The 288,358-nt window shown below is 44.4% G+C and overlaps 1 pseudogene; it reads right to left on the reverse strand.

Annotated features, from left to right (window-relative positions):
• Positions 1-79,918: 79,918 nt before the first annotated feature.
• LOC147709186 (18S ribosomal RNA) lies at positions 79,919-81,671 on the reverse strand (annotated as a pseudogene).
• Between the last annotated feature and the right edge of the window lie 206,687 nt (positions 81,672-288,358).

Genomic DNA, 288,358 nt, shown 5'->3' on the forward strand with positions numbered 1-288,358 from the left:
TTTTTCAGAAAGGTGAGACTGAAACACCATTTTAACAAAATCCCTTTCAAACCTACATTCAGTAATACCGGCCTACGGCCTCCCTCCACCTTTACACCACCAGCACAAATGATGTCAAATAAAATTCTGGCATTTGAGCAAGTGGTGATGAGAGACGTCAACCAGGTGCTAGCTAAGAAGAAATACACTAAATTCAATACCAGCAAGCAAGAGAAACTGGCACTGGAAACCCTTAAACAAAACCCTGACATCGTGATCAAACCAGCCGATAAGGGTGGGGCAATCGTCATACAGAGTAGGGAGGACTACAAGTCTGAGATAATCTCGCAGCTTGGGGTGGAAGGCAATTACAAAAAACTACAGTCTGATCCAACTAAAGATATAAGCGCTGACATAAAATCCATCACTAGCAAGGCCTTAGAGGATGGTTTTCTAACCAAACATGAATACGAATATCTTAACAACAGCCACCCTAGGCTCCCCACGATCTACACGCTCCCCAAGGTGCATAAGCGGTTAGAAAAACCCCCGGGACGACCTATAGTTTCCGGTTGTGGTTCAGTGCTAGAACCCCTTTGTAAGTACGTGGATATATTCATAAAACCCATTGCTGAGACAACCACGGCTTATTTAAGAGATACCATGCAGGTGATACAATTGGTGGATGAGTACCCTTTTGACCGCACCAACAACTTGCTGGTCACTATGGATGTAAGATCACTCTACACCAATATCCCACAAGAGGCAGCACTTGAAGTCATCAAAGGGGTCCTGGATGAGAGGCCGAGACCTTGTCAGGTCCCGACGACCTTCATTCTTGACCTCCTAGAAATTGCCATGAAGAAAAATTTCTTCTACTTTGATGGTGACTACTACGTTCAAACGAAGGGCGTAGCCATGGGGGCGTGTTTTGCCCCAGACCTGGCCATAATCTTCATGAACTCCTATGAACATACCTTTGTACTGAATGAGACCAACCCCTTTCATGCCAACATCGTACTATGGCGTCGTTAAATAGACGATGTGTTGATGATATGGCAGGGCAATGAGGAACAGTTAAGACTCTTTCACACGTGGCTAAACAGCCAATCCAATGACATCCAATTCTCCCTTGACTTCAGTGATAATAAGATCAATTTTCTAGACATCAGTATAGTTGAGGATGAGGGACACCTACGAACCACACTCTATAGAAAACCTAGCGAAAGGAACACTCTGCTTCGCTACTCTAGTCATCATCCTCGCAACCTCAGGGATAACCTACCCTATGGGCAATTTCTGATGTTGCGAAGGAATTATAGTCGGAAAGTGGATTTCTTAAATGAATCATCACTATTGATTGAGCGCCTGGCAGACAGGGGCTATCCACGCAGGTTGCTCAAAAAGGCCCGCAAAAAAGCATGGTTCTGCCACAGAGAAGTCCTTCTCGAACCCAGATTGAGAGAGAAAGATACCAACAGCAGAATGACCTGTGTAACTACCTTTAACACCAGGAGCAGTGACATTAAGAGAATCATAAACGGTCACTGGCACTTAGTGGCAGACGAGATAGGGATTCCGGAACCACCTATGCATGCGTTTAGGAAAGGGAAAAGCGTGAGGGACTATGTAGTCCGATCCCTGCTTCTCGGAAAACCTAGCAACACGCAAACAACCCGTTGGAATACCCCGCCTGTGATCGGCCACTATAAATGTGGCTCGTGTAAAGCCTGCCCCATGACCCTTGAAATCAAACAATGTACGCACAACAATTACACCCACACTATGCGCCAACAAACAAACTGTAATACAGCCGGTGTCATTTATGTGATCAGATGCCCGTGTGGGTTCCTATATGTTGGCCAGACCATACAGAAGGTTAAAGCTCGCATTCTGCAACATGTAAGCAGAATACGCTGCAAAGTGCAGGGCGCTCCCCTGGTGGAACATTTTCTGACCTTCGGTCACCCACCTGAAAGCATCCGTTGGTGGGTTCTGGAGAAAGTCCAGATGAATGTAAGGGGTGGGAATTTTGCAAATACCCTTAGCCCCCGATAATGTAAATGGATGCATATATTTGACACAGTTAACAGGGGTCTAAACGAGTATGAGGAAACAACAAGGAACATGGCTGTCCTGTTTAATGGTTGATGTAATCTTGCTGGATCAATTTCTGTGCGCAGGCAGCCATTGGGTACAGTTTGTAAACATGGGACTGGCATGTATATAATTCTTTCTGTATCTTGTAATTATGTACTGTATGACTCACAACATGTAAGATGTCTTCTACATACATCTGTTTTCCAGTGTTTACTATGTTTTCCGGCACTTCTAAGACGCCTTTAGTCTGTCTTCTCTCTAAACCACGCATGTTGCTAGGCAACAGCCCTGACTATAACGTGACTTTGAGTGGCGTGCACGTTGCCGTCACGTCTACTACTTAATTTGGCGCCGACTGAGCATCTCTCAGCAGTCGCCAACAGACAGAGCCCCACTGATAGGCCACGCAGTTCTACTGAGGAGTTATGTTATAGCAATAGGCATACTTGAGCTCATCTTCCACCCCATCGGGGTGATTGATCCCTTTAGCTAATTACACATTCTTGCCCACAGACAAAGCGTGTATACTGTTCGACCGATTAATCCATCACCATCCGTCGCCCAACACAGCGAGGGTGAGTGTAACCAGCGTTCTCAGACGCTCTTTATGTAATGTTATTGTTTTTTAGTATTGTCTTAGTCCAGTCCTTGTATTTCATGTTCATTTGGACTCAAGGAAAGCACAGCACTGATGGCAATGTGTTTTCATTCTTTCTCCAGTACTCGAGAGCACGTTTGGACGGCTTTCGCAAATCGAATTGATCCTTGCGCATAATGGCACACCATTAAAGGGTGAGTGCCTTTGGAGTACTGACTCTCAGTCAAAACCTTCATGTTGTTGGTTTGCAATACTTAGCCCTTACATTTTTTGTTACAGGTGTCAGCCCACACTACTGGGGTTACATGAATAAATGTAACTTAGCCCTTCCCTTCACCTCCCGTCCTGATGAAGACCCGTCCATGAGGATATAAACTGCCCTTCTTATCCTTGGGTCGAAACGTCGACAATCTCCCCTGCATTGAGCCTGCATCTCCTATGCCCCTGCCCACTCAACCCCTCTGAAGATACGAAGCTCCGAGCGAATATTCCGCCGCAAAGACCAGAAAGATTGACTTTTCTTTGCAAAAAACCATTGAGGGCAGGCTCTTGTTGAACAAAACCAAGGACTATCTTAGCCTTGGACGCAAAGACAATTGTGTAACTCGCTATCTCCTGACCTCTTGGTCCTTCCTCTCTTTCACACGAGCACAAAACCTTTCACTCTATGCACCCCATTTTTTCCTGGTAACCCCCCATTTTTGGTTTGAAATAACAATATATTTGTGTATTGTATTGTTGAGGAGGAATTTTATTGAGAATAAATAGTAGAGTCTTCTCTCCTCTACTTTTAAACGATTGAACGTTTCTTTTGTGTGCTTACTGGACACCTATATTTGGGCTATTGTGTTCTCTCTTCTTTTTTGTTTCCAGAACTATTCAATATAGGATTGATTTCGCATATGGAATAAGAAATTGAGAAAGTTTGTTTTGAATAATATCAAACATTGTGTGTAAAATTTGTGTCTAGGACCACCATATCTGTAACATTCATTACCCAGGTCCTAGGACTTACTTTGGGTTACCCCGTACGTAATAACGATCTCTTGAGCAGGGACTCCTGCGAGGGTGTTGTGTTTTATATGTTAAATGTACCTAATGTGTGTGAACTTTGTATAACTGTTTATCCATAAAAATCGAAATAGGATATGGCAGAGAAAGACACTCTAGCTTATAGTGAGGAGTACATCAACAAACTCATTGAGGCCCAGAAGGGTGGCAGCTTTTTGGGGCGCTCCACAACTCCCATCGACCTCACCTTGAATGATAAAATCAATAAAGTTGAGAGACTAGAGAAAAAATTAATTCGTAATAGACTACATGGCCATGTACTAACTCAATATTTACAGGCGAATGTGATCCCCATAGGCTTACAGGTGAGAAACGAACCGGCCATATTCATTGACAATCCACAATTCAAGGGCAAGTTTAGCTTTATCAGTAATAACTGCTCCAGGCACTGGATGGTGCTTGGAGTTGAGACCGCCCTTGAAGAGGTGGAGCGCTTGATAAAAGAAATTGCAGACCTCCGAAAGGAGATAATAGACGACAAGGCTTTGAACAACGCAAAAGAAGCGTTGGAACGCCTTGAAAAGACACTGAAAGACTTTGATACCTTCACTCAGTCAACCAAACTAGACAAACTAGCGAAAGATCTGAAGTTTTACGATAAGACAAAGGTCTACCCATATCTGGCTGAGGGGTATTACAACAAGGAATCCCAAGGGAGGTTTTCGACTAGGGGGAGGGGTGGATACAGGAGGTACACTACTTTATCCGACTCCTCTGCTACCAGCAACTCAGAGAACGAGCAGGAAAGACCCAGTACCAGCAGTAACTCATACCCTGACTACTCAAATACTTTTTTAGAGGAGGAACAATGGGGAGGGTATCAAGGCAGAGGACGTCCCTGGGGGAGACCCAGGGGCCGCGGACAATCGAACTGGAATCAAGGGAGGGGTGGAACAGCAAAGAAACAGGTCCACTTCAGACCGGAACAACATGGGGAAATCAGAACCCGACAGAAACACTACAGGTGGTAGCTTTCCAACCTGAACCTAAAAAAGACAGCTCTATAATCAATCTGTCTACCTATGCCCTAAAACCAGAGGAATCTAGAATACTTGAAAAGGGCCTCTCTTTTGTCCCCACCAGCCTTCCAAACACATTCAGTTTAAAGACTGAATTGCACCAGTTTTTCAGAAAGGTGAGACTGAAACACCATTTTAACAAAATCCTTTTCAAACCTACATTCAGTAATACCGGCCTACGGCCTCCCTCCACCTTTACACCACCAGCACAAATGATGTCAAATAAAATTCTGGCATTTGAGCAAGTGGTGATGAGAGACGTCAACCAGGTGCTAGCTAAGAAGAAATACACTAAATTCAATACCAGCAAGCAAGAGAAACTGGCACTGGAAACCCTTAAACAAAACCCTGACATCGTGATCAAACCAGCCGATAATTGTGGGGCAATCGTCATACAGAGTAGGGAGGACTACAAGTCTGAGATAATCTCGCAGCTTGGGGTGGAAGGCAATTACAAAAAACTACAGTCTGATCCAACTAAAGATATAAGCGCTGACATAAAATCCATCACTAGCAAGGCCTTAGAGGATGGTTTTCTAACCAAACATGAATACGAATATCTTAACAACAGCCACCCTAGGCTCCCCACGATCTACACGCTCCCCAAGGTGCATAAGCGGTTAGAAAACCCCCCGGGAGGACCTATAGTTTCCGGTTGTGGTTCAGTGCTAGAACCCCTTTGTAAGTACGTGGATATATTCATAAAACCCATTGCTGAGACAACCACAGCTTATTTAAGAGATACCATGCAGGTGATACAATTGGTGGATGAGTACCCTTTTGACCGCACCAACAACTTGCTGGTCACTATGGATGTAACATCACTCTACACCAATATCCCACAAGAGGCAGCACTTGAAGTCATCAAAGGGGTCCTGGATGAGAGGCCGAGACCTTGTCAGGTCCCGACGACCTTCATTCTTGACCTCCTAGAAATTGCCATGAAGAAAAATGTCTTCTACTTTGATGGTGACTACTACGTTCAAACGAAGGGCGTAGCCATGGGGGCGAGTTTTGCCGTAGACCTGGCCAGAATCTTCATGAACTCCTATGAACATACCTTTGTACTGAATGAGACCAACCCCTTTCATGCCAACATCGTACTATGGCGTCGTTACATAGACGATGTGTTGATGATATGGCAGGGCAGTGAGGAACAGTTAAGACTCTTTCACACGTGGCTAAACAGCCAATCCAATGACATCCAATTCTCCCTTGACTTCAGTGATAATAAGATCAATTTTCTAGACATCAGTATAGTTGAGGATGAGGGACACCTACGAACCACACTCTATAGAAAACCTAGCGAAAGGAACACTCTGCTTCGCTACTCTAGTCATCATCCTCGCAACCTCAGGGATAACCTACCCTATGGGCAATTTCTGAGGTTGCGTAGGAATTGTAGTCGGAAAGTGGATTTCTTCAATGAATCATCACTATTGATTGAGCGCCTGGCAGACAGGGGCTATCCACGCAGGTTGCTCAAAAAGGCCCGCAAAAAAGCATGGTTCTGCCACAGAGAAGTCCTTCTCGAACCCAGATCGAGAGAGAAAGATACCAACAACAGAATGACCTGTGTAACTACCTTTAACACCAGGAGCAGTGGCATTAAGAGAATCATAAACGGTCACTGGCACTTAGTGGCAGACGAGATAGGTATTCCGGAACCACCTATGCATGCGGTTAGGAAAGGGAAAAGCGTGAGGGACTATGTAGTCCGATCCCTGCTTCTCGGAAAACCTAGCAACACGCAAACAACCCTTTGGAATACCCCGCCTGTGATCGGCCACTATAAATGTCTGCCCCATGACCCTTGAAATCAAACAATGTACGCACAACAACTACACCCACACTATGCGCCAACAAACAAACTGTAATACAGCTGGTGTCATTTATGCGATCAGATGCCCGTGTGGGTTCCTATATGTTGGCCAGACCATACAGAAGGTTAAAGCTCGCATTCTGCAACATGTAAGCAGAATACGCTGCAAAGTGCAGGGCGCTCCCCTGGTGGAACATTTTCTGACCTTCGGTCACCCACCTGAAAGCATCCGTTGGTGGGTTCTGGAGAAAGTCCAGATAAATGTAAGGGGTGGGAATTTTGCAAATACCCTTAGCCTCTGAGAATGTAAATGGATGCATATATTTGACACAGTTAACCGGGGTCTAAACGAGTATGAGGAAACAACAAGGCAAATGGCTGTCCTGTTTAATGGTTGATGTAATCTTGCTGGATCAATTTCCATTGGGTACGGTTTGTAAACATGGGACTGGCATGTATATAATTCTTTCTGTATCTTGTAATTATGTACTGTATGACTCACACCATGTAAGATGTCTTCTACATACATCTGTTTTCCAGTGTTTACTATGTTTTCCGGCACTTCTAAGACGCCTTTAGTCTGTCTTCTCTCTAAACCACGCATGTTGCTAGGCAACAGCCCTGACTATAACGTGACTTTGAGTGGCGTGCACGTTGCCGTCACGTCTACTACTTAATTTGGCGCCGACTGAGCATCTCTCAGCAGTCGCCAACAGACAGAGCCCCACTGATAGGCCACGCAGTTCTACTGAGGAGGTATGTTATAGCAATAGGCATACTTGAGCTCATCTTCCACCCCATCGGGGTGATTGATCGCTTTAGCTAATTACACATTCTTGCCCACAGACAAAGCGTGTATACTGTTCGACCGAATAATCCATCACCATCCGTCGCCCAACACAGCGAGGGTGAGTGTAACCAGCGTTCTCAGACGCTCTTTATGTAATGTTATTGTTTTTTAGTATTGTCTTAGTCCAGTCCTTGTATTTCATGTTCATTTGGACTCAAGGAAAGCACAGCACTGATGGCAATGTGTTTTCATTCTTTCTCCAGTACTCGAGAGCACGTTTGGACGGCTTTCGCAAATCGAATTGATCCTTGCGCATAATGGCACACCATTAAAGGGTGAGTGCCTTTGGAGTACTGACTCTCAGTCAAAATCTTCATGTTGTTGGTTTGCAATACTTAGCCCTTACATTTTTTGTTACAGGTGTCAGCCCACACTACTGGGGTTACATGAATAAATGTAACTTAGTCCTTCCCTTCACCTCCCGTCCTGATGAAGACCCGTCCATGAGGATATAAACTGCCCTTCTTATCCATGGGTCGAAACGTCGACAATCTCCCCTGCATTGAGCCTGCATCTCCTATGCCCCTGCCCACTCACCCCCTCTGAAGATACGAAGCTCCGAGCGAATATTCCGCCGCAAAGACCAGAAAGATTGACTTTTCTTTGCAAAAAAACATTGAGGGCAGGCTCTTGTTGAACAAAACCAAGGACTATCTTAGCCTTGGACCCAAAGACTATTGTGTAACTCGCTATCTCCTGACCTCTTGGTCCTTCCTCTCTTTCACACGAGCACAAAAAGTTTCCCTCTATGCACCCCATTTTTTCCTGGTAACCCCCCATTTTTGGTTTGAAATAACGATATATTTGTGTATTGTATTGTTGAGGAGGAATTTTATTGAGAATAAATAGTAGAGTCTTCACTCCTCTACTTTTAAACGATTGAACGTTTCTTTTGTGTGCTTACTGGACACCTATTTTTGGGCTATTGTGTTCTCTCTTCTTTTTTGTTTCCAGAACTATTCAATATAGGATTGATTTCGCATATGGAATAATAAATTGAGAAAGTTTGTTTTGAATAATATCAAACATTGTGTGTAAAATTTGTGTCTAGGACCACCATATCTGTAACATTCATTACCCAGGTCCTAGGACTTACTTTGGGTTACCCCGTATGTAATAACGATCTCTTGAGCAGGGACTCCTGCGAGGGTGTTGTGTTTTATATGTTAAATGTACCTAATGTGTGTGAACTTTGTATAACTGTTTATCCATAAAAATCGAAATAGGATATGGCAGAGAAAGACACTCTAGCTTATAGTGAGGAGTACATCAACAAACTCATTGAGGCCCAGAAGGGTGGCAGCTTTTTGGGGCGCTCCACAACTCCCATCGACCTCACCTTGAATGATAAAATCAATAAAGTTGAGAGACTAGAGAAAAAACTTAATTCGTACTAGACTACATGGCCATGTACTAACTCAATATTTACAGGCGAATGTGATCCCCATAGGCTTACAGGTGAGAAACGAACCGGCCATATTCATTGACAATCCACAATTCAAGGGCAAGTTTAGCTTTATCAGTAATAACTGCTCCAGGCACTGGATGGTGCTTGGAGTTGAGACCGCCCTTGAAGAGGTGGAGCGCTTGATAAAAGAAATTGCAGACCTCCGAAAGGAGATAATAGACGACAAGGCTTTGAACAACGCAAAAGAAGCGTTGGAACGCCTTGAAAAGACACTGAAAGACTTTGATACCTTCACTCAGTCAACCAAACTAGACAAACTAGCGAAAGATCTGAAGTTTTACGATAAGACAAAGGTCTACCCATATCTGGCTGAGGGGTATTACAACAAGGAATCCCAAGGGAGGTTTTCGACTAGGGGAGGGGTGGATACAGGAGTTACACTACTTTCTCCGACTCCTCTGCTACCAGCAACTCAGAGAACGAGCAGGAAAGACCCAGTACCAGCAGTAACTCATACCCTGACTACTCAAATACTTTTTTAGAGGAGGAACAATGGGGAGGGTATCAAGGCAGAGGCCGTCCCTGGGGGAGACCCAGGGGCCGCGGACAATCGAACTGGAATCAAGGGAGGGGTGGAACAGCAAAGAAACAGGTCCACTTCAGACCGGAACAACATGGGGAAATCAGAACCCGACAGAAACACTACAGGTGGTAGCTTTCCAACCTGAACCTAAAAAAGACAGCTCTATAATCAATCTGTCTACCTATGCCCTAAAACCAGAGGAATCTAGAATACTTGAAAAGGGCCTCTCTTTTGTCCCCACCAGCCTTCCAAACACATTCAGTTTAAAGACTGAATTGCACCAGTTTTTCAGAAAGGTGAGACTGAAACACCATTTTAACAAAATCCCTTTCAAACCTACATTCAGTAATACCGGCCTACGGCCTCCCTCCACCTTTACACCACCAGCACAAATGATGTCAAATAAAATTCTGGCATTTGAGCAAGTGGTGATGAGAGACGTCAACCAGGTGCTAGCTAAGAAGAAATACACTAAATTCAATACCAGCAAGCAAGAGAAACTGGCACTGGAAACCCTTAAACAAAACCCTGACATCGTGATCAAACCAGCCGATAATTGTGGGGCAATCGTCATACAGAGTAGGGAGGACTACAAGTCTGAGATAATCTCGCAGCTTGGGGTGGAAGGCAATTACAAAAAACTACAGTCTGATCCAACTAAAGATATAAGCGCTGACATAAAATCCATCACTAGCAAGGCCTTAGAGGATGGTTTTCTAACCAAACATGAATACGAATATCTTAACAACAGCCACCCTAGGCTCCCCACGATCTACACGCTCCCCAAGGTGCATAAGCGGTTAGAAAACCCCCCGGGACGACCTATAGTTTCCGGTTGTGGTTCAGTGCTAGAACCCCTTTGTAAGTACGTGGATATATTCATAAAACCCATTGCTGAGACAACCACGGCTTATTTAAGAGATACCATGCAGGTGATACAATTGGTGGATGAGTACCCTTTTGACCGCACCAACAACTTGCTGGTCACTATGGATGTAACATCACTCTACACCAATATCCCACAAGAGGCAGCACCTGAAGTCATCAAAGGGGTCCTGGATGAGAGGCCGAGACCTTGTCAGGTCCCGACGACCTTCATTCTTGACCTCCTAGAAATTGCCATGAAGAAAAATGTCTTCTACTTTGATGGTGACTACTACGTTCAAACGAAGGGCGTAGCCATGGGGGCGAGTTTTGCCGTAGACCTGGCCAGAATCTTCATGAACTCCTATGAACATACCTTTGTACTGAATGAGACCAACCCCTTTCATGCCAACATCGTACTATGGCGTCGTTACATAGACGATGTGTTGATGATATGGCAGGGCAGTGAGGAACAGTTAAGACTCTTTCACACGTGGCTAAACAGCCAATCCAATGACATCCAATTCTCCCTTGACTTCAGTGATAATAAGATCAATTTTCTCGACATCAGTATAGTTGAGGATGAGGGACACCTACGAACCACACTCTATAGAAAACCTAGCGAAAGGAACACTCTGCTTCGCTACTCTAGTCATCATCCTCGCAACCTCAGGGATAACCTACCCTATGGGCAATTTCTGAGGTTGCGTAGGAATTGTAGTCGGAAAGTGGATTTCTTCAATGAATCATCACTATTGATTGAGCGCCTGGCAGACAGGGGCTATCCACGCAGGTTGCTCAAAAAGGCCCGCAAAAAAGCATGGTTCTGCCACAGAGAAGTCCTTCTCGAACCCAGATCGAGAGAGAAAGATACCAACAACAGAATGACCTGTGTAACTACCTTTAACACCAGGAGCAGTGGCATTAAGAGAATCATAAACGATCACTGGCACTTAGTGGCAGACGAGATAGGTATTCCGGAACCACCTATGCATGCGGTTAGGAAAGGGAAAAGCGTGAGGGACTATGTATTCCGATCCCTGCTTCTCGGAAAACCTAGCAACACGCAAACAACCCTTTGGAATACCCCGCCTGTGATCGGCCACTATAAATGTGGCTCGTGTAAAGCCTGCCCCATGACCCTTGAAATCAAACAATGTACGCACAACAACTACACCCACACTATGCGCCAACAAACAAACTGTAATACAGCTGGTGTCATTTATGCGATCAGATGCCCGTGTGGGTTCCTATATGTTGGCCAGACCATACAGAAGGTTAAAGCTCGCATTCTGCAACATGTAAGCAGAATACGCTGCAAAGTGCAGGGCGCTCCCCTGGTGGAACATTTTCTGACCTTCGGTCACCCACCTGAAAGCATCCGTTGGTGGGTTCTGGAGAAAGTCCAGATAAATGTAAGGGGTGGGAATTTTGCAAATACCCTTAGCCTCTGAGAATGTAAATGGATGCATATATTTGACACAGTTAACCGGGGTCTAAACGAGTATGAGGAAACAACAAGGCAAATGGCTGTCCTGTTTAATGGTTGATGTAATCTTGCTGGATCAATTTCTGTGCGCAGGCAGCCATTGGGTACGGTTTGTAAACATGGGACTGGCATGTATATAATTCTTTCTGTATCTTGTAATTATGTACTGTATGACTCACACCATGTAAGATGTCTTCTACATACATCTGTTTTCCAGGGTTTACTATGTTTTCCGGCACTTCTAAGACGTCTTTAGTCTGTCTTCTCTCTAAACCACGCATGTTGCTAGGCAACAGCCCTGACTATAACGTGACTTTGAGTGGCGTGCACGTTGCCGTCACATCTACTACTTAATTTGGCGCCGACTGAGCATCTCTCAGCAGTCGCAACAGACAGAGCCCCACTGATAGGCCACGCAGTTCTACTGAGGAGGTATGTTATAGCAATAGGCATACTTGAGCTCATCTTCCACCCCATCGGGGTGATTGATCCCTTTAGCTAATTACACATTCTTGCCCACAGACAAAGCGTGTATACTGTTCGACCGAATAATCCATCACCATCCGTCGCCCAACACAGCGAGGGTGAGTGTAACCAGCGTTCTCAGACGCTCTTTATGTAATGTTATTGTTTTTTAGTATTGTCTTAGTCCAGTCCTTGTATTTCATGTTCATTTGGACTCAAGGTAAGCACAGCACTGATGGCAATGTGTTTTCATTCTTTCTCCAGTACTCGAGAGCACGTTTGGACGGCTTTCGCAAATCGAATTGATCCTTGCGCATAATGGCACACCATTAAAGGGTGAGTTCCTTTGGAGTACCTACTCTCAGTCAAAACCTTCATGTTGTTGGTTTGCAATACTTAGCCCTTACATTTTTTGTTACAGGTGTCAGCCCACACTACTGGGGTTACATGAATAAATGTAACTTAGCCCTTCCCTTCACCTCCCGTCCTGATGAAGACCCGTCCATGAGAATATAAACTGCCCTTCTTATCCTTGGGTCGAAACGTCGACAATCTCCCCTGCATTGAGCCTGCATCTCCTATGCCCCTGCCCACTCACCCCCTCTGAAGATACGAAGCTCCGAGCGAATATTCCGCCGCAAAGACCAGAAAGATTGACTTTTCTTTGCAAAAAACCATTGAGGGCAGGCTCTTGTTGAACAAAACCAAGGACTATCTTAGCCTTGGACCCAAAGACAATTGTGTAACTCGCTATCTCCTGACCTCTTGGTCCTTCCTCTCTTTCTCACGAGCACAAAACCTTTCACTCTATGCATCCCATTTTTTCCTGGTAACCCCCCATTTTTGGTTTGAAATAACGATATATTTGTGTATTGTATTGTTGAGGAGGAATTTTATTGAGAATAAATAGTAGAGTCTTCTCTCCTCTACTTTTAAACGATTGAACGTTTCTTTTGTGTGCTTACTGGAACGAACCGGCCATATTCATTGACAATCCACAATTCAAGGGCAAGTTTAGCTTTATCAGTAATAACTGCTCCAGGCACTGGATGGTGCCTGGAGTTGAGACCGCCCTTGAAGAGGTGGAGCACTTGATAAAAGAAATTGCAGACCTCCGAAAGGAGATAATAGACGACAAGGCTTTGAACAACGCAAAAGAAGCGTTGGAATGCCTTGAAAAGACACTGAAAGACTTTGATACCTTCACTCAGTCAACCAAACTAGACAAACTAGCGAAAGATCTGAAGTTTTACGATAAGACAAAGGTCTACCCATATCTGGCTGAGGGGTATTACAACAAGGAATCCCAAGGGAGCTTTTCGACTAGGGGGAGGGGTGGATACAGGAGGTACACTACTTTCTCCGACTCCTCTGCCACCAGCAACTCAGAGAACGAGCAGGAAAGACCAAGTACCAGCAGTAACTCATACCCTGACTACTCAAATACTTTTTTAGAGGAGGAACAATGGGGAGGGTATCAAGGCAGAGGCCGTCCCTGGGGGAGACCCAGGGGCCGCGGACAATCGAACTGGAATCAAGGGAGGGGTGGAACAGCAAAGAAACAGGTCCACTTCAGACCGGAACAACATGGGGAAATCAGAACCCGACAGAAACACTACAGGTGGTAGCTTTCCAACCTGAACCTAAAAAAGACAGCTCTATAATCAATCTGTCTACCTATGCCCTAAAACCAGAGGAATCTAGAATACTTGAAAAGGGCCTCTCTTTTGTCCCCACCAGCCTTCCAAACACATTCAGTTTAAAGACTGAGTTGCACCAGTTTTTCAGAAAGGTGAGACTGAAACACCATTTTAACAAAATCCCTTTCAAACCTACATTCAGTAATACCGACCTACGGCCTCCCTCCACCTTTACACCACCAGCACAAATGATGTCAAATAAAATTCTGGCATTTGAGCAAGTGGTGATGAGAGACGTCAACCAGGTGCTAGCTAAGAAGAAATACACTAAATTCAATACCAGCAAGCAAGAGAAACTGGCACTGGAAACCCTTAAACAAAACCCTGACATTGTGATCAAACCAGCTGATAAGGGTGGGGCAATCGTCATACAGAGAAGGGAGGACTACAAGTCTGAGATAATCTCGCAGCTTGGGGTGGAAGGCAATTACAAAAAACTACAGTCTGATCCAACTAAAGATATAAGCGCTGACATAAAATCCATCACTAGCAAGGCCTTAGAGGATGGTTTTCTAACCAAACATGGATACGAATATCTTAACAACAGCCACCCTAGGCTCCCCACGATCTACACGCTCCCCAAGGTGCATAAGCGGTTAGAAAAACCCCCGGGACGACCTATAGTTTCCGGTTGTGGTTCAGTGCTAGAACCCCTTTGTAAGTACGTGGATATATTCATAAAACCCATTGCTGAGACAACCACGGCTTATTTAAGAGGTACCATGCAGGTGATACAATTGGTGGATGAGTACCCTTTTGACCGCACCAACAACTTGCTGGTCACTATGGATGTAACATCACTCTACACCAATATCCCACAAGAGGCAGCACTTGAAGTCATCAAAGGGGTCCTGGATGAGAGGCCGAGATCTTGTCAGGTCCCGACGACCTTCATTCTTGACCTCCTAGAAATTGCCATGAAGAAAAATTTCTTCTACTTTGATGGTGACTACTACGTTCAAACGAAGGGCGTAGCCATGGGGGCGAGTTTTGCCCCAGACCTGGCCATAATCTTGATGAACTCCTATGAACATACCTTTGTACTGAATGAGACCAACCCCTTTCATGCCAACATCGTACTATGGCGTCGTTACATAGACGATGTGTTGATGATATGGCAGGGCAATGAGGAACAGTTAAGACTCTTTCACACGTGGCTAAACAGCCAATCCAATGACATCCAATTCTCCCTTGACTTCAGTGATAATAAGATCAATTTTCTAGACATCAGTATAGTTGAGGACGAGGGACACCTACGAACCACACTCTATAGAAAACCTAGCGAAAGGAACACTCTGCTTCGCTACTCTAGTCATCATCCTCGCAACCTCAGGGATAACCTACCCTATGGGCAATTTCTGAGGTTGCGAAGGAATTGTAGTCGGAAAGTGGATTTCTTAAATGAATCATCACTATTGATTGAGCGCCTGGCAGACAGGGGCTATCCACGCAGGTTGCTCAAAAAGTCCCGCAAAAAAGCATGGTTCTGCCACAGAGAAGTCCTTCTCGAACCCAGATCGAGAGAGAAAGATACCAACAACAGAATGACCTGTGTAACTACCTTTAACACCAGGAGCAGTGACATTAAGAGAATCATAAACGGTCACTGGCACTTAGTGGCAGACGAGATAGGGATTCCGGAACCACCTATGCATGCGTTTAGGAAAGGGAAAAGCGTGAGGGACTATGTAGTCCGATCCCTGCTTCTCGGAAAACCTAGCAACACGCAAACAACCCTTTGGAATACCCCGCCTGTGATCGGCCACTATAAATGTGGCTCGTGTAAAGCCTGCCCCATGACCCTTGAAATCAAACAATGTACGCACAACAACTACACCCACACTATGCGCCAACAAACAAACTGTAATACAGCCGGTGTCATTTATGCGATCAGATGCCCGTGTGGGTTCCTATATGTTGGCCAGACCATACAGAAGGTTAAAGCTCTCATTCTGCAACATGTAAGCAGAATACGCTGCAAAGTGCAGGGCGCTCCCCTGGTGGAACATTTTCTGACCTTCGGTCACCCACCTGAAAGCATCCGTTGGTGGGTTCTGGAGAAAGTCCAGATGAATGTAAGGGGTGAGAATTTTGCAAATACCCTTAGCCTCCGAGAATGTAAATGGATGCATATATTTGACACAGTTAACCGGGGTCTAAACGAGTATGAGGAAACAACAAGGGAAATGGCTGTCCTGTTTAATGGTTGATGTAATCTTGCTGGATCAATTTCTGTGCGCAGGCAGCCATTGGGTACGGTTTGTAAACATGGGACTGGCATGTATATAATTCTTTCTGTATCTTGTAATTATGTACTGTATGACTCACACCATGTAAGATGTCTTCTACATACATCTGTTTTCCAGTCTTTACTATGTTTTCCGGCACTTCTAAGACGCCTTTAGTCTGTCTTCTCTCTAAACCACGCATGTTGCTAGGCAACAACCCTGACTATAACGTGACTTTGAGTGGCGTGCACGTTGCCGTCACGTCTACTACTTAATTTGGCGCCGACTGAGCATCTCTCAGCAGTCGCCAACAGACAGAGCCCCACTGATAGGCCACGCAGTTCTACTGAGGAGGTATGTTATAGCAATAGGCATACTTGAGCTCATCTTCCACCCCATCGGGGTGATTGATCCCTTTAGCTAATTACACATTCTTGCCCACAGACAAAGCGTGTATACTGTTCGACCGATTAATCCATCACCATCTGTCGCCCAACACAGCGAGGGTGAGTGTAACCAGCGTTCTCAGACGCTCTTAATGTAATGTTATTGTTTTTTAGTATTGTCTTAGTCCAGTCCTTGTATTTCATGTTCATTTGGACTCAAGGAAAGCACAGCACTGATGGCAATGTGTTTTCATTCTTTCTCCAGTACTCAAGAGCACGTTTGGACGGCTTTCGCAAATCGAATTGATCCTTGCGCATAATGGCACACCATTAAAGGGTGAGCGCCTTTGGAGTACTGACTCTCAGTCAAAACCTTCATGTTGTTGGTTTGCAATACTTAGCCCTTACATTTTTTGTTACAGGTGTCAGCCCACACTACTGGGGTTACATGAATAAATGTAACTTAGCCCTTCCCTTCACCTCCCGTCCTGATGAAGACCCGTCCATGAGGATATAAACTGCCATTCTTATCCTTGGGTCGAAACGTCGACAATCTCCCCTGCATTGAGCCTGCATCTCCTATGCCCCTGCCCACTCACCCCCTCTGAAGATACGAAGCTCCGAGCGAATATTCCGCCGCAAAGACCAGAAAGATTGACTTTTCTTTGCAAAAAACCATTGAGGGCAGGCTCTTGTTGAACAAAACCAAGGACTATCTTAGCCTTGGACCCAAAGACAATTGTGTAACTCGCTATCTCCTGACCTCTTGGTCCTTCCTCTCTTTCACACGAGCACAAAACCTTTCACTCTATGCACCCCATTTTTTCCTGGTAACCCCCCATTTTTGGTTTGAAATAACAATATATTTGTGTATTGTATTGTTGAGGAGGAATTTTATTGAGAATAAATAGTAGAGTCTTCACTCCTCTACTTTTAAACGATTGAACGTTTCTTTTGTGTGCTTACTGGACACCTATTTTTGGGCTATTGTGTTCTCTCTTCTTTTTTGTTTCCAGAACTATTCAATATAGGATTGATTTCGCATATGGAATAAGAAATTGAGAAAGTTTGTTTTGAATAATATCAAACATTGTGTGTAAAATTTGTGTCTAGGACCACCATATCTGTAACATTCATTACCCAGGTCCTAGGACTTACTTTGGGTTACCCCGTATGTAATAACGATCTCTTGAGCAGGGACTCCTGCGAGGGTTTTGTGTTTTATATGTTAAATGTACCTAATGTGTGTGAACTTTGTATAACTGTTTATCCATAAAAATCGAAATAGGATATGGCAGAGAAAGACACTCTAGCTTATAGTGAGGAGTACATCAACAAACTCATTGAGGCCCAGAAGGGTGGCAGCTTTTTGGGGCGCTCCACAACTCCCATCGACCTCACCTTGAATGATAAAATCAATAAAGTTGAGAGACTAGAGAAAAAAATAATTCGTACTAGACTACATGGCCATGTACTAACTCAATATTTACAGGCGAATGTGATCCCCATAGACTTACAGGTGAGAAACGAACCGGCCATATTCATTGACAATCCACAATTCAAGGGCAAGTTTAGCTTTATCAGTAATAACTGCTCCAGGCACTGGATGGTGCTTGGAGTTGAGACCGCCCTTGAAGAGGTGGAGCGCTTGATAAAAGAAATTGCAGACCTCCGAAAGGAGATAATAGACGACAAGGCTTTGAACAACGCAAAAGAAGCGTTGGAACGCCTTGAAAAGACACTGAAAGACTTTGATACCTTCACTCAGTCAACCAAACTAGACAAACTAGCGAAAGATCTGAAGTTTTACGATAAGACAAAGGTCTACCCATATCTGGCTGAGGGGTATTACAACAAGGAATCCCAAGGGAGGTTTTCGACTAGGGGGAGGGGTGGATACAGGAGGTACACTACTTTCTCCGACTCCTCTGCCACCAGCAACTCAGAGAACGAGCAGGAAAGACCAAGTACCAGCAGTAACTCATACCCTGACTACTCAAATACTTTTTTAGAGGAGGAACAATGGGGAGGGTATCAAGGCAGAGGCCGTCCCTGGGGGAGACCCAGGGGCCGCGGACAATCGAACTGGAATCAAGGGAGGGGTGGAACAGCAAAGAAACAGGTCCACTTCAGACCGGAACAACATGGGGAAATCAGAACCCGACAGAAACACTACAGGTGGTAGCTTTCCAACCTGAACCTAAAAAAGACAGCTCTATAATCAATCTGTCTACCTATGCCCTAAAACCAGAGGAATCTAGAATACTTGAAAAGGGCCTCTCTTTTGTCCCCACCAGCCTTCCAAACACATTCAGTTTAAAGACTGAGTTGCACCAGTTTTTCAGAAAGGTGAGACTGAAACACCATTTTAACAAAATCCCTTTCAAACCTACATTCAGTAATACCGGCCTACGGCCTCCCTCCACCTTTACACCACCAGCACAAATGATGTCAAATAAAATTCTGGCATTTGAGCAAGTGGTGATGAGAGACGTCAACCAGGTGCTAGCTAAGAAGAAATACACTAAATTCAATACCAGCAAGCAAGAGAAACTGGCACTGGAAACCCTTAAACAAAACCCTGACATCGTGATCAAACCAGCCGATAAGGGTGGGGCAATCGTCATACAGAGTAGGGAGGACTACAAGTCTGAGATAATCTCGCAGCTTGGGGTGGAAGGCAATTACAAAAAACTACAGTCTGATCCAACTAAAGATATAAGCGCTGACATAAAATCCATCACTAGCAAGGCCTTAGAGGATGGTTTTCTAACCAAACATGAATACGAATATCTTAACAACAGCCACCCTAGCTCCCCACGATCTACACGCTCCCCAAGGTGCATAAGCGGTTAGAAAAACCCCCGGGACGACCTATAGTTTCCGGTTGTGGTTCAGTGCTAGAACCCCTTTGTAAGTACGTGGATATATTCATAAAACCCATTGCTGAGACAACCACGGCTTATTTAAGAGATACCATGCAGGTGATACAATTGGTGGATGAGTACCCTTTTGACCGCACCAACAACTTGCTGGTCACTATGGATGTAACATCACTCTACACCAATATCCCACAAGAGGCAGCACTTGAAGTCATCAAAGGGGTCCTGGATGAGAGGCCGAGACCTTGTCAGGTCCCGACGACCTTCATTCTTGACCTCCTAGAAATTGCCATGAAGAAAAATTTCTTCTACTTTGATGGTGACTACTACGTTCAAACGAAGGGCGTAGCCATGGGGGCGAGTTTTGCCCCAGACCTGGCCATAATCTTCATGAACTCCTATGAACATACCTTTGTACTGAACGAGGCCAACCCCTTTCATGCCAACATCGTACTATGGCGTCGTTACATAGACGATGTGTTGATGATATGGCAGGGCAATGAGGAACAGTTAAGACTCTTTCACACGTGGCTAAACAGCCAATCCAATGACATCCAATTCTCCCTTGACTTCAGTGATAATAAGATCAATTTTCTAGACATCAGTATAGTTGAGGATGAGGGACACCTACGAACCACACTCTATAGAAAACCTAGCGAAACGAACACTCTGCTTCGCTACTCTAGTCATCATCCTCGCAACCTCAGGGATAACCTACCCTATGGGCAATTTCTGAGGTTGCGAAGGAATTGTAGTCGGAAAGTGGATTTCTTAAATGAATCATCACTATTGATTGAGCGCCTGGCAGACAGGGGCTATCCACGCAGGTTGCTCAAAAAAGCATGGTTCTGCCACAGAGAAGTCCTTCTCGAACCCAGATCGAGAGAGAAAGATACCAACAACAGAATGACCTGTGTAACTACCTTTAACACCAGGAGCAGTGACATTAAGAGAATCATAAACGGTCACTGGCACTTAGTGGCAGACGAGATAGGGATTCCGGAACCACCTATGCATGCGTTTAGGAAAGGGAAAAGCGTGAGGGACTATGTAGTCCGATCCCTGCTTCTCGGAAATCCTAGCAACACGCAAACAACCCTTTGGAATACCCCGCCTGTGATCGGCCACTATAAATGTGGCTCGTGTAAAGCCTGCCCCATGACCCTTGAAATCAAACAATGTACGCACAACAACTACACCCACACTATGCGCCAACAAACAAACTGTAATACAGCCGGTGTCATTTATGCGATCAGATGCCCGTGTGGGTTCCTATATGTTGGCCAGACCATACAGAAGGTTAAAGCTCGCATTCTGCAACATGTAAGCAGAATACGCTGCAAAGTGCAGGGCGCTCCCCTGGTGGAACATTTTCTGACCTTCGGTCATTCACCTGAAAGCATCCGTTGGTGGGTTCTGGAGAAAGTCCAGATGAATGTAAGGGGTGGGAATTTTGCAAATACCCTTAGCCTCCGAGAATGTAAATGGATGCATATATTTGACACAGTTAACCGGGGTCTAAACGAGTATCAGGAAACAACAAGGCAAATGGCTGTCCTGTTTAATGGTTGATGTAATCTTGCTGGATCAATTTCTGTGCGCAGGCAGCCATTGGGTACGGTTTGTAAACATGGGACTGGCATGTATATAATTCTTTCTGTATCTTGTAATTATGTACTGTATGACTCACACCATGTAAGATGTCTTCTACATACATCTGTTTTCCAGTGTTTACTATGTTTTCCGGCACTTCTAAGACGCCTTTAGTCTGTCTTCTCTCTAAACCACGCATGTTGCTAGGCAACAGCCCTGACTATAACGTGACTTTGAGTGGCATGCACGTTGCCGTCAAGTCTACTACTTAATTTGGCGCCGACTGAGCATCTCTCAGCAGTCGCCAACAGACAGAGCCCCACTGATAGGCCACGCAGTTCTACTGAGGAGGTATGTTATAGCAATAGGCATACTTGAGCTCATCTTCCAACCCATCGGGGTGATTGATCCCTTTAGCTAATTACACATTCTTGCCCACAGACAAAGCGTGTATACTGTTCGACCGATTAATCCATCACCATCCGTCGCCCAACACAGCGAGGGTGAGTGTAACCAGCGTTCTCAGAGGCTCTTTATGTAATGTTATTGTTTTTTAGTATTGTCTTAGTTCAGTCCTTGTATTTCATGTTTATTTGGACTCAAGGAAAGCACAGCACTGATGGCAATGTGTTTTCATTCTTTCTCCAGTACTCGAGAGCACGTTTGCACGGCTTTCGCAAATCGAATTGATCCTTGCGCATAATGGCACACCATTAAAGGGTGAGTGCCTTTGGAGTACTGACTCTCAGTCAAAACCTTTATGTTGTTGGTTTGCAATACTTAGCCCTTACATTTTTTGTTACAGGTGTCAGCCCACACTACTGGGGTTGCATGAATAAATGTAACTTAGCCCTTCCCTTCACCTCCCGTCCTGATGAAGACCCGTCCATGAGGATATAAACTGCCCTTCTTATCCTTGGGTCGAAACGTCGACAATCTCCCCTGCATTGAGCCTGCATCTCCTATGCCCCTGCCCACTCAACCCCTCTGAAGATACGAAGCTCCGAGCGAATATTCCGCCGCAAAGACCAGAAAGATTGACTTTTCTTTGCAAAAAACCATTGAGGGCAGGCTCTTGTTGAACAAAACCAAGGACTACCTTAGCCTTGGACCCAAAGACAATTGTGTAACTCGCTATCTCCTGACCTCTTGGTCCTTCCTCTCTTTCACACGAGCACAAAACCTTTCACTCTATGCACCCCATTTTTTCCTGGTAACCCCCCATTTTTGGTTTGAAATAACGATATATTTGTGTATTGTATTGTTGAGGAGGAATTTTATTGAGAATAAATAGTAGAGTCTTCTCTCCTCTACTTTTAAACGATTGAACGTTTCTTTTGTGTGCTTACTGGACACCTATATTTGGGCTATTGTGTTCTCTCTTCTTTTTTGTTTCCAGAACTATTCAATATAGGATTGATTTCGCATATGGAATAAGAAATTGAGAAAGTTTGTTTTGAATAATATCAAACATTGTGTGTAAAATTTGTGTCTAGGACCACCATATCTGTAACATTCATTACCCAGGTCCTCGGACTTACTTTGGGTTACCCCGTATGTAATAACGATCTCTTGAGCAGGGACTCCTGCGAGGGTGTTGTGTTTTATATGTTAAATGTACCTAATGTGTGTGAACTTTGTATAACTGTTTATCCATAAAAATCGAAATAGGATATGGCAGAGAAAGACACTCTAGCTCATAGTGAGGAGTTCATCAACAAACTCATTCAAGCCCAGAAGGGTGGCAGCTTTTTGGGGCGCTCCACAACTCCCATCGACCTCACCTTGAATGATAAAATCAATAAAGTTGAGAGACTAGAGAAAAAATTAATTCGTACTAGACTACATGGCCATGTACTAACTCAATATTTACAGGCGAATGTGATCCCCATAGGCTTACAGGTGAGAAACGAACCGGCCATATTCATTGACAATCCACAATTCAAGGGCAAGTTTAGCTTTATCAGTAATAACTGCTCCAGGCACTGGATGGTGCTTGGAGTTGAGACCGCCCTTGAAGAGGTGGAGCGCTTGATAAAAGAAATTGCAGACCTCCGAAAGGAGATAATAGACGACAAGGCTTTGAACAACGCAAAAGAAGCGTTGGAACGCCTTGAAAAGACACTGAAAGACTTTGATACCTTCACTCAGTCAACCAAACTAGACAAACTAGCGAAAGATCTGAAGTTTTACGATAAGACAAAGGTCTACCCATATCTGGCTGAGGGGTATTACAACAAGGAATCCCAAGGGAGGTTTTCGACTAGGGGGAGGGGTGGATACAGGAGGTACACTACTTTCTCCGACTCCTCTGCTACCAGCAACTCAGAGAACGAGCAGGAAAGACCCAGTACCAGCAGTAACTCATACCCTGACTACTCAAATACTTTTTTAGAGGAGGAACAATGGGGAGGGTATCAAGGCAGAGGCCGTGCCTGGGGGAGACCCAGGGGCCGCGGACAATCGAACTGGAATCAAGGGAGGGGTGGAACAGCAAAGAAACAGGTCCACTTCAGACCGGAACAACATGGGGAAATCAGAACCCGACAGAAACTCTCCAGGTGGTAGCTTTCCAACCTGAACCTAAAAAAGACAGCTCTATAATCAATCTGTCTACCTATGCCCTAAAACCAGAGGAATCTAGAATACTTGAAAAGGGCCTCTCTTTTGTCCCCACCAGCCTTCCAAACACATTCAGTTTAAAGACTGAATTGCACCAGTTTTTCAGAAAGGTGAGACTGAAACACCATTTTAACAAAATCCCTTTCAAACCTACATTCAGTAATACCGGCCTACGGCCTCCCTCCACCTTTACACCACCAGCACAAATGATGTCAAATAAAATTCTGGCATTTGAGCAAGTGGTGATGAGAGACGTCAACCAGGTGCTAGCTAAGAAGAAATACACTAAATTCAATACCAGCAAGCAAGAGAAACTGGCACTGGAAACCCTTAAACAAAACCCTGACATCGTGATCAAACCAGCCGATAATTGTGGGGCAATCGTCATACAGAGTAGGGAGGACTACAAGTCTGAGATAATCTCGCAGCTTGGGGTGGAAGGCAATTACAAAAAACTACAGTCCGATCCAACTAAAGATATAAGCGCTGACATAAAATCCATCACTAGCAAGGCCTTAGAGGATGGTTTTCTAACAAAACATGAATACGAATATCTTAACAACAGCCACCCTAGGCTCCCCACGATCTACACGCTCCCCAAGGTGCATAAGCGGTTAGAAAAACCCCCGGGACGACCTATAGTTTCCGGTTGTGGTTCAGTGCTAGAACCCCTTTGTAAGTACGTGGATATATTCATAAAACCCATTGCTGAGACAACCACGGCTTATTTAAGAGATACCATGCAGGTGATACAATTGGTGGATGAGTACCCTTTTGACCGCACCAACAACTTGCTGGTCACTATGGATGTAACATCACTCTACACCAATATCCCACAAGAGGCAGCACCTGAAGTCATCAAAGGGGTCCTGGATGAGAGGCCGAGACCTTGTCAGGTCCCGACGACCTTCATTCTTGACCTCCTAGAAATTGCCATGAAGAAAAATGTCTTCTACTTTGATGGTGACTACTACGTTCAAACGAAGGGCGTAGCCATGGGGGCGAGTTTTGCCGTAGACCTGGCCAGAATCTTCATGAACTCCTATGAGCATACCTTTGTACTGAATGAGACCAACCCCTTTCATGCCAACATCGTACTATGGCGTCGTTACATAGACGATGTGTTGATGATATGGCAGGGCAGTGAGGAACAGTTAAGACTCTTTCACACGTGGCTAAACAGCCAATCCAATGACATCCAATTCTCCCTTGACTTCAGTGATAATAAGATCAATTTTCTAGACATCAGTATAGTTGAGGATGAGGGACACCTACGAACCACACTCTATAGAAAACCTAGCGAAAGGAACACTCTGCTTCGCTACTCTAGTCATCATCCTCGCAACCTCAGGGATAACCTACCCTATGGGCAATTTCTGAGGTTGCGTAGGAATTGTAGTCGGAAAGTGGATTTCTTCAATGAATCATCACTATTGATTGAGCGCCTGGCAGACAGGGGCTATCCACGCAGGTTGCTCAAAAAGGCCCGCAAAAAAGCATGGTTCTGCCACAGAGAAGTCCTTCTCGAACCCAGATCGAGAGAGAAAGATACCAACAACAGAATGACCTGTGTAACTACCTTTAACACCAGGAGCAGTGGCATTAAGAGAATCATAAACGGTCACTGGCACTTAGTGGCAGACGAGATAGGTATTCCGGAACCACCTATGCATGCGGTTAGGAAAGGGAAAAGCGTGAGGGACTATGTAGTCCGATCCCTGCTTCTCGGAAAACCTAGCAACACGCAAACAACCCTTTGGAATACCCCGCCTGTGATCGGCCACTATAAATGTGGCTCGTGTAAAGCCTGCCCCATGACCCTTGAAATCAAACAATGTACGCACAACAACTACACCCACACTATGCGCCAACAAACAAACTGTAATACAGCTGGTGTCATTTATACGATCAGATGCCCGTGTGGGTTCCTATATGTTGGCCAGACCATACAGAAGGTTAAAGCTCGCATTCTGCAACATGTAAGCAGAATACGCTGCAAAGTGCAGGGCGCTCCCCTGGTGGAACATTTTCTGACCTTCGGTCACCCACCTGAAAGCATCCGTTGGTGGGTTCTGGAGAAAGTCCAGATAAATGTAAGGGGTGGGAATTTTGCAAATACCCTTAGCCTCTGAGAATGTAAATGGATGCATATATTTGACACAGTTAACCGGGGTCTAAACGAGTATGAGGAAACAACAAGGCAAATGGCTGTCCTGTTTAATGGTTGATGTAATCTTGCTGGATCAATTTTTATGCGCAGGCAGCCATTGGGTACGGTTTGTAAACATGGGACTGGCATGTATATAATTCTTTCTGTATCTTGTAATTATGTACTGTATGACTCACACCATGTAAGATGTCTTCTACATACATCTGTTTTCCAGGGTTTACTATGTTTTCCGGCACTTCTAAGACGCCTTTAGTCTGTCTTCTCTCTAAACCACGCATGTTGCTAGGCAACAGCCCTGACTATAACGTGACTTTGAGTGGCGTGCACGTTGCCGTCACGTCTACTACTTAATTTGGCGCCGACTGAGCATCTCTCAGCAGTCGCCAACAGACAGAGCCCCACTGATAGGCCACGCAGTTCTACTGAGGAGGTATGTTATAGCAATAGGCATACTTGAGCTCATCTTCCACCCCATCGGGGTGATTGATCCCTTTAGCTAATTACACATTCTTGCCCACAGACAAAGCGTGTATACTGTTCGACCGAATAATCCATCACCATCCGTCGCCCAACACAGCGAGGATGAGTGTAACCAGCGTTCTCAGACGCTCTTTATGTAATGTTATTGTTTTTTAGTATTGTCTTAGTCCAGTCCTTGTATTTCATGTTCATTTGGACTCAAGGAAAGCACAGCACTGATGGCAATGTGTTTTCATTCTTTCTCCAGTACTCGAGAGCACGTTTGGACGGCTTTCGCAAATCGAATTGATCCTTGCGCATAATGGCACACCATTAAAGGGTGAGTTCCTTTGGAGTACCTACTCTCAGTCAAAACCTTCATGTTGTTGGTTTGCAATACTTAGCCCTTACATTTTTTGTTACAGGTGTCAGCCCACACTACTGGGGTTACATGAATAAATGTAACTTAGCCCTTCCCTTCACCTCCCGTCCTGATGAAGACCCGTCCATGAGGATATAAACTGCCCTTCTTATCCTTGGGTCGAAACGTCGACAATCTCCCCTGCATTGAGCCTGCATCTCCTATGCCCCTGCCCACTCACCCCCTCTGAAGATACGAAGCTCCGAGCTAATATTCCGCCGCAAAGACCAGAAAGATTGACTTTTCTTTGCAAAAAACCATTGAGGGCAGGCTCTTGTTGAACAAAACCAAGGACTATCTTAGCCTTGGACCCAAAGACAATTGTGTAACTCGCTATCTCCTGACCTCTTGGTCCTTCCTCTCTTTCACACGAGCACAAAACCTTTCACTCTATGCATCCCATTTTTTCCTGGTAACCCCCCATTTTTGGTTTGAAATAACGATATATTTGTGTATTGTATTGTTGAGGAGGAATTTTATTGAGAATAAATAGTAGAGTCTTCTCTCCTCTACTTTTAAACGATTGAACGTTTCTTTTGTGTGCTTACTGGAACGAACCGGCCATATTCATTGACAATCCACAATTCAAGGGCAAGTTTAGCTTTATCAGTAATAACTGCTCCAGGCACTGGATGGTGCTTGGAGTTGAGACCGCCCTTGAAGAGGTGGAGCGCTTGATAAAAGAAATTGCAGACCTCCGAAAGGAGATAATAGACGACAAGGCTTTGAACAACGCAAAAGAAGCGTTGGAACGCCTTGAAAAGACACTGAAAGACTTTGATACCTTCACTCAGTCAACCAAACTAGACAAACTAGCGAAAGATCTGAAGTTTTACGATAAGACAAAGGTCTACCCATATCTGGCTGAGGGGTATTACAACAAGGAATCCCAGGGGAGGTTTTCGACTAGGGGGAGGGGTGGATACAGGAGGTACACTACTTTCTCCGACTCCTCTGCCACCAGCAACTCAGAGAACGAGCAGGAAAGACCAAGTACCAGCAGTAACTCATACCCTGACTACTCAAATACTTTTTTAGAGGAGGAACAATGGGGAGGGTATCAAGGCAGAGGTCGTCCCTGGGGGAGACCCAGGGGCCGCGGACAATCGAACTGGAATCAAGGGAGGGGTGGAACAGCAAAGAAACAGGTCCACTTCAGACCGGAACAACATGGGGAAATCAGAACCCGACAGAAACACTACAGGTGGTAGCTTTCCAACCTGAACCTAAAAAAGACAGCTCTATAATCAATCTGTCTACCTATGCCCTAAAACCAGAGGAATCTAGAATACTTGAAAAGGGCCTCTCTTTTGTCCCCACCAGCCTTCCAAACACATTCAGTTTAAAGACTGAGTTGCACCAGTTTTTCAGAAAGGTGAGACTGAAACACCATTTTAACAAAATCCCTTTCAAACCTACATTCAGTAATACCGGCCTACGGCCTCCCTCCACCTTTACACCACCAGCACAAATGATGTCAAATAAAATTCTGGCATTTGAGCAAGTGGTGATGAGAGACGTCAACCAGGTGCTAGCTAAGAAGAAATACACTAAATTCAATACCAGCAAGCAAGAGAAACTGGCACTGGAAACCCTTAAACAAAACCCTGACATCGTGATCAAACCAGCCGATAAGGGTGGGGCAATCGTCATACAGAGTAGGGAGGACTACAAGTCTGAGATAATCTCGCAGCTTGGGGTGGAAGGCAATTACAAAAAACTACAGTCTGATCCAACTAAAGATATAAGCGCTGACATAAAATCCATCACTAGCAAGGCCTTAGAGGATGGTTTTCTAACCAAACATGAATACGAATATCTTAACAACAGCCACCCTAGGCTCCCCACGATCTACACGCTCCCCAAGGTGCATAAGCAGTTAGAAAAAACCCCGGGATGACCTATAGTTTCCGGTTGTGGTTCAGTGCTAGAACCCCTTTGTAAGTACGTGGATATATTCATAAAACCCATTGCTGAGACAACCACGGCTTATTTAAGAGATACCATGCAGGTGATACAATTGGTGGATGAGTACCCTTTTGACCGCACCAACAACTTGCTGGTCACTATGGATGTAACATCACTCTACATCAATATCCCACAAGAGGCAGCACTTGAAGTCATCAAAGGGGTCCGGGATGAGAGGCCGAGACCTTGTCAGGTCCCGACGACCTTCATTCTTGACCTCCTAGAAATTGCCATGAATAAAAATTTCTTCTACTTTGATGGTGACTACTACGTTCAAACAAAGGGCGTAGCCATGGGGGCGAGTTTTGCCCCAGACCTGGCCATAATCTTCATGAACTCCTATGAACATACCTTTGTACTGAATGAGACCAACCCTTTTCATGCCAACATCGTACTATGGCGTCGTTACATAGACCATGTGTTGATGATATGGCAGGGCAGTGAGGAACAGTTAAGACTCTTTCACACGTGGCTAAACAGACAATCCAATGACATCCAATTCTCCCTTGACTTCAGTGATAATAAGATCAATTTTCTAGACATCAGTATAGTTGTGGATGAGGGACACCTACGAACCACACTCTATAGAAAATCTAGCGAAAGGAACACTCTGCTTTGCTACTCTAGTCATCATCCTCGCAACCTCAGGGATAACCTACCGTATAGGCAATTTCTGAGGTTGCGTAGGAATTGTAGTCGGAAAGTGGATTTCTTCAATGAATCATCACTATTGATTGAGCGCCTGGCAGACAGGGGCTATCCACGCAGGTTGCTCAAAAAGGCCCGCAAAAAAGCATGGTTCTGCCACAGAGAAGTCCTTCTCGAACCCAGATCGAGAGAGAAAGATACCAACAACAGAATGACCTGTGTAACTACCTTTAACACCAGGAGCAGTGACATTAAGATAATAATAAACGGTCACTGGCACTTAGTGGCAGACGAGATAGGGATTCCGGAACCACCTATGCATGCGTTTAGGAAAGGGAAAAGCGTGAGGGACTATGTAGTCCGATCCCTGCTTCTCGGAAAACCTAGCAACACGCAAACAACCCTTTGGAATACCCCGCCTGTGATCGGCCACTATAAATGTGGCTCGTGTAAAGCCTGCCCCATGACCCTTGAAATCAAACAATGTACGCACAACAACTACACCCACACTATGCACCAACAAACAAACTGTAATACAGCCGGTGTCATTTATGCGATCAGATGCCCGTGTGGGTTCCTATATGTTGGCCAGACCATACAGAAGGTTAAAGCTCGCATTCTGCAACATGTAAGCAGAATACGCTGCAAAGTGCAGGGCGCTCCCCTGGTGGAACATTTTCTGACCTTCGGTCACCCACCTGAAAGCATCCGTTGGTGGGTTCTGGAGAAAGTCCAGATGAATGTAAGGGGTGGGAATTTTGCAAATACCCAAAGCCTCCGAGAATGTAAATGGATGCATATATTTGACACAGTTAACCGGAATCTAAACGAGTATGAGGAAACAACAAGGCAAATGGCTGTCCTGTTTAATGGTTGATGTAATCTTGCTGGATCAATTTCTGTGCGCAGGCAGCCATTGGGTACGGTTTGTAAACATGGGACTGGCATGTATATAATTCTTTCTGTATCTTGTAATTATGTACTGTATGACTCACACCATGTAAGATGTCTTCTACATACATCTGTTTTCCAGTGTTTACTATGTTTTCCGGCACTTCTAAGACGCCTTTAGTCTGTCTTCTCTCTAAACCACGCATGTTGCTAGGCAACAGCCCTGACTATAACGTGACTTTGAGTGGCGTGCACGTTGCCGTCACGTCTACAACTTAATTTGGCGCCGACTGAGCATCTCTCAGCAGTCGCCAACAGACAGAGCCCCACTGATAGGCCACACAGTTCTAATGAGGAAGTATGTTAAAGCAATAGGCATACTTGAGCTCATCTTCCACCCCATCGGGGTGATTGATCCCTTCAGCTAACTACACATTCTTGCCCACAGACAAAGCGTGTATACTGTTCGACCGATTAATCCATCACCATCCGTCGCCCAACACAGCGAGGGTGAGTGTAACCAGCGTTCTCAGACGCTCTATATGTAATGTTATTGTTTTTTAGTATTGTCTTAGTCCAGTCCTTGTATTTCATGTTCATTTGGACTCAAGGAAAGCACAGCACTGATGGCAATGTGTTTTCATTCTTTCTCCAGTACTCGAGAGCACGTTTGGACGGCTTTCGCAAATCGAATTGATCCTTGCGCATAATGGCACACCATTAAAGGGTGAGTGCCTTTGGAGTACTGACTCTCAGTCAAAACCTTCATGTTGTTGGTTTGCAATACTTAGCCCTTACATTTTTTGTTACAGGTGTCAGCCCACACTACTGGGGTTACATGAATAAATGTAACTTAGCCTTTCCCTTCACCTCCCGTCCTGATGAAGACCCATCCATGAGGATATAAACTGCCCTTCTTATTCTTGGGTCGAAACGTCGACAATCTCCCCTGCATTGAGCCTGCATCTCCTATGCCCCTGCCCACTCACCCCCTCTGAAGATACGAAGCTCCGAGCGAATATTCCGCCGCAAAGACCAGAAAGATTGACTTTTCTTTGCAAAAAACCATTGAGGGCAGGCTCTTTTTGAACAAAACCAAGGACTATCTTAGCCTTGGACCCAAAGACAATTGTGTAACTCGCTATCTCCTGACCTCTTGGTCCTTCCTCTCTTTCACACGAGCACAAAACCTTTCACTCTATGCACCCCATTTTTTCCTGGTAACCCCCCATTTTTGGTTTGAAATAACGATATATTTGTGTATTGTATTGTTGAGGAGGAATTTTATTGAGAATAAATAGTAGAGTCTTCTCTCCTCTACTTTTAAACGATTGAACGTTTCTTTTGTGTGCTTACTGGACACCTATTTTTGGGCTATTGTGTTCTCTCTTCTTTTTTGTTTCCAGAACTATTCAATATAGGATTGATTTCGCATATGGAATAAGAAATTGAGAAAGTTTGTTTTGAATAATATCAAACATTGTGTGTAAAATTTGTGTCTAGGACCACCATATCTGTAACAGCAGGAGTAAGGAAGGTCACTGGCCCAATCGATAACTTCATCTTCAGGGCCAATGAAGCGATCGACCATGGAATATCATTACTGGAACGCAGAGTCTCCCTGGAACTGGCCCAAGCCAAACGCTCTTCCTTGGGTCTCATCGCCTTAGCAAACACCCCTAATAGGAACAACTATGCTGACGGTGTCTCCGTAGTTAGTGCCAGCGCAGAGATCCACACCATGCCTAACACTGTGGATTTATCAGTAAAACAACTACTCTCAGACTCATTACGGAGTTTGGAGAAATCTCCCAATCTAGATGTCACGGATAACTTTAACACACAACTAGACCTCGTCACCAACTCTATTCCAGCTATGAGTTTCCCTGAGAGCCTGCCCACAACGTCTATTGTGGAGTCCCAATTACCTTCTATTCCGATAACAGACACTACACACGCTCTTGCCACCGACCCGATCCTGATTATAGACTCTGACTTGATGGCTACTAATTCATCCCCTCCTCGAGAATCGGCCACTATACATACATTTGAGGACTCAACCCCCATTTTAAGAGCATCGCGAGGTTTAAGGGAGGGAGCCATACAGAAACAGAAACAGCCCCAAGGTTTAAATACATCCATATCCAAGGGAAACTCTCTACCCCAGAGAAAGCAGGGGAAAAGCCTATCTAACAACTCTAAAAAGGCTAACAAGAAATCTAACACAGGGTTGGGTCATATAGGAGACTCGCCCATCATGGAGTCATTATGTAAAGATTGCCCCTCAACAAACCAACTCATAACGAAGGGTGGGGAAATCATAAGTGTCCATCTTGCTACCATAGATAAGAGACTAGGGAATATAGAAAAACAACCAAACGAACTAAGTGCCCTAGTCAAAACCCCATCCTCAAATGGAATACCAACTCTAGTGGCGGCCAAACCACATATCCAACAACCCCTGGGACAACCCGTGAAAAAACCAGTTGCAGTCTCTAGTAACACACCCAAGCTAACCTCACCTTCAAAGGGAGTCACGAAAAACCGAACCCACCCACCATAAACACAAACCCACAGGGGAAACAACCCAACCCGACACAACCAAAGGGGGGTACCACTAAGAACCACAAGGACAGGAACAAAGGAAATCAAGAAAGATTTCCCGCTAATCTGCCCCCTGGATCAAGTCCATACGTAGTGGTGATGACGGGAGTTCCCGAGATATCAGACAGTACTGACGAACCTACCTGGTCTCTACTAAATAAAGTCAGTTACTGGCTAAACAACAACAGACCCCTACCCCCATACTGTAGGAGTAAAATTCTAACAGTTAGAACAGTACCGTGGGTGGGCCACGAGACAAAGAAAACACATGGCGATTGTGTGATTATTAACTTCGAGGACCCACGCACGGTAGAACACATCTGTTCATGGAGAACTGAGGGGTATAGTGAAGGTATAGAGACAAGGCACCTCTCTTTTTTCTACCCATCTAGGAATCTTGACAGGTTCGATCAGTACGATCATGCCTTTGATGGAGGCTGGTGTCAGGTGGGGCAAAAAGACGTGGGAAACAACTGGGGTGAGTGGGGGCGAGATAACCACAGATATCCTCAAAGAAATACAATAAGCAGAGATGCCTATTGGGGAATACCAGTTTTCAATAGATTCAGCAGCCTAGAGATGGTTGATTGACTCTCACCATCACCCCGGCCACTGAATGTTGAACTGGAGGGAATAAAACAGGGTTGTCCCATCGAGTTTATTAAAAACACAGAGGCGTATGATAAGGAGAGCCCTAGTACACAACTGGCCCAAAATTGTTTGAGGTTGTCACCAATAAGAGAAGATCAAGTAGTTGGCAATATTAAAGGGCCTGTAACACCTGACCCCCGAGATCCCTACAGCCCCCAAAAAGCCTCTGATATACATACGACCCATGGGAAACCATACCCTCATAAAAAGTCTAACAGCGTATTAAAGATCATCAGCTGGAATGTAGCTGGACTTCAACAGCGGGTGTCGGACCAGGAATGGTTAAAATTCATATCCAACAGAGACATAATAATGCTACAAGAGACATGGGCTACTTCTGAAACAGTCATAGAGGGTTTTGAATGTCACAGCATTAGCGCACAGAAGCCAGTTTTTGGACGCCCCATGGGAGGCCTGCTGATTGGATTCAGGATAACTCTAGGGGGGGCTACCAAACTAATACCAACTAAAAGCCCAAACATTCAAATAATCGAGTTTACATGTAGGTCATCGTTATACTTGATCAACTTCTATAATAACGATTTTCACTCGACCCCTAACAGGAACTATATAGAGCTATTCGAGAATATTACAAAAATAACCGAATCAGCCAATAACCGTGCGAACAATAGGATTATCCTAGCTGGAGACTTTAATGCCAAACTGGTGAAAACCAAAGAAGGTGCAATTCAATCAGATAGGGCCACCAAACGTGGGAATGAATTGGAAAATTTCATAAACACGCACACCCTATTGAACATAATGGACACATGCAAAAACAATGAAATTGCATATATTCCAACTTTCAGAGGCAGAGACTTTTCCAGCACGGTAGACTATATCTTTACGTCTGCAGAACTATTAGATAGAGTTACCCAGGCAAGAGTTGTAGAAACAGCCTTTGGAGACCACAATGCACTGGAAATTATTTTAAAATTGGGCCCGATTCAAGCACCGCCCCGCACTTTGGGAGCTAGGGATATTGTGCCATCAACTGACAACCTAAGGCTAAAGTGGAAAGGGGTGGACAGCGGAAGCATCATGAACACAATCACAAGCAACCACCAATCAATAGTTGACTCATGCTCACTTACTGATGGGAACCACCAAAGGATAGTCAAAGACTTTGCAAATCTTTGTAATGTTATTAAGACCCTTCTGACTGTCCCCAACAGAAAATATAATGATGTGCCTAGGTGGTTCGACAATTGCTGTTCAGCGGCAAACAAGGCTCTTCGCAGGGCCTTAAATTCCAAACCCAGGAGTCAAGCAGATGTACGGTCCACCAGGCAAACCTATAAAACAGCAATAGGGACTAGGAAGGCCACCATGGTAGAGGAACATTGGAATGAATTAACTGTCTCTGCTGCTGTGGGAAATAGCGCAACCTTCTGGCCTGCTGTAAGGAAGATGCGGGACATGGGAAAACAGTTGTCACCAATCAGCTGCACCATCTCAAGCCAGCAATGGGAGCAACACTTCTCCAAAATATATGCCAACCCTATTGCTTCTACAGAAGACTACAACCCTGGCAAACTGAGCCCATTAGATATAACCCAGGGGGAGGTCGTTCTGGCCATCAATCAAAGCCTCGGGAACAAGGCACCAGGGCCGGATGGCTTCCCAATCGATCTAATCAAACACAAACCAGAATTTTGGGGGCCCATTATGGTCAATGTTTTCAATTGCCTGCCGATGGGCGCCATCCCTGACACCTGGTCCACAAGTATAATAGTGCCTATTTACAAAAAAGGCGAAAGATCTGACCCCGCAAACTATAGGCCCATCTCACTCTTAGACAACACCTTGAAAATTCTGGGCCGGGTGCAGTACAATAGAGTGAACGACTGGGCCGAAGAAGCAGGGGTGTTGGACAGATGCCAAATGGGCTTCAGAAGCAAGGTCGGGACAACAGAACAATGCCTGAATCTTAATCTCATAATAGGCAAATACACCATAGCTAGGGCTTCACCTATTTACCTAGCTTTTATGGACTTGTCGTCCGCATTCGACCTAGTGAACAGGTCAAAATTGTGGGCGACCCTTCTCTCCTACGGCCTTGATGAATCCTTGGTACATTTCCTAGCCTACTTACATGCAGACACTAAAGCCCAGGTACGAATTGGCATGGAGGGCGAGATCTCAGGGGCAATTAAGGTAGAAAGAGGCGTCCGACAGGGGTGCGTCTTAGCACCCCTGTTGTTCATCATTTACATAAACGGATTGAGTGACTCCCTGAAAAAGACGACAACTGACGTCCCGAAAATCCAAGGGAAACTGCTACCCGCACTTCTGTATGCCGACGATGCGGTGATCATGGGCTTAACACCGAATGCCCTACGTGCCTAAGTCAAGAACTTTGCACATTTTATGGGGAACTTGGACTTGAAAGTGAATTTTAAAAAATCGTATATTATGACCTGCGGGCCAGGGACCAAACAACTCAACTCCATCTCCATTGGACAAGAGAAGTTGCACTCTACCAAATCATTCCCCTACTTAGGCATGGTCTTTGCTGCGAACGGCCTGTGGAGTGGGCATCTCGCCCACGCCACAGGCAAGTTCTCAAAGGCCATAAATTCAATCCTTTCCCTGCCACGGCCAAAGAGGTCAGAAACAACTAAGGCAATTGTGAAAATATACAGACTGCAATGTGTCCCGGTAGCAACCTATGGCGCTGAGATTTGGGGGATAGTGAAACCATCTAGCCTGCAGACAGAAGAAAACCGGTTATGTAGGAAACTTCTTGGAGCCCCAATCTCTTCATCCGGGTACATTTGCCATGCTGAACTCAATCTGCCTTACATAACTGATTTTATTGCCACGCGGCCTGCGTTATTTTGGCTGGCCATTTGGGCCAATGACTGCGCCACCCTAACACAGGAAATTGTGTCTGAATGTCTAGCCTGTGACAAAGGCATGAGTATCCCGTGGCTCCGGGCGACAAAGGAAAGCCTAAATGGCATTGGCAAAACTCATCTTTTTAACGATCCCTCCCAGATCAAGAGCACGGACAAAAAGGATATACAAATTGAACTCTATGCCCTCTTCAGGGAAAAGAGGTTGGAGATAGAATTGCAAAAACAAACTGTCAAATCATATGTGAATAATATAAACAACGACTTATCTCCACAACAAATCCCTTTATATCTAAGACTTCCAATGACCAACTGGGAAAGATCGTTATTATATCGCTTGAGAGCTGGGATCATAAAATACTCACTTTGCTTTCCAATGGGCCACAGCACGATGAATTCTGGAAATGAGTTATACCCCTGCCCTTGCGATGGACACAGCAGACAAAATGACTTACATTTCTTTTTTAATTGTAAATTTTTTATGAAATACATCAAGTGGTTTTTAGTTCCATATTTTAAAAAACAAAGACCAGTTTCCCTGACTCAATCCTACTCCATGCTTTTAAAACTAGAAAATGATGAACTGATTTTTCGTGCAAGTTCATTTCTGAAAGTCATCTTCTTTACACGTAAATCGATGGAATCTCCATGAAATGCTTATGTGCCTTAAAGTCCCCCCTGCCTTTGCACTTTAGTAAAATGGACTGCACTTTAGTAATTGAATCACATTGATTGTTTACATTAATGCTTGTACAATACCTGCAGCTTTTAACTTTTGCGGAAATCGCGTAACTATTTTAAAATGTATTTTTTGTAAATGTGTGGCTTTTATGGATTTTTTGCAATCCGAATAAAGTATTTTTGAATTGAATTGAATTGAATTGACTATTTAGAAAGAAAAGTGGATTTCACCAGTAATTGAGTGAGGAGTGATCCTGTGAAACTAAAAATTTTCTTTGAAAATATCCACCCCTATTCTGGGCCAATGCAAACATTTTGATTGAGATAACAGTTAACCATTCAACAAAACCCTTACATTGTACATCATATGATGTAGTACAGATTTGTGGGATCACAAATATTAAATAATATTTCTATTTTATTAGATACCAATTGCAGTTCATTATCGGTTACTGAGTTTTCAAGAAAACTTTCTTCAGTGAAAACATCTAACTTAAATTCATAGGGTCTCCATGGTTATTCATTTTCAACAAATAGGACTTCAGTCCAATTCAAGTGGTAATCACTCATCATCAAAGCATAACACATATCTGCAAAAATGTAAAAGTTGCCGAAATATATAACGAAATCATCTGCCAAGAGTATTCAGCCTGATGCACTGGAGTTAAAGAATTACCATGTGTTTGTTTATTCATTTATTTGTAATTTTTATAAAGTACAACTTAGCCAAGGATGTGTCAGTGCACTGTACAACAGAACAGCAAATGAGATTGAGTTGACCACAGGGATGCAAAGGAGAAGTAAGGAAAGGGCAGAGGGTTTAGGAATTAGGGAAAAGGGAGAACAATAAGTCAAAGGGATAGGAAAATATGCCAAAGGGAAATCTCGTGCAGTAAGGATCCAAGAGTTTAGGTGAGGAGGAAGGACAGAATAAATTAGGATACAAAGATAGGGTAGGAGTGTATCTTTTTACAATTAAAGGGTAATGAGGGAGTATAAAAGAAGTCTGAGGTGGATATACCATCAGTAGGAGATCAGCAAATTGAGAACTTCAAGTGGTGGGCCTAAAGTAAGAAAAAGCTAAGGGAGTTTGCAAGGAGAAACGTCTGAAGTAGATTTTATACAGATGTTCTTTTAGATCTTTAAGAAATTAAAGGAGGATTTCAGAGCATCTCAGTGAACCCCTAATCAGGGTGTCCTAAACTGTTTAGAACCTTTAAAAAACATTACCACAATAATACAAAATATATAGTGAAGCAAATTGCAAAATTGAGAATTTTAAAATGGGATGTAATGTGAAAAAATGTGAAATTGGAAGATAAAAATTAAGTTGGTATCCTTAGCTTGATTTGCTGAAGGTCAAGTACAGAAAACCGAATATAGGGGCCGATTAGGATGGCGGAAGGATCGCCACCGTCATGCAGGCGGTGGCAATCCGTCCGCCATCCTTGCCCATCCGCCACCTATTTCCCCCTGCCATATTACAATGGCGGGGGTACCGCGGCGGAAAAGGTCTAATATGGTGGCGGTGTCTATCAGACACCGCCAGCCATATTAGGATGGGCTGAGGGAAATGCATTTCCGGGGCGCCAATGCCGCCACGGAAAGGCATAAGGTCCTTGCTTTGGGGGCCCGTTGCGGGCCCCCCAGGGTGAAGAAGGGGTGGGGGGTGCACATGGGGGGTACCTATGGTACCCCACTGCGTTTCAGAATACAACATGGCAGGCACCGCGCAGTGCCTGTCAAAACCCTTTGATACATCTGGCCCATAGTGGAAAGAATTAGAAATGGTGGGTGGGACAGGAAAAGGCCTTGGTGAATGCTTTTTTGGCAGAAGATAAGCAATTCATAGGGAGATGTAGAGGTGATGATTCTCCATCGAGGGGAGGAACTAGCTCGCAGAGCAGTTTGTGAGCTATAAACTCTGGAAAGGTTTGAAGGGGACAAGAGGAAAGGGGACAGGTTTAGTGGGGACAAGGAAAGGTGAGTGACTGGACATTTAGAATGGGTAAATGCAATTGGGGGAAAGATTCGTACAATGAGATGGATTAAGAATGACTTGGGTTATTGGAGGAAGAAATGGGGTACGGTGATAATCTTCTTTGTATTGGTGAGGATGCGGTTATAGGTTGTAAAACGTGTTCTCAGGCTATGCCTTATTATTCAAAAATGTTCTTTTAAAATGGCCTTTTGCAGTTTGTCAGTAGTATTTACTGATTTCTGTCATTGTATTGGGTGACTTCATGCATAAGTCTATCTTCAGTATGGCAACTTTTCCTGTTCACACATTTATATTTAGTATTATTGTTTTTCTTGTTTATTAGTGTGAGAATTCATATTATTGGTTCGATATAACAGTGTCATTACTGCTGTACGGTGAAAGAGGAGCTTACAATATTAAGTCTGACAGAAGCTGTTGAAAAGAAAATTAAGGAAACATTTTTACAGAAAAGGTGGTACACAGAGTGGAATCGGTTACCAGAAGATGTGCTTACTGCAAGGTCAGTGAACCACTTAAAGGGAGGAATTGATGGTTTTCCTCAGACACAGTTAATTGAATGTCAGCAGCTCTGTACCAAGTGGTTAATGATGGTCCAAATGGGATCTGAGTGTCCATGCATCAACACTGTCCTCTGCCATGCTGCAAAGGCGAAACATCAGCACGTTATTATTTTTGCCAACAAAATATTGCAACTATATATGCCTCCTTCACTCGAAAATGTAATGAAAGTTATATTACACCAATAAATATGCGACAACTTGTATAGTTCAACTCAAGTTATTGATAGAGTTAATCTAAGCAAACATATGTCTTTCAACACCTACAACTTCTTTGTGCCAGCTGGACATATGATTGTTTACAATAGCAGCCATCCACATCAGCCCATCGAATGACGAGGAGCTGTCACTCATCACAGCTAATAACAGGTGTGTGGGTGGCAGTGTTACATTGTCATTTTACTTATTTTTATGTTTTGCTTGACCGTGCATCTGTTGCCAGGACATATATGTTCAATAGAAATAGAGCTTTGATAAGCACTGCTGAGAGAGGGGTTTGGCTCCACCCACATATTGATCCTCTTCTCTACTGGATTTGATTGGACAGACGATGTGTGCTTCCGCTGAAACAGAGTGGCTGTGTTGCACAGATTACGCTAGATAGGGTACGCCTGACTAAGGCTAAAGTGAAAAACCAATGATCAAGACTATAGGCTAGTATGATTCACTGGGAAAGCTAAATCAGATGCCACAGAACTGATCTGTTTATGACATTTTATTAAAAAAAGACTGCATACCTAAATTATTTATTGTGACCGGCTGTGTTTAATACAGTAGACCATTATGAGTGAATTAGTATTACACTCTGTTAAAGTCTATACACACATGCTCTCCGACATGGATTCCCCTAGATCACAATTGTAGGAAAAGGTTCCTTCTCTTTTCCCCCCTTTGACATACCTTGTTTTTGTGGAGCTTTATTAGTTTTAGGTGTGGCTTGAGAGCACATGTGCCTGCCAGAACGTTTGTGATCCACGGGAAAAGAGCGCTCAGTGAAATTACTTTGAGAGGGGCCAATAGGCTTATACAATTGTTTTTAAATGCGGTGGCAAAAGCAGTAGCGAACACGCGTCAAATAGGTTCTGCAATTATTATTGGTGAAGCCTTTTCCTTATACAAAGATTTCTCTGGGAAACTCAGGGCTCTCACCCACATCCAAATGTGGCATGCTTCATCATCGGGCTTCCAACCCCCCGGACCCAACTGAGTCCATGGTGGGGTCTACCACAGAAGCAAAAGAGAGTTTTTTTTAAATATATTCTTTATGAGGAGTTTGCACTCTATGTCACCTAGAGATTTAGAAAGTGAATAATTAAAACTATTAGAGCTATCCTAACCTCCTAATGTATTACTGGATGCCCTGATAGGATTTAAAACAACATGAGGGGATGATAATGGGGAAAATAATGACCCTGTCATCCTGTGGTAATGGATTCGGCTGTCCTTAAATAGGCCCGAATGGTCAGCAGCCTTCTTCAGAACCTAAAGTGTCCTGTTAGCTTAATGAAAGCCCCCAATACTGGAGGACAGTCTTAATATTTCCGACTGTGTAATGTCCAGTTGGACCAGTTTACTGTACCCTTTATTATAAAAAACCCGCAATTATTAAAAATTGAAACATACTCTCTCACATTATTCACTCTGGAGAGCATTGCTCCAGGTGTCGTAGGAACATTGTCTAACTGGGGAACCTAAGGGATTGTTGCCCTGTTGCCACACTTACTCCAACAGCCAGACACCGCCAAAATTAATGTGGTGTTCCCTCCCTCAATCCTGACAAAAGCAGTAAGCAGTAAACATTGTAAATGGCTTGAAAAAGTCTGTCTGCATAAAATTGCTGTTGATGAAAAGATGTATAGATCACCGACAGAATACCGCAGAAAAAATATAGTGTGGACAGAATATTGTGTCAAAAATATGGAGACCAACATATAGAGAAGTAAATACAAATAGGTTAGTATAGATTTACTATACTTAGCTCCACATCGACGTTCCTTAAAGATATGTATATCACCGGGGTTTAGATATGTGGAGTTATATATAGTGAAACTTTGCTTACCTATAGAAAATTACCTTCAAAAGAGTTTTGTCCTTGAAAGTCTTGACACAATATTTTGTACACACACTATTTTTTCCCCAATATTTCGTCTAAACGCTAAGCTTTATACTTTGCAGTATGCCAAAATGGAGGCAATGCTGGATTTTAAGATAAGAACTGCGAGGTGCAATGTGTCACCTGGTACCACACAGATAACTTGAACTGACTAGATGTACCTGAAAATCTGCAAGGCCCCTTTAGGAAGGGTTTTAATCTGCAATTCTCCAGGAAATCCTGTAAATATTTGTAAATGTTTGTGTAATATTTAGTTGTGTGTTCATGACATTACTTTTCCTTTTTAAGGAAGCATTGTCTGGACATAAATTTTTGTGTGTTGCTGAATTTTGATTTTGAGTCAGCCTTAGTCTGCTCTGTCGCTACCCTGAGATTCAAGTGCCAAAAAAAGTATTTGGTATCCAGTTTGAGAGACCAAAGCATGGAGTGTGGTTCTGAAAATTCTGGACCCTGCTATGATGTGGTACCGAAGCCCAACACTCGTGTCATAAAATATCATCATACCATGACGAATTTGGTATCGGCAGACCGGTAATGATTAGGACATTACCCCTGCGCATTTGCGTCGTGATCGAGCGATGCAAACCCCTTAAAACAGTAGTTTCTGTCTCGAACCCTCGGGTTCCATTTTGTAAGCGGCATCCATCTTGTGGTTGCCCTTACATAGTCAATTGACCAAGGCCGAATTCGAGCTGAAAGGACACGTAGACCTTTCCTGACTCTTCTTTGACCTGGGCGAGCTGCCTCCACTGCCTCCAGCCAAACCTGCTCGGGCAGCCCTCAACCCACTGGCCGAGCAAGATTAGCATCAAGGCACAACATGTCATAAACCCTTCACTGCATACAAACCACGCTTATCATACACACACCTGTCCCTGTTTCTTCTTTATGGCTAGTTTTACAAGGAGCAGGTGCCCGATTTTATTGGGGTTTCATCGATATCTGATGGTAGTTCTGGGCCTGGCCGGGTAATCTATCATGAACTGGACATAAAAAAATGTAGGCTGGCCATCATGACTTTGCTTTTCCATTGTTGTGAAAATATGTATATGACCATACTGTAAACTAAAGAATTCTTGCCCGAAGGTAATATTTTTGTATAAAAGGAGAAGGCTGGTTCTGTAAAAACGAACAGTCTCCTGAGAATATACAACCCGTGCTGTTGTACTTCTAGGACGCTTGTTGCTTGGTTGCAGCCAATAAACTCGATCCTTGACATCACCTAGAAGACTCTGTGTTTCTGTGGTCCAGAACAGGAAGAACCAAGAGGTCTCTGGGTGTTGTTCCCCTGGCACCACCGGGTTCCTAAAAACCCGGTACCTCAGTTTGGCGCCCAACTCGGGGCGGTATCAAGCGGTGTCGGTCCAAGCCAGATGTTCGTGAGGAGCTTTGTGTGAAAATTCCAGAGGACGGCCAGCCACTTCAGCGACCCCTGTATGTCAACGTGGTTCCGGAGGTCTTTGCTGCGAGGTTCCCCGTGTCCCGATGGCTACGAAGGACTGCTGCCCTGACTATCGCCCTGTTTTGAACCCATTGATACTTGGTAGAGCGAAACAATAGACAAGTCTTCTAGTGACGTCATCGATCATCGATACTTCAGTTAAGTATAAGTGGAGCGTCTCCCAGTCCTTAGTTTTGTTCTTAGTTTTGGTATCCTCGAGATACACTTTGTTTGGAACTTGCAAGCGCCAAAACCAAGGGATTCGTGTATTCACGAGACTATCGTAATTGATAATCCTTTGAAGTTTGAAGCTAGACTAGTGAGCGAAGATGCCTGGTCTTAGCAGACTTGGAAACTTGTTTTGTCTTGGTTGTAGTAGGGTCTCCCGATTAGAGGATTCGTGTTTGGTTTCTCCGATTGGAACTCCAACATATGAGCTCTATGTGAAGCACGGAGTAGGCCCCATCACATACAATGACGTGTGGATAAAATACACCAGAAAAGATGGTGTTTTAAAATGGCCCCAATATGGTAGTTTCGATACAGAGATTTTAGATAATCTAGAGGTGAAATTGTTCAAGAAGAAAGCCCGGCCGGCGATGTTTGACTCTTTTCGCCTATGACGCAAGGAAGCCAAACAGAAAGAAATGAAATTAGCAAAGAAGAATAAAAGAGGTATGTCAATGGTACAAGCTGCAGTTGCATACAGGGATAATGAGGAAGAGCAAGAGAGTGAACAAATGCTTAGAAGTAAGAAGCTAGCAGTAGATAAATGCTACCCAGTGTTGCCACGTAGAGGACAAGGATCAACGGAGAAAATTGATAGCGATCCTCTAATGTCCCACTTGTTGAGTTCACCACCCCCCTATGCACAAGATGCTACTGCACCCCCGCGACGCTTTGTTATACCGCGCCCCGGCGCACGAACACCAGTGCTTACTCAAGCACCAGCTCCTCTTCAGCTGGTTTCTACTCCTCCGGCGCAGCCCTCTCAAGGGCCGCCGCCTTCGCTACATACTCCATTTACTTTTTCTGCGACTTCGCCTACTGCTCCAATTGCTTATCCTGATCCTCTTTCTGCTACTGCCTCGACTTCTACTTTACATCAGCCTGTCTTTTCTGGCACATCTGCCATTCCGCAAGCTTCTCCTTCTGTTCGACAGAGAGTGGCAAGTACTGTCACTGGTCTTTTCTCACCTTTCTTTGGGTCGCCTAAGACGACCCCTAATACAGAACGCAGACAGTTACGGAGTCAACTGCCTGACTATCAAGAGAGAGAAGTACTGAATGAGTTAGCACGTAATTGAGTTACCAATACTGCAAAGTATGACACTCAGTCCATTATGGAAGTCTTCAGTCTGTGGGAAGCATCTACACAGAGATATGTATTTCAACAGATGTGTGTATATCTCTGTGAAGATTTGAAGGGAAATGATCCAGAGTACAACATGAATAAATTATTCCGTATGTGATTCAAGTTTGGGGAAGGCATGATTGTGGGTGCCGATGTCGAACCAGCAATCGACATGTTGTTGTCATATAGGAGTAAGGGAAGCAATTCCCGATTACTGTCTGAGTATGACATGCCAGGTAGGAAAAAGGCGCGACAGTATCCCATGAGAGAAGTTCCTCCAGTTTGGAGGGAAGGTGATGCGAATGCGAATCCAGCAATTCCGCCTCATTTCCAGCGTGTATGGGTACATGTTCCTTGGAAAAGGTCTGAAGTTTTAGCCCTAAAGCAGACATTGCCTGATCCTCGCAAAAATCCTGCAGGGTATTATAAGGAGTTATCACAGACTGCCAGTTCATGTATCATGAATCTAGCAGATATAGACATGTTGTTTGGAAATGTTGTTCCACAGCCTTTATCGGGAAAGATTCGTCATGCAGATCATGACAAGGAATTAGGTGATACATGGGCTAATATTGCTACTGCCGATGCCAGACAAGTTGGTGGCTCCAAGCCCGAGCCTTTAGTTGCAGAACTTCCTGGTAGAATTATCACGTATATGAAGACTTTAATGCCCGAATTGCGTGTGAATTGGGACAAGTTATCTGTGTGCAAGCAGAAGAAAGATGAGAATGTGTCTGACTTTTTCACGAGGTTTGAAGAGACTTTCGTCGATCATAGTGGTCAGGATATGGCTACCGAGGGTGGCCAAAGATTGTTTGTAGACAAATTTGTTCATAATTTGCTTCCTGAATTATGTAATAAATTGAAAGATTTAGAGAGTGCTTGGGCTGTTTCCACGTCAGCGCAGATTCTAGCCACAGCCCAGTACTATGAAACTAGGCGAAAAGACGAGCTAGAGAAGGCAGACAAAAAGACTAAGGATTTGAAAACGAAAGTCCTTCTCCAGCAAGCCTATCCGCCTCGTACTGCTAATCAGCACGATTATCAGCAACCTCAGCAGTATTCGAGAAACTCGCAAAGAAATGAGTCTTCTCAGCAGCGTTTACCCTATGGTCCGAATCAGTGTGCGTATTTCAAGAATAGTTGTCCAGCTTTATTGAGACGTTTGAATGGTGTTTCTGGTGCAAGAGGTAGAGGTGTTCAACAGGCTCCCAGAGGTAGGGGTCGTGGAAATGTCCCCCAGAATGCTCGTTCTTTTCCGCCTCAGAGTTCCATGAACAGCTTTGATCAGCAGAATAATGCGTTTTCTAGGACAGCTCAGTACTATGCTGATGACTACTATGCAGAAAACGAGAATGAGGGTAATGATTGCTAGGACAGCCATGGACAAAGAGAGGGAGTTGTTTCAGTTCCAGTAGATCAGAATGGACCCTATGTTGAGGTGATTACATCAGGTGTGTCAGAACCTTTTCTGCTGGATAATGGTGCTACAAAGAGTTCTATTATGCACTCAAAACTTCCTGGCGCACCTTTGTCTGGCGAAATGAATGTTTCAGTAGGTTTTTCTGGCGCCCCGGTTAGGAACCCGATCTCTAGTCCTATGCCCCTTTCTGTTGGGCCATGTGAATTTGAAGCACCCCTCATTCTTACAACTGGTTGTGGTGAAAACTTGTTAGGATTGGATCTGTTAAAGAGATTATATGCGACTTTGTACTGTTCTCCTTCGGGAGTACAACTTACGCTAGGTAAGAAAGTGGTTTCACCAATGTATTTGTCAAGGGAAAATATTCCAACAGAATTGTCTTGTCTTCCGGATGTACTTTGGGCCTGGTTCTATTGATGTGGGTCTTTTGGAGATAGCGCCATATGTCATAACATTGAAAGCCAATGTTAGGTTGCCACGTATTCCCCAATACAAGATCTCTAGCGAAGGTGAAAAGGCGTTGTTAGCAATCATTTATGATCTGATTGAGAAAGATGTCATTGAAGAGACAACGGGTAACGTTTGTAACAGTCCTGTTCTGCCAGTTTTAAAGCGTACTGATCCTTCTCAGCCACCTGTGTACAGATTTGTGATCGATCTTAGAGAAGTGAACAAGATTGTTGTGCCACAGTTTCCAGTTGTTCCTGATATAACTGCCCTATTGACTATGGTTCCAGCTTCAACCACTTGGTTCTCGGTGATTGACTTGAAGAATGCTTTCTTCAGCATCCCGATTGCCGAGGAGAGCAGAGATATTTTTGGCTTCAATTTAGGAGGACGAAGCTTACGCTTCAAACGCGCTCCTCAGGGCTACTGTGAAAGTCCATCTATATTCAGTCAAGCTCTGAAATCACAACTTGACACGATTGTTCTACCTGATGGTGCGACGCTTATTCAGTACGTAGACGATTTGCTACTCGCTGCAGATACTGAGGAGATTTGCAAACAAGGCACTTTGTCATTGTTGCGTCATTTATGTGACATGAAGCACAAAGTCTCTCTTTCGAAATTGCAATTTTGTTGACAAGAAGTGACCTACTTAGGTCACATCTTATCGAAGGAGGGAAGGAGACTGACGCCAGAGAGAATACAGGCAATTGCAAATTTGAGTGTCCCAAGGACACAGAGAGAAGTGAGTGCTTTCTTGGGCATTACATCATATTGGAGAAGTGTGGCTCACTGGTTAGAGCAGGCAGACCCTGAAGCAGAGGTCAGACCGGGACCAGGGTTCAATTCCCGACGCAGCAGGGTCTTGAGCTCAAATGTCCACGGACTCGATAATTCTCGCTTCGGTGCCTGACCTAATCATGGGTTCACACTCTGCAACTCTGGGCATTAAGCTTGCTTAATCTCCACAACGGCCCTCCTGCGGCGGGATGCCTGGCTTTCACCTTGGGGATGCCCTGTAGGGGCTATCTCACAGGGAAAAGCCAGGACGGGTTCCCAAGGCAAGCGCAGAGATACCCCTTCGGGGGTCGATTCAGGCGCTATATAAGAAACATAATAATAATAATAATAATATTGCAGACAATGGATACCAAATTTCTCATTGGTGGCCAAACCTTTGGTGGCATTAACTTGCAAGGATACACCGAAACCCATTCCATGGTCTGAAGATTGTCAGAAAAGCTTTCACGAGTTACGTGATGCATTGTGTTCGGCTCCTGTGTTGGGTAACCCCGACTACAGTAAGCCGTTTACATTATATATCCATGAGAAGGAAGGTTGCGCATTATCAGTCCTGACACAATGTTTTGGGGACAAACAGCACCCATGCGCCTACTTTTCAGCAACTCTAGATCCCGTAGCTAAGGCATTACCAAGTTGCTTGAGGGCCACTGCGGCAGCAGCTGTCTGTATTCAACAGTCTGCTGGGTTAGTAATGAATAATACACTGATAGTTATGGTCCCACATGCAGTAGACATTTTGCTAAACAGAACAAGGACACAGCACTTAACTAGTGCTCGACTGTCAAGTTATGAGCTGACACTGTTAGCGAGTCACATACACATAAAGAGGTGTGATACACTCAACCCAGCCACGTTATTGCCCATTCCAGCAAAGACAGATGAGGTCGAACAACATGACTGCTGTTTTAGGACAGAGGAAGAGACAAAAGGGAGAGTAGACTTACAGGACACTCCTCTTCCTAAATGTAATGATGCTTTATGGGTTGATGGTTCATGTTTCAAGTTGCCGAATGGTGATACGACTGCAGCAGCATATGCTGTGACGACTTTGCACACGATTGTAGAAACTGCAAGTATCCCACACAATTCTGCGCAAGCAGCAGAGTTAATTGCACTTACAAGAGCATGTGTGTTGGCAAAAGGAAAACGAGTGAATGTGTACACAGACAGCCAGTACGCCTTTGGCGTGGCTCACAGTTTTGGGCGATTGTGGCGTGAACGTGGGTTCCTGACATCGCATGGCACAAAAATTCAACATGGTCAGCTAGTTAACGAGCTTCTCGAGTCACTGACCTTGCCACTACAAGTTGCAATTGTGAAATGCAGTGCACACAAAAAGATTCAAGATGATGTTGGTCGTGGGAACGCATTTGCAGATGAAGTTGCAAAAGAGACTGCAAGGAATGTGATGAGTCGAACGTATGTTGCAGGTCCCGCGAGATGGATTGGTGATGTTGGCATGTGTGAGGACACAATTGAGAGTGTGAAGTCCATACAATCCGAGGCCACTGAGAAAGAGGTGAATGAATGGAGAGAAAGCAAGGGTAGATTGGATGCGAATGGTTGTTGGGTTGAATTGTCAGAGCATCAGAGATGGTTGTTACCCGATGCGTATGTGCTTGCAGTGGTGACAATGGCTCATGGAATGGCTCACATCAGCGTGAAAGGGATCTGTAAGTTGTTGGCCCCAGTATGGCAGAATAGTGGCATCCCTAAATGTGCAGAGAATGTGGTCAAGAACTGTATGGTGTGTCTGAAGTACAATCCTGGTAGGGGAACCCCAACTCCAGCTGGTCATTTCGCGCCTCCAACGTATCTGTTCGAGATTCTGCAGCTAGACTTCATCCACATGGAGAGGTGCAACAACCTGAAATACGTACTCGTTGTTGTTTGTGCCTTTTCCAGGTGGGTGGAAGCGTATCCCCTTAAGGACAATACTGCCTTGTCCACAGCCAAAGCCCTGGTCAAAGAATTCTTCCCTAGGTTCGGAATGCCTCGAGTGGTCTGGAGTGATAATGGGAGTGAATTCGTGGGACGAGTGATGAAGAGAGTGTGTGAGAGCCTAGGCATACACCAGAAGTTTCACGCTGCAAATCACTGCCAATCAGCTGGATTAGTAGAGTGCTATAATGGCACTCTCAAGTTGAAGCTGGCCAAGACCCAAGCCAGCACAGGCCTTAAATGGCCCGACGCCCTGCCTTTGGCACTCCTATCTACCAGAATGACCGTCCATTCTAGAATGGGACTTAGTCCGCACGAGATTGTGTTCGGCCGCCCGGCCAACATATGGGAAGTACCAAGGCCCAAAAAGCTCAGTGAGATAGAGCATCCTGTACTGCTTGACTATTTGCACGAATTGACAACTAAATTGCGTGTTTTACACCAACAGGTCCACAGTTCCTCTCCGCCAGCATCTGATGATCCAGGCCACACAATTGAACCTGGCACCTGGTGAAAAACTTTCCGCGAACAAAGAACGAACAGCCCAGGTGGACCGGCCCACACCTCGTCCTTCTTTCCACAAGATCAGCCGTTCGGGTGGAAGGAAAGAAGAACTGGATCCACGGGATCCATTGCAAATGGATCCCTCTACCTCTGCCCTATGACCGGTGGGTCCAGGAGGGTGTGGCCGACTCAGAAACTGAATGTGTGCCTTGTTTCTTACCCTTCAGTGATGCACGTTTGAAAGGAACTGCTACAGAAAAGGAGAGTGATAATATTCTGCAAGGATTTGTGCCACCGTCAATGCAGTTGGACACTACAGAACCTGGAATCTTGTTTGAAGACCACACCATACCAGGAAAACAACGATATAATCTGAGGCCAAGAAAAACAAACTAATAAAAATAAACTAATAAGGTCTTCTTTCCCCCAAGAAGTATTTTTGATTGTGCAGCTCTCTCATCCAGGAAACTTGCTCATTTTTGATTTTCGAACCGCCATCCGATTCTGCTGCTAGGGTCGCGGTTGCCACAGTCTTTGGAGTGCAGCTGGAGACAGTTAGGTCGATAGTTCTGGTTGGTCTAAGGGAATTACCCTGGACTGAACAGAAGCACTCCTTAGCAGAATCAATCTCCCACCGCGGGCAGCAACTTAGAGGATGGAGTTTCCAAAGATGGAGAGACCTGCTAGATCTACGAATTTTGAAAAGACAATATGCACTGTGATGGCAAGAAAACTATTTTTAGTAATATGCATTTTAATGTTGTGTAGCATAATGATGTTTTTGGTGGGCTATGCTCTGTTCACCTATTCGAGTTACATTTGTACACGACACTCAGCCCACACCTCCTCCTACTGTTTCCCCGCATTCCTTTCACCCTCTACCTGAACAGGAGTCTGCCAGAAGATTAGAATTTGTAAATAACTCATTCGTCCAGCTCTTACACCAGCACCAGTCTGTAATGAACACCACGAATTGCTGGGTATGTGGCCTCATGCCACACACAACAGACAAGGGTATACCGTATTTTGTCCTGCCATTTGGCTGCCATGGTTCTCTGTGGGCATTTCGAGCAATGTTCCTGTTTGCCCTCGAACCATATGTCCCAGGGAAAAACTCAAGCAACAAGGCACTAGTGGCGGGAATTAGAAATATGAGTAGAGATGTCGACACGTATAAAACGATTCCCAGAGATGAATTGACGCCTTACAGCAGATGGAATATAACCCAATATGGAATTTCCTTGACTGCGAGTCAGAAATCAAAGAAATCCTCCCCGATCTGGGTAGTACCCCACCAAGGTCACCTATGTCTGCAGGGAAATGGCAAAAACCCTGGAGCTCAGTTAGGGAAGAGTGCCTGTACTGAGACTTACGTTTTCTCGTCTCAGACCTCTCCTTCATTCCTAGCCGCTAAGGGTACCTACTTCGTCTGCCACGATAGAGCGTATACAAGGTTGCCCCCTGAATTCTCGGGCACATGTTTTATCTCGTTTCTGCTGCCACCCACCTACGCGGCCGAGGCAGATTACCATCGGACAAGGACAGTTAGAGGTGTTGTGAGTAAATACGACACTGCGGAACAGGAGTTTGGAGATTTCGCAAAAGGTTTTCTGCCGTTTTGGGGGCCTGTGGTGAACAGCAGGAACATTCGCCAACTTACGAGGGTAGTTGAATCCGCCGTAATTGAAACGGCTGGTGCCCTTAGTAACTTGACTGCGGAGCTCCAGTTGGACTGCCTTATGACTCTTCAGAACAGGGTTGCCCTAGATGTCATACTTGCAGACCGTGGTGGGGTATGTAAAGTGATCCAATCCAGTTGCTGCATTTTCATCCCTGATAATGCTCCAACAGTATACCAGGCCATCTCCAAACTGCACAAGATCTCTGAGTCCATTCATGTGGACAAAGGAGACTGGTCCTTGCTGGGGTGGTTCTGGGAACTGATATCTGCTTGGGGATAGAAAATTCTGATATTCATTGGAATGATCTTAGCCATTCTGTTTATGTTCTGCCTGTGTGTGCAGTGCGCTCCTGCAATATGTGGCCTCTGTGCTACATCATGTGTAAGGAAGCCTGTGTCCAAGGACGAACTGAGCGACAGGATGATGCTACAGCAGCATCTCCATGACCTCATGAATACAGATTTGGACTCAGATTAGCATGAGTTATTGCCTATATAAGGGCAAAAGGAGGGTCTGTGGTTCTGAAAATTCTGGACCCTGCTATGATGTAGTACCGAAGCCCAACAATCGTGTCAGAAAATATCATCATACCATGACGAATTTGGTATCGGCAGACCGGTAATGATTAGGACATTACCCCTGCGCATTTGCGTCGTGATCGAGCAATGCAATCACCTTAAAACATTAGTTTCTGTCTCGAACCCTCGGGTTCCATTTTGTAAGCGGCATCCATCTTGTGGTTGCCCTTACATAGTCAATTGACCAAGGCCGAATTCGAGCTGAAAGGACACGTAGAACTTTCCTGACTCTTCTTTGACCTGGGCGAGCTGCCTCCACTGCCTCCAGCCAAACCTGCTCGGGCAGCCCCCAACCCACTGGCCGAGCGAGATTAGCATCAAGGCACAACATGTCATAAACCCTTCACTGCATACAAACCACGCTTATCATACACACACCTGTCCCTGTTTCTTCTTTATGGCTAGTTTTACAAGGAGGAGGTGCCCGATTTTATTGGGGTTTCAATAAAAACCCGTCCCTCCAACACGCTCCCGCCTCCCAGCTGAGCCTGCCTCCCACTGATAGAATAGGCCGACCCCACCCCCTCCAAGAGCTGTGACCGTCCTGAACCGGTTGCTCCCCTCAGTCCTCCTGGGTATCGTAGCGCTATTCCTACGCTGCTTGTGCTCTGTGCTTTCATCCTGCAAACTATATCATTGCGCCGCATTGTGCTTTAAGCGTGATCTGACCTTAGCGCTGATTTGTAATCTCATTTCATTGTGTTCAGAATCGTAGCGCCGCTTTGTGCTTTTCACGTGCTCTGCTCATAGCGCTGCTTTGTGACCCCTCATAGCGTCCACCACTCATCAACTTTATTTGGAAATTAATTATTAGTAATAGCGCTCCACTGCTCGCCCCAACCTCTCCCTCCGTAAAGTTGTTATTGTTGCAGCCATTTGCTTGTTGTGACGTCCAAGCCTGTCCCTCCAACACGCTCCCGCCTCCCAGCTAAGCCTGCCTCGCCCCTCCCCTCCCACTATCCACATATGACAGAAGCATTTGCGTGCAGCGTTTACGCGCAGCGATCGCGCCCCAGTCGCGCCGAAGGTGCGCCAAAGGTAAGCCCGTCTACGCCCGTCCGTGCCTGGACCGCGCCCAGTGCCATACCCCCTGGCCCCCGTACCAGCCACTCCACCCGCTTTACATACGCCGCCTCCACCCTCTTAGCCCTTAACCCCGGTTGACTCCCCAACTGCGCCCAAGCCGCCCCTGGACACACCCATGGACCCTTCACATGCAACTCCTGCAAGTTTGACGGCACCAAGACCAACTCCTCATCCACTAACATAAAACAGAGACCTGACACCAACCACCTAAAATGCATCCTGCTCAACACCCGCTCGGTCCACAGACACGCCATCGACCTTTGGAATCTACTAGACACCATTTCTCCGGACGTCGCCTTCCTAACAGAAACATGGATGAACGCCTCATCAGCTCCAGACATCACCATAGCCATCCCGGAAGGCTACAAGATAATCCGAAAAGACCGCAACAAGCAAACAGGAGGAGGCATCGCTATCATCCACAAGAATTCCATCCGCATCTCAACCAGCTCAGACACCAACCTCGCTAGCGCCGAACACCTTCACTTCCAGATCCGCACCGACCCCAAGAAAACACTCAGAGGCACCCTCCTCTACAGGCCACCAGGACCCCGTGCACAATTCAGCGAAGACATCACAGACTCTATCACCCCACACGCCCTACCCTCCGAGGACTAAATTCTATTGGGAGACCTCAATTTTCACCTGGAAAAAAGCAACGACAGCAACACTTCCACCCTTCTGGACAATCTCGCCAACCTCGGACTCAAACAACTTGTTAATACCCCTACTCACCATGCTGGTCACACACTCGACCCTATCTTCACCTCCAGCAAACATATCTCCTTCAGTCACACCACAGCTCTCCATTGGACGGACCACAGCTGCGTTCACTTTATCTACAATAAGACCGCAACACACATCCATCCCCAACCCACTCTGCGAAGAAACTGGAACAAAATCACCATTGACCAGATCTCCTCATCGCTTCTTCAAAACCCCCCTGCCCACTCTTCGAACCCCAACCAAGCAGCCATTAACCTCACCCAATGGCTAACCAACAGCGCCGACAACCTAGCACCCCTGAAAAAACGTCAAATCAAACTAGGCAACAAAAAGGCCCCCTGGTTCAACGATGATCTCAAGAAATCCAAGAAACTCTGTCGCTCCCTTGAGAAGGCCTGGAAAAAAGACCCAAACACCAGCACTAGGGACGCCTTCAAAAACGCCACCCGCATACACCACCAACTGATCCGGACTGCCAAGAAAGCCGCATTCAAAGACCGACTCGACAACAACGCCCACAACAGCAAGGAATTATTCAACATCGTCAAAGAGTCCATCTCCACTGCCAACTCCAACGACATCACTCCCTCTCAAACCCTTTGCGACTCCCTAGCTTCGTTCTTCCACGACAAAATCGCAGACATCCACAACAGCTTTGACAACCAACCCGGAGACCAACCCACCCAACCTTCTGCCGTACCTTCACCCCCCTTGAACATCCTTAATGACTGGAACCCAATCTCCACTGAGGACACCATCCGCCTGATGAACTCCATCCACTCAGGATCCCCCAAAGACCCATGCCCTCACCACATCTTCAACAAAGCAGATTCCATCATAGCACCACACCTCCGAGACGTCATCAACTGCTCCCTCAACTTCGCCACCTTCCCGGATAGCTGGAAACACGCCGAACTCAGCGCCCTTCTGAAAAAACCCACAGAACTCAAAAACTACCGACCCATCTCGCTCCTTCCATTCCCGGCCAAAGTTATCGAGAAAGCTGTCAACAACCAACTTGCCGCCTTCCTCGAAACCAACAAATCCCTCGACCCCTAACAGTCCGGCTTCCGTACCAAACACAGCACTGAGACCGCACTCATCGCAGCAACTGACGACATTCGAACTCTACTGTACAATGGAGACACAGTCGCCCTCATCCTCCTCGACCTCTCCGCAGCCTTCAACCCAGTCTGTCATAGCACCCTGCTACAACGCCTCAGAAACATCGGAATCCAAGGAAAAGCACTGGAATGGATCACCTCGTTCCTTTCCGGAAGAACCCAGAGAGTCCGCCTCCCACCATTCAAGTCAGAGGCCACTGAAGTCATTTGCGGCGTGCCACAAGGATCCTCACTCAGTCCCACCCTCTTCAACGTATACATGAGCCCCCTCGCGGCCATCGCACGCCAACACAACCTCAACATCATCTCCTACGCTGATGACACTCAACTTATCCTCTCACTCACCAAAGACCCTAACACCGCCAAAACCAACCTACATGAAGGAATGAAAGAAGTAGCCGAGTGGATGAAGCACAGCCGTCTAAAACTGAATTCAGACAAAACAAAAGTCCTTATCTTAGGTACCTCCCCCTCCGCCTGGGACGACTCTTGGTGGCCAGAGGCCCTTGGAAAAGCACCCATCCCGACGGACCACGCACAGAACCTGGGCATCATCCTGGACTCCTCACTCTCTATGAACAGACAGGTCAGCGCAGTCTCCTCATCCTGCTTCAACATTCTTCGCATGCTCAAAAAAACATTTCGCTGGATCCCCACCGAAACCAGAAAAACGGTCACCCATGCACTGGTTACAAGCCGCCTGGACTACGGAAACACCCTATATGCCGGTACCACCGCAAAACTCCAGAAAAAACTCCAACGCATCCAGAACGCATCAGCAAGACTCATACTAGACATCCCGCGTAAAGACCACATCTCCAGTCACCTGAAAAACCTCCACTGGCTCCCCGTCAATAAGAGGATTACTTTCCGCCTCCTAACCCACGCACACAAAGCACTCTACGAACTTGGACCCGAATGCCTCAACACACGACTTTCCTTCTACACCCCCCCCCCGCCAGCTACGATCCTCCAACCAAGCCCTTGCTACCGTACCTTGCATCAAGATAACCACCATGGGAGGCAGATCCTTCTCCTACCTGGCAGCTAAGACCTGGAACTCACTTCCCACTCACCTTCGTCTCACTCAGAATCACCTAGCATTCAGAAAGCAACTTAAAACCTGGATATTCGACAAGTAATCCCCCACCCTTCTCCAAGCGCCTTGAGACCCTCTGGGTATGTAGCGCGCTATATAAATTTATTGAATTGAATTGAATTGAATTGATATCTGATGGTAGTTCTGGGCCTGGCCGGGTAATCTATCACAAACTGGACATACAAAAATGTAGGCTGGCCATCATGACTTTGCTTTTCCATTGTTGTGAAAATATGTATATGACCATACTGTAAACTAAAGAATTCTTGCCCGAAGGTAATATTTTTGTATAAAAGGAGAAGGCTGGTTCTGTAAAAACGAACAGTCTCCTGAGAATATACAACCCGTGCTGTTGTACTTCTAGGACGCTTGTTTCTTGGTTGCAGCCAATAAACTCGATCCTTGACATCACCTAGAAGACTCTGTGTTTCTGTGGTCCAGAACAGGAAGAACCAAGAGGTCTCTGGGTGTTGTTCCCCTGGCACCACCGGGTTCCTAAAAACCCGGTACCTCAGGAGACTAGAGAATACCAAGTGAGAAAGTTGTCCATTATTTCAATTGAGGAACAGTAAATACTAAGGTGTTTATTTACAGGCCACTTGAGTCAGCATGTGCATCACTTTTAATATAGGAACAAGTGACATATCGGCTGTGCAAGGAGCTTGTAAATAAGCACTTGAATGCACTGGGACATTTCAAAAAGGATTTCTTAAATTGAATAGGAGAGGGTTGCACTTTGTGAGTTCCTGCTTAACATGAGAGGAAAGTGTTTTAGATAAGAAGTAATTTTAGATTGTGAACTCTGAAAAACAAAAGGTTGGGGGTTTACAGTTAGAACTCTCTGACACATCCTATCAGAATGTGGTGGTCAACTTTGACAAATGCAGCAGGAGTTCACAATGTGAACTCTGTAACTTGGGAATTGTTCTTATATTGTTAACTCCCAGACAACTGCAATGGAACAGCAAATTAAGTTATGAACTTTTAAAAACGCAACAGAATGTGGCTTTAAATGGTGAACTCTGAGAAATGAAATAGCAAGGTGAATTACATTGTGAACTCTCTGACAAATGCAATAGGCAGGTATTTAAAACTTGTATTCCTTTTCTTGATCTGGCACCTAACCATATTCATTGTCCCATAGAGAGACTTAGGGTACATGTCAATGTATACTTTCAGTCTTCCTAAAATGTCTAATTGATCTGCCCAGATATCTATATATTTTTTTACTTTAATATCTCTGAAACTACTCAATGGATTTACACCAAATCATACAAAGCACATACAAAGCACACTTTCTGGGCCAATATCTAGCTTTCTGCCAAAGTTGGTGTAATTCCGTTCTGCGGTTTGACTTAACATGAGCAAAACCCGTTATGGGAACCCCCAGTTAATGTATCACCCCACACCTTTCAACACAGCAGTTAAACCAAAAAGGGGAAGTTTGGTGGAAATTAAATGGAGACAACACAAAAGATATTGGTAAAACAAAAAACGCTTTTCCTATGGAAACTTTGGTCCTAACTATAACTTCCTACTGGCGACAGCCAGTTGGTAATATATATATCCTACTAGCAGTTGTCAGTCGAAAGTTATAGCTAGAACCATGTTTTCAATTGGGAATGTGTTTTTTGACCTGCCTATATCTTTGGTGCCATTTGCAGAATCTTCACAAAATGTTTCCAAATAAAGGGTGCCGTTGGTTTTAGTTGTGCAGATCTGTGAAGCAGCGTCACGAAAAAAGGGTAGTAAAACAAAGTGCGTTTTTTATGATAATTCCCATCGGGATTTTGAACACGAATACAGCCTGAACTGCAGGACAAAATTACACCAAATCTGGCAGAAAGCCAGCTTTTGGTCTAGAAAGCAAACTTTTTGTTATGTGGTGTAAATCCATTCAGTAGTTTTGGAGATTTTAAAGGAAATCCAAGTTTGGATGTCTTGAGGCGTGAATCATTTGTGGATTGTTCACAAATGTATGCGCCAAAAGCACAGCTATGATTGGATGTCACAACCTTAGTAGAAAGTAGTGGCTCCCGTCTGCCGGAGTATGCGTTCCAGGGCAAAGCATGGAGGTTACTAAAAACCTTTCTAACCGACAGAACACAAATTGTGTCCCCGGACAAATTCTACCTCAAACCTTTTCCCCTACCTTGTGTAGTGCCGCGGGGGTCATCTCTTAGCCCTACTCTTTTTAATGTGTACTTATCATCCTTGGCTCCCCTGATTAGATCCTTCAGCTTTATTCTTACCTGCTACACGGACAATACACAAATTGTTGTGTCTCTGATGCCAGAATATGAATCAGTGAAGAGCACGAGGTTCCATGACTGCATGGAAGCAGTTAAAATCTGAATGACACAGAATTGCTTGAAGCTCAACTCAGGCAAAACTAAGATCACCATGTTTGGAAATAATTCCAACTTCTGGAACTCTGACTGGTGGCCGGAAGAACTGGGCACTCTCCCCAAACCAAGAAGGAAGGTAAAAAACCTAGGAGTTATATTGGCTGACAGACTGAACTTTGGTGAGCAAATAAACGCTACAGCCTCAGCCACTTTCCACTCTCTCAGAATGATTAAAAAGATAAAGCCGTTCCTGCTGGAAGATAGTCAACGCACATCGTTACATCTCTCATCCTATCATGGCTGGATTACTGTAACGGCCTCTATTTGAATATTTCAAGAATGATATTTAAATAAACTGCAAATTCAGCAAAACACAGCAGCAAGACTTCTTACCGGCACACCAAAATTTGTGTCAGTTTCCAAGGAAATCCAAAGACGACATTGGTTGCCAATCAGGAAACTGGTGAGTTTTAAATCTTTGTGCGCAGTCTTCAAGGCTCTACATAGCCTGGGACCAGAATACTTGAAACAGTGGTTTGAATGGTTGACCCCCAAAAGAACACTGTGCTCACTAGGAGCCAAAATGGTGGGAGAAGCGTAATGTAATATAATGTAATGTAAAGTACACTTATATAGCGCATAAACTGTCACACTACGTGTATCCTGGTGATTTAGAATTGGTGATGGTCAGCACGTTACCAGCCCATAGTAGGCAATGAGAGGACTAGTTTTCCATCCTTGGAAACAACCAGGTTTTCAGATTCTTTCCGAAACAGGCCCACGAATTGGCCTGTCTGATGGTCTGGGCAGATCATTCCATAGTCGTGCAGCAGCCACCCCAAAGGCACTGCCCCATTCTGGTTTTCCTAAACCTAGAGGTATTGATCAGGTTTGCGTTCGAGGAGCGAAGCTGTCTTTTTGGATTGTGCCATGTAAACCTCTCCTGCAGTGGAATAGGGCCCTCCTCATGTGCAGCTTTGTACACAATGCAGAGAGATTTAAAGCAAATTCTCTCTGTGATAGGCAGCCAGTGTAGGTCCCTTAAGGCTAAACTCGTAGAAGACTTACGTTGCCTATTTAGCACCAACTTAGCTGCCAAAGACTGGACTCCCTGCAAGCTCTGTAAGATGTATTGTGGGGCTCCCAGGTACAGAGCATTGCAGTAGTCCAGTCTGCTAAGTATTACATTCCTCACTACAAGCGAACGAGTTTCTGTAGTCAGGAAAGGAAGAATCTGTCGCAACATCCGCAACAGGGAGAAGCAGACGCTGACAGTTTTATTTACCTGAGATTCCATTTGGAGACTCCCATCCACTAATACCCCCAAGTTACGCACCGTTTTAGCGGGGACAAGGGGATCCTCTTCTGGGGTAAGCTTAAACTCTGGTATCGAGCGTAGCTGTAAGCTAGAAGGAGTAGGACAGAATATCACCTCTGTCTTCCCCCCATTAAATTGTAGGGAGTTTTCACTGAGCCAGCTTACTGTCTGGCACATGCACTCCTGGAACTTATCCATGGACACCGCCTGTTTCCCTTCCAGAGAAAACACAAATTGGGTGTCGTCCGCATAGTTGAATAAGTCGATTCCAAAGGACTTAACAAGGGAGAGCAAAGGGCGCAGGTAGATATTAAACAGGATGGGGCTCATCGCAGACCCCTGCGGCACCCCAGGATGTACAGAATACTTATTAGACTCAAATCGTGGCATTGTCACCTCCTGTTGTCTCCCTGTTAGATAGGATTGTAGCCACTGCAGGACTCGTCCTTTGACCCCCCCCCCCCCAGGCCATTCAGTCTTTTTACCTGTATGGCATGGTTCACCGTGTCAAATGCAGCTGACATATCTAGTCGCACTAGCACAGAACAATCTCCATTGTCTGCCCGCATCCTTAAATTGCCCATTACGGTAACCAGACCAGTCTCCGTGCTATGGCCCGGACGGAAGCCAAATTGATCCCTATCTAATAGATGGCTGTCCTCTAGGTAGCCTGACAAAATCCTGCTATTCTCTCCTAGATCTTAATTGGGTACAGTAGCAGAGATATAGGTCTAAAATTTGCCGGGACCACAGGGTCCAGGGAGGGTTTCTTAAGTAGGGGGATGACTACTGCCTATTTCCAGGCCTCCGGCACCATTCTCGCTGCCAAGGACTAATTACAGATTATTCGCAGCCAAGGGAGAGGTTCCCGTCTGAATACCTTCCAGACTCTAGGCGGAAGGGGATCCTGGGGGGAGCCTGATGTAATACTTTGGGCTACGTTATTGAAATGCTCTTCGGTAGGAGCCTGGAAAAATTCCAGAGCAATGGCTACTCCAGGCCCTTCCTCTGCTCTCTCCAATGGATCACTCTGATAATTAATATTACCAGACCAAAGATTGCCCACAATTTTTGTGATTTTTTCCTCAAAGTGTGAGGCAATCTTGTCACAGAGTTCCTGTGAGTTGACCACCTTATTGCTGGTACATTCTGGCTGGGACAAATCCCTAACGATTTTAAAGAGGGCTTTTGTGCTGTTTGGCGCACGCAGAATAGAGTTGGCTTAAAAGTCTGCCTTAGCTCTTACTATCGACTCCTTATATTTGGTCTAAGCTATTTTCACCTCTATTCTGTCCTTCTCCAGATATGCCCTTCTCCATATTCTCTCTGCCTTCTTACAGGTCAGTCGTAATACTTTCAATTCTTCACTGTACCATGGGGCGGAGACTTTTACCCTGTTTTTAATCTTCTTAATACGGATTATACTGTCCAGAGAGTTAACTATGTAGTCACAATATGTTTTATAATTTTCATCAACATATCTATCCGGGACAAAAAGATCGTGATTCTGGGGAGTTAGGCATATATTATTTTTAACTAACTTAGTCCACTCTCTGCCCTTTCTATAAGACGTTCCATGAGTGCTGTTTTCCTCCCGCAGGGTTATTAATATATGGAAGTGGATTACGGAGTGGTCCGACCAGCTTTGAGGTACTATCCCCACTAATTTAGTCTCATCCTGGTTGGCAAATAGGAGATCTAGGATATGTCCTCCTAGGTGCGTAGGTTTATGAACCAGTTGGAATAGATTGAGGTTTTTGCACGTTTGCTTTAGGTCTCTCAGATGGTTGTCTAGAGTCCCATTTTCCCACAGATTGAAATTCCCTAATAGGATCATCCTAGAGTGGGTTAGGGTCAGATCGGTAATGGTGTCAAGTAATGTTTGATACTGCGTATCTGACCCTGGGGGCCTATAGCAAACCATTCCTGTTATGAGCCTCCTTTTTTTCTCTTGGAGTGAGAAACCCAACAGTTCTGTCCCGGTGACTGCCTCTATCTCGAGGGGCCCTAAATCAAATTTTTCCTTATATAATACCCCAACTCCTCCTCCTCTGCCCATCCCCCTTGGTTTGTGGAACATTTTACAGCCCTCAGGGGAAGCAAGGCTTAGTTCCACCAGGGATCCTGGTCGAGTCCAAGTTTCTGTGAGAAATAAAGCATCCAAGTCTCGATCCTCCACCATGTTGGAAACCTCCAAATAATGTTTAATCAGGGGCCTACAGTTCATCAGTCCACAGTTTAGCGAGTTTATATGCCCCCCCTTCTGGGCTAGGTGTTGGATGTTCCCCACCTTCTCCCTCTCACCAATACTAAACAGCCTCTCCCTAGAGTACTCGATCTTACCATGGGGTTGGCTGAGTCGGGCAGCATGGCTAGCGCTAGGCGCTATCGGAGCGTGGACGGGCGCAGACGGGCTTGCCTCTGGTGCGCCTCCGTCGGGCGCGCGCTGCGCGCTTGCGCGCTTGCGTAGCCAGTTTTAAATAGGCCGGAACCCAACACTACAGCGCGAGCCAAAATGGCGCTGCCAGACGAATAGTTGGCCCCCTAGTCCCTCCCTCAAGATGGCGCCCAAAAAGCAAGAGTATCTGAATTGCTCGCAAAGCAGCGGGCGGTGTATTCAAGATTTTAAGATGCTGGTATGCGGACCGAGGTCAGATAATTTTAATGCTTAGTACAAGCTTTCAAAAACAGTTCGATATTCCTAACACTTTTCAAAAACAAATTCTGGCAAAATACAAGCAGCGTTTTGGAAGACCTTCTTCTCCCCAATGAAGCTGTTAGCGCGCTGTAGTTACCAATCTAAGTAACTGCGCACTTGTGTAGCCGCTCTTAAATAGGCCGGCACCCAACACTAGAGTGCAAGCCAAAATGGCGCTGCCAGACGAGTAGTTGGCCCCCTAGTCGCTCACCCAATATGGCGCCCAAAAAGCAAGAGTATCTGAATTGCTAGCAAAACAGCGGGCGGTTTATTCAAGATTTTAAGATGCGGGTATGCGAACCGAGGTCAGATAATTTTAATGCTAAGTACAAGCTTTTAAAAACAGTTTTGATATTCCTAACACTTTTTAAAAACAAATTCTGTCAAAATACACGCAGCGTTTTGGAAGACCTTCCTCTCCCCAATAAAGCTGTTAGCACACTGTAGTTATCATCATGTCCGTAGCAAAGGCCTGGAACGATCTCCCCAGCCTTCTTAGGAATACCACTGACCTTCTTGTATTCAGAAAGGAACTACAAACCTGGCTTTTTAATGTATAGAATCTCCATAATAACTTGAACTCAGAGAGGTAGCTGCGCTTTAGAAATTTATGTAACATAACATTTTACACCACGGAAAAGGTCCTCCGCAGCAAAACAAATATGATATGTAGTGGAAGGGGGCAGGGTAGAGGTGCTCTGGGCCCATTGGAGGTATATAAGTGTCTGTGAGGGACCTCTGCTGGGAAGAACATGCCCATAAACAGTTTTTATTCCATTTTGAATATTAGTGAATCTGTTGCGGAGCTCAGCGTGGCGCCTCGTGTAAGTTCACAATGGATTTGCGAATTCTATTGATAAATAAATACTACAAAAAGACTCAGACACTCACTCAAATACTTACCCATCCATTCACAGACCAACCCTGACACTCTTGCACGTACTCAGAGACTTATGCACTCACTCACACACCCAGTCAGACCCTTTCATACCCACTCACAGACCCACTAAGACATTCACACACCCACTCAGTTATTTGCATTCCCACTCACAGACCCAATGAGACACTCGTGCACCAGTAAAAGACCCACTCAGAGACTCATGCACCCACTAAAAAAACCTACTCTGGCCCTCACGTACAGGCTCACAGACCTACTGAGACAGTCATGCACCCACTCACAGACCCACTCTGACACTCTTGCATCCACCTAGACACCCACTCAGAGACTTATGCACCCACTCACAGACCCACTAATTCATTCATGCACCCAGTGACATACCCAGTCATAGCCTTAAGTACCCACTTACAGACCCACTGAGACACACACACATCCTCACAGACCCACCCAGATATTCATGTACCCATTTACAGACCCACTGAGACACTCATGCTTCCATTAACAGACCCACTCAGAGACTCATGCACCCACTCACGAACCCACTCTGTCCTTCTCATACTGACTCACAGACCCACTGAGACTGTAACACACCCACTCCCAAACCCTCTCAGATATTCATGTACCCACTTAGACCCTGATGTACCATCTCACTGACCTACTAAGAGACTCCCGCTCCCATTCACACACCAGTTAAAACCTAATGTACCCACTCACAAACTCACTGAGACACTCACACACCCACTCAGATTTTCACATACCCACTCAAATATCCACTGAGGTACTCACTCGCCCACTCAGAGACCCACTCAGACACTGACGCACCCATTCACAAATGCATACAGGCAGTCATGCATCCACTCACAGACCACTCAGAGGCTTATGCAGTTAATCACAGACCCACTAACAAACATATTCACCCACTCACAGACACACTCAGACACTGGCACACCCAATCACAGACCATCGCAGGCACTCTCACACCCACTCACAGACCCACTCAGACACTGACACATGCACTCACAGACCAGTCAGACACTGATGCACCCACTCACAGATCCACTCACACTTTCAAGTCCCCTTTCCTTACAGAAGACATCAAATTTGTTGAGAACCCTGTGTATACCCATAGGAGTTTTTGAAAGTAACAGAGTATCATCGGCAAACATCATGGCTGGGATTTTACGGGTTGCCTACTTAGCTGCTTCTGTGTCCTTCTCTGCATTTAAATATTCAACTAACCCATTTAAAAAAGACAAAAAAGGGTCAGAGCAAGAACACATTCCTGGCGGACACCTCTATCTACAGGGATGGGTGTGGTGAGTGCCCCATGTTTACCAAGCCTTCTTTGTGTGAAATTTCCTAAATGTACCCGCCTCAGAATTTGACACAAATACACCGGAACCCCCATCTCTAGTAGGGTTGCCCACAACTTATCTCTTGGCACCAGATCGAATGCAGATTTGAGGTCCACAAATATTAAATAGAGGCTGCCACCCTCAATATACACTGTATTCCAGTGTAATAATTGTAGCCTAAAAATCTGATCCAATGTGGACATTTTTTCTCTAAACCCTCTTTGGAATGGGCTGAGAACAATGTGCTCCTCCATCCAGCTTTGTAGGCGACACAACAGTAGGCGGGCACATTTATGGGCCTGTAATTTGTGGGAAGCATAGGAGAACCCTTTTTGTAAACGGGTATGATTTTGCACCAGCCCAGGTAGCGTGGATTGCCATACCTTGCAGGATGGCATTAAATAGAGTCCAAAAATATGGTACCCAGATAGTAGGTTCACTACAGAACAGATCCTGGGTATCTTGTCTAGCCCTAGGGCTTTTGCTGGTGCTATTTTACTCAGTGCTCCCATTACCTCTTTGAGTGTTAACATCGGGATATCTTTTTTCTCCTTAGGGGTAATCGTGTGTGCTTCGGAGCAGTTGGCCTGTAGGGGGCAATGTTCACTATCCACTGTGTTGTCCTTTACCGCTACCATTGAATAGAGGGACTCTACACATCTGCCCCTAGATTTGGTTCTATCGACGATTTTCCTTCAGAACTGCACATATTTACCACTTTCAAAAAGGTCCTCATATCATGGGTGCCCAAGGAGCTTCTCAGAGTATCCGACTTATCGTGATCCCACTCTTTTTTAGCCTCATCAATATTATTTTGATAGGCCACTCTATTGATTTTAATCAATGGTCTATCCTTGGCCTTGATGGCACAGATCAAAGCTGTTTTGGCCTTTTGGCATCTTTCATTGTACCAAGGATGTATGGGTTTTCTGTTGATTCTAGAGTTTTGGGTCGGAAAGAAGAAAGCAGCCATGGTTGTTGTCAGTTCAGTATAATTTAGAGCGACCGTCGAAAGTTCGATTGAAGTACCGTCAGCTAAGACAGATTGCATTGAATTTGCGAGAATCAGGATGACGGTTTGGTATAGGGAGGATAGCTTTTCTTGGGATTGGCTTATATCCACCCATCGGACTCTCTTCCTGCAGCTGATAAGGGTCAATCTACCATCAGCCGGCACATCCAGACGTGAAGCACTCCCAGGGCTTGACATAGTAAGCTCTAGGATTAGAGCGTTGTGGTCACTATCGGCACGGGGCTCAATCTTAAAGTTTACTACCTTGTGCCAGGATTTCATATCAATCAGAATATAATCTATTAAAGGTGTGTTTGCCTGGTGTATCTGACTTTGTTATACCATTACATGCCCTCAGTGAATGTTTTAATGAGAGAATTCATCTGGAGTACCAGAGGGATCCAGACTCTTACTAACGGACGAGTAGTGTCTGGGATATCCCAGTGTTGATTTTCTTCACAACGGTTGTCTTTGTTCATACCATCTAAGGGCTCATATTGGCAGTTGAAGTCCCCTCCAAGAATCACCAGGCAGTTATCAGGGACAGTAGAGAGAAAAGTCGTTAGCTCATCAAGTGTCCTTGACTCTTGACTACGACTAATTAGTCTTAAATAGACCTTAATTAGGGCAATTGTAATCCTTGATGGAAAGTTAAGCAGGACACCTAGGATGTCATTTGAGACTGTTTCCAACTGTTTTACAGTACAGCCCAGATGTACACCCACCTAGATACAAAGCCCCCCTGAAGGCCTCCCCTTTGTCCCTGATGTTGCAGCTACGCTATACAATATGTAGCCTCATTTAGGGATGTCCCCCCAGGCCCAGGTTTCTTGAAACATGCAGATCTTGTGTTGGTCAATGAATTTTATTTTATTTTATTTTATTTATTTGGAATTTTGTATAGCGTATAGTTACCCTCGGGCATCCCAGCATCCCAGAATGTCCCCCATTCAGGATTTTCCATCTTGGGGGCCAGTTCAGCTACGTTCCAAGATAGAACCCGCAGCCCTGATAGGTCCGGCCGGCTATCTATGACAGCCTGTGTAGGGGAGGGTGAGTGTGCGGTCTCACCAGTACCGAAATCTGACTCCTGGGGAATCTCATTGGATGAATTAAAAGAGTGTCTATTAGTTGTGGCCATAGTACATCTATCAATTTCTTCCCTTGCTGTCCCACACAACCTCCCACAGGTCTCACCCCCTTGAATGCATGCTCAGGTCTGTGACCTCCCCTGTTTGAACAGTTTTCACCAGTTGCTCTCTTTGGTGGTTGGATTCCTCTAGCCAGTATTTTCAGGTTCAAGTCAATCTACTCCCTCTAAGACAGCCAATCTGTTTGTTGTTGGAATATTACAAGAGTAACTGCTGTGGCCGATCATAATCTAGATTGATAGGCCTGGTTTAATGTTCTCCTCTCCCAACCATTCAGCCTTCTAGTTTGTTGGGGTCACCCAGGAGGGTACAAACTACCCAATGGAAGGCCCCTTATGGCCACCTCCTGTTTCCCGTCATCCCCGCTTAGAATTGCTCAGGTGACCAGTGGATTTCTAAAATGTATCACTATACAACCCCCCTACCTATCCTTGGGTCTCTAGCCCACCCAGCTGACTCTGCGAGTTGTTAGGATCTCTACTGCATCCTCATAAGTAAATTGCCTTTGATTGGCTAGCCAAAACATGCATTTATTTTTTAGTTCCTGGTGTGATTCACTGTCTCCCTCCCAAGCTCTGGAATACCTGTCAAAACAACTACATATGGGGTTGAGGTGGGTGGTAGATTAATGCACGGCAGTAGTAGATTATCTTTGTTAGCTTCTGCACATTTAACAGATCCTGCCCCCTCCCGTTGTCTATTCTCCTGCCACTGTCTGTTGTTATGTGCTTGTGGGGCAATTAAGTTGGCCTTGCTAATACTTGTAATACACTTACTAGCTTGATTCGGAGCGATGATAGTGGTAGAGCTGTTCTGTGTAAGTGGAGAGTCAGCCTTGTTGGTACTGGGTGCAAGCTGGGCTTCTTGATCACTGACAGTCACTTCCCCCCCATTTGTTACCCCTCGATTGCACACCTGGGCCTCGAGCAACACAGCCAGCTTATCAACCCTTTCTACCAGCCTTTTAAGCTCGCCTTTACAATAGCCCTTACTTGGATTTGTAAATCTACCACTAGATTTGTGACCCATGTTGGTGGTTCAGTTCATTGTCCATTACTATATGGCTGGATGATCCTCCTCCCCCTGTGTCTATGTTAGCCCTAATTTCGATGGCACCCTTCTTCCTTTTTGCCCCCGATCTCGCTGGTGCTTTGGATTTTCCTTTTTTCGCATGACGTGTTGGAGCGACCCCCATATGCAAATCAGCAATAGATAATTCATCTGCAGTTATCTGGGCCCTAGGGGTATCACTAACCAAGGTTCCTGAAGCATGTGTGGCATCCAGATCTATCGAAGGGAAGTCCAAGTTTGGGGTTAGTTATAGCCGTCTTTCAGTCAGTTCTGTTTCAGTTGCCACAACTCCTAATGCTCTCTGTAACATCCTATCAATAGAAGTGGGTTGGGTTTTGGGCATTGGTTCCAGGAGTGTTATTTGTTTCTTGTCAGCGCAGGTTTGCTTTCCCATTATTCAACTTGTTTTGATAGCGTAGGTGTTGTGGGGTCACCACTCGTATTCCAAAACAACAGTAGAACACCAACAATTATCTAGGTCATATACCAGATTACCCCAAAATGAGATAAGAAAGAAGTGCAAGGGCTCACTGGCACAGATATGTGTCAGCCACAGATGTGCCTGGGGCCTGGAGCCCTGCAAGTTGGCCGTTCCCCTAATGGTGGTGAAATTACCGGCTTCCCGCGCTGCCGGAGCCCGTTGCTGCACTTAACCCGCCTCTGGGTGCGGGATGTGAGCGGGATGGTGGCGTCACAGGTGTGCCTGGGACCTGGAGTCCTGCAAGTTGGCCGTTCCCCTCACGGCGGCGAAATTACGTGCTTCCGCACTGCGGGAGCCTGTTGCTGCACTTAACGTGCCTCCGGGCATGGGATGTGGGCCTGGTGGTGGTGGTGGCATCAGCCACAGGTGTGCCTAGGACCTGGAGTCCTGCAAGTTGGCTGTTCCCCTCACGGTGGCGAAATTACGGCGGCAAAATTACAGGAATTGTTTTCAGTGACCACTGCAGGTGGCCTACCACAATTTCCATAGCATATACAAGGCGAGTGATTCTTCTACTCATTGCTTTTGTCCTGGACCTCCGGTTTTCATGTTGGTTTTTTGCCTGCTGTCGGTTTCCTGAAGGGCTCTTCCATTTCCTGGGTCCACTAGGTTTTTTTCCGGAGCTAGTTGCTTGCTGCTCTTCTCTGGTGATGTTACAAAGTTGCTATAGAGCTCCAGTTGTGTTAACTCTTGGCCTTCTGGTCTTATCTGATGGTCCTGTGTTCCCTTGAGCCATTCTGGCGATTCTTTTGTTTTCCTTAGTCACTAGGGTAAAGGCCAGCCCTGGGTGCACCGATGCACCAAATGTATGCCATGTGGTTTCTTACTTATTCTGCAAATGTAAAATACAGCCAAGTATGATGTGTTTTTGCTTTGTGGACTTGAGAAGGATTCATGAGTTGAGGCCAAAGTAGTACACGAATGATCCTCGAAAGTGAACGAAAATATGACATGAATTGAAAGGGAGCAGGGTAAGGTATCCTGAGCACTTGGGAGGTATATATGGGTCTGTGAGGGACCTCTGGTGGGAAGAACATGCCTAGAACAAGACTTTTTATTCGACATGTGAAAATTCTCGAATATGCCGCAGCACTCGGTATGGCCCCCTGTTTAAGTTTGTGAACAATTTGTGACTTTTATTGACAGATAAATAAAAAAGACTCAGACACTCACTCAGATACTTACCTATCCACTCACAGACCCTTTCAGACACTCTTGTGCCCACTCACACACCCACTCAGAGAATTATGCACCCACTCAAAGTCCCACTCAGTCACTAATAGAACCACTCACTCATCCAGTCAGACCCTTACGTACCCCCTCACATACCCAATGAGGCACTCACACACCCACCCACTGCCCCACTCAGACATCTACATACCCACTCACAGACCCACTTACACACTCATGCACCCACTCACAGACCCATTCAGAGGTTCATGCACCCACTCACAAATCCATTCTTTCCCTCGCATACTGACTCACAGACCCACTGAGTAAGTCATGTACCTACTCAAATACCCACTCAGATATTCATGCAGCCACTCAGATCCTCATGTACTGAATTAATGAATCACTGAGACACTCATGCACCCACTCACACACCAGTCAGGCCCTCACATACCTTGTCAAAGACTCTCTGGGACACTCACACACTCACTCAGATTCTCACATACCGACTCAAATATCCACTGAGACATTCACTCACCAACTCAGAGACCCACTCAGACACCCATTGACAGACCCACTCAGACACTGACGTACCCACTTCCAGATCAGTCAAAGAATAACTCAACCAGTCACAGACTCAGTCAGAGACTAATGCACCTACTCACAGACCCACTGAGACCCTGACACACCCTCTCACAAATGCATACAGGCAGTCATGCTTCAACTCAGAGACTACTCAGAGGCATATGCAGTCAATCACATACCTACTCACAAACATATTCACCCAGTCACAGACACACTCAGACACTGGCACACCCACCACAGACCCACTCAAACAATGAAACACCCACTCACAGACCCACTCAAACACTGACACACCCACTCACAGACCGACTCAGACACTGATGCATACACTCACAGACCAGTCAGACATTGATGCACTCACTCACACATTCATGCACCCACTTACAGATTCTCTGAGACATTCATGCACTCACATACAGACCCACTCAGACACACATGCATTCACTCACATGGTCAATGAGATATGGAGAGAGTCAATCACATAGTTGTGAATACTAAATGTGCTGTTCTGTACTAAATGTATATTTTTGCTTTGTCTATTTAAGACTGAGTCGCAGTCCCAAAATGTGCTGTCATATATTGCATGTGTATTTTTGCTTTGTGGACTCTAGAACGATTCATGATTTGAGGCCAAAGTAGTACACACCGGGGAACGGTGCTCGGTAGTGAAAAAAATATGATATGTAGTTGGCAGGGTATGCTCAGACGTGAGTCCCTTGCTCACTAGGCCACTGGATTCAAGATAGCCTGGCTGATGAGGATTATGAATCAGAAACCGGTCTCCGGATGCTTGCTTCCGGTCCAGGCAAGACATGGCTTGGTATTTCGGGCTGGACTGTTCCCATGAGGCACAGGGTCAGACTGATTTGCATATGACCATGTCTGAACTGGGGTAGCTGAGTGAGCTAAAGAATGGTGATGGATTAAATCCAGATCAGTTGACTGGGGGTGAGTGTTTGATTTGCTCAAACGCTCCGTCCATCATCCCCTTTTGTATAGCTTTGTTCGCCCTAAGTTGGCAGGGTATGCTCAGACGTGAGTCCCTTGCTCACTTGGCCACTGGATTCAAGATAGCCTGGCTGATGTAATGTAATGTATGTGGTCTTGTAAAGCGCACTGCTGCCCTGAGGCGTCGTGGCGCTGTAGACCGCTGGGGAACCCGTCCTGGCTTTCCCTGTGAGATGGTCCCTACTGGGTATCTCCAAGGTGAAACCAGGCATCCCCGGCGAATGTGGGGGGCCGTTGTAGAGATGAGGCAAGCTAATGCCCAGAGTTGCCGAGTGTGATCCCTGGTTAGAGTAGGCACCGAGGCGAGAATTATCGAGTCCGCTGACCCTGGTCCACGACCCTGCCACGTCGGGAATTGAACCCTGGTCCCGGGCCGTTCTCTGCTTCGGGGTCTGCCGCCTCTAACCAGTGAGCCACACCACTCCACTATTTTGAATTTAATATTAATATTAATATTAATATTAATATTAATATTATGAATCCGAAACCGGTCCCAGGGTGCTTGTTTCCTGTCCAGGGAAGACATGGCTAGGTAGTTCGGGCTGGACTGTTCCCATGAGGCACAGGTTCAGACTGATTTGCATATGGCCATGTCTGAACTGGGGTGGCTGAGTGAGCTAAAGAATGGTGATGGATTAAACCCAGATCAGTTGACTGGGGGTGAGTGTTTGATTTGCTCAAACGCTCCGTCCATCATCCCCTTTTGTATCGCTTTTTCGCCCTAAGTTGGCAGGGTGTGCTCAGATGTGAGTCCCTTGCTCACTTGGCCACTGGATTCAAAATAGCCTGGCTGATGAGGATTATGAATCAGAAACCAGTCCCAGGATATTGTTTCCGGTCCAGGGAAGACATGGCTTGGTAGTTTGGGCTGGACTGTTCCCATGAGGCACAGGGTCAGACTGATTTGCATATGGCCTTGTCTGAACTGGGGTGACTGAGTGAGCTAAAGAATGGTGATGGATTAAACCCAGATCAGATGACTAGGGGTGAGTGTTTGATTTTCTCAAACGCTCCGTCCATCATCCCCTTTTGTATCGCTATGTATTGGAAGGGAGCAGGGTAGAGGTACCCTGACCACCTGGGCAGAATATATGTGTCTATGAGGGACCTCTGGTGGGATGAAAATGCCCAGAAACAGGCTTTTTATTCAACATGTGAAAATTCTCGAATCTGTCATGTCACTCAGTGAGGCCCCCAGTTCAAGTTTGTGACGAATTCGTGCTTTATAATGATAAATACATTTTAAAAAACTCAGACACTCAATCAGATACTTGCCTATCCACTCACAGACCCACTCAGACACTCATACAACCACTCACACATCCAGTCAGACCCTTACGTACCCCCTCACAGAACCAATGAGAAACTCACATACCCTCTCAGTTATTCACATACCCACTCACAGACTCACTGAGACACTCATTCACCCCCTTACAGACCTACTCAGAGGCTCATGCAGTCACTCTCAAATCCATTCTGGCACTCACATACTGACTCATAGACCCACTGAGACAGTCATGTACCCACTCAAAGACTCACTCAGATATTCATGCAGCCACTCACACACCCACTCAGATCCTCGTGTGTCCACTCCCAGACCCACTGAGACACTCAATCACCCCGTCACACACCCACTGAGATTCTTAGATACCCACTCACAGATCCACTGAGACAGTCATGCACCCACTCACAGATCCACCCAGATATTCATGCACCCACTCAGATCCTCACATACCCACTCACAGACCCACCGAGACACTCATGCACCCACTCACAGACTCACTCATACACCCAATCTGGCCCTCGCATACCCACTCAAAGACCCACTGAGAGAGTCATGCACCCACTAACAGATACAATCAGATATTCATGAACTCACTCACACCCCCACTCAGATCCTCACATACCCACTCACAGACACACTGAGACAGTCAGGCACCCACTCATAGATCTACTCAGAGACTAATGCACCCACTGACATACTCATTCAGCCACTCACACACACACTCACACACCCATTAAGACACTCCTACACTCGCTTACAGACCTATCCCATCACATATGCATGCACTCACTCACCCTCTTTGGCACTCACATTCCTACTCACAGGGCCACTGAGACACTCATATACCCACTCAGCCACTCACATACCTGCTCAGACACTCACTCACCCACTCGCAGACCCACTCAGAGACTTATGTATCAACTCACAAACCCACTCTGTCATAAACACATGCACTCACACACTCACTGAGACACTGCCATACCTACTCACAAACCTACTCAGTCACTCATCATGCACTAACACACACTCTCAGCTCCCTCTCACATAGCCAGTCAGACATTAACACACGCACTCTCAGACCCACTCAGACAGTTTCATACCCACTCACAGACCAACTCAGTCACTCATGCACTCACTCACACGCCAACTCACAGACCCACTTAGACACTCACCCACCAGGTCAAAGACCCACTCAGAGATTCCTACACCCACAAACAGACCCATTCAGAGACTCATGCACCCACTCACAGACCTACCTAGACACTGACACACCCACTCACAGACCCAGTCAGACACTAACACACCCACTCACAGACCCACTTAGACACTGACATACCCAATCACAAATGCATTCAGACAGTTATGCATCCACTTACAGACCCACTCAGAGACTTATGCAGTCAGTCACAGACCTACAAACAGACTTATCCACCCACTCACAGACCCACTCAAAACCGAATGCATCCAGTCATAGACCCACTCAGACAATGACACATCCAGTCAGTCACTGATGCACCCACTCATAGATCCACTCACATATTCATGTACTCACTTACATATCTGCTCAGACACTCATCCACCCACTCACAGGCCCAGTCAGATATTCATGCATCCACTCACATGGCCATTGAGAGATGGAGAGAATCAATCACATAGTTGTGAATATTAATGTGTTAGTCTGTATTAAATATATATTTTTGCTTTGTGGATCCGAGATAGATTCGTGAACCCAACATGTGCTGTTGTATATTAAATGCATGCTTTTGCTTTGTGGATTCGAGAAGGATTTGCAAGTCCAAAAAAATGTGTTTTTAAAAATGGATTTTAACAGAAAATGAATCAGTGTATGGAAAAAGGTGGCTTTGAGAAGAGCTTTTGTGTTTATGGTGTGCAGGTGATAAGTACACATAAAACATGAAGTCCCTGACGTTGTTAAGGAATATCCTGTTGCCTTTCTCAGAGAAATTTACTATATCACTTCTGAATATATGCTCCATGCCAAAGGGCAAGTTGTTGTTATAGATGAGCCCACATTGTGGTCTCTAAGGAATGCAGAAACAGTTTAATTAAAGTGTTACCTGGCTTTATCTATTTGTGGACAGAATTGATCTGCCATTTTCTGCCTTTGGTAAATATTGGAGGTCAACATGACAGTGTGAGGGAAAAGTTTCATTAATTGGCCAATGGTCTCTTCATTTCAAGTTTCAATCCTACCCCAGTTAGAGTGCCTAGATCATTGCCATCACAGTGCACAATTAAGAGGTCTGGATGTTGACAATCTGCAATGCTTTCAACCAAAGGCAGCAGTTACTGTCATTTTAAACCTTCCAGCACACTGTCTGACCCAAACAACATAGCTATGAGCCATAATCCACCCTCTGACCATTTTGAAGGCAAGGAGCAGTAGCCCTCAGGAGAAAGCTTGAGATGAATGAAACAGTTTCCAGAATGTAAGGTAGTTAAAATGGAGGTCAGGTGCTGCTTTAAAAAGGGACATATTTAATTGAATGCTGGAAATATGTTGATAGGTAAAAATAGGTAGGGAATTAATACTTTAAAAAAGTGGATCTGTGAGTAGTTCTGATTAATTTTTAAAGAAGTTATGCTGTTTTGGATATGCTAACACTGAACTGCACCTGCTTCAGTTGAACATGAACCTAGTATGCTTCTGACTGAAAATGCTGTGAACGTATGACCTACTTGTACAGTAGAGTGTTGCAACTGAGCTAAAACAATGTGGATAGAAGGGTTCTAAATGCACTGTACTTTCAAAGGAGAGAGGTTTACACATCGTTCTTATTCAAAAATACAAATATCTTAATTTAGCACTCTCACATTATGGTAAATGAAGATGACAAATAATAGTAGTACATGGGTAAATGCATTCACAAACTCCTGTAGAGATTCACCAATTTGCTGTGAAGTTGCACGGGGCTTCGCTGAGGGTTGCGACAGATTTGCGAATCCCACCACAGACACTACCAGATTGGGCTTCTTAGCAGGAGAGCTAGAAAGGGTTAAAAAAACTGACCATTCACAAGTGGAATAACAAAAGAATAAAATAGAAAAGAAAGGTCACAATTTGTTAAGTACATCAGTAGCACTCAAATAAAGAGTGGGAAAGATTGCCATTACTGGTTCTATTAAAACAGAGAGCAGTAGTTATCATTTTTCCTGATTAGAAATTCCAACTAAAAGTGCATTACAAATTGCAGAACATTAAAGCCATTACAGAGGTATGTTATTAATGGTGGATATGGAAAGTGTATACATAAATGTTTAGTACGTTATGACTACTAGATGCATTCTACATCTAGTTGTGCTACCCAGAGAGTTAGAGCTTCAAATAACTAGGAAATGTGGTAGTCCAGAATCTGTGTATTCACTTTATACTTGTGGGCAAGTCGTAATGTTTAAAATATGTGGGTATAACTTTAATGATTTGTTCATACTATCGAAATTGTGGTAGAGCCAAAGACATACATAATGTTTGCATATTATTTATTTCTCATTTTTTATTTTTAGAGTTATATTTGTCATCAAAACAACATTTATTAACAGTTAATGGCAAAATTGTTTAAGAAAGAAGACAGTTCTCACCTACCCAGCATCCTCTCAAACATCAAGTAGAAATCTTTGAGAAAGCTGTTATTTGTCAAATTAAATAAAAATCAAGTTTTCCCCAAACCTAAATATAACATCACCAAAGAGGAACTTTATGTATTATGAAAAATAAAAAATGACTCTTATCTGACTATAAAACTTTGTGACAAAAGGGGAGGATGGAAACAGACAGATACAAGAATACAATTAAAGAGATGTTAAGCAACCCAGCCAAGTACTGTAAAATCCCCTCTAATCCAGAACCTAAAATAAAAAAGGAATTTATAGGCTAACCGAAAATGTCTTAGAACAAGGCTTAATTTGCAACCAGGAATTCCAATACTTGAATAATCAAAATACATGGCTACCACAAATATATGGGGTACCTAAAACCCATAAAAACATCACGGAGCCACCTCTGCATCCAATAGTTTCTACTTTTTGGTCAGCTATTGAACCATTGTCAAAATATGTAGACAACTACTTTAAACCACTAGTTATCTCCCTATCTTCTTATGTCATAAATACAGGAGATATTATACCAAACTTGAAAATGTGTCCTATCATTCCAATACTGACATTCTAGTCACTATGAACATAGAGGCATCGTACTTGAATGTACCTCAAAATGAAGCAATGGAAGCAACAAAGACTATCCTATATAGGATTGAACAAAATGAACATCACACATTTGTGTTACGATGCCTATCTATTGTCCTGTATCAGAACTACTTTGACTTTGAGTGAGAATTGTACCATTAAAATAATGGAGTTAGTATGGGAGCAGCTTGTGCCCCTAGTGTAGCCAATCTATATATGGGCATATTTGAAGAAAAGTTTATATACAATGAAATTGCACACTTTTTTGAAAATATTGATCATTGGTCAAGTTATATCGAAAAAAATATTTTTGTTTGGCAAGGAGCTGAAGATAAATGTAATGAATTTTTGGCTTGGATCAATGTATGTGACCCCAACATGCGCCTCACCCTTATAATGACCTACCATTACAACGCATACGTTTACCGTAAATATGCCTATACCATGCATGCCATTACAAAGCGAAGGCATGCGTGATAAAGGTATACTCTTGGTAAAAGTATCTAAGGTAAGCTACACTACCCTGCCCTACCATAAACCCTAATTTAGTACCCCTGCATGACCCCCTGAGCCCCAATTCTTTCCCCACTCTAAACCCTAAATCACTACCCCCTGCACGACCCTCCCTCAACACCCTGATCCCCTTTTATCCTAAAAAGTAACCCCTAACCCAGGCCCAATCCCCCTTACCTCTCTCTTCTCGTGGTTCCTGGTTCCCTCTGGCTGTCTGAGGGGTGGCGCACGTCATTATGAGGAAACGGAAGAGTTTCTGTTTCCTCATAACGAAGCTGATCTCCTATTTATTTTTTACAAGGTATGTGTTTTTACCAGACATACCTTTACAACAAAATTTGTTGTAAAGGCATGCATGATAAAAACACCTGCGTTGTAAAAAAAGTGTTGTAATGACTATCCGTTGTTACAACGCATGCTTGGTAACGCTTGTGTTGTAATGGTATGCAGGGAATGTAATAGCTGTTTCCCATGTAATTTATCTCAAAGTGGGGAGGGATCTTCAACTACATGAGTTAGAGCAGTGCGTGACTGCACCATTAGTTCCTAGAGTCCTCCACGACCTCCAATTGTGTTGGGTGCACCTCACTTAGCAGACAGATGCAGGGGTGGCAGATGATTTAGGGGGTTAGACTGACTCCTACACCATGTGGGATCATAGCACTTGTGCACCACGCAGCATGTCACCTGCCCCCCCCCGTTGTAATAACACGCGTTGTAACATCATACAACCACAGGTAACAACTATGAGCAAAAATAACAAAACAACTGAAAAAACATAATGCCATTTGGAGCATAGATGCAATGGCATTGTGCCCAAACATGAGAATGACGGTGCAAAAATGTACACAAATCGTTACGGATGGCAAAGGTCTCAGCCCACCGTGCCTTGCTGGATGAGTCATGTGATGTTTGGCATGTGCTCATTGCCCCGTGTCAGGGGAAATGAGTCACAGCCCATGAGGTCTGCATAGTGCTGTGCCACTGGATTGCGCCGACTGTCTGTTCTGCTCACAGTGATCAGGTGGAAGGGTCCAACAAGGTCATATCTCATGCTACTTTGCCATGTGTGTACTCCCACCCAGCAGTATGTCCGATTTGTGAATGTTGCTAAACGACGCTGTGCTACTCCTACCATGGACTGGCTCACTTCCTACCCACAATCCCCTGCAACCCTCAAATTTAGCTGAAAAAATCACTTTCTGTGGAGGAAAGTTTTGGAATCTATGTGGATCCACAAATTTCCTCACAACCAGCGTTCCCCGAGGTCTCCTGATAAAAATGATACCTCACCCGCATGGGTGGGTGAAGTACCTGCGACAGGCAAGGGCCCAAAACCTATTGAGGCGACATCAAAATTACCTATCAGAAAACAACCTGGTTTTGCAAGGGGGGTCCCATGAGTCTTTGGCCCCGGGCTCGGCGGACATCTAGGGAAACCTACCAAACCCACACATTTCTGAAAACTAGACACCCGGGGGAGTCCAGCAAGGTATGGCTTGCGTGGGTCCCCATTCGCTTTACCAGATAAAACTGGGGGCTCTGAGCACCAGCTATTCTGAGGGAAACTTCTGGAGGAATCCTCCGGGTGGACTGCAGAGACCCCACCCATTTACCTCTCGACAGTTTCACGCCCTCTCTCTGCTAAGTTCTTTTCAACTTTCCCTTAATGTACTTGTTGGCTATCGGTTTGCGCCCGTATTTAGCCTTAGATGGAGTTTACCACCAGCTTTGGGCTGCATTCTCAAGCTACCCAACTCTGAGAACACCTGATCCTGGCACACAGGCCTAATACTGTCCACAGGGTGAGCCTCGATCAGAAGGACTTGGGCCCCCTGAGCGACGCCAGGGAGTCGGTCTTCTGTACGCCACATTTCCAGCGCCCGCCGCCGGGCGGGGATTCAGCGCTGGGCTCTTCCCTCTTCACTCCCCGTTACTGGGGGAATCCTGATTAGTTTCTTTTCCTCCGCTTAGTAATAGGCTTAAATTCAGTGGTTTACCACGTCTGATCTAAGGTCTTAGTCCGCTGAAGCAAAAGCTGGAGCGTTACGGGGGACCCGGGAAAGGCAAGGCCCCTGCCAGGACAGGGGCCTGGCGTCCCGGCAGCACACGCCCTCTTTCCCTGGATCAGATCTGGAGGGGTTTTGCCCTCCCTGGGAAACCGGCCGTGGAGGTGGGCTCTTGCGGGCAAGGAAGGGGGCTCCCAGTGTGACAGAAGCAGACAGCCCCACAGCCACCGGTCCCTCCCAGAATAACCGGGAGGGACCACTTGAGTCTTCAAACCCCTCGGCCCGGCTGCACAGGAGGGAGGGTCGCTTTACCTGCACGGCAGCCGTCCATTGCCGGGCAGCCCTGAGCCATGCCGGCAGGCTGGCTTTTTTCAGCCCACCCCACCCTTGCCCGGGTCGGAGGTGCCGGAAGGGAAGAGCCAGGCAGCTCCCCATCTGGCACGCCTCCCACCGAGAGGAGCCGGGTCCCCTCGCAGGCCCTCGGACCTTTCTCTTCCAGGCCCATCTTGCTGCACAAGAAGGGCCACTCCTCGGTCGCCCAGATCCCGGTGGGTGCCAGAGGGCCCAGGTGGCAGTAGGGCCTTTCAAGGCGGGTGGTACCAGCCCAATGATGCACTGCCATTCTGTTTTCCCCCAATGCGGGGGTCATACCGGGTAAGCTTGAGTTCCATCTCGGGAGGGCCTACCGCTGTGACCCTCCCAGAGAGGGACAGGGGCCGCCTCCTGTTCCCTGTCCCTTGCGTGTCGGTCGGGACCACCCCGGGTGAAGAGGCCAGCCGAAGGCCTAGTCTTCACCCGAGCGCCCTATGCGGCCACAGACCGCTCCGACAGATAGGGCACACCTGTGCCTATGGTGTGTACTGGCAGGAGGCAGCCGAGAGCTTTGGGCTGACACCATCGGTCACTCGGGCCACTCTGCAGTTAATGATCCTTCCTCAGGTTCACCTACGGAAACCTTGTTGCGACTTTTACTTTCTCTAGATAGCCAAGTTTGATCGTCTTCTCTGCGCTCTGCCAGTGCCGTTGCCAACCCCGGCGGGGCTGATCCGAGGACCTCACTAAACCATCCAATCAGTAGTAGCGACAGGCGGTGTGTACAAAGGGCAGGGACTTAATCAACGCAAGCTTATGACCCGCACTTACTGGGAAATCCTTGTTCATAGGAAATAATTGCAATCCCTAATTCCTATCATGAACGGGGTTCAGCAGGTAACCCGCACCTATCCGCGAAAGGTAGACACACGCTGATATGTTCAGTGTAGCGCGCATGTGTCCCAGGATATCTAACGGCATAACAAACCTGTTATTGCTCAATCTTGTGTGGCTCAACGCCACTTGTCCCTCTAAGAAGTTTCACCCCGACCGCTGAGGTCACATAACTAGTTAGGATAGAGAAGTCTTGTTTGTTATCGGAATTAACCAGACAAATCGCTCCACCAACTAAGAACGGCCATGCAGCACCACCCACAGAATCAAGAAAGAGCTATCATGTCAATCCTTTCCGTGTCCAGGCCGGATGAGGTTTCCCATGTTGAGTCAAATTAAGCCGCAGTCTCCACTCCTGATGGCGCCCTTCCATCAATTCCTTTAAGTTTCAGCATTACATCCATACTCCCCCACCACCCAAAGACTTTGGTTTCGCGGAAGCTGCTCGCCGGGTCATGGGAATAACGCCGCTGGATCGCTAGTCGGCATATTTTATGGTTAGAACTACGGCCGTATCTTACTCCAACTTTTGTTCTTGAATAATGAAAACATTCTTGACAAATGCTTTCTCTTTGGTGCGTCTTGCACCGGTCCAAGAATTTCACCTCTAGTGGCACAATATGAATGCCCCCAGCTCTGAAAACCAACAAAATAGAACTGGAGTTCTATTCCATTATTTCTAGCTGAAGTATTCAGGTGACCAGCCTGCTTTGAACACTCTAATTTTTTCAAAGTAAACGCTTTGGACCCCCAGGACACTCGGTCAAGAGCAATTGGGCGCCGAGAGGCAGTGGCTGGGAAAGGCGTTAGCTCGCCTCGTGGCGGACCACCAGCTCGATCCCAAGATCGAACTACAAGCTTTTTAACTGCAGCAACTTTAATATAAGCTATTAGAGCTGGAATTACCCTGGCTGCTGGCATCAGACTTGCCCTCCAATGGATCCTCGTTAAAGGATTTAAAGTTTTCTCATTCCAATTACAGGGCCTTGAAAGAGTCTTGTATTGTTATTTTTCGTCACTACCTCCCCGAGTCAGGAGTGGGTAATTTGCGCGCCTGCTGCCTTCCTTGGATGTGGTAGCCATTTCTCAGGCTCCCTCTCCGGAATTGAACCCCGATTCCCCATTACCCGTGGTCACAATGGTAGGCACAGAAAGTACCATCGAAAGTTGATAGGGCAGACATCTAATGCATCGTCGCCATCACGTGGACATGCGATCGACCCGAGCGGCCGGGCGAGCCCAGATTAGCCTTGGTCTGATAAATTGGCGCATACCGGGAGGTCAGCGCTCATCGGCATGTATTAGCTCTAGAATTACCAAAGTTATCCAAGTAACAGATGGAGCGATCAAAGGAAACATAACTGATTTATTGAGCCAATCGCAGTATCACTGTACCCGCTGTCTGTACTTACACATGCATGGCTTAATCTTTGGGACAAGCATATGCTACTGGCAGGATCAACCAAGTAGCCTCACATGCTGACGGGGTGAGCCACATGCCCATCTCCCCGACCCGCAACCTTCGTGCACCCCTTTCCTCTCAGGAGCCTGCCAGGGGCAGGAGGCCCCTGCCTGGGCGGGAGGGCTCACTGGAGGGATGTGCAGAGGTGCGCTTGCATGGGCATCAGCGGGCCCAGCCATCTCCCCCGGGAGGGAGAGGCGGGACGAGGCGCAGCTTGAGTGAGACGTAGGGGTGCTGGAGCCTGGCGGTGGTGGCACCCCTTGAAACGGTCGTTCCGGGCTGCTGTGGAAATGTGCTGGGTGGAGAGGGGTGATGGCGTGGCGCTCGGACGACAGCCCGGGAGGGGTGTTTCTGGCATACCCTGCCCTAGTAATCCGGAGGAAAGCTACCCCTCTTTCTGGGAACCTGTGCACACCGCAAGACTCATGGGACCCTAGGCCTGGACGCTCTTGACCTCCTGGAGCCCTGGCTGGGATCAGGGAGGCAAATGAGCCCCCATCTGGATTCCCAAGGCTGCGTGGCCATCTGGTCACCCCATTGGAAAGTATTGTGTGTGACTATATGGCCGAGGGGAAAGGTGCGACCAGATGGCCGGGACCGAAAGGATGCCCATCTGCCCACCCGAGCCGAGCCATAGCGGAAGGGCTTTTGCCTGCCCTTGCAGGGCTCTGGGGCTCTGCACAAGGGACCCCTGTCCTGGGCAGATGGACCCTAGGCAGGCCACAGACGGGGGCTCCCACACCCCAGGCCCTGACCGAAACCCAGGCCCCGGGCCTGTCTCTGCTTCTCAACACAGGCCAGGGAGATCGGGGAGCCTGCCTGGGCATGAGGGACCTCTATCCCGGGTATTCGGACCCTCAGGACGTGCGCTCGTTTTACACACATTTCTTTCCAAAATTCTGTGGAGTGGCGTTACGCCAATTCCGCCTAGCCCTAGTGTCAATGGATGTGTTTTTAAAGTAATTGATGCAGTGGTAAAGCTGGAGACAGGAATGTAAAGAGCAGAGACAAGATGGCCCTAGGGTTCTCACTTCTCTTTCAGATCACATGCTTATGTTAGTGCTCGGTAAACGAGGATAGGCAGGAGGCAGTACTAGGTCTGCGAGTAAAGGTCTCGGTCTCCTAGATCCTTGGAACTGAAACCTTTAACCTTTGACATGCAAGTGACAAAAGCCTTGATTTACACCAGGATGGACACACTGCTTTGTCTCATCTCTCAACCCTGCCCTTCCCCCACTGCTGATCAGTGCCTATGCATGGGCATTACCTGACTTCGTATTTCCATCAGGCCCTACTTGGGAGGCTCTGATGTAAATAAACGAGTGTTCTGAGAAATCAACCTTGGGTTTGAATTCCTTGCACCATGATAATGAAAAATAATTTAAATAAAGTGGAACCAAAAAAACAAGAGGAAAGCGGCATGGGTGGCTGTTCACATCAGGCTGATGCAATCACGATGTTTCACCCCCTGATGCTCCAGTAATGCAAGTGTAGTATTCGAACCTTGAGAGTGCTGCTTCAGATACCGGAGACAAATGCCACTGTTAGTGATGCTCAGTTGCACCCTTGCATTCCCATAATAGCTCCTTCCACCTGGTGTAAGTAAAATCCGAAATCACTGGATTGAACATCACAGTTGAAAAGCTCTAGTTTAGCATGAACATACAGGGATTACATTCAGAGTTCAGTGAGGATCATGTTCTAACCAGCATCGGCTGCACGCATCGTGACTGGTTCAGCTCTCCATGTTCTTTGTCTGCTTCCTTCCTCCTCTGCTCTTAATATTGTTCTCTTTTCTTCCTCTTCACTCCACTCTCAGTTTCTCGAATGCCTCTAATTGCCCCTTTTCCTCCTTTCCTTCCCTTGTCTTCCTTCCAATGGTTTCTTGCTCTTCCATCCACTAGCCTTTCTCACACTTCCCTCTCTGTCCACTTTTACTGCTTCATTTTTCTTCTCTTCCATTCATTCTCTTTTCAGCTTTCTTTTTCCCATGTTATGCACTTTCCTCTTTACTAACTTTCCCTTCTCTCTGTTGTCACCTTTCTATCGCCTTCCTCACAAACTTGCCATCATGCCACATAATTCCAAGAGGCATATTTTCACTCAATGCCACACAGTTTGCGCAATACAATTCCACTCCACACATTACCATTCCACATTACATAATTCGGCCACACACCACATAATGCAACTCAACGACACATTTAGACAACACACCAAATACATTCGTTCCACACCACAGAATACCACATTATGCCACGAAATTCAACACAGGACACAACTAAACTCCACAACACACCACTACACAACACAAAATGCCATTCCACGTAGTTACACTCCATGACACACAATCCCACTCCACATAACTCAAGCACACTAAATGGCACATAATTAGTATCCACATAATTCCAATGCACACCATGCCACATAATTCCACTACAAACATCCACTCCACATCACACAATTTCACAAATAGCAATTCCAATCGAACCCACGTAATTCCACTCCAAATCACATACATCCACTCGACTCCATAACACATGGGTAAAAGACATTGTCATTACAACGAAAATAGCTCTAACTCTTGCAAACCAAGACCTATTGGCATTGCCAATGCTTGTTATACTTAGTTGTGTAACGTATATGCTCTAGCCTTAGAATGTTTGTGGTATATCTTTGCACTTTGTAGGCATTATCTGTTGGCTTTTTTCAGCTTAATCTATTTGATCCTCATGATCAAATTCTAAACGTTGTAATAAACATTGCCTATTAAAAACAAAGTTAATATGCAACAGCTATGTTATATTTTACTAATAAACAGGCAGCCACAAGTGCAGTTACCTTGCAGACAACAGGGTCTTGATCTGAATGGTACAACAGGTGTAGTAGCACTGGGCCTAAAATTTGTCAGAACTCCTCTAAACACATAATATTGCTACACTTGACTAATAAACAGGCAGTTACAATTGCAGTTACCTTGCGATTAAAAGGGACTTGAATTGAATGGTGCAGCAGATGCAGTGGCTCGTGGACCAAAGGCTCTACGGACCCCACTGATTCCAGTTTGTTGCTTAAATTTAAAACTAGCAGACAATCACAAGTGAAGTTAGATTGAAGACAACAAGATCATGATTTGAATATGCAGCAGCTGCAGTGATACCATGCCCAAAGGTTGTCAGAACTCCTCTAAACACCTCATATTGCTGGGTTTTACTACTATAAAGTCAGTCACAATTGCAGTTACCTTGTAGTTGAAAGGGGTTGGATTTAAATGCTTCAGCAGATGCAGCGGCATCGGCTCCAAAAGTTCTCATAACTCACCTAAACACCAAATATGGGTATATTTTATTACTAAACAGGCAGTCACAAGTGCAAATATCTTGCAGGCAACAGGGTCATTATTTGAATGTGCAGGGGTACCGGCTCAAATTTTATCAGAACTCCACGAAACACCTAACATTGCTATACTTTACAACTAAACAGGCAGTTGCAAGTATAGGTATCTAGCAAGCATTAGGGTCATGATTTCAATAGTCCAGGGGGTGCAGTGGCACTGGGACCAAAAGCTCCAGGCACCCCAAAAATACACAGATTATTGCTATATTTTACAACTAAATAGGCAGTCACAACTGCAGTTATCTCTCAGGCGCTAGGATAATGATTTGATTGATGCAGCAGGTGGAGTGGCATGGGCCAAAAAGTTGTCAGAACTCCTCTAAACACCTAATATTGTTATATTTTGCTGCTAATCAGGCAGTCACAATTTCAGTTACCTTGCAGTTGAAAGGGGCTTGATTTAATAAGTGCAAATATTGCTATATTTTACAACTAAGCAGGCAGACAAAAGTGCAGTTATCTAGCAAACACTAGGGTCATGATTTCCATTGTGCGGCAGGTACGGTTTCACTGGGACCAAAAGCTACAGGCACCCCACTATACATCTAATATTGCTAAATTTTATTCCTAAACAGGCAACCACAAGTGCAGTTAGAAAAGAGGGTCATGATTTGAATGGTGCAGCGTGTGCAGTAGCACCGGGCCCAAACTTTATCAGAACTCCTTTATACACATAATATTGCTACATTTGACTACTAAACAGGCAGTCAAAATTGCAGTTACCTTGCAATTAAAAGGGACTTGATTTGAATTGTGCAGCAGGAGCAGTGGCTCTGAGGCCAAAAGCTCTAGGGATGCCCCACCCCCAAAACCAGATTATTGTTGTAGAGGTGGGCCTCAGGAAAGCCTACCAGTGCTAAGGGTTCCCTCTTCTCTGTACGTAAGTCCTCAGACCAGTAAATAGAAGTTGACACAGAAGCTGAAATAGTAAAAAGATATTTTATTAACCTCATGAGGTGGAACTACATTCACACAACACCCTTCTGTAGTGTATGAAGTAGCACAAGGAGTAGAAGAACCATGGGTCTTTTATACCCACACAGGAGCTCAAAAGAAGGCAGTACAAGCACACATAGGAGAGTTATATACATAAATGGTCATACAGAAATGCACAGTCAACAAAGAAGGAGTAGTTAACAGTTGCTGACTTCAGTAGAAACATCCTGACAGTAACAGACCTAAAGAGGTGCATGGGCAGCTACAAGCTCAACTTAGCATGTGCAGAGTAGCAGAGGCTAAGTACAGCCAGTCATTTCAGCAGAGCACAAGGGTAAACGACAGAGAAGAAGGAAAGAGCACATGGCAGACATAATGGCTGCCGGTAACAAGAAGGCTTCAGCTAAATGCTAACATTGATCGCTGCCAATTTTCCACATTGCAACCTTTTACTACTAAACAAGACAGTCACAAGTGCATTTATCCAGCAGGGAATAGGATCATAATTTGAATGGTGCAGCAGGTGCAGTGGCACCAGGACCAAAAGCTCTAGGGACCCCACTAAACACCTAATATTGCTATATTTTATTACTAAACAGGCAGTCACAAGTGCAGGGTCATAATTTGAATGGTGCAGCAGGTGCAGTGGCATTAGTTCCAAAAGTTGTCAGAACTCCTCTAAACACCCAATATTGCTATATTTTACTATTATACAGGCAGACACAATTGCAGTTATCTTGCAGTTAAAAAGGGCTTGGTTTGAATGGTGCAGCAGTTGCAGTGGCACCGGGGCCAAAAGCTCTAGGGACCCCAATATTGTACTACTAAACAGGCAATCACAGGTGAAGTTACCTTGCAGGCACTAGGGTATGCTTTCAATGGTGCAGCAGGTGCAGTGACAATGAGGCCCAAACCTCTAGAAACCCCTCTAAACATCAAACCATGGAATATTTTACTATTAAACAGGTAGTCATAAATGCAGTTGACTTACGGGCAGTAGGGTCATGATTTGAATGGTGCAGCAGGTGCAGTACTTTTGAAAAGTTCCTCAGCGGGTTCTGGATTTCAAGGAACTTTGATGTCGTTGTTGGGTAATCTACTGGCTTTGAGGTTTTGCTGAAAAGAGCAACATGTGCGTGTCTTTGGAGTGTTCTAATGTGAATGTTACTTGGATTGATATTTAAGGGATGAAGTGGTGATGTTCTGGAAATTGTGGAAAATTGGCTGCTATATGATGTTTTCTTGATTTTTATGAAAGGAATAATTTAGGTTTGTGTACTGAGCTGAAATGAATATTAGCATGTAATACATGTTTATAGAAATCATATTTTTTACCATCTACCCACAATTGTCAACTCTAATACTATCCAGGTGAAAAAGTGGATGTGAAACACCAAGTCCTGTGCTCAATTAAAAGAAAAACAGGAAGTATGTTACTAAAGATGTGTCAGCATGGCCATGGTATCCCATTTATCTACCAGAACCACATTCATTTTGACATGTCGAGAGTCTTTCACAAATACAGTGTATAGACCACTGATATGAGAAACCATATATTCCTCACCAATATCCAAAACTGTCTTCAATGCCTCATTTCTTAAGATGTTTATTACATAGCACTTTCTAAATGCTATTTTCAGAACAAACCGTGATCTTTAACAATATTTTCAAATTATGTCTACTGTTCCTGCTAATTGTAAGGGTGTGCGAAACTCGCATTATTTGCAGCAGCAAAATACTGCTAAATTACATGAAGTTGCACACACCAAATGATCCATTTGGGTAAAAATGCAAACACTGCCGCTCGTGATTGAATTTGCAGTTTTGTGTTCAAAATTAACCCAACCTCCCATTTGGGTAAAGACATCTAGCTAAAATAATTGTTGACCCCCCACGTTAATGGCATTCAAAAACTGCCACTCGTGTTCCGATTTGTGGTTTTGCTAAAAAAAATGACCGGAATGGTCTACAAGCTTAAAAAATCTACCTGAACGCCACTTGCATTAATAAATGACTTGATCTGTAAATTTTATGTTAAAATGTATCCCTGAAATTATACAATGTGGTGTAATCTAGGTATTTTCACGTATTTTGTTACACAAAATTACCAACATTTGAACAATTATGCCCAGTTAATTAAAATTTCACCCAGGCCTACCTTTTTACTATTATATTTCGATTCATGAATCTTTTTGATTCATTTTTCACATGCCATTCAGGTGTTTCTTTTCTTTTATGCCTTCTACAGGGTCGTGATTTGTGACTCACTGTTCGTGTATCAGTTTAGAATTGCAAGATTTTTGTTTTAAATGTACCTTTTTATTATTTTCTTATGCCTTCCATCATGATTTTATGTCCTTTCTCTTTCTCTGGACTGCCATGGACTACCATCCTCATGCAATGCGCTTTCAACTTTTAATACTAGAAAGTGTCGGCATCCTAATGCAGAACAAGGTGCTTTAGATTACATATGTATGACTTGCTTTTATTCTCTGTACATGCCAAAAGGCTTGTTTAAAAATATTTTGCAAGTACACATATTGATCCTTTAACCAATACACACACTTTTTAATGTAGAGAAAATTCTAATGAACAAAGTGACACCAAAATATGCAAAACCTATAGGGTAACCGGAGATATAAATGGTCAATGGTCGGAGTAGACCATGACATAGGCTTGATTTGAGGCCATCTGCAATGGACCACTGGTCAAATATACTAAATCGATGGTTTCTGTGAAATTCTGGAAGTCAAAAAGTTCCAAAATGTAAAAAGCTGTCTCCCCGTTGGTCAAATATGAAATTATAGCCTCTACCGTGAAACTGACTGTCAGTTACCTGCTGCAGGTTGGTCCCACTAAGACTTTGGAACTGTTCAGGTTTTGCTTAAAAAAAGTTTCTACATTTCTAAGTCCCAAAACATAAAGGGGCCTTGTTGTTTTTTCAGAGATGCTGGAGCCTTTCTCAGAGATAAATCTGAAATTCAAACCGGCAACATTAAACTGTCTGTCATGTACTTTCGCAGTATGGCTCCTTAGCTCTGGAACAAGTTTTCAAAAGTTTCTAAACTTTTTCCTTGTGCCCAAGCAGCCACTAGAATACACTTCTAAACCCCTAGGACCTCGGCGGTGGGTACCTAGGCTCTCTCAGGGTGCCAAGAAGAGGCCTCTACCCACATCCAGTCCAAGCCCCTGTTGCTGCTGGTCAGCTGGGAACACCGTGAGAAGACATCTTGCAGCTTTTTGTGTCCCTGTAGCCACATGGGAGTCCGGCAAACTGTCCACTTCTTTGTCTTGGGCACAATGAAAAGCAGCTCCAGTTAAAATTGATTAATAGGTCACAGTGTTTCCAGTCCTCTTTAGTTCTTTCACAGATCTATAAAGTGTTTTAATGGGGTACCTTGAGGTGGCACAATTAGGCCTTGCTCTAGTTAGTGGATGGGGGTGACTCTTTGACACTCCCTAACCAATGGATTAAAAGTTTTTGGGGGCAAGCATACCTACTTTGTCAGTAGTTCCTGTTTGCTTCACTGTAAACAGGCCCAAAATGCCATGTATGAGGGCATTTCTAAGATGGTCAAAGTCTCCGACCACACTAAACTTGGACGCTGAGGTTTGTGTAGTGGAGTGCACTATTGTATTCACTAGTGTCCTCCCATCCAAGTCCAGTTTGAAGCAGACACTGCACCCACAATAAGCCCAGAGACATAAATCTGGTGGAACAAAAGCTGCGTGTTTCAGCATCCAGACAGGGTATACATGAAAATTGCATCCTGTTCTTTCCTTTTTGATTGTGCCAAAGTGTTACATGTGGCTCAACAGACCTGTCAAACAGGATTGGACATTGTGGTGTCTCCAAAATGCCTACAGCTCCCACCCTATATTTTCTATTAAGCTCAGAAGAGTAATCTCTGCCCATTCAGGTAAGCCTATTGTGTGCTTCTTGGAGGAATTATACAGCTCATTTACATCTCTTCCAGGTCAGCCCTGGCCCATGCTGGGAAAGTCTGGAGAGTTAATGCAAAGTAGCCTCCGGCAACTTCAGGCAGTGAAAAGATAACTTTTTAAAAGCTAATTGTCCTTAATATTTATTACAAATCAGATTTTTTCATTTAATTGGATTTTTAATCACTTTCCTTCCTGAGATTCAGTATTAGTATTTTAATCTGCACACTGATATTCTACATGGGCAGCTAGATCTTCCACAGTGAAAATAGCTTTTAGGGCCTTCTAATTGTAGGGACATTGTAATATTAATTTTGGTAGACAGTCAAAATATCGAGTTGTTAATGTCGATGTACCATATTATCGAGTCCAAAATATCGATGGTAAGAAATTTCGAAAACAAAAATATCGTCGTAGAAAATATCGATTTATGTGTGTGTCAAAAATATCGAAGACATGAATTTCGAAATCAGTAATATCGATGCTGAAAATATCGATTGTCAAAAATATCGATATGTAAAAGTGATGTTTTAAAGTATGTTAGGTAATGATCTACTTAAATGTTGTTTATATATAAGATAATTTTTACATTTAATTTTATTATTTTTAGTTAGAAGTCTAGGAGCGGGATGTAGAGTTTATAGGGGATAAGGGTGGGTAGTGTATTAAAAAAGTATAGTGTAAATATGGAATAATAAATTTCGCATTTGAAGTAAATTTATAAATTTGCGAAATTTTAATCAAAATATTTAAAAAAGCGAAATTTTATATAAAATTATTGAGTATTGTTAAATTATTTGTTCTTTGCTTTTGGATATATATTATTAAATTGTGTAAATATATCTAAATATTTCTTTTTTTACTAAATAATTGTATATTAATGTTAGGAGCGGGATGTAGAGTTTATAGGGGATAAGGGTGGGTAGTGTTTTAAAAAAGTATAGTGAAATTGTAAAATTTTAAATTTCGCATTTCCTTTAGATTTCAAAATTTCGATATTTAAAAAAAAAATTTGGGAGTAGTCGAAATTTGATCGAAATTTAGGGAGTACATTAAACATTAGGAATAATTTTTGTGTATGTACAAAAAAGAATTATAAATATTAAAATATTACATTAAATTTTTATAATATTTGTACAATAAATTTAGGAGCGGGATGTAGAGTTTATAGGGGATAAGGGTGGGTAGTGTTTAAAAAATATATAGGGTAATTATATAAAATAAAATTTCACAATTTCATATAAATTTGCGAAATTTCTAAAATTGAAATTAATATTTCGATTTTTGCGAAATGATATCGATTTTATTCGAATATAGTACTTATTTTTTAAGTTTGCTGTTGTGTATGTACTAAAATATATTTGTAATTATACTATTTTTATATATTTTCTAAAAATATTTGTCTAATTATGTTATGAGTGGGATGTATATTTTCAAGGGGATAAGGGTGGGTAGTGTATAAACAAAGTATACTCTAATCATAGAAGTAAAAATTTCGCCTTGTATTTCATTTTAGTTTCGATTCGAAATTTTATATAAATATTATTTAAATACGAAATTATGAACACTATTATGTTGTTGTTCTAAATTGAGGTATTTTGTGTATGTAGTAAAAAGAATCGATAATATATAATGTAGTAGATATTAAATAAATAAATGTATCATATTTTTAGGAGTGGGATGTAGAGTTTATAGTAGATCAGGGTGGGTAGTTTTATCAAAGGTACATTTTGTGCGTTTAGGGTCTGTTTTTTGTGTATGTGCGAAGGGGTATTTTAAGTGTTCAGGGTCAGTTTTTGGTTTGTGGGTAAAGGGGTATTTTTAGGTTTCTGGGTCAGTTTTTAGTTTGTGGGTAAAGGGGTATTTTTAGGTTTCAGGGTCAGTTTTTGGTTTGTGTGTAAAGGGGTATTTTTATGTTTCAGGCTCAGTTTTTAGTTTGTGGGTAAAGGTGTTTTGTCAGGTTTCAGGGTCAGTTTTTAGTTTGTGGGTAAAGGGGTTTTGTGAGGTTTCAGAGTCAGTTTTCAGTTTGTGGGTAAAGGGGTATTTTTAGGTTTCTGGGTCAGTTTTTAGTTTGTGGGTAAAGGAGTTTTGTGAGGTTTCAGAGTCAGTTTTCAGTTTGTGGGTAAAGGGGTATTTTTAGGTTTCTGGGTCAGTTTTTAGTTTGTTGGTGAAGGGGTTTTGTCAGGTTTCAGGGTCAGTTTTTAGTTTGTGGGTAAAGGGGTATTTTTAGGTTTCAGGGTCAGTTTTTAGTTTGTGGGTAAAGGTGTTTTGTAAGGTTTCAGGGTCAGTTTTTAGTTTGTGGGTAAAGGGGTTTTGTGAGGTTTCAGAGTCAGTTTTCAGTTTGTGGGTAAAGGGGTATTTTTAGGTTTCTGGGTCAGTTTTTAGTTTGTGGGTAAAGGAGTTTTGTGAGGTTTCAGAGTCAGTTTTCAGTTTGTAGTTAAAGGGGTATTTTTTGGTTTCTGGGTCAGTTTTTAGTTTGTTGGTGAAGGGGTTTTGTCTGGTTTCAGGGTCAGTTTTTAGTTTGTGGGTAAAGGGGTATTTTTAGGTTTCAGGGTCAGTTTTTAGTTTGTTGGTGAAGGGGTTTTGTCAGGTTTCAGGGTCAGTTTTTAGTTTGTGGGTAAAGGGGTATTTTTAGGTTTCAGGGTCAGTTTTTAGTTTGTGGGTAAAGGTGTTTTGTAAGGTTTCAGGGTCAGTTTTTAGTTTGTGGGTAAAGGGGTTTTGTGAGGTTTCAGAGTCAGTTTTCAGTTTGTGGGCAAAGGGGTATTTTTAGGTTTCTGGGTCAGTTTTTAGTTTGTGGGTAAAGGAGTTTTGTGAGGTTTCAGAGTCAGTTTTCAGTTTGTGGGTAAAGGGGTATTTTTAGGTTTCTGGGTCAGTTTTTAGTTTGTTGGTGAAGGGGTTTTGTCAGGTTTCAGGGTCAGTTTTTAGTTTGTGGGTGAAGGGGTATTTTTAGGTTTCAGGGTCAGTTTTTTATTATAGGGGTACAGGGAAAACATAAATTAAGATTCTATTTAAATTAAATTTATTATATTAAATTAAATTTAATGATATTACATTATTCATTTTTTTACATTTGATTTTTTATAGTAATTAATTATTATTTAATGTCCTGCAGTTACTTAAATTAATTGTTAATTGGAGTTGGAAGAGTAAATTTAATATGTTCTGTGTCCTGCACTTACTCTAATTAAATGGTGATTGCATTTCGAATTGTAAATTAATCACGGTTTTTGAGAAGCAATTACCTAAAGTAAATGGTTATTGGAGTCGGAATATTTAAAAATTTAATTATGTGTCTTTCAAATATTGATATTATATGTATATGGGTGTATGAGTAATAATTGTTATAACTTCAGTGTATAGTATGTTATTTATTTACATGTGGTATATAGAAATAGATAGAACATTACAGTTATAATACATTTGCAAAAATACATAAAAATGATTTTGTCATAGGTAATACAAAATAATGACACCAGTTTTCTTTCCTGTAAATTTTTTTATTCAACACTTGAAATATACGAACATATATACATTTTATTAAGCTATCTTTGGTATACATATAAACAAAAATGGAGGACAATGTTCTTTTAATAATCACATTTTACAGTAATTTTCTTGACAAATACTTTTAATTTGTAGAGAAAAAATGGTTAGTTCACATAATGCAATGTATGATATTATACATACATAATACTATTATTGTTTCTTAATAAAACATCAACATGTGTAATGAAAAACATAAGTTACAAATTTTTAATACATATAGTGATATACTGATGATGATATTAACATATGAACACTTTTAAATTTATAATATAATATAAATATCCTAATTAGAACATGTACATCATCATCAATGATTCTTTTAACATTACAATATTCTTATGTATGATTATTATTATTAATAAATATGTTTTAATAATAACAATTTTCACATATTAGTCATATTGTAAACAATTAAATCTGATAAACAAATACAATATTACACATTTAGTTATATAATAATTTTAATAAATATTACATTAAATATTTTTATATTTTCATACTTAATGTAATAAATATTAAAAGTATGTAATATATAATTAATATACAGGCAAAAACATTTTCTATTCACAATATACTATACAATTTTTTTAACATTACACATAATTTCGAGCCATATATATAACAATAATGGACATTTATAGTAGTTCTTTTCACAGTTACATATAATTTGGATCGTTTATTTTGTAACCACTCTTTGTCTTTTTGCGTTATTTTGGTAAAGGGAAAGTCGCGGTTGGAAGCAGGTTCACTTTTGAGTAGGTACGAATCTACTTTTATATTGTTAAAGTATTGTAAATTAAAATTAAAGGTTATATTTTGTTATTTTGGGGTTGGTAATTAAAGTATGACTATTTACATATAATGGAGTGGAATCAATACGTATTTTCGTTCACGAATTTTTGAGCCATTTAAAATAGTTGGAGTTAATGAGTATGTGGTATAATTTAATTAAATTAAAAATAAATAGGAATGTTATGTTTATATATTCTGGGATACTCGTTAGTGTTATGTCGGTGGGATTGTTTAGCAGTTTTTTTTTCTCGTATTTTGAAACAGCTATTTCCGTTTCCGATAAATTTTTTTTAAGGGAAAGGAAGTGTGTTTCAGTTGTTAGAACGGAGATGATTTACATTCTTCCTTTATATTTTGAGTTCTGTGAAATATTTTTCACACTTTAAGATAACAGTCGTTATTTTAAATGGCATTTAAATAGTCGTTTAATTTGGATGATGGATAGTTTTTGCAGAGTTAAAGAAAACATAATTAATGATTTGTTGGATTAAGTCTTTGATATTTACACATTGTATTGTCGGTAAAGGATTATCTTTATGATGTTCTATTTAAAGGTAAGTTAGAAATTTATGTTATTTTATTTGGATGGAAGCAGTTTTTAAAAACAAATATTGTGATATAATAATATATTTATTTAGTCTTTTTAGAATAGTGTTAAAAAATAAATTAGACTAAATAAATATTTTTTTATTATATTAAAATATGTGTTTTTTTACATTAAGGATATTGTTTGATCTCTATCAATTAATTTAGTTATAGCAATTAGTTCAATGTTTTGGCTATCATTTTTAAATATTCCAGTCCTCTTGTTGTAGGATATAGTTGGACTTGCTGTTGAAGATATAAATACATTTGAGCAGTTTGTCTAGAGAGTTTTGGTTTCAGTTGTATGACTGATTGCTGCATACGTAGTTCCTGAAAGCTTTGCTCTTTTTGTATAGCTGTGACTAGCTTGTGTAATGTGGGTGTTGTACGTCCAGTAGAAGAGAGGAAGGCATTGTGCCAACCTTCAACAGCATTGTTCGTTTTTGCCTCTTGGTTGAGTGTTGGTAGATAGACATTCCACCAGGGAATTGCAAATTTTGGCTGGCGTCTGTGGCCTGACCTATGTAGTCTTCCTACCCAGTTGTCCTCAAAGTAATCTAAAAGTGGGGCGAGTCTTTGCTCATTTTGGGTGTAGAAAGGACTTTCAATTAACAAATTGTAATGTTCTGCCACATCAGTTACTGGTACATATGCCAGAGCAATGAGATGTTTAATTTGGTATGCAAAACTTATATTTGTTGCATACTCAACACTAAGGGCAGATTTTTGTAAATGTCTCCAGAGACATTGATTGAAATGAAAATAACATCCTTGAATGGATGTGTGTGGGTAAGTTTTCAAAATAGAATTAATCATAGCTTGCTCGAAGTCTATGATGATTTTCATAGGGAAGTAGTCAGAACTTTGTTCCTTTATTTTTTGTAAGATTTCTGAGTAAGTTGTGGCTTGTTTGTTTGGTAATAAACAATATATGAAGGGGATACAGGTATTATGATATTGCCCATGAATTGTGTATAACTGGTAGAAAGGTTTTGGGCATATAGAAAAAGTACCATCCATCATCCAAGTAGTACTTTCAGTTAATTTTTTTATATTGTTATTAGTTGCAAACATGATTATTCTTTTGTCCTTGCTATGATTATCATAAAATATAAATGGCTCGTCATTATGAGTAATTACAAGCTCTGGCGGAATTATGACTTCTTCAAAAGTTTTAGGAGTTGGTATATTGGGTCTACTTGCTTTTTTTGTTCTTGCTATTGTTCTTTTAATGGTAGCAATAGATGGTAGCTGACCTCTTGCTTCTTTGGGAACTTTAGGTAGTAATTCTTTCAGAATTACGTTGGTAGGTAGTTCTGATCTGGTACTTAATTCCTTGATATTTTCAAGAGTGGATCTCACTTCTATTTCCGAGATGTTTGGTGGGTGATTATGTTCAGTGGTATTTATAACACTAGTTTCCCTTGTTGTAGCACGGCCATAGCATTTATTGGAGTAATATTTTGTACACTTCCAATTCACTTTAAGGTCTTTTTGTTTCTCCTGAGTATAAATGTAGCCCATATAGCATAACAAAAATTTCCCTTTCTGAGATGTAATAAATCTTGCATCATCAGTCATTCTTGACTTCTGGTATCTAGAAAAGTTAATATACAAATATTAATACAATCTGAAATGTATAAAAGATTTTAAATAAAGCTAGTATTCTTCTAGTAATTTACTTACCACCAGTAATGTTCTATTTATCGAAAGTAGATGCTTGTTCAGTTAGATGTTGTTCTTCTATTGCCACGGTCTGTTGAGAAATAATTAAGTATGTTATAGGAAAAGTTACAATTTGTTTCTTGGTAACTTTTGTTTTACGTTATACCGTCTCTAAAAATAGTTTTGTTTATTTGAATTTAAAAAGAGAAATTTCCAAGATTATACTAACAGATGCATAAAAAGAGTAATTTTTATTTCTAGTACATTCTATAGAGTTTATAAAGACTAGTTATGTTTTATTTATGAACTTACCAAGAGAATTATAGTAGTAGCAGAATGTTTGTTCTTTGATGTGAATTATCTGTTTTCTGTACCTTTGAGTTCTGTTTAGAGAGAAAGTTGATGAAAATTACTAATGCGTTTATATATAATATAAATAATACACATTTGTTATAAAGCATTGTTACTTAATTGCTAAAAAGAACCGGGGATGATACATGTATTATGAGTAAAAGCACAAAAAAACATATTTAAGAACAGGAAGATTATACTAACAGATGCATAACAAGAGGCATTTTATTTCTAGTACATTCCATAGAGTTTATAAAGACTAGTTATGTTTTATTTATGATCTTACCAAGAGAATTATAGTAGTAGCAGAATGTTTGTTCTTTGATGTGAATTATCTCTTTTCTGTACCTTTGAGTTCTGTTTAGAGAGAAAGTTGATGAAAATTACTAATGCGTTTATATGTTATATAAATAATACACATTTGTTATAAAGCATTGTTACTTAATTGCAAAAAAGAACCGAGGATGACACATGTATTATGAGTAAAAGCACATAAAAACATATTTGAGAACAGGAAGAAAATATTTTTTACACAGCATTGTAACGTTTTTTCCTCAAAAAATTCTGGCTTCACACTATGTATTAAGATTTACAGGCTAAGAAACAAAGTATAGAGTTTTAAATTAGGCCAATAATTGGCAAAGAACGTTAAGTAAATGTTAAACATATGCAGATACCTTTTTTAAATTTAAAGTGTCCTGTATCTTGAAGTTGAAGTATAACTTGATTTGTTTGTAGAGTCTGTTTAAAGGTAAAGTACATAAAGAAATAACAAATTAGGTTACAAATCTTGGTCTATAATTAATAGACAAAAAAATTAGAATTTATTAATAGAGCTATATGATTACTTACTTGTAGTTTCAGGACGAATTTTCTTGAAGAGAAGAATATAGATGGTGCTCCCAAAATTGGCAGTATGTGGTCACGAAGAATATTTCCTGCAACTTGTATGGGTGTTTGTGATTGGTTTATATAGTCTATGTGTAATTAAGTTTGCCATCTGATTGGTCAGATATGTAAAGACGAGTTACTATTGGTTAGTTTGAATTTTTTTTAAGTAAAACATTTAAGATATATCTTCTTATATAGTTTATGTTGAGGAATTGAAATGATATATTTATGTAAAAAAAAAGTCTTGTAATAAATAAAGATTATGTAAAATGAGTACTAAGTATTAAATAAGTATGTTTACAAAGAGTTTATATACAAATTTCGTCAGTTTGCGAAAACACAATATTGTACACTAAATGTTACTTAATAATTTGAAAATACATTAGTGAAGTCATTAGAAATGTGTGTATTACTTAGAGAATAGATTTAATGGTGTTATATATAAAAAATGGAGTATAATTTAGCTATCGATATTTTGATATTGACGAAAATAGTGCTATCGAAATTTTTGTATTCGATATTATTGTAGTGTGGTATATGTAGTATTGAGTGTCGATATTATGGTATTCGAAAATAATGCTAACGATATTTCTGTAGACGATATTTTTGTGCATCGATATAGTTTGCTCGATATTATTGTAGTTTTCATGTTAAGTATAGGGTGTCGATATTAGTGCTATCGATATTAGAGACTCGATGTTATAGTAGGTCGATTTTTTAGAAATCGATAATCTGTCAGTGATTCATTAATTTTGTCAAATACACATTTGATATCAACCACCTTTGTATTTGTGTCAAGCCTAAGAAAATGAACAGAAAAGCACAATGCATAGTTTTGAATATGTGCTGTTAACGTTAAGTCGTATTGCCGATAATGCAGAGTAAAGAAATGTCCGAAAGAACATCGCATGCATGCAGGTGTCTGACTACGAGTAGTTAATATGGTACTCATCAGCGCGCAATCTTGAAATTATGGCACTCGCTGATCGCGGGAGGCTCACTTGGGAGGCCGTGTTATGAGAGGGGAAGGAGTGAAAAGAGAAACTACAACTGGGATCCTAATGCTGAGTGTCAGTACTGCCTAAATGGAGCCCATCAGTGATGTCATTTGAGTTGTCATCAGTGATGTCATCAGTGATGTCACTGACCATGTCATGAATGATGTAATATGTGACATCATCAGCAGTGGATTGCGGTTGCGCAATATATAGTTAGTGCATCTAACTATATATGCGAATTTCAATGGTTTTGTGCGAGTAAAATAAGGTTTTGAAAATGCTAATCCCTAACTATATATGGTCTATAACCTATTGTTTTTTCAGTGAATTTTCAAGGTTTTGTAAATGCTAATTCCTAACTATATATGGTCTATAACCTATGGTTTTTTCAGTGAATATATATATATATATATTAAATCATTCGGTTCCGCTAGCGCTGAAACGCCGCCTTGACCCAACCTCTTCACGATGGGGGCTCGTGCTGGGTGGCGAGCCCTGCAATTATTTCGTATTTCCACACACTCCTCCAGGTATGAAAAACACGAGCCCAAGTGCATCCAAAGGTTTTATTTTAGCAAAAACAGCAACAGATTAACTCAACGCGTTTCGGGATAGTCTCCCTTGCTCACGAGTCAAGTTGTGACTCGTGAGCAAGGGAGACTATCCCGAAACGCGTTGAGTTAATCTGTTGCTGTTTTTGCTAAAATAAAACCTTTGGATGCACTTGGGCTCGTGTTTTTCATACCTGGAGGAGTGTGTGGAAATACAAAATAATATATATATATATATATATATATATATATATATATATATATATATATATATAGCCATATATATATATCACTGGCATTTCTGACATGATGGAGCCGAGCCATGATATACTGCTTTGGCAATGATACAGCAAAGGTAGTGGTGGTTTCGACAGTCGCACCTCTAATCCTACAATAAGTCTTACTTTGTGCTAGTTATTTCTGTTTTTCTTTAAATATCTTTATTCAAGTTTTTCTCACGGTTATACACCCAGCCCCCCCACCCCTGAGACCAAGGTATTGTTTCATACCATACAAGAAACAAATAAAGACCAATAGAAAATGAGAATACGTACAAAAAATACATTAAATCTATCCATATATACATCACAATCTGTCACGGTCTGGATATCAACAAGCTACTAGCTCTAATAAATCCCATAGATTGAGCTCCATCTTTAGGTGTGGTCTTGTATCCACTGAAGTAGTGGGCCCCAGATCTGCATACCTCTTTTCTTTTTTCTAATCTCTTTGGTTTTATATATAGCTACCTCAAGGCTACATATCGCTAATAATCTTGTCCTCCACTGTGCGAAAGCCGGTGGGTTTTGGTCAAACCAAGATGAGGCTATGCAGAGTCGGAAAACAGCCATGACCACGAAAATCAATTCTGCATGTGAATAGGCCGCTGGATATTGGCTACTCCTAACATTATTTCTTCAGTTGAAATAGACATTCTTACATGAAAAATCCCTGATAAAAAGTAAGAAATTTCATTTATCAAATTAGATAATGTGTTGCAGGAGGCAAACATGTAGATAATATCGGCTGCATACAGTGAACAGCGTGGGCATGTTGTTCCCTTTCCTGATGCCCATTTTGCGATCTTATGAGGTGTATAGTAAAGGGTAAAAAAAGTTTTATAGAATTGTGCCTGCAATTTTATGGATATTAGATATAGCTGTGATAATTCATGCGCACGCTCGGGGGTTGATGGCTGAATTGCTAGTTTGGTCTGCCAATCAGCTAGCTGTTTGCCCAAGTCATCAGGGAAAGTTTCACTTAGTATTTCATAAATTTCCCCGATTTTAGGGGTGTTTTGCCTACGTATGGTTTCTATTGTGATACTGTTTTGAAACTTTTCCCGTTCCCCTACTTTCTTTAGCAAAAAATCCCTAATCTGTAGGTATTTAAAAAAATCCCTATGGCTGATGTCATATTCAGAGTGCAGCTCTGAGAAGCTTTTTAGGCCACTTGGTGTATAAAAACAGCCTAGCTGGTTCATACCTGCCTCTATCCACCTAGTCATACAGCTATCCTGAACGATCACTGGTAGATCATTATTGCGGTTAACTTGTGTATAACATGAATAACAGCCCAACCCGAGCAGTTTTCTTATATTAATCCAGACTTTATAAATGCTAGAAATGCTCTTAAGTTTCACTTTCTTAAAGTAGTTATTGTTAACATGTCACCATAAGCACCCCTCACATCCCGCCCCCAGGATAATTTCTTGCGGTGTTGGAATAGGGTGGTTGCTATCTTCTTTGGATATAAGCACCGTACAGTATCTAATTACCGTTGCCCAATAGTATAGTTTGAAGTTAGGCATGCCTAGTCTTCCTCTTTCCTTAGGCAGCATAATCCATTTGAGTGCACGCCGAGGTCTCTTAAAGCCCCAAATAAATCTGAAGAACATAGTCTCAATGATTTTAAACTGCTGAGGAGTAAACTCCAGACATATTGTACGAAAGAAGTACAGAAATCTGGGCAAGAAAAGCATTTTAATGACATTGCACCTTCCACCAATTGTGAGATGCAGATTATCCAGTGGGGTTAGTTCTTTTTTGGTACGGTTGATCAGTGGATCAAGGTTTATATTCACAATACGGTCTACCTTTGCACTTATATTGACTCCGAGGTAAACTGCATGATCTGTTACCCTGTTTCAGGGTCAGTTTTTAGTTTGTGGGTAAAGGGGTTTTGTGAGGTTTCAGAGTCAGTTTTCAGTTTGTGGGTAAAGGGGTATTTTTAGGTTTCTGGGTCAGTTTTTAGTTTGTGGGTAAAGGAGTTTTGTGAGGTTTCAGAGTCAGTTTTCAGTTTGTGGTTAATGGAAAGGGGCGACCATTCGGTCCCCCCGAACGTATGGTGGAGTACCACGATCCCCCCGGGAAGCCATCTTGGGCGGGAGGCGAGTCTCGGCTGGTATGCCCGAAGCGGCGTAGCCGGGGCGCGCCTTTTTCCCGCCCTGGAGTGGGCTGGCCTAGACACTGACGCGGCCGGCCACGCCCTTGGGGCAGGCTGGGGCGGGTTTACGCCCGCCCTGAAGACGGATAAAAGGAGCAACAAGCCAAGGAAGCATCCTCTTGTTCCTGTGCTCTGAAGCTGCACCACCTCGCTGCACGTGAGCTCGAGATGGAACGAAGAGCCAATTTTTGAGCGTTGTAATCTTTCTTGTTTGTTTTGCAGATACTCTGTCTGAGAATGCCCAAGAAGGCGGGAAAGCGAATGACTACTGGCCAGATGCTGCGTGTTCTTATGAAAGAGGTGACCGACCTAAAGAAGCGAATGGCGGATAAAGACGAGGAAGGGGGGCCGAAACGTCCTTTGGCAGGAGCAGCTCCAGGAGGAAAAGGCAAGAGGCCCAGAAGGGGAGCGGCTGGGGGAGACATCCCGGTTCCCTGTACCCCACTCGAGGCCCCGCTTGAGGCACCAACTCCCGTGCCGGAGGAAAGGAATCCGATTCCCGTAGTGGTCACCCCCGTGTCCGGGGAGGATATGCCGCCCGAGCTGGCAGCACAATTAGCAGCGTGGTTGGGTAAAGGTAGCAAGGGCGCCACGGCTGACGACGCGCAGGTGTTGATGAAGCAACTGCGTGAAACAAGGGAAGCGACGAAGGCGCCATCGCCGGCTGCGGCAGTAGAGAAACCATCTGGAACAGGTCCAGTCGCAGATACAGCTTCCGGTTCAGGTGAGCGGCCATTGCCGATTGCGAGGGATGAGTCGGCACCCTCTCGGAGGGAAAAGTTGGGTCAACATGTACCTCTGGCTATCAAAGAGAAAATATGGGCAGGGGAGTATATAAACATCTTCTCGTTGCTTACCGATCATTATGAGATGGAGCATGTTAAGGGCCAGAAGGAGCTCATGCATCCGAGTGTTTGGCGCGCAAAGATGGCCGCCTTTAAGGTAAATGAAAATATTGGCAATTGGGGCAAAGCATGGGGGATTTTTACATCCATCATGGGTGAACGTAGGCCCGATTTGCTGTCCGAATTGCCGATTTATCAGTCACGGATCATGGGGTATTCTGTTTCACACGAGGGCAATCATTGGTTCTGTTACGATAATATTTTCAGAAAAGCGAAGGAACATGATAAAAACTTAACTTGGGATTGTTATGATTCTGTGTCTTGGTCCAAAATGGAAGATACTGGTATGTTGAAGTTGCCATTGGTAGGGAGTAGCGTGGGTGAATCCTCCCGCCAATATGCTGGGACGCCCTTTCGATCAAGTACGAGTAACGACAACCACTCGAGGCCAATCGGCAACGCAGGAAAAAGGGGGATTTGCTGGAATTTTAACAGGGGTAAATGTACCAGGCCCCAGGGGTCATGCAAATTTAGGCACGAATGTGGTGGGTGTGGGCAATCATCCCATCCTGATTCCATGTGCAGAGCCAAAACGGGTGAGAACGGGGGTAGAGGAGGCGCCAAACAGGTCTGACATAGTCCGAGGGGCGCCTTTACCTACCCCGATTGATACCATGGCAATGATTCCCTGGCTCAGCGAATACCCGGATCACGCTTCCGCTGGGGTGTTGCGGAACGGGTTTTTTATATGGTTTCCGCATCCCAGTGGGGGAGTTTCAGGGTATAGCGAAATGTAAAAACCAGATATCGGTCTTGCAGCATACGACCGTGGTACAGGAAAAGATCGGGAAAGAGGTTACTCGAGGTCGAGTCGCCGGTCCATTTAATGTGCCACCAGTTGCTAACTTTGTTTGTTCCCCTTTAGGGGTGGTCCCCAAGAAGGACCCGGGGGAGTTTCGGCTGATACATAATTTATCAGCCCCACGTGGTCTTTCCGTAAACGATGCGATAGACCCGGAAGTGTGTTCGGTGCGGTACGCATCCTTCGATGAGGCCGTAGCCATATTGAATCGCCTGGGGCCCGGTGCGCTGATGGCAAAATCAGATATTGAGTCAGCGTTCCGGTTGCTCCCGGTACATCCAGACGATCAGCGTCTCCTTGGTTTCATGTTTCAGGGTCACTATTACATGGATAGGTGTATGCCGATGGGGTGCTCTATATCGTGTGCCTATTTTGAAAAGTTCAGTTGTTTCCTGCAATGGGTCTTCACAAAGAAGACGGGGTTTCAACATGTTATGCACTATCTTGATGATTTTTTGTTTCTGGGGGCAGCCGGGGATCCGGAATGTGGACAGGCTTTGAATGAATTTTGTGTATTGATGAATCATTTTGGCGTGCCATTGGCACCAGGTAAGACTGTGGGTCCCTCGACTTGCCTCGAGTTTCTTGGGATCGAGCTCGACTCCGAAGAAGGTTGTTTTCGTTTACCAGGTGACAAAGTGTTAAGATTCAGGGCATCCCTGCAAATGTGTATAAATGAGTCTAGGGTTAAGCTACATCAATTACAACAATTGGTGGGACAGTTGAATTTTGCCCTAAGAGTAATACCGATGGCCCGCCCCTTTTCCCGCTCGATCGCTCAAGCCATGGTCGGCCTGAAGGAGGGTCATCATCGCACAAGGCTCTCGGCAGAGGTTCGCCAGGACATGCGCATTTGGTTGGCATTTCTGGCGGATTTCAATGGTCGAATTGTCTGGAACAAACCGGCGGTGTCCTCTGAGGAGCTGGGGCTGTGGACAGATTCGGCAGGGAGCATTGGTTTTGGTGCCATATTCGGCACTCAGTGGTCGGCACAAAAATGGCCGTCATGGTGGCATGTTAGTGGACTGACAAGTAACATTGCTTTTCTGGAACTTTTCCCCATTCTGGTGGCCCTGAGAACTTGGCCCGAGGGGTTCAGAGATCACTCTGTGGTATTCTGGTCTGATAACATGACCGTGGTTGAGTGTATCAATAGCCAGGCAGCACGATGCAAATGGATTCTGAGATTGCTCAAGGAAATTGTATTACTGTGTATGCAATTGAATGTGCTATTTAAGGCAAGACATGTGCCGGGGGTGATGAACCAGGCGGCTGATGCCCTTTCTCGTTTTCGTATGCAGGCCTTCTGGGGTTTTCTGCCCACAGCGGACCCGGTGGCGGCACCCTTTCCCGAAGCTCTCTGGTCTCTCGGTGCCCCGAACTTCGTAACCTCGTGGGAGAGAGTTTAGCACCCAGGACGAGGAAGTCATATGAAGGGGCGTTCCGTTCCTATTGGGCCTTTTTGGGGGCTGCTAGAGGGGAGCTTTGGGGCCAGGAGGAGTTGGTAGTGAAATTCCTGCTGTCTTTACATCAGGCAGGCAAATCAGTGGCTACGGCCCAGAGGCATCGGGCCGCCATTTCCTTTGTGGCTAGGGCTCATGGGATCCAGGACCCGACAGCGTCTTTCGTTGTGCAAAAAGCGCTACGTGGGTGGCAACGCCTTGAGGGTCGCAGAGTAGATGAAAGGCGCCCGATAGGTTTGGATAGGTTGGCCCTGTTGTTATCCATACTCCCTGCAACGTGTTCATCCCAGTATGAAACAGTGTTATTCCGAGCCGCTTTTACGCTGGCATTCCATGGGGCTATGCGGGTAAGCGAACTAGTGGCAAGGAACAAACAGGATGTGATGGGGGGACTGTGCCGAGAGCACGTTCAGGTCAGAGGGGGGGCAATGACTGTCTCATTTGTCAGGTCCAAGACCGATCAGGGTGCGATGGGTGATTGCATAATCATACAAAGGATTCCCGGGTCCTCCATGTGCCCGGTGAGTTGTGTAGAGGAATATTTAGCACAAAGGGTGGCATCATGGGGGGGGACCTTGTTGAGACACGCTGACGCCACCCCACTGACGAGGTTTCAGTTTCAGCGGGTGCTTGCGATGTCGATTACCGCTGCGGGCTTGAACCCGGGCGAGTTTGGGACCCATTCCTTTCGGATAGGGGCTGCTACAGAGGCTACAGCCAGGGGTCTGAATGTCGAACAAGTTAAACGTGTGGGGCGTTGGTCCTCCAATTGTTATAAAAGGTATGTGCGGTTGCACATGTTGTGAAGCTGTAATGTTGTACTCACGCTTCTTGTTTTTGTTTGGTTTCAGTTGCGCAAGCCTACGAGGCGGGGCGGACTATGCAGTCGACCCAACACCGGGCCAGCGGTCAGACTTCACCGGCTGTGAAAAAGGAGGTGTGGGTCGTGGGCCACTCATACGTGAGGCGTGCCGCGGACGTATTCAAAGCAGGTGACATGATTCACGTGGCTGGGGAATACGGGTACAGTGTGTCCTTCTACGGAAGGGGCGGACTCTGTATTGACCAGTTTCAGTCATTTTTCGAGGGTTTGCTAGGGCGGACGAGGTCACCGCCGTCTATAGTCATAGTACATCTTGGGGGCAATGACTTGGTCACCACTGGTAGACGACTTCTTCTTGAGGCGATGCTTTCCACTGTAAGTTGGTTAGCGAGGAGAGTTCCAGGGTGCACAATTGCATGGTCCCATATGATCCCACGAAAAGTATGGCGGGGGGCTATTTCTGTTTCTGCTCTGAATCATTCAGTACGAAAAATTAATAACAAAGTGAGTAGATTGTTTTGTTCCAATACACTGCATTCTATTTCACATGGGTGTATTACTGGTGACAGTATGTATTTGGGGGATGGTGTTCATTTGTCCCGGGTGGGGAACGAGTTACTCATAGGAGACTTGATAGCTTGGCTGAAGACTTTAAGACATGACCTTTAGGTAGGAGTGTTGTGGGGGGTCCGGATAGCCGGTCAACTATCCGGCCTGTGGCGGTAAGGTCATGATCGGTGAGCACTAATTGGAAGATCCCTATGAGTGGGCGTCACCCATTACGGATGGGAGCGCTCGGGGGAGGTGGCCATTGGCCCCTCAACGGGGAGGCGGTCCCTTCTAAGGATGGGCCGCCGAAAGGAAAGGAAAGGCGGTCAAGGCCCCTTCCTGGGTAGGAGGGGCTACAGCCCCCTCCTGGAGAATTTCCCGGGGCCAGGACATCTGCGACGGCAGATGTGGTAAGTTGTGTGGGGTTTGGGGGGGGGTCTACGCTACCTTCTAGATACCTCACACGAGTCCTCGGACGACCTTTAAGTGGCGTCGAGTTTATTGGGGCCCCCGTCAAGTCAAGGGAAATTGGTAGTTGCACTTGAGGTACACCTCTGTGCGGTCGCCCCTCACAAGTGAGGGGGATATTTCTGGTTTAGGGATCTTGACACCGGTTACGACCTTGCCGTTGGCCCTTAAACGTTAGGATGTACAATTTCAGAATTTCAAGTTAAATGTTTTGTAGGATGTTAGTTCGGCTAGGAGAACCTTTGTATTAGAGAATATGTTAAGGTTAGCCAAACATCGCAATGTCGTAATGAAATTGTACATAATATGAAACTGTTATTTTAATGTTTTAATTTTGTTTCATATTTTAATAAATACGGCCGGGAGGGTCACTCCCTCCCGTCTTCCAAAAGTTCAGAACTGTTTCCGGTTTCCCATCCTTGGGGATTGTGTTGAGAGGGGGTGGCGGGTATCTCAGCCATAAGGGGTATTTTTTGGTTTCTGGGTCAGTTTTTAGTTTGTTGGTGAAGGGGTTTTGTCTGGTTTCAGGGTCAGTTTTTAGTTTGTGGGTAAAGGGGTATTTTTAGGTTTCAGGGTCAGTTTTTAGTTTGTTGGTGAAGGGGTTTTGTCAGGTTTCAGGGTCAGTTTTTAGTTTGTGGGTAAAGGGGTATTTTTCGGTTTCAGGGTCAGTTTTTAGTTTGTGGGTAAAGGTGTTTTGTAAGGTTTCAGGGTCAGTTTTTAGTTTGTGGGTAAAGGGGTTTTGTGAGGTTTCAGAGTCAGTTTTCAGTTTGTGGGCAAAGGGGTATTTTTAGGTTTCTGGGTCAGTTTTTAGTTTGTGGGTAAAGGAGTTTTGTGAGGTTTCAAAGTCAGTTTTCAGTTTGTGGGTAAAGGGGTATTTTTAGGTTTCTGGGTCAGTTTTTAGTTTGTTGGTGAAGGGGTTTTGTCAGGTTTCAGGGTCAGTTTTTAGTTTGTGGGTGAAGGGGTATTTTTAGGTTTCAGGGTCAGTTTTTTATTATAGGGGTACAGGGAAAACATAAATTAAGATTCTATTTAAATTAAATTTATTATATTAAATTAAATTTAATGATATTACATTATTCATTTTTTTACATTTGATTTTTTATAGTAATTAATTATTATTTAATGTCCTGCAGTTACTTAAATTAATTGTTAATTGGAGTTGGAAGAGTAAATTTAATATGTTCTGTGTCCTGCACTTACTCTAATTAAATGGTGATTGCATTTCGAATTGTAAATTAATCACGGTTTTTGAGAAGCAATTACCTAAAGTAAATGGTTATTGGAGTCGGAATATTTAAAAATTTAATTATGTGTCTTTCAAATATTGATATTATATGTATATGGGTGTATGAATAATAATTGTTATAACTTCAGTGTATAGTATGTTATTTATTTACATGTGGTATATAGAAATAGATAGAACATTACAGTTATAATACATTTGCAAAAATACATAAAAATGATTTTGTCATAGGTAATACAAAATAATGACACCAGTTTTCTTTCCTGTAAATTTTTTTATTCAACACTTGAAATATACGAACATATATACATTTTATTAAGCTATCTTTGGTATACATATAAACAAAAATGGAGGACAATGTTCTTTTAATAATCACATTTTACAGTAATTTTCTTGACAAGTACTTTTAATTTGTAGAGAAAAAATGGTTAGTTCACATAATGCAATGTATGATATTATACATACATAATACTATTATTGTTTCTTAATAAAACATCAACATGTGTAATGAAAAACATAAGTTACAAATTTTTAATACATATAGTGATATACTGATGATGATATTAACATATGAACACTTTTAAATTTATAATATAATATAAATATCCTAATTAGAACATGTACATCATCATCAATGATTCTTTTAACATTACAATATTCTTATGTATGATTATTATTATTAATAAATACGTTTTAATAATAACAATTTTCACATATTAGTCATATTGTAAACAATTAAATCTGATAAACAAATACAATATTACACATTTAGTTATATAATAATTTTAATAAATATTACATTAAATATTTTTATATTTTCATACTTAATGTAATAAATATTAAAAGTATGTAATATATAATTAATATACAGGCAAAAACATTTTCTATTCACAATATACTATACAATTTTTTTAACATTACACATAATTTCGAGCCATATATATAACAATAATGGACATTTATAGTAGTTCTTTTCACAGTTACATATAATTTGGATCGTTTATTTTGTAACCACTCTTTGTCTTTTTGCGTTATTTTGGTAAAGGGAAAGTCGCGGTTGGAAGCAGGTTCACTTTTGAGTAGGTACGAATCTACTTTTATATTGTTAAAGTATTGTAAATTAAAATTAAAGGTTATATTTTGTTATTTTGGGGTTGGTAATTAAAGTATGACTATTTACATATAATGGAGTGGAATCAATACGTATTTTCGTTCACGAATTTTTGAGCCATTTAAAATAGTTGGAGTTAATGAGTATGTGGTATAATTTAATTAAATTAAAAATAAATAGGAATGTTATGTTTATATATTCTGGGATACTCGTTAGTGTTATGTCGGTGGGATTGTTTAGCAGTTTTTTTTTCTCGTATTTTGAAACAGCTATTTCCGTTTCCGATAATTTTTTTTTAAGGGAAAGGAAGTGTGTTTCAGTTGTTAGAACGGAGATGATTTACATTCTTCCTTTATATTTTGAGTTCTGTGAAATATTTTTCACACTTTAAGATAACAGTCGTTATTTTAAATGGCATTTAAATAGTCGTTTAATTTGGATGATGGATAGTTTTTGCAGAGTTAAAGAAAACATAATTAATGATTTGTTGGATTAAGTCTTTGATATTTACACATTGTATTGTCGGTAAAGGATTATCTTTATGATGTTCTATTTAAAGGTAAGTTAGAAATTTATGTTATTTTATTTGGATGGAAGCAGTTTTTAAAAACAAATATTGTGATATAATAATATATTTATTTAGTCTTTTTAGAATAGTGTTAAAAAATAAATTAGACTAAATAAATATTTTTTTATTATATTAAAATATGTGTTTTTTTACATTAAGGATATTGTTTGATCTCTATCAATTAATTTAGTTATAGCAATTAGTTCAATGTTTTGGCTATCATTTTTAAATATTCCAGTCCTCTTGTTGTAGGATATAGTTGGACTTGCTGTTGAAGATATAAATACATTTGAGCAGTTTGTCTAGAGAGTTTTGGTTTCAGTTGTATGACTGATTGCTGCATACGTAGTTCCTGAAAGCTTTGCTCTTTTTGTATAGCTGTGACTAGCTTGTGTAATGTGGGTGTTGTACGTCCAGTAGAAGAGAGGAAGGCATTGTGCCAACCTTCAACAGCATTGTTCGTTTTTGCCTCTTGGTTGAGTGTTGGTAGATAGACATTCCACCAGGGAATTGCAAATTTTGGCTGGCGTCTGTGGCCTGACCTATGTAGTCTTCCTACCCAGTTGTCCTCAAAGTAATCTAAAAGTGGGGCGAGTCTTTGCTCATTTTGGGTGTAGAAAGGACTTTCAATTAACAAATTGTAATGTTCTGCCACATCAGTTACTGGTACATATGCCAGAGCAATGAGATGTTTGATTTGGTATGCAAAACTTATATTTGTTGCATACTCAACACTAAGGGCAGATTTTTGTAAATGTCTCCAGAGACATTGATTGAAATGAAAATAACATCCTTGAATGGATGTGTGTGGGTAAGTTTTCAAAATAGAATTAATCATAGCTTGCTCGAAGTCTATGATGATTTTCATAAGGAAGTAGTCAGAACTTTGTTCCTTTATTTTTTGTAAGATTTCTGAGTAAGTTGTGGCTTGTTTGTTTGGTAATAAACAATATATGAAGGGGATACAGGTATTATGATATTGCCCATGAATTGTGTATAACTGATAGAAAGGTTTTGGGCATATAGAAAAAGTACCATCCATCATCCAAGTAGTACTTTCAGTTAATTTTTTTATATTGTTATTAGTTGCAAACATGATTATTCTTTTGTCCTTGCTATGATTATCATAAAATATAAATGGCTCGTCATTATGAGTAATTACAAGCTCTGGCGGAATTATGACTACTTCAAAAGTTTTAGGAGTTGGTATATTGGGTCTACTTGCTTTTTTTGTTCTTGCTATTGTTCTTTTAATGGTAGCAATAGATGGTAGCTGACCTCTTGCTTCTTTGGGAACTTTAGGTAGTAATTCTTTCAGAATTACGTTGGTAGGTAATTCTGATCTGGTACTTAATTCCTTGATATTTTCAAGAGTGGATCTCACTTCTATTTCCGAGATGTTTGGTGGGTGATTATGTTCAGTGGTATTTATAACACTAGTTTCCCTTGTTGTAGCACGGCCATAGCATTTATTGGAGTAATATTTTGTACACTTCCAATTCACTTTAAGGTCTTTTTGTTTCTCCTGAGTATAAATGTAGCCCATATAGCATAACAAAAATTTCCCTTTCTGAGATGTAATAAATCTTGCATCATCAGTCATTCTTGACTTCTGGTATCTAGAAAAGTTAATATACAAATATTAATACAATCTGAAATGTATAAAAGATTTTAAATAAAGCTAGTATTCTTCTAGTAATTTACTTACCACCAGTAATGTTCTATTTATCGAAAGTAGATGCTTGTTCAGTTAGATGTTGTTCTTCTATTGCCACGGTCTGTTGAGAAATAATTAAGTATGTTATAGGAAAAGTTACAATTTTTTTCTTGGTAACTTTTGTTTTACGTTATAACGTCTCTAAAAATAGTTTTGTTTATTTGAATTTAAAAAGAGAAATTTCCAAGATTATACTAACAGATGCATAAGAAGAGTCATTTTTATTTCTAGTACATTCTATAGAGTTTATAAAGACTAGTTATGTTTTATTTATGAACTTACCAAAAGAATTATAGTAGTAGCAGAATGTTTGTTCTTTGATGTGAATTATCTGTTTTCTGTACCTTTGAGTTCTGTTTAGAGAGAAAGTTGATGAAAATTACTAATGCGTTTATATGTAATATAAATAATACACATTTGTTATAAAGCATTGTTACTTAATTGCTAAAAAGAACCGGGGATGATACATGTATTATGAGTAAAAGCACAAAAAACATATTTAAGAACAGGAAGATTATACTAACAGATGCATAACAAGAGGCATTTTATTTCTAGTACATTCCATAGAGTTTATAAAGACTAGTTATGTTTTATTTATGATCTTACCAAGAGAATTATAGTAGTAGCAGAATGTTTGTTCTTTGATGTGAATTATCTCTTTTCTGTACCTTTGAGTTCTGTTTAGAGAGAAAGTTGATGAAAATTACTAATGCGTTTATATGTTATATAAATAATACACATTTGTTATAAAGCATTGTTACTTAATTGCTAAAAAGAACCGAGGATGACACATGTATTATGAGTAAAAGCACATAAAAACATATTTAAGAACAGGAAGAAAATATTTTTTACACAGCATTGTAACGTTTTTTCCTCAAAAAATTCTGGCTTCACACTATGTATTAAGATTTACAGGCTAAGAAACAAAGTATAGAGTTTTAAATTAGGCCAATAATTGGCAAAGAACGTTAAGTAAATGTTAAACATATGCAGATACCTTTTTTAAATTTAAAGTGTCCTGTATCTTGAAGTTGAAGTATAACTTGATTTGTTTGTAGAGTCTGTTTAAAGGTAAAGTACATAAAGAAATAACAAATTAGGTTACAAATCTTGGTCTATAATTAATAGACAAAAAAATTAGAATTTATTAATAGAGCTATATGATTACTTACTTGTAGTTTCAGGACGAATTTTCTTGAAGAGAAGAATATAGATGGTGCTCCCAAAATTGGCAGTATGTGGTCACGAAGAATATTTCCTGCAACTTGTATGGGTGTTTGTGATTGGTTTATATAGTCTATGTGTAATTAAGTTTGCCATCTGATTGGTCAGATATGTAAAGACGAGTTACTATTGGTTAGTTTGAATTTTTTTTAAGTAAAACATTTAAGATATATCTTCTTATATAGTTTATGTTGAGGAATTGAAATGATATATTTATGTAAAAAAAAGTCTTGTAATAAATAAAGATTATGTAAAAGGAGTACTAAGTATTAAATAAGTATGTTTACAAAGAGTTTATATACAAATTTCGTCAGTTTGCGAAAACACAATATTGTACACTAAATGTTACTTAATAATTTGAAAATACATTAGTGAAGTCATTAGAAATGTGTGTATTACTTAGAGAATAGATTTATTGGTGTTATATATAAAAAATGGAGTATAATTTAGCTATCGATATTTTGATATTGACGAAAATAGTGCTATCGAAATTTTTGTATTCGATATTATTGTAGTGTGGTATATGTAGTATTGAGTGTCGATATTATGGTATTCGAAAATAATGCTAACGATATTTCTGTAGATGATATTTTTGTGCATCGATATAGTTTGCTCGATATTATTGTAGTTTTCATGTTAAGTATAGGGTGTCGATATTAGTGCTATCGATATTAGAGACTCGATGTTATAGTAGGTCGATTTTTTAGAAATCGATAATCTGTCAGTGATTCATTAATTTTGTCAAATACACATTTGATATCAACCACCTTTGTATTTGTGTCAAGCCTAAGAAAATGAACAGAAAAGCACAATGCATAGTTTTGAATATGTGCTGTTAACGTTAAGTCGTATTGCCGATAATGCAGAGTAAAGAAATGTCCGAAAGAACATCGCATGCATGCAGGTGTCTGACTACGAGTAGTTAATATGGTACTCATCAGCGCGCAATCTTGAAATTATGGCACTCGCTGATCGCGGGAGGCTCACTTGGGAGGCCGTGTTATGAGAGGGGAAGGAGTGAAAAGAGAAACTACAACTGGGATCCTAATGCTGAGTGTCAGTACTACCTAAATGGAGCCCATCAGTGATGTCATTTGAGTTGTCATCAGTGATGTCATCAGTGATGTCACTGACCATGTCATGAATGATGTAATATGTGACATCATCAGCAGTGGATTGCGGGTGCGCGATATATAGTTAGTGCATCTAACTATATATGCGAATTTCAATGGTTTTGTGCGAGTAAAATAAGGTTTTGAAAATGCTAATCCCTAACTATATATGGTCTATAACCTATTGTTTTTTCAGTGAATTTTCAAGGTTTTGTAAATGCTAATTCCTAACTATATATGGTCTATAACCTATGGTTTTTTCAGTGAATATATATATATATATATTAAATCATTCGGTTCCGCTAGCGCTGAAACGCCGCCTTGACCCAACCTCTTCACGATGGGGGCTCGTGCTGGGTGGCGAGCCCTGCAATTATTTCGTATTTCCACACACTCCTCCAGGTATGAAAAACACGAGCCCAAGTGCATCCAAAGGTTTTATTTTAGCAAAAACAGCAACAGATTAACTCAACGCGTTTCGGGATAGTCTCCCTTGCTCACGAGTCAAGTTGTGACTCGTGAGCAAGGGAGACTATCCCGAAACGCGTTGAGTTAATCTGTTGCTGTTTTTGCTAAAATAAAACCTTTGGATGCACTTGGGCTCGTGTTTTTCATACCTGGAGGAGTGTGTGGAAATACAAAATAATATATAAATATATATATATATATATATATATATATATATATATATATATATATATATATATATATATATATATATATATATATATATATATATATATATATATAGCAAATGGGGTGAAAAGGGTGCACGTGCTGGAAAGGATTCGCGGTAATGGACTATTACCGACGATCGTGCTGGCAGGATATGTACTTTTTTCAAGCCATGTGGAAAGATGCTGCAACCGGAAAATACTCACCTGCCTACCTGGTACACTTTATCCACTATTAATGCTGCATCGAAATTTAAATATGTAAAATGCACTTTACTATAAACTTGAGGACTGCCTTAAAACATTTGGTGAAACACGGTGCAATATGGGAATTGTATTTTATGTCATCTGTAGGCACGTGATGAAAAGAACTTTTAAATGCACGCAGACACACACTGCGCATTTTGAATTGATTCCTTCCACCTGTGAGCAAGGCCGACAGGGGCTGAAACGTTAGGAATTGGAAGGTCTAACTGCGATGCACGAGGTTGCAAGGCTTTTAATAAAGGAACGATCCTGAGCAGTATTGGGCCTCCTGTCTTTGCTGTGTTTGATTGATGTGCCCTCTCCGTGCACATTGTTTTAGGAGGCCGCCTTGAAGGGCCGGGGGCTCCAGTAACGGAGGACTTTGTCTGGAATATATATATATATATATATATATATATATATATATATATATATATATATATATATATATATATATATATATATAGATTCCAACCGGAGGTTGATGCGGCGCTTCCACAACAAACCCAGGACGCAGACACAGATGGATAAATCCACAGCCAGACTTTTTCAAGGTATTCTTTCTTCCTTTATTTCATATAACGTGCGGAGGTGCAACACACTGCCAAACAGACGCGTTTCGGGCGTGAACGCCCTTGCTCACTGTCAGCGGGAAAGCGGTATAAGCATAGTTTAAATACATTGGTTGATAGTACAAACGCGCCAAAAAGGTCCCATTCAGTGACATTGAAATAAAGAACGGACTAAGGCTGCAACCTATTTACATTGTGTGAACATAATGGTTCGGCCATGACACAGTGGATCCAAGATAATAGTTTCGGTGCCTGGACATTAGTAATTGTGCAATGAAGACTTATCCCTTAACTCCGGGGGTTGTGCTGAAACTTTTGGCAATTTATGCAGGGAATTATGTACATAAAGTGCAAATTGATAGCAGCATTCATGTAAACATATTATTCGTGCAAATACGCAAAGTTATTAAGTGTGCAAATACGCCGCATATCAACTGTACAAATACAATAATTTACACAATAAGATAATTAATATATGTACAATATAAAGTGCAAATGCTTAGCAGCTTAATCAAATGTAAACATTGACCGTACAAATACGCAAAGTTATAAAACTGTACAAATACACAATAAGTTAGTTATGTATCTCATATATATACACATCAGAATAATGTAATCAAGTCCCTGCATTTAAACAATTCAAAGCACAAGCTTTCCACAACATATGGGAAAAAATTTTTTTAAACGATTCTATTGCACGTCCAAATTTTTGTATGTTGCACATTCTTGACACGGTTAACACTGTTATAATCATTAGTAAGAATTCCAGCGCGTGTGATATTAAATCCAATTAACACAATGTATAGTTCTACCGCTTAAAAAGATGTAAAAAAACTATAACAAAAAAGTGAAGGAGTGCTGGGATGTCCTACATGTATCACAGAGAGGACATCAGGGTGTGAAGGGAATAAAAATTCCAAACCAAAACTGTTTCAGTGGGTTAAAATATGTGAATACATAATGATACCTCTTTGTCCACATGACAAACAAAGTGACAACTTCCATAGTGGTTAATCATAAAGCCCATGGTGACTGGGGCATGTAAGTAAATGTACTAAATACAGAAAATGCTAGTGAGGCAATAACCAGGAAATGTGAGGAGACAACAGGAATGTCAGACTATATAAGGAGTCCACAATTTCTCAAATGGACTACCGAAAATTACAGAAAAGTGCTGAGATCTTCCCCCATGTTCAAACCTCCCGGAATCTTGGTGTTGAGGCGAACTATATATAGGGACTCCAATTGCCGTAATCTTTTTTCATAATCGCCACCCTTCTTACTGGTCTTGACTGCATCAATAACAAAATAACTAAGATGGGAAAGGTTTCGATTATGAAATTGATCAAAATGGCGAGCTACTGGATAACTTTTATCGCAGTTCACTATAGCTCTCAGGTGCTGTAGGATGCGTTGGTGCACCGGTAATTTAGTGCTCCCTACGTACCTCAGATTACACGAACACGTGAGAACATAAACAGCTAACTCTGTTTTACAGTTAAAATAGGTTCTTATGTTGATAGGTTTGTCGTCAAAGGGCGTTGTATATGATTTGGTGTTGATACCAAATTTGCATGCCCTACAGGAAATGCAACGGAAGAAACCCTTCCGTGACGACAACCAATCTGCCCTATTAGCTGTTTCGGGGGAACTGGACACCAGAGCATTTCTCATGCTATATGCTCGCCTATAGGTGACTTCAGGCTTGTTGGGCATTATCTGTTTCAAAATTGGGTCTGTAAGAATAACTGACCACTGTTTCCTGACTATTTTGGAAATTTGGTTTGCCTGTCGACTGAAACCTGTAATCAATCTAATAGGATCACTGTTGCCAACTTCATGATCGATAACAGATATAGAATTGCTAGAGGCCTGCAAAAGTTTGGATCTTTCCACTTTATTAGCTTTCTCCATAGCCGATCTAAGGGCACTGGGTTTGTAACCCCTCGCTTCCATCCTTTGTGTTGCTTCTAGTTGGTGGAGATTCCTTTGCTCTAATGAACTACACGTTCTGTGAATTCTGAGGAACTCCCCATAAGGGATAGATCTAGTGGTGTGTCCCGGATGGAAACTCTGCGCGTGAAGAATAGTATTCCCCGCTGTACTTTTCCTATACAAGCCTGTTGTTATTACACCATTAACTATACTGACCTGTACGTCCAGAAAGCTAATGTTAGTCTCACTTATATCTGCAGTAAAAACGAGGTTGGCATTGTTGATATTAATGGCATTGACAAAGTTGGTGGCCTCATCTTTGCTCCCTCGCCATATGATGAAAATATCATCAATATAACGCATGTATTTAATGATGTTCTCTTGCCATATGGTAGAATGTTGTGTCCTGAGGACATGCTCCTCCCACCAACCCACGTGGAGCCCCGCGTAAGTTGGGGAGAAACATGCCCCCATGGCAACCCCCCTTAGCTGTCTGTACAATTTGTCGTCGAACAAAAAGACATTATTATTGAGGCACAATTCAACCATGGTTAACAACATTTCGTTATGTCTGTGCAGTTCCACAGGTCTTTTGGCGAGAAAGTAACTTAAAGCCTTCAAACCATCGTGATGTGATATACTGGTGTAAAGGCTGGCAATGTCCATGGTGATTAGTAGGAAATCAGTAGACCATTCACATTGTTCCAAATTTCTCAGAAAATCTGTACTGTCTCTGATGTAAGCTGGTAAGGTGGTCACAAAGTCTTGTAAATAATGATCGATGTACTTAGATGTATTTTCAAATAAGCTTTGGATAGCAGATACTATGGGTCTCCCAGGTACTGGTCTTATTCCCTTGTGGACCTTTGGAATGAAATACAAATTGGGTATAACAGGATGATCTTTATACAGATATTTCATTTCTTCCTTGGTAAGAAGACCCTCCCGTTTCCATCCATTCAATTGCTTCCAATATGCTGTTTGAATGTTCTTGACCGTTCTGAAATCACAGGGTTCATAACAGTCTGTGTCGCTAAGGTGGCGAAGCGCTTCCTCCATGTACTCAGCCCTGCTCCAAAGAACCACATTGCCACCCTTGTCTGACTGATTAATTATGATGGTATTGTCCGATTGCAGTTTTTTCATCAAGTCGTAGTATGGTTTAGTTTTGACATTATTAACATTCTTTTGTCTACAGACTTGGATATGTAATTTCTTCAATTCATCGGTTAATAAATCAGCATAGGTGTCTATGGCATCCTTCGGCATAGACGGAATGAACGTGGAAGAAGGTTTGAAGCCACTGGGTTCACTTTGGACAATGTCAAGATTTTCATCATTGGCCACTTCCTGAGTGCAAGGGGTGGATGTCAATTCATTGCGTAATCCATGCATCGATTTTAGAAGAGGTAAATCCCTGGCCTGCAACCCACTTCTATCAGGGTTAGAAGTGGGAGGGCCGGTTTTTCTATTTTGGGTTGAACCCCCCTTAATGGCATAGTATTTACGCAATTTGAGTTTTCTAATAAATTTGAAGACATCCACTCGCGTATTTGCATAGTCAAAATTGCTTTCAGGGCAAAAAGAAAGCCCTAAAGCCAACAGTTGTTTTTCCGCTTGGTCAAGTTGTACATCCGTCAAATTTACAATGGATTTCTCAACTGCTTTTACTTGTTCGCAGCGTTCTTCTTCCTTTGCGGCCTCCCTTTGTTTTTTTGCGCATTTACGACGTTCCCTACGTCTTTGGTTTCTGCGGTGTTTGGTTTCGCGTTTCTCGAGCGCAGAGTACCTTTTCTTTGAGTCCTCACGAACTCCATTTCTTCTTCCAGGGTGAGTTGCCCCAAATCCCCTTCTTCTAAACCTTGGGCTCCTCCATCCGACTCTTCACTGCTGGGTACAAGACTTTCTGTTGAGCTTGAGGCCGTAAGACAACCTGCTCCTGCTTCATTGGATTGGGCTTGAGGGGGTGCCGGCACAGGTTTGAGTTGTTTGTTTCCTGTAGCTCTTTGTTTGCGCAGGTGATCGTATTTTTTCGCAAACGTATAAATTTGCCCCAATTTGTAATCCTGCTCATCTCTTGCAAATTTGTATACCTTTCTCTGTTTAATTGTACTTTCGTGTTTGCTCAAACGCTCTTTTATTTCCTTGCGCGTTTTCTCGATAAGGGCACTGTCTTTGGAAAATATATCTTTGGCTAGCTCTTCATTGATCCTTGTTATTTCCAAAAGGTCGCTATCCCTATCGATTCTCGCATATTTTACTAGCAAGCACAAAAGTCTCATGGATGCTTCCAGGTTACTTTCTGCCCAATCCTTCAGCAATAATGGATTCGGATTCTCGAAGCTGGGGACCAGCATAATTCTGAGGCCCCTTGGCACCCGGTTCACTTCTCGGTACTTCTCTAAAGAGCGAATCTCCCACCATTTTGTGAGTTCGCTTCTCATGCGTTTTTCTAGCTCACGCAAAAGTTTCCTCACATCGCTATCCTTGGCCACCGTGGGGTTTTTACTAGCATTGCCGCTCTGTTTGACTGTGGGCAAATTTGAAAACAGTTGCTCGAAAGCCTCCTCCCGATCCCGCTCCTCTGACATGGTTGCTCCTCACTGGATATGCACATACGATATATGGAAAATGAAAGAGACTACTTTTGCCTCGTGCGTCTCCTTACCGCTGGCTGCTCGGATACTTCCTTAACCTGCTTCGGGTTCTCACTTCCGTAGACCTCCAACGCACCTGGGCTTCCGTGCCGAACGGCTCCGACTTCCGACGGTTCCCTCGACACACCAAAAACCCGGACACTGGAATGGACAATTCCGTGAGAATTACCACGATGCAGGGGGCTGATATGCTTTGCTTCCCAGCAACACACTCCTTGACGGTCCGTCTTTACCAGCCTGCTTAAATCCGAAGGAAGGGTCTGCGTAAACAGGAGCCGACCGCGTCCTGTGACATATAGATTCCAACCGGAGGTTGATGCAGCGCTTCCACAACAAACCCAGGACGCAGACACAGATGGATAAATCCACAGCCAGACTTTTTCAAGGTATTCTTTCTTCCTTTATTTCATATAACGTGCGGAGGTGCAACACACTGCCAAACAGACGCGTTTCGGGCGTGAACGCCCTTGCTCACTGTCAGCGGGAAAGCGGTATAAGCATAGTTTAAATACATTGGTTGATAGTACAAACGCGCCAAAAAGGTCCCATTCAGTGACATTGAAATAAAGAACGGACTAAGGCTGCAACCTATTTACATTGTGTGAACATAATGGTTCGGCCATGACACAGTGGATCCAAGATAATAGTTTCGGTGCCTGGACATTAGTAATTGTGCAATGAAGACTTATCCCTTAACTCCGGGGGTTGTGCTGAAACTTTTGGCAATTTATGCAGGGAATTATGTACATAAAGTGCAAATTGATAGCAGCATTCATGTAAACATATTATTCGTGCAAATACGCAAAGTTATTAAGTGTGCAAATACGCCGCATATCAACTGTACAAATACAATAATTTACACAATAAGATAATTAATATATGTACAATATAAAGTGCAAATGCTTAGCAGCTTAATCAAATGTAAACATTGTCCGAAAGAACATCGCATGCATGCAGGTGTCTGACTACGAGTAGTTAATATGGTACTCATCAGCGCGCAATCTTGAAATTATGGCACTCGCTGATCGCGGGAGGCTCACTTGGGAGGCCGTGTTATGAGAGGGGAAGGAGTGAAAAGAGAAACTACAACTGGGATCCTAATGCTGAGTGTCAGTACTGCCTAAATGGAGCCCATCAGTGATGTCATTTGAGTTGTCATCAGTGATGTCATCAGTGATGTCACTGACCATGTCATGAATGATGTAATATGTGACATCATCAGCAGTGGATTGCGGGTGCGCGATATATAGTTAGTGCATCTAACTATATATGCGAATTTCAATGGTTTTGTGCGAGTAAAATAAGGTTTTGAAAATGCTAATCCCTAACTATATATGGTCTATAACCTATTGTTTTTTCAGTGAATTTTCAAGGTTTTGTAAATGCTAATTCCTAACTATATATGGTCTATAACCTATGGTTTTTTCAGTGAATATATATATATATATATATTAAATCATTCGGTTCCGCTAGCGCTGAAACGCCGCCTTGACCCAACCTCTTCACGATGGGGGCTCGTGCTGGGTGGCGAGCCCTGCAATTATTTCGTATTTCCACACACTCCTCCAGGTATGAAAAACACGAGCCCAAGTGCATCCAAAGGTTTTATTTTAGCAAAAACAGCAACAGATTAACTCAACGCGTTTCGGGATAGTCTCCCTTGCTCACGAGTCAAGTTGTGACTCGTGAGCAAGGGAGACTATCCCTAAACGCGTTGAGTTAATCTGTTGCTGTTTTTGCTAAAATAAAACCTTTGGATGCACTTGGGCTCGTGTTTTTCATACCTGGAGGAGTGTGTGGAAATACAAAATAATATATATATATATATATATATATATATATATATATATATATATATATATATATATATATATATATATATATATAGCAGGACTATTACCGACGATCGTGCTGGCAGGATATGTACTTTTTTCAAGCCATGTGGAAAGATGCTGCAACCGGAAAATACTCACCTGCCTACCTGGTACACTTTATCCACTATTAATGCTGCATCGAAATTTAAATATGTAAAATGCACTTTACTATAAACTTGAGGACTGCCTTAAAACATTTGGTGAAACACGGTGCAATATGGGAATTGTATTTTATGTCATCTGTAGGCACGTGATGAAAAGAACTTTTAAATGCACGCAGACACGCACTGCGCATTTTGAATTGATTCCTTCCACCTGTGAGCAAGGCCGACAGGGGCTGAAACGTTAGGAATTGGAAGGTCTAACTGCGATGCACGAGGTTGCAAGGCTTTTAATAAAGGAACGATCCTGAGCAGTATTGGGCCTCCTGTCTTTGCTGTGTTTGATTGATGTGCCCTCTCCGTGCACATTGTTTTAGGAGGCCGCCTTGAAGGGCCGGGGGCTCCAGTAACGGAGGACTTTGTCTGGAATATATATATATATATATATATATATATATATATATATATATATATATATATAGCCATATATATATATCACTGGCATTTCTGACATGATGGAGCCGACCCATGATATACTGCTTTGGCAATGATACAGCAAAGGTAGTGGTGGTTTCGACAGTCGCACCTCTAATCCTACAATAAGTCTTACTTTGTGCTAGTTATTTCTGTTTTTCTTTAAATATCTTTATTCAAGTTTTTCTCACGGTTATACACCCAGCCCCCCCACCCCTGAGACCAAGGTATTGTTTCATACCATACAAGAAACAAATAAAGACCAATAGAAAATGAGAATACATACAAGAAATACATTAAATCTATCCATATATACATCACAATCTGTCACGGTCTGGATATCAACAAGCTACTAGCTCTAATAAATCCCATAGATTGAGCTCCATCTTTAGGTGTGGTCTTGTATCCACTGAAGTAGTGGGCCCCAGATCTTTTTTCTAATCTCTTTGGTTTTATATATAGCTACCTCAAGGCTACATATCGCTAATAATCTTGTCCTCCACTGTGCGAAAGCCGGTGGGTTTTGGTCAAACCAAGATGAGGCTATGCAGAGTCGGAAAACAGCCATGACCACGAAAATCAATTCTGCATGTGAATAGGCCGCTGGATATTGGCTACTCCTAACATTATTTCTTCAGTTGAAATAGACATTCTTACATGAAAAATCCCTGATAAAAAGTAAGAAATTTCATTTATCAAATTAGATAATGTGTTGCAGGAGGCAAACATGTAGATAATATCGGCTGCATACAGTGAACAGCGTGGGCATGTTGTTACCTTTCCTGATGCCCATTTTGCGATCTTATGAGGTGTATAGTAAAGGGTAAAAAAAGTTTTATAGAATTGTGCCTGCAATTTTATGGATATTAGATATAGCTGTGATAATTCATGCGCACGCTCGGGGGTTGATGGCTGAATTGCTAGTTTGGTCTGCCAATCAGCTAGCTGTTTGCCCAAGTCATCAGGGAAAGTTTCACTTAGTATTTCATAAATTTCCCCGATTTTAGGGGTGTTTTGCCTACGTATGGTTTCTATTGTGATACTGTTTTGAAACTTTTCCCGTTCCCCTACTTTCTTTAGCAAAAAATCCCTAATCTGTAGGTATTTAAAAAAATCCCTATGGCTGATGTCATATTCAGAGTGCAGCTCTGAGAAGCTTTTTAGGCCACTTGGTGTATAAAAACAGCCTAGCTGGTTCATACCTGCCTCTATCCACCTAGTCATACAGCTATCCTGAACGATCACTGGTAGATCATTATTGCGGTTAACTTGTGTATAACATGAATAACAGCCCAACCCGAGCAGTTTTCTTATATTAATCCAGACTTTATAAATGCTAGAAATGCTCTTAAGTTTCACTTTCTTAAAGTAGTTATTGTTAACATGTCACCATAAGCACCCCTCACATCCCGCCCCCAGGATAATTTCTTGCGGTGTTGGAATAGGGTGGTTGCTATCTTCTTTGGATATAAGCACCGTACAGTATCTAATTACCGTTGCCCAATAGTATAGTTTGAAGTTAGGCATGCCTAGTCTTCCTCTTTCCTTAGGCAGCATAATCCATTTGAGTGCACGCCGAGGTCTCTTAAAGCCCCAAATAAATCTGAAGAACATAGTCTCAATGATTTTAAACTGCTGAGGAGTAAACTCCAGACATATTGTACGAAAGAAGTACAGAAATCTGGGCAAGAAAAGCATTTTAATGACATTGCACCTTCCACCAATTGTGAGATGCAGATTATCCAGTGGGGTTAGTTCTTTTTTGGTACGGTTGATCAGTGGATCAAGGTTTATATTCACAATACGGTCTACCTTTGCACTTATATTGACTCCGAGGTAAACTGCATGATCTGTTACCCTGTTTCAGGGTCAGTTTTTAGTTTGTGGGTAAAGGGGTTTTGTGAGGTTTCAGAGTCAGTTTTCAGTTTGTGGGTAAAGGGGTATTTTTAGGTTTCTGGGTCAGTTTTTAGTTTGTGGGTAAAGGAGTTTTGTGAGGTTTCAGAGTCAGTTTTCAGTTTGTGGTTAAAGGGGTATTTTTTGGTTTCTGGGTCAGTTTTTAGTTTGTTGGTGAAGGGGTTTTGTCTGGTTTCAGGGTCAGTTTTTAGTTTGTGGGTAAAGGGGTATTTTTAGGTTTCAGGGTCAGTTTTTAGTTTGTTGGTGAAGGGGTTTTGTCAGGTTTCAGGGTCAGTTTTTAGTTTGTGGGTAAAGGGGTATTTTTAGGTTTCAGGGTCAGTTTTTAGTTTGTGGGTAAAGGTGTTTTGTAAGGTTTCAGGGTCAGTTTTTAGTTTGTGGGTAAAGGGGTTTTGTGAGGTTTCAGAGTCAGTTTTCAGTTTGTGGGCAAAGGGGTATTTTTAGGTTTCTGGGTCAGTTTTTAGTTTGTGGGTAAAGGAGTTTTGTGAGGTTTCAGAGTCAGTTTTCAGTTTGTTGGGTAAAGGGGTATTTTTAGGTTTCTGGGTCAGTTTTTAGTTTGTTGGTGAAGGGGTTTTGTCAGGTTTCAGGGTCAGTTTTTAGTTTGTGGGTGAAGGGGTATTTTTAGGTTTCAGGGTCAGTTTTTTATTATAGGGGTACAGGGAAAACATAAATTAAGATTCTATTTAAATTAAATTTATTATATTAAATTAAATTTAATGATATTACATTATTCATTTTTTTACATTTGATTTTTTATAGTAATTAATTATTATTTAATGTCCTGCAGTTACTTAAATTAATTGTTAATTGGAGTTGGAAGAGTAAATTTAATATGTTCTGTGTCCTGCACTTACTCTAATTAAATGGTGATTGCATTTCGAATTGTAAATTAATCACGGTTTTTGAGAAGCAATTACCTAAAGTAAATGGTTATTGGAGTCGGAATATTTAAAAATTTAATTACGTGTCTTTCAAATATTGATATTATATGTATATGGGTGTATGAATAATAATTGTTATAACTTCAGTGTATAGTATGTTATTTATTTACATGTGGTATATAGAAATAGATAGAACATTACAGTTATAATACATTTGCAAAAATACATAAAAATGATTTTGTCATAGGTAATACAAAATAATGACACCAGTTTTCTTTCCTGTAAATTTTTTTATTCAACACTTGAAATATACGAACATATATACATTTTATTAAGCTATCTTTGGTATACATATAAACAAAAATGGAGGACAATGTTCTTTTAATAATCACATTTTACAGTAATTTTCTTGACAAGTACTTTTAATTTGTAGAGAAAAAATGGTTAGTTCACATAATGCAATGTATGATATTATACATACATAATACTATTATTGTTTCTTAATAAAACATCAACATGTGTAATGAAAAACATAAGTTACAAATTTTTAATACATATAGTGATATACTGATGATGATATTAACATATGAACACTTTTAAATTTATAATATAATATAAATATCCTAATTAGAACATGTACATCATCATCAATGATTCTTTTAACATTACAATATTCTTATGTATGATTATTATTATTAATAAATACGTTTAAATAATAACAATTTTCACATATTAGTCATATTGTAAACAATTAAATCTGATAAACAAATACAATATTACACATTTAGTTATATAATAATTTTAATAAATATTACATTAAATATTTTTATATTTTCATACTTAATGTAATAAATATTAAAAGTATGTAATATATAATTAATATACAGGCAAAAACATTTTCTATTCACAATATACTATACAATTTTTTTAACATTACACATAATTTCGAGCCATATATATAACAATAATGGACATTTATAGTAGTTCTTTTCACAGTTACATATAATTTGGATCGTTTATTTTGTAACCACTCTTTGTCTTTTTGCGTTATTTTGGTAAAGGGAAAGTCGCGGTTGGAAGCAGGTTCACTTTTGAGTAGGTACGAATCTACTTTTATATTGTTAAAGTATTGTAAATTAAAATTAAAGGTTATATTTTGTTATTTTGGGGTTGGTAAATAAAGTATGACTATTTACATATAATGGAGTGGAATCAATACGTATTTTCGTTCACGAATTTTTGAGCCATTTAAAATAGTTGGAGTTAATGAGTATGTGGTATAATTTAATTAAATTAAAAATAAATAGGAATGTTATGTTTATATATTCTGGGATACTCGTTAGTGTTATGTCGGTGGGATTGTTTAGCAGTTTTTTTTTCTCGTATTTTGAAACAGCTATTTCCGTTTCCGATAATTTTTTTTTAAGGGAAAGGAAGTGTGTTTCAGTTGTTAGAACGGAGATGATTTACATTCTTCCTTTATATTTTGAGTTCTGTGAAATATTTTTCACACTTTAAGATAACAGTCGTTATTTTAAATGGCATTTAAATAGTCGTTTAATTTGGATGATGGATAGTTTTTGCAGAGTTAAAGAAAACATAATTAATGATTTGTTGGATTAAGTCTTTGATATTTACACATTGTATTGTCGGTAAAGGATTATCTTTATGATGTTCTATTTAAAGGTAAGTTAGAAATGTATGTTATTTTATTTGGATGGAAGCAGTTTTTAAAAACAAATATTGTGATATAATAATATATTTATTTAGTCTTTTTAGAATAGTGTTAAAAAATAAATTAGACTAAATAAATATTTTTTTATTATATTAAAATATGTGGTTTTTTACATTAAGGATATTGTTTGATCTCTATCAATTAATTTAGTTATAGCAATTAGTTCAATGTTTTGGCTATCATTTTTAAATATTCCAGTCCTCTTGTTGTAGGATATAGTTGCACTTGCTGTTGAAGATATAAATACATTTGAGCAGTTTGTCTAGAGAGTTTTGGTTTCAGTTGTATGACTGATTGCTGCATACGTAGTTCCTGAAAGCTTTGCTCTTTTTGTATAGCTGTGACTAGCTTGTGTAATGTGGGTGTTGTACGTCCAGTAGAAGAGAGGAAGGCATTGTGCCAACCTTCAACAGCATTGTTCGTTTTTGCCTCTTGGTTGAGTGTTGGTAGATAGACATTCCACCAGGGAATTGCAAATTTTGGCTGGCGTCTGTGGCCTGACCTATGTAGTCTTCCTACCCAGTTGTCCTCAAAGTAATCTAAAAGTGGGGCGAGTCTTTGCTCATTTTGGGTGTAGAAAGGACTTTCAATTAACAAATTGTAATGTTCGGCCACATCAGTTACTGGTACATATGCCAGAGCAATGAGATGTTTGATTTGGTATGCAAAACTTATATTTGTTGCATACTCAACACTAAGGGCAGATTTTTGTAAATGTCTCCAGAGACATTGATTGAAATGAAAATAACATCCTTGAATGGATGTGTGTGGGTAAGTTTTCAAAATAGAATTAATCATAGCTTGCTCGAAGTCTATGATGATTTTCATAGGGAAGTAGTCAGAACTTTGTTCCTTTATTTTTTGTAAGATTTCTGAGTAAGTTGTGGCTTGTTTGTTTGGTAATAAACAATATATGAAGGGGATACAGGTATTATGATATTGCCCATGAATTGTGTATAACTGGTAGAAAGGTTTTGGGCATATAGAAAAAGTACCATCCATCATCCAAGTAGTACTTTCAGTTAATTTTTTTATATTGTTATTAGTTGCAAACATGATTATTCTTTTGTCCTTGCTATGATTATCATAAAATATAAATGGCTCGTCATTATGAGTAATTACAAGCTCTGGCGGAATTATGACTTCTTCAAAAGTTTTAGGAGTTGGTATATTGGGTCTACTTGCTTTTTTTGTTCTTGCTATTGTTCTTTTAATGGTAGCAATAGATGGTAGCTGACCTCTTGCTTCTTTGGGAACTTTAGGTAGTAATTCTTTCAGAATTACGTTTGTAGGTAGTTCTGATCTGGTACTTAATTCCTTGATATTTTCAAGAGTGGATCTCACTTCTATTTCCGAGATGTTTGGTGGGTGATTATGTTCAGTGGTATTTATAACACTAGTTTCCCTTGTTGTAGCACGGCCATAGCATTTATTGGAGTAATATTTTGTACACTTCCAATTCACTTTAAGGTCTTTTTGTTTCTCCTGAGTATAAATGTAGCCCATATAGCATAACAAAAATTTCCCTTTCTGAGATGTAATAAATCTTGCATCATCAGTCATTCTTGACTTCTGGTATCTAGAAAAGTTAATATACAAATATTAATACAATCTGAAATGTATAAAAGATTTTAAATAAAGCTAGTATTCTTCTAGTAATTTACTTACCACCAGTAATGTTCTATTTATCGAAAGTAGATGCTTGTTCAGTTAGATGTTGTTCTTCTATTGCCACGGTCTGTTGAGAAATAATTAAGTATGTTATAGGAAAAGTTACAATTTGTTTCTTGGTAACTTTTGTTTTACGTTATAACGTCTCTAAAAATAGTTTTGTTTATTTGAATTTAAAAAGAGAAATTTCCAAGATTATACTAACAGATGCATAAGAAGAGTCATTTTTATTTCTAGTACATTCTATAGAGTTTATAAAGACTAGTTATGTTTTATTTATGAACTTACCAAGAGAATTATAGTAGTAGCAGAATGTTTGTTCTTTGATGTGAATTATCTGTTTTCTGTACCTTTGAGTTCTGTTTAGAGAGAAAGTTGATGAAAATTACTAATGCGTTTATATGTAATATAAATAATACACATTTGTTATAAAGCATTGTTACTTAATTGCTAAAAAGAACCGGGGATGATACATGTATTATGAGTAAAAGCACAAAAAAACATATTTAAGAACAGGAAGATTATACTAACAGATGCATAACAAGAGGCATTTTATTTCTAGTACATTCCATAGAGTTTATAAAGACTAGTTATGTTTTATTTATGATCTTACCAAGAGAATTATAGTAGTAGCAGAATGTTTGTTCTTTGATGTGAATTATCTCTTTTCTGTACCTTTGAGTTCTGTTTAGAGAGAAAGTTGATGAAAATATCTAATGCGTTTATATGTTATATAAATAATACACATTTGTTATAAAGCATTGTTACTTAATTGCTAAAAAGAACCGAGGATGACACATGTATTATGAGTAAAAGCACATAAAAACATATTTAAGAACAGGAAGAAAATATTTTTTACACAGCATTGTAACGTTTTTTCCTCAAAAAATTCTGGCTTCACACTATGTATTAAGATTTACAGGCTAAGAAACAAAGTATAGAGTTTTAAATTAGGCCAATAATTGGCAAAGAACGTTAAGTAAATGTTAAACATATGCAGATACCTTTTTTAAATTTAAAGTGTCCTGTATCTTGAAGTTGAAGTATAACTTGATTTGTTTGTAGCGTCTGTTTAAAGGTAAAGTACATAAAGAAATAACAAATTAGGTTACAAATCTTGGTCTATAATTAATAGACAAAAAAATTAGAATTTATTAATAGAGCTATATGATTACTTACTTGTAGTTTCAGGACGAATTTTCTTGAAGAGAAGAATATAGATGGTGCTCCCAAAATTGGCAGTATGTGGTCACGAAGAATATTTCCTGCAACTTGTATGGGTGTTTGTGATTGGTTTATATAGTCTATGTGTAATTAAGTTTGCCATCTGATTGGTCAGATATGTAAAGACGAGTTACTATTGGTTAGTTTGAATTTTTTTTAAGTAAAACATTTAAGATATATCTTCTTATATAGTTTATGTTGAGGAATTGAAATGATATATTTATGTTAAAAAAAAGTCTTGTAATAAATAAAGATTATGTAAAATGAGTACTAAGTATTAAATAAGTATGTTTACAAAGAGTTTATATACAAATTTCGTCAGTTTGCGAAAACACAATATTGTACACTAAATGTTACTTAATAATTTGAAAATACATTAGTGAAGTCATTAGAAATGTGTGTATTACTTAGAGAATAGATTTATTGGTGTTATATATAAAAAATGGAGTATAATTTAGCTATCGATATTTTGATATTGACGAAAATAGTGCTATCGAAATTTTTGTATTCGATATTATTGTAGTGTGGTATATGTAGTATTGAGTGTCGATATTATGGTATTCGAAAATAATGCTAACGATATTTCTGTAGACGATATTTTTGTGCATCGATATAGTTTGCTCGATATTATTGTAGTTTTCATGTTAAGTATAGGGTGTCGATATTAGTGCTATCGATATTAGAGACTCGATGTTATAGTAGGTCGATTTTTTAGAAATCGATAATCTGTCAGTGATTCATTAATTTTGTCAAATACACATTTGATATCAACCACCTTTGTATTTGTGTCAAGCCTAAGAAAATGAACAGAAAAGCACAATGCATAGTTTTGAATATGTGCTGTTAACGTTAAGTCGTATTGCCGATAATGCAGAGTAAAGAAATGTCCGAAAGAACATCGCATGCATGCAGGTGTCTGACTACGAGTAGTTAATATGGTACTCATCAGCGCGCAATCTTGAAATTATGGCACTCGCTGATCGCGGGAGGCTCACTTGGGAGGCCGTGTTATGAGAGGGGAAGGAGTGAAAAGAGAAACTACAACTGGGATCCTAATGCTGAGTGTCAGTACTGCCTAAATGGAGCCCATCAGTGATGTCATTTGAGTTGTCATCAGTGATGTCATCAGTGATGTCACTGACCATGTCATGAATGATGTAATATGTGACATCATCAGCAGTGGATTGCGGGTGCGCGATATATAGTTAGTGCATCTAACTATATATGCGAATTTCAATGGTTTTGTGCGAGTAAAATAAGGTTTTGAAAATGCTAATCCCTAACTATATATGGTCTATAACCTATTGTTTTTTCAGTGAATTTTTAAGGTTTTGTAAATGCTAATTCCTAACTATATATGGTCTATAACCTATGGTTTTTTCAGTAAATATATATATATATATATAAAATCATTCGGTTCCGCTAGCGCTGAAACGCCGCCTTGACCCAACCTCTTCACGATGGGGGCTCGTGCTGGGTGGCGAGCCCTGCAATTATTTCGTATTTCCACACACTCCTCCAGGTATGAAAAACACGAGCCCAAGTGCATCCAAAGGTTTTATTTTAGCAAAAACAGCAACAGATTAACTCAACGCGTTTCGGGATAGTCTCCCTTGCTACGAGTCAAGTTGTGACTCGTGAGCAAGGGAGACTATCCCGAAACGCGTTGAGTTAATCTGTTGCTGTTTTTGCTAAAATAAAACCTTTGGATGCACTTGGGCTCGTGTTTTTCATACCTGGAGGAGTGTGTGGAAATACAAAATAATATATATATATATATATATATATATATATATATATATATATATATATATATATATTACCTACTGGCTATCGCCAGTAGGTATATATAGTTAGAATTTTTTCCCTATGGGACTTTTGAAAATTCTATGTCTAATAACTTTGGCGTTTGTGGACGGAATCGGCTGAAATTTTCAGGAAAATGGCACATTTTGTTTCTGAGCAGCCCCTGAAAATTTGGTGGGGTTTCGTCAAGGGGGGGCTGAGAAAAAAGGGGGGTCCCAAAACGCGTTTTTTGCATTGAGTTTTCCATAGGGCGGTTGGACTCACTTTTAGCTCGAACGGCTGAATGGATTTGCACGAAACTTGGCAAAATTGTAGGGACTGTTAGCCCGATGTGCCTTTGCTAGGTCTCAATATATGTGCTCCAGTAGTTTTTGAGAAATTAACGTTCAAACCAAGATATATATCTGTAACAGCGCTCTGGGCAGCGATCCGGTCCGCTTACTTTTCGCTTATCGGAACTTTGCGCGCAGAAAGCTGATTGGCTCTCCGGTGTCTGTCAACATTCTAAACAGTCCGGAGCGGCCGCCATCTTGTCTCTCGGTAGGATCGAGAGAGAAGAAGAGGTGGAAAACGAAGGGGGAATTTAATGAAAGGGGGCAAGGTATCCCCCTCTTGACCCCCTAGGAATGTTGTTGGGGTTATTAAAGGGTCCCGTGGGGAAAAAAAAAAAAAATGATTTTTCACGGTAGAAGCGCGGCCGCGAACTGGTAGCGAAACGGGAATTCGCCATTTTGTGCTTCGTAAATTAAATTACTAGTTATAAGTGGGTGCGGGAGACGTATCCTAATCCCCTATGTTTCCTGAGGGTGGCTGAGGAGGCTGATATATGTTGATACATCTCTTCCAGCGGCTGTGCGTGAGCTTTTTTTTTTTTTTTGCTGCGTTGACAGTCCGGAGCGGCCGCCATCTTGTCTCTCGGTAGGATCGAGAGAGAAGAAAAGGTGAAAAACTAAGGGGGAATTTAATGAAAGGGGGCAAGGTATCCCCCTCTTGACCCCCTAGGAATGTTGTTGGGGTTATTAAAGGGTCCCGTGGGGAAAAAAAAAAAAAAATGATTTTTCACGGTAGAAGCGCTTCACGGGCCGCGAACTGGGCCGCAAACTGGTAGCGAAACGGGAATTCGCCATTTTGTGCTTCGTTAATTAAAGTACTAGGTATAAGGGGGTGCGGGAGACATATCCTAATCCCCTATGTTTCCTGAGGGTGGCTGAGGAGGCTGATATATGTTGATACATCTCTTCCAGCGGCTGCGCCATCTTGCCTTTTTTCGAATGCCACAATTTTGTCGTGCACGGCAGCCATTTTAGATGCCAGGCTAGTTCCAGGCTATCACCTAACCCTGCGGATGTAGTTTATGGCCCCAGCTGTAGAGAATTCAGACATGCCAATCCTCCTGATTCAGGCGTGTGAGTACTGATTTCAGTGCTAGTCTCCCGCCTCCCGATTTCTGCAAGCAAAAACCCGGGGGCATATTACGAACAACTAGTGATAATTTTTGTCTCTAACTTGTTTAGAGACAAAAATTATCGCCGCACATCGGCGATTTTTATCGCAGATAAACCTTGCTATTATCGCAGAAAAGTCCGCGATATTCATGTATTATCGACCTAATGCTCTTAGCCATGTTATCCACCTCCCATTGGATAACATGGCTAAGAACTGCTCAGGGCAGGTGTTAGATTTTGGAGATATTCGCGCTTAGCGCGAATATCTCCAAAAGTTGGTAATAGAAGGTAGCGATGTTAGGGACTGTTTCCAGTCGCTAACATCTTGGCACGCCACTTTGCATGTCATTAGTGATAAGTATCACTGACATGCAAAGCGGGGCCCAAGATGGTCGCTATCTCCTTTTAGCTGTCACTAACTGGTGTTAGCGACAGCTTGATAATAGGGAAATAATTTTATCTCCGCTTTCATGGTTTTTAAAGCCAAAAAAGCGGAGATAAACCCCCTTGATAATATGCCCCACGATTCCTTGGGGGTTTCAGCTGACAGGGCTTGGTATTGTGTTACATGGTAATTTTTCCAGGAAACGTCAGAGGGTCGATGCAGGGGTTCTAGAAGAGGTGATAAACCATTTAAGCCTCATGAACAAGCGCATGGTCTTTTAAAGATTTGTGAAGTACTCGGGGCGGCGGTGTGTGTGTGCCCTTTTTCAGGAGCGGGCGGGGGGGCACTGCCAGCAACTTGCCAGGTCAGGTAGTGTTCAACACGTGCATCACCCTTTCTCTGCCTGCTATTGCGCTCCATGCTTCGGAAAGGTAAGAAAAAGAACGTGCATTTGAGTTTGAAATGTCCGATCCTGCAGCAGCACACTTCCAAAGCCCACACATGACAATAACCCGATTCAAGGCCCCATTCACCCGTTTTTAAAAAAATAGATAACACTCCAACAAAGTAAGGTTATAAAACTTTATTAACTACTAACTTTAACAAACGGAACAAAAACTAAAAACATTTAAACATTTCTCAACACAAAAAGCAACAATAGTTAGAAGCTGTCTTTTGTGCGAATAGTCCCAAGGCAGCACAACGTGCAGAGTTCTGGACGGCACCCAGGTGATGTCGCCTGGGTGCCGCACTGGTTTAGGGATCCTACAATGCTGCTCCGAAAATTGGCGTGGGGCGTCCCGGGTGGGGCGGGGGGAGGCCTCGTCAGTAGCGGTCTGTTGTGCGAATAGTCCCAAGGCAGCACAACGTGCAGAGTTCTGGACGGCACCCAGGTGATGTCGCCTGGGTGCCGCACTGGTTTAGGGATCCTACAATGCAGCACAGAAAAACAGCGTGGGGCGTCCCGGGTGGTGCGGGGGGAGGCCTCGTCAGTAGCGGTCTGTGTCCAGTGTCACATGGCTGACACAACATGTACGACAGGCACCCAGGTGATGTCCAGTAAACTGCCGCACTGGTTTTGGTATCCTACAATGCTGCTCCGAAAATTGGCGTGCGGCGGCCCGGGGGGGGGGCGTGGGGGAGCCGGCGTGAACGGGCCTCCCCAGGTGGCGGCCATCTAGCTGAGTTGCGCTCGCTCTTGCGGCCACAGCGTCTCGCTCACCATGTTGTTGAGTTGCTCCCACTCTTGCAGTGCAGCGATAGGCGGCTGCCACATGGCTCTTAAAATGGCGGACAGCTCCTCGGTTTTAGGCCTGGTCCACTGAAATGGTCCTGGGACACTTTGGAACTCGGACGCTTGCCTGCTAGGGCTTGGGTTCCATTCTCGAAAAGCGTCCCCTCAGCCGTGAAGATTGTATAAAAGTCTTGGGGGCCCCCGACTCCCGCAGGCTTCCGGTGGGGAGCGGCTGCCATGATTGCTCGCGGAATGACCACGACGGAGCCACGAGATGGTGGTGCTCTCATGCTGACGCCAGCTTCAGTCTGAATGATCCAGAAACAAGGTGGGGCTTTCATCGTTTGGGAAAAAAAAATGTTCTAAACCAATGAAAAGTGTTATTTTTAGGTCATATGACCAAGCCTTCCATCTTTAGGAAACCAAAAGTAAAATGAACCAATGAAAAGTTTTATAAACAAGTCACATGACCTGTTATGCGACATAGGGCTACAAAAAGCGTAGAAAATCCGTTGGCACGTGAGGCGGCGTCAGTAGCGGACCGATGTGCGAATAGGCTGAAGGCAGCACAACGCGCCGAGATCTGGATGGCACCGAGGTGGTGTCCAGCAAATTGCCGCACTGGTGTGGCCATCCTACAATGCTGCGCCGAAAGACGGCGTGTCCAGCTGAGTTGCGGTCACTGTTGCGGTACAGTGACTCGAACGCGCCGAGATCCGGATGGCACCGAGGTGGTGTCCAGCAAATTGCCGCACTGGTGTGGCCATCCTACAATGCTGCGCCGAAAGACGGCGTGTCCAGCTGAGTTGCGGTCACTCTTGCGGTACAGTGACTCGAACGCGCCGAGATCCGGATGGCGCCGAGGTGGTGTCCAGCAAATTGCCGTACTGGTGTGGCCATCCTACAATGCTGCGCCGAAAGACGGCGTGTTCAGCTGAGTTCCGGTCACTCTTCCGGCACAGTGACTCGAACGCGCTGAGATCCGGATGGCACCGAGGTGGTGTCCAGCAAGTGGCTGCACTGGTGTGGCCATCCTACAATGCTGCGCCGAAAGTCGGCGTGGGGTGCCCCGTTGGCTTATGAGGTGATGTCAGTAGTGGACTGATGTGTGAATAGGTCGGAACCAGCACAAGGCGCCAAGATCCGAATGGCAAGTCCTGGATGTTGAGTGCCTCAGTTGAGATTTCTGAGCAGTGCTTGTAGGACTGTCTGAAGCTTATTTGCACCTGTTGCAGCTTCACTAGGTCCGGCGGAACTTTTTGCCTTTTCCTTTCTGCTTCTTTTCCTACAATGCGTTTCATCTGAAGACACGACCAGGTCCCTGAATGTGTGCAGGGGGACGCTATTGATTGAATGAACACGCCGAGATCTGGATGGCACCGAGGTGGTGTCCAGAAAATTGCCGCACTGGTGTGGCCATCCTACAATGCTGCGCCGAAAGTCGGCGTGGGGTGCCCCGTTGGTTTATGAGGTGATGTCAGTAGTGGACCGATGTGTGAATAGGTCGGAACCAGCACAAGGCGCCCTGCACTGTTGAGCCTTTTTCAATGTCTCTTTTTTGTTGTTTCCCCTCCATCAAAAACAAAACAAAAATACAAGGCGCCAAGATCCGAATGGCAAGTCCTGGATGTTGAGTGCCTCAGTTGAGAGTTCTGAGCAGTGCTTGTAAGACTGTCTGAAGCTTATTTGCACCTGCTGCAGCTTCACTAGGTCCGGCGGAACTTTTTTCCTTTTCCTTTCTGCTTCTTTTCCTACAATGCGTTTCATCTGAAGACACGACCAGGTCCCTGAATGTGTGCAGGGGGACGCTATTGATTGAATGAAAATGGCGGCTTGACACAAAGCTGACTCAAGCGTTACTGTTGGTGCTATACAGACAAAAATTGGTTTTCAGTTTGTACATTCTTCAGGTTTTTTTTTCTCCATCCAAGTCTGATTGAGAGTTTGTAGAAAAATGGCTTCAGATTTTCCACATACTACTCTTCAACATTCTTCCTAAATGTAACAATGTGAAACTCACTAGGAGAACGGCTGTTTCTGTTTCCTTTCAAAATGCTGCCACCAATATTTTCTGAATGGAAGACACCATCTTGTAGCATAAAGGGCCGAAAGGGGTTCTGGTCTGGCCGATGGTTGGTGGAGACATTTTGACTATATCTTGGACCTGCCCGGCCTCGCCCAAAATGGCGCCGGTATAAATGGGACTCGTAACTCTTTGCCCGCAAATGTATATCTAGAAAATGTTATTGTAAGTGGCCCTGTCGTATTTTAATTACAAAATGTACGTCCACCGATTCCGCAACTGTTAGACACCTTTGTTCTTGTCACCTAATGGCCCGCTCGTTACGTTCTTCTACAGTGTAAATGTCTCCTCATCATATACGATTTCAGTTTGCTCCGTGGCCGGCCCACGTGGTTATAGGCCCGTATTTGTATACTGACATTTTCACAATAAAGGTTTTTAAAACAAAACACGGTAGTAGTATTTTCATTTGTAAAGTTTTTACTTTTAGTGACTGTTTTCGAATCAGTAAAAGGCAAGTGAAATAAAGCAGTCCAATTACATGACGGATAAAAGGTATAATATGTAGGAACGCAGTAAAGATAAATGGTGAAGGGCAGTTGTGTTTTTCATGTCTGCAACATAAAGTGATCGATAAGAATCTGATAATCAGGCGTATCGGCGACTAAGACAGCAGGCCGAATCTCTTTTACTCAACGGCTCCGTCATGGAAGGAAGAAACGCCCTCTTTCTTGAAAAAGGAATATATTTTACTTGCAAGACAGTTGTAAATTTTCCGGGAAAGTACATTAGCCTGGAATATTATAACATATGTTTGAAAAAAAAATATTGTTCGAAAATAATAAAAAGCGTAATTTTTAGGTCATATGACCAAGCTTTTCATCATTAAATTAACAAAAGTAAAATGAACCAATGAAAAGTTTTATTAACAAGTCACATGACCTGTTATGCTTACGTTACGCGCTGCGCGCCGCGCCTCGGATCACTTCCGGGTGCGCTAACGCGGCGTGTCATAAAACGCATTACGCGACAACGTAGGTCAAGAATATAGTCTAAATGTCTCCACCAACCAGCGTTCAGAACACAACCCCTTTCAGCAGTCCAAAAAGTTCTGTTAAATGACAACAGAGGGGACAGGCAACAAGAACCATCAGTCAAAGAGGGGAGGGCAAGTTCTTCTCTTCCGGGTCATGTTGGGGCGCTACCGGAACTGATCGAATTGGTAGTCTACAGTGTTTCTGGATGTTTCAGACTAAAGCTGGCGTCAGCATGAGACCACTACCATCTCGTAGCTCCGTCGTGGCCATTCCACGAGCAATCATGGCAGCCGCTCCCCACCAGAAGCCTGCGGGAGTCGGAGGCCCCCAAGACTTTTGTAGAATCTTCACGGCTGAGGGGACGCTTTTCGAGAATGGGACCCAAGCCCTAGCAGACAAGCGTCCGAGTTCCAAGGTGTCCCAGGGCCATTTTAGTGGACCAGGCCCAAAACCGAAGAGCCGGCCGCCATTTTGAGAGTCCTGTGGCAGCCGCCTATCGCTGCACCGCAAGAGCGGGCGCATCTCAACTACATGGTGAGCGAGACGCTGTAGTCGCAAGAGCGGGCGGAAAACAGCTGAATGGCGGAAGAGGCACAGTGTAGCAAAAGCGGGCGGAATAGCAACTAAAACGATAAAGGGGCGCACCACTACAGCTTGTCTTCAGGTCAAACGGATTGTGGGACAAGGTCCAGAATTGAAGAGTCATCAAAAGGCAAAAAGTTCCGCCGGACCCCGGGAGCCGGCCGCCTATGTCGGGGGCGATCTCAGGCTACACCAGTGCTATAAGACTTGGGGAGGGTGTCGGAGCCAAGCGTCTTCTCCGAGTCCATGGCCATCACACCGCCCCTCAGGGGCCTCCGTCAAGCTGTTTAGGAAGGTAACATATCACATTGTTTTCTAATGCAGTCAGGTCCACAAACGACACTCACTTACTTTGAGAATAGTGAAGCTGCAGTAGGTGGAAATAAGCTTCAGACAGTGTTACAAGCACTGCTCAGAACTCTTAACTATGGCACCCAACATCCAGAACTTATGCTATTTGAGAATGGTAGTGACATCGAAGCATCTCAGGGACCAAAACCATTAACGTACTTTCACGTATGAAAATCTTACTTGGGGAGGGGGCAGGAGCGAAGCGCCCCCTCCCAGTCAGCGCCACCACACCGTATGTTGAAAATCTGAAGCCATCGTTCTACAAAGTCAACCAAACTTGGATTGAAAAATCTAGAAAAATGTACAAACTGAAAACCAGTTTTGGTCTGCATAGCATCAGTAACAACGTTTGAGTTAGCTTTGTGTCAAGCCGCCATTTTGATTCAACAAAGCACAGGCATTGAAAAAGGCTGAAATTCAGAACTCTAAACTATGGCACCCAACATCCAGGAGCTTGCTATCCGGATCTTGGAGCCTTGTGCTGTTTTCGATCTATTCACACATCGGTCCACTACTGACATCATCTTATAGACCAACGTTATGTAAATAGTTTTTTAATAAAATGTTTTACCCTGTTTCTTTGCTGGTGTGTTGTCTATATTTTTAATATTTGCATAGGGTTTGTCGTTATTTTGTGCGGGATGGGTGATGGAGCCGAGCTGTCTTGCAGCCCTCATGGTGTGGAGCTCAGTTCATCTCACTATTTTCGTATTTCTCAAGAAGGGTTGTTCCTAATATTTCTATTTTAGCGAGGTCAAAAAGAGATCCAATTAGTGGCCTACTGATTTTGTTCGATTACTTTTATTTTTTTACACGATTTTTCACTATCTGCAAAGACTAAACAGAGTATTGCGACTTTGTGCTTGTTTGTAAATAGAGAATGATCCAAAGAGAACCAATTCTAAAACAGTAAATGCTTGGACAACAATCAATCAAATGGAGAGACAAGGAGGCACGACGGATTACAACGGGGGTAAAGGCCTGCGTTAACTACCCTTCAGTATCTGCAAAGAGAGAGTACTACTAAGGCAAAAGAGGGGAGGGGGGGGGCAGCGTTCAAAGCACATCAGCGTGCATAAATACGAAAATGTTTTTATCTATCACGTACTTGACATTTTAAAGCTTTTCATATTTGCTATTAAAAAACCAATGAAATTCACAGAAAAAACCATAGGTTATAGTGGATATATAGTTAGGAATTTGCATTTACAAAACCTTGAAAATTCAATGAAAAAACCATAGGTTATAGGCCATATATAGTTAGGAATTAGCATTTACAAAACCTTATTTTACTCGCATAAAACCATTGAAATTCCATATATAGTTAGCTAACTATAAGCGCTAACTATATATCGCGCACCCGCAATCCACTGCTGATGATGTCACATATTACATCATTCATGACATGGTCAGTGACATCACTGATGACATCACTGATGACATCTCAAATGACATCACTGATGACAACTCAAATGATATCAATGATGACATCTCAAATGACATCACAATTGACATCACTGATGACAACTCAAATGACATCACTGATGACATCTCATTTGTCATCACTGATCACATCACTCATGTGATAATACAATGAACCTCTTCAGACTCTAATATAACCTTACATACACTCAGTATAAACAGACACTCACAGACTGTCACTCATCCATGGAGTTACTCACACACCTAGTCAGTCATGCAAAGAATCAATCACACCTCCATTTCCTCAACTATACAGTTATACACATCTTACTTATTCAAACATATAATAACACATATTTACTCTCTTATATAATCCCTGATACAAGCTCACAGTGATCGATACAGCCACTCACACATTCACTGGCTCTTATGTTCAGTTATTTATATATCTCAACTCTCACATGTATTGTGTTTTACATACGTACTTACTTGCACATGTAGCAATGAGAAATCCATTCACTCACCAACACACCCATGCACAGTCAACCGCCCATATAGCTGTTTCCACATGCACTCTTGAACTCATACTCCTAGTGAATCAACTGCTTACACATCTATGCACAGAGTCACGCACCTCCCAGCCACCCACACACACACTCAGCCTCCCATTCAAATACTTGGGCAACCAATCAATAACCCATATGGCCACTCTTATAGCTACTGATCAACACATGCAGCAGCTTACACAACAACAAACATACTGATGCACGAATTAAGACAGTTTAGTCACTAACCCATGTACTCAGTGAGACACATTTAATCACTCACTCATACAGTCAGTCATGCACCTACTAAATTCTTCATCCAGACACTTATACATCCACTCATTCTTCAATATGTGAAACATATTTAAACTTTACAGACACATACAATCACTGGATGTTGTGATCAGTGATGTCACTGACCATGTCATGAATGATGTAATATGTGACATCATCAGCAGTGGATTGCGGGTGCGCGATATATAGTTAGCGCTTATAGTTAGCTAACTATATATGGAATTTCAATGGTTTTATGCGAGTAAAATAAGGTTTTGTAAATGCTAATTCCTAACTATATATGGCCTATAACCTATGGTTTTTTCATTGAATATATATATATATATATATATATATATATATATATAGCCATATATATATATCACTGGCATTTCTGACATGATGGAGCCGAGCCATGATATACTGCTTTGGCAATGATACAGCAAAGGTAGTGGTGGTTTCGACAGTCGCACCTCTAATCCTACAATAAGTCTTACTTTGTGCTAGTTATTTCTGTTTTTCTTTAAATATCTTTATTCAAGTTTTTCTCACGGTTATACACCCAGCCCCCCCACCCCTGAGACCAAGGTATTGTTTCATACCATACAAGAAACAAATAAAGACCAATAGAAAATGAGAATACATACAAAAAATACATTAAATCTATCCATATATACATCACAATCTGTCACGGTCTGGATATCAACAAGCTACTAGCTCTAATAAATCCCATAGATTGAGCTCCATCTTTAGGTGTGGTCTTGTATCCACTGAAGTAGTGGGCCCCAGATCTGCATACCTCTTTTCTTTTTTCTAATCTCTTTGGTTTAATATATAGCTACCTCAAGGCTACATATCGCTAATAATCTTGTCCTCCACTGTGCGAAAGCCGGTGGGTTTTGGTCAAACCAAGATGAGGCTATGCAGAGTCGGAAAACAGCCATGACCACGAAAATCAATTCTGCATGTGAATAGGCCGCTGGATATTGGCTACTCCTAACATTATTTCTTCAGTTGAAATAGACATTCTTACATGAAAAATCCCTGATAAAAAGTAAGAAATTTCATTTATCAAATTAGATAATGTGTTGCAGGAGGCAAACATGTAGATAATATCGGCTGCATACAGTGAACAGCGTGGGCATGTTGTTCCCTTTCCTGATGCCCATTTTGCGATCTTATGAGGTGTATAGTAAAGGGTAAAAAAAGTTTTATAGAATTGTGCCTGCAATTTTATGGATATTAGATATAGCTGTGATAATTCATGCGCACGCTCGGGGGTTGATGGCTGAATTGCTAGTTTGGTCTGCCAATCAGCTAGCTGTTTGCCCAAGTCATCAGGGAAAGTTTCACTTAGTATTTCATAAATTTCCCCGATTTTAGGGGTGTTTTGCCTACGTATGGTTTCTATTGTGATACTGTTTTGAAACTTTTCCCGTTCCCCTACTTTCTTTAGCAAAAAATCCCTAATCTGTAGGTATTTAAAAAAATCCCTATGGCTGATGTCATATTCAGAGTGCAGCTCTGAGAAGCTTTTTAGGCCACTTGGTGTATAAAAACAGCCTAGCTGGTTGATACCTGCCTCTATCCACCTAGTCATACAGCTATCCTGAACGATCACTGGTAGATCATTATTGCGGTTAACTTGTGTATAACATGAATAACAGCCCAACCCGAGCAGTTTTCTTATATTAATCCAGACTTTATAAATGCTAGAAATGCTCTTAAGTTTCACTTTCTTAAAGTAGTTATTGTTAACATGTCACCATAAGCACCCCTCACATCCCGCCCCCAGGATAATTTCTTGCGGTGTTGGAATAGGGTGGTTGCTATCTTCTTTGGATATAAGCACCGTACAGTATCTAATTACCGTTGCCCAATAGTATAGTTTGAAGTTAGGCATGCCTAGTCTTCCTCTTTCCTTAGGCAGCATAATCCATTTGAGTGCACGCCGAGGTCTCTTAAAGCCCCAAATAAATCTGATGAACATAGTCTCAATGATTTTAAACTGCTGAGGAGTAAACTCCAGACATATTGTACGAAAGAAGTACAGAAATCTGGGCAAGAAAAGCATTTTAATGACATTGCACCTTCCACCAATTGTGAGATGCAGATTATCCAGTGGGGTTAGTTCTTTTTTGGTACGGTTGATCAGGTTTATATACACAATACGGTCTACCTTTGCACTTATATTGACTCCGAGGTAAACTGCATGATCTGTTACCCTGTTATCACTCATCCTGAGTTTATCATTGATGACAATCTGTGTTTTTCCTGAGTTCAGCTTGTAACCTGATACCTTTCCGAATCTGTGGGCCTCCTCCTCGATCACTACAATAGCTTCATTGGGATCGCAGGTGACCAACGCGATATCGTCAGCGTATGCTAAAACTTTTGTGTCATGATTGGATATGCGAATAGGAGCCACTGATGGGTGATTTTCCAGTTTGCGGATGAATGCATCAAATAAACCGCAAATAGGAGAGGTGAACATGGACACCCCTGTCTTGTTCCCCTAGTAATCTTAAATTTCTCCGACAGGGTCCCGTTAATCATGACGCTAGCTCCTGGGCCAACATATAATCCTTGGGTGGCTTTAATGAAGCCGCTAGTAATCCAGCATCTTATCATGGCTACCCATAGGAACTTCCAGGAGACCCTATTGAACGCCTTTTCCGCGTCCAGTAGAATTAGTACCATAGGGTCTACCTGTTCTTTCGGTGAAATCAAATAACGAGATCACTCTTTGTACATGGTCCGTTGTTGATCTCTCAGGGATAAACCCGTGTTGGCGAGCTGAGACAATTTTATGAATAATTGGCGCTAATCGGGCAGCCAGGAGTTTCAAATACATTTTTGAGTCCCCATTTATCAGTGTGATGGTCGGTAAGAACCCATTTCCATGGGGTCCTTGTTTTTTTCCGGAAAACCATAATTTTCGTGGTTGACCAAGAAGGAGGTGGATTCCCGCCCCGAAAGATATAGATGTATAGTTCCAGCATGATTATTCTAAGCTGGTCCGAGAATTTCACAAAAAAATTCCGAGGGTATCCCATCTATACCTGCTGCTTTGCCATTCGCCAATGAATTCAGAGAGCTGAATTTTGTCCCAACCAAGGGGATTATCTAGGTTAGCCTGATGCTCTAAATACTCCTCCGGGTTCTCCTGGTCACTGTCTGGCTCTTCATATAGTTCTTGATAGAAACGCTGAAATGCTGTTCTAATTTCGGATGCTTCGGTTCTCAGCCCGACATCTAGATCTTTAATACCCTTTATAATAAGCTGTCAACTCTTCTCTTGTACGAACCGCTAGCTGGTGCCCAAATTGTTCGCTAAGCTTGTATGTTTTCTTCTTGTACATGGTGGCTTTAATAATGGCTTTCTCTATAAAGACCTCCGATAACAAGTTTCTAGCAACGGACACCCGTGCCAGTTCCACCGTTACCTGCCCAGTTAGTGTCGCATTAATTAGGTCTGCCTCTGCTTTGCTCAGGTTCTGTTGTAGCATAGCTAATTGTGCCTTTCCTTCTCAGTTGGTCCTGACTGAGAACTGGAGTGTTTTTCCTCTGATACATGCCTTCATGGCGTTCCAGACTATCTCAATCGGGGCACTACCCATATTTATCGCCAAAAATGATGTAATCCACTCGCTCATGAGGTTACAGTAATTCTCATTTTTTAGAAAAGCCCTTGCAAACGTCCAGATCCTCATTATGGGGTTACTTCTATTGCATACCACGTTTAGTTCTAATGGGTTGTGGTCCGAAAGTAACCTTGATAGCTTATTTATAGTGCATATGTCTTTCAAAGAGTTGGAGATGAGCATGTAATCAAGTCACGCATGGCTTGAATGTGGATAGGAGTAGAAAGTGAATCCATGGCCTCCCGGGTGATTCAATTGCCAACTATCAATTAGACTATGTAAGACACATAGATCCTTAAATGCCCTGAAGACCCTAGGTTTCCTCCCTTGATATTTATATGTAGGATCCGTTGACCACTCCCTGGTAGATGTACGTTAAAGTCCCCACAGACAATTAGGGGTAAAGACCAGTGTACCAATTCATTAGTGATACTACTCAGGCCTTCTGGGTCATCTCCCACATTGCCAAATACGGTACATATCGTCATCTTATTTTCCCCATTATTGTGTTGACATTCCGTGATGGCCCATCTTTTGAACTTATCAGATATTGCTCGTGTAAATTGAAGGCCCCCCGATTCGCTAAGATAGCTACCCCTTTAATTCTAGTACCCTGAGTAGAGGCAATTATATGTTTATACCCTAACGTTTTTAAGAAATACTGTTGCCCACCCTCTATAGGTGTCTCCTGCAAGAAGACTATATTAGCTTCCATTGCTTGCAGCCCCATAGCTACCTTCTGCCTTTTTTTTATGTCATTCAAACCACATATATTCAATGTTACAATTCTTACCCTAGCCATCCTGCTGGTTGGTCCTTCCTCCTACTTTTCCTATAGCCATATTTTTGGCACCTACTCTTTTTCTTGACAATCTATTTTTTATGAGTCCCTTTTGACCGATTTCACCCTTGACTGCTGCCCACATTGTTCTGAAATCTATCCTACCTTTGTCTTCCCACCCTCCCCCTCCAGGCCCCCGCCCCAACCTCCACCATTTTTTAGGCGGCTAAGCTCAATCCTGAGCTTGTGTGAAAGCGTCTGACCGACCTCACTCCACCCTCCACACCCCTCCTTCACTCCTTGTGCCCAGTATAGTACCCTTTGTAAAATATACATTAGATGTGAAAAAGATCATTAAATCATTATACAAAAAAGTGAAGCATAAGTCATTACAATATCCAAGCCCGACAATTAAAGTAATCAATTGGGGGGTTTTCTAAATCCTTCAGGCTGTTAGTCTGTTAGTCTGACAACGCCTGAAAGGTCCAGGGTGAAAGAGCAAAAATACATATAAAGCGAGAAGCGACAAGCTGATGTTTAGAGAAGAAAAAAAAATGTTGTTAATGCTTTCCACTAGCCCCTGATCCCCCTGAGATGATATATTTCAGAGCCTGTTCGGCCTATATCTCTGAGGAGAAAAATATTGTACTACCCTGTGAAATTATCTTCAGTTTGGCCGGGTTTTGTAGATAGGCAAGGGCCCTTGCCTTCTGGAAGGGAGTGATTACCTGCCGCAGCCTCCATCGCCTTTCCACTGTGGCATGCGCAAAGTCTGGTTTTGCAAAAAAGGAGAACCCCTCCCCGTTCCTTTTTTAGTTTGGTCGGGCCAAATCATAAACTGCTTGTCGTAACAGAGAATTGCCAAAGAAAATCAGAATTACTCTAGGAAAAGCTTGTTCTTTACGGGGTTGTCTAGGTAGTGAAAGCGGAAATCTGTGCACCCGTTGTATCTCCTTGTCCCAATCCCACTGCGTTAGCTCTGGGAAGGTGATTTTGAACAGCTTGATAATAAAGGTTCGGATATCACTGCCTTCGCTATTTTCTGGGATTCCAAGAATACGGAGGTTGTTCCGTCGTTGGCGATTTTCAGCTTCTTCAAGTTTCCACATGATATCGGTGACCGTCTTTTCCTGTGATGAAACCTGAGTTTTCAGGGTGTCCACTGTAGTTTCCAATATCTCTGTTCGGGTCTCTACCATAGTCATTCTTTCAGCAATTTCCGTACATGTTTTGCCAATTTTGCGCATAGACTCTTGAAGCTTCTTTGCTGCCATGTGAGCCACCCGGTTCTCTGACTTGACTTCATTGTGGAATGTACTCAGGGTTTGTAAAATTGTAGTTAGTGTTGGCTCTGGTGTATGCAAAGGCTCCTTCTGTTTGGTCTGTTTATCTACCCCTTCTAAAGCTTCGTGCCCCTCTGTTGGCAGTAGTTGTGCATCAGAATAATACCAACGGAGATCGGTTTCCTCCTCGGTATCAGTTTTCCGTGTCGGTTTCCTCCAGTCAGAAGACTTTCTTTGCTTTTTAAGAGTTTTTGTACCTTCATGCTGACTGCTTGCTGAAGTATCAGCTTCCTCAGCATCACTACTGCTAGGTAACCCCGAGGATTCAGAACCGAATAGCTCCTCATTTACTGAAAATAAATTTTCCGTGGGGGTCGGAGACTGATAGCCTAGCTCTGTGGCATCATGAAGGGCCATCTGTATATCTGTAAGTTGTTGTCCCGTTTGGTCCTCTGAGTCACGCTTAACTCTGCTCTGTGATCCTAGCTCACGGGTGCTCAGAGTATCTTTGGCCAGTGTGATCTGCCTGCTCCTTGGTCTTTTCGGGGGTTGTGACCTCCGGATCAGTAGTCCATACTACCGTTGTATCGCTACTTGCCCCCCATGATATCCGCACCTCCCTGTTTGAAATGTTATCCTCCAGCACCAGATTTTTAGATTTCAGCTCACTTGAGTCAGGAGGGTCAGGAGAGCCCATTAGCTCATTCTCCTTCAAGCCCTCTGCGGGGCTGGGCTTTACCATGAGGTCTAGAGAAGGGTCTGCCCCCCGGTCCACATTGTGTTTCTTATGAAATATTTTAGAGATGACCGGTTGCTTTTTGTCCGCCATTGCTGAGCCCTTAACTTGTTGGGAGTTGGCAGTTTTCCCCCCGGGTCTTTGATAGTCTTACCGGGATTACCGGGGTTGGTACTAGGTTTCGCCTTCTCCTGTCCCGCCTTCGCGTTGTCCCCCTCCTCCTGTCTAGTGGCTGATGTGGGGCCGGGCACCGTGCTGCGATACTTATGTCGGGCTCCACCATGAGCAGCTGCCATTGTGCACGCTTCTCCCGTCTCCTTCTCCTTGGCTTCGTGGTTGCTTGGTAACCAGGGCCGGGCTCCGATACTGACGCTCTCACACCTGCCGGCGAGCACAGTGAGCAATAGTCTTGCGAGTACCTCCCAGCGCGATCCTTCCACCGGCCAGCAGCTGATTCTCAGCCCGCCTGCATCGCCGATCTCACTTCTGCATCTCTCTGTGTCAGGACTTCGGAGCTCCGGAGCGATGTGGAGGTGAGTTCTGTAGGTCCTACTCAGCCGCCATCTTGGCCTTCCATGGAAATGTGCTAGTTATTTCTGAACAGATTCTTGTTTGTATAGTACCTGTGCCCCTTAAGGTAAAAGTAACATCGCACTACCTCGGATGTTGGCTTCAACTAGAATTCCGATTTAATTCGTTGTCAAGAACTTTTTTGAACTCCTTGTTTTGAAAAGGCTGCCTGAATCAGTTCTTCAGGATCAAAGTGAAGAAGAACATGCAGCAATACTGTCAAAATATTGTACCATGTTTTGTTAAAAAGGATTGTACTGAGATGAACTGTATCCAATAAGACATTAAATTACTAATTGAATGCAATATTTTGATGTTCTCTTTCTACATACAGACAGAATTATTGTCCATTTCAAAAACCAATAGTCAGGATACTCTAAACCAGTCAGGACTGGGAAGACACTCCCTGAATAGCATATGCTTATATGATACCAAATATTGCAGTGTCGAGGTACAAGAAGTTCAAAGAAATATACTGCTTTGGTATAATATTGCTAATTATTTGCCTTTTATAACATTGTACTTGCCAATATAATATAATATTGCTAATTCTTTGCCTTTTATAACATTGTACTTGCCAATCCGTCAATGTACTTTCATCCAAACATTCATCCATCTATGAACACATTCTATACTTATCCATTCATCCATCCAATTGTTTATTCATGTCAGATTCATTCATCCACACAAACAACTGCAGCAATTAATAAAGATCGCTTTAACTTATTTAGGAATTGACTGTTCCTGCGAGGTGCTTAGAATTGTATAGACATCAACACCAATCCTACATCTACCTCAAACCTGATGTAAAGATTAAGTGGACTTGAAGCCTGCTTTCATGTATTTGTCCTTTCCTCTTTCCAGCTACCTGCCCATTGTCTCTTTCTGTGTGCCTGATTTTGTGCTTCCTATCTAAGTTGTGTATAACTGCCTGTGTACCTGTATGATTGCTGTCTGTGGGTGTCAGCTTCTAAGTGCTGGTACATGGGTAGCTTGCTCTCCCTGCAAGCTAAATACCGCATAAAGAGGCAGATACAACAAAGTCCAGTGCAAACATGCATTTTATTCTTTTTTATAAAGACCTGTCCTCTTTAAATCTCGACTTCCCATATAGAGCCTCACTTCTTTTCAATGAAAAACATGCATTATGCCACACTGCCTAATGGAAACGCCAGAACAGTTGCTGTGTGTGCTTTTTTTTTTATGTCATGCTGCATTTACTTTCTGGGTTGTTCGAAGGCAAATCAGTACAGGAAGCATTTCTGCTGTCTATGTTTTCGAGCCCAGCTAAAAGAAAAGATCAAATATACTGAAGTGAATTGGTGTGTAAAATGTTATGGGCTATTTTTAATGAATTTTCTTCACAACGTTGCTCTTTCAAATCATTATTTTAAGATAGTGTACATGACTTGGCAACTGAAACCCTACCGAATCAGCATAATGATGTGCTCTTCTGTGGAGTCTGGGATTGAAAAGAGATTCGGAGCCAGAGTCACGCTGTGCAGCGTGAGGACAAAGGCTATAAATGTAATCCTTGCTTCTCCAGGAACCTGACTCACGTTTATGACAGGATTAACCCTCTTTAGAAGCTGCAGGCGAGGACTATTTCATCATGTTAACATCACTGGGGCCTCAACCGAGGTTTTCACTTTATTGAAATTCAAAAGCCATCATCTGCAGAGCACTATATGACAGAATACAATCACATGTGAGCAGCAAATTATAACTAATCCCATCAACATGCGTTATAAAAGGTACCTTTCACTAATCTCCCTGTTAGTTTCCAACGGAAATTGAAATTTGCTCTGTTTCATGTCCAGGTCACCTCTGCCAGCACTAGAATTCAAGCCTGCGAACTGCACATTATCCTTTTCTCTGTTGTCAGTGTGTTTGTGCTGTGCTATTGTGGGTGCTGTGTTATGGGCATGTTACTGAAATACTAATGTCCATAACCATAGAAAACCAGGGGGCATATTATCAAGGGGGTTTATCTCCGCTTTTTTGGCTTTAAAAGCCAAGAAAGCGCAGATGAAATTATCTCCCTATTACCTAGCTGTTGCTAACACCAGTTAGTGACAGCTAGTAGGAGATAGCGACCATCTTGGTCCCCACTTTGCATGTCAGTGATATTTATCACTAATGATATGCAAAGTGGGCGTGCCAAGATGTTAGCGACTGAAAACAGTCGCTAACATCGCTATCTCCTATTACCAACTTTTGGAGATATTCGCGCTAAGCGCGAATATCTCCAAAAGCTAACACCTGCCCTGAGCAGTTCTTAGCCATGTTATCCAATGGGAGGTGGATAACATGGCTAAGAGCATTAGCTCGGTAATGCATGAATATCGCTGACTTTTCAGCGATATTCATGCTTTGCGGCGATTTTTATCGCATTTGCGTTAAACCTTGTAAATACCAAGGTTTATTTGCGGTAAAAATGGCCGCAGCTTAGCGGTAAATTTTTGTCTCTAACCAAGCAATAGCGATAATTATCGCTATTGCTTGGTAATATGCCCCCAGGTTCTCTGATGATGATTAGAGGGCATATTGCCATGGTGTTCCCAAAGGTGGGGGATCTGTGGCCACAGTCAAGTGAACCAAGCGCCATAGGAGTCCAATTGGGATTTGCACCTGTTTATTGCGCTCCTTCAGCACCGCCATATTGCCGAAGAGGTAAGATGCTTGTATGCCTTTTCTGTAACACAGGGCACCTAGGCACCTATCTCATCTGCACTGAGGAGAACAAAAGGGAGTGTTGCTTCATTGCGTGTATATGACAGAATGCTTACACCTTTGCTTGTGCTATATTAATAATGCGGGTGCAGGGGTAAGCTGAGTCTCAAAAGGTACACTGGCTTTGCTCCACAAATGAAGTGACACATGATCAGTCCTCTCAATGATTGTGTCTTTTGGGAGTGGAAACAAGGGTCACGTGGACCATCAGACACCTCCGCGTATGAGTTGGTGCAGTTATATACAGTACCTGCATGTAAAGATGCAGATGCCCTAATTCTCAAAATTTGCAGTCCCTACTGTTTCAGTAGCAGACTCATCAGCAGATTGAAACTGCCAGTCTGTCGCTGCAGCAATACCCTTAATGAGGCGGGGGGTCGGGTGGGGGGGAAGGGGGTTAGTGAGAAAATTGTGTAATTTGCTACCATGAAATTATGTGAAATGTTCAGAAAATTATCCGAAATTATGACTAACTAGGTTAAATGCAAATCTGTCATGTTGAGCGATATTTCAGCATGAAATGTGTCCTAGTGTCAATTTTTTATATAAGGACACATTTTGCACTAAAAAAACAGCAAAAAGTGGCACAAACAACAACCACTTGTGTTCTGTTTGTTCTCATCACTTCTGCACTCCTGTGTTCTAATGTTGCTGGAAACAGAGGCGTAATTACGTGATATAGCATTATTGCATAGTTTTAGAAATTAGGCATACGGTGAAATTCCCATAATTATATAATTACACCGGTGTAATTTAAATTTTACCCTAGCCTAGTCCTTACGACTAAAGAGTACCTTCATTAAGGACAGAACTTTTTCCTTGATGGGACATGTTTGTAGAAAAGTTCCCCCTTTTTTATGGTCAAACCCCACTTTTTGCTAGATTTTTCTGTTAGTTTTTGAACACTGGGACACTGCTGTCTTGTGCCCTGTATATTTGATCTGATCCCCAAAAATATATTGATTAGGTATACCAGTAACTGGCATACTTAACTTATCTCTAGGTCCCAAAGTGTACCCAAAGTGTACCCATGGCCTGTAAATTTAACCTCATTAGTGGACTGCAGCACATATTGTGCCACTACTGAAGGGACAATGCACAGCACGTCTCCAGGCCTGGCACTGCCGACTGGGTGTGCCGTTGTAAAGCTGTAAAACAACCTGGCAACCAAACGTGGTGTGAGGCCTAACCCTTCTTTCTTGATACTTGTAAGTAAATGTTAAAGTTGACTCTAAATGGCCATGGGCAGGGTGCATTTCATTTAAAGGACTGGTACATTTTATGCTGCACATGTCCTGCCAATAAAAACCTCTGAAGTAGTTTTTCCATGGGGCAAAGTTGGTTCTTCAATAGGCAAGCACTGGGTTACATTACATTATAATGCTTGACTTCAGTTTGGGTGTAGGTAGACAAATTATTCAAGGACTCATTTAAATAGTAATTTAAAATTCAACTTAAAATGCCAAATTGGATTTTATACTACAATTTAGAAAATTACACTTTTTAGAAAGTTGGCAGTTAACTGACTGAGCCAAATGTGCCCTTCTGACAGTGTTTACTGTCACCCAGGAGTTGAATGGACCCTTGATTAAGTGTGAAGTGGTTCCCACAGTTGAGATAAAGGGAGCGTGGTTGAGCCTCCTTTGACAGACTGGCCATCTGTGCTGCACCCAGACTCTTAATTATGTTCAAATGATGCCTACACTGTCACAGGCAGATGTAGCTCACACCTGGCCCTGCTCCCTCCATTATCCTGCTAGACAGCCATGCACCACTCCCAGTGAGAGAGGGGCTGTCCCCATAAATGGTTTTAAGTGACAACAAGGAAGGAGTTGCTAATTTCCTTGGCCACACCTCATTGGTCACAGGAGCTACAGACAGGGGAAGAAAGATTCTGCCAACTCAAAGTGAAGCTACTGGTGTTGAATCACTGGTCGGATCCAACTTTCTAGTTTGTCACGCTGAAGATTTCCAGAAAAGTCCAAACGTAGAGGGCTTAACCAAGAGCAAATCCAAGCGGGAGCATATCGAAGGTGAGACCTTCCTTGGAATGAACGCTGCACTTTGTTCACTTGGAGCTTTTCCGCCTTCATTCATGTCCACACTGGAACTCTGCTTTTAAGCAACTGGCCATCGTGAAGCCTCTACTTGAATCCAGCTTGCAGCTCACTCTGTTGACTATTTGTCAGTGACCACCTTACCCCCGAAAATCTTCCAAGTCAGAAGATAACTCTCTAACCAGGACCTATCTGGGCCTCATGTCTAGCCTGTGATCCATTGTGTTCAGTCTCAAACTTACTCTTGTCTCTGTCTAGTGCGACCAGTTGCCTGTGGTTGTCAAGCTCATATAAATCTGCTCTCTGACTGTCCTAGGTGTTGCATGCCTGGCCCACTTCCCTGAACTTCACTGTTACAGGCATGTTGATGACACCCAGCTGCTCCTTCTAGTGGGTGGTAGGATGCTATCACCAGGGGAACTCTCACTCTTTTTCAGAGGTCTGACAATGGCTCGTCAGGCATTGCCTAAAGTATTGATCATGGGGAGATGCGATGCTTTGGATCAATGAGAGATTATGGGAGATTCACCAGCGCCTGAAAAATTTATCAGAAATCCAGGATTGAGATCTGATACTGAACCCAGCCTTGTTCCTCAGATTTTTTTTATTTTTTATCCCTGATCTGGACATCTTTTTGTCTCAGAAAAACAATGCCTTTACTAAGTAAAAACAGCCAAATCTGACAATTTACAAGCATAGGTTGTCAGACAGATTATGGAAACGCCATCAAGAGCACACTCTTGATTGGTTCTAGTGCCTTATGATCCAGTAAGTAAGATATATTGTGTGTGCTGTGCCCCTTCCTTTTGCCAGTCAACCCTCTTTTCAGTGCAATTTTACTGTCTCGGAATCAAGATGGAGTCATGTTTAAAGCTTTGAGTATTGTATATAAAGATGTGATTCCTAATGCGACCAGCTTCATTTCTAGCTCTTTATTACTTCTGAATCTGAAGTTCTGAAAATTGCCAAATTCATCAATGTTTTCCGTCACTCTTGTGCCACTCAAGGGGGTGCAAGGGATACACAAAACCTAAGTGAGATTTATCAAGCCACGCAAGGCCACATTGTGTGGCCATGGGTGGCTTGATAAATCTAAAACCACATAAGGCAGTGCAAACCACTGGCTTGCGTTTCTCTGCCCCAGGAAGGCGTTCTATGGGTGGAGTATGGGGTTCCCATGCATCCACCCATGGACTCTGGCGCATTCCCAGATTTACCATAAGAAGTACACATGGGAATGCATCAAAATTCTACGGATCCTCAGTGGAGCCATAACAAGGGAAAATATCTTTAATTCTCCTGTTTTCTTCCTCTGCAGCACAAAAAGAATCCTGCCTACAAAACAGGCACCCTTGCACCATTACACAAGGGTGCCTGCATTGGCACTAGGCAGTCACAAGTGCACCAGCACTAGGAAAGGACAGGAACACGCTGTATAATTTTAAATACGGTGCATTTCCACCCTTTTACTTAGTGCAGCACAGCATTGTGGCTTGCTGCATCGTGCTGCATGGAAAATTATAAATATGGACCTTGGTTGTCTGTAGGGACTTTCAAGCTTTAAAAGAATCTCAGCTCTGGCTAATACTATTTTCTCATCCCCATGAAACTGTTAGGGTGATATTGCACTGTCAAATTCGTAAGGAATATATGATACATTTTGGAAACTTCTACATCTATTCCATCCAGGATGCCCTTCCTACTCTTTCCACATAGTCTTTGTGCAGTCTGATTATTTATTTATTTTTGAGATTTATACAGCGCGTACAATTTCCCGTAGGCTTTTTGGCGCTAGAAACTTTGAATGTATTCCCGAGGTTAGGCTGGTAACTATTCTTGATCAAACAGCCAGGTCTTTATCTTTCTGCGGAAATGCATCAAGGATGGGCTGTCTTTGATGGAAGCTGGCAGGGAGTTCCATAACCTGGGAGCTGCCACAAGGAAGCGTCTATCGCCCCAGTTAACTGTTTTTGTTCGTGGTATTTGAAGGATTTTAAGGTTGTTAGATCAGAGCGATCTTATGGAGGATTGGTATCTGAGATGGGATTTCAGGAAATGTGGACCACCGTTGTGCAGTGCTTTATAGAGTATGCACTGCTCTTTAAACTTGATCCTGTTTCGAATCTTGAGCCAATGCAGGTCTCTTATAGTCTCAGAGATTGGTGAGAACTTTGGGATTCCAGACAAGAGGTGGGCTGCAGCATTCTGGATGGTCTGCATTTTGTTGGTCACTCTTGCTTGGGCGTTGATGAATAAGCCGTTACAATAGTGAAGAGATGACAGCACGAGGGCGCTTACCAGCGTCTTACCTGCTGAGGTTGGTAGAAACGGCATGATTTTCTTGATCAGCCTAAGTTTGTGATGGGCTGTTGCTGCTATTTTATTTGAGTTGGCCATGAAATTTAATTTATCGTCAAAAATCACCCCCAGATTTCTGATGGTGATGGCTGGTGTAGGTGGTGTTCCGTGCGTAGGGGGCCACCAGGTGTTTGACCATCCAGGAAGAGATGTCCAAATATGACGACCTCCGTTTTTTCAGCATTTAACTTTAGGCAGTTAGAGGCCATCCACTCACCGATCGCCCGCATGCCCTCTTGGAAGTTTTCAGCTACCTTGTCTCCATTCCCGTTGATGGCTAACACAAGCTGGGTGTCATCCGCGTACGAGTTAAGGCTCATCCCATAGGCCTTGATGACAGAGGCCAGGTCCGACACGTAGATATTAAATAGTGTCGGACTAAGGGATGAGCCTTGGGGAACCCCACACGGTAGCGACAGCTTGTGCGATTGGAAGGGCCCCAGTGTGACCACCTGTGATCTACCGGCCAAGAAGGAGGAAAGCAGATTTCTAGCCATGTGGCGGATGCCCAGGTTTTCGGCACGGTCGACCAGGATCTTGTGGTCGACCGTGTCGAAGGCCGCCGACTGATCGAGCATTACGAGTATTGCTGTACCTCTCTGGTCCCGGATCACTCTTATGTCCTCTATAGCTTTTATTAAGTCAGCTTTGGTTCCGTGGAACTTGCGGAAAACTAATTGGGTGTTGTCCAGTAGTTGATGTTTTTCTATGAACTCTGAGAGTTGTGAGTTCATAGCCTTTTCCACTACCTTGGCTAAAAAGGGGAGACTGGCTATGGGGTGGTAGTTTTTTAGTTGGTCCTTGTCCAGATTAGCTTTCTTAAGTAGGGGTTTGACCAAAGTGTTTTTAAGGGAGTCTGGGTATATTCTGATATGATCTCTAATATCTCTATCCTTTTCCTCCTCTGTTTTCCTTCTGTTGTTTTGATCATGCAATAAAGCCATCATTCTTTTTATATTGCCCTTTGGGCTGTAAATATTGATTTTTCTATTAGCTTTGTACACCTATAATGACATCAAGGGGTCGATTCCGAGTCGGGAAAAAGCACTCCGAATAGACGTTCGGAGCGTTTTTCCTGTACAAATCGTACCCTGCAATGTCCCCCGTATGTACGACGAAGTACGATTCGTACTCGGAGCTGGACTCCGTACGAATTGAGTAGAGACTGTACGAATTAAATCCCTTTACGAATCTCCCTCGGAACCCACTGTACGCGGCATCTGTACGGTTCACGGCTGCTTTTTCCGACCCGGCAAGTACAATTCGTGTCGGGTACGCACCGTACGACCCTTTTACTATGGGAGCTGAAACAGCCGTAAAAGCAGAGTTCGCCCCAAAACAGGTACTTAACGGCCTCCCCGGGTACGGTGCGTACACAACATAATAGCAGGGGTATGGTGCGTACCCCTGCGATCTTGGGGTGTATGCACCATACCCCGCGATCTTGGGGTGTACGCACCGTACCCCATGTTCGCAGGGTGTACGGTGCGTACACCCTGCGATCGCGGGGTACGTTGCATACACCTCAAGATCGCAGGGGTACGCACCATACTCCTGAATCAAATCCCCATATGAATCTCCCTCGGAACCCACTGTACGCGACATATGTATGGTTCGCAGCTGCTTTTTCCGAACCGGCAAGTACGATTCGTGTCGGGTGAGCACGTACGACCCTTTTACTATGGGAGCTGAAAACAGCCGTAAAAGCAGAGTTTGCCCCAAAACAGGTACGGAACGGCCCCCCCGCGTACGGTACGTACACCCCATGATAGCAGGGGTATGGTGCGTACCCCTGCGATCTTGGGGTGTACGCACCATACCCTGCGATCTTGGTGTGTACTTACCATACCCCATGTTCGCTGGGTGTACGGTGCGTACACCCTGCGATTGCGGGGTATGGTGCGTACACCCCAAGATCGCAGGGGTATGCATCGTACCCCTGCTATCATGGGGTGTTTGCACCGTACGGTGTGTAAGTGATTGTGTGCTTTTCCGTACGAATCACCCTTACCTGATGTGGACCGTACAAATCGCGTCCTCATACCCCGATACCCCGGTCCGGATCGTACTCGCCGTGTCGCACAACATGTGTACGAGTCGTACTGTTCACTGTTTCAGCCTTGCAATACGTATGGATCGCAACGATTCGGACGGACTGACGGAATACGGATCGTACTACGTGACTCGGACGGACGGGTACGAATTGTATGGCGATGGCTCCGGATGAAAAACGTATGGGCGTTTTTTTTCCAGGATCGGAATCGGCACCCAAGAGTTCTTTGTCTTGCAATATGAATATTTTCACTTAGAATTAATGTATTCATTGAAATAATGTATTGGCATCTCTGTCTCAGTCTTTATCCCTCTCTGACGTGTTCTACATTTTCCAAAGATTTTGCTTATTTAAAACAAAAAATATGATTCTTCTATTTCAACTGTATTATTTACTGAATGGCAGAGACTGATTTCTTTACATACTTCTTGTTGCTAAGAAAATGAATTGTGTTACAAATTGTTCTTAAGTACCCCCACATGCCCTTCTAACGTATACAGATTTTTGTGAATGTGTCTTCTGCTGTGAACTATTGTTTGCATGCAATAGTTTCTATGGCAGACTATTGAGGAAAGATACATTGAAACACACAAATATCGGTTTTACAACTGATTATTGTCCCCCCTGAATATCAACCTACAAGACCATCCTGAACAGAAAATCGAGAGACAAAATATCAAATGCTAAATGTCTATAGGGAAGTATAAATGTACTATTGCTAGCTCCACATCTACGTACTTTGAAGATATAGCTATATCCCCACATGTGAAGTTAGGTAAAGAAAATCTATACTTACTTACCAATCGATATTTAGGTTTTACAATTTTGTCCTTGGTATTCTGTGCCATTGATATTGTGGTTTATATATTCAGGGTGCACACCACATAAAATAGGTACACCACTGCACAAATATTGAAAATTAATTCATCAACAAATGCATGCATAGTAAATGCACCATCGTTTTAAAATACTGCGTAATAAAGGCTTGCGTTGTTAAGGCACATCCATGTTAAAGCCTTTGTTATAAAAGTATGCATGATTCAGCCTTCATTGTAAAGGCTGTTTCCCTCAAAAACCAAAATATCATTACCAATAATTTAAAAAAACTTAAACTAAAACACTAAATTAAATATTTAAATATTATAGAACAATGTATGAAACTTAAAATTAAACTACATAAAATAAAAGTAACAATAAAAACATCATTAATACTGAGAAGTCAAATTAAACCAACCATCGCAAAAATAAAAATGATTATTTATGTAAATATTTACTGTACGAAAATAAACATAAGATAAACCCTTCAATGCGGGCGTCAGCCAACGCTGGGGCACTTTAAAGGGAACCTCAGGTGCTTGCACTGAATGTTTCCTTTTGTTTTAAATCTGTGTGAGAGCAAAGCAGAATCACTACCGCTTCAATCCTGTCCCACTGCCCATATGTGACATTGGCACTCCACGAGGCACTGTGACATTACAGATTCCCCTTCAGCATGATTGGAAACATCAGATGAGCGCTCTCTCACACGCCACGGGGAATTTAGGCAGAAAACCTCCTCAAAAATGTTGAAGGAGACATGCTTTGGAAGGGGAGAGGCTCCCCTTTTCAGCAATGCCTTCCTCAATCAAACTCCTGCCAAGGAGGGCATGATTGTGCCCCCTCAATGAAAACACAAATGGCAGCCATTATTGGCTGTTGTTTGGGGCTGGCCAGCACACCAGAGAAATGTGCCAATCCCCTACTGGCATAATTATTTATTTAGAAGTATGTTTTCCTCTAGGAGTTGCAATTGCACTCCTAGGGAGGGCACAATCAAGTCCCCAGTATGAAAAAATAGCCGCAGTCCACTGGACCTCAAGGGAGTAGGATGGCCCATGTAATGGGCACATTTAGGCGTGAGCGCAAAATCCGTTCCGCTCGCGGATTTTGCAGATTTTTGGTAAATCCGCAATCCGCGAACTCCCGCGAATTTACCGAATATCCGCGAATCCGCGGGCGTCTGATTCGGGGGGCAAAAGTTCAAGCCTTCAAGCTTGAAGTTGTTGTTGTAACTATTTTAGGATGGCGCCGGCAAGCTGCCAGCACCATCCTAAAATAGTTACAAAGTTAGCTGCAACAGGAAGCACAGGAAGCACTAATAGATAAAATAAAGCAGGTGCTCGAGCACCTGCTTTATTTTATCTATTAGTGAAGCTAATTTAGTAACTATTTTAGGATGGCGCTGGTAGCTTGCCGGCGCCATCCTAAAATAGTTACAGGAAGATGATGGATGTACAGGTCACTCAAGGGACCCCTGCGCACATCGGTGCGATTGCATAGTAACACACACATGGTCGCTGGAACTAGTTGAAGCTCAAATTCAGTGACTCATTCATCAGCCCAAAAACAATCATGAGCGTCGTCGAGGCTGGGCAGGTGTGCCTTCTTCCCAAATCTACCGTCGAAAATCAGCTGTGATGCTGGATAGAGGCCTTTGTATCCTTGACTTTCATGAGCGCAATCCTCGTGCTGTTCCTGTGACCAGGAGCTTCTTTCTCTTCATCTGCTGCTCTGATCGGTCTCTGACCATTTATACACACAAGAGGCACTTGAACTCGCACAGATGACCTGCCCCATTAAAAAAATCTGCAACTTCGCGGATCGTGGATCCGCGTAATCCGCCCACCCCTAGGCACATTTTTCATTTTGGCTATTGAAAAAACCAACTGTTCCAATGGTTGAAATGAGTGACTTTCGATTTTACCATGATCAAATCAAATCAAAAAACAGCTTTATCAGATTTTGCAAATAAAAATCACATAAGCACAGAATAAAATATCAATTTAAAAGTCACATGATCATCATATAAACTATAATCGTTATCTTGAAGGTTAAGATTAGTTCATTGTATTCATGTATCTAATTATGTTTTTTAAAAACATTGACACTAAATACATGGTCATTTCGTCTTCTAACATTTGTAATCTAATAAATGCCGGTCTGCATTGTTTCATGCCCCATTGTCTTAACATAGGTTATAAAATCTTTTCCTTGGTAAGGCATAGAATTTGCAAAACAATATACAATGTAATGTCGATTGTACAGATGTATCGTCACAAGGGCATAATATCAGGTTTTTTGACCAAGAGTTTACTTCAGGGAAGGTAACTAATCTGAAGAAACTCCCCCCCCCCCCTAAATCGTGTAAGTAGCATACGTGCCCAACTACTTTGTATGAGAAACAAATATGGTTGAATCCCCTGTCCATGAAGAATCAAATGGTTTTTCATGACAGAGGCCTTGCTTTTCTCCATCAACCAACGATTGTTCTCTAGGGATTGGAGACAAATTTCTTTTAACTTCTTCCTTGATATTGTCTCTCCACAGGTCGGAGAGTCAAAATATTCTGAATGCCCTATATCAGTTAAAAAGTTCTTGACGTACATTAACCATTGAATTTTAGTTGCTCCATCAAGTTTAAGACAATCCATAATTATTTCTCTGTTAAAACCGGTCTCAACAGTAGACCAGACCTTATGCCACAAAAGGACTGGATTTACTTTAATAAGGTCCGAAATATATTTCAGGCCTAATTCTTTGTGGCATACGAAAGTGGAGGTAGACCCCGGAACCGCTAATAGATAACAGAGGAATGCGTTCTCACACAGTTGTATATTGTGGGAATACGCTACCCCCCATATTCCTGCGCCATAGGTTGCAGTGGACACACACTTAGATTTATATATGTCCACTAGCACTGGCACAAGTCGTCCCCCCAATTTGTTTTCAAAATTTCTTACCACTCCAACTGAGCGTGAAAACACCAAATTCCTTGCCTGGACTACCGGAGACCAATATCCCCTCTTATCGAAGTTAATACCCAAATAAGAAAAGGTATTCGTCATTTCTAGTTTTGAGTTCGAGAGAAAAGTATTACATATAAGATTTCTCTTTGTGGAGCAACACATGGTAAATGTCTTGCTTATATTAATTTTGAGACCCCTGGTATTCATATAGTCTGAAAAGTTAGTAAGAGATCTTTGAAGACCTACTTGGGTCCGTGTCATAATTACTGCATCATCTGCATATAATAAGATGGGGACTGGTGCATTCTGTATTTGTGGATAGTCCTGATTATCCTGAATGAGGTGGGAAGCCACACTATTTATGTATAGATTAAATAGAAAAGGAGCGAGTATACATCCCTGCCTTACTCCTTTTTTTATGGGGAATTTATTTGTACACTCACCACCATTTCCGAACCGAACCCTTGCCCCAGCCCCCGATACAACTCTTGAATAAAATTCTGCAGATTTAGGTCTACACCTATTTGCAGTAGTATGGTCCATAATTTATCATTGTTCAGGCAGTCGAACGCCGAACTCAAGTCAATGAATGTTAAAAATAATTTTTCTTTTTTTGCAACCACGTATTTAGCTATGATCAAGGCTAGATTCAAGCCTTGTTCAACGGTGCCTAATCCTGATCTAAAACCATATTGGAATTTAGAAAGAATGTTTGTATCTTCCGCCCACAGTTGTAGTTTGTTGAGTATTACCCTACCAGCAACCTTCATCAGTGAATCCAATAACGATATTGAACGATAACATTTAGGTTCGTTGCGGTCTCCCTTCTTGAAAATCGGGATCACAATATCCTCTTGCCTTGTAGATGGAAACCCATGTATATTGCAGCTATTTAACACATTAGTTAAAAGTGATGCCCATAGCTCATTGTTGGATATATATATGTCTACTGGCACCCCATCCGGTCCTGGGGTTTTCCTGGTGCACTTTCATTGATGGCAGTTTCAACTTCCAACAAATTTGATGTTAATTGGGAACAAACCACAGAACATAGTTTCCTCACCGCTGCTTTGGTCTATACAAATTTCCTCAATTAAATCATCTTTACGGTAAAGTTCAGTAAAATAGTTCACCCATTTGTCTTCAGTTAAAGCCAATTACATTATATTGATTTTATTATCAGAAAAAAGGGGGCGTTCACTGCCTTCCAGAACCTTATGTTATCTTTAGACAGATAGGCTCGGTGTAAAGTCTGCCAAGCCTCCTTCTTTAGCTGATCTTTGCGTTTTTTTATTATAGTTTTATATAAGGTTCTGGCATGTCTTATATCGAACATATTTCCTGGTACACTTTTAAGTGCCAACAGCAAGTCAGCATGGGCCTTGCTGCAATCCCGGTCCAACCATCCTTGGGCCCTAGGTTCACATTTCTTCAGAGAACCGGTCAGGAGGTTATGAATTTCCTCAGAGATATTACGAAAAGCCTCAATGACCAGAATATCATTTTCAGAGAGGCATATTTCAAAGTCTTGATACTTTTTTCTAATAAGGGTTTCCAAAAATACCACAGGCTCTATTTTATTCCATTTCATTGTGTAACCATTCCTCTTTGCTAGGCTTAATTTATAATTATATAAGTTGTCTATTAAATCATTATCTTTGTTGTTACTCCCAGCAAAGAAGAGTGATAAACTATTTGGGAAATGATCACTCATCGCCATGTCACATGTTTTGTAATCAAGAACATGACATGAGTGACGATTTGAAATCAGGGCAAAATCTATTACTGATTTACAGCCCCTGCAAATGAATGTGGGTTCGAACGGAACAGGTGGAACACATAGTTCATTTGCGAAACCCAGGTGGAATTTAAAAATTAAATCATTAAACTGGTTCCCCAACTTCGTATGTGAAAAGTGATTACTAGGGTCATTTCTGCCGGTATCCAGCCCACAAATACCCAGGTGACTGTGTGTACATAAAAAACAATTAAAATCGCCCACCCATAAAGCACAGCTATCACCTAACTATTTCTCTTCAATATTCATCAAGGTTTGAGAGATGTCATCAAGAACCTTGCTTATTTCGGGTTTCGGGATATTATTGTAAAAATGAATTAAAACCGTTTTTTGATATCCTCCCAGGGTCATCTCCAAAATCTGATAATAGACCGAATCAAGGTTGTATCCTATTATTGTGATATTCCCGAGATTTGAAACATAAGTACAAAGACCCCCTTTGTTTCTTCCCCTATTCGACTGTATTGCAGGGCGATGGAATGTGCAGTAGCAAAACAGCAAAAAGTGGCACAAACAACAACCACTTGTGTTGTGTTTGTTCTCATCACTTCTGCACTCCTGTGCTCTAATGTTGCTGGAAACAGAGGCGTAATTATGTGATATAGCATTATTGCATAGTTTTAGAAATTAGGCCTACGGTGAAATTCCCATAATTATATAATTACACCGGTGTAATTTAAATTTTACCCTAGCCTAGTCCTTACCACTAAAGAGTACCTTCATTAAGGACAGAAGTTTTTCCTTGATGGGACATGTTTGTAGAAAAGTTCCCCCTTTTTTATGGTCAAACCCCACTTTTTGCTAGATTTTTCTGTTAGTTTTTGAACACTGGGACACTGCTGTCTTGTGCCCTGTATATTTGATCTGATCCCCAAAAATATATTGATTAGGTATACCAGTAACTGGCATACTTAACTTATCTCTAGGTCCCAAAGTGTACCCAAAGTGTACCCATGGCCTGTAAATTTAACGTCATTAGTGGACTGCAGCACATATTGTGCCACTACTGAAGGGACAATGCACAGCACGTCTCCAGGCCTGGCACTGCCGACTGGGTGTGCAGTTGTAAAGCTGTAAAGCAACCTGGCAACCAAACGTGGTGTGAGGTCTAACCCTTCTTTCTTGATACTTGTAAGTAAATGTTAAAGTTGACTCTAAATGGCTATGGGCAGGGTGCATTTTATTTAAATGACTGGTACATTTTATGCTGCACATGTCCTGGCAATAAAAACCTCTGAAGTAGTTTTTCCATGGGGCAAAGTTGGTTCTTCAATAGGCAAGCACTGGGTTACATTAAATTATAATGCTTAACTTCAGTTTGGGAGTAGCTAGACAAATTATTCAAGGACTCATTTAAATAGTAATTTAAAATTCAACTTAAAATGCCAAATTGGATTTTATACTACAATTTAGAAAATTACACTTTTAGAAAGTTGGCAGTTAACTGACTGAGCCAAATGTGCCTTTCTGACAGTGTTTACTGTCACCCAGGAGTTGAATGGACCCTTGATTAAGTGTGAAGTGGTTCCCACAGTTGAGATAAAGGGAGCGTGGTTGAGCCTCCTTTGACAGACTGGCCATCTGTGCTAAACCCAGACTCTTAATTATGTTCAAATGATGCCTACACTGTCACAGGCAGATGTAGCTCACACCTGGCCCTGCTCCCTCCATTATCCTGCTAGACAGCCATGCACCACTCCCAGTGAGAGAGGGGCTGTCCCCATAAATGGTTTTAAGTGACAACAAGGAAGGAGTTGCTAATTTCCTTGGCCACACCTCATTGGTCACAGGAGCTACAGACAGGGGAAGAAAGATTCTGCCAACTCAAAGTGAAGCTACTGGTGTTGAATCACTGGTCGGATCCAACTTTCTAGTTTGTCACGCTGAAGACTTCCAGAAAAGTCCAAACGTAGAGGGCTTAACCAAGAGCAACTCCAAGCGGTAGCATATCGAAGGTGAGACCTTCCTTGGAATGAACGCTGCACTTTGTTCACTTGGAGCTTTTCCGCCTTCATTCATGTCCACACTGGAACTCTGCTTTTAAGCAACTGGCCATCGTGAAGCCTCTACTTGAATCCAGCTTGCAGCTCACTCTGTTGACTATTTGTCAGTGACCACCTTACCCCCGAAAATCTTCCAAGTCAGAAGATAACTCTCTAACCAGGACCTATCTGGGCCTCATGTCTAGCCTGTGATCCATTGTGTTCAGTCTCAAACTTACTCTTGTCTCTGTCTAGTGCGACCAGTTGCCTGTGGTTGTCAAGCTCATATAAATCTGCTCTCTGACTGTCCTAGGTGTTGCATGCCTGGCCCACTTCCCTGAACTTCACTGTTACAGGCATGTTGATGACACCCAGCTGCTCCTCCTAGTGGGTGGTAGGATGCTATCACCAGGGGAACTCTCACTCTTTTTCAGAGGTCTGACAATGGCTCGTCAGGCATTGCCTAAAGTATTGATCATGGGGAGATGCGATGCTTTGGATCAATGAGAGATTATGGGAGATTCACCAGCGCCTGAAAAATTTATCAGAAATCCAGGATTGAGATCTGATACTGAACCCAGCCTTGTTCCTCAGATTTTTTTTATTTTTTCTCCCTGATCTGGACATCTTTTTGTCTCAGAAAAACAATGCCTTTACTAAGTAAAAACAGCCAAATCTGACAATTTACAAGCATAGGTTGTCAGACAGATTATGGAAACGCCATCAAGAGCACACTCTTGATTGGTTCTAGTGCCTTATGATCCAGTAAGTAAGATATATTGTGTGTGCTGTGCCCCTTCCTTTTGCCAGTCAACCCTCTTTTCAGTGCAATTTTACTGTCTCCGAATCAAGATGGAGTCATGTTTAAAGCTTTGAGTATTGTATATAAAGATGTGATTCCTAATGCGACCAGCTTCATTTCTAGCTCTCTATCACTTCTGAATCTGAAGTTCTGAAAATTGCCAAATTCATCAATGTTTTCCGTCACTCTTGTGCCACTCAAGGGGGTGCAAGGGATACACAAAACCTAAGTGAGATTTATCAAGCCACGCAAGGCCACATTGTGTGGCCATGGGTGGCTTGATAAATCTAAAACCCCATAAGGCAGTGCAAACCACTGCTTTGCGTTTCTCTGCCACAGGAAGGCGTTCTATGGGTGGAGTATGGGGGTTCCCATGCATCCACCCATGGACTCTGGCGCATTCCCAGATTTACCATAAGAGGTACACATGGGAATGCATCAAAATTCTACGGATCCTCAGTGGAGCCATAACAAGGGAAAATATCTTTAATTCTCCTGTTTTCTTCCTCTGCAGCACAAAAAGAATCCTGCCTACAAAACAGGCACCCTTGCGCCATTACACAAGGGTGCCTGCATTGGCACTAGGCAGTTACAAGTGCACCAGCACTAGGAAAGGACAGGAACACGCTGTATAATTTTAAATACGGTGCATTTCCACCCTTTTACTTAGTGCAGCACAGCATTGTGGCTTGCTGCATCGTGCTGCATGGAAAATTATAAATATGGACCTTGGTTGTCTGTAGGGACTTTCAAGCTTTAAAAGAATCTCAGCTCTGGCTAATACTATTTTCTCATCCCCATGAAACTGTTAGGGTGATATTGCACTGTCAAATTCGTAAGGAATATATGATACATTTTGGAAACTTCTACATCTATTCCATCCAGGATGCCCTTCCTACTCTTTCCACATAGTCTTTGTGCAGTCTGATTATTTATTTATTTTTGAGATTTATACAGCGCGTACAATTGCCCGTAGGCTTTTTGGCGCTAGAAACTTTGAATGTATTCCCGAGGTTAGGCTGGTAACTATTCTTGATCAAACAGCCAGGTCTTTATCTTTCTGCGGAAATGCATCAAGGATGGGCTGTCTTTGATGGAAGCTGGCAGGGAGTTCCATAACCTGGGAGCTGCCACAAGGAAGCGTCTATCGCCCCAGTTAACTGTTTTTGTTCGTGGTATTTGAAGGATTTTAAGGTTGTTAGATCAGAGCGATCTTATGGAGGATTGGTATCTGAGATGGGATTTCAGGAAATGTGGACCACAGTTGTGCAGTGCTTTATAGAGTATGCACAGCGCTTTAAACTTGATCCTGTTTCGAATCTTGAGCCAATGCAGGTCTCTTATAGTCTCAGAGATTGGTGAGAACTTTGGGATTCCAGACAAGAGGTGGGCTGCAGCATTCTGGATGGTCTGCATTTTGTTGGTCACTCTTGCTTGGGCGTTGATGAATAAGCCGTTACAATAGTCAAGAGATGACAGCACGAGGGCGCTTACCAGCGTCTTACCTGCTGAGGTTGGTAGAAACGGCATGATTTTCTAGATCAGCCTAAGTTTGTGATGGGCTGTTGCTGCTATTTTATTTGAGTTGGCCATGAAATTTAATTTATCGTCAAAAATCACCCCCAGATTTCTGATGGTGATGGCTGGTGTAGGTGGTGTTCCGTGCGTAGGGGGCCACCAGGTGTTTGACCATCCAGGGGAGAGATGTCCAAATATGACGACCTCCGTTTTTTCAGCATTTAACTTTAGGCAGTTAGAGGCCATCCACTCACCAATCGCCCGCATGCCCTCTTGGAAGTTTTCAGCTACCTTGTCTCCATTCCCGTTGATGGCTAACACAAGCTGGGTGTCATCCGCGTACGAGTTAAGGCTCATCCCATAGGCCTTGATGACAGAGGCCAGGTCCGACACGTAGATATTAAATAGTGTCGGACTAAGGGATGAGCCTTGGGGAACCCCACACGGTAGCGAAAGCTTGTGCGATTGGAAGGGCCCCAGTGTGACCACCTGTGATCTACCGGCCAAGAAGGAGGAAAGCAGATTTCTAGCCATGTGGCGGATGCCCAGGTTTTCGGCACGGTCGACCAGGATCTTGTGGTCGACCGTGTCGAAGGCCTCCGACTGATCGAGCAGTACGAGTATTGCTGTACCTCCCTGGTCCCGGATCACTCTTATGTCCTCTGTAGCTTTTATTAAGTCAGCTTTGGTTCCGTGGAACTTGCGGAAACCTATTTGGGTGTTGTCCAGTAGTTGATGTTTTTCTATGAACTCTGAGAGTTGTGAGTTCATAGCCTTTTCCACTACCTTGGCTAAAAAGGGGAGACTGGCTATGGGGTGGTAGTTTTTTAGTTGGTCCTTGTCCAGATTAGCTTTCTTAAGTAGGGGTTTGACCAAAGTGTTTTTAAGGGAGTCTGGGTATATTCTGATATGATCTCTAATATCTCTATCCTTTTCCTCCTCTGTTTTCCTTCTGTTGTTTTGATCATGCAATAAAGCCATCATTCTTTTTATATTGCCCTTTGGGCTGTAAATATTGATTTTTCTATTAGCTTTGTACACCTATAATGACATCAAGGGGTCGATTCCGAGTCGGGAAAAAGCACTCCGAATAGACGTTCGGAGCGTTTTTCCTGTACAAATCGTACCCTGCAATGTCCCCCGTACGTACGACGAAGTACGATTCGTACTCGGAGCTGGACTCCGTACGAATTGAGTAGAGACTGTACGAATTAAATCCCTTTACGAATCTCCCTCGGAACCCACTGTACGCGACATCTGTACGGTTCACGGCTGCTTTTTCCGACCCGGCAAGTACAATTCGTGTCGGGTACGCACCGTACGATCCTTTTACTATGGGAGCTGAAAACAGCCGTAAAAGCAGAGTTCGCCCCAAAACAGGTACTGAACGGCCTCCCCGGGTACGGTGCGTACACCCCATAATAGCAGGGGTATGGTGCGTACCCCTGCGATCTTGGGGTGTATGCACCATACCCCGCGATCTTGGGGTGTACGCACCATACCCCATGTTCGCTGGATGTACGGTGCGTACACCCTGCGATCGCGGGGTATGTTGCGTACACCTCAAGATCGCAGGGGTACGCACCATACTCCTGAATCAAATCCCCATATGAATCTCCCTCGGAACCCACTGTACGCGACATATGTATGGTTCGCAGCTGCTTTTTCCGAACCGGCAAGTACGATTCGTGTCGGGTACGCACGTACGACCCTTTTACTATGGGAGCTGAAAACAGCCGTAAAAGCAGAGTTTGCCCCAAAACAGGTACGGAACAGCCCCCCCGCGTACGGTACGTACACCCCATGATAGCAGGGGTATGGTGCGTACCCCTGCGATCTTGGGGTGTACGCACCATACCCTGCGATCTTGGTGTGTACTTACCATACCCCATGTTCGCTGGGTGTACGGTGCGTACACCCTGCGATTGCGGGGTATGGTGCGTACACCCCAAGATCGCAGGGGTATGCATCGTACCCCTGCTATCATGGGGTGTATGCACCGTACGGTGTGTAAGTGATTGTGTGCTTTTCCGTACGAATCACTCTTACCTGATGTGGACCGTACAAATCGCGTCCTCATACCCCGATACCCCGGTCCGGATCGTACTCGCTGTGTCGTACAACATGTGTACGAGTCGTACTGTTCACTGTTTCAGCCTTGCAATACGTATGGATCGCAACGATTCGGACGGACTGACGGAATACGGATCGTACTACGTGACTCGGACGGACGGGTACGAATCGTATGGCGATGGCTCGGGATGAAAAACATACGGGCGTTTTTTTTCCAGGATCGGAATCGGCACCCAAGAGTTCTTTGTCTTGCAATATGAATATTTTCACTTAGAATTAATGTATTCATTGAAATAATGTATTGGCATCTCTGTCTCAGTCTTTATCCCTCTCTGACGTGTTCTACATTTTCCAAAGATTTTGCTTATTTAAAACAAAAAATATGATTCTTCTATTTCAACTGTATTATTTACTGAATGGCAGAGACTGATTTCTTTACATACTTCTTGTTGCTAAGAAAATGAATTGTGTTACAAATTGTTCTTAAGTACCCCCACATGCCCTTCTAACGTATACGGATTTTTGTGAATGTGTCTTCTGCTGTGAACTATTGTTTGCATGCAATAGTTTCTATGGCAGACTATTGAGGAAAGATATATTGAAACACACAAATATCGGTTTTACAACTGATTATTGTCCCCCCTGAATATCAACCTACAAGACCATCCTGAACAGAAAATCGAGAGACAAAATATCAAATGCTAAATGTCTATAGGGAAGTATAAATGTACTATTGCTAGCTCCACATCTACGTACTTTGAAGATATAGCTATATCCCCACATGTGAAGTTAGGTAAAGAAAATCTATACATACTTACCAATCGATATTTAGGTTTTACAATTTTGTCCTTGGTATTCTGTGCCATTGATATTGTGGTTTATATATTCAGGGTGCACACCACATAAAATAGGTACACCACTGCACAAATATTGAAAATTAATTCATCAACAAATGCATGCATAGTAAATGCACCATCGTTTTAAAATACTGCGTAATAAAGGCTTGCGTTGTTAAGGCACATCAATGTTAAAGCCTTTGTTATAAAAGTATGCATGATTCAGCCTTCATTGTAAAGGCTGTTTCCCTCAAAAACCAAAATATCATTACCAATAATTTAAAAAAACTTAAACTAAAACACTAAATTAAATATTTAAATATTATAGAACAATGTATGAAACTTAAAATTAAACTACATAAAATAAAAGTAACAATAAAAACATCATTAATACTGAGAAGTCAAATTAAACCAACCATCGCAAAAATAAAAATTATTATTTATGTAAATATTTACTGTATGAAAATAAACATAAGATAAACCCTTCAATGCGGGCGTCAGCCAACGCTGGGGCACTTTAAAGGGAACCTCAGGTGCTTGCACTGAATGTTTCCTTTTGTTTTAAATCTGTGTGAGAGCAAAGCAGAATCACTACCGCTTCAATCCTGTCCCACTGCCCATATGTGACATTGGCACTCCACGAGGCACTGTGACATTACAGATTCCCCTTCAGCATGATTGGAAACATCAGATGAGCGCTCTATCACGCGCCACGGGGAATTTAGGCAGAAAACCTCCTCAAAAATGTTGAAGGAGACATGCTTTGGAAGGGGAGAGGCTCCCCTTTTCAGCAATGCCTTCCTCAATCAAACTCCTGCCAAGGAGGGCATGATTGTGCCCCCTCAATGAAAACACAAATGGCAGCCATTATTGGCTGTTGTTTGGGGCTGGCCAGCACACCAGAGAAATGTGCCAATCCCCTACTGGCATAATTATTTATTTAGAAGTATGTTTTCCTCTAGGAGTTGCAATTGCACTCCTAGGGAGGGCACAATCAAGTCCCCAGTATGAAAAAATAGCCGCAGTCCACTGGACCTCAAGGGAGTAGGATGGCCCATGTAATGGGCACATTTAGGCGTGAGCGCAAAATCCGTTCCGCTCGCGGATTTTGCAGATTTTTGGTAAATCCGCAATCCGCGAACTCCCGCGAATTTACCGAAAATCCGCGAATCCGCGGGCGTCTGATTCGGGTGGCAAAAGTTCAAGCCTTCAAGCTTGAAGTTGTTGTTGTAACTATTTTAGGATGGTGCCGGCAAGCTGCCAGCACCATCCTAAAATAGTTACAAAGTTAGCTGCAACAGGAAGCACAGGAAGCACTAATAGATAAAATAAAGCAGGTGCTCGAGCACCTGCTTTATTTTATCTATTAGTGAAGCTAATTTAGTAACTATTTTAGGATGGCGCTGGTAGCTTGCCGGCGCCATCCTAAAATAGTTACAGGAAGATGATGGATGTACAGGTCACTCAAGGGACCCCTGCGCACATCGGTGCGATTGCATAGTAACACACACATGGTCGCTGGAACTAGTTGAAGCTCAAATTCAGTGACTCATTCATCAGCCCAAAAACAATCGTGAGCGTTGTCGAGGCTGGGCAGGTGTGCCTTCTTCCCAAATCTACCGTCGAAAATCAGCTGTGATGCTGGATAGAGGCCTTTGTATCCTTGACTTTCATGAGCGCAATCCTCGTGCTGTTCCTGTGACCAGGAGCTTCTTTCTCTTCATCTGCTGCTCTGATCGGTCTCTGACCATTTATACACACAAGAGGCACTTGAACTCGCACAGATGACCTGCCCCATTAAAAAAATCTGCAACTTCGCGGATCGTGGATCCGCGTAATCCGCCCACCCCTAGGCACATTTTTCATTTTGGCTATTGAAAAAACCAACTGTTCCAATGGTTGAAATGAGTGACTTTTGATTTTACCATGATCAAATCAAATCAAAAAACAGCTTTATCAGATTTTGCAAATAAAAATCACATAAGCACAGAATAAAATATCAATTTAAAAGTCACATGATCATCATATAAACTATAATCGTTATCTTGAAGGTTAAGATTAGTTCATTGTATTCATGTATCTAATTATGTTTTTTAAAAACATTGACACTAAATACATGGTCATTTCGTCTTCTAACATTTGTAATCTAATAAATGCCGGTCTGCATTGTTTCATGCCCCATTGTCTTAACATAGGTTATAAAAATCTTTTCCTTGGTAAGGCATAGAATTTGCAAAACAATATACAATGTAATGTCGATTGTACAGATGTATCGTCACAAGGGCATAATATCAGGTTTTTTGACCAAGAGTTTACTTCAGGGAAGGTAACTAATCTGAAGAAACTCCCCCCCCCTAAATCGTGTAAGTAGCATACGTGCCCAACTACTTTGTATGAGAATCAAATATGGTTGAATCCCCTGTCCATGAAGAATCAAATGGTTTTTCATGACAGAGGCCTTGCTTTTCTCCATCAACCAACGATTGTTCTCTAGGGATTGGAGACAAATTTCTTTTAACTTCTTCCTTGATATTGTCTCTCAACAGGTCGGAGAGTCAAAATATTCTGAATGCCCTATATCAGTTAAAAAGTTCTTGACATACATTAACCATTGAATTTTAGTTGCTCCATCAAGTTTAAGACAATCCATAATTATTTCTCTGTTAAAACCGGTCTCAACAGTAGACCAGACCTTATGCCACAAAAGGACTGGATTTACTTTAATAAGGTCCGAAATATATTTCAGGCCTAATTCTTTGTGGCATACGAAAGTGGAGGTAGACCCCGGAACCGCTAATAGATAACGGAGGAATGCGTTCTCACACAGTTGTATATTGTGGGAATACGCTACCCCCCATATTCCTGCGCCATAGGTTGCAGTGGACACACACTTAGATTTATATATGTCCACTAGCACTGGCACAAGTCGTCCCCCCAATTTGTTTTCAAAATTTCTTACCACTCCAACTGAGCGTGAAAACACCAAATTCCTTGCCTGGACTACCGGAGACCAATATCCCCTCTTATCGAAGTTAATACCCAAATAAGAAAAGGTATTCGTCATTTCTAGTTTTGAGTTCGAGAGAAAAGTATTACATATAAGATTTCTCTTTGTGGAGCAACACATGGTAAATGTCTTGCTTATATTAATTTTGAGACCCCTGGTATTCATATAGTCTGAAAAGTTAGTAAGAGATCTTTGAAGACCTACTTGGGTCCGTGTTATAATTACTGCATCATCTGCATATAATAAGATGGGGACTGGTGCATTCTGTATTTGTGGATAGTCCTGATTATCCTGAATGAGGTGGGAAGCCACACTATTTATGTACAGATTAAATAGAAAAGGAGCGAGTATACATCCCTGCCTTACTCCTTTTTTTATGGGGAATTTATTTGTACACTCACCACCATTTCCGAACCGAACCCTTGCCCCAGCCCCCGATACAACTCTTGAATAAAATTCTGCAGATTTAGGTCTACACCTATTTGCAGTAGTATGGTCCATAATTTATCATTGTTCAGGCAGTCGAACGCCGAACTCAAGTCAATGAATGTTAAAAATAATTTTCTTTTTTTGCAACCACGTATTTAGCTATGATCAAGGCTAGATTCAAGCCTTGTTCAACGGTGCCTAATCCTGATCTAAAACCATATTGGAATTTAGAAAGAATGTTTGTATCTTCCGCCCACAGTTGTAGTTTGTTGAGTATTACCCTACCAGCAACCTTCATCAGTGAATCCAATAACGATATTGAACGATAACATTTAGGTTCGTTGCGGTCTCCCTTCTTGAAAATCGGGATCACAATATCCTCTTGCCTTGTAGATGGAAACCCATGTATATTGCAGCTATTTAACACATTAGTTAAAAGTGATGCCCATAGCTCATTGTTGGATATATATATGTCTACTGGCACCCCATCCGGTCCTGGGGCTTTCCTGGTGCACTTTCATTGATGGCAGTTTCAACTTCCAACAAATTTGATGTTAATTGGGAACAAACCACAGAACATAGTTTCCTCACCGCTGCTTTGGTCTATACAGATTTCCTCATTTAAATCATCTTTACGGTAAAGTACAGTAAAATAGTTCACCCATTTGTCTTCAGTTAAAGCCACTTACATTATATTGATTTTATTATCAGAAAAAAGGGGGCGTTCACTGCCTTCCAGAACCTTATGTTATCTTTAGACAGATAGGCTCGGTGTAAAGTCTGCCAAGCCTCCTGCTTTAGCTGATCTTTGCGTTTTTTTATTATAGTTTTATATACGGTTCTGGCATGTCTTATATCGAACATATTTCCTGGTACACTTTTAAGTGCCAACAGCAAGTCAGCATGGGCCTTGCTGCAATCCCGGTCCAACCATCCTTGGGCCCTAGGTTCACATTTCTTCAGAGAACCGGTCAGGAGGTTATGAATTTCCTCAGAGATATTACGAAAAGCCTCAATGACCAGAATATCATTTTCAGAGAGGCATATTTCAAAGTCTTGATACTTTTTTCTAATAAGGGTTTCCAAAAATACCACAGGCTCTATTTTATTCCATTTCATTGTGTAACCATTCCTCTTTGCTAGGCTTAATTTATAATTATATAAGTTGTCTATTAAATCATTATCTTTGTTGTTACTCCCAGCAAAGAAGAGTGATAAACTATTTGGGAAATGATCACTCATCGCCATGTCACATGTTTTGTAATCAAGAACATGACATGAGTGATGATTTGAAATCAGGGCAAAATCTATTACTGATTTACAGCCCCTGCCAATGAATGTGGGTTCGAACGGAACAGGTGGAACACATAGCTCATTTGCGAAACCCAGGTGGAATTTAAAAATTAAATCATTAAACTGGTTCCCCAACTTCGTATGTGAAAAGTGAGTACTAGGGTCATTTCTGCCGGTATCCAGCCCACAAATACCCAGGTGACTGTGTGTACATAAAAAACAATTAAAATCGCCCACCCATAAAGCACAGCTATCACCTAACTATTTCTCTTCAATATTCATCAAGGTTTGAGAGATGTCATTAAGAACCTTGCTTATTTCGGGTTTCGGGATATTATTGTAAAAATGAATTAAAACCGTTTTTTGATATCCTCCCAGGGTCATCTCCAAAATCTGATAATAGACCGAATCAAGGTTGTATCCTATTATTGTGATATTCCCGAGATTTGAAACATAAGTACAAAGACCCCATTTGTTTCTTCCCCTATTCGACTGTATTGCAGGGCGATGGATTGTGCAGTAGCCATTAATATGAATGGCCTCTAATTCCTAACATTCTTGCAGGCAAATGATGGAAAAGTCCTGCATGAATGTTATACAACCAGGGTCCCTGATCTTGCTTGAGAGCCCTGCAATATTCCAAGTCATTACTTTAATGATTTGGCCCTTCTCTTGGTCTTTTGTTTTTTTACTCTCAATTTTACTCATACTCTCATCACAACGGCCCAAGGGATCTACACTAATTTCTGCAACCTGTGTATTGTTTTCCTCAGCACTTTCCCAAACTTTACTTTCTGAGGCCAACTGTGCTCTACAGGGTGAAAGATAAATAAGTGCCAGACTGACAAAAAAATTGTGTCATGTTTGCATGCATTTTTTCACTCATACGCAACACAATATCCTTGTTAGTAAGTCAATCAATCAATCAATCAATCAAATAATTTGTAAAGTGCACTACTTACACGCAAGGGATTCAAGGAGCTGAGGGGAGGAGTGAGGGGTGCTGTTGCTACTGGTCGAACAGCAAGGTCTTGAGTCATCTCCTGAAGGTTAGAAGGTCTTCGATTTGTCGTAGGTTGAGGGAAGGGTGTTCCAGGTCTTGGTGGCGCGGTGGGAGAAGGATCTGCCTCCGGATGTGGTTCTCCGGATGCGTGGGACAGTGGCCAGGGAGAGGTCTGCGGAGAGGAGATTCCTGTTGGGTACGTAGAAGGAGAATTGACTGTTGAGATAGGCTGAGCCGGTCTTGTGGAGTGCCTTGTGTGCGTGGATCAGAATCTTGAAGGAGATTCTTTTGTCGACGGGGAACCAGTGCAGGTTCTTCAGTTGGGGGGTGATGTGGTTGTGGCGCGGGACATCGAGGATCAGGCGTGTTGATGAGCTTGGTCGGGGCTCCGGCATAGAGGGCGTTTCGTTAGTCAAGTCTACTGCTGACTAACAGGATCATCTGTAGATCTTGCAGATCAAACTGAGGGTTCTGAAGCAGGTGGAGGAGACAGCATTGACTTGTTTGTCATGGTGAGTTTCAAGTCAAGGATGACTCCCAAGTTGTGTGCATGGTTGGTAGGTTCAGGGGGTGTACCCAGCGATGCGGTCCACCAGGAGTCGTCCCAAGTTGAGGGGTTGGCCCGAGGATTAGGATCTCCTTCTTGTCTGTGTTCAGCTTAAGGCGGCTATCCTCCATCCAGTCGGCGACGGCCTTCATTCCCTGGTGGAGGTTGGCTTAGGCGGTGAGGGGGTCCTTGGTGAGGGAGAGGATCAGTTGCGTGTCGCTGGCGTAGGAGATTATGTTGAGGTCGTGATGTTGGGCGATGCGTGCGGGACACCGCAAATGATCTTGAAGGCTTCGATTGGAACGGGAGGAGGCAGACTCTCTGGGTTCTGCCGGAGAGGAAGGAGGAGGTCCAGTCCGGGGCCTTGTCTCGGATCCCTGCGTCGTGGAGTCGTGTGGGTAGTGTGCGGTGGCAGACGGTGTCAAAGGTGGCGGAGAGGTCCAGAAGGATGAGGGCCGCCTTCTCGCCGTTGTCCAGTAGGATCCTGATGTCATCTGTGGCAGCAATGGGGGAGGTCTCAGTGCTGTGGTTGCTGCGGACTCCTGACTAGAAGGGGTCAAGGATGCTATTGTCTTCGAGGTAGCGGGTAAGCTGGATGTTGACTATCTTCTGGATGACCTTAGCTGGGAACGGAAGCAGGGCGGTGGGCCGGAAGTTTTTGAGTTTGCTTCGGTCCGCCTTGGTTTTCTTTAGTGAGGCATTGATCTCAGCGTGTTTCCAGCTCTCAGGGAAGGGTGCAGTCTCGAAGGAGAGGTTTATGATGTTGCGCAGGTGGGGTGCGATGGAGCTGCCGGCTTTGTTGAAGATGTGGTGTGGAAGAGGGTCAGACGGCGAGCTGGAGTGGATTTTGCCCATGGTATTGATTGTGTCTTCGATGCTTACTTTGGCCCAGGTTGTCAGGGGGTCGTGGTCGGTGGGGTGTGGTGGGTCTGCCGTGTTGGAGCCTGTTAGGGACGTCCGGGGGTTGAAGCTGTCATGGATGTTGTCGATCTTGCGGTGGAAGGATGTCACAAAGGGCTTGCGATGGCAGGATGTCGTTGGCATTGGAGCTGGGGTTGGAGAGTTCCTTCACGATGTTAAAGAGCTCCTTGCTGTTGTGTGCGTTGTTGTCAAGGCGGTCTTTGAAGGAGGTCCTCTTGGTGGTCCGGATGAGGTGGTGGTGGTTGCGGATGGCGTCTTTGTGGGCTGCGCAGCTGCCTGGCAAACTTCTCGCTGTGCCATATGTTCTCCAATTTCCGACAGGTGCGCTTTGACGCTAGGAGTTCCGGGGTGAACCAGTTGGCTCTCTTGCTGGTTTCTTTGAGGGTTTGCTTTTTCAGCGAGGCTAAGGTGTTGGGGCAGTCGTCCATCCATCGCCCGAGGGTGCGCACATCATCATCGGGGTCGGAGGGGTTGGTCTGTGGGTTGAGTGCGAGGTTTGTCTGTAGTTGTGCTTCGGTGATTTTGCCCCAGCAGCGACCGGAAGTTGAAGTGGATGCAGTGGTGGTTGGTCCAGGTGGGTTCGGAGACGTGGCTGAAGGAGACGTGGGGGCTTGAGGAGAAGATGGGGCCGAGCGCGTGTCCGGCGATGTGGGTCGGCGTCGTGACGAGCTGTTCCAGTCCGAGGTTGGCAAGGTTGTCTATCAGGGTGAAGGAGTTGCCGTCGTTGTTGTTCTCCAGCTGGAAGTTCAGGTCTCCGAGGAGGATGTAGTCGGTGGAGGTCAGTGCGTGCATGCTGATGAAGTCGGCGATGGCATCGCAGAATAGTGATCGCGGTCCGGGTAGTCTGTAGACGAGGGTGCCTCTTAGGGTAGTCTTGGAGTCCGTGCGGATCTGGAAGTGCATGTGCTCGGCGGTGCTGAGAGTGTCGTCAGTATTTGTAGAGACCCTGATGGTCTTCTTGAGGACAATGGTGATTCCTTCTCTGACTCCGTTGGTGCGGTCTCTGTGGGCGATCTTGTATCTGTCAGGGATGGCTATGGCAATGTCTGGAGAGGAGGCTTGTTTATCCAGGTCTCGGTCAGGAGGCGACGTCTGGTGATGCGGTGTCGAGTAGGTCCCAGAGCTCAACGGCGTGTTTTGATCAGGATGCATCGGAGCTGGTTGTGTTCTGTCGTGGTGGGTGTCTTGGCGTCTTTGATGCAGGAGAAGTTGCAGTTCCTGCAGGCGAAGGGACCGTGGGTGCGCTTCGGGGCGGCCCTGCAGCAGGTGAGAGTCCATCCTGGATTGAGAATATTGAGGGTGCTGGCGATGTATCGGAGGCGGTCTTCATGGTTGGTGCGGGGCCAGGGGTTCTTGTGCTGGGCGCGGTCCAGGTGCAGACAGACGCAGACGGGCTTTCATAAGGCGCGGCAGTGCAGCGCCCGCCATCTAAGGGGAGTTGGGAGGGAGGAGCAGCTGGGAGGCGGGAGTCGGGTGGCAGGGGACAGTGAATGGGCACGGAGGGGGGCGGGGCCGCAGGGGATGCAGCGGCGGGAGCGGCGATGAGGGCGAGCAGGGACAACAGGGGGCACGGGGTGGAGAAGGCAAAACGGGCAGCGGGGCCCAGAAGAAGCAAAATGTGCACACAAGGGCAACATAAGACAAAGGCAGGTGGAGCTGCAGCGGGGGGGTGCGATCTACCAGGTAATGTCACGGGTCGCTCTTAGACTCTGGAGTTAGCATGTTTGAATAGCATCTCCCGCATGGATTGATCATTGTTTCCGGCCCGTTTCAAATGAATATAAAGGAGACAATGCCAACTCAGTTACTATCAGCAATATCATATATCAATGAAGTAAATGAAACTGATATATATTTTTTCAGAATACACCTGAATCTGTTGCTCATATTTTGAGTAATTGATTACTTAGATTCACACTGTGGACTCTATATTGACTAGGTAAATACGTTTTGTTGAAAATAATTCCTCAAGGAATATTGTTTTGAATGATTAGTATTGTACCCAGTTCCTTGGGGAAAATTGGATTGCTCTATTTTGTTAGTAGACACATTTAGAAAAAGCAGCAAAATAGCACTTTTGCTCATCCTTATACAATAGACAACTAATACCAAAATCCCTTTTAACTACCCCCTCCCTTCCCTCACTCCAAAACATTAAGGGTGCACAGAGTTTTAGTGAAGTGCGTTTGAATGTATGGTTTGCCTGGTCTGTTTGTAGAGCTCCCATCAGTGTCTTTCCTATGTTGCCTTCCCACGCTCCTCTCGCGACCCCCAGTTTTCTAAAATTGGAAGAGGTGAAGAGCCCAGGTACGTGTAGGGCATGCAAACTGAGGAAGGCCCTGTGATAAATACTCCACTAGAGGTCAGCCATACGTATACAATTTTTTAAAAGTGTCTGCTAGCACGCTCGTCATTCTCTCCTTGGTGAGAGTCTGCCACAAGCGAGCTAGTCCGACCATATATGCCTAAAATGCCCTTAGAGTCCACAGCATTTCCAACATAAATCAGAAGTCTTGGGAAAGATCAATTTAAGTTTTGTTGGTTACAGGTAACAATCATAAAGTACTTTATAATGGGCCCAAACATTCATTTTTAAAACATAGAAATCACCCCTAAGCTAGATCCTGGTCAGCCCAAGGGCAGGGTGCAGTATATTTAAAAAGTAGGACCTGTACTTGTAAGTTTTAACATGGCCTGATATTGAAACACTCTTAAATTATTTTTTTACCACTGCAAGGACTATCTCTCCCATAGGAGAACATTGGGATTACATTAGCACATCTTATTAGTGTCATTTACAATTAGGAAGGGATAGGACTCCCAAGTTCGATGTCTTTGCAATCATCATTTAAAATCCACACTTATGATGAAGTTAGAATTTAAATTGTAATTGTGAAATTGTGAAAATGCCACTTTTAGAAGTTGCCTTTTCATGCTTTAGCCATTAGGTGCCTTCTGCAGGTCTCTGAGTGCAGGTCTGGGCTTTGTGCATTCCCTCTAGATAGCTGCACACAAATGGAGCTTAGGTGTGACTGATGTGCCACCCACATCCTGATGGGTCATCCTTGGCAGGATGGGAGCGAGGAGCCTGACACTTACAACTGAACAGGCTGTGTCCTGTCCCCACTCAAAGGGCTGCGAACCCCCATTTAGGGGAGCCAGGGCAGGAAGGAAGGACCTCTGTGCACTTCAAAGCCCCTCTTTGATGTCGCCCCCACTACAAAGGCACAACTGGGTTAAAGAACTGGACTTCTGACCCTACCAACTCAGTAGAATTCTGAACCTGTAGACACTCTGTCAGGAAGAAGGACCACTGTGCTGCTCAAAGGACTGTCACTCTATTGGACTCTGCTAAGCTCCTGCTATGCTGTGCACATCTGCTGCCTGCTGCAATTCTAGCCTGGGAGTAAAAAGGATTGAACCTGCATCTCTCCACCCAAGAACCAAATTGACTCCAGGGGCTTGGGGCTTGCCTCCTGATTGAAGTGTCAGGGATATAGAAGACTTCCAGCTCACTGTGCTACAGAACCTGGATGCTGCTATCTGAGAGTCATGCCCTGCCAAATGGTGCTGATCCAGTCCTGGGCCCTTGGAAGTGGGTATAAAGTGCTGCAACTGCCAAAATCAATGCATCAACACAGTTGAAGTGCTCGGAAATGGCGAATCTCTTTCAATGCTGAAGCATCGCCCCTGCCACGAGGATTGAGGACATTGCATCCCATCGCTTCCATTCCTGACACATCTCCAACTTTGCGCAGCTTGGAGCCGACGCATTGCCTGCATCATGAGGATCGATGCATCACTTCCTTTGCTCCTCACATCTTGTCCTCAGTGTCGAACTAGATGTGGTATCTTTTTGTGTGATGTGTTCACTGTTTTACTGTTTGAAGTGCTGCAAAAATACTTTACTCTTTGCCTCTTAAGATAAGCCTGACTGCTCTGTGCCAAGCTACAAAAGGGTGAGCACAGGTTAATTTAGAGTGTGTATCTGTCTTACCCTGACTAGAATTGTGGTTCTTGCTTGGACAGAGGCATTCCTATGTCAACAAGAAACCCAATTTGTAACAGTTGCCTTTCCACACGAGGGGTTATGGAACATATTATATGGGCGCTTGTCCAATCACTTCTTCATGAAGGTTATCACTTTATGTGGACAAATATCTATATAGGTGTAGAGCTGCTTAGCAAGCTGTTCAAAGCTGGCACTGTGGCACGGTGTATGGTTCAGTGTCACAGCAAAGGATTCTCACAGGAACATGTTTGTAAGAAACTTCAAAAATGTAAGAGCACTGTGCTACATTCCAACAAACTGCTTGCAGTAAAAGTCTCTGATAAGCGCGATGTACTCACTATAATCCATGAAAAGAACACTTCAGTGGTCCTACTTTGGGGTTAGTTTCCTGAAGTTCACAAGCCAACCTGCATACTTGATTATAGCAAGTACATGGGCGAAGTGGACAAGAATGACCGGTTACTTCAGCCATGTAATGTAAGTCTAAAACTTGCACATAGTATAAGAAACTGTTCATCCATCCGATACAGTACTTGAACTTTCGACCCCCCTCCTAAGAGTGATCCCCTAGAAGCCGATGGCAACTTTAATGATTGGCTATGCGGCGCGCTTGATGCCGTTCTCCCCATGAAAATGTGAAGAAGAAAAACGGCGGTCCCAAGTCCTCATGGTATACTCCTGAATTAAGGACTTTGAGGAAAAAATGCAAAAAGCTGGAGCGTAAATGGCGGAAGAACTGGGCGGTAAATTCCAAATCAGACTACCGGGAAGCCACGAGAGCCTATAAAGCGGCTCGCAATCTGACTAAAGCCACCTTCCTCGAGGAAAGAATCAAAACTTCCTCCAACTCCTCTAGAGAGACGTACAAGATCGTCAAGGAACTGCTTAAAGCCCCTACCCCATCAACGCCACCAGATGGGTGCAAAGATAAATGCAACCAACTAGCCCACTACTTTGACACCAAGATTAGTAACATCTTGGCTAGTCTGCCCCAGAGTACCCATAATTGGGACACTGCTGTACCTGACACTACGCCTGATAGGACTGTGTTCAACAGCTTTACACCTATCTCAAGGGAAATTTTCTGTGCCAAATTAGCGGCCCTCAAGAGTGGCTCGCCTACCGACCCCATGCCAATTCACATTCTCAAGCGGTTCACCAACACCATCGCCGGTCTCGCAACAGACCTGCTTAATTCATCTCTCAATCAGGGTATAGTACCACCTAGTTGAAAGAAGGCAATAGTTAAGGCACTATTAAAGAAGCCGGGCCTTGACCCCGCAGATTTGTCAAACTATCGTCCAATCTCACTTCTGCCAGGTCTCAGTAAGATTGCTGAGAAACATGCTAACCGGCAACTATCACTCTACCTGGAGTCAAATGACCTTTTGCGTCGTACGCAAACGGGTTTCCGGCCGGGTCAGGGAACTGACTCAGCCTTGATTGCCATGGTGGAGGAAGCCAGATACATCCTGGATTCAGGGGGATCCGCTGCTGTGGTCCTCCTGGATCTAAGTGCTGCATTTGACACGGTGGACCATGGGATATGATCCACCGTCTGGCCAAGATAGGAGTGAGGGACGTAGCACTCAAATGGTTTACATCTTTCTTGAGTGGGCGGGAATACCAGGTCTGTGAAGGCAATATCAGATCTTTGCCCATCCCCCTTCAGTGTGGAGTTCCACAGGGCTCATCACTGAGCCTTACGCTTTTTAACGTTTACATTGCTCCATTGGAGGAGGTGGTTTCACCCTTTGGGGTGAAAATAGTGACCTACGCAGACGACACCCAACTGATCGTCTCGCTGTCGCTCCTAGAAAGCCATGGGGAAAAGTTTGCCTCCTGTCTCTCTGGCATCATGTCTTGGATGTCAGACTCTCGTCTCAAACTTAATGGCACCAAGACGGAGCTGATGCTCCTTGGCAACATGTACACCTCGCTCCCAAAACCTATGTAGCCCCCCTGCCTGGGCGCCCCCCCTGACCCAAAGGATGTTATAAAATGTTTGGGGGTCTGGCTGGAACCGGATTTGTCAATGGGAACACAGGCCAAGAGAGTTGCAGGGACTTGTTATGGCTTGCTCCGGTCAGTGCGGAAAATTCTTCCGCTTCTTCCACCCAACTCAAGGAAGCTCCTGGTGCAGGGCCTGATCCTTTCTAGGCTCGATTATAGTAACGCCTTATTTCTTGCTGCACCAGAATCGACCCTCAACACGCTTCAGAGAGTGCAGAATGCGGCCGCTAGGTTACTCACCGGAACTCCAAAAAGAGTTTTGGCCAAACCCGCCCTTAAGGCCCTTCACTGGTTGCCGATTCGGGCAAGAGTGAAGTTTAAATCCCTGTGCATAGAGTTCAGATCACTTCAGGGCTCGGGCCCTCCCATCTTGAAGGACCTGATCCACCCTTACAAGCCGCCACGCTCCCTTCGCTCTGATCACAGTAATTTGGTGGCAATTCCTAGAGCGAAGAAAGCAAGGTCCGGCGGCCGTCGGTTCTCCATAAAAGCTGGGCAGTTGTGGAATGCCCTTCCTGTTGAGCTCCGCAAGGAGCCCAGCCTTGTGAAATTCCGCAAGGCCTTGCAAACCCACATTTTCCCTCTTGACACCTAATTTTCCGGTGCACACGACTGTGGTTTTGTGTTTCATTTTAGCGCTGGGACGCTCTAGGGCAGCCATGCGCTCTATAAATACATTTTCATTTCATTTCATTTCATTTCATTCATTTCATTTCACTGTTAGCAACAGGTATGCCCTCTTTCTCCACCACTCTGTAAATGCACCTCCTGGCACACTGCTGCTTGGGGGATGAAGTCCATATTTGTCCTGAGATGCTCAGGATGCAAGGGGACCTCATCACCCCACTAGCAGTGCAGTGAAAGCTGCATTCGCAGAGTGTTGGAAAAAGGGGCATGGCCTCCTACCACCTCTCAGCAATCGCACTGTGTGGGGCTTACTGGAGGTAACAGGATGGCTAATTGGCCCCTTAGGACCCTCAGCGGAGAAGGGGACTTCATTCCCCAACCAAGAGCATGCCAGGAGGCGTATTTGCAGAATAGTGGAGACGGGGCAGGGCCTCGGCGAGTTGCCAGCTTCATTTTTTTTTCATTTGAGGAAGGGGGCTGTGTGGACCCCCTTTCTCTTGACCTCTTTCACACCAGGTACCCCATCCCATGGAGCCTGAACATAAAATAAAAATTAAAACAAAGAGGGGCCACGAGGCCCTCCTCCTGGGGCCAATTTAAGCCCAGGGGACCCATCTCCCGGGGCTAGGCCGTTCTTTTTTTTTTTACTCATAACAGAGAGGGGAGCCAGGCGGTCCCCTTACCCAGGCCATTTTCGGCCCCAGGAAAGCCATCCCCTGAGGGATGGCCATTTCTTTTTTTTTATATTTTAATTTAAGAGAGAGGGCTGTGCGGCCTCCATCCCCTGATTTCGTCCCTGGGGACCCCATCCCCCGGAGCCCAACCATTTTTTTAAAGCTAAAAAGGGATAGGGGCTAAGCAGCTACCCTCCCGGACCATTTTTGGCTCTGGGGACCCATCCCCCAGGGCAATGCCAGCTGGTCGGGTACTGCGGGGGAGCTTGAAGGCCTCCCTGGTCCAAGCCGTCCCCTGCCTCCTGCGGGATCCGGCATGGCTTTTTACCCCCAGGGAGCTGCTGACACACAGCTCCCTGAGGTGAAAAGCAAAGTGTGCTTGCTTTGACCAAGTGAGTGCAAAGTGCTCTCACTTTGGTCAAAGCGAGCACACTGTTTGCTATGCGATGGCAGGAGCAGTGTTCCTGCCACCCCATAGCAAACCGCAATGTCCTGGGGTGGGCCCCCTGGGACATTGCTGGACCCGGCCCTGGGGAATTGTGGTCCCCAGGGCCATTTATGGCTCCAGGCGTGGAGGCACGCAGCCCCGCTCACTTCTGGAAACTAGCCTAGTGAGGTGATGGTACACAGGGCTGTGTTTGGAGGGCTAGAGCCCCTCATGCATTTTTTGTAAATATAGCCCCAGGGAGGTTGTTGTCCCCAGGCCTGCAGGGGGGCCGCATAGACCCAAGCACTTCAATGTATAAGCCCCATTGAAGTGGCGGTCCCCAAAGGCTATTTATTATTGCCTTTGGGACCTGACCCACCGGGTGCCTAAAGCAAATGAAGTGGGGGAGCCCGCACTTTGTTTTAAAAAAAATGTTCCTCCGGATTCACGGATCCACAGTGAATCCTGCTGAAAATGTAAAAAAAATATTTTTGCCCTGGGGGTCCCTGTGAGACCCCCTGAGCAGGCCTAGGGTGTCAGGGTGAATCTACTCTGCCCCCTTTTCTTGTTTTTTAATGTTTTTTAACCTTTTTTCTTGTGACTCAGTTCAACTGAGTCACAACATGACTACCATCACTTCCTGGTTTGTAGTATTGGCAGCCAATCAGAATACAGGCTCTAGATTGGGAGGGTTCGCGGATGCTCAGCGGCCAAAGTTGTAAATCTGAGAAATGTTTACATTTCTCAGGAACTACTGAACAGATTTACACCATTTAATCCCCTTTTTCTCGTCCACCAATTGACGAATCACCACAAAACCTTCAACACAGCAGCTGAACTATTAGTTTTGAAATATTGTCAAAGATTCGTCAAAGGGTGCCAAAGATATTGGCAAAAGAAAATATATATATTACCTACTGGTGGTCCCCAGTAGGTAGGTATAGTTCAACTTTGTTTCTATTCAAAAAGCGTTTGTTTTTTTACCAATATCTTTGGCGGCATTTGACAAATCTTCTCAAAATGTTCCCACTAAATGGTTTGCTCAGGTCTGCTCCTATCTTGAAAGTTTTAGGGTGATTTGTTAAGCCGCCGAGAAAAAAGGGGGGTCCCAAAACACATTTTCTCCAGGTTAATTTCCATTGGAATTTTGGAACAGGCTACAGGGGGGAACAGCCTTTACGACGCGGCTGTTACAACGTGTGCCGTTACAATGCAGTTTTTTCCAACGCAAGTCGTTACCACGACTTGCGCTGGAAGGCGCTGCAGGACAAGGATTTTTTTTCATTTACTATCCAACACCTTCCCTACTATACGTAGGCTGGTGTTGGAATAGTAAATTAAAAAATTGCTAAGTCCGCACCCACTCCAACGCAAGTCGTGGTAACGACTTGCGTTGAAAAAACTGCGTTGTAAAAGCACGCGTCGTAAAGCCGTACAACCGGCTACAGGACGAACTGCTGAATGGAATTACACCAAATTTGGCAAAAAGGTAGCTCTTCGTTCAGAAAGCTTGCTTTTTTAAAAAAGGGTGTAAATCCGTTCAGTAGTTGCTGAGAAATTAAAAAAATAAAAGAATCGATATTTGAGCACTGAGGAGGATTCGCGAACCCTCCCAAGCACAAGCTGACTTCTGATTGGCTGTAACCGAGTCACAGAAAAATAATTATGGGCGAAATTTGCGGATTTGCGGTCCGCAAGTTCGCACAAATTTGCAAAAAAATCTGCGAGTTCGCGAAAAAATGCGCAAACTCGTGGATTTGCACAAATAGACTGTTTCCCACGGTCTACTAGCTAATCAGTAAGTGCTACCTCGTTGGCTAAATTTATAGTGCTTTTCCTACACTACAGCTGCGTAAAGTGCCAGAAGAGTTGTCTCCAGTGACCATGTGTGTGTTACTATGCCATCCCACCGAAGGGCGCAGGGGTCCCTTGAGTGAGCCGTCCATCACAGTGGGTAAATGGCGGGAAGACGATGCACACCGCTAGTGTGTGGGCGGGGCCAAACGGGCAGGGCTTCTATGCAAGTTCACTTGCCTCTTGTGTGTATAAACCCCTAGATGTATCATTGTAACATTTTGTGATTTCTTAATTGCGAAAATTAAGGAATCGCAATTAAGAAATCGCAAAATGCAATGCATCAAAAAATCGCAAAATTTTTTGCGATTCAGTAATTTTCCTTAATTGCGATTCACAATTTGCGAATCGCAATTAAGGAAAACCCTTCCCATTGATTCCTATGGGCCAAAAGGCCCATAGGAATCAATGGGAAGGCATTAACATTTTGCGAATTTCAATTTGCGATTCGCAAAATGTGAATGCGATTTCAAGGGTGCAGGGGGGGTTCAAAGAACCCCTCCCTGCACCCCTGAAATTAAACTGTAAGTGCAATTTACACACACACATGACCCAAGGACATGTGTGTGTGTAAATTAAAACTTTCAAATATGCAACTAGTGAATGTTTGAAAGTTTTCTGTAAATTAGCATGAAGTTCAACTTCATGCTAATTTACCCCTTCCAAATTGCGAATTCGCAATTGTAAAGTAATCATGCATTGCATTTAAGAAAACGCAAAATTGCGAATTCTTAAATGCAATCGCAATTTAAGAAATTGCAATAAAATTGCGATTTCTTAAATTGCGAAAATGGCAAAATGCTTCATGCATCCCAAAAACGGGATTTGCATTCGCAAACGGGTGAATTTTGCGATTCGCACCGTTTGCGAATGCAAAAACCCTTGATGCATCTAGGCAAAAATGTCAGAGACCGATCAAAGCAGCAGATGAGGAGAAAGAAGCTCCTGGTCACAGGAACTTCACAGGGATTGTGCTCGTGAAAGTCAAGGATGCAAAGGCATCCATCCAGCATCACAGCTAATTTTCGAGGGTAGATATGGGGAGAAAGCACAACTGCCCAGCCTCAACAAAGCTCACAATTGTTTTTGGGCTGATGAATGCATTACTGAACTTGAGCTTCAACTCGGGCACCTGTTTGAAAATTATTTATATCTGTAAGTGCTTCCTGTTGAGGTTTAATTTTTGTGGCAGGAGCATCGTGCCAGAATGAACCCTGCCCTTCATATTTATCCAAGAAGACGCCACCGGTTTGTGCGATACCTCTACTCAACTGCCCAAAATCCGCCCGCAAGCGGATTCGCTAATTTTTCTGCAATTTTGCGAGATTCGCGGATCGTGAATTGCTGAAAATCTGCAAAATCCGCAACCGAAACGGATTTTGCGCCCAGGCTTACAGAAAAACAGTACAAAAAAGGTGAAAAAAAAAGGGGGAAGGGTAGAAACACCCTGACCAATGCTCCCTCTAATTTTTTTCCTCTGTGTGCGGAAGTGGAGGGTCTCTGTGCGCTGCAACCATGGCTATGTGCGGCAGGAACCAGACCCGCATGGGTGTGGAGCCAAATGTCACTTAAAATGTTTACTTTAAAAAGCGAAAAGATGGTGCATTTTCACACATACAGTGCCACAATAAGGGTCTTAAGGGCAGTTTGCAAATTGGATAAGCACTCCATGACATGAATTGTTTACACTGGCAAGTACACTTCAAGTTTAGAAAAGCACAAGACTTCAATGGTGGTACCATCATAAGATTTTAATAAATATTCTTAACTGAAGAACAGTTCATTGGGTGGGGAAATGTTGCGAGCCTATACAATATCACATATACACAATAAGGGAGAGGGCCGTTCAAACACGTCAAGTGGCTTCACTAGATGGGTGACAAGGTTGCTTCTCACGGCGATCCTTGCCATTTTTCCAGTACTGATAAACACGGTCTAGGTCAAGTTTGCCATTCAGGAGGTAGGCCTTTGTCCTCCTCAGCATATCCAAATGCTTCTGCTCTAGTCTATTCCTCAATTTACTCTTGATAGAATTCATGAGGCTGAATCCTCGTTCACAATCTGCACTAGATGCTTGAATCATTGCGCAGACATCAACAAGCTGAGACACCACACTATACTGAGCATCATTGCGTACAGTGAAATTCACCATGTCTTGAAAGGTGGTAAATAGCCCACCCTTTACATGTTCTGCCACCACATATTTATAGACTCTGTATTGTTGAACAACATCTTCGGATTGGGAGATGTTTTTAACCCAGTGTCTAAGCCTAGGAAAAAAAGGACACAAACGACAGCCTGGTATAACTCTGCCTATAGAAAGGCCAAGGCTGAGTTGATCTCAGCAGTTAAGTCTGGCTCCAATAAACACAAAATGCATGAGCTTAGGAGGCAGTATAAATGAACAATGGTCCATGCAAGGAGCGAATGGGACTGGTATAGATGGCACAATTTATCATCAGCCCTGGATGCCAGAGATGCACGCAGGTTTTGGTCCCTAGTAACAACAGGCACGGGGGACCTGAGAGATGCCGTAGAACCAAAAATTGCTGCCTCAGTATGGGAAGCCCACTTCAGAGCCCTATATAGTGATGGACCAATTGTATCTATTGAGGCGGGTTTCCTAACTCCAGTCGAACAACATGACCCACTGGAGTTTACGTTGGGGGAAGTACTAAATGCAATAGGGCGACTTGCTTTGGGGAAGGCCCCTGGCCTCAACAAACTCCCTGGTGACCTATTTAGGCACCAACCTGAGATCTGGGCCCCCCACCTGCTAATTATATTTAATGCGATCCTAGCGGACATGGCGATCCCCTGTACTTGGCTGGGAGCAGAGATAGTGCCGATTTTCAAGAAAGGTTCTCCCCTGCTCCCAGTCAACTACAGGCCGATCAGTTTAATTGTTGTCCCCCAGAAACTCTTTGCTCGCCTTGTGCTGGAACACCTCCAGGGTTGGATGGAGGACCACGAGATCCTAAGTCCCTTCAGGCAGGATTCAGAAGGAACACATCCACTATGGACCAGATCTTTCGCCTAATCCTCCTTTATTGGAAGATGGCAAAGATTGAGGGTGGCAGCCTCTACATGGTGTTTGTGGACCTCAAGTCCACTTTCGATCTGGTGCTACGGAAGGAATTACTAGATATACTGATGAGGCTCCATGATGACAACTTTGCCCAGGTCAGATGTGGAAGGGATGGGACATTGTCTTCTAGGTTTCCCGTTGGCAGGGGGATGAGACAGGGTTGTGTCTTAGCGCCGACCCTGTTTTGCCTCTATGTCAACGGTGTTATTTCACATCTTGTTCCAAACAATGATGCCCCAAGGTTGGCAGGCAGAAGGGTCCCTGCAATTATGTTTGCCGATGATACCCTTCTGCTCTCCAAATCCCCAATGTGGTTCCAATGGACATTGGATGGATTTTGGGAATTCTGTAGAAATCATGGCCTTGAGATAAATGCAGACAAAACAAAGTTTATGTTAATTAACCCTCGGCATCTACCCGACCTAATCCAACTCTAGGGTCGGCAAGGCTGGAAAGGGTCATGACGTTCCAATACCTGGGAGTAACCTTACATGAAAATCTTTCCTGGGAGCCGCAGCAAGTAAAAGCCCACATGAAGCTTACGCAACTGGTGGGAGGCATTTTGAAGGTCTCAAACTCCTCAACCTATAAGCCAGTTAGTCCAGCACTGGAAATGCACAAAACACAAGCCAGAGCAGCAGCGCTATATGGTGTAGAGTTGTGGGGGCATAGCGGCAGAATTGAATTCACTAAAGTGGAATCAAACTTTATTAGACGGTTGTTATCGTTACCACAAGGCACTCCTCTTCTCCCCCTAAGATTAGATCTGGGACTTTCATCTATAGGAGACGAGCTAAAGCTGAAGCCACTCAGGTTTTGGCACAGGCTGTGGTCAACCGATTAACTGTCGTATTATAGGCAAGAATTGAAGCAAGTATTGAGCCTTACCAATTCGCATAAAATACCTTGGTTGGCCTTTGATAAACGTGAATTTTTGAGAATGGGCCTGGCTGATATGTGGGAGGATACAGAAAGGGCCTGTTCCGAGATTTCACCTAAAACACTAACAAGTGTTTTTAAGGACAAAAGCTTAAGTACGTCTGTGAGTGCCCTCAATCTCGGCTCCCTAACTGAACAATTTCTGATATGCAAAAGTTCTTATATGTTTGAGGATTTTATGGACATTGTCTTTCCTATCAGTGCAAGAAAACGTTTTATTCAGTGGAGATATGGTACCCTGCCCTTAAAAGTTTTTACAAGTAAATGGTCTGCTACAGAGGATAAATTATGCCCAGGTTGCAGAGGGAGTTCTGAGGAGAATTATAAATTATGCCCCGCTTATAGCAGACCTAGGAAGTATTGGTTGGCACCACTCTGTAGAAACCTTGGTTTTAAAAATTGTTAACACTCTTTCAGAATTTTAAAGACCAGCACGTTAAGTTTTATCGTATTTGCAGTTTCTAAGTACCTACTAGCCATGTGGACAATCAGGCGGAAACTACTACCTACTAAAACCTGAATACTGAAATAGGGGGATGCATCAGTACTACAAATCATACTGTAAATAAATGTTTTATTTATATAATGTAATTAGTGTTTTAATGTGCATGTACATATCTCCTGAAAAATGAAATGATTTCATGTCTGTATGTTTTTACTGCATCTTTTATGGCTTGAGGGCCGAAATAAAGAACTTTTGGATTGGATTGGATTGGAATAAAACATGGGTAAGTATATTATACTACAATGTACTAGATGCATCACAGTTTGAATCTACCAATTAATTACCTCTTCTGCATGTACTCAAGCACGTCCGTTTAAATGTGTGGGGTTCTGGCTGTGAAACCTGCAACAGAATGAAACATGGGTAAGTATATTATACTACAATGTACTAGATGCATCACTGTTGACTCTACCAATAAATTACCTCTTCTGCTTGTACTCACGCACGACCGTTTAAATGTGTGAGGTTCAGGCTGCGAAACCTGCAACACAATAACATGGGTAAGTATATTATACTACAACGAACTAGATGCATCACAGTTTGACTCTAACAAACAATTACCTGTTCTGCTTGTACTCATGTACGCCTGTTTAAATGTGTGGGGTTCTGCCTGCAAAACCTGCAACAGAATAAAACATGGGTAAGTATATTATACTACAATGTACTAGATGCATCACAGTTTGACTCTACCAAACAAGTACCTGTTCTGCTTGTACTCACGAACGCCTGTTTAAATGTGTGGGGTTCTGGCTGCGAAACCTGCATCAGAATAAAACATGGGTAAGTATATTATACTACAATGTACTAGATGCATCACGGTTTGACTCTACCAAACAATTACCTGTTTGTTCTGCCTGTACTCACGCCTGCCTGTACAATTGTATTCGTAGTCTGGTCTCACGAACCTGCAAAATTAAAGGGGTGCAGATTGTGAATCTATTTACACAGCAACCCCCAACCCAATGAGGAACGTAAACAGAATTACCTTGTCTTTGTGGGTACTCGCACCTGACCACTCAAATCCAAATGCCTTACAGACTGGAAACCTGCGATTGAAGACAAGATCATCAGCAAATGCTCGAAGAATTACAAACTATGAAACCTTGGCAGCTATGCTCACTTTACTGAGAAAAGAGTAGAGCAAGTTTAAAAACGGCGAATGTGCTTTCAGAAAGTACATGCTGTGTTTTGAAACTTGCTCTACTGTTTTGATAGTAATTGACAGGGTTGCCTTGGCTGCCCTTTTTGTCCAAAGAGACAATTAGGGGGGTTTTCACAAACCCTGCCATGGTTGAAGGACCGGAAAAAACTTTCATGAGCTTCTGGACATTAAAACACGGTCTATGTAAGGACAGAAAGGGAGGTTTCATCAAGTGTCAACCAAGAGCCGCAGGCAGTTTTAGACCTTTGAGCGATGGGGTAGGAGGGCCAAGCAGGTTTTAAATACTGAAACTATATGGGAACCTAAGCCTGATCGTTTAAGATTAGTAACCAGGGCCGGACTGGGAACCAAAATCGCCCCCTGCAAAGTGCTCCCCGGCCCCCCGGGGGGGAGGTCTGAGCTCTTTGCATGGGGCCGCTTTTCGGCCGATTTTGTTGCAGAGCCAATTTTGCAGCTATGCTGCATAAACGGCCCTGTAACAAAATCGGCACCAAGGGGCCCAAAACCGGCCCCCACCCTTGCAGGGTGCCGGGGGATTGCCTGGTGCCCGCAACGGCCAGTCCGGCCCTGTTAGTAACCTGAAGATAGCATGTAAAATGCAAAGATGGCCAACTGGTAGGAGCTACCCGAAAAAGCTCCAAGTGCCTGGGATCACCCACTGGCACTATCCCTGTCAGCGTCAGCCATCGATTGTAACTGAACCCGTACAGGATGAATACCAGCATCATATTGATCTAATTGCATGTCTCATCGCTTAAAGCTTCAGCATATTATCAGCTCCTTCCGTATTTCACTGGAGACTGACGAGGTTCTGGCCGCCCGCCACCCGTGATGTCATCTGAGTTTCTTCGATCTTTGATGAGGACCGGTTCCTCCTAGGCGCATCGCCCCCACTGCCTTCCACACGGACAGACCCAGGCGTGGATCTGCTGATAAGCCGACAGCCGGACAGGAGAGACCTCGAGGGGCGCCTGAGGAACCTGGCATAGCTGTACGAGGAACGAGGCCATTGGAACTGGAGAGTCTCGTTGCGGCCCCTGGCGTCCCGCAGGTCGATACAGCCGGATCCCTCTTCTGCAGCAGAAGTGGACCCCCCGGTTTCTCGGGCCTCAGGCCACCTGGAATTCCTTGGTGCTGCAGCGGCAGGCTCCGAATATAGTGGTTCGCAGACGACTTGGTCTCTCGGTCTCTCTCGGCCTCCGCAGCAGCAGGCCCCAGAGCAGGGCTTCAAGACATAGTACAGCAGTCTGTGTGCCCCGGAAGCCTCAGAGGGAGACCTCAGGTCCTCTGGGCTGCGGCAGCAGTGGGCTCTCGGTAGCCGCAGCACGGAGCAGGTCCCCGAAGTTCCTACGGCGTAGTGGTGGAGCCTCCTGGGCCTCTTCGAGCTGCAGCTGGAAGCAGTCCAGACGCGGCCGCTTTCTTTCCCCCAGCGGGGCTGTCTCACTTCCTGGATACCCCTGAGGAGCTTCACGACGGAGCAGCTGGGGCATAGTGCCTGCGGATCACTGTGTATTGAGCTTATGGTAAAAACCCTACAAGTTCGCTTCAAGCGAACTAGACTAGGGGGTCAGTCTCTAGCCGTGGTTGCTGCCCGGGCTTGGAATGACCTTCCCCTCCACCTGCGCTCCATTCAGTGCGTAGGCCAGTTTAAGAAGAGTCTGGAAACTCATTTATTTACCAGTGTGGCATAAGCTGGTCTCTGCTCTGTCTTTCTCTGCCTTTCTCCATCGCGCCAGGATACTCCCAAGTAACAGAGCGCGCTATAAAATGGTTTATACATTATACATTATACATTGTACATACATACAAGAGAGGTCGAGGTGCAGTCCCGCCCTCTGCAAGACCGACGTACACACAACGCCGATAGCGTGTTCGTTGTATTTCACATAACAGAAACCTCAACCCTAAAGAGGAATAAAGATTTCTCATACAGCGGCCAATACTACAGTGTAATCGAATCCCTATGCACCAAAGGGGCATGAAGCGACCAGCAAAACGATCAAATAAATCTTCTTCAAATAAGACTACAGCCACAACAGCGTGACAGAGGTAATTTTATTTATGCTCAACTAACTTTATCTTCTTGACACTATTCCATATATGCTTTAATAGGTCAGTGGCTCTTGGTTTCTTTTTATTATTCCAAAATGGCTGAATGGGTTTTTACCTACTCCAAAATGGTTGACTGTTTATAAAACAAGGGCAAGAGGACTCCCCCTCACACCCACTGGTCCCTTCTAGTTTCAAAAGTGTTTTTATTGAAGATCACAACATGTATATATTGAGACATCTCAGCAGAAAAAGGCAAGCTCAAGGTGCATATAGCGAGCGGGACAGACAAGCATGTCTTCCCTAGTAATCCAGAATAAGCAAGAGACATATGCCCGAGAAGCTGTGTGACATCATGCGCGTAGAGGCAAAAGAGCGCTTCAAAGAAAATAACAAGAACTAGGAACTCCCTCTCCCTCCCCCCCCCGAACCCCCCATCCCCCACCCCGACCAGTGTGCTCTCGAGTGTCAGTGTGACCAGTAGCGTGCCACAGAGGTGTGACGAGACCAAGTAAATCACCGAGGGCCATCGGTGGCGCTGGTGAGACGTAGGACTCTAAGGTATTTAGGACAGGTAATTTCATTGAACTCCTTGGACAGGAGAGTCAGCAGAGGGAGCCACGTCTTCCGGAAGGCGTCGCTCGAGTTAGTAAGAGTGGCATGGATGCGCTCCATTCCAAGGCTGAACCAGAGTTTGTGGAGCCATCCCGTGTGTGTAGGCTTAGTCGTGGACCCCCAAAGTGATAATATATGCTGCGTGGCTGCCTGCATAGCAATGCCCATCTGTCGGCCGCGCAGTGATTTTAAGGGGAATGTTAGTGCGTTGGGCAGGCCTAGCACAGTGTATGCAGGGAACCTCGGGATCTCAGTCTCAAAGGCGGAGTCGATCTCATACAGGATTAGTTTCCAAAAGTCACCCAGTTCCGGACAGTCCCAAAGGATATGAGTCAGGGTACCCTTTCCCCCACACCCCCTCCAGCACAGTTCGCTGCGCGTAGGATTCCCTTTGTGTAGTCGGACTTGGGTAAGGTGCCAGTATATGGCAAGTTTTACTGCTGTCTCCCTCGCCTGAGTGTTGCGCGTGGTGTGGGAAGCCCTATAGTATATGTACCCCCATTCTTTGGGTGACAAGGCTCTCCCCAGTTTAGCCTCCCAGCGCCTTTGGCTTGGTGATTTAGCTAGTGCGGGTGGAGGTGTAAGTATTTGATAGAGTACGGAAATAAGGTGCTTGTCTGTAGTTTTAGTAAGCAACCATTTCTCGAAGGTCGTCATGGGGCGATTCACTAGGGGAAGGATGTCAGGGTTAGTGAGCCAGTGTCGGAGTTGAAGGTATTGAAAAAGGTGAGGATGGTCAATACCGTACCTTTGTTTGATGTCCGCGAGGGGAAGAAAGCCCTGTAAATCAAAGAGGTCGCCCGCGGCCCGACAGTCCATGCCTCGCCATTGAGGGAACGCGCCCGCACCATCGCCAGGGGGAAAGTCAGGGTTGTCCAGTATGGGAGTGAAAGGGGAAGGGAAAGTGGTCAACTCATGTTTAAGCGCCACCCGGTCCCACACTCGTAGGATCGTGCGGGTGACAGGGGACCGGGACATGTACCTTGGTCTGTGGTGTTTAGCTAGGAATGGGATCTTCCACAGCGACGTTCGTGCCATGGCTCTATCCTGGAATAGCCACCTCTTCTCCGATTCTGGCCGGTACCATTCCACTAGATATCTAAGCTGGGAGGCCTGAAAATACCGCAGAAGGTTCGGGACGCCGAGACCGCCTTCATCCATGCTTTTATATGTCAATAATTTGTGAAGTCGTGCTCTTTTCCTTCCCCAGATAAAGCTAGAGAGCAAGTCCTGTAGGGTTTTCAAAGTGCCTGCCGGTGGCATGATGGGGATTGTTTGAAACAGGTATAAGATCCGCGGCAAGATGGACATTTTCACTGCCGCCATTCTTCCCAGTAAAGAAAGGGGTTGTTTGGACCATTTTGCCAGGTCTGACCGAATCTGAGTAGTGAGGGTGGCGTAATTGGTGGAAACTGTGAGATCCGTTGAAGGGGTTAAGGTAATTCCCAAATACGGTATTTGGGTGGTCAGTTGGAGGCCGCTACCGTGCCCTATTGCCGGGGCCCGTGGAAATGCATGTTGGCCCAGCGGTAGGATTAGGGATTTATCGATGTTGATGCGGAAGCCAGGAATCGCCCCAAACGAAGCAAGTTCTTCCATAAAGGCGGATATGGAGGAGTCAGGACGGTTCAAGGTGGCTATAAAGTCATCTGCGTATAAACTGATAGGATGGGGTTCGCATCCGAAGTCGATGCCCTCGATCCTCGGATTGTCCCGGATCCTCTGGGCTAGCGGTTCAATATACATCGCAAACAGAAGGGGGGAGAGGGGGCACCCTTGCCTGGTGCCACGCTGGATGTCGAACGGGAGTGAGTGTAAGCTACCTAAGTGGACCTTGGCCTGCGGGCGATGGTAGCAGCTTGCTATGCGTAAGCAGAATTTGTCGCTAAGGCCAAACTGGCGAAGTACACATTGTAGATAATCCAATCCACGCGGTCGAACGCTTTTTCAGCATCGATAGCGAGCAGTGCAGAGTCTGAGGATTGAAAGTGGGATTTATCGATAAAGTGGAGCACCCGTTTAGTGTTATCGCTACGTTGGCGGCCAGGGACAAAGCCAGACTGATCTGGTTCCAAGATACCGGGGAGGCACGGGCCAAGGCGTGCGGCAAGGATACCTGTAAAGAGTTTCAGGTACAGGTTCAATAGTGAGATAGGGCAGAATGCGGAGCAGTGTGTGGGTTTTTTCCCGGGTTTCGGTAAAACCACTACGTCAGCGGCCAACATGTCCGGAGGAATAGCTCCCACCCCGTCGAAGGAATTGAAAAGGCGGGTAAGCCCCGAGGCCAGTTGACAGTTAAAAAGCTTGTAAAAGCCTGCTGAGAAGCCATCCGGTCCCGGAGACTTGAGTGGGCGCAGTCTAGATATAGCGCCCAGAACTTCATCTTGGCGGATAGGGGCGTCTAGAGCCTCCGCAGTAGACTCGGAGATTGCGGTAACGGCCGTCGTGGCTAGGTAGTGTTCTATATCCCTAGACGAGGTCTTTTCTTCCCCGTAGAGGGAAGCATAGTAGGAGCAAAATGCTTCGGCTACCTGGGTGTCATCAGTGAGCAACGCACCGTCGGTGCCCACCAAGGTATTGATTCTGGCCCGTTGGGTCTTGGCCTTCAGCGCGCTAGCCAGTAAGCGACCCATTTTATTACCTCCGACATAGTAGGTATGTCGCAGGCGGAGTGCCGCGAATTCGGCTCTATCTATATCGAGACTGGCTAGTTGGGCCCGAGCAGCTTTCAGCTGTTTCCACACACGGGGGCGCACGTGCGGCTGTCGACCCGCTCCCGTTCCGCTACTTGTGCCGCAAGGTCCTCCCATTTGCTTTTGCGGTCCCTGGCCTCCGCTGCAGCGATAGCTATAAGTTCGCCCCGTACGACTGATTTCAAAGCCACCCAAAGAGCCGTCACGAGACATCTGGTGTGTCGTTGGTGGACAGGTAGGCGTTGATGCATTCACCAATACCTTTAGTGACAGCAGGTCGCTGCAGCAAGGTTTCACGGAGGCACCACGGGCCTCGGGGACGGCGAGGTGTCCCGAGGGTGAGGGAGAGTTCCACCGCGTCATGGTCAGAAATGGCTGCGGGTACTATAGCGACCTCCCCAAGAATCGGAAGGAGGTCTGAGGTGCCCAGGAAATGGTCAAGCCTGGCGTAAGTCCGGTGCACGTGGGAGTAGAATGTGAACTGTGAGGCGGTCGGGTGTTGGGCTCTCCAGAGGTCGAGTAAGTCCCTATCCGACAGCCAGTCACGACCGGTGGATGACAAAGCCCCAGTGTTCCAGAAGCGTTGGCCAGATCTATCAGCGTGAGTGTCCATAACGATATTAAGGTCTCCACCCAGTAGCAGGGATGCATGCGGGGTTTGAAGAGCATCGGAAACGGCGCTTTTCAGGAATGACTCTTGACCTGCGGTTGTGGCGTAAAGGGAGCCAATGGTGAGTGTGGTGTCACCCAAATGAAAAGTGTATACTAAGAGGCGGCCTTTGATCTCCCCCACCTTGTTACCCACCCTCCCTCTGAAGGATTTGGAAATAAAAATCGCAACCCCAGCGTGTTTCGTCGGGAGGGAGGAGAGGAATTGCTCTGGGAAGGCTCGCAAGCGCATCCTATGCCAGTCCCTCTGTTGGAGATGCATCTCTTGTAATAGGCAAACATCCGCTCCAGAGTTTTCCAAGTAGGAGAGGACAGCTCCTCTCTTAATTGGGTTGTTCAGCCCTTTCACATTGAGCGTTATAACTTTAAGGGTATTGTCTGTCATCGCGCAGGGAGTGTAGGACGCAGCGCAGAACGGACCATAGTCGCGCTAAGGGAGCATGTGGTGGTATATGGCAGGTGATGGAAGACGCGGTTTCGCAAAGTAACCGGTCGTGGGCATTGTGTGTGGGCGCATGCCCCATGTTGGCGTTGGCACTTCGATTGAAAGCCTCTCGGCGCAGAGACAGAGCAAGTTCGGCACACTGGTCCCCTCCCTGGTACCCTTCCTAACCCAACATCCCCCCCAAAACACCCCACAGCCTCCAAAGTATGCAAGGCAGTTCACACAGGTAAGAAAATAGCGGGCTGTGGTACCATAACAAAACCCCGAGTCCACCCCCCCCACCCAGTCCCATTCCCAACATCCCTGAAACCAGTAGTCCCAATCCTGTCGAGGCACACAGGATCGTGGTAAAGAACATAGAGGGGGTCATCTCCCATGGCGGCTTCTCCATAACCCCCACCCGACCCACCCGCCGTTGGGGCAAAGCAATCGTGGTGCATAGTCTCCAGCGAAAGTGTGTGTCACTCTGGGGAGGTCTCTTTGATCACCTCCGCCACCGCAGTCTCACGCTCCTGGGAAATGACAGAGGCATCTGGTTTGAGGCGCCGGTAAGGGGAACGTTTATGGTGGACAGTCTGCCAGCCCCCTTTGGAAGAGCCCTGCGAGCTTCTGAGCACCGGCTCAGTTTCAGCGTGGTCCAAGCCCAGGAGGTCACACGTGTCCTTAAGAGACCGCAGCTGTTGCAGTCGTCCGTTCCACTTGAATATTATCTGGAAGGGATGCCCCTCAAAAAGTCAGTCACTGGCTTGAATTCTTTCCTTTTCAGGAGAGTGATGGAAGAAAGATCCTGGTAGAGGGCGATGGGATGGCCCTGAAATTGAATGGGCTGGGCTCGCCGGGCCTCCCGGAGGATTCGTTCTTTTAACGGGAAGTCAGGAAGGAAAGCCAGTATGTCCGGCGGCGGGGCTGAGGCTCTGCGGGGCAATCCCACCCGATGTGCTCTGTCGATGCGGATGGGAAAGTCCTCCGCTTCACCTAAGATGCTTCTGAAAAGGGCCTGCAGGTATGCGGCGACGTCAGTCCCCTCGTCTTTCTGAGGGACCCCCCGGACCCGTATGTTGTTTCGACGGGAGCGGTTCTCGAGGTCCTCAGCGTTGTCCTGGAGTTCTAGTTGCTGGTCATTGAGCCGCAGGACTTCCTGCTGAAGTTGTTCAATTTCGGCGCTCCTGGTTTGGTCAGCTTCTTTGACTGCGACCACGCGTTCACCAAGGTCTTCCACCGCTCGCCGAAGTTCTTTAACTTCCCCCGCTACCTCTTGTTTCAGAGACTTGAAGTCCTCCCGGAGCTTGTTGAAGAGTGTCTCCAGGAAGGATTTGGTGATGGGCACCTGGTCATCTAGGCCTGCAGGCGGTGTCTTCCCTGTTCCGGGAGACGGCGGGTCTTAGCTAGATCTGGGCTGGGATTTAGCCAGCAGTTCAGGGAGGGTTTGTGATCCTTTCTTGCTTCTTTGTCCCGCCATGGCGCGGGAGGATGCGGGGTCTCAACAGGTGTTGGGGTAATGGAGCGTGCGCCCGAAGGGGATCGTGAGGAGGCGGAAGGGGTGCAGGAAATGTCCAGGCGGCTACTCCCTTCTGCGCACGGGTAAGGACCGTTGTCTCAGGGCGATCCCACGCCGAGTGGGGGAGCGGAGAATGGCGTCCAACCAGGTCTATGGGAGCGTGTTGTGCGTGGAGTGTGGGCACCCCGCCCTGGGAGGTGTCGCAAGAATGGTGTCTAGTATGGCGCAATGCCGGCCCACCCAGGTGGTCATGCACCGGAGGCTCGATTGCGCCCCCCGAGTTCTCCCCGCTCCCTTGTCAGCTCTCCTCACCTGTGGAAGTGTAACGTGGTCGGGTTCACCGCATACCCGCCCGGTCCAGCTTCTGGGAGGTGGTCTGGCAGCACTCCAGGGCTGCGTTGCTGCGCCCCGGGCCAGTGGGGGCTGTCAGGAGATGTGGGAAGGCGGTAACTGTGTCCACGCAGAGTGCGGGGCTCGCCCGGGGGTCAGGCCGGCCCCCGGCAGTTGCTCGAGTTGGGCGGGGGGGACTAGGCCCGAAGCCGGGGCCTCGATTTCCCCAGCCGCTGGCCGAGCCTCCAATCTTCCGCTGGGCCGCCTGGGCGGCGGCCGCTGCCTCCTGCGGTGAGTGCGGCGGCGGGGGAGGGCGCGCAGTGTGTCCCGCGGCGAGGAGAGCAGTCCGGTGTGTCTCCAGCCGCACCGGTGGGCCGCTGTGGGAGGTGCTGATGGTCCGGTGGTAGGCCGGGAGCCGGGGCCTCTCATTGTTCCGCCGTCGGATCGGGGGGTCTCCAGGTCCGGGCGGAGGTGTCAGTGGAGTGGGCAGCACTTCGGAGCTCCGGAGGTGCAGCGGCGGTGGTGGAGCTCAGCGGGGGCACCGTTGGGTGCACCGGGATATTCGCACCCCGCAGGGAAGCTACAGATCTTCGGCGGCCGCCAAGGGAGCGCTTTCTCGCCTGCCGCTGCCCGAAGGCGCTCAGTCCGATCCCCCGATGAGCCGCCGCGGTAGGCACCAGGGCAGAGTTCATGCTCGTGGGCAGGTTTCTGGCACCCCCGCTTGCAATTTGGGGAGATATATGGCATTTTTGTGGCAAAATGGCGGGATCGGGCAGGGAGCTCCGGAGACCTGCGTCCGATCACGCCGCCATCTTAGACACGCCCCCCACTGGTCCCTTCTAAGTGGGTTTTTTACAACACTTCTTTCTGGGTTTATTTTCACTGCAACTGAATCAGGACCATAGTGGGATAGACAGCGAAACAGGACTGCTCTGGCTCTCCCACATCTCCCTATCAGTTTGATGGTCAGTAAAAGAGGACTAAACGGGCCTCTCCACATCCAATGAAAACAAAGAAAGGACCTCAGAACTGTTTAGGAAGACTTCGATTAAGGAGTCGGCCATCTTAGACTGCCTTAACCACTGCCATAACCATAGTATTTTAGCCCTGATTTACCTTCACCCCAGCCAGCTACCGACAATTCCTCTCCCTCACCTCATGGCAGACTTTCGCACACACTTTCCATACTCACTCTTGCGCCCACCCCAACACGCCTACTCTATGTGCATTTCATGAAACCTACAGGCACACATATCTGTATAGGAAGACTTCGACTAAGGAGTCGGACATCTTAGACTACCTTAACCATCGTGTTTTAACCCTGTTTTACCTTAACCCCAGCCAGCTACCGACAGTCCCTCTCCCTCACCTAATGTCAGACTTTCGTACACACTTTCCACACACACTCATGCGCCCACCCCAATGCGCCTACTCTCTGTGCATATCACGAAACTCACAGGCACACATACCTACCCAAGCCCATAATAAATGAGTCACAGACAAGTTAATCTTCACCCTCCCCAACCCCCCTCCTTCCCATACCTGAGCTCATAATAAATTAGTCATAGTCACAATTGCTAATTTTCACATTCCCCTACCCACTCTTAGTCTTAACACAGGTCTCCACGTTTACATACACCTATATACACTCTTACGCCCACTTCACACACTCATGCACCCTACTCCCCTCACCTATACTTCAGTGCATAACATGGAACTCACAGGCACACATTCGTACAGCATCATTCATCCCCCCAAACTCTCAAAAACATCTGCTAAACGCTTCAAGCATAACTTTTTTAAATTCCACCCGGAAACTCCCTTCGCTGATCCTTATTTCTCATTACACAACGGGATCACAACCACACAAACGTAGAGCCTAATGGAGGAAAGCATTCCTAACCTTACTCACGATATCTTCCACTAGGAAATTCGCTCATGGTCTAGTGATTTCTATTGCACCATCACAACTCTTCCAAGCGACAGCAACCATCACCATCTACAATAACGGAACAATACTCATTCAATCCACGGACTGTCGTTTTTATCTACTGGATAACATCTTCCTCATTATTGAAGAAAAAGTGTCTAGTCCCCATACTACTACCCAATCGACTTCCACCCCTAATACACAAGATGTCACAGCTCCAACCCCCTCTGTCACCCTCCCCCACTCTTCCCCGGCTATCATGGATTTCGGATCCATACGCCTCCTCCATCATGTCCACCCCTCCCACCAACACACCTCACTTCACCTAACCCTAACATGCGACCTCCACCTTGCACGACTGAGACAACATATGCACCCCCAACTGAATCTGAACCCCCTCCTGGAACGATCATAGCTCCCCCCTCCTCTAGCTTCTCCTCCTCCATAACCATTTCTCCTCAGCCTTGCCTCACAATGACACTCCTAACACTTACTCACCCCATTCCAATACTGAGACAACTCACGCACCTACAATAGAAGCTGTTCTACCTCCGGTTACGATCAGAGCTCACCCCCTCTAACATCCCCCCCTTAATCTTCTCTCCCCCTCATCATCCCTGCTCCTCAATTTCACCCCTAACATGGACTCCCCCATGCCAGCCAACCCCCCCACAGGTCACTTGTTGGCACATAAGAGGACAACCCACCACCACCATTTCGTAAACACTCCACCCCCCTCAAACCCAACCTCAGAGCACCGACCGCTCCCAATCAAACATCCTACACCCCCGCAACTGCCAGCTACACCAACAATCCAGACATCATATCAACTATTCTCCCTTCCACATACGCAACACCCCCTCCTATTCTACTCATTCCTACACCAGACCACACACCTAACCGGGCCAATGCGCAGCCACCGCACCCATATCACAGCCACCTACCCCAGTTATAACCACTCTAGACACCAAACTGGATGAGATTTGTCCACACCAAATTAAAGAGGATCTCCATGCTTTTAAAGAGTTGATATCGAACCAACCAGGGCACTACAGATCCTCAAGAACTTCTATTTCAAGCAAGCCCCCTACTCACTTTCCACTCACCCCCAAACATTCTCTACCCTACAAAAGCCCACAATTGCTCTTGAAGCCACGCATTACTAACATAAGAGTTGAGCCAGTTTGAAAACACAGCGTGTACTTTTACATGCTGTACTTTTAAACTGGCTCTACTCTTTTGTTAGTAATGCGTGGTGCGGGGCAGATTGTGTTCTTATGTTTAAGTATTGATGTTAAACAGAGCCCCTTCACGGGCTGTGATTAACATAAATACTTGAACAAAAGCCAAAAATTGCTCTCGAAGCCGCGCATTACTAACAAAAGAGTAGAGCCAGTTTAAAAACACAGCATTTAAAAGTACACACTGTGTTTTTAAACTGGCTCTACTCTTTTGTTAGTAATGCGCGGTGCGGGGGAGATTGTGGGCTTTTGTTTAAGGATTGATGTTAATCACAGCCCGTGAAGGGGCTCTGATTAACATCAATTCTTAAACAAAAGCCCACAATCTGCCTCGCGCTCTACACATAGCCCCAAGCCCCCAAGAAAGACTTACCTGCACCCGGAACAGCACTCCGCCCGACTCTTCCTCCGGCACACGCATACATAAAGGGCTCGCTTTTTTAAAGCAGCGGTGTGAATCTCTTGCGCAACGAGTTGGAGGTGTGCGTGCTCCATACACGGCAGTGCGCGCTGACATCAGCGGAGATGTGCGCGCACCTTAAAGGGAACGGTGACCCTGACCCCCCCAGGCCTGCTCCGGGGGTCCCACTAGGACCCCCAGAGCCCCCCCAATTTTTATTATTTTAAATAATCAGCCAAATTTGTGGTGAATGTGAAAATCCAGCTGAGAACATTTTTAAAAAATGAAGTGCGGACTCCCTTGCTTCATTTTCCTTAAGCACCCGGGGGGCCAGGTCCTGGGGGCAATGCCAAATTATGTAGTGGGGGCCCACGGGCCCCCCTCAGCCCCGGGGACTACTACATCCCAGGGCGTATTGATAAAAAAATGCATGGGGGCTCCTGCCCTCCCATGCTGCCCCAGGGACCGCTATCTCCCGGGGGTTTTGATACATAAACGCTGGTGGCATGCAGCCCCCCGCAGCCCCAGGGACCGCCCCCTCCTCGGGGCTCCGATTTAAAACAAAATGGTGTGGGGGGCTTGAGCCCCCCCACATGCCCCAGGGACCACCACCTCCCCCCGGGGCACTAATTATTACCCCGGTGGTCCGTTGCAGACCACCGGGGACCCCCACCACCCCAGGGCTTTAAAGAATTGGGAGGGGGGTTGCATGGCCCCCCTCCTGTAGCCCTCTTTGGCCTTGGGGACCACCACCCCCCATGGCCGGCTTCTGCAATGTCCCAGGGTGCCCACCCCTGGGACAATGCTGTTTGCTATGACAGTACAGGAGCATGGCTCCCGCCCTGTCATAGCAAACTCCTGTTTTGCTTCATTGAAGCGAGAGCAGGAAACCTGCTCTCGGTGCAACAAAGCAAAGCAGAATTGTTTTTGTGCAAGGGGACTGCATGTCAGCAGCTCCCCTTGCCCAAAAGTAATGCCGGCTCACGCAGGAGGTGGGGAACTGGCAGGGACCGTGGGGGCATTGAGGCCCAGGACAAAGATCTGGGCCTAAATCCTTTGTTTTTTTGCTCATCATGCCATTTCAGTTTGGACTCAGCCATATGCAAATCAATCTTGACCCTGCGCCCAATACGAACAGTCCAGCCCGAACTGCCAGGCCACGTCTTCAGGGCCCAACAAATGTTAAGAGAAGGTTGGCCACACACCCCCTTCTAACAAAAAAAAAAACAGAGGCTGGCATCTCGCTAGAGGCCCCACCCCCTCCCTGCACCACTCTCCAAATGTGCCTCCTGGTGCGTTTTGGGTTGGGGAAGGAAGTCCCCTAGAATAGAATGGGTGCTTAGGGGCCAACTCGCCCCCTCCATAAGCCCCACACAGTGGGATTGCTGAGGGGTGGTCCAAGGCCATGTCCCTTTTAACACCACTCTGCAAACGCGCCTCTTGGCGCATTGCTGGTGGGGCGATGAGGTCCTCTTGTGTCTTGAGGACCTCAGGACTAAAGTTGACTTCATCCCCCCAACAGCAGTGCACCAGGAGTCACGTTTTCAGAGTTGTGTAAAAAGGGGGCATGGCCTTTGAGCACTCTCAGGAATCTAGCTGCATGGGGCTTATTGGAGGTAACAGGAGGTCTAGTTGGCCCCCAGGGACTCTCAGGAGGAAAAGGGACTTCATCCCACAACAAAGAGGGCACCTGGAGGCCAGTTTGTAGAGTGGTGGAGAAAGGGGGTGTGCCCTGTGTCCACCTCTCAGCAATCCCACTGTGTGGAACTAACTGGAGGTAAGAGGTAGGCAAGCTGGCCCCTAAGGGACCCCAGCAGTGGAGGGGAATGTAATCCCCATCCAAGAGCACGCCAGGGAGCATGTTTGCAGAGTGGTGGGCTAAGGGGGCGTGGCCTGCTATGAGTACTTAGCAATCCTGCTGTGTTGGATTTACTGGAGGTAATAGGAGGGGTAGTTGGCCCCCAAGGATGTCCTTGAGGGCCAACTACCCCTCTTGTTACCTCCAGTAAGTCCCACACAGTGAGATTGCTAACACGTCTTGCGGAGGCCCCCCTTTCTCCACCACTCTGCAAACGCACCTCCTGCAAGACTACGGGATGGGGGATGAAGTCCAATTTACTCCTGAGGGACTTTGGAGGCCAAGAAGCCCTCCTTGAACCTCCTGTAAGTCCTACGCAGCAGAATTCCTGAGCGCTGGTCGGAGGCCCAGCACTCTTTCTCCACCACTCTGCAAACGCGACTACTAGTTGAAGTGTTTGTAATATAATAGGTTTCGCACTTGCAAGAGATAGAGCTATTGGCATTGTAGATGTAAAAGTCTTTTGCTAATGTTTTTTGGAGTGGAGTGGATGTATGTTGTGTGTAGTGGAATTATGTGGTATGTTGTGCAGTGAAATTATGTGGTTAGAAAGTATGTGGTATTGATTGTATAGGAATTATGTAGAGTGGGACTATGTGTTATGGAGGGTAATTATGTAGTAGTCTGTGTTGTGGAGTGGTAACCTCAAGATTAGTCTTCCTCGTTTCCAGAGACGCTCAACTCTGAACTTAGTGAGACAAAAAATAAGGAATTACCGAGGAGCACTTGTGGACCTAGTCAGAGGTATGAGCAGGGCCACTGGAATTATGCGACTGTTTGGCTGCACTGACTTTCTCACAATTATACATTTTCGGCATTGGCCACATAATTCATCATATGCTCCCTAATCTGCAGATTAGAACAAAAAAAGCCTTTTTTATAGCTCAAACGGCTCAAACTTTACTAAAAATGCAGCGACTGCGTGGTGGAAGATCCTGTGCAAACCTGGAATGATCATCTGTTACTTATTGCTAAATGTGGGTGTTAACTTGGTACTAATGGTGTGCAAGCCACTCTTGCTTCCTTCTGCACCTCTCTTGTCCCTTTTTGCATTTCTGTTGCTTCTTTCTGTACATTTCTTTCGTTTTCTGCACTTCTCTTGCCTCTTTCTGCAAATCTCTTCTACTTTCTGCACCTCTCTTGCCTCTTTCTGCATGTCTGTTGCCTCTTTCTGCACCTCATTTGCTTCTTTCTGTACCTCTCTTGCCTCTTTCTGCACACTTCTTCCCTCTTTCTGCACCTGTCTTGCCTTTTTCTGTACCCCTCTAACGTCTTTCTTCACCCTTGGTGCCTCTTTCTGCACCGCTATTCCTTCTTTTGTTTCTTTCTTCACCTGTCTTGCTTCTTTCTGTAGCCCTCTTACCTCTCTCTCCACCCCTCTTCTGTCTTTCCGCCCTTCTGTTGGTTCTTTCTGCACTTATCTTGCTGCTTTCTTTACCTCACTCGCCTCTTTCTGTACCTCTCTTGCCTGTTTCTGTACCTCACTTGCTTCTTTCTGCACCCCTTTTGCCTGTTTCTGCACCCCTTTCCTCTTTGTGCAACTCTCTTGCCTCTTTCTACACCTCTCTTCAATTTGTTTGTATCACTCTTGCCTCATTTTGTACCTCTGTTCCTTCTTTCTTCACCTGTCTTATGTCTTTCTGAACCCTTTGTGCCTCTTTCAGCACCTCTGTTGCTTCTTTATGCAGTTCTCTTCCTCTTTCTGTACACCTCCTGCCTTTTTCTGTACCCCTCTTGCCTCTTTGTGTACCTTTCCTACCCCATTCTGCACCCCTCTTTTTCCACCTCTGTTGGTTCTTTCTGCACTGCTCTGGCTTCTTCCTACACCTCTGTTCCAAATGTATGCATCCCTCTTGTCTTTTTCTATACCACTCTTTCCTTTTTCTGCACCTCTCTTTCCTCAGTCTGCCCACCTGTTCCTTCTTTCTGCACCCCTTTTGCCTCTTTCTGTAACTCTCTTGCCTCTTTCTGCAGTTCTCGTGCCTCCTTCTGTACCTCACTTGCCTCTTTTTGCACCTCTGTTTGTTCTTTTGCACTGCTCTTGCTTCTTTCTGAACCTCTCTTGCAAATTTCTGCACCCCTCTTGCCTCTTTCTGTACCCCTTTTACCTGTCTCCGTACCTCTCTTGCCTTTGTCTCCACATCTGTTCCCTCTTTCTGTACCTCTTTTACCTTTTTCTGCATCTCTGTTGCCTTTTTCTGCAGTTCTCTTGCCTCCTTCTGCACCTCTGTTGCTTCTTCTGCACAGCTATTGCCTCTTTCTGCACCCCTGTTGCTTCATTCTGTACTTTCCACGCTTCTTTCTGCACCTGTCTTGCTTCCTTCTCCACCCCTGTAGTCTCTTTCTGCACTCGTCTTCCCTCTTTCTGTACCTTTCTTGCCTGTTTCTGCATGTCACTTGCCTCTGTCTGTATTTTTCTTGGTTCTTTCTATACCTCTGTTGCTTCTTTCAGCAATTGTCTTGCCTCTTTCTGTACCTCTCTTGCCTCTTTCTGCATCGCACTTGCTTCTTTCTGCAATTCTCTTGCCTCCTCCTGCACCGCTGTTGCTTCATTCTGCACTTTCCATGCTTCTTTCTGTACCTGTCTTGCTTCTTTCTGCACCCCTGTTGTCTCTTTCTGCACTCGTGTCCCCTCTTTCTGTACCTTTCTTGTCTGTTTCTGCATCTCACTTGCCTCTTTTTGCACTTTACTTGCTTTTTTCTACAACTTTGTTGCTTCTTGCAGCAATTCTCTTGCTCTGTCTGCACTTCTCTTGCCTCTTTCTGCACTTCTCTTGCCTCTTTCTACAACTCTCCTGCCTCTTCCTGCACCACGTTTGCCTCTTTTTGTACCTCTGTTGCTTTTAAGGGAACTATTTCCATTCTTTACTCTCTCGTCCGGTCACTGAGCCCACAGGAGCGTCCGAGACAAAGGGCTTTCTGGGACTCTACTCTTCGTAGTCCAGTGGAGGAGAAGCAATGGAGCCGTTTATACAAGGACAAAACCAAACATAACCAACCTATTTATCTCCCTGAGATGCACTACAAAATAATGTACGATTGGTACTTGCACCTTTAGAAACGGCATAAAATTTTCCCTAGCACCTCAGATAGATGCTGGTGAGGCTGCGGTTTGTTGGGAAACTTCAGACACATCTGGTGGGACTGTCCCTCTATCAAGCCGTTCTGGAAAGAAATCCTGTCACAGATAAAACTGATTTTAGGTTACCCCATACTGAAGAACATTGAAAATACCCTCCTGGGGCTTAGAAACCAGATACTGAAAAGGCAAACAATAAGTGACCGCGCCATCATGTGGTTGTGCCTTGGTGCGGAAAAAGTGGAAAAAGGAGGAGGCCCCATCCATAACGCAGGGGCTCACAAGACTTTGGCGAGCATTAGCGCTCGAGCGTCTGACGGACATAAAAGAGAACACAAATAAGGGTTTTGATTATATCTGGTCTCCGCTGGTGGAATACCTATCAGAGGGTCTACCCTTATTTGCATGCAGCCCCAGATTGAGGGCCCTTCACCTCTTCCACATCTAACCAAGTAGAGAGTCCCCCAGGGTTTTCTAGTGTGAGAGATATCTGACTCCCGCCCTCCCAAGCCACCCCACAAAGCTCGCCCCTCTGGAATATACCCACCACGATACACCAGTTAATTCTTTCTCTAGTTTTGCAACACATTTTTTTCTTCTTCCTGGTCTTCATACTGAGACCCCCGTTGGGACGCACAGTTCGGACAGAACACATCCGTATACTAGCTCAGTTTCCCTACAACAAGGTTGTTAAACAATGGGAATGCTTTTAGGAGCGGAAGGTTTAAGATTGGACGTAGAAGCACAGGTACTTATGGGGTCCAGTCCTCGTTAACAAGCTGTGTTCACTTGGAAGCAATCTGTAACACTTGACCTATACATTGCAATGGCTGTAACTGTCATGTTTTTTATTCTGGTGCTGAGATAAAATTCAATAAAAAGATTTGAAACAAGATTCATGTTACAAGTGCAGCACAAAAACAACTTAAACCAGGAATGCTGAAAACATTATTTTTAGAACATCAACTTTGTAGTCCTGATCATGTCCATTAACTCTTTGTTTCATGCAATTTATATTTCACTGCCCGGCTGGAAAGGCAGAAACAATTTAATTATATTAAGTGGTGTTAACATGCAGTAAAAAAAATAAGAAAGGTACAAAAAGTCAAACTGCTGGACTGAAAACCATCCAATATAACTACAATCCCACTGTTGTTGCCATGCGTGTGTCCTTTGATGAGTAATAGCTGTCCTTAAGACATTTCAGGCTATTAGCTGAGATCATTAGCAGACTTCACTTAAACATGAAATGGATGCCTCAGTAAATTCAGACTAAGAATAGATTGTTAAAACATGGGATTGAACAGCAGAACATTTAGGAGTGATGTTTCAATATATTTATGCGTAGGTACTGGATTCAGGCATCTATATATCTTTGTACAACATAAAGAACAGCAGTAGAGCTAACATTGCAGCACACAAAGAATAAAATCCAGAGGCATTTGGAGAAGCCACAGTTGTAAGCTACAATGTAGAACTCTGTACTTTGCCATCTGTGCAGAATAAAAAAACATGTTTTGAGGTGATACCCTCTTGTTAACAAAATGAAGCGGTTCACGTGGTGAAGGATATTTAATGTGAGGTGTCTATATGGAATTGATTATTTAATATTCTGCCAGCAGTCTTTTAAATAGCAATGGTTATTTACAAGCTGCCCGGCCTCGGTCGAAACAGCATTACCTAGGGCCCGATGTAGGTAAATCTAATTTACCACTTCTAAAATACCGAATCATACCGATTCGGTATTTAAGAAGTGGTAAATTAGAGGGGGGGGAAATGCAGGTAATTCTGATTCATTAAATACCGAATCTGTAAGATTCGGTATTTACCGATTCAGTAAATACCGAATCGGAATCCCCCATTAATTCCTATGGGCCTTGAAGCCCATAGGAATCAATGTGGAATACCGAATTGGTATTTACCGATTCGGTAATTACCTATTCTTGCAAGGGTGCAGGGGATATCACTTTGACACCCTCTGGCACTCCAATTACAGGCTTGTGTGCCATGTGGCACACAGACATGCCCTATGGGCATGTCTGTGTGTCACATGGCACAGGTGTGCATGCACAGATGTGCATGCACACCTGGAATCGGTATTTTACCACCCAATTGGATTGGGTGGTAAAATACCGATTCTTAAAGCCCTGTGGCACTCTGACATGTGCCAGCTACATCTGCATTTACAGAATCGGTATTTTACCTAGTCTGTATTTACCGATTCGGTAATTTTACCGAATCGGTATATACAGAATCAGTAAAATACTGATTCTGTAAATGCATGCCCTACATCTAAAAACCCCAATACCGGTCGGAAACGGCCAAAATCGTCCGTTTCCGACCGGTATTAGGGCTCCTACATCTGGCCCTAGTTACTATCCAGCCAGTCGCCACCTAAATAGCAATGATTATTTAGTATTCAGCTGGCAGCCACCTAAATGACAATCGTATCAACCACTCCGCCTCGCGTGACAAGAGCGTCACATCGTATCCCGAGCATCTTTTCTCTACGTCTCCTCACATGATGTGAGTGATAAGTTACATCAGGGGTCTCAGTGCTGGAGAAAGTAAGCATGCTGCCTGGGACAGCAAGTAGATTGTGGGGTAAGCAGGCAAGCTGGAGGAGAGTGGAAAGACTGCCTGGAAGCAAGGATTGTCTAACGGAGAGCAGACAGGAAAAGGATGAGCAGGGTTAACAAACTGACTGGGAGGTGAGCAGACATACTGTGAGGAGAATGGGCATTAGCAAATAAAACAGAGGAGAAGCGGCAGGCTGAGGCTGAGATTGGGAAGGTTGACCACAGATCAAGTAGGCTTATTGGATGTGGTGCTGGGAGCACAGCTGCATATGCAAGCCTGGTATAATCTGGGGACCAACAGCAATAACCACTCGACACACGTATGGTCGTGTCGGAAGTACCGCCTCGAGGGAGCGCTTCCTTTTATTAACCCCGTAGGCCACACCTGGCCTGCCGATGACATGCGGGTGTGTTCCGGTTGGGGCTCCTGGAACACAGGGGCGCTGACCACTACATCCCTTCCCAAGTCAGTTTTTGAAAACAAAATTTTAAACAGTCTTTGGAACATGCTTACAGTTCAGGGTACCTGCAAATCATTGGATTGTGTCAGCTCCAGTGGCATCAGCAGGCAAAGTCTTGTAGCCTTTGGTTCAGGTGACGATTGGATTGGACCGCAGGCCATAGGTCTGAGGACATCGTCTTTGGTGGGTATCCCCGGGTGGTGTTCTGCTTGGGGATAGACAGGGGAGCAGCGCTGTGTTGACTTCCATCTCGGCTACGCTGTTCCCTCTCCCTGATTCTCTGCCTGAGGCTTCTTGAGCTGGGGCTCGGCAGGGTTGTTCTGGTGACCATTGAGTGGTCCTGGCGGGGACGCCATGGGGACTTCCTTGAACCACAATATGTTTCTGGATACCTCTTCACTTCCTTTCTTTGTGGTTACCATGGACCCATTGCTGGCAATGACTGTCCAGGCACCAGGTTCATAGTTTGTCCTGAATTTCCCTCCTGCTGGCGATCCCTCAGGATGATAGTTGCACCTGGCTGGAGTGTTCGCGATACTGCCCGGAGTTGAGCACTGGCTCGCACGTTTTGTCGTTCTTGCCGGTTCTGTGCTGCCTGAGCTTCCAGTGGTGGAGCCGTCCACCCGGGACTGTGGAAAGTAGGTCTCTCCTTAGGCCTTGTAGCATTAGCGACCAGGGGCTTCTCTGTGTAGTGCAATGAGGGATGCTTCTGTATTCTCTCAGGAACTTGCGAAGTCGCTTTTCGGGGTCAGCCTGTTTCAACACGGCAATGCGGAACATTTTGTTCAGAGTGCGTATGAATCTTTCAACGTTGCCGTTTGCCTGTGGCCACTGGGGTGTGTCACAGCGGTGGTGTATTCCTCGCTGTCTTAAGAATGCAGAGAACTCTGAACCTTGAAACGGCGGCCCGTTGTCACTATGGATCTCTTGGGGAAATCCAAATATGGCGAAAATTTTCTCCAGGATGGGGCTCACATGCGGTCGACATTACTGGCTCTACCATGGGGTATTTCGAACATGCATCTATGATCACCAGCGTGTGTGTTCCACCTGGGAAGCTCCCAAAGTCTACGCTCACTTTGGACCATGGGACGGTGCATGCCTCCTCCGTAATCACAGGGGTTGGCCTCTCAGGAGGCGCTCGTCAATTGGCACGGCGGGCAGCGGCAGATAAAATCTTCGACCATGTTCTCCAGCTCTGGGAACAAGACCTTCTCCCTCATCCGCGCTTTCATTTTTGTCGCTCCCTGATGGCCTCCGTTAGCCAGTTGGGTTGCTCTGTGCTTCAATGCTTGAGGTATGACTAGCCTTGACCCTCTGGGTACTATTCCGTTTCCGGTGGCGCTGAGTTCGTTCCTTACCCACCAGATCTTTGTAAGGCTTTCGCTGTCTTCTGGGGCCCAGGAGTTTACTTGTTGCAGGTAGTCTATCCAAGAACCTTCCTGGACAGCTCGAAGGGTCTGGGTGTACATTGCATCAATCGTGGCTGCTTCCTTGAGGTCGTCGAGAGTCACGGTTTGGGGGCATGCAGCTACTGACACCATGTGGACGTACTGTTCAGCACCTTCTGTGTCTTCATGTAACTCTTGCGGTATCAGGTGCCTCCACAGGAAGTCCACAGGGTTTTTGGCTCCCGGCCAATACCCAACTTCCATCTCGTAGGACTGCAGTTGAACTGCCCATCCTTCAATCCGGGGAGGGCGGATGAGGCGCTGACCCTTTGAAGAGGGGCACAAGGGGTTGGTTGTTAGTGACCACAGTGAAGGGTTGTCAGGTCAGGTTTTGATGGAAGTGGCCACAGGCCCAATTTATGGTGAGCGCCTCTGGCTCGATTTGAGCATATCTTGCCTCAGTGGGAGTGAGCAACTTGATGGCGAACAATAGAACTGCCCACCGGCCGGGCTGTTGTTCATGAGCCAGCACTGCTTTGAGTCCCACTGGGCTGGCGTCAACAAGCACTTCGGTTTTCTTGGCTGAGTCGAAGTACGCAAGCATGGCTTCTTCTAGAAGTGCATTCTTTATCCTTTGGAATGTGTCCTCCTCCTTCTGGCTCCACTGCCACTTGGCATCCATCCGGGTAAGGGCTCTCTGTGGTTCGGCACGGGTTGCCAGGCCTGGCATAAATCTCCTGCAACAGGTAGCCATCCCTAGAAAGCTTCTTACTTTGGGAGGCATCGTTGGAGCAGGGGCGTTTTTGATAGAGTGGGACTTCCTCTGGTCCACCTGGATGCCTTCTTGGTTGAACACATACCCAAAGAATTCCAGGAACGGTTGGAAGAACTGACACTTTTCTCTATGAAGCGTCACGCCGTGTTCGCTCAGGCGCTTCAGTGTGCTGCGTAGATGCTTGTAGTGATCAGCTGCGGTTGCTGAATGAATCAGGATATCATCTCTGATGTTTAGTACTCCTGGTAGGCCTGACAGCATCTCGCTTATCATGTTCTGGAACACCTCCGCCACAGAGGATATTCCGAAATGTTGTCATTTGTACCTTCTCAGTCCTAGGAGGATGCTGAAGGTGGTGATGTGGCGGCTTTCTTCGGACAATGGCAGTTGATGGTATCTTGAGTTTAAGTTGATTTTTGAAAACCACCTCGACCCATTGACATCAGCGATGATATTGTCCATTGTTGGTGTGGTGCGACGTTCTCTCTTAATGAAATAATTTGGGGAATTGATCGAGTAGTTCTTCCACCTGATGGGTTTGGACACGCCTGGCGAATGAGACTAGACCCAGTTCCTCTACTGTATGACTGTTCATTTCTCTGTCGAACTACGTGTATTGTCACAGTGACTTCTAGGTCATCTGCTTTGAGTGGGACTGATATCTTCCCTTTTAGCGGTAGGGGATGTCGGCTCCATACGCGTAGATTCTGGTTCGTGACGGGGTGACTGGTGACTGGTGCGCATGGCCATAGACCTCGATACTGTTAGAGGCCCATTACATTCACCGACGCTCAGGTGCCAATGACCGCCTTTATCTCCACGCCTGCGACCTGGATCATGCAGGTAGGCTGTGGCTGGTGGTGGTGCTTAAGTTCTCTTGCAAAGGATATCAGGTATACTTCTTCGCCATCTTCGTTCAACAATGCATCGATTGGCCCCTGGTATCTCTGGCTGGCCCTCAGAGGCTCCTCTGGTGGAGCTGTCTCCACCAAGGACAGTTGTCGTACTGCCCATGATGGAGGTTAGGCTTCTGGGTTCTCAGCCCGGTTCCTTCTTCGGCACACCGTGGCAATATGATTGGGCATCCCACAGTTGGTGCAGATCTTCCCCTGTGCAGGACAGTCTTTTGCAGCATGTGGCTCATGGCCACAGTATCCGCATCGTGGTTTTGAGGCTTCAGGCTTTGGTTTTCGGGACGACTGCGTTCTAGGCTTCGTCCTGAGAGCATCCGCTCACTCTGTTTTGACTGTGTTGGTATGCCCTTGGGGTTTAGTGAGAGCCTGGTCCATTTTGTTTGCTCTGTAGGCAGACAGGTCGTGGGACCTCGCCTGTATCAGGATGCCTTCCAACGCAATCTTCGGTTGGCGTAGGATAAGGCCTCTCAGGGTCTTGTCTGGACTTCCTTGGATGAGCTGGGCCCTGATTTCTTTCGCTGGTCATCTTCTGTACACGTGCTGGCAAGTTCGCGTAATCAGGCTTAAAAAGTGTCCATCGATTCCCCTTCCCTCTGGCGGGCATGCCAGAGCTTAAAACGTTCAAAGTTCGGGGTGTCAAAATAGGCATCTAGAGCGTGACTGCTGCGCTGTAATCCGTCCCTGCCTCTGTGCTCAGTAAATGTTTGAATAGCTTCAAAATCTCATCCCCAGCATAGTGTAGGAGCAAAGCTGGTTTGATGGCTTCGTCAGTTTCACAGGTCACAACAAAATAGTTATTGAGGTGTTCAATACAAATCTTCAACCTGGGGGACGCTGTCGCTGGGTCCTCCAGCTCGCGAAATGGTGGCAGCACTCCTGAGGCTGCAAGCTGGAAAGGGAAATGGGCCAGTGCTGTGGCTGGTTGGGCCTGTGTAGGGGCTTTCTCTTTGTCCCCCATGTTAGTGGCAGGCAGGTGTGAGGTGGGCGCTAGGCTTCAGGTGCTTGTAAGTAAGGTGAGAGGTGGCACCAGTGTATGGCACAATTCCACCCTTAGTGCTAGATCTGGCAGCTCCTTTACTCCGTGGCACCCACAGTATGGCCTCGGTGGGCGTGGCTTCCGCACACTGCACACGCTGGAAAACTGGTGGGCGGTATGCGCATGAGAGCACGAGTGTCCTTTGAGCCAGATCGGAACAGGCAGAATGAGTGTGGCAGTGCAAGAGTCCAAACAGCTGGGCGGCTTGTAATGTGCGTGGCGGAGCGAGTGCCCTTTGAGGATATTTCGTAACTGGCAGGGCAGCAGGGCGCACTCACCTGCAGGACATAGCGCACATGTGAGCGCAGTTTGCAGCGACTCGCGGAGTAGTGGTTCCAGCCGAGGATGACAGCTCTCGGCCGCGTCAGGCAGAGCGGGGAGCCAGGGAGAGCGAGGGTCATGGCCCCCCTCGTCCCCAGTGTGGTGCTGGAGGCACGACTACGAAAACAGGCCTGGTATAATCTAGGGACACCTGGGGACCAACAGCAATAACCACTCGACACACCTATGGTCGTGTCAGAATTACCGCCCGAGTAAGCGCTTCCTTTTATTAACCCCGCAGGCCACTCCTGGCCTGCGGATGACGTGCAGGTGTTCTTCGGTTAGGACTCCTGGAACACAGGAGCGCTGGCCATTACATCAGCGAGTCGAAAATAAACAGACTGGAAGGAGAGAAGGGAGGTTCTGATGAGAAATGGCCAAACTGAGAGGAGAGTGGTGACAGTGCGAGAATGAAGGGTAGGCGGGAGAGAGTGGGCTGAGGAGGTAAGCACGAAGAAGAAACAGACCGGGAGGACAGAGGCTTCAGTGCTTAATTAAAAAAAATACAGGGGCCAGGGCCCATATCAGGAGCCCACTGCAGCTTGCATCACCCTTTGCCCCCCCCCCAGTTCAGCCAGTAACAACACAAATACTTACTAACCATCACACTCCTACAGGTGTGACAATTCAGACTATTCCAGGAAACCAAAGCAATAGGAACGTCTTGGGTGGTATATATTAGTCATTTTAATGTGTATTGAACTAATAAACAACTGTTGATGTTCTCATCTACAAATTACACAAACAGCGCCACCATGGGACATGCTGTCATAAGTGCCAGTGTGAATATATACAATTACAACTCATGCTAATACATCGCATGCCATTATAACGCTGTTGTTACAATGACCTCGTTGTTAGAATGCATACCATTACATTGCAAGTCATTACTATGACTTGCTGTAGGGGGCGCGCTGGACTTAGGAATATTATTATTTACTATTCCTACTCTAGTTTGTGCATCAGCAGGGAAGGTGTTGGATTCTAAATCCAACACCAGTGTGCTCCCTACAGCAAGTCGTAGTAATGACTTGCGATGTAATGGTATGCGTGGTAACAACACGGTCATACATTATTCACTTATACAACATTGGCCTCTAACTGCAAGTTAGCTACCAAAATTAGAAATTATGACCTCTCTCTGTTTCTCATCACTAGTTGAATGTATTTATGAGTTGAGCCTATAGGCTCAGTGATACTGATGTAGCGGAAACTGCATTTTATTTGTAGAGGTGCATTATAATCACACGTGTAGAGCGCACCCACATATAATCCTTTGTCCTGTTAACACGAAGTATGTAAATTTTGAAATGCAATAATGTGAAACGTGACATATTCAGGCCATTGAATAGAAATTTGAACAATTAACGCAGAAAGTAAATGTAATTAGCAGAAAACATTAAAATGAGGAACTTGCGTGGTGCAACTGACAATCATTCATTTATTAAATGTGCTTATTAATGTGTAGTTTTTCATGTAGGTGTAAATATTTACCTGAATGTGTCTGAGTATCTTATGCAATTCCGTAAAGCTTAAATGCCATGTTCAAATATTAGCTGAATCTTGTAGGACTGAAATGCAATTTCCCTGGAAACTTTCGCTTCAGAATTAACAATTTCATGTGTGCTGTGGATTTAATTATTTCTCACGTTTTATGTTGAAGGGGGATGAAGCGTGCTTGTTAGCTACAATAATCACTTTGTTTATTAGTCATGCAAGGAGATAAAGAGATACATCATAGACTTAAGCCGATAAGGGAAATTGCTGTGTTTTCACACCAGAGAAGGCCTGGGAATCAAGGTCAACATACAGTAATTCAAGAACTCCGCCATCCCATGGAAAATTACATATGAGAGCGTGTTCAGAGAGGATTGGGTGATGTGTAAGGACTCTTGGGGAAAGTACCTGTCTTATGCAATGTTAGAGTAGGGACAGTGCCCATTTCCTCTCTGCCTTCGGAGAGAGAGAGCATCTTAGAACAAGCTCTGTCTCAATAGATTTATGCTATCCGACCCATCAATGGTGAAGAGACTTCTTAGGAAGACTCAACATGCTGACACATTTTATTCCTTTTCCTGAGAATGCTTAGGTAGGGATGTCATGTCAGTGTTGCTGTAAATTGGTGCTTTACTTTCCTCAACCCTTGATGCAGGGAAATTTGGACTCATGCTTTCTGATCCTCTGCATCCTATTTCTTAAGCTAATTGTTTTGTGCATGTTGCACCATCTTAACTTTATTTGCAAATTTGACTTTATGCTGATTCCCATATATTTTTACACTCTCATTTTGAGGTGTCTGTATGTTCAGTTATTTTTGGCTTATTAATAAATTAACTAACGTTACGTAGTTGTCTGTGGTTACTATGTGTTAAGAGAAATTCCTATTGAATTGATTGGCATTGATGATGACTTTCCTCCCTCTACGCTTACATGCTGCTAAAAAAGAACCATTGGAGTGTGATTCTAGAAGAGGTCCAGAACTTATGGGCCCAGCCCTTTCAGTTGGTAGCAGAGTAGGATGGTTTGCACATGAAACAAGGGTAGAATCCTAGTCTAATAAAAGCGGAACCTAGAACCCCTAAAACGTAAAAATAGATCCCATTGACCGAGAATGGAGAGCAACGGAATTCAGAGGAGACTGACTGAGTTTGATGGGGCTGTGAGATCAACAGCGATCGGAGGAGTGAGTATCAATAGAGTGTATGTTGTGTGTTAGATTGCGGAAATGAATTGATTTGTGATGTCTGGCGGAGTTAGTGTGAGAGTGGAATGAATGTGGTTTTGAACCGGACATGGTCAAAGGATTGGGATTTGACTTTCTGGGCCTGTAGTGGCCTAGGATCCCAGGATATATTAAATGGTGAAAAAGACACAGATTTATTGTGATTGTCTTACCAAAGAATTGAGCAGTTGCTGGGAGACGTCATTGACAGTTCCACCTAAGACAGGGAACTTTGTGTGAATGGGACATATGGGAATCATTTAGCGGACCTTGTGTACAGAGGTGACCTATACTGACTCAGGTGATCAGCGCAGGACGATGGTCACTGTGAGTGAATGTTCTTGGATGACTGAATTTTATCAATCCTTTCAGATGGCATATAATTACAGTGTTTAAGACAATTGTGTGAGTGGATGTGTATGGTGAAATTGTAAAGGAGGGTGAGCCGCTGCGAGGAGTGAAGGTGACGTCAGAGTTTGCTGCACTGGAATGTTGTGTTTGAAAAATATTGTTCCGTTGTCAAAATTTGGACAGCTTGCAATGGAATCGTGTTGTTTTAGGGTGTTGCTGGATCTTTTCAGGGGTTATCAAAAGGCTGTTATTCGAGAGGGCGAAGAAGCGCCACCAGCAGATACTCCAGCACTGAATATGGCGACAAAAGTTAGGGCTCCATACTATATTCAAAATTGGCACAAAATCACTGAAAAAGAGGGTGAATTGTCATTTCCACGTTTTAGTTAATTTCAGTTGGACATGTTGCACCAGTTGAGAAGAGTGATGTTTGTGCAGCAACCTTTACCTAAACCACCACAGTTTGAGGTTTTAGATGCATGGATTCATGCAACCCATGCAAAGAAAAGGGAAATATGTCAAGGGCAGATGAGAAAAGCTTTGAGGGCATGTCAGGAGCGCAATGAGACACACAGCTTAAGAGATCGAGAGTAGATGCCATTGAGGGTGAAATCCTCTATCAAATGCTAGTAGAAGAGGGAAATTCTCAGAACAGGAATAGAAGGGAAAACGGAAATGATGGGAGTGATACTGAAAACAGCTTGTTGGATGGGTTGTTATCTGAGCTCCCTCCACCTTACAATCGGCACTCAGAGAAGGGAAGGCAAGAGTTGCAAATACAGGAAATGCAGAAAGTGTGCCAGTACCTCACATGGGTCCTAGTACAGGAGTTGTGGGAAGGATATCCGTAGGAGGAGAGGGGACAGGAGTGTCTACTTCAGGAGATAGGGAAGAAAACAGAGTCAGCGCTGCTTCATGGTTACCGGAAGCTGTTACAGTACCGGTCATCTTTGGTCCTTTTATCTCTGTGTATGACCAAAGCTTAGTGGGAAACCTTAGTCAGCGACAGCCCACTCAGGTGGAAGGAACTGGATGGGGAGAGTTAGCAAACATGAGTGGAAATCGCCCATCTCTAGTGGAATCTAGTGCCACTTTGCCAGCCACTTCCGGACCTTCAGGAATATGCACTGGTTCCAGTACTATACAATTCATATCCATGGCGAGCATTAGTTCAGACTTGAGGATGTTGGAAACTCCAGTGAGATAACCAGAGGGTGAAACTTTGGAAACAAGTGCAAGTCAGGGAGTCACTGGAAATCAACATGTTCTAGATGTTGCAGACTTAGAGACTTGGTTGAAAGATCACAATAGCAACAAGGAAGGTCAGAACAGTACATCAAGTCAGGGAACCATCATGGTTGCACTAAATGTGAAACTATTGGGTGTTGTGAGGTTGAAGGCTGAGGTAGACAAGATCATCAGTGGGAACTTACCTTTGGAGGGAATATAGAACTATGAGCCAGATGACCTATTGTTTATAGCGAAGAATGTCACCTGCAAAGCGAGACGAGCACGCAAGAAGTTGACAGAACTAGCTCAGAGGTACATAATTGAGTTGTCTCTAACGAAAATACTACATGGGGATCAAAATCTTAATAATTGTGACCCAGAGCTGGAGAAAAAGAGAGTGACTGAATTAAAAACACACATCCAAGAGTTGTTAAAGGAATACAGGGGTGGAGTATCTTTGATAAGTGAGAGGAAAGGTGGTCTTAGAAGACTAGTGTTAGGGAAGTGACAGGGTGACAGGGGAAACACCACCTCCAGGAGGGGGAAAACTGAGAGTTGAGTCATATCCACTACAAGAGGTGCTTAGTGGAGGGTATGTGCATGTCCCTTGGAGTAAAGGTGATCTGTCTGTATTCACAAATGATTTTTCTAGGTTGAGAGAGAAACCTGCTGAATGGTACAAGCAAGTCAATCGCTTCCTTAAAATCCCAAAAGTGATATGGACTAACTTAAATACTCTGAAATTTAGTTCCTAGTCATCTATGGTCTGCATGCAAAATCACTATTGTTTGGCCTGCTGCTGAGCCAGAGAGGGACCCTGTAACTCATGGTCCTTAGCCCTTGGTTATAAAAAAGTATGATCAGGTGATCGCATGGTTTCAGTCCAAAATAGCCCCTCAAGACATTGATATCGTTAAGAACGGCCCAGGATTCTAAAGAGGCAGCGCATGCCTATTACGAGAGGCTCTGGAAAACCTTCAACCAGTACAGTGGGTTAGATACACTCGACCCCAAGGAGATGGGACAACTTCTATCCAAATTTGTGACAGGATTGAGGCCGGAAATCAGCCTTATGTCCCAGCAACATTTGATCTGCTGGTAGAATAAATCTGTGGACAAGATTCTACGGTGTGCCAGGTAATGCAGTGATGAAGTAGATTCAAACATAGGAGGATAAAGGAAAACTTGATACTGCTTCAAATGTAAAATACACAGAAGGGAGAACAGGTGTAGGTAACAGTAGGGAAAGTAGTTCCTAATAAAGGGAATGTCGAAGGAGGTGTTCAGGGTGCATCAGGTCCAGCGGGACAGTGGAGAGGGAGAGGCGTTCCTATAGATCCCCAAATGGGGATAGATATTACTATGCTGAAAAAGACAATTGCTTGTCATTTTTGTCATAAGATCGTACATTGGAAGCACAAGTGTTGTTTAAATCCAGCGAATCAGGTGCAGGAGGGAGATCTTGAGCAGGTGGCAGACACAGTAAATCATTTATTGACGGTGGCAAGGCCAAGATCCCATAATGCAGGAGGGAGTTAGAACCAGTTAGTGCCAACTGCAGCAACCTCCAAAAAACTCAGAGGGCAATTGAACGTACCACCAGAAGCCCTTTTTGGAAGTACTAGATGGATTTGACTAGGACCTGTCCCAATGACGGTGCCTGAGGGGGGGGGGGTGGGGGAGACTCTGCTCTTGGAGCAGTCTTAGAGGTAGACCAGAATAGACCATATGTAGAGGCAGACGTAGATGGTCATCACATTACATTCTTGATTGATACTGGTGCTAACCATTCTACTGTGAGATCTGCAGTAGTCTCAAACCTATCCCTCTCGGGAAAACCAATCCAAGTTGTATGAGTTGGCAACAAAAGAATCGCCAAGCCTTTGACAGAAGAGGTGCCGGTTTACACCTTCCAGGATCAGCACCAGCCCAATCTCTTTATTAGGGTGTGATCTCTTGTTAAACTGAATTGTACCATCTATTGCACTCCAAAGGAAATTGAGATGCAGACTAATGATGATGACATTGCTTTCAAACTAGTTAATCAAAACCATTATATAGACATGTTTACTTTACTGACAGTGGAAGGCATGCCGCTGAACTTGAGAGACACCGTCTCTCCAGTGGTATGGCACTTCACGGGGGGAGAAAATCGGACTGATTAGAGGAGTCGAGCCAGTCCTCATACAAATCAAGCCTAATGCAGAATTTTCAAGAACACATAAATTCAACCTGACCTCAGAAACGGTGGCAAGGATTACACATATGATTGAGTCCAAGATTGTGCAGGGCATACTTAAGGAGATCATAGGAAGTCCGTGCAATTCACCCATCATGGGATTGCAGAAACTGAGCGGAAAGTACTGCATAGTTCAGGACCTTAGGAAGGTGAATAACATTGTGATTCCATGTCGTCCTGTGGTACCAAATCCATCTGTGAGCTTATCCCAGATTCCTTGTGAAGCTGTCTGGTACATAGCGTCAGACATTTTTCTCCATTCCATTGCATGAGAAAACCAATTTGTATATGCTTTCTGTCTGGAAAATAGTGTGTTTACATTGTGTTGTATCCCTCAAAGGTATGCTGCACGCCCATTTATCTTCAATCAGGTCTTGAAGAAGAAACTCAAGAGCTTGGTTTTGCCCCAAAATTCAGTGCTAGTTCAGTATATTGATGATCTTCTCATTGCATCTGAGACAGGGGAGGCTTGCAGGGATGATACTATTGCCTTACTGAATCAAAAGGCTGGCAATGGGCATAAGGTGTCTCAAGTAAACTTCAGTACTGTCTGACTGAAGTTAAGTACTTGGATCATCGAATTGAGAAAGGCAAGAAGAAGGTGACAGCAGAAAGAGTGGAGGCGATCATAAAAATGAATCTGTCTACTACCCAGAAGGTGGTAAGAAAGTTTTTGGGAATGGTTGGCTACTGTCGAAAATAGATCCCACATTTCTCTTTGATAGCAAAACCTTTGCATATGCTGGCCCACATGAATGTGAGTAATCCGGCACCTTGGGATAATGAGGGTTACTTGCCTTCTTGGAGGTGAGAGAGTGCCTTTCGTCGCGCTCCATGTATAGGAATGCATGATTACATCAAAGCGTTTTCGCTGTTCTGCCAGGAAAAGGAAGTTTGTGCTCTTTCTTCACTCATCCAGACACATAGAGGTGCCTGTAGATCAGTGGCTTATTTCCCAGCTACATTGGATCCTGTAGCTTCAGCATTGCCCGGAGGTCTCAAATCCAGTGATGCAACCGGTGTCAGTACTGAACGTTGTGAAAGCATTGTGATGGGTCATCCACTTGCTGTACATGTACCACAATGGGATGAATTCCCGATGATAAGGACCAAAACACAGCATTTGACAAATTTCAGGCTGACAAGATATGAATGAATGAGTACGCTCTTCTATAGCGCATGGCTACCCTGAGGCATCCCGGCGCTGTGTGACCTGAGAACGTAGAAAAAGACACTCAATGAAACAAGGATGTCTTCAATAGCTTCCTGAAGGCCAGGTGGTTGGTTTCAAGCCTGATGTTGTCGGGGAGGAGGTTCCAGAATTTGGCCACAAGGAGGGATAGCCGCCCATACGTGCCCGCTTCACCCTCGGTACTACCAGCAAATTACGCTGGTTCGATCTCAAAAATCTGAGAGGTTTATGTCGACGAAACAGGGGGCGAAGAATGATAGGGCAGGAATTCGAAATGGACTTATGAGCCATACACATGGTTTTAAACAGGATTCTTTCCTGTATCGGTAGCCTGTGGAGAGCCCGCATTGCGGGCTTCGCCGAGGTACGTCTGGTTACATTCATAAGTAGCCAGGCTGCACAATTCTGTGCAGACTGCAGTGTTTGGATGGAAAATGCATGGGCCCCAAGATAGACAGCATTTGCATAGTCCAGCCGCAAAAGAATCAAAGACTGGACGAGCAGGCGTCTGGCCTCGAAAGGAAGAAGAGTCAAGACCTTCCTAAGGACCCGGAGCAGACCATAGCAGGTCGCAGCAACTTTTTTGGCCTGCACTTGAAATCCCAAAGTGGAGTCAAGCCAGACCCCCAGGCTCTTAGGGGCCCATTAGGATCGCGGACGGGGAACCTCCGCATGGCCTGCGGAGTTCCCTCCTGTGAAATTAGTATGTGACCCCCACCCTGGCGGTCACTTCCTCTATTTTCACCATTGCGGCGGGTGCGGCTTCAAGCTGCACCCGCCGCAATGGTAAAAATGCATACATTGCATTTGTATGCAGAAAGCGGCAGACACCGTGCAGTGCCTGCCGATTTCTGCATACAAATGCAGAGGGGTACCATAGGTACCTCCCACGTGCACCCCCCAGCCCCCCCCTTCACCCAGGGGGCCCGCAACAGGCCCCTGCAAGGAAGTTCCACATGCTTTTCCACGGCAGAAACCCGCCGCGGAAAAGCATTTTTTAAACCCATCCTAATATGGCTGACGGTGTCTGAGAGACACTGCCACCATATTAGAGCTTTTCTGCCGCGGTGGTAAGCCAACCGCGGCGGAAAAGCAGCGGACTGAAACCAGGGCCCACCAGCCATCCTAATGTGGCGGTGGGTCTTTGGTCGGTCCGCAGCGGATTTTCCGCATCCTCCGGGCCGGCGGTGGCTTCCGCCGGCCCAGAGGATGCAGAAAATATGCTATCCTAATGAGCCCCATAATTTGGTTCTTGGGGATGGGGGAGGGCCCAGACAAGTTGGCCACCAGCGATCAAGATTGATGGGGGCTTTGTATCCCACCAGCATGATGTCACTTTTGGACCCATCTAGCTTGAGGAATGAGGCAGTCATCCAATCTAAAACCTTGGTAAGACAAGGTGTATGGTTGTTGATCCCCTGGTCTCTGGTGCCCTCCCTTGACAGGGAAACAACCAACTGCGTGTCGTCGGCATAGGTGACAAGCTGAATTCCCCAGGGAAGAACCACCTCAGCAAGTGGTCTCATGTAGATGTTAAACATGGTAGGGCTAAGAGAGGATCCCTGGGGAACGCCGTGATGCAGTGGATGTTGTTCTGATGACACCTCATCCTCAAAGACAGAGAAAAATCTCTCTGACAGGAAGGACTGGAGCCGTTTGAGGGCCATTCCAGAAACTCCCATCTGACGCAGATGGTGTAACAGGAGCGGGTGATTTACCGTATCGAAGGCTGCGCTGAGGTCCAATAGGACCGCCGCAGCGTCCGGCATCTACAATACTCCTAGTCGCTTCCACCACCGACACCAAAGCAGTTTCCGTACCTTGTTTGGCTCTGAATCCCATCTGGGTGGGTTGGAGGGCTCCCTTAGTCTCTACAAAAGAGGATAGTACCTGATTAACATGTTTTTCGGCTATTTTACTAAGCCCAGGCAACAGCGAAATGGGCCTATAGTTGGATAGGTCTTCAGGGTCCAAGTTTTTAAAAGCGCCTTGACTCTGGCTTGCTTCCAGGCAGGAGGCACCACCCCTGCCACAAGGGATGAGTTTATAACCTGCATTATAGCAGGACAGACAATCCCTGATACCTATATGAGCAAGTGCTGCTCGCAGCAGAAAAGTTTACCTTAAAGCGCTGTTCTGTATTAAATCCGGCTACCTTGTTACCTGTTCCAAATGCTGATGGAGAAGATTGTGAAGAGCATGAGTGTCTGGATGTTACTGGACTTTGCACCAAGCTGAGACCTGACACTGTTGATGAGCCATTGCGAGATTCTTACTGAGTCCTATTTGTTGATTGTTCATGCCTAAGAGCAATGAAGGTAATCTGAGAGCAGCATTTTCTGTCTGCAACATCTCTGGAGTTATGGAAGCTGCTTATCTACAGGGAGTACAGTGCACTCTGCACAAGTGGCCGAAATAATTGCTTCGACCCAAGCTTGCCTTGTATCTGAGCAGATCCGAGTCATCATCTATACGGTTTCAGTGTAGTTCATGACTTCGGACAGCCATGGTCGCATAGAGGGTTCCTAACATCATATGGATCTCTCATTAGGAATTGGTATTATGTGAAACAACTGTTTGAAACATTTCAGGTACCAAAGAAAGTGGCGGTAGTAAATTGTACTGCTCATGGGAAGGGAGATGATTTGTCACCACAGGAAATCACCATCCAGATGTAGTTGCTCATTTTTGTGTCAAACACACATGCATTTTCAACGGGGAATATGTTGGTGTGAGTAGAAAGAAACCCAAACTCAGCATGATGTTAGCTGCTGCAGATACATGGGATGAAGTTAAGCATTTGCAAATGGAAGTAACAGATCAGGAACAAGCAGTTTGGATCAGAGAAGGTTGTCAGAAGGGAGAAGATAGCCTATGGTTTTCAACTGATGATAGGGTAGTGGTACTGGATTGTTTGCTAAACTCAATGGCACAGCAGATTCATGGAGCAGCTCACATAGGAGACGCAATGGTGAGATTGTTCAGGCAGATGTGGTTCAATCCAAGGTTTGGTGTGATTGCAGAAGCAGTGTGCCATTGGTGTGTTAACAGTCAACAGAAGAATGCTGGGAAGAAAACTGTTGTTGCCTTGAGCCATATTGGGAGGTCATAGGGTTCTTTCAATCGGATCTAATTGGACTTTGTGGAGATGCCAGTATGTATTGGATTCAGATACATTTTGGTTGTTGTGTGCATCATTTCTCAGTGGATGGAAGCTTATTGAACTAGAAGGTGTGACAGCCTCACAGTAGCAAAGTTAATGGTGAGGGAGCTTATACCTCATTTTGGATTTCCAACTACATTGGAGTCCGATAGAGGAACAGCGAGATCATGAAGGTGTTGTGTACTGCCTTGACTGAGGATTAGAGACTGCATTGTAGTTACAGGACAGAGGCGTCAGGCATTGTGGAGCAAATCAGTGGGATGTTAAAGGCAAGGTTGGCAAAAGCATGTGCTTCAACATCTTTAAACTGGCTTGACATGTTGCCCTTGGTCCTAACGAGCTTGCGCAGCATTCTCAATAGGACAACTGGGCTATCGCCACATGAAATTCTGATGGGAATGGCGATGCGCTTACCTGCAGTACCAGCTAGCACTTTGATAAACATATCAGATGACTTGATCCCTGACTACTGTATGGGATTAACTGATGTGGTTTGTTCTGTGGTACAAAAGGGGTTGGTTTGTTCTGTGTCTCATCAGGCTGGAGCAGCGATTGAACTGACATCGAAAGACCTCTTCCACGACCTGAGCCCCGGAGATTGGATACTTTTCCGAAAGCACACAAGGAAGAGCTGTTGTGACTGATGGTGGCGTGGACCATACCAGGTGATATCGGTGACAAATACCACTGTAAAGTATGGAGGAGTGCTGAACTGGATACACGCTTCACATACCTGATGAGTCTCAGGGCCCTCTGATGAAACAGCTCCTATCCCAGAAGAAATCCCAGCCAAGGCTGAATACCCACCAGGGCATGCTGAGGGGAGTTAAGCTACACAATACCCATGGATGGACTCTGAGAGAGACAGTAAAGTTGCGAGTGGTATAGAGTCTGACTCAGCCGAAGAGACCAGTTTGGAAGTTGGTCGTGTGCAGTCAAGGAAATAAGAGGTAGCAAATGAGTTGTGGCCTGTGAGACAGAAAAGTACGAACTTGAGACTTGCATCGGAGAAAGAACTTGCACCAATAAGTGAAGCATCTGAGTCCGATTTGAGTGAGTCTGAATAACTCCAAGGACGGGTAAGGAGATCAAGGAGAATAAGAGTGCCATGTTAGAGACACTCCTCTCCCAAATGGACTTATTTAGCTACAAGTGCCGGGGAGAATGAGGTCCAAGACTTCGATAATGTTTGTTGAGATCCTGCTGAGAGTTCCTGGAATAGAGGCTAATGCTATATCGTCATTAACTGTGCCCTATCAACCATGGTCGAGTGATTGAAAGACAGTGATTCTGGAAGAAATTTAATTCCAGAGCTTTGGAAATTAACTACCTCCTCAGGAGATTGCAGCATTTTGAGCAGAGCTGACACAGCGAGTCTTTGAGGAGATGCACTCTGATCTTGTAAGGGATGCAAACTGAACTTTTGAACTGTCATTCAAATCTTGCTTGAAAGAAGATAACCTAGGCCTGAGTGGAAGAAGAATAAAAATAGGGACCTGTCCTGTCGAAGAAGAGGAGGGCTAAGGAAGTGTTCCAAGCTGTGCAAATAGTGTGCCAAAGGATGTTGTGAGAATTTTCTGAGATCCCAAAAGAAGTTGCTCAAAGACTTTGTTGCCAGTACATAAGAAGCGGAGAAAAGACCCTCTGTGTATTCTTCCTCTTACAGCTACAACCTGAGCCACTTTGAAAATGGAGTCTGGAAATTTAAATCGCATGCACAAAGGTATTATAGGTACCATTATTATAGGGTTAATCATAGTGATCGCTGTAGCCCAAGTCCATTTTAATCGCACACAAAGGTGAGGTACAGAGAATGGGGGTACATGGCTCATCCACACCTACCACTGCCGCCTCAAAAGACAGTACATAGGGACATGATAAAGACTTAATAGAGCAAACTAGTTGCTTTTTTGCATGTAGATTTGTCTAAAGGTGATGACATGCTAAATGCTTATGCAAAGTTGCTGTACGAATATGTGAATACTATGGATGTGAGAGAGTGTTACCTGTGTATGCAGTTGCCTGCATCAGTTGAGGCTATTAGATATCACTACTTGCCCTTGAAGTATGATATTATTTGGAGCTTGCTCCTTAGCATGCTTTATGGAAAGTGTAATTACAAGTACTATTGCTCGAATTATGATTTGGTACTTTCACAATTTCCAGTCTACAAACAACTGAACAAATATGATTACCACAACCAAGAAGAGAGAATGAGAAAGTATTTCATGCCCACAGTAACACTGGACACTGATTATGTGCATAGACACAACTTAACCTGCTCATTAACAGACATGGAAAATAAATTTGGAGATCAGGAAGAGGGTAGACATAGAGGACTAACTGTTATGCGTAATAATAGGGAGGGAAGCTTTGAGTGGACAAAGGAGGAGCGAGCCCACAAGGCTAAGGGAAGCTATAATCTAGATTGGGAAAAATGAGGGCAAGACCGGTTATGATACTATTTTTGTGGGACAGAGTGTGTGTGATCACATGTTGCTAGTTGATGCTTCTTCAAAGAAGTTCTTACAAGAGGCAGTACAAGTAGTTCCTAGAGAATATTTTGTGTGTGGTAAGAATGCATACATTCGGCTTCCAAACAATTGTTATGAGAGTTTGTTATGTGGCTGTTGTGTTTCCACATATAAACCATGTAGATGATTTAGAGAGTTTCCAGGGAAAGTCAAACTATAGGGAGAAATGTGGACTGAATGCTGGTGAGATAGTAGGAGACATATTTGGAGGGATGATACCCAGACTGGTGTAGTGTTGAATGGCATCAATATTAGAAAGTTGTTTACCATTGTGGATAAGTTGTTAGTTAATACAGCTCAGTCATTGTTGCTCGTAGAAGGAGAGATTGTCTGGATAAAGGTGATGGTGATGCAGAACCGTCTTGCTTTAGATGCGTTATTGGCAAAAGAGGGTGGAGTATGTTGGATTCTGAAGGTTCAACAGTGTTGCGCTTACATTCCTAACAAAAGTATAAATCTGAGGGGATATGTAAGTAACATCATTGAGATACCCCATGAGATACATGACTTGGCAACGGAGGGAGTTTTTGTAATAAGATTGGATAATTATTTGGAGCAGTTGGAAGTTGGTTTGCTAACATAGGAAAGGGAATTCTTGGAAGTATCTTGAAGCCAATAATAATTGCTGTGGTCTGTGTTACCATTTTGTTAGGTATGATAAGAGCATACAAAAGGCACAGGTCGAGACAATTGGAGGATTATTCCAGAGAGAGTGAAAGAAGGGTATAAAGACTGCAGGACAGTCACTATGAGAATTCTAAAGCGGTTGGAGGAGTTCAGACAGAGGAGACTAGCTATAACATCTGCTTAGATCAAACTATTCTATAGGGAATTAAAAGGTTTTGTGATGACTCAGGTCAACAGACGTAGCGGAAACTGCATTTTATTTGTAGGGGTGCATTATAATCACACGTGTAGAGCAGACCCGCATATAATTCTTTGTCCTTTTAACATGGAGTATTAGAAAAATGTAATAACGTGACATGTGATTAATTTAGACCATTGAATAGTAACTTGAAGAATTAATGTAGAAAGTACATGTAACTAGCAGAAAACATTAATGTGAAGAACTCGTGTTGTGCAACTGAAAATCATTCATTTATTAAATGTACTTATTAAAATGTAATTTTTCATGAAGTCATAAATATTTAACTGAACGTGTCTTAATTTCTTCTGTAATTCTGTCAAGGTCTGAAATAACTGTTTTATTATGCCACCAGAAATGTTTCCTGAATGATCCAGTTAAAAAACGAAAGTCTGGTGACTTTGTAAAACAACTTTAGGAGCCTTGCCGCTGTTTCTTGATTACTCCACTACACAAAAGATTATAATTTCTGAACGTAACTCATTACATGGACATAACTTCTTTCTTCTATTCGCCATATATTATGTTATGTTAAAGAAAATGATATCAGGCACCGATACCCATGGGTGTCTTGGCGCTTGCTGAGCCTGAGCATGCTGAGGATGGAGCCATTAGTTGTTGAACAGCGATGTTTTAAGCTCCTTCCTGAATGAGAGCAGGTGGGAAGTGACTCTGAGATGTGGAGGGAGAGAGTTTCATAGCCCGGTAGTGCTGGTGACAAAACTCCTTCCTCCCCAGTTCACTCTCTTGAATACAGCAGTGGCAATAGCTCTGGTTGTAGCCGAATGCAGGTGTCGGTTAGGAGTGTATCACTGAAGGTGGTACCATTAGAATGCAGGTCCTGCCTAATGTACGGCCAGGTGAGCCATACAAAGGGCCTTGAATTTAATTTGCTTGCGAACTTCGAATGAAGTTTAGGGAGATTCAGAATCATTCTGGCTGCTGCATTCTGTACCAATTGGAGCCTCCTAATCAATTTTACCTGTTGATTCATATAGAGTTTATTGCAGTAGTCCAATTATGAGAGGACTAATGCTGTAATCATGATTTTCCTGGTCTTGCAGGGAATGAAAGAGAGGATTTTCCTTATCATCCTAGGGGTATGAAGGGAGGACAAAACTACCTTAGATACTTGTACTCCAAATTTGAGCTTATTATCAATAATGAAGCCCAGGTTTTTGGCCTTTGTCACAGGTAAAGGTTGTGGCCCTAGACTGTCAGGCCACCAAGCTGGGGACCATGCAGAGAGTAGGATGTTTCCAAAAAGAACTATCTCAGTTTTACCAGAGTTAAGTTTTAAGCAATGCTTACTCATCCATGAACTGAAAGCACCCATGCAGTCCTGGAGTCATAATGGGCCTGAATAATCTTTATCAACTGCTGTTACTACTAACTGGGTGTCATCGGCATAGGAGATGGGGTTTAAATTGAAGCTTTTCATTAGGAACACTAGTTCTGAAAACATAAATGTTAAACAGGGTTAGGCTCAAGGAAGAGCCCTGTAGAACCCCACAAGGCAGTGTAAAAGGTAGGGAATCATATTGGCCCAACGTCAGAGTTTGTGTCCTCTCTGAGAGAAAGGACCAGTGTAGGAAAAGGGCCTAATCTTTGACTTCTCTGGCATTCAAGCAGTGGACCCGAAGCTTATGGTCCACTGTATTGAATGCCACAGATAAGTCCAGCAAAATGAGGGCAGCTGAACACCCATTGTCCAATGAGATTCTTATTTCGTCTGTAGTTTTGATTAGGGCAGTTTATGTGCTCATCTGCTCTTAAACCAAACTGGTTTGGGTCTAACAGATGGTTGTCGAGGATGAATTTTGATAATTCTGAATTAACAATCCTTTCAGCGATTTTCGTGGGAAGAGGAAGCCTAGAGATGGGACGATAGCTGTTGGGGTAATTATGGAAAGGGGCGACCACTCGGTCCCCCCGAACGTATGGCGGAGTGCCTCGATCCCCCCGGGAAGCCATTTTGGGGCGGGAAGCGCGTCTCAGCTGGTATGCCCGAAGCGGCGTAGCCGGGGCGCGCTTTTTCCCGCCCTAGAGTGGGCTGGCCTAGACACCGACGTAGCCAGCCCCGCCCTAGGGGCAGGCAGGGGCGGGTTTTCGCCCGCCCTGAAGACGGATAAAAAGAGACGCAAGACCAGAAGACGTCCTCTTGTTCTTGTGCTCCGAAGCTGCACCTCCTCGCTACACGTGAGCTCGGGACGGAACGAAGAGCCAATTTTGAGCGTTTTGATCTTTTTTCTTTGTCTTCTAGATACTTCCTCGGAGAGATGCCCAAGAAAGGCGCAAAGAGAATGACGACCGACCAGATGGTGCGGGCCCTTTGCAAAGAGATGTCCGACATAAAGAAACGGTTGGCGGAGCGAGACGGGGAGGAGGGTTCGGGCCCTGCGCCGGCTGGAGGGAGACCTAAGAGGCCGAGAAGGGTTCCAGCCGGTGGAGACGTCCCGGTTCCCTCTGCCCCGCTCGAGGCGCCGACCCCAGTACCGATGGAGGGGAATCCAATCCCCGTTGTCGTCACCCCGACTTCCAAGGAAGACATGCCCCCCGAGCTGGCAGCACAGCTAGCAGCATGGTTGGGGGATAGTAGTGATGGCGCCACGGCTGCCGAGGCACAGGCGCTGATAAAAGGGCTTCGTGAGAAGAGAGATGCAGCTAAAGTGACTGCGCCGTTGGCGGGAATAGACAAGCCGCAAGCGGCAGATGCTGCGTCCGGTTCAGGTAAGCGGCCATTGCCGATTGCAAGGGACGAGTCAGCACCCTCTCGTAGAGAGAGATTGGGACAACATGTGCCTTTAGCTATAAAGGAAAAGATCTGGGCGGGGGAGTACGTGAATATTTTCTCCTTGCTCGTTGATCATTATGAGGTGGAGCATGTTAAAAGTCAGAAGGACCTAATGCATCCGAGTGTTTGGCGCGCAAAGATGGCCGCCTTTAAGGTAAATGAGAATATTGGCAACTGGGGCAATGCGTGGGGTATTTTTACATCAATTTTGGGGGAACGTAGGCCCGAGTTGCTTCCTGAGTTTCCCATTTATCAATCACGAATAATGGGTTACTCGACAGCGTATCAAGGTAACCATTGGTTTTGTTATGACAATCTGTTCAGGAAAGAAAAGGAACATAACAAGAGTTTGACTTGGGATAGTTATGAATCTGTAACATAGGATAAAATGAAAGAATCGGGAATGTTAAGAATGCGATTGGTTGGGAGCACTGTTGTTGATTACTCCCGCCAAAATGTGGGGACGCCCTTTCGACCAAGTACGAGCACCGACGATCAGTCGAGGCCCGCAGGCAATACAGGGAGAAAGGGTTTCTGTTTTAATTTCAACAAAGGGAAATGTACCAGGCCTCCGGGATCGTGTAAATTCAAACACGAATGTAGTACGTGTGGGTCGTCCCATCCTGAGTCATCGTGCAGAGCCAGAACGGGTGAGAATGGGGGTAAGGGAGGCGCCAAACAGGTCTAAGCTAGTCCGAGGGGCGCCTTTACCAACCCCGATTGATACCTTGGCAATGATTCCCTGGCTCAGCGAATACCCGGATCGTACTTCTGCTGGGGTGCTGCGGAACGGTTTTACACATGGTTTCCGCATCCCGGTGGGGGACTTTCAGGGTGTAGGGATGTGCAAAAATCAACTTTCCGTTTTACAACATACATCTGTAGTGCAAGAGAAAATTCAGAAAGAAGTTAGCCGGGGACGGGTCGCCGGCCCGTTTAGTGTGCCCCCGGTACCGGATTTTGTTTGTTCTCCGTTAGGGGTGGTCCCCAAGAAGGACCCAGGTGAGTTTCGTTTGATCCATAATCTGTCAGCTCCACATGGTCTTTCTGTGAACGACGCAATTGATCCAGAAGTTTGTTCGGTGCGATACGCATCGTTTGATGAGGCAGTAGCCATCTTGAATCGCCTGGGGCCCGGGACGTTGATGGCGAAATCAGATATCGAGTCAGCGTTCCGGTTGCTCCCGGTACACCCAGACGATCAGCGTCTTCTGGGATTCGGGTTCCAGGGGTCATTTTACATGGATAGGTGTATGCCAAGGGGATGCTCTATATCATGTGCTTATTTTGAGCAATTCAGTACTTTCCTGCAATGGGTGTTCACTAAGAAAACAGGTTTCCGAAATGTAATGCACTACCTTGACGACTTTTTGTTCCTTGGCCCCGCCGGAAATCCCGAATGTGCTCAGGCCTTAGCTGAATTCTGTGTGTTGATGGGTCATTTTGGCGTGCCATTGGCACCGGGTAAAACTATGGGTCCCACGACTTGCCTCGAGTTTTTGGGGATCGAGTTGGACTCAAGGGAGGGGTGTTTCCGTTTACCAGCTAGCAAAGTGTTGAAATTCAGGGCAGCCCTCCAAGTATGTTTAAATGTATCTAAGGTTACACTGCATCAGTTGCAACAATTAGTGGGAAAGTTGAACTTTGCCTTGAGGGTGATCCCAATGGCTCGCCCCTTTTCCCGCTCAATTGCCCAAGCGATGGTTGGCCTAAAAGAGGGTCATCATCGCACGAGGTTATCGGCCGAGGTCCGCCAGGACATGCGGATTTGGTTAGCATTTTTGGCGGACTTCAATGGCCGAGTCGTCTGGAACAAGCCAAGATTGGGCTTTTTTATTAGGGGGAGGATACAGGCCTGTTCCCACAAGGTGGGAAACACCCCTTGCAAGACCATTAGATGAGAAGCGGGTGATAATTAGGTGGAGATGAGTTCAGGAAAAAGTTTCAGAATCCAGAGAGGGCATGGGTCATCAGGGTACCTGATTTAGCTCCTAATAGGAGAGCGACCACTTGATTAGGGGTGGCGGATGTAAATTCCAAAAGTGGGGGGAAGTCTCAGCTCGACTGTATCCTTGGATTTTGAGTTTTCGAATATATTAAAGATTTGGTAGACATTGTCTTTAAAAGTAAACTGTCACAGATCTGTTGACTATGTATGGTTGAATTCTTTTTTGGGACACTGTTCCTTGTTGGATTTGGATGCATTCTCAATCATTTGTTTAAAGTAGAGTCTCATTTTATTAATTAGAGGGGTTTTGTATTTGGCTAATGCCAGTTTGTATAACCTTTTATCTTGGTCATCGTAGTGCTTATGCCAATGTCTTTCTTTCCTTCTGCAGGCTTGTTTTCCAGTCTCAGAGCTTCGGAGAACCACAGGTCAGAGGGTTCCCCTCTATTATTAAGGAACATGATTAGTGGAGCTAGTTTAGAAAAGGCAGAATCAAGCCAGAAAGTATAGGCAGAAGCTGATAAGTTAGTGTCGAGAGGGAGGTCAGGTTGACTCAGCGCTAGACAATGGGATAGTGTCACAATTTTGTGCCAGGCTCTACGGGTGACGGATTTGGCTGCTTAGAGAAGGCCTGCCCCTTGGATGGCAGCATATATTCAAAAATTATGGCTGGGTGATCGGACCAGCTAAGTTGAAGCGTCTTGAGGGTAGTGATGATAGTATTATTGGAGAAGAGTCCATCAAGGGTGTGTCCATCCGAATGTGTGGGGTCCCTGATGAGCTGTCTAAGTCCTAGTTCTGACGCCATCTCTAAGAGGGCTAAGGTGTCTTTCACATCAATGGATTCTAGATGGAAGTTGATGTCACCAAGAATAGTAAAGTTATCGGATTGGAGGCCAAATTCAATCAAGGATTGAAAGTTATGCAGAAATGTACTTTTAGGCCCTGGGGGTCAGTATAGAAGCATGCTGGTACACATCTCCTGTTTATGGAGACCTTGTTTAAAGAAAAATGCCTCGCAATCAGTGAAAGGAACAGCAATGCAATACATTTGAGCGAGCCCGCCACCTCTTTTTAACAGTCTATCCGGTCTAAACAGTTCAAAACCTGAGGGAACTGGTACCTCAAAATCCAGGTCGACTGCATCGTCATCCCTGGATTCAGTAATGAAGAGAAGACCTAGCCTTGCAGCTTCAATGAGTTTGGCTATTTCATATTTGATGGCACTCAACAGTTCACACATAACACATCCATGCACCTATGTTTTCACTTATAACATGGAAATGAGAGCAAACTGAAAACGTGCCAGATATGTTCAGTGCACATTGTGCACCTTCTTAAGACAACAGTGACATAGAAGTAAAAACAAATGATGACTTGGACTGCAGTTCTCCATCACATCTTGCTGCAAACCCTTTGCAAGTGGTGCTGTTCTGGCTCCAGATGCAGTTGTTTCTGTTGATGCATCTGTTGCCAGTTGACACACAATGGGTTCTCCACCTCCCACTGTAACCCTTTGAGGAATCTGGTGATATGGCCTCTCACCTCTGGCCTACAGTCAGCCTCCTCTATTGAGCACAATCACCTCTAATGTTCGGGTTTATTGGCATCTTTCAACCCTAGAGAGTTCTGTTTTTTTTAACCTGGCTAAACGTATACTGGTGATGTATACCAAAGAGTGGAGCAAAGAAGGAGAAGCAAAAAAAGAGGTCAGTCCAAATAGCAGTCGACATTAAGTAAAGGAAAAACATGTTTTGAAAGACATCCTATGAGATTTAAGAGCAATGTTCTAACACACCAGCATACAACAGAAAATATCTACCATGAATCTTTACAAAGGTTGGAATTCAACACTGATTGGTGTTCTCATTCCAATGGTAATAAGATGGGCTTCTGATTACCATTGAGCTTCTGTTGGCTAATGGGCAGCCACTTGGGAGGTTCTGCCCTGGAACTATGATGCGAGACTGGGAGGTCTTTGATCATGGACAGTTAGTTGCCACCTTCAGGGCTCTGAGAGCCGGTGTTGGTGGCTTCTGTGAACCAAGGCAGCTGTGGAAGGTACAGGACATAAACATGATGGGTGGATGCCTTCTGTGAGGCTTTGTGCTAGGGAGGCATGTGTCATTCTTCTGTATCTGTCTTCCCCCTAAAGGTGCCTTCTTCATTGTAGGAGCCACCTTATGAATTCCTGGCAGAGGCTTCACTTGTGTTTCCCATCCATATGGAAAGTTATCCTAAAAGATTTGTGATACACGCACGTACTTCTTAAGAGTTCATGGTGATAGAGTGCCTAGGACACTGTAGTTAATTAAGATGGATTTGCAAAATGCCAAGTTTTCAGGAATTTTTTTGATACCAACAAAGATGACATAGAACGGTGATGCAAGGTTAGCTTATTCTAGATCTGGTGTCTGTAAACTAAAGAGCGTCAGTCACCAAGTCAAGGTTTTTGATATTTTAGGATGGTCAGGAGATTTGCAAGGCAAGAACTAAGTAAGAGGGAGTAAAAGCATTTATGAAGCATCAAAAAAGGTTTTTATGAACAGTACACAGGGCCTTAAACCTGATCTGTTCTTTAACAAAAAGCCAGTGCATAGTGATAGGAAGAGGACGTCAGTGATCAAAGTGCCTTGTCTGCATTGCTTTCCTGGATGGCCGATTTTGTAGCTCTGGTATTTTCAGTCGATGCCATTTCGTCTGTCAGGCATCTCAGTGAGTTGGTTTCACTGATAGCAAAACTCTCCTATTTGAAGTTCTTCCCTGACCGTCTGCTGTTTAGACTCAAATTTGGGTTTACTTTGTACCACGAATGGGGTCTGGTTCTCCTCATCAGTTGGAAAACCCTCTTTCTACCTTTTTTTTCTTACCCATTTTTGAAGTTGAATCTAGGGTACATTTTGGATGTCCCAGCGAGTATTTAATTGGAGATTTAATAGGAGTGGCCTGCATTACTCCGCTTCTGCGACAACCTTTGGGCTCAGAGTACCAGATGTTGGGTTCTTAGGAAATCCTCAGGAATCCTGAGACTAAGTGGGCCCTGAAGGCAGTCTGGTGGGTCCTGTGGTAGGGATACATCTATGTTAACAAGTGGCATTGAGTTCCTGCACGGGGCTCTCACAGGTGCAGAAACACCAGGTCCGATTTTACCAGGTATTAATTCCAGTCAGCAAATTATCATGAGGCTTTGGCTGCAACAACAACCAATTCTCTGCCCTCCTCCTTGCCTAAGCATTTTTTTCAGCAAGGGAGGAACATGCTCTCCCTGACAGGGCAACTTTTTACTTTTCTCCTCCCCTCCCATACTCACCCAATGCCCATCTCTCTGCACAGACCATGCACCATCCTCCCAGCTCACATATAGTGTTATTTGCCCCGAACAGGGAAAACGGTGTGGAATTCCACCCAGTAAAACCAGGTCTGCACTGTTATCTCTATTCCTCGAGGAGTCATTCATAATTGCACAGTACTGGTGGGGTTTTACTGCACAGTAATGTTCATTTTATGTGATTTAAACTTCTGGCTCTGTGTCTATGGGGATCAGAAAACAAGAACCTCTCTGGAATTTTCATATCACTTTTAAAGTACTGCCAAGGCTGGAGCTTCTGCTTTACAGCTAGGAGTGCAGCGTCATCTGGGGGCTTATTTTATTGCTAATTCTAAAGTGGCCTGAAGGTGTTTAAAGAAGGTACACATTGTACCGCACCCTCTAAGGGCTACATCTAAGGTTGCATGTTACGTGATTAAAAAGTGATGCCCGCTAGGAGCTGTTTTTATGATTGTGTTTTCATGGTTTGAAAGTATATAAAAAGCACACAGACACGTTGTGTTCATTTAAAAAAAGCTTTATTGATATAATAATGTTGACAGTGATTACTGATCAAAGGGAATATGCGTTATTACCATTAATAAGTGCATTAACACATGAGTATTTTTGATGATTGCATTTACCTACAAAATGATGTCTTTAACATGGGGTTTGTGGGTCTTGAAGGTTTGACCAAGCCAACATACCTACCTTATATGCATTATATGACCCTTAAGGGGGTTCAACGGTCATTATGCAATGTCATCCATCTCATTTTACATCTGCCTGTGTAGATATTTGGAAATTAATGCATAGAATTTGGTAGTGTGTATGTAATGTATGTACTTTTCCTTTTTGTGAAGAAAAAGCACTGACTGGGCAATCATTTATTGAGTGTTATTATCGCATTCCGGGGAATGGTGAATACTTGCCCACAGCACCCTCCCTTAGTAGGCCTTGGACGGCTCTGCTTCACTGAGAAAGTCAAGCACTACAGTAGGGTGCTTGGTTCCCAGTAAGGAGAAATTGAGGACCTATTACTTGTGCTGGCCACACAACTAATAACCCATTTTCTTACAGATAAACTTTAAATATTAAAAGGTAACCTCTACAAAATGTGTGCTTTGAAATAAAAGATGTACATATTTAAAGTAGATTTGTGTTAATGAATTGTTATAACAGTAGTCATAAAACTGATTTCACTGCGCACAGCAATTATATTATGTATTTGTTTAACTTGAAACAATTAACGTAGCTCTTTATTCAACTTAACACAATGCGCAATTCAACATATAGCATGTATTTTTATTATGGACAAAATGCTGTAATCCATGATCCTTGACGTCTCTCCAGAGGCACATAGTTAACATGGTGAAAGGAATATTTTCAGTTGAAAACATATAGTCTGTGTTTATTATATATGAAACAGAAGCAGTAGCAGTGCTAGTTAGTGCAGATATGAACATCATTTTCCTACTGCACCCACTGTGAGCCCAGTCACTGCAACATCTAAGTTCTGTGCACACATTAACAGCATTTTATTTTGCAAACAGCTTTTAACCCCATCCCTGTAATATTGGTGCTGTATGCATACTCACTTCCCCTCAAATTGCATACCACTGTGAAACCATTTACTGTGACATCTGTGCTGTGTCATATAAAGAGCAATTGCTCTTGCAAACCACTGTGCCCTGCCTCCCTGTGAGATCTATCCATGTGCCTAGAGGCACAGTACCTGTCCAGGATTCATTTGTATTGCATGCACACATTCAGATCATTTTTTCAGAGATCCATCTGTACTGGACCAGACATTATGGCCCTTTTCTATTAGACAGCTCTGTCACCCATCCGTCTTCAATATCTGACTAAGGTGCACAAATGCAATTTATATTTCACACTGCTGTGAGACCACTCTGTTGTAAATTAAAATATACTCTTGTAAGCTAGTAGTTAAGTCTCTTAAATTGTAGGATGTTGTTTCTTTGAAGTAGAACTTACTCAGTAACAGGTTTAAGGTAATGCCCCACCAGGGGCAAAAGGAACAAATGATGGACAGAATGCCGAACAATGCAAACATTCACCCTGATAGAAATGGGATTTCTGGTTGGCTAGGGCAAGCAATTAAGCCAGGCATAAGCAACCACTCTACTCAGGGTAGGGGAGTTACACGCTGAAGAAAACCCCTGCTCACCCCCTTGGTAGCTTAGCACAAGCAGTCAGGCTTATCCCAGAGGCAATGTGTAAAGTGTTTGCGCAACACACACATAGCAGTGACACACTAGGCACACTACAAAAGAAACTCCACACAAGGTTATATAACACATAGCCTTTGTATTACTCATTAGATCACAACCAAAAATATACATTGTGCCAACTGGCACTAGGCAGTACTTTACAGGGGATTATATACAGGACAGGGCCAATCGGGCCACTGTCATCACCAATAGAATCACAAGTAGTGAAACACAACCAGTAACTACTGGTAACATTACAGGTAGCATAAACGCATATGCATACACCATATTTAGGTATAAACCACATTAGGCATGAACCACATTAGCACTTCTAAGTATAGCAGGTTAGGTCAAAACATAATCAGCAGCAGCAGGATTCCATAAAAAACGCTGCACACATGTCCCTAAGCATAGCACATTATGCCTAAACATCTGCCATAGGGCATTATAGTACATGCCTACCATGTGTACACATTATCAACACATCACATTATGGAACACATACAATATGCAGGGCAAGGGGGTAACTACCCCTAGATTGCACATTACAAAAGTCAGGATAACTGTGCATCAGCTGTGACCATCTGCACCTAAGTCACATCAAACAATGCAGAGGATCACGTTATGCAGTAACCTCATAGGTTGCTGTGCCTAAATTACGCCACTGTGTGGGCAGACCCAGCTTCACTCCCAGTGAAGCAACCCCTGCATCTTTTGGGAATGCTGTCCCACCTCCATCGGGAATGGGGAGTCCAGGAGTATCCCCTGCACCCTCGTTAAGGGCAATCCCGGTAATTCCCAGAACAAAGATGCCCCCGATGGCGGAGAGACCTTCCGTAATGGCACCAAGTACAGCTGCTGGCAACAGGGATATGGGAATCCCCAACGACATAGCCCCACGCTTCATGAGCCTAGGAGGGCAGCTCTAGTGTAGGCCTCAAGCCCCCCGGGACTCCTCCTTTCGCCGGGGCATTCAGGATCTGGAGCTCTCATTGAGCTCCCAACGTTACCAATTGCTGCAGGCCTGCTTCTGGCCCCTCCCACAACCAGGCTCAACCATGCAGGCCGTCACTTCTGCTTGACTTTCGGCTGTGGCAGAGGCATCCATGGGTGTCAAACAACCGGCAGGCGGGCCGCGCTCAACTCTCTTGCCGAGCTGCACCTCTCTGGCAAGGACGCGGCCCAGAAGTGGTGAGGGGGCAGTGTGGCCCTTTTATTCTCCTTACTTCCTCAGCACTTTAACCCCTCCCATGCTCATGACGAGCTCAGCTCGGTATGAACCACGGTGGTTGTGTGCTCATGACGAGCTGAGCTCGTCATAACGACCAGAACGCTCTCACGCGGGGCTAATTCCCCCCGCTGTGCTGAACGTTCTATGAAAACGGGTGTGGCCGTGAAGAGCTCAGCTCGTCATGAGCACACGGCAACCGTGGCTCATAACAAGCTGAGCTCGTCATGAGCACCGGGGCGCTGTGCGCGCCCCACCGCCCCACAGCACAGCGGGGGAATTTGCCCCGCAGGCAAGGGGTTAAAGCAGACATGCGGGGCTCTACTCATCGTCTCGGGAGCCCCGCTCAACAACAGCCCACAACTTTGCCTGACTTCCACTGAGGTCTACTCATTCTCCTGAGAGCCCTGCCGGCAACCAGTCAATCATCGCCTGACTTCTGGTTTTTGTGTGGGAGCCCGCGGGACTCCGACTCTTTTTCCACCACGGCAACACCTCTTAGAGGTGTAAAAACAAAGGGCCCAACATACGCTGCAGTGGGAGGACCCCTGCTGTCAGGGGTACAGAAATGCAGCGCTTGTCCCTCTGTTGCTCCTGGATTGGGCCAAAGCGCCCACCACACCCCGATCAGGGAAGGGAGGCACAGAACAGCGATCGCAAAGTGCTCACACCTGCTGACACTAGCAGGGAGCAGATAGCACTCTCCTCCAAGAAGTACAGAGGCAGGCTAGCGCACTGGGGTTCCAAGGCCGACAGCAGACCCCTCAGCTGCCAAGCAGGGCAGCAGTCAATCCCCAGCAGCGGTTGCTCCTGGCAGACGAGCAGCCTGCCAGCTAACAGTCCAAAGTAAGTTCCAAGCAGCACATTTTCATGGGGTCACAGCCCCAGTACTTATACCACATGTGTCTTTGTTGTTAGAACTATGTGCCCAGCCCAAACCCGTTCTGGGGGGCACTCCAACCTTTCTCTACAGTGCTCAAGCACCCTCATTGTCAGAGTAGGTCCTGGCCCCAGACACACCACAGGGGGCGGAGCCAGCATTGTACAAGGCAGGCACAGACCTATTCAGGGTCAGGGACTACTACTCCCACTACTCCAAATGAATATCTGCCCATTCAGCATAGCGCTGACTCACCTAGCCCCTCTGGAGCCAAACACCTGTCACTCCAGAGCCAGACATGCAATACACATCAGACAGGCACAAATACACATAGCACACAGAAATGCCAACTTCTAAAACTGGCATTTCCAAAATAGTGATACTAAATCTGCGAACACCAGTACGCAGCATTTATTATTACTATTCCAAACATACCAAACGTGACCACGCTGCTTCTCTCATATCAGGACTTACCACTGAAACACTTATCAGGGAATTCCCAATGCATTTGTATGAGAGGGCACCCTCACAGCACTTAGAAACAAAAATGACTGTTTGTCACTACCAGGACATCTCATACAATTGAGGTACATGTTCTACCTTTTACCTAAAATGCACCCTGCCCATAGGGCTAGCTAGGGCCTACCTTAGGGGTGACTGACATGCAGTAAAAGGGGGGTCACAGACGTGGCACCCGCTTTATGTGCCATGTCACAGCGGCAGTAAACTGCGCGTGCAGGCCCTGCAGCAGCAGAGGCCTGTGACAGGTATAAAAGGCTACTTTGGTGGGTGGAGCAAGAAGCCCTGCAAGCTCGCCAGTAGCATTTAATTTACTGGACCTGGGTGTATGAGATACCACATTACTAGGGACTGATAGGTAAATTAGATTATGCTAAACAGGTGTAGACCAATCCTACCAAGTTTTATCATAGAGAGCACATGCACTTTACACTGGACAGCAGTGATAAAGTGCCCAGAGTCCTAAAACTACCAACACCAGGTCGGAAAAAGACTAGGAGGAAGGTAAAAAGTCCAGGAATGACCCTGCAAAAAGGGCCAAGTATAACACACTCCCAGTCACAAAGATCTAGGTTTAATCCATTGTTCTTCTGGTCACCACCCCAGTTTGGACCCAGCCATATGCAAATCAGTCTTAACCCTGTTCCTCATGGGAACAGTCCAGCCCGAACTGCCAAGCCAGGTCCTCCCTGAACCGGAAACAAGCATCCTAGGACCGGTTTCGGGACATCACCCATCATGAGCCAGGCTAGATTGAATCCAGTGGCACAATGAACACAGGACACATGTCTGGGCATACCCTGCCCACTTAGGGCGACAAATGCAAAAGGAGCAAATGAATGATGGAATGCTGTACAATGCAAACATTCACCTGCGTTTAATCCATTGTTCTTTTGCTCACCACTCCACCGCGGTTTCGACCCAGCCATACCCAAATCAGTCTTGACCCAGTTCCTCATGGGAACAGTCCAGCCCGAACTGCCAAGCCATGTCCTCCCTGGACTGGAAACAAGCATCCTGGGACGGGTTTTGGGGCATCACCCCTCATCAGCCAGGCTAGCTTGAATCCAGTGGCGCAGTGAGAAGGAGACCCACATCTGGGCATACCCTTCCTACTTAGGGTGACAAATGCAAAAGGAACAAATGATGAACATAATGCTGAACAATGCAAACATTCACCACCAGTAACAAAGATCTGGGTGTAATCCATTGTTCTTCTGGTGATGCCCCGAAACCAGTCCCAGGATGTTTGTTTCCATTCCAGGGAGAACCTTGCCTGGCAGTTCGGGCTGGCCTGTTCCCATGGGAAACAGGGTCAAGATTGATGTGCATAACGCTGGGTGTAAACTGGAATGGGATGGGGAGCAAGAAAACTATGGATGTAGGCCCAGTTCTCTGTACTGGGGTGAATGTTTGACATTGATCAGCATTATGCCCATCAATTGTTCATTTTGCATTTGTCCGCCAGGAGCAGCATCCTTGCTGCTCTGCCACAACACACTCCCTGTAAGAAACGTGTGCACAGCAATTCCTATATCACAATGCTGAAAACACTCACTGAATTTGTTGTTTAGTATACACACGCACAATACTTCCTGCTGCACACTACCGTGAACTTGCTCCCTATGACATCTGTGCTGTAAGCACACTGCAGATTGATTGGTTGGAATTTATTTGAGCTGTGTGCAGATATTCTCATCATTTGTCTGGGATCATTTACTCCAACTGTTTTCAACATTTATAGTCTTGTTTTCACTCAAACAATAGCTGTCACACAGACAATAGTTCCCAGCTTCTCTTGTGCAGGTTATAAGTTTACAACTCATTTAGGGTCCAGCTGCGACCCTTGGCTTCCTCCTTGCGAACCACTTGCACTGCTTTCGCAACCCAAGAGTCAGAGAAGGCAAGACCAATGGACAATTTGTAATTGTAATTTTTGCCCATGTTTATCACGCTAAAAGTGGGAAATATTGTATCATTCACTATTAGTGTAATAAAAGAGCAAGCACCAGGAGCTGAATAGGAACTTTTGCTGCCAACTCAGGTTAGTAGAAAAATATTTTTAAATGCATGTTGTGTGCATGTTTGTCGGTGAGTATCTGTGTGAGAGAGACAGCGTGTATTTGTGTGACTGTGTATCTCTGTATGTCCGAATACAAGTACTATGCACCAATGGTTCTTACAGGTATCATTCAGGCAAAAAAAAATATTTAAAGGTTGAATAACTTCGTGCAATCAATACATGTATGGCAATCTGTAAGCAGAACACCACCATAAAGTGACCGTTTTATTTATCTAAATTATCAATCAAGCCCAATGGCAAACAGAAACCACAACAATAATTTTCTCAATTATCAATCAAGCACAATGGCACACATAAACCACAACAAACATTACATAGATTGTTGCAATGTGACCCCAGTGGGACGCCCATCACATAATAAAATGATAAAAAAACTTAGAACATGTACAGAAGTCTCACTTGTTACTAACAAACGACCACCTAAAGTTTTGAGTTCAATAGATAATCATTACTGGATTTTTTTTATCTGTCAATGACGTTTTGACCCTTATTGGGTTTCATGGGTCTCATGAGGACAAATATGGGATGCGGACATCTGCAAAAAAATGAATAAAGATCGATGAGCTATATAGGTGAACCATGCTGATCTAGAATACTGGGTAAGTATTGTTCTAATTAAATGAAGTGTTCTAATAAACTGGGGTTTATTACCATGTGAAAACCAAAGCAGCACAGCGGGTAAGTGAGGTCATGAAACAAGGTCCTTACTCTGGGAGATTCCCTGTAGGGGTGAAAGTATATTAAAAAGTTACAAGGGCCCCTCCAAGAGAAATATTGTGGGCTAAAATTCACAGTTATAATATGAGCAATTAATTGACTCACTCCTGGCAGTAAGCATGAAGATCTTACCCAGCCTTCTGGTTCAGCACGGTTCACTACCCTAACGAATTGATCCTTGTCCATGTGCATAGCCATCTCAGAGTCTCTTCTCTGCAATAATCTATTATCAAGTAACTTTTCCTTCTTTTGCATAGTTCTGTTTTGCCAGCTGATCTCCTTCTGCAAATTGGGAAGAAACTACTGTTCCTTTAACTTTAAAACCTGATAAGACCCCTCTTTGCTAGGAGAACTATTACACTAGTTCAATTTTTAGGTGGAGCCTAGGCAGCTCCTGTACTGTCTTGGAGACATGCTGTATTCACTCCAAGGACTTTGAACATGCCCAGCACTTGTCATTGGTTGCTTCTTCTACCTTTTGAAATTCCGTTGGTTTAGTTGGTGCAAGTTAACTTTTCTTTCCGCATTCTGGCTGTTTTGTTCCCACCCTGGAGATTGCCCCTGCTACATGGATCTGTTCACTGTCAGCCATATGTCTAGATGTTGTGCATTACTTTTTTTCTCGCCTTCTCCTCTTGCTTGTTTTTTATAATTTCCTGCTTGTGTCTTGTACTCTTGCTCATCTTTTGCACCTGTTACCTCCCTGCAACAAGCACCCACGTTAGTTGTACAGGCTCCCCCGAATGCCATGTGCCCCTAGATCCAGGGGGACTCGATACATCCAAGTGGACTCCCCGTGCGTGGCATAATTTCTGGTCCTCTGTATTCATTTTTCTCACTGCCACTCTGAAGTGGTCATGGCAGCCTGCAGCTTTGTGTAAATCTCGCAATTAATAAATAAATATTAGTTCAGCGGAAAAAGACAATTCAGCCAGATGTGCTCTGCAGAATTGTTAATTCTTATCAGGCACGCGCCCGGACTTCCTACTAACCGCCCACACGGACTGGGGCATTATAATTCCAAAGAAAATCTGCTAAATGCATAAATTCATTCAGTCATGTGTGTCCAGTCTTACTGGAGTGGATTCACAAACAGCTCTAGGGAAAGATGAGCCTGGACTCATACACATCTGGTGAAAGACCTCTTTGTTGATTCAGGCAAACACTCAGATTTGAGGGCACATAGTGCTGGCATTCAGCCTGTTTCTAGGTACTCACATTATATAGGTTCCAATATGGGACTCAGGTGCATGGCCGGATGGAAAGGGAAACCCCCAGGGATCGGCAGCTTGGTCAAGGGGGGATGCAGAGATTAGATGTTGTACTTTATATAGACGCCGAGATTAGAGGTTTATATTTTATGCAGGGGCATTTTGAGTAGGTGTGGCCCCCTTGCTGCTTTGGAGCTTTGACAAATACTGCTCTCTTGAAGGGTCCCACAGCTTCACTCTATTGCCCAAATACAAGGAGTAAAAGGTGTATTGTACTCAGGAGAGGCTCATTCAGTCAGTAGTGACTCGGTGGACCTGGGTGCATCCCTTCCCTGTACTTTGTCCTCCTTGGTAAAGCAATAGTGAAAGTGACAGTAAGTAAAGGGTAAATATGAATACCATCTGGGTGACATGGCAATGGTATGAAACTAGAAACACCCTTTTGTGAAAAAACGTCGAAAGAGGTACACACTGGCCTTTTTATTTCTTAAATAGGTGCCCCATTTCTAGGCAGTATAGAAAGTAAAGTGCAACCATTCCCATTTAGCATCTCAGCGTAACATCATACAAACTCCTGTCGTGGAGTTAGTTTGGGTTTCTGCCCCATGTCACATTATGTATAATTCTCATTAAAATTGTTTTTCAAGTCAATGATTTCATGATGGGAGGCAGAAAACAAAGTTACTGACACAACAAACGGAAGATGAATAGACAAAAAATTCAAGGAACATGTTAGACTTAGCCCTTTTTGCCGGGTCATTACAGAACTTTTTGCCTTCCTCCTGTAGTTTTTCTGACCTGCTGTTGGCTGTTTTATGACTCTGGGCACTTTAACATTGCTGATCAGTGCTAAAGTGCATATGCTCGCCCTATTGTAAATTGATGTATTGATTAGTGATTCCATGATTGGCTGGTTTTGTTTACCTGTCAGACCCTAGTATGGTGCACCTGGAGTGCCCAGGGCTTGTAAATCAAATGCTGCTGGTGGGCTTGCAGCACTGGTTGTGCTACCCACAGAAGCAGCCTGTAAAAGTGTGTCTAAGGCCTGCCATTGCAGAGCCTGTGTGCAGTCCGGTACTGCCATGCTGACTGGGCAAGTGCACCCACTTGCCAGTCCCTAAACCTTCCCTTTTCTTCATATCAGATACCCCTATGGTAGGCCCAAGGGCAGGGTGCATTGTAAGTATAAGGTAGGACATGCCCTGGTGTGCGTGGCATGCCCTAATAGTGAATTACAGCCATTTTCGTTTTTCACTATTGCAAGGCTACTTTTTCTCCATAGGCCAGAATGGGCCGTTAGATTATTACATTTTATAATCCTAACTGACTCAGGGAACATGGTAGAAATTTAAGTTTAGTATGCCTGAACACAGAATGATAAATTACATCTTTGAGTGAGGTTGGTTTTAGCATTCTGTGTTTGAAAATACCACTTTTATAATGTAGGTATTTTCTTGTCTAACTATCCAAGCCTGCCTCTGCTAGGTTGTGTATTCTTTGTCTGGAGTTTGAGTGACAGGGCTGGGGGATTCCAGGAGACAGGGTGAGTCCGCCCAGTGGTGAATAGAGAGATCTGCATCTAGATGGGAGGGAGGAGTTGCACCTGAGACCTGAATAGGACTGTGCCTGCCCCCCATAGTGCTGGTTCCACCCCCTGTGGTGCGTCTGATGTCTCTGTCCAGCACTGTGAAAGGAGAGAAGCAATCATGTCAACAGAGTGCTCGAGGGCTGTGCCTTTCCTCCACAATGCTGGCTCCACCTCCTGTGGGGCGTCTGATGTTTCTGCCCTGCACTGTGAAAGGAAAGAAGAAGTCATGTAAACAGAATGCTCCAGAATTGGTTTGGACTGGGCAAAGGCCACTCTGCCCTCAGAGGACAAAGGATTTTGTGGTATAAGTAGTGGGACCCTGATCCCAAGAATTTGATCACTTTTGGACAAACAAGAAGAAACCTTTGCTGAGGAGAGGAACCTGAAGAAACTGAGGAGAGACTATCCCTATGCTGAGGTGCTGCTTGGGGATTGGCCTACAGTGGTTGCCTGACTACCAAAGAGAGGAGAAAGGGACTTTGTGTACTTTCATCAACTTGTAAGGATCTCCAAGGGCTTGGAACAGAGCTTGCATCCTGCTGAAGTCTCAGGGACAACAGACTTTAACCCCCAGCTCCTCAGAGTTCCTTGGGAAGTGCCTGCTGCTGTTTTGGGCCTTCTGAAGGACTGCTTGTCGCAAGGTGCTGGAAGCGCGACTCAAGAAGTGTGTTGCCGTCGCTGCTGCTGCCGTTGCATCTTGGATGTTGCCACCATATCTGTCGTATTGCACCGCATCGAGAGAAGCATCTCGCAACGAAGGAGAAGCGTGTTGCCGTAGCTGCTGCTGCCGCCGCATCTTGGATGTCGCAGCTGTAGCTGTCGTATCGCACCGCATAAAAAAAAGTGCCTTGCATCCACAGAGAAGCGTGCCGCCGTCGGAGCTGCTGTCATTGCATCACCGAACAAGGGTGTCGCCGCGGCAGTTGTCGCATTGTGCAGAAGCGTCTCGCAACGTCGGAGAAGAGTGCCGCAGCTGAAGCTGTTGTCATCGCATCGTGGAACAAGTATGTCGCCGCTGCAGCTGACGCATTGAATCGAGACTTCTTGCATCATTGGAGAAGCGTGCCGCATCTGGAAGTTCTTCACGTCTTAATCTCTTTGCACTGGAACTTTGCCACATTGTCATCGCTGCAACACTTTTGTTGTGGAAGCGTAACGCAACGTAAGGTACATTGACTCAAAGTGTCGCATTTTAAGAACTGAACAGAACTAAGCTAAAACTACCATTTTAAGTACAGTATTGTGGATTTTTGTCGTTTGTGGTCTTGTGATAAGTCTATATAAAGAATACTTATTTTTTTATATAAAACCTGCGTGGTGTCCATCTGTAGTGTTGTCACTTGATTACTGTATGTGGTCACAAATGCTTTACACACTGCCTCTGAGGTAAGCCTGTCTGCTCGTGCCAAGCTACCAAGGGGGTGAGCAGGGGTCATTTTAGGAGTGTACCCCCTTACCCTGATCCTGACTAGACCCTATTTGTCACAAGTACCTACCTGTGTCAACTAGAGACCCCCAAATCTAACAGGGCACATGCATCAACATCTGAATTTGCGATTACCAAATAGTGATATTTAAGGAATCGCTATTTGGTCATCGCAAATGCCTAATCAGGTAGGAATCGCAATAACATTTGCGATTTCTTAACATTAGCTAATAGCGATTTGGAAATTGCGAATCACTAATAGCTAATGAATGGTAAGGCATTCACAAATTGCAGTTACCAAATTGGTAATCGCAAATTGCGAATGCAAATCCAAGGGGGCCCAAGACCCACCTGAAGCACCCCCCACCCAAAAAAGGTAAGTGTGCTTTGGCAAATAGGGATTCGCAAATTACAATTCCCTAAATGCATTTGCAATTTAGGTAATGGCAAAAATTGCGATTACCAAATAGTGATTTTTAAGTAATCGCTATTTGGTAATCCCAAACGCCTATGCATGTAGGAATCACAATAAAAATGTGTGATTCCTTAACATTAGCTAATACCAATTTGGAAATTGCGAATTGCTATTAGGTAATGTGACTCCAACGGGCCGTTTGCGAATGGAAAACAGCTTGATGCATGTGCAGCCAAATCCGTTCATCCCAAACGAATCGGACACCTTTTTTTGAAGGAACTGCATGCCCATGTGGGAACGCAGGTCATTTTAAATGTGGCATTTAACTTCAAGTCTGCCCCGCGCTTTGCTAATAAGACTTTGATGTGTTGCAAAATAAGGCTGAAATTCACCTTATTTGGCCTCAGCGTGTTTCCAGGTTCTCAGTTGTTAGGTGCTTGCGGCTTGTCTGTGCTTGCCTCCGCTCATGTTTGTTATTTTCATTCTGGCACTTGTAGTCCTACATTTATAGCGGATGAAACTACAAGTCCCAGAGTGCAAAGAAGGAACCAGGGTAGGATGAGGTGTCTACTCATGAAATTAATCAACTTGAGCACTCTCAGACATGCTGTGCCACCCCATGCTCACCTCTGTACCCTGGTGCTTTTTATGCTGCTGTTACATGAGCCCTCCCTCCACACACATCCATGTGCTGTGACATACACACTGTCCTCTGCTCTAGAGTGGTGAACCAATCTGCCTTGCCATAGCGCAAACCACCCACTGCCCTTGCTGAGCAAGATTACTTACATATGTTGCCTTGTGTGCATGTATGAGTGTTGGTCCGTGTGCAAGAGTGTTTATGTGTCTATGTGCATGTATGCGTGTTGTTCTGTGTGCAAGGGGCTCAAAGCCCGCCCATTACTTTAGCTGCATTATCACTGTCATTTGCTTTCTTCTCATTTGTTAGTTCAAGGGCTTCATGTGATCTTCTGTTTGCTCCACCCACGCAGTCCTTCCACTGGTTGTGTTTATTTTTCCCTCTCAGCCATGAGCGTTTGCACCCTCCATGTCGCTCTTTCACTGCTGTGATTCTATTCCCCACCCACTCATGATGCCATCCCTGCCCCTGCACAGCAATTAGTGCATGTGAAATAAACAAGCATTTGAAATGCAATAGAACTTGCATGTACGCGAGACCTATTGCATTGGAAACGGGAGTGGGAGCGGGCAACAAGTCACAAACAATGTGGGGGAGTGCGCATGGGGGGCCGAGAAGTCACAGACTGCGGGAGGGGGCACGGGGAAATAGGGGAGAAAATAGTGTTCTGAGTAAAGGGGCCAGTAGTCATGGAAGGATACTAATGACGACATAGCTGTCATGAGGAGGGACTAACAAGCCTACAACGAATCGGAAGGCACTATTTAGGACTATTAGTGGTTGATGGGATACTAACAGATAAATGGGAAGAGGGAGTAGTTCAGGATGTAAAAGTATCATTGACCTTAATAGAGAACGCTAAGCATTCACAATGTGAGATGGATGACCCTTTTGCAAGAAGCAGGACGCATGCGTGACAATGCCCATGTTTATTATTCAGAACGTTTAGTTCTTCAGAGGGGTAAACATATGTTGTGTCTGGGAAAAAAGACCCGGCTGCGGGTCCCGGCTGCGATCCAGGTGTTAGCAAATGCAGACAGTTGACCTTACACTATTTTTTCACATTGACCTTAATTCCCACCTTGTCCCTTACACTTACCATGAACCTTCTGTAGCCCAAAGACTGACGACAGCCTCGATCTCATTTTTGCTGCAGCTCTAAACCCAGCAATTACTCTACCTGAACCTCTACCCTATTATTTGCTGTATGTTTTAATTGCAATTTATTTTTGGAGATTTTCTTTCCCTATTTTACTTGAAAATGTCTTTTCTGAGAAAAAATGTGGGTGATAGGCAAAATTCAGGTTCTACAATGCCCCAGGACTGACAGGAAATCTTTCTCCCAACATATCTAATTAGACAATAGAATAATAGGAATACACGTTCACTCTTAAAATATATTCATGACTGTTAATGTGGTAAATTAAATACTTCCTAAAATATCATGGTATGAATAAAGATGTGTTAGGGTTTTTTGTCCTGCACGTTGTAATTGCTTTTACCTGACCTGTAAGTAGGGAATCTCAAGCTGTCCTTGTGATGAATTGGAACCATATACAATCTGCTTCACCTTCCACATTCTTCATCGCCTATCTGCTTCCCATACCTTGTTTTTCGCCTCCCTGCAGTGCGTTGTCTCACTCTGGATCTCCCACGTCATTCACTGTCAATATGTTTCAGCACCCATGTTTTAGTGCTCTCCAGTCTCTCATCCTTCCTATTCCTTCTGCTTCCCCTCCCTCGTGCTTCACCTCACCCAGTCTCCCCATGCCCATGCTTCATTGCCTTCTAGATTGACCTTGTTCTTCACCTCTTCTGTGTTTCTTTGCCTTCTTCTTCACTTAATCTCGTGCCTCACTTCCCCCTGCTTCACCTCACTGTGTTTCTCCCCCTTGCTTAATTTAATGATTCTTATTGAAGAAAATCTACCCTCATGTTGCCACCAACAAGACTTACTGCCCACATAAAAGATGGAATGGTGCAGTGTAACTTGTGTCTTCTTTCGGGAGTGAATAAATGGGCAGATATTAGTACAAGAATATAGAATAATCATCATCAGAAATGACGTGGGATATTCATGGGCCCGCCCTGTCTAGTCCCTCTTGTTATTTGGGATCAGGAACATCAATCAACTGACAATGGCTTCATCCCCCAACCTTCAGTCATCCTCACTTAATGACCATGCTTAATCTACATTTTGTGTGGCGTATTGATTGGGCAATGGTGATCACCAATAAGTATATAGAATAAAGATATGGGAACGGAGGTATACTGTTTGGGAAATGTTCGAGAAATGTACAAAACTCACACCTGCATAAAAATATCTCACCAATTGTATTGTATGTATTGTATTGTATCGCGTATTTATATAGCGCTAAACTGTCACCCAACGGGTTTAATGTGCTCATTCATAAACTGCATGAAAGCATGTAAGGGACTTCTATTTTCTAACTATTCCAGAAAGCAACCCACATTAAAACACTGTGCCAGAGTTACTGCAATATTGGGCCAGATGTTAATCAGCATTTAGAATCCCTCTGACTATTTGACTGTTAGGTTTAACTTCAATAGCCCTTGAAATGGAACAATAAGCCATCTGCTTCCACTATTCTATTACCTCACTAGCATAAAGATCACAAAGGGCCAGTCAAAGTAAGCAATACCATCAGTGGAAACATTTTCTTTGCTCTTCGATACAGAAAAAACGGTTGAACCGAATTACACTAAATTTGGCACAAAGTTAGAAGTTTACTTTAAAAAAGTGCTTTTTGTGACTTTTAAATTCATTCAGATTTTTCAAGAAATTAGTATTTAAAGAGGTTCTCTAGTTGATCTTGAAAAGGTGAAAAAGTTAGGTATATATGGATGGTTGGTGCCGCAAAAGTCTTGAGGGACCAAAACATTCCATGAAAAAAGGGCTTCTGATTGGCTGAGAGAGCTTGTTCACACATTTACCATTCCTGTACAATGGTGCAGGGTGATCTGAATGGCTGGCGGCAACAGAGAAGAAAATGCTGCAGCCGCCATTTCAGAACTCGGGGACTATGTTTCTGTGTTCAGAAAAGGTTTTGGAAATAGGGCATAAGGGGGCAGGTTAAGGACACCCTGATCCCCAGGGACTTGTGGGGTGGGGGGGTCAAAGGGACCTCAACAGGGGCCTAAAATTAAAAAGAAATTCTTTCCAGCCACAGGTATGGCGGTAGTCACATGGACCCAATCCAGCACAACCCTCACTTGAGACACCACAGTCCTCCTGCAAGAGCTGCCGTATCAGTTCCACCTTGGGGACGCTTGTGTACTACTGAAATCCCTTGGGTGGAATCTTGCATGTCGAGTAATGCAGTACCAAAAAAAAGTGTAAAAGTAAAAGAGAGAATGCGAGTTTGGCCGGGTACAGTGGGGAGTTGACCATCCATGACGGTGTTGGACTTAGGGTCTCACTGCAGGACCTTATGAAGTTGGCCCATGCAGAGAGGGGACATTGACTGAGAACTGCCCAAGAATGTTGGACATGTGCTTAACTTTGAATGTGATGTTGTTTTGGGTATAGTAACTGGGAGAAAATGCCATTCCTTTTTTTTTTTAATTGTTTATTAAAGAGTAGCAAGACATCACATTTCGGCATATAAACAGAAGATAAAACAGAAAGTATACAATACATAGTGCATTACATCTTTTTTATATTATACCCCAGAACCCCACCCTAACCCACCCCCCCAGGGATCGCTACAAGGGGAGAGAATAAAGAAAAGAGAAAAGAAAAAGAAAAAGAAAATATGATAAACTCATATTATGAAACAGGTGAATCCCATTATATTTCATTATATACAATGAAGATTTTTTTTTTTTAATTACTCGTTAAAATTATCCAGCCAATTAATTACCGGCTCCCAAACTGATTCGCCCTCTCTTCGAGCCCGTATGCCTCTCCTCTTGAAAACCAACAGCTCCCACTTCCCAGCATTCAAAAACTTATTGAACCACTCATGTTCTGAGGGGGGAGAAGGATCTAACCACACTGTTGCTAGACATAATCTAAATGTAGCCATAGCTATATAAAATAGCTTCCGTTCTGGCAGCGTCATACTTATATCTGCCACCCCCAATATAATGGCTTGCGAAGACAGTTGTATCTGATAACCGAACACTTGCTCCAACCGTTGTTCTATTTTAATTATCAGTGGAGTTAAACTAGAGCAAGAAGAGAACATATGGATACTGTCAGCTGCTATCTCCCCACACCTAGGACAATTGACTCCCGTGATCCCACCCCATTGTTGTATACGGTGTGGAGTTATATACAAATTGAACCATGTTTTAAAACATTGTACCTGGAGGTTAGCAGATATAGTGGCAGTATAACTAAAACATAATGAGTTTTCACAAACCTCCTGCCCAGCTTGTAAACCAATCTGCCATCGGTTAAAGTGTTTAGGTAGATCATCACTCCGCCTTTCATTCAACATTTTATAGATTATAGAGATATTAGAGTGCCCCGCTCTGATAGCCTCAACTAGTGGGATAGGGGTCCAACTAACAGATTTCCTAGAGAGAAAGTCGCAAATCTGTAAGAACTTAAAAAACTGCTGGTTACTAATACCAAATTTATGTTTTATGTATTCAAATGTCCGCACCCCCTGAGCAGAGACCAAATCCCCCAACATTATAACTCCATGTGTAGTCCATTCTCTGAAATACCTGTCTGCAAATATTTCAGGCAGGAGGGTATTACCCATTACCGGAGTGTACACATGTATCCTTCCTATATTAGATAGTTTCCGCACAGGGGTCCAGACTTTAAAGGCTGCCAGTAAGACTTTAAACCGCACACGTTTGAAACACGCAAAATCGATATGCCTGAATAGTAACCCCTTGACCTCTTCCCCATAAATTAAACAATACGTAGAAAGCTCAGAGACCTCTAAGTCCACAGAATCCATTAATACAGCAATGTGTCTTAATGTAATTGCCCAATAATAAAGCTGAAAGTTTGGTAAAGACCAACCCCCCCTCTCCCTGGGTAACGTCATATATTTATGGGCTCGTCTAGGTCTTTTACCTGCCCATACAAACCATGAGATTAGATGTTCTAGCTTCCTAAACCATACTTGCTCAAACAAAACAGGAATCGCCCTAAAAAGATACAATATTTTTGGTAGAAAAATCATTTTAACAACATTGCAGCGACCCATCAGTGTTAATTGAAGATTGTTAAACTTTCTAGCATCTTTTTCCATCTTTCCTAACAGTGGTTTAAGGTTGATCTCGACAATTTCCTCGGGATTAGAGCTTATTACAATTCCTAGGTATTTGGCCCTGCCAATAACCCGAGGATCCACCAACATAGTTTTATCATTGCATATAATTTGAGTCTTGGAAATATTTAAATGGTATCCAGACAACTTGCCAAACTGTGAAGTTAAGTTTGAGATCTCTGACAGTGCTGCCTGAGGAGTGTCTGTCAGAATGGCTAGATCGTCTGCATACCCCAGTATTTTTGTGTTACCACCCCTGGATCTCACTGGACAAATCAAATCATTCAAAAGAAATTTTTTAATAAGTGGGTCTATATAAATTGCAAATAATAAAGGGGAGCAGGGGCAACCCTGACGTGTACCTCTTAAAATATTAATTGAACCCGTCTGGATCCCCATAACTGAAATATGGGCCGTCGGCTGTTTATACATGCTCTGAATCGCCCTTATGATTCCTTCTCACAGGCCATAATATCTCAATACGGCCCATAAAAAAGGCCAGGAGACCCTATCAAAGGCCTTCTCTGCATCTAGCAGAAATAAGGCCATAGGGTCTCCTGAAACCTTAGTAAAATCAAACAGCGAAATAACACGGCGTATATGGTCTATAGTTTCTCGCCCGGGCACAAAACCATGTTGTTGGACAGAAACAAGTTTCTTAATTACCCCAGAAATTCTATTGGCAAATATCTTGGCATAAATTTTAATATCACTATTGATGAGCGTGATAGGGCGGTATGATCCCAATTCTGATGGATCTTTATCCTTTTTTTAAAAAGTTATAATTCGGGCACCTCGCCAAGACTCCGGAGGAGCCTCCCCACCCTGAACTCTACGAAATAGTTCTAATATGACCGGGGTAAGCTGAGGTCGAAATATCTTATAAAATTCCCCCGGCAGAAAGTCTGGGCCAACAGCTTTGCCCCTCGGGAGAGAATCTATAGCCTGCCAAAGCTCCTCAATACTAATTTCTGCGTCTAATGATTCTCGTTCTTCTGAGGTTAGTGTATTCACCCCGATCCCCTTCAGATATTCCTGAATTTCCACCTGAAGTGCATCGTTATCACAGATATCATCATAATATAATTTTTGATAAAACTTCTGAAATGCCAGAGAAATGGTTTTCTCCTCAGACACAGGCCCTAAATCCGGATCCTGAATCGTCTTGATACGTATAGTTGCTTCTCTGTCTTTAGTTCTTGCGGCTAACAAATGCCCTGCTCTCTCACTACTCTCAAACATTTTAGATCTCCAAGCAATAAATTTGCTAGCAGCTTTCGCCTGTGAACGTTCTGTAATTGCAGATTTTGCTATAGCAATCCGTGTTAGGGCTAAATCGCTATCCCCACCTATCTGTATCGAGCGAGACAGATTCACCTCTGCTTTTTCCAATTATTTATACAGCCTCTGTATGTTAGCCTTCTCTTTTTTTTTAGCATCCCAGCCATATCTTGTAGTTTCACCCCTGATCGCAGCCTTAAGAGTATCCCAAATATTCTGAATACCTGTGCTACCCTTATTTTCCTCTAAAAACTGTAAAATCCAGGGGGACATAGTATCCACGAATTCCTTTTCACTAAGCAGGCCAGGATTAAACGTCCAGACATCACTTTTGCTCTTACATGCCTGTATATTCATCTCCAGTACGAGCGGATTATGATCCGACATCACACGAGGATATCTAATGATACTAGAGCCTTGACTAAGAGCTGGTGATATAAAAAAATAATCAAGCCTGGAACAGATTTTATGTGGTGCTGAAAAAAAAGTGAAATCCGGATCACCCTGATTAAAAAACGCCCAAGCATCAATTAGCCCATGAATCTCTATCAGATAGCGTAGAGCATTATATACTTTAGGTTTTCTCCCAGTGTATGCGCTCTCTGGTTGATTCAATAATCCACAGTCCATATTGATATTTAGGTCTCCGCAAATTATAAGCGGGGATGGCCATCCTATCAGCTCCAGGCTAAGCCATTTATACAATTCTGGGTCGTCCAAAACTGGGCCATATAAAACACAGAGTGTGATATTTTTGCCCTGAAAATCACCATATACAATTACCCAGCGACCCAAACTATCAGCCAGAGATCGAGTTATATTCACCTTCCCTCGTCTTACTAGGATTGCAACTCCTTTAGTCTTAGCCTCAAGTTTAGTCCAAGAGACTAATTGAAATCCCTCAAATTCCAGCAATTTATGACGACTAGCTTCTATATGCGTTTCCTGCAGGCAGAGAACATCTGCCCGCAAGAATCGCAGATCTTCCCTCACTCTTCGCCGTTTGATCGGATTATTAAGCCCACATATATTTATGGATACAATTCTAATATTAGCCATCTCTTAAAAAACATATTCAGAAACCAAGTATAACCAGCACATCATAATAATATTCAATACGGAGAGTTTATCAAAAGACAACGTTTCAAATCCTACCATTTGTGCCTCTCGTAGCAGATCCCCCTCCCCCTCCCCTCCAAACACAGGCAAGATAGGTTCTCAGACCCATGTGATGCCTCCCACTTCCCGAGTGTGCCCTGGTCGCTCCCTGTCTATATGCATACAAAAGTGAGCGAACATTCCCAAATAGAATAGAATTGAATCCCATGCAGATCTACCCAGGAGAAAATCGATCAAATCAAGAGATCAAAGACCACTGCAGGTTAAATCTACAAATATACTGATAGACTTAGAGTCATTTAGCCCACAGGTATTTCTTTTAAATAGTCCTCGGCCTGTATCTCAGAAGTGAAAACCCGGATTTTGCCACGAAAAATAACTTTAAGCCGTGCTGGGTTCATTAAGAACACCTCGCACCCTTTCTTTTGGAAAGGGGTGATCAATGAACGGAGCCGCCACCTCCGTTCCACTGTTGCGTGGCAAAAATCCGGACGCACAAAGAAAGTATGACCCTCAGCAGTTCTTTTGGAATCAGGATGTGCTTTTTCAAAAATGGCTTGCCGTAGTAAAAAATTGCCAAAAAAAATCAGGATGGCCCTAGGTTTTGCTCCTGGATCAGGATTCTTTTTTTGCGTAAGGGGAAATCGATGGGCTCTTTGAATCTCAGTGTCCCATGACCAATGAGAGAGCTCCGGAAAAGCAGCTTGAAACAATTTTATTACGAAACCTCTAATATCGTGACCCTCTTTTTTCTCTTCAATTCCTAAAAGTCTGAGGTTATTCCTTCGCAGCCTATTTTCGGAGTCTTCCAACTTCCACATTATGTCTGTCAGTCTATCGTCATTGGCCGTTGTTTGAGTCTCGGTCTTCTGTAGCCCTGTCTCTAGCTCCACAATCCTTTCCTCGAGTGCAGCCGTCCTAGCAATAACTTCTGAACATGCTTTGGTATTTTTCCGGATAGCACCCTGAATCTTCATTGTAGCCAGCTGAGCCCTCTTGTGTTCCTGGCGTGCTTCGCTTTGTATCGATTTTAACATTGCATAGATCAGAGTATTGGATGGAGGGGAGTTAGTTTCATTACGATCTTTTTCTTTCCCATGGGCCCTAGACCCCCCTGATCCTGTAAGACTAGTGGTAGCCGGGGCGTAGTCCCATTGGAGGTTGTGGCTCATTTCGGACCCTTCACTATCTACCTCCTCTGAAACCTGGATGGGTGTGAGGTTTGTCTTACTGTGACGAGGTGTGGCCCTTTTAAGTGTGTCCGCTGTATTTGGTGGACTAGCACTGTCCTCGTCTGATGACAGATCCCCACTTATGGAACCCCCAGTGGACTCCCCCTCAGACTCCTCAGCCACTAAGAAGAAGCTATCCGCGTCCAGAGCATCCGACAGTTTGCCATCATTTGGTACCGCTTTCTCTCCTGCGGGGGACTGGAGAATATCTGACACCCCCTCCTCCAGCAACTGACTCTCAGGGGAACTTAATAATACTACTGTATTATCGTACCCCTCACCGCCTCTTGTTTCGTTGCAAACAGCTGGTGCGGGTTCCGCACCTAGAGTGGCTTTTTCCTGGTCTCCCAAACTCTTGTTGCCCCCATTGCCGTTTTTTTTAAACTCAGAGGTAGTACCAGGGGTAGTGCCTTGATCATCAGTACATCCAGTTCTTGTTTCAGTTACACTTATATCATTGGGGGAGGTTATTGTTAGAAGGGGAACCTGTGTCCCATTTTTTACAGAAGTAGATCTTCCCATAAACATATCCGGGACCGTTACAGCTTTTCCCCTTACAACGTTGTTAACTGCCCCCGCCTGTACCCCCAGCTGTACAGTGTCTTTAGTTCTGAAGGCGGCGCTGGGCGGCCCTTTCCCCACAGTTTTATCCGTTGATTTCTCTGAATGTTTCCCTTTCACCAGCTCGGGCTTTTTACCACTCACCGCATTTGCTGTTTTAATTGCAGCCTTCTCTGTCTTGTCAGATCTCCCCGCTTTCTCTACCTTCTCTAATTTCTTGATAGAGAGATTCTTTCTCGTTGAAACGCCAGCCACAGGTGATTCTCCGGGCATTTTCCCAGCCGCCGGTAAAGCGTTTCCGTTTCTGCGGGGAGGCATCGCGATGTACTCAGCCGCCTTGCTGCAGGTGCTCCTCGTTCTCTGCGTTCTTGCTGCTCACCACACCCACCACACTCCCAGGTGTACACGGCTCCGGAAGGCGGTGATTGCCAGCCGCGCTGACCAGAGCCAGGGTTCTCCGTGAAACTATCTGTCAGCATGAAGTCTTCTAGCTGGCTCGGGTTCCGCAATACCAGTCACATTACCAAACTTCCAATCCAGTCCAGTCGTAATCGCTCACATCCTCACTTCGCGCTACCTCGGACAGGGAGTGACCCTCACTCGGATCAAGCGGCCGCCATCTTGCCCTCCATTCCTATTGTCACAAGTGTTCAACTAGGGGTAACTTATTTGATATTTAAAATCAGGTTTTCCTGTCGGTCAAAAGAGTGATTTGGACAGGTCTGTGCATTAGGATTCAAGCCTCAACAGTCAAGTTACACATAGCAGGCCTGCCTGAAGCTATGTTTTCACTGCCATTGTATTGGATGGCGCGATAGGTACTACAACCAATAAGTGGCATTTATCGTTCCCTGCCATGGATGTGTTTCTGGACACTTTACTATGGCCTTACGGGAAAATGAAATGTGGCAATCGGATTTTAAGCCATTTTCGACATGTTGTAAGAGTCACAAAATCATAAAGCAGTGCCCCAGTGTTTACAGATGAAGATTACCAGCAAGTGAATCCCAAAAACTGCAATACTTGGGATGACCACACAGAAAGGGGTTGAGGGGCTTGGTGACATTATAAACCACAGCTCCAAGCAATATGTAAATGATACCATACAACAGAACATTTCTTTCATAAAAGGTAAACATATGCAATCATTCTAATTCCAACCAGTGTCCATCGTTAGCTGCACTAGAAAGAAAACCATTTCACATAAAAAATTACATGATGACTAACAAGTGTAACATGTTCCTATATTGACATCTTAGCTTTCTGGTGACATACACACCTCACTCCCCCCTTCAATTATGATGTCTGCAATACCACTCAGTGGCAATATTGGACCATATTACACAGTTACCCTTTATGTATTATATCTCTCCGTAATTCACGAGTTATGATTACCGACTCACACCCCAAATAAATTAACTCATGACCGCCTGTCATATTATTTTCTTGATATCTCTTTTCTTTGGTTCTATACCATTGGTAAATTCGTGTTTTTAGCGTAGAAGGCAGCATGAGTTATGGCATGTGTTGTGTCATTTGGTAACAATAACTAGAGTATTTCAGTTGTTTTGCACATTCGAGCCCGAACCATGGCACAGTTTTCGACTGTGCTCTTTTCAGTGATTTTTTGTTTTGTTTTCTATGATGCACCTAATTTCCAACTGCCATGAACATCACCTTTGGCTCCTTACTATGCATAAAAAAGCAATGGCATAAGCATAAATGCCTAAGCACAAAAGTGCCAGTATTACCAGTATTAAGAGACATGAGGGGCATTGTGACCCATTCAAGGCCTCAACTCTCATGAGTCATGGAACAATGGTAATAAATACCAAATTACAATCTCCACATCCATGTTTACACTATTTATGCTAGTGAAAATATATATGGTGTAAGAACCCCTTATATAAAAGCAAGAATAATTTGTCCAATGACAAAATAATTTGCGCTCCAGAGTAGCCTGCTAATAATATTTAATGGTGCAATAGAGAAACAAATTGCCCAGTTCATTTCAGACGCACCCTTGCTCATGGGTATGAGCCATTCCAGCGGGGGCACTCTAAATCAGTCCTAAGGGCAGGTTCCCTCCGACTGGTATTGGTGCCTGCCTGACTGTGTGAACAAAGGAAGGGCCTATCCAGGTAGCATCTGACATCTGAAATATATATTAAACATCAGAGTTCACCAGTGAATTAGGATTTGTTTGACGAATCCTCAAGAAATTTTCAGCATTGCTCCCACCAGCAGCGATCAGTTAAAAATGCCTCCCCCAATGATCGGGTGCAATTTTTTCATCTGTTTTCCTGCCGGCTTCACAGCTGCGCCCCCCACTTAATTGTGTATGATGGGGCCCCTGGGACGTGGTGGTCCCCGGTGCCAATATCAGTCCGGGAGGGGAGCCACGCAACACCCCTCCCCGTATTTGTTTATGGTGGGCCTGAGGGGGTAGCATTCCCTGGTGCCAAAATCAGCCTGGGAGGAGAGCCATGCGTGCCGCCCATTATAATTATTAATTCACACCCTGGGAACTGGCCCACCCAGGGGGCACATGCAAAACAAGCATATGATCACATGCTTTTTAAAAAATGTTATGACATATTTGGGGCGTGCCGCCACTCCCCAAGTTTTAAAAAGGCCCTGCGGACCCTATCTCACAGGGCCATAACCTAAGTTTAAAGGGGGGAGGGCATTTAATAAAACAAAAACCAAATCATTTGCTTAAAAAGTCAATTTAAAAAATCCATGACTAATTATCAATTAAATATTTCAATAACTTTACAAAATAATTTAAAAAGCATCCTCATTTAAATAACTTCTCACTCTATTCCTCTGGTAATTCAGTGGGCTGCATGATTCTATGTCAGGAAAGGCGAGGATTATGCCTTCTTTCTTCACTTTATTGCATAGCAGCAAAGACAACAACAAGACTACACTTCCCATGAACCAAAGGGATAGTGTAGTAGACCTTGACTTTGACTTGTAGTAGAAACAAGAGAAGTATATGGCGACAGCCAATCACAAGTCCCAAAACCAGTGTCCAATCAGAGCCAAGGGAGCCCAACACAGTCCATCTACAGTGGTCTCTCCACTTAACTTTCTTAACTGTCTAGTGCTGTTTATTTGATTGGTTTTCTAATGTGACATGTTCCTTAATTATTGGCTAGTGATGCTAGTCTGAAGCTTTACATTGCCATTTGCTCTGATTTAGAGTTTGTTCCATTTGCTCTGAATTAGAGTTTGTTGTTGGTTTCTGTCAGCTATTGACATCGCTACTCTGTTTAGGTGCTTTAGACAGTAGCTGTACTTGTATTGTACTGCTTTTGTTAGCGCCGTTGCGCCTCGCATATTTTTTAATGTTTATCGGTTCGCGCTTTGTGCGTCTCGTGGTCCGCCTCCCACAGCGGGGGCTGCGCTGCAGGAGCAAGCCGCGGGTACGGTTGTGGCCGTACCTACGCAGTTTTGTGCTGGTGTGGGCCTGATCCTCCCGCCTCTAGAGGGCGCGGAAGCCTTTGTGCGTGTGGCACGACGTTGAAACTCTCTTCAGGGAGTTTCAAACGTCGCACCAGTGTCACGGAGGGCCCCTGGTCTGAGGTAGAACGCCGTAAGGTTGTAGAGCGGCGAGGCGGCAATAATTTAATAAACCGCTCGCTGCTCCTCTATTTTGGTATGCTCTTTCCCCATGCCCAGTCACCCACCTGACAGGGGAAGAGCCAGTATCCACTGCGGTGGGTGAACGCCTCGTGAAGGTCCTGTACTGATTGGTGCTTGGCAAGGGACATCACCCAGACCAGTTTACCCTGATTTAATGGGGTTGTGTTGAAAAGAGATTGCCAGCACTCTGTCCCTTTGGGCTGATACCCGGTGATTGGCGGTTTACCGCTTATTAAGTTCACAGGTTGACACCCAGCCTTTCAAGGCCCCTGTGTTTTGGCCCCGTGAGAGCTACCTTTTTGTAAGTTTATAGGCCTCCCATTATGGATTATTTTGATGATTACCAAGAGGAGGAGGATCCCTCGCTGATATTCCCTGGGGCGATGCCTTTTACGAGGCGGTAGATACTTCCATCTATAAAGCAGTGGACCAAGCCATGTCCCCGCTTGAAGATAGGCTTTCCTGCCAGATTCAGCAGGCTTTTGCCTAACTGTCTCAGCAACTGGACCCTCTGCCCCAGGCCCGTTCTGCCAGTAAATCTCAGAATCCTGTGGGCTCCCCGCCTCCTACACTTTCCCGCGAGGCAGGGTAGATAACAATGCGTTTGATAGCCTCAGGCAGGCTTTCCTTGCCAGTCATCCTGCGCCTCTTCCTGGGTTTCCCCTGTCCCGGCGCCAGTCCCGTTGCTCGACCAGGTTTTCCTTTCATCAGATCCAGTACCACAGTCCCTCCCTGGTATATCTCAGGATCCTCGGAGCACTTCGGACATGTTGGATACGAATGACATAATACACCCAAGGTCCTCTGAGTGGACACCGGGCGATAAGGTTGCGGCTTATGTGGTAGCCCATATTGAACGCCCCCTTGAGAAAGAGGCCCGTAATTGTCTTAGGGCAGAGTATCCTCGCCCCTCCCTGGACGGTAAGGTAGCCCTTACGCCTGAGATTGATCCCCGTATGGGTACTTTCCTCCAAAAGTTTATAAGAGACCCCAAAAAGGGCATAGATAGATCCTGGAGGGCCTGCCAGGATAAAATCCTGAACGCCCTTGGCCCAATTAAAAAAAATCTGGACATGGCAGAGGAGGCGAAGGAGTCAGGGTCTATTATTTCACCCAAGACCTTGTCAGGCTGGGCTCAAAGAGTGATCATCTTTAGGGGCAATGATAATTGTGCCCTCTCGACTGAACGCCGCCAGTCCCTTCTCATTAAGATCAACCTGAAACTCTGGGACCTGGCGGATTCGGAGGCGGGTGCCGTCGCACAAGGTGTTCTGTTTGGAGAGCCCTTTGTTAAGGAGCTGGGTAAATTTGTAAACACGTTTACTTCACTAGACCGGGTACAGTCTACCATACAAAAGGTGTTTTCCTGTGTTTTTTGCGGGGCCAGCCGAGGGGGGGATGCTCAGCCGGTCGTCAACAGCGCCAGACCAACCAGAGAGGCTCCGGACAGTATGAAGACCAAGCCAGATTTGGCAATTTTTACCCCACCTGTGGAACAAGGGGTAAAAAGAGAGGATACCGTGGAAGAACCACAACTTCTAGCCCAGGTGAGAGTTCTCCTTTCTTCCCCTCAAAAAATAGGAGGGCGGTTGGCGGGGTGTTTTCAGGTTTGGTTAACCATAACACGAGATGCTTGGGCTCTGAAAACAGTAAGGGGTTTTCACATAGAGTTCGAAGGGACCCTAGTGCAGGAGTTTACCCCGTGACCCGTTCACTTTTCAGTACAGGATTCCCACCTTGTAGACAAAGAGGTCTGTTCTCTTCTCAGGAAGGGCGCTATCACCCTTACTTCCTGGCACCCCAGCGGTTTCTAGAGCAACATTTTTCTGGTCGACAAGACCGACGGCAGGGAGAGGTCGGTGATAAACCTAAGTGAGTTCAACCAAGGGCTGGTTTACCGCCATTTCATGATGAAGGGGATCCACCTCCCCCGGGATGTCCTCCGTCCTCTCGATGGGATGGTCTGTCTGGACCTCAAAGATGCCTACCTGGTGGTGCCGATCTTTCCACCTCACCGCAGATTCCTGCAATTCCTGTGGAACGACTGCACTTACGAGTTCACTTCTCTCCCCTTCGGTCTTTCGTCGGCACCATGGTGCTTCACCAAGGTACTCAGACCAGTTGTAGAGTTGCTGAGGTCCAGGGGCATCAGAATGATTGTCTACCTCGATGACATTCTCTTGATGGCAGCTTGCCCTCAGCGTCCCCCTGTAACACTTACAGATGGCGGTGTCTCTTCTCCAAGATCTTGGATTTGTTATCAACTAGACAAATTCGCTGTTGCAACCTACTCAGAACATTACATTCTTGGGATTCGTGATAGACTCCACCTCGTCCACGCTCAGCCTTCTGGGTAGGAAGGTGACCAAGATTCGGCATGAGTTGTGACGAGTGCTCGCCAAGCCGAAAATTTCCCTCCGGCAGCTTGCTCGGGTGGTGGGCCTTTTTTCTGCCTCCATCCAAGCCATTTTTCCAGGCCCCCTCCATTACAGAGCTCTGCAATGTCGAACGGTGTTTTTCCTTCGGAAGGGGTATCCGTATTCCCACAAGGTCCCCTTGTCCCTTGTGGAAAGGTACGAGATTCAGTGGTGGTTGGACCATATGGAGGCCTGGAACGGAAGGGCGATTTTCGGTTCCACTCCAGACATGTTCATAGAATTGAATGCCAGCAGGCTTGGCTGGGGCGCCAGATGCTGGGACCTTTCTACAGGAGGGTTGTGGTCTCCCAAAGAACAGAAGTTACACATAAATTGTTTGGAGCTTCTGGTGGGGTCCTTCGCAGTACGTTGCTGGACGAAAGATTCACTGCAGTTGTGTGTGATCCTGAAAAATGGACAACATCTCAGCAGTCTGTTAGGTGAATCATCTGGGGGGGACCAGATCGAAGGCCGGAACGGACCTGGCTGCGAGTTTTTGGCAGTATTGCCTAGATTATAAGGTCTCCTTAACGGCGGAGTATCTTCCGGGCCGGGATAATCAGGAAGCCGATTTTCATTCTCGCTATTTCAGGGATTCCAGTCTCTGGCGTCTGGATCAATGAGTTTTCGTGAGACTCAACGTCCTTTGGGGCCCGTTCTTGGTGGACCTCTTTGCGTCCAGACTGGATAACCAGATTTCCAGTTTTTTCAGCTGGCGACTAGATCCTCTGGCAGCAGCGACGGATGCGTTCCTCCAGAATCGGAACACGGAGCAGGGTTTACGCGTTCTGCCATTCGCAATGATCACCAGGATGTCTGCCCAGGTCCGTTGACATTTAGCAGATCTGACCATAGTCACTCCCCTCTGGAGGTCTCAAGTATGGTTTCCAGTTCTTCTGGAACTTTCTTGGGATTTTCCAATCCTACTCCCCCAGTTTCGGACCCTTCTCTTAGGTCCGGAAGGGTCTCCGCATCCTCTAGTATCCACGAACTCTATGAGGCTCAGGCGTGGCGGATTTCAGGGGTAGATGGGAAGACCCGGGCCTTTCGCGAGAGGCTGAGAGCTTTATCTCTAAGGCATGGGCAGACAGTACTGTCAAAAGATACCGGTCCGCAGGGGGCAGATGGACCCGTTGGTGTTTGCGACAGGATTTTGATGTCTTGGTCACGGATATGGTTAACGTTGTGAACTTCCTAGCCCAGCTGTCCTCTGAGGGCTTGGCTTATCGATCTATCAATACTTTTAGGTCAGCCATTTCTTCGGGTCATGTCCCGGTGGACGGATCTCCAGTGGGCGAACATCCCTTAGTTTGTCGGCTGTTGTGTGGCATCCACATTTCCTTACCGCGAGAGCCTTGCTATTCCGCTCTCTGGGACAGGTTCTTAACCTATTCTTGTCATGGCAGCCGAATAGATACCTTTCTAGGAAGGAATTATCAGCAAAATTGGCCATGCTTCTCTGTCTCATTTCTTGTAGCCGGGTGTTGGGTGTCCATGCTTTAGACATTTCGAGCAGGATTTTTACCCCAGATGGAGTGACGTTCACCCTTCTCAGACACCATTCCAGATCTATCTCTTATCCGCAATTTCTGGATTCCCCGAAGCTTTGTGTGGTCAATTGCCTCAAAGCTTATGAGGAGATGACTGTAGAATAAGGGCCTCCAGGTGAGAGGCAGCTTCTCACTTAGTTGCAGAAGCCATTTAAGGCAGTCTCTTCACCTACCATAGCTAGGTGAGTTCGCTGGTTGATGCAGGAAGCAGGTATCAGCCTTAGCCAGTTTGGAGCCCACTCCACATGATGTGCTATGGCTTCGAAGGCTTTCAGCCTAGGAGCACATTTAGAGGATATCCTCAATGCTGCGGATTGGTCTTCAGACTCCACATTTAAACGGTTTTATTTTAAACCGATCTTGGATGTGGCTAATTAGGTTGTGGGCAAACTTTAAACAAGCATAATCCTCGCCTCCAGTCCTGACATAGAATGAAATATTTCCTAGGTAACGTAACGGAAAGTTTCAATTCTATTAAGGACTCGGAGGCGAGGATTATCCCGCCCTGGACTCCTGGAGGAGACCCCTCCCCGTATGGCATTAATAAATGTGAGTTTATCTTGTCTTGGAACAATGTATTTTGTTTGCACCACTCTGCAATGATATAAGTTTTTACTCGAAATGTTTTCTCTCTTCAATTCCTTTGGTAAATATGTTCCTCTTACCCTCAGGCTCGGACTCGCACAAGCAGGATTCCTGAAGAGCAAGGGGGGAAGCTAGCTACGCGCTCAGAAAGAGGAGGAGAGAACGCTGTAGATGGACTATGTTGGGCTCCCTTGGCTCTGATTGGACACTGGTTTTGGAACTTGTGATTGGCTGTTGCCATATACTTTTCTTGTTTCTACTACACTTTCACTTTGGTTCATGGGAAGTGTAGTCTTGTTGTTGTCTTCCCTGCTAGGCAATAAAGTGGAGACATTTTTCATTATTCTCTATTCTGGGGCAAACACTTATCTTGGCCAAATATAAGGGCAGGTATGCAGTTGCAATTGGAGAGTCCAGCTCCTACTAACCCTCGCTCCTAAATCTGACCTACTCCTAAAATAGCCCTAATCAGGTGCGTATTCTGTCTTACAATGTGTTGTAGACACCAATGATGCTTTAAGTGATTTTACGGCTCTTCAACCTCTCACGAGCAATGTCAAAATGTATATTGTTACATCTCTAACATATTCCCTTGCAATCACTTCAGTGCTGGTGCTGACATTCAAACAATAGGTCTAGCAAACCCTCAAATGGCAGATCAACAGATGCACATCACGTTTGGTTCAAATATGCATAATTAATTACAAATAGTTAGGGACAGAAGACTTTTGTATTCAATTTGGTGACACTGGACAAATTGAACATTGTTTATTTATATATGCTTATGACCACAGATTGATGGATGGGAGTTAAAAGCATTGGATATCTGCCATGTACCTTCAAATGATGTATACACAGTAACACGTATTATTGGATAGAGGTTTCAAAGCTGAATCATTAATAATTAAGGTGCATTGCAGTCACGCTGTGCCTAATTACGTCCCTGACCATCTATCACACCCATTAAACATCTAGCATTGATCATCTTCTAAGTTCTACCCAGAAGAAAACGCAATTATCTTTATGCTAGAATTAATCAAATAGATGTTTCTGTGCAACACAGTGACTCTCATCATATACTTTAACATCGATCTGCATTGGTATGTCAGTTTCTGCGGAATAACACATAAGGAGTTGAGTACAATTTCCCTGTATTATAACAATAAATCTTTACATTGATTTAATTTTGTATGTAGTCACTTACTACACGCACTCAGCCAGTAACAGTGGTTTCTGACCAGAACGAGATTTCTCCAACGAGAATGTTGTGTGCTTTGAGCAGGTGAGATCCCCAAAAAAAGGTAACACTATAAATCTGTGGAGTTATTTCATTTGTTGATGGTACCATACTAATTTCAGAAATTGTGCTGTGTTCTAAGGTGATTTTACCATTTAAAAAACCTTCTGCTGGGATATCATGAATCATGTTTGAGAGAAAACTATTTTCACATAACGTAGTGGTTAGTGTTGGGTTGATGTGTTCTCGTCACCCAGTAGAACTTGTGGAACCATTGTGTTATCCCATTCTTAATTGGATAGTTTAAGCATTACCGTCGACAGTTGCTTCAGTCGTTCAGTCGCTAACACTGCTGCGCTGCACCTGTATTATAACAATAAATCTTTACATTGATTTAATTGTGTATGTAGTCACTTACTACACACACTCAGCCAGTAACAGTGGTTTCTGACCAGAACAGGACTACAGGGTCAGTGGTAAATCTGCAGGTATGTACTTTGAGCAGGTGAAATCCCCCAAAAAAGGTAACACCATAAATCTGTGGAGTTATTTTGGGATTGGTGGTGTTTTACCTGGTAATGCCAAGTGCTCCTTCTATACTCTCTTCCAATTCATCCAATGGGAGAAGCAAATTTCTCCTCCATGGAACATTCTGTAATTCATTTTATTTACATTCTAATGGTGTTTTGGAAAAAAAACAGTTGCAGCCTTGTTTGTTCTTACGTTCATCCAGATATCTGTGTTCCAGTGACTTATTCAGCAACATTCTCACTGGAGAAATGTACTTGTACTTCATCCATGAGGCCGTCTGTCTACTGTCTAACAGACATGAAATTGTAATTGAAATATATTATGGTGGTACTTCAATAAGGTTTTGCTAAATGTATTGCTGTATAGTCGGTCAGCATAGTTGATTTGTGTTGCTTAATTCTTTTTTTTATGATGTTTCTCCTGTAAATGACTTTTAAGCAAATAAATCACGTTAGCAGTTTCACGGGACAGATGATTTCTTTAAAGAAAATTGATGGCTCATTTGTGAATGTGAGATGTATTGACCAGTGTTGTATCCTGCTGGACACAGTTTAGTGTTTTACCAGCCACTACCACGAGGGCTGGTACATACACCCAGCCCACACCCATCTAACACAGGCATCTCTGGCCAGGTGACCCTGCCAATAAAATGAACCAAAGTGGTATGTGATCATGGCTAATTCTAAGCACTATAACCCTGTGTCCGTGTCACACTTATTCACAAAGTATGTGGGCCTAGAGCCCACAACTTTACATTGGCCACGAGCGGGCCTGGTCTGCACTGTGCCGCTTCACAGGTCTCTGTGTTTGAGGGGGACATTAGGATCTGCATTGTCATTTCAGGCTGCCCATGATGGTGGGCACATTGCCCTTGGAAGAGGGAGAACCCTCTTCTCACAGAGGAAAAGGAGAAAAGAGACTGTTCGTCTCCAAGAGTTTGAGGACCCATGCTACTGACAACCTGCAGAGAGACTGCATGATTCAGCGGGAAGTGTGTTGGGGAGACATCAGGCACCTACCCTCAAGAAGAGAAATTCCCGTAGGTAGTACTGTGACTCCTATACACTGCTCGGAGAAGAGGGTAGACCTTGGCCTCCCCATGAAGGAAGAGGTAACTGAGCCTACTCATCTCTTATGCCTTGCCGCTATTTCTGCTGGACTCCTGCTGCAAGCCTGAGTGAGGTGGCGAGCAGCGCTAAGAAACCCAGATAGCACCATCGTTAGAACGCCAATGTCGGGTGCGCCCAACCCTTTCTAGGTGAGTCAAAGCCCAAAATTATGCCTGACACAAAGCGGCTGACATACCTGAATAAAGAAACTGCCACCACAGTCCTGTGGGTGTGGACAGTGCAGCGCACCCACACTGAATGGCCCCACACCTGAGCACCCACATGAGAAACTGGGCCCACAGCAGGAAGAAAGCTCCCACGGCCTCTGGAAGTGGCTGCAGCGCTACCGAGCAACTGCAGTTGCAGGCCCTGGTGAGAACATGTCCTGAATGAGGAGGCCTCTGTAAAGATGACTTCCACACATTGAAATGAAAAGTCGAAGTTTATTTGAAAGTTTCCTACACATGCTCAAACTGGTCAGTGAGGAGAACCGGGAGGAGCGTCCGGTCACTGCAGTCATCATCTGTTGTCTGTCAACATTCCAAAATGTACGGCTGATGACAGGGAGGAGGCGGATATGGAGGGGGAGAGGGGACAATGTAGAGAACAACATAACACATCTTCCTCTTAACAGAGGAAAGGGGGGATTGGGGATGGGGAGCAGGGAAGGTGGGTAAGCATGAGCGAGTACAGATGAATAATTCACACACATATGCATAGATGCATCAAGGTAAGATCCGCTCGAAAGGGGCAGATTCTCAGAATCTGCCCCTTTGCGACCGGTATTTTTGCATTTTGGATGCATCATCCCAAATGCAAAAATTCGCAAATTAAGAAATCGCAAAATTGCGATTACTTGCATTTAAGGAATCTCAAATTAAGATTCCTTAAATGCAATGCTTTAAAATTTAAAAAATAGCGATTTCGCTAATAGGTCCTGCAAATTACTATGAAGTTGAACTTCATGGTAATTTGCAAAAACTTTGAAAAATGCACTAAAGTGCATTTTTCAAAGTTTCATGTTGCTCACACACATGGCCTAAGGGCATGTGTGTGCGCAACATATGTGCACATATCAATTTCAGGGGTGCAACAGGGTGTCCTTTGGACACCCCTGCACCCTTGAAATCGCATTCTCAATTTGAGATTCGCTAATTACGATTCGCAAATTGAGAATGTCTTCCCATTCATTCCTATGGGCCTCTAGGCCCATAGGCCCATAGGAATGAATGGGGAGGTATTCCTTAATTGCGACTCGCAATTTGCGAGTCGCAATTAAGGAATTTTATGAAATCGCTATTTTTTAGTGATTAGTGATGCCAGTATTTTTGCGGAATATACAGCGCAATCTGTGATTAAGGATTTTGATCAGTTGGCTGTGGCAATCCAGGAGAGTAATGAGTGTTTGGAGCTGTTGAAAGGCTTGGAACAACAGTCTCGCTTATTGGCTGATATATCATCTGATATAGTTAAGGCTATAGCTATTTCTTCTGGGAATTTAATGGTAGCCAAACAGTATCTGTGAATGGGGGATTGGAAGATGCAGGCAGTGGAGAAGTCGGCTTTGATGAAAATTCCATTTCAGGGGAGTGTATTTGTTAGAAATGGGATTTCTGGTTGGCTAAGGCTTGCGACAAAGCCAGGCAGAAACCACCACTCTAGTCCGGGGAAGGAAGTCGCCCGCCAAAGATAACCCCTGCTCACCCCCTTGGTAGCTTGGCACGAGCAGTCAGGCTCAAGCAACATCATCCAAGGCCCCCCACAAAAGGAACTCCACACAAGGTTGTATCAAAAATAGTTTTTGAATTATCAAAACACATCATAATCATAATCACAGGATGTACATTGTGCAAATGGCACGGGCAATATTTACAAGGGATTATATACATGGGACAGGGCCATGTGGACTACTGTCAGGAATAAGCACTTTTAGAACTAGCACTTTCAGAACATATAATACTTGTAGCACCAAATAGCAAATGTGGCACACAACCAGTAACCACTGGTAAAAGGTAAGTACCTCCTACGCAATCCTAACCACCTTAGGCATATATCACGCAGGGAACCATGAACTCACTAATATAACCGATACTAGATAAAACAACCTCCTAAGCATAAACATATGTCTAGAGGTATCAGAACACAGGGTGCGCAAAACATACTACACACAGTACATTTCCTAACACCCAAAAAGCAATAGCACATGAATCATAACAGCACATAAATCACATTAGGGTCCAGGTTGCGCCACTGCGCCAAAACCTAAACGTAGCAGCTGCCCACTACTTGCTGGGCAGCTGGGGACAATAGCAAGGGGCCTAAATGCTGCAGCTGGCACTAAGTGCTGCGCAGCTGTGGAAGGCCAAGATAGAGTGAAGGAGTGCGACTCACTCCTGAGTCCAAGTACATGTCCCTAAGAAGGAAAACCTAAACGGTGCAGCTGCTCACTATTTGCTGGGCAGCAGGGGACTCAAAACTGCGACATGTGCTCTCACTGGCCCCCTGAACCAAGTCTGCGCAGAACGTGGGAGCCCTCTAGGCTCTGGAAGAAACGTGTGCATTGGAGCACTCTGGCTCCTTACCGAAATAAGCAGCCCCCAACGGTGGAGCCCTCTGGCTCTATGAATAACGTTGGGGCGGCCCACTGCCATCCGGGCCGCCCTAAATGTACTCTGGCCGCGGTGCCTCAGTCAGACACTGGGGGTTTCTTTAAATCCAATTAGCCCCATCGTTGGAGCGGCCCACTGGGTACACGGGGCCGCTCGGACTTGGTGCCTGCACTGGCACTACCAACACCATTTGCTCCCTTGGGGGAGCGGGAGCGGGAATGTCATCATTGCCCCTCCCTTCTTAGCCCTACTCACCGGGCTGCTCGGGACTCCGGCGGCGGCCTCCTCGGTTCCTCGACCGGCGGCCATACCTCGCTTCCTCTGACAACCCGGAAGTCCCGCCTACGGTCAGGCACAAGGCTGCCTGACTTCCGATTTCACCTGCGGCAGTGATTTCTCAGGGGCAACAACGAGGGGTGGGCACCCTCGAAGTTCAAAATAAAATTAGAAACGGGGTGGGCACCCGTTAAGGACACTAATAAGCGGGGTGGGTAAGCGCAGTAAAAAACATAATGACAATCGGGCATAATGCAGGGTGGCACTTGCCAGTAAAATATTAAAATAAGCGGGGTGGCACCCGCGCTGCCATGATCACGTGGGGAATCCCTCACAAGGGGATTCCCTCCTAAAGGGTCAAAAAGAACAGGACAAGTACAGCAACCCCAGGACACTAAAAGAGGCAGCAAGGTCCTGGGCAAAGAAAGGGAGCAACCAGCTCCCCAGCAAAGGGGAGTCCTCCAGTCCCCCAGGCAAGACAGAGGGGTCCCAGAGAAACAAGTTCTTCAAGGCATCCAGGGGCTGGGTAGGGCCCAGGGGCTGGGCAGGGCCCAGGGAGACAAGCCTTCCCCTGGGCCCCAGCAGCAGCAGCCCCTGGTAGATTCTAGTCAGGAAACAAGAACATTTAACATGAGGTCACAGCCTCTTTTTATACACAAACATCCTTTGTTGTCAAAGGTGCAGGCAAGGGGTGAACCAGACGCAACTGGTTCCTGAGCACTTTGTTTTGCTCTGCCCATCTGCCTATTCACAGGGTGGGTCAGGGACATCATACACACCACAGGGGGTGAAGCCAGCATTGTGGAGGGAAAGCCCAGCCATATTCAGGTCCCAGGTGCACTCCTCCTTGCCATCAATATGCAGATTTCTCCACTCACTACCGGGGCAGACCCATCCTGACTCCTGGAGCCAGGCACACCAGCCAGCTCCAGCCTATCACAAGCCAGACTGCCAATTCACATTAACTGCACAGAGATGCCAACTTCTAGAAGTGGCACTTCCACACTAGACAAATTAAATCTGCCCACATCATCGCGCAGCATTCAATCACACGAGACCGCACATACCAAACTCGACCCTGCACTCCCCACACATCAGGAACTACCATGGACACACATATTCCCCATGCATTCCTTTGGGAGGGCAGGCCACTCTCACACACTCACTCAGAGAGCGCACGCACTTCACACTGCGCCACAGTGCTAAAGTGCGCAAAGACCAGAAATCACTATAATGATGTAGCATTAATAGGCAAAAAGTTCAGGGGTGAACCTGCCAGAAGGGCGAAGTCCAACAGTATAGTTTGGTGAGCATATAGATTCAATGATTTCTAAGTCCTTTTAGCACAGGAAGCAACAGTGCCATGTAAGGGACGCTCTGAATATCAAAGATTCTGGGATAAGAAATCCATATCTTCACCTCACAGAGAGTTCAAAGGGTACTCTGCTCGTAAGCAGAAGTGTCATCCAAAACAAGGAAGGATTTAAAAAAGAAAAGTCCTGAGCAGAAACCTCACAGACAAGTGGGTTCTCAGCATGGTCACGAATGGCTATGCAAAGGAATTCTTGAGCCCTCCTCCATGTACGGAGTCAGAGTAACTCATCTTCCAGCCCAGGGTCTGAAACACCAGGCGTTGCTCCAGGGAGTGGAGCTTCTGCTTCAGAAGAAGGCTATCATTTAGGTTCCTCCATGATAAAGCGGCCTGGGTGCTTATTCTATTCTTTTTCTATTCCAGAAGTTGTAAGGAGCATATAGGCTGGTGCTGGATTTAAAGTGGGTCAATACTTAGTTCCAGACTCTTCATTTTTGGAAGGTGACGCTGCAGTCGATTATTCCTCTGATAGGACCACAAGACTGGTTGGCATCCAAAAACTTGGAAGATGCTTACCTCCATGTTCCCATCAAACCCTTGTATCAAAGGTTACTGTGATTTGCCATAGAGGATGCCCATTTATCAGTTTTGTGTTCTTCCCTTTGGGCTCAAATCAACTCCAAGGGTGTTCGCCAAAGTGCTGGCTCCATTGGTAGTGATGATATACTCAGAAGGCATCTTTTTGCGCCTATATCTAGATGACTGGTTGGTGCAGGCTTCTTCAGTGGAGGTGGAGTTGTACTGTACACTGGCGGTTCTACGTTCTAATGGGCTCATCATCAATCGACGCAGTCTTCTCTTCCAGCACAGACATCAACTTCAGCCACGCCACTGAGCTTCTATGGACGGACCACAGCTGCGTCCACTTCACCTTCAAGAGAACGACGACCCACCACCACCAGAAACAGACCGCCCGCAGAAGCTGGAACAAGGTCACAGCAGACCAGCTCGCCACCTCCCTGAGCCAGCACCCTCCTGCCAGCTCAGCGAACCCCAGCCAGGCCGCCGACAACCTCACGAAGTGGATCAGCAACTGCGCGGACGAACTCGCCCCACTGAGGACCCCGCCTAGCAGACCCGGCAGCAAGAAGGCCCCTTGGTTCACCGACGAACTCAAGAGCTCCAAGAAGAACTGCCGAGCCCTCGAGAAAGTCTGGAGAAGGGAACCGACACCAGACAACAGGACCTCCTTCAAACTTGCCACCCAGAAACACCACCAGCTGATCCGCGCCGCCAAGAAAACAGCTTTCAAGGACCGGTTGGACAACAACGCACACAACTGCAAGGAACTCTTCAACATCGTGAAAGAGCTTTCCAACCCCAGCGCAGGAAACAACGACATCATCCCATCGCAAGACCTCTGCAACTCCCTCGCTTCATACTTCCACAACAAGATCGCGGACATACACAACAGCTTCAACAACCAACCAACGCACACCATGACCGAACAACCACCCCCCCCCACCACCACCCTCCACGCCTGGACCCCGATCAGCACCGAAGACACCATCCGCACGATGAACTCCATCCACTCCGGATCACCGACCGACCCCTGCCCTCACCACGTCTTCAACAAGGCCGACGCTGTCATCGCACCCCACCTGCGAGACATCATCAACACATCCTTCGACACAGCCACCTTCCCCGAGAGCTGGAAGCACGCCGAACTCAGCGCTCTACTCAAGAAACCCACAGCGGACCCCACCGAACTCAAGAATTACCGCCCCATCTCGCTCCTCCCGTTTCCAGCCAAAGTCATCGAGAAGACCGTCAACAAGCAGATGGCCGCCTTCCTCGAGACGAACGGATCCCTCGACCCCTCACAGTCCGGCTTCCGAGCCAACCACAGCACCGAGACCGCCCTCATCGCCGCCACCGATGACATCCGAGCCCTGATGGACAATGGAGAAACAGCGGCCCTCATCCTCCTAGACCTCTCCGCGGCATTCGACACGGTCTGCCACCGCACCCTAGTACGGCGCCTCAGCAACATCGGCATCCAGGACAAGGCGCTGGAATGGATCACCTCCTTCCTCGACGGAAGAACACAGAGAGTCCGCCTACCACCTTACAAGTCAGAGGCCTCCGAAGTCATCTGGGGCGTCCCCCAAGGATCATCTCTGAGCCCCACCCTCTTCAACGTCTACATGAGCCCCCTCGCGGCCATCGTACGCAAACACAACCTCAGCATAATCTCCTACGCCGACGACACCCAGCTGATCCTCTCCCTGACCAACGACCCCGCCGCCGCCAGAGCCAACCTGCACGAAGGGATGAAAGAGGTAGCCGAGTGGATGACGACCAGCCGCCTGAAACTAAACTCGGACAAGACGGAGGTCCTCATCCTGGGCTCCTCACCCTCCGCCTGGGACGACTCCTGGTGGCCTCCCGCCCTGGGCACCGCACCCAAACCGACAGACCATGCACGAAACCTGGGCGTCATCCTGGACTCCTCCCTCTCCATGACCAGGCAAGTCAACAACGTCTCCTCGGCGTGCTTCAACATCCTACGCATGCTACGGAAGATCTTCTGGTGGATCCCCACCGAGACCAGAAAGACCGTCACCCAGGCCCTCGTCACCAGCCGACTGGACTACGGCAACGCCCTCTACGCCGGCACCACCGCCAAGCTCCAGAAGAGACTCCAGCGGATCCAGAACGCCTCAGCCAGACTCATCCTCGACATCCCACGAACCAGCCACATCTCCGGACATCTGAGAGACCTTCACTGGCTCCCCGTCAACAAAAGAATCACCTTCCGCCTCCTCACCCACACACACAAAGCCCTACACGACCAAGGCCCGAGCTACCTCAACAGCCGAGTCAACTTCTACGCTCCCAAACGCCACCTCCGATCAGCCAACCACGCCCTCGCCGCCGTCCCCCGCATCCGAAGAGCGACGACAGGAGGAAGGTCCTTCTCCTACCTGGCCGCCAAGACCTGGAACTCTCTCCCGACCGACCTGCGCCTGACCCAAGACCACCTCTCCTTCAGGAAGAAGCTGAAGACCTGGCTGTTCGAGCAGTAGCGACCCGGTTTTCATTGGGGCAAAGTTACGAAAGCTGCAGGGTAAAGTTTGTTTGCCAGGGAGGCGAGTAACCAAGCTGCAGGGTCACATCAGGAGTCTGTTGGTGCACAACAGTCCAAAATTAGAGTCTTAGCTCAGCTTAGAGGGATACATGATGTTTATGACCTTCCTGGTTCCATGGCTGCGCTTTCACCTTTCAAGTTGGTCACTTGGATTCTGGGCAATTGGGATCCAGGGTCTCAGGATTTAGAGGGCTCAATTCTGATGTTTCAGCCAGTGAGGTGGGATCTAGCTTGGTGTTGAAAGTCAGCAAACCTATTGCACAGGGTCCAGCAAGATTTGCTCTACCCTTTTGATACTTATCACAGATTCTAGTTTGTGAGGTTGGGGCGCATGGATAATCAAGTTGCAGGTGCAAGGTTGTTGGACCCGCTCAGAGGCAACTCATTCCACAAAAAGGAGTGAACTTGAGACCCTAAGAAGGGCTCTTCTTGTGTTCAGTTCACAGTTTCAGGGAAGTGGGGTGGCGAGAACAGACAATGTCACTGCAAAGGCTTGTGTGAAGAAATAAAGAGGACTTGATCCATCTGTCTGGGCAAGATTTCTCACAAGATGTTTTCATAGGCTCAGGAGTCTCCGCTCTCTCAAAGAGCCATTCACATTCAGGAGTCGGCCAATGTGAAGACAGATTTGCTCAGCAGAGATATTCCCTCATCGCAGGAATTTTCTCTGGATCAGATAGTGTTTTCTCTATTGATTCACCCGTGGGGAATTCAAGTGGTGGATCTTTTTGCCTCCCAGAGCAATGCCAAAGTTCAGAGATTCTGTGCCAAAGACAGAGAGGTTTGGGCATGGGCGATCAGTGCTCTGTCATGTCAGTGGCCAGTGGGTCTATGGTATGCCTTTCCTCCAGTTCCTTTTAAAATTTCACTGTTGGTTAGAGTGTGGAAGTTGAGAGCCAAGGTGATTCCAGTGGCTCCCCGGCGGTCGCGGCCAATTTATTTCCCCTGTTGTTGAAAATGCCCAGGAGTGTCTTCTCCCAGTTGTTCCGTCCCCTCTGGAGTTGCCCATTTTGAGGGTGGAGAGTCTACAGAGGCTTTGCAGGCATCTAGGAAATGGCCTACACTGTGCTCTTACAACTGGCATTGGAAGTCTTTTTTCAAATGGGGATGGGTCAGGGGCCTTGATCCAACTAATGAGAGTTTACTGTGGGTGATGGAATTCTAGCAGGATGGTTCGAAGTTGAGTTGAACAGTGGCCACTTTGAGAATACAGTGGGTGGCAATCTAAGCATTCAGGGGTCCATGGAAGAATTTGTTGGGTGAGGACGGCTTGGTGCAACATGTTGTGAAGGAACTGTCCAAGATCAGCGAGGTCGGTCCCCTCTTGGGACTTGTCAGTGGTATTGGAGTCCATTATGTCTGTTCTGTTTGAGCCGTTGGGGAGATTGATTACCAATTTCTTACCCTTAAAATGCTCTTTCTGGTGACTATTATGTCTGCCAGGAGGTTAGGGAGGTTGGGGGCTTTGTCCTCTATGTTTCCGTTTTGCAGGGTGTTTCTTGACAGAGTGGTGTTGGTGCCAAACTCTTCCTTTCATTTGTAGCAGGAAGTAATTCTTCTGGAATTTTTCCTTTGCCCTGGGTCGCTGGAGGAAGAGAGGTTTGCTTGCCTAGATGTCAGGGGGGCAATTTGCGTCTATTTGCAGAGGGTACAGCAATTTGGTAAGGTGGAGTCATTGTTTGTGATGTTTAGCTCCACTAGGGAAGGGGAGAAGCATGCGACTGCTGTGCTGATGGGTCAAGTTGTTTGTCTCTAAGGCTTATGAGGTTCAGGGTCAGGTGCCTCCTTTTTCAGGGTAGGTCTAACTGGAGTATGGCTTCGACTGTGGCAGAGCTGCAGGGTGCGTCCATTGGGGAAATTAGTTGGGATGTTGACATGGACTGATTCCTCCACATTTGCTAAGCATTATAGACTTACTGAGGTACAATGTCTCACTGATTTATTCGGTCATCGAGTACTGTCTTCTATGCAGAAATAGGATGAGTCCTGGTGATATATGTCTTCATAAATATATGTGTTCAGCAGGCGCAGTCAGTTGTTCTCCTTTTATTGCTTGCTACATTTTACATGTAATGGCTGCAAGCAAGGGAATAGATGAGTAGGTAATATCTTAATTACTTGCCGGTAATTGCATTTCACTGAGTCCTATTCCCTCGCTAGCAGCCCTGGTCCCTCCCATCCTCCCTATGATACAACCGACAATTGTCAGTTGGCGCTTGTAAATAACAGGATGTGAGGTGTGGGGGAAGGTCTTTTATTCAATTGGAATTCATGGGATTGGTGTTTGGGGAGACAGGAGGCTCCACATGTAATGACAGCAATTGAGGGAATAGGTCTCAGAGTAAAGGAATTACCCATAAGTAATTAAGACATTCTCCACCGTAGCGACTCCTTGCTCTTCAGGGTGAATGCACTTATGTAGTGGTGAAGCTTGATTATTTCAGGAACAGCTACGAAATTTTGTGAAGCACTGGAAAAGACTTTGAGGATACTGAGCCTAGTATAAACTTCCCCACCAAAGGGCAGTGCTCTGGGGCGATCTCATTGGCCGGAGCATTTTCAGATTCTGCATAAAGCAGATTTTTTGTCTAATAACCCCAGAAGAGACAGCCTCTAAAAAATGAGCTGTGCAGGGAAGACTGAGCCCCTCTCACTTCTTAGCCCCCGTGCATTGTACCGGCTGCACCAATGGCATCTACGCCACCTGGTATTGACCATTAATGACCTTGCTTCAATCATTCCATGGAAAACAAGGATTTTCTATATTGCATGAAGTAAACAACTCTGGGGCATATTATTAAGCACGGCGTTAACATTATCGCCGCTTTAGCAGCAGGAAACTGCAGCTAAAGCGGTGATAATGAGCTTGATAATACGCTGTAGAGAATTCCCATAGAAGCCCATGTTCACACCAGAACATGGGCTTCAATGGGAATACACAAGGGCGTATTATCAAGCCGATTAACGCCGCTTTAGCGGCAGTTTTCTGCCGCTGAAGCAGCGATAATGCTAACGTTGTTTCTTGATAATATGCCCCTCTGTATTTTCAATTGCTTTTCGTGTCCTGCCTTTGATAGTAAACGTTAATTTAAATTAGATGCCCTCCTGTAATCAAATAAAGGTTTCCCAATAAAAATGTTGTATTTAAAGCCTCCTAATTACTGAGTTTGTATCAACATTGTTCTCTTAGTTTTATTTTATCATACACGTTTAGCAACTGCATGTCACTAAAAGTTTAAATCGGTGTTCAATCACTTTCCTGCAGGAGGCCTGAGGGGCAATGGTAGGGGATTATTGTTACACAAAGAGGCATTTTCATTAAAAAATTATCATTTCTACCAACTGCGGTGTATAATCAGGTCACAGCAGACATGCTGCCGGTGGCTCCTTGACCTAGTGGAGACGGGGAGGGGACGGACTCACCCAGCTCCGGCTCTCTCTCACTTAGGCTGTAAATTGTCCTCCACTTTTCTTTACGCTTGAGTCTTTGTTGTTCGATTCTGCCCAAAGGTCCTGCAGAGAGCAGGTCAGCTTTGTACCTCCAGCTCTCGTCATAGGCTCCAGCTTTCTCCCTCGCCGGCCCGGGCAGCTCCGGTTCGGAAGCCAGCTAGCCAAGCACCATGGCCCTTATTTATGAGGCCTTGCGTCAGTTTTGCACAGCCGGTCCGTCACTTCTTGTGACGCGCCAGCGGCGTACAAAATGCGCCTTGTTGCGCCATATTTAAAAAGTGACGCATCTAGGTAGATGCGTCACTTTTTAACCCCCTGCGCCACATTATACCTGCGTCAGGTATAATGTATGCAGAGGGGGCGTTCCCCCGCAAAAAGCCTCGTAATAGTGACGCAGTGAAATCTATGAGATTTCACTGCGTCACTTTTAGGATGCTGTTGCGTCAAAATCTTGCGCCTGCCTCACAGCAGGTGTAAGACTGACGCAAGCCCTTTCACATGGGGCTTTCCCCATGTGAAATGACGCATTGCTGGAGTTGCGTCACTTTTGTGACACACTCCAGCAATGCGTCACTTTTGCGCTTACAGATGCTTCAGAAATACTGACGTTGCTGTAAGTACTTGCGACATGATGCGTCATACATTAAATATGATGCATCATTGGTGTCGCAAGGAGTGCGCAGTGAAAAGTGAGGCATCGCTGTTTTCACGCAGCGATGCGTCACTTTTCATAAATGAGGCCCCATGATTCTGGCGCCGCCCGTAAAGTCAGCAGCCCGCCTCTACCTCCAAATTCCTAATTTGAACTTTCGGCGCCACGTAACTTGATTGGACCAGGCCTCAGCTTTCTCTGCACTACCGGCCGGGCCATGGCGTCCGTCTGTCTGACTGAGACAAGGTCTCATGGCACTGCGGAAATCTCTACGATACATTGTAGCAGCAGCACGTGAAGGCTGTTTAGCTGCTGTGTGGCCCCAATCCTGCTGGAGCATCCTGCGCAGGCCACAACCACGCGCTGCCACAGACACACTATTTTGCAGTGCTTGTGTAACAGCTGAGACTATGGATTAAGCGTGACAATGCATTTCAGTGCGGTCATGCGGATCACCACACGGAAATGCATTAGTCTAAGGCCCAATGCGTGATACTTGGCAGGACTGAATTTATTCTTCCCATACGGATATGTTATTTTGTCAGATAATATGACCCTGATCACGATAAATGACAAAATCCCAGAGTAATGTGTACACCTGCTAATTTACGTTACTATGGGGTGCACTAGTCAGTCGGTGTGCAATTTGAGATTATGAATTTGCTAAATTGGGGTGAGGAGCAGAGTGCCAATAGCACAAGTTACTCCCTATTCGGATGCATGCAAACAGTGAAAATGCACTATTTGCTGCTGCAAAATGCAGCAGTTCTTGCATGTCACAAATAGCAGGAGAAATTACGTATGATCATAATCTTCGCCTAGGTTAAATGTGAGTTTGCACCCAAGAAGGGATTTGAAGCCTCATTAAGGAGACTATGCGTTTAGTCCTAAAAAGTTGGTTCAATGGAGAACTATGTATTATGTTTTTCTGAATTCGGGTACACGATTGTGTTCATTAATAAGCTCTACGGGCATGATTCAGAAAGGTAAACTTAGACCAAAAGTCTAAGTTTAGACCTGAAGTCTAGCTTTACTACTAGTAAAGTTAGACTTTTGGTCTAAGTTTAGACCAAAAGTATAACTTAGACCAAAAGTCTAACTTTACTACTAACTTTACTTCTACTAAAGTTCGACTTTTGGTCTAAATTTAGACCAAAAGTCTAACTTTAGTTGTAGTAAAGTTAGACTTTAGGTCTAAACATAGACTTCAGGTGTAAACTTAGACTCTTGGTCTAGGTTTACCTTTGTGAATCAGGCCTTTCCAGTCTTTTTTACACAGAGATCAATCTCGAAATTATAATTTTGTGCATTCACATGTGCATCCAAAAAATTAACACTTGCTATTTCAATCTCAGTAGTTTCTTGCATATAATAATTCATGAAAGTTGGTTCATACAGCGTGTTTATCTCTTTGCAATATGATTTTTCTCATGTTCAATTGAAAACTGTAAGCTATTGAAAATAAATTAGTTAAGATGTTTAGTATAAAAAATACTATTCAAAAACAATAGGTGGGATCCCTTACTATGCTTAGCCTATCTCTCTGTACCTGCCCTAGGGGATCACCATATGGTGTTAAAAGGACTCTCACCCACTGGGATTCCAAGTGGCATGCTTCATCATAAAGTCTTCATCGGGATATCTAGTGTATCTGGATGGGTTTAACCTTGGTAGCCAAGGGTGGTCTTTAGTTATTAGATTGGATCCTAGATAAAAAATAGTCTAGTTGTCTTGATGGTTAATTTTATTTTCAAAAGGCACCCTGGTAAGTTACAAATAGGTGGTATACCTTCTGTATCCCTGGGTCAGCATGTTTCACCCATCACACCAATGTCTCTCTGGGCTAGTTGGCTTTTGCCAGGACCTCACAAGGATCTCATTAGTATCCTATGTGTGTGCATCCTATTGTGAAACTTCTAGTAACCATACTCATACATGCCATACATACCATCCGATTTGATCTCTGTTTGCATTTCTTTAATAGTATCTATTTTAGTGCTCCATGAGGATAGGACCTGCAAAACAAAACTTAAAAGTCCATGTCCTATTTATTAAATACACTGCACCCTGCCATCCGGGCTGTCTAGAGCCTATCCTAGGGGTGACTTATATGTATTAAAAAGGAGATTTGAACCTGGCAAAAGGGTTATTTTTCCCGGTTGAAATGGCAGTAAATAAACTGCACACACAAGCTGCAATGTCAGGCCTGAGACATGTTTCAAGGGCTACTTAAGTGGGTGCCACAATCAATGCTGCAGGCGCACTAGTAGTATTTAATTTACATGTCCCAGGCACGTGTAGTTTTACTAGGGACTTACAAGTAAATTAACTTTGCCAATTGGGTATAAGCCAATTTTACCATGTTTAGAGGAGAGTACAAGCACGTTATCACTCGTTAACAGTGGTAAACTGTGCAGTCCTAAAACAAAAACGGGTCAAGAAAACAGCAAGATGAAGGCAAAATGTTTGGGGATGTTCCTGCAGAAAGGGCAAAGTCCAGCATGACCCCCTCCAGCCAAATGCCAGAGTAGACTAATCAATACCTTGATGGGCTTCCCTGCTTAAGTGGTAGAACATGGACGAAGGCCCTATTACGCAGGGGCACTTGTCAGTTCTATGCCTTTATGAATTCAGCTGGATCACTCTGCCGACAGAATTCTGAGCCACAGGAGTCACCCATGTGGAACCCTTCTCCTCACTTGCGGACCCCATCTGTGAAGCACCTAACCGTAACTTGCTCACTGATGCATCCCAGCAGGCAGACAGTACCACCATGGCCAACAAAGCATTGTGGCCCATTCCACCCCTTGGAGCATACACCTGTCAGAGGCCACTTACAGCTATCGGTGTCAAGAGCCAGGCTCCAGACTACTCACTGCCAGGTGGAAGCTCTAAGTGGGGACTTTGGAAAGGCCTCTCTTCCAGCCTTGGGGCTTGCAAGGTGTTGCCTATAGTATTCTGAGGGGTCCCTGACCTCTGTGGTTTCCCAGAGTGGGGTGCAACAGCCCGAGGTGTTAGGCATCCTACTTTCACTCTCCTTCCCACCAGTCTTGGGGTGGTAGCCTGCGACTGGCCACTTAGCCCAGGATCTGTACCCTGAGGTGAAGAAGTGCCTGGTAAGCCAGGACTTCCAGAGGGAATCACCTCGCCCTCAAGGGTAACATACTGTCTGTGTCATGCAGGGGTCTGCCTGAGGCGAGTCTCAAGTCCTAAGTTTCTGCAACAGTGCATGGAGCAACTCCTGGTCAGAAGTGGCCTCACCAAGGCCAGAATTGGGGTGCTCTGGTCTAAGAACTGGCAACCCTAAACCACTGATCCTTCCACTGTGGACTGTTTCCATCTCCTGCCCAATCATCTGGGTCTCCGTACCCTCTGCTTTGGACTTGTACCACCAGAAAACTGAGCTTTCAGGGGCACCAGGGTGGCTCCCACTCCGAGGTCTCCTGACACTGTGGAGCTCCTACCAGTGAACAGTCTCTTGAATGACCAGGTCCCCTTGCTTGTGCCTCAACTGAGAGCAATCAACGCACTGGGATAACAAAGGGTTGCTTTAGGCCTTAGCTTACCAGAACCTCCTCTCTGTCTTAGAAAGAACATGGGAACCCTTTCCCCCACACTATACTGGGACCTGTATGGGTCTCTGTGCACCTCCCTCTCACTCTGTTTGAGGGGAAACTGAACCACCCTCCTCAGTATCACTCCAAGTTGTCTTCTCCGACACCCTGGTACTAACCCAGAGATCTGCCTCCATTGAAAGCTCCCAGGGGTAAATTGTCAGTGAACCAGATGTTAGTATGGCTCTGGTAAATAATGGAAGAATATGTTCTCTAGCAATCAATTTGTACAGCCCTTCATAGGTGGTTACATCGCTACCCTTCACCAAACCATCCAGTAACCCAGGAAATCCCCCCAGGAATGGTAAGACCTAAACCTCAACCTGCACTTTCCTTGTGTGAAACCATATTTCCTGACAAAGGTCTTAATTTAATTTTGGCAAGCTGCGTGTGAGAAAAAACTCTGCCACATGGTGTTTGGCGGAGTTTTTCTGGAACTCCACATTCCTTGGCAAAACTCACTGAACTCCACTGGCATAGCAGTGGTTATTGCCCACCCTTGCTTGAGGGCTCATTCACCCCGAGTTCCTGCTTTTTGAAGACTTCCTCCTTCATGCTGGCTCTCACCTTGTAGGATAGCCTGTTGATCTTACTCTTTAGAGGCATACTGTCCTGAATGTCAATATTATGGGCACACCATTTAATTGGCCCTGGGGTTTGGGAGAAGAGGAAGGCAAACAGTCCTGTCAACTGGCAACAGTCCCTCTGTTTGCAAAGAGTCAGGGTAGGGAAGAAACTTACACCCTCCCCTAACCCATCCTGCTGCTTGGTAAAAAAAGAGGTTGGGGGGAGGTTCTCTATCCTCCTGCATACCATTGTTCCTTGCCAGGACATGGTAATCTCATATTTCCCAAAGTGGGGTTTGAGGAGATTGACATGCA

This window comes from Lissotriton vulgaris, chromosome 6 (genome assembly GCF_964263255.1).
Source record: "Lissotriton vulgaris chromosome 6, aLisVul1.2, whole genome shotgun sequence".
Lineage (NCBI taxonomy): Eukaryota > Metazoa > Chordata > Amphibia > Caudata > Salamandridae > Lissotriton > Lissotriton vulgaris.